Here is a 247,681-nt window from a genome sequence, read left to right as displayed (position 1 = left end):
AAGTTGCAACCCTAATGACAGTGATAATGATAGATTTGTAACCAATATTGTGATTCTATGATTTGTTCCTTTATTCAGGGAAAACTACTTGTTCACGTGTGAGTGTGAGCGGTGCATCACACAGGCGGATGATCCTGATGTCACTTCTGAGGAAGAGGATGAAGAAGATGATGATGATGATGATGATGATGATATGGAAAACTGAACCGGTTCAAGGGGACCTACTGTACACTTTCAGCAACAGAAATACAGTGATCCATAACTCATTACTTCATTATAGTCTCACTTATTGCTAAACACATAAGTCGTCGTTGTTTGTAGTTATTGCCCTTTATTTTCTCGTCACTTCAAACTATATATACAGATAGATCTTATTGAAGAGAAGGACAGTGCACAGGAATCATTACTTTGGATGCAGTTTTTTTTAGTAACTGCCCTTAAGGTGGAACGCGACTATGATTTTTTTTCGAGTTACTGTCTGAAAATTGGTATACAAATAGAAGAGCATATGCCCAGTTAGGGACTGTTTTTACTTTTTCAATATTCGGAACAGTTTTGAATCTACGAGTTTTCAAAATATGCCACTGACGTCAATTTTGAGATGTCTGTCATATTTTTGCGTTCCAGCTCAATAACCGATATTTTCATCAATTCTTCGTTTACAGCTATGAAATTTCAACGTCAAGTACGTCTTGTGAAAACGTTCACGCTCATATATTTTTCTTTCTCTTGTTGAACGTCATTGTTTCTAAATTCGTCTATAACGTCATTTTTCGCAAGAAAAACGGCGTCGTGTTTCGCTGAAAAAAGTGCGCCTTTCTTTAATTCTTGAAAAAACTGCTCGTTTAATTTTTGATTTTTTTAAATACATGTATTCAATGTTTTATTACAATCGCATGATATCAAGAAAAGGGTACCTCACCGACTTCGTTTTTGCGCAGTATCAAATAATCTAACCCCTATACCTGTTTCTTTTTCAATACGTAGTGTATTTAAACGTTTAGCATGACGTTAATCGAATTGCTTTTGTTTATTAAATGGAAAGATTAGAAATCTTAGAGTGTCTGATCAGTTTATGTTAGGGATATTTGTTATTGTTGTTGTACAAAATATCTAATTCCACACAAGACGGGCGCTGAATAACCAGCTTTATAATCAATGACTTAAATCTGGCGGCTATTTTAATGAGAGGCTTTCTTAATTATTAAGCAATCTCATTTGCCGAATTATAATATGATAATACACATCAATAATCGTTCCAGTCACTATGCTATGAGCTGTGACTATGCTGATTAGTGCTTGTTTTTTTATATAATATACATCTACAGTAATAACACAACAATAAACGGTTCTACTACTTTATTAGTTACCAATTTCTTTAATAAGTATCAGTAGAGATCTGCAGTTATAAGGCTCTAAACTAAGCAAAAGCATAGTAAATCCAGTGTGTGACACTCATTTCATACACAAATATAACTAACAAACCAAAAAATGATAATCGACAGAAATCTGCATTGTAATAAGCACAAACGGATCCCGGCAGTAGAGGGGGTACAGCCCCCCCCCTCCCCCTTAAAATCATCCAAGTTTTCTTCTGTATGTCACTATCGGAGAAAATGTAATAGTATACAGATCTATAAAATACGCGACTATAGAGTTCAGTGTTGAATCTAAGTTTGATGTAGTCAATCGGTTATCGTTGAATAAAAACATATACAATTAATAAATTCCACTATATTGGTAACCATATGATTGACTAAGTTTGGTATTGAATCTAACTCTTGATCAACTTTTAGCGAGGGTTATTTGTTACGCAACGGTTTGGGTGGGGGTCAGTTCTTTACGTTAAGAATTAATCGGTCATTCTTTGAACAGAAAGAAAATGACTCATGTGGTAAAATAACGGGGTCAATCGGCGTTAATTTAAAACACACTAAAATTTTAAAGTGAAACTCTTATTCAAATCAATATTCCACATGTATAACAAACATTTATTTTGACTGATAAACCCTTACTTCTTACTAAATAATAAACTCATACAAAATATTATTCACTGATTACAAGATTGTAACTGTTTATTTAATAGTAAAGCGCAAAAATGATTCTTTTTTTGGTGAATGCTAAAGGATTTACTATGGTCTCATATTTCTTTCAAATTAAACTCGGTATTCTTCATAAGAACCATTGTTTTCGATATGTATTTATTCTTAAAGGCATATTAAAACAATAGTATATTTGTGGTAAATCGTATTTGTGTTTAATACTTGTGTTTGCACTGATTGTAAATGATCACATTGAATTGTTTCTATTATCTCATCTTATTAAGGGTTGTTATAGTTCACACAAATGCACTCACATGAACGCACGTATATGCCCACATACTCGTACATGCACGCACGCCCATACACACGAACACGCACACACACACACACTATAATAAAATATGTTCCAAATGGCTCAAATGATGATCTTAAAGTTAATGTTTTAGTGCAGTAAAATGTTTAATTTTGTTAATCAATGCATTGTTTTAATCCATAACGAGTTATTTTGTTTTCCTGACTTTACCACGCAATAAAAGCTTCTCGTGCGTTCAAGCAAATTCATGAGACAACTTTCGGCGATGCATTCAATGCCCATGATACAGAAGCCAACATAGCTACCTTATCCCGCAATCAATGTTCCTGCCGTGCGTATTGTACACGTGTGCGTGCGTGCGGGCGTGTGTGTGTGTGCGCGCGCGCGAGCGTGTGTACATACATGCCTGCGTGTGAGAGCGTACATGTGTGTGAGAGCGTGTGTGTGCGTGTGTATGGGCGTGCGTATGATCGTTTGCGTGCGTGTGTGTGTGCGCGCGCGTGTGTGTGTGTTTGTGTGTGTGCGGGAGCGCGTGCGCATATATATGCATGCGTGTGCACGCGTGCTTGAGTGTGGTATGGTGTTTGGGGTGCGTTTTTACGCGGGCGTACGTGTACGTTTTGTGCGTGTGTTTGTATGTAAGCTATAACAACCCTTAACAAAATGAGCTTATAGTAACTATTTAAAGATGCACACTTACTCTCCCATCTCAACTAAACTCAATATCTTAATTTTCCCCATGGCTGGACATATTCAAAATATATTCAAACATTGATAGACATAGAACATAAATAATATTATATACAATAATAGTACAGTTTAAAATTATAGCATATTGTTGTCAAAATATTTATATAGGTAGGATATAGCTATATATAAGTATAAATAAAAGCTTACATTCTACATGCAAATAAAATAAGTCTATTTGACTTCCATGATAGTAAGGTCGTGTGATCTGACGCTTGGATGCAGAAATCTTGTCGAAAACAAAGGTTCTTATGAGAAATACCGAGTTGATTTGAAAGAAATGAGCATAAAACATGGTATTTTTACATTATGAGAATAGAGTAGACCACAGTAAATATTTTAGCATTCACCAATAATTTAATGTTTTTGCGCATTCTGTTATTAAACACGCGGTTAAAATCTTGTAACCAGTAATTAATATTTTCCATAAATGCATAATTGAGTAAGAAGTTTTATTAGACAAAATTGATCTTGTTATACATGTTTATGCATGGATTTTGGATAAGCATGTCACTTTAACTATAGTTCATTATAATCAGTCTTTAATTATTTAATAATGTTAACTATTCGGAATTCAACAGAATAAAAAAATGTTGAATTATCAATTTAACTAAAATTAACAACAACTGTTATATGTTATTGAAGTGGTTTATTCAAAACTAAGCTTTTATTAGCGTAAATAATAGTTCGATTTACGTCATGCTTAACGTTTTATAACAATACGTAATGAAAAAGAAACAGGTATAGGGGTTAGATTATTTGATACTGCGCAAAAACGAAGTCGGTGAGGTACCCTTTTTTTGATATCAGGCGATTTGTAATAAAACATTGAATACATGTATTTAAAAAAATCAAAAATTAAACGAGCAGTTTTTTCAAGAATTAAAGAAAGGCGCACTTTTCAGCGAAACACGACGCCGTTTTTCCCGCAAAAAATGACGTTAAAGACGAATTTTAAATAAATAACGTAAACAAGAGACGAAAAATATATGTGCGTGAACGTTTTCACAAGACGCACTTGAGGTTTAAATTTCTTAGCTGTAAACGAAGAATTGGTGAAACTATCGGTTATTGTAGCTGGAACGCAAAAATATGAGAGACGTCTCGAAATTGACGTCAGTGGTATATTTTGGGAGTCATAGTTTCAAAACTGTTCCGAATATTGAAAATGTAAAAACAGTGCCTAATTGGGCATATGCTCTTCTATTCGTATACCAATTTTCAGACAGTAACTCGAAAAAAAATTCATAGTCGCGTTCCACCTTAACTTACTTATTATTTGTTTGGAGCCTTTATTAGGTAGTTTAATTAAAATGATTCTTCCGGTATTCACGTCAAACATCATATTAAGATCACAAGAACCATAAATCTACCTGTGTTTGGGGTTTTTAAAGTTATTCACTGTAATCATCAAACACAGATAAGTGATATGGAGGGTTACGTGTTTTATCCCAAAATAATTGGATGTTTTAGTCAAAAGGAGTTTTAATAGGTTTTATCAGTTGCCATGTTTTGAGCTGTTGCCAGATTTGATTATCGAGACTTTTCAATAACAATTTCATATTGTACAAAATTGAAGAAAAATGTGGGATATTTTGTATAAATGTAATATATTAGTTTATGGTAGTTACTTGGAGGTGATGTTTTAAAGTTCAATGGTTCACACCATGTTATAAGTGTTTGGTTGATGGTAAATATATTATTTAGCAATATTTTCAGGTGTATTGTAACTTTTATGTTTTTGACATTTACTAGTTAAGTGTATTTTATTATTTTATGAAGTCTGCCATTTTATGAAGATGAAATTAAAATTTTAAAACAGCCCCTGTGTTTTCATTTATCATGTATTTTGTTTAAGATTTTTTGAAGGCTTGTTGTTTTAGAAATAGGTATGGACCATAGCATATGGTATATGGGTGGGCCTTCACGGCAGTATTGTTGGGCAACTGGCTTAACTTGACATTAATATAGCCAGAGTTATCAATCTTGCTGTTTATATAAGAATATCATAGATAACATGGTCAGCCACCTAGGCCAGGGACAGATACCTCTACCAAAGTCAGCCACCTATGCCAGGGACAGATACCTCTACCGGGGTCAGCCACTTAGGCCAGGGACAGATACCTCTACCAAAGTCAGCCACCTAGGCCAGGGACAGATACCTCTACCAGTCAGCCACCTATGCCAGGGACAGATACCTCTACCGGGGTCAGCCACCTAGGCCAGGGACAGATACCTCTACCAAGTCAGCCACCTAGGCCAGGGACAGATACCTCTACCAAAGTCAGCCACCTAGGCCAGGGACAGATACCTCTACCAAAGTCAGCCACCTAGGCCAGGGACAGATACCTCTACCAAAGTCAGCCACCTAGGCCAGGGACAGATACCTCTACCGGGGTCAGCCACTTAGGCCAGGGACAGATACCTCTACCAGTCAGCCACCTATGCCAGGGACAGATACCTCTACCGGGGTCAGCCACCTATGCCAGGGACAGATACCTCTACCAGTCAGCCACCTATGCCAGGGACAGATACCTCTACCAGTCAGCCACCTAGGCCAGGGACAGATACTTCTACCAAAGTCAGCCACTTAGGCCAGGGACAGATACCTCTACCAGTCAGCCACCTAGGCCAGGGACAGATACCACTACCAAAGTCACCCACCTAGGCCAGGGACAGATACCTCTACCAGTCAGCCACCTAGGCCAGGGACAGATACCTCTACCAGTCAGCCACCTAGGCCAGGGACAGATACCTCTACTGAAGTCAGCCACCTAGGCCAGGGACAGATACCTCTACTGAAGTCAGCCACATAGGCCAGCGACAGATACCTCTACTGAAGTCAGCCACCTAGGCCAGGGACAGCAGAAGTCAGCCACCTCTGCCAGGGACAGATACCTCTACCGGGGTCAGCCACCTCTGCCAGGGACAGATACCTCTACCGGGGTCAGCCACCTCTGCCAGGGACATCCACCTTGTTCATGAGTAGTCATCTCAGCCAGTAAAAAGAAATGAATATTATACTGGAACTCATTTCCATCATAAAAAAGACAAGCTAAATATAAATGAATGTTTATTTGCCATATGGTTCTGCAAAAATCATAGAGATAATACATGTACATTCGTGTTGGTATTCATATCGCCACAGAAATTGCATGCTCAATACATGATTTATCAGTAGATTCTTGACTTATCACAATGAAAGTTTGAAGCACTGGAAAACGCAATTGGCCCTTAATAGCGTTTCAAATTGAAACAAAAAATCAATATATATTAACTACCATGTAACTACATGTAGAACAAGGGCTCAATTTCACAGATTGATCAAGAGCAATTAAGGTTATAAATGAGCATCGAACAACAAGAATCAAAACAAAACAGGGCCAAATATTTTTTTAGAGCTAAAAAAAAATACATTTGGTTCGGGTTACCCGACCCTACCTACGGAATAGGCGCCGACCCTACCGTTTTTATAGTCAGTTTGAAAAAAAAAATGAAAAACTAAAAAAAAATAAAAAAAATTTGGTTTTTTTTTTTAATTGCTTTTCAATATGTAGTTTAAAACTTAAATGCTTATACAGAAGATAACTTTAACACCATTCTCCAATGATGAAAATGATATTCTTATATAAAGCCTAATAAAAAAAATAAATAAAGAAAAATAAAATGCCTACCTACCCTACCTATTTTTGAAAAGGATGTAACCCTAACCAAACATTTTTTTATTTTAGGCCTGACCATTTTGAAGACTTATTAATTCATTGTCTTTGAATTGGACAATTTTTGCATAAATGTCTGATTACCAGTGTAGACTGCTGACAAAGGATCAGTTGGCAGTTTTTCATATTTACATCCGAAATGTATATTTTATGCCGAAGAAAAATCATTTTTCTAATGGCATTAGTAATGCTTTTTGGCCACAAAACTTCAATTTTCAAACAGGAATATTAAAAACTTCATTCTGATATTTTGCCGCGAGTCTGATATCACTGGTTCCAAGATATTTACACAAAGATTGCTTCATTCCAAGACAGAAATTAAATAAGTTGTCAAAACGGTCAATCTGTGAGAGTTCAGCTTTAAATTTAAAAGCAACAACATTGGTTGGGCAATCTGCATATATATATATATATATATATATATATATATATAATATAGAAATAAGTTCCATACTTTAAAAGTTTTTTTCTTAAACTTTGGAACATAAAGTGATTTAGAAGAAAAATAAGTGCATAGTGGGGCTGAGTGCCAAATACTGCTGATTGCTGTAATTAGTCTTTATTTTGCTGATATTGGAGATTCTATTTTGTCATTAATAAAAAAAAAACTTTATAATATACTTAATCCTACAAAAAAGTATCAGTAATGAGTAAATTTCACCATGGCTTTGCAAATCATGAATAATTGTGGAATGGTCAACAACCAAAAAATGACAAAAATTGAAAGCTATGTCAAGTCTAGTGCCATGTTGGCTGTATCTGCAATGAAACTTTTCTTTTAAAATTGTAAAAAAAGTATTATGAGCAAATAACAGCTAAATCAGTAAAATTTTAATTTCTCAAAATATTGTGCCTCATTTGCCTGTAGTACGGTAGATTTTTTGAAATAAATTTGAAAGTATAATTGTACATGTTTCAGTTCAGCAATACAATATTTTGTAAATAAAAGTTCTGAACTTGAGTGGGTAATACTGAATTCAATATATAACAATCTCAACACAATGTAAAATGACCAATGTTGGTGGGGTCTGATATTATTTACAAAAAAATAACAAGAGTCCTCTCCATGGAAACTGATAAACAAATAATTTACACCATAAAGCAAGGTTTTAATTGCCACGAAAAAAAAAAGCAAACACACAAAAACATTGGATCCTTTGACAAAAACCGAATTCCTTAAGATATCACATGTAACTTCGCACTGAAGATATCACATGTAACTTCGCACTGAAGATATCACATGTACCTTCACATTGAAAATATCACATGCAACTTTACATTGAAGATATCACATGCAACTTCACATTGATGAGTTTGAGGTTTTTCAGTAATGAACACATGACGGCATTGGAGATGTGCAGTTGAAAAGTGTCACTTACATGCAGAAATAAAAATGGTGTGGAATATGTCTACCATGAGCTTCCAAAAAAACAGTTAGAACTAAAGGGACCCTCTTGTGTCTAATAAGGTCAGACATAGGTAAATATTTTTATTTCGAGTGCAAAAGTAAGGTTTCTTTTGTTTTGAATTATTTGAAAATATAACAAAAAAACACCTAATGCTGAAGCATTGGCAGCAATATTAAAAATGGGATGATTTTTTTGCCTAAATGTATCAATATATCAGAAAAAAGTAAGTATTAGTCAATTACTGTGCTGTTTGTTCATAATAATAATAAAAAATAGCCCCAATCTTTTAATCCACTTGTACATGTATTACATTGAACCTGCTTTTGTTAGCATATATCTGTACTTGACCAACGTTTGATGTGTGAACAAATGCAAAAATCAAAACTCAAAGAATTGACACAATATCTTGATTCCAACATGAACCAAACTCATTCTGTTTAACTAAACCATTCACATGAGCATAATTTGTGTCCCCTATTTATTACATGTAGTATTAAAATGTTATGGCACAAATTTGCAGCAAACAAATATCCATAACATACATGTAGGATCAACTTCCACCAGCAACTCTTAACATAATAATACCGCAGTTAATTGCTGTGTCAGTTATTCAATAGAATGCTCCTCAATGTGTTCTCCATGTACAATGTCAATCTATGTACATTTCAGGAACAAGTATATGATATAAGCACATACTTTAGACTTCTAAAGCTAGATGTGCAATTCAAATTGAACTGTTTCATCGAACAAATGACCTTTACATTAATAGAAGTCATATCTCACAACCAATATTTCATTGGCTTTCAAATTATGTTGTTTTTTCAATATTTTGGATAGGCCATGCAATGCAATGAAAACTTTGTATAAACCAGAAAATTAAATCATAGCATGTATCCGCAAGGGAATTAAAAGTACTTTAACGTGGAACAGTAGATCTATGCTGAACTCAGTTTATTTGTAAAGCTTGGCAAATATTAAAATCCTTCAAAAACCAACTGGATACAATAGTCCAAGCCAAATCAATAGTCCAAGCCAAATACTCCAGAGCCAAGATGTACAGTAGTGGTGGCTGTATTGTTGAGTTCACATGACATAGACCTTCTCACACTTCTCGATATGGTGGGTCTCCTTGCTCCGAGGGCATGTAACCTGGCCTTCATTCAGTGCAGCCATTTCTTCAAGGGCCTGTTAAGGAGAATTAAGATATAAAATTCAGAAACCAAGCAAGTAAGATTATGACTCAGTTTGTGTAAAGGAATGCTGTAAAAAATTATGCATCTGCATCAAATAAAATGAGTTTTTGATAGGATTACCTCAAACATATTCAATAGATTTTGATTATCTCTCTCTTCCGCATGACTGATTCCTTGATTAAGCTATGGATGAATCTATTCTGCACCTATCACATTCTAGTATAACAGGCACTGATTCATTTTTGGAGAGAAGTATGGGTCCTCAGGAAGCAGTCCAAGGCAAAGTTGAATATGAATAATGGGTATTAAGGGAAACATGAATCAATGACACAGGAATCACTGTTTTAGGACTAAGGAATCACTGTTATAGGACTCTGGAATCACTGTTATAGGACTCTGGAATCACTGTTATAGGACTCTGGAATCACTGTTATAGTACTCTGGAATCACTGTTCTAGAACTCTGGAATCACTGTTATAGGACTCTGGAATCACTGTTATAGGACCTAGGAATCAATGTTACAGGACTCTCAAATCACTGTTATAGGACTCCAGAATCACTGTTATAGGACTCAGGAATCACTGTTATAGGACTCAGGAATCACTGTTATAGGACTCTTGAATCACTGTTATAGGACTCTTGAATCACTGTTACTGTTATAGGACTACAGAATCACTGCTGTATGACTCAGGAATCAATTGTTATAGGACTCAGGAATCACTGTGATATGACTTGGGAATCACTGTTATAGGACTTGGGAATCACTGTTATAGGACTCAGGAATCACTGTTATAGGACTCTTGAATCACTGTTATAGGACTCTTGAATCACTGTTATCGGACTCCATAATCACTGTTATAGGACTACAGAATCACTGCTGTATGACTCAGGAATCAATTGTTATAGGACTCAGGAATCACTGTGATATGACTTGGGAATCACTGTTATAGGACTTGGGAATCACTGTTATAGGACTAAAGAATCACTGTTATATGACAAAGGAATCACTGTTATAGGACTCTAGAATCACTGTGATAGGACTCAGGAATCACTGTGATAGGACTTGGGAATCACTGTTATAAGACTCTGGAATCCCTTTTTAGGACTCGGGGAATCACTTTTACAGGACTCTGGATTCACTGTTATAGGACTCTGGAATAATTTTTAAAGGACTTGGGAATCACTGTGATAGGACTCAGGAATCACTGTTATAGGCCTGAAGGCAGAGAAAAGTCCTGAGGTTTTGAAAATTCCTTACGTCAGAATGACCATAAAAATTAAAAATACTATCATATTTTCTTTATGGTCAAAATTTCTTAATCAACAACTAACTGTAATATGTTCTACTTACATTACATCCGTATACGAAGCCATTTGGCATCATCATTGGTGGGTTATGTTCATTCAGCGCTTGGCCCGAAATATGGCAGATGAGCTTGGAGTTGGCACAGTGAGCGTACGGCAGATGTTGGCCAAGTCTGGGGAAGAAAAGGTACAAGTAAACATTTGGCCCCAATTTCTCCAACTTCTTATGCCCCTTTTAACAGGATTAAGCCAAGGTCACTATTTTTGTTGTTCTAATATGTGTTATATTATTTTCTTTAAGAATTTTTCAAAATTTTAAAGGAATAATTTGTATGATAATAACAATAAACCATTCTACATTTATCAAAATTCAATTAAGTATGTATTTTAGCTAATTAAAATAAGCGACTTAAGCCTGTTAAGCTTAGGAAGTTTCGAGAAATTAGGGCCTGGTGAACATTCACATCTACAATGGAAGATTGGGTGAATCTAATGGCTGTCCAGATATATGGCGGATACTTCCTAGATGATGGTAACACAATCAGAATCACCCTGACAATGACACCATGTTGAACCACACTCACTGGCAAATCTTTCCCATAATCCATTATGATTCCATGACGAAATTCCACCAGCAAACAACTCACTGGTGAGTGATAACATAAAAGAAGGTGTCAAACACCATGACGTGCCTTAGCTGGTTTTCACAGCTTTTTTTCTCGATTTATAATTCTCACCTGTTCAGGCTCCTACTACACACAGGGCAATCAGCATTCCGACTTCCAGCTTCACCTTTATAACAATAGCTGGGGAACATGGGTCAAGGTCATATAACTATTCGTATAATATCCTAAACCTCATTTCCAGTTGCTTTCCAGTTTAATACAACCTCTACATGTGTATTTCGCATATGTAATATAACATTGTTTTAGTTCTTTCATTGGTATGTTTGGTAAATTTTGGTGATTAGCAGCACAGGTTAAAAGGTAGGTTTTGTTAGCAACAGGATGTGATAAAAGAATCCGACATATATATATAATATGTGGCGACTCCAGACAGATCCAATATGAAGTATGACTCATACTAATAGATATTTAACTAGGTACATTGCTAACAGATGCTCAGGGATTAAAAGTGGTCCAAAATGCAATGGGGACTGGATGTTGTGCTTTCAACGTCCTTACCAAGTTTCATTCAGATGTATGTACTTGTCTTTATTAGAGAACACAAAATACTAAAAATTATATTCTTACAAACTGCTGATGCTAGATCAATCCGCCCTAGATCAATATAAAAAACGCAGTTTGTGAACTCTGACTTTGAAAGCAAAGAAAAGGATGAAAAATATGCATGTAAATCAGAAGAACAAGGATACGGTGTTTTCAGGGCAGAGAGTCCAGCCTGTAGCGTGACGGTGAACACAGAGGCATTGTTGAGTTGGTGTAGTTTGAAATTCTCAAAACGGAACTGACGTACCAAGTTGTGCCAGCGCTCTGGATTAGTAAGTCCTGAAAATGAATCAGAGAATGTTATTGTTTGAATTTTGTTTTATGTCTTCCCTATGCACTATACATTTCCCTATGCACTAAGGCATTGATGAGCTGATGTCGCTTGAGGTTCTCATAACTGACAGAAGTTGATTACAAATCATGGTCAAAATTACAGGACCTTGATGTTATTTAAAGCTTTCATTCGAAAAAAATTTGGATATTTTTTAAAACAATGTTGTTCAATGCAACTTAAATGAAATGTTAAATATATATGTCATATAGGTAATTAAGTGTGTATAAAATTATTTTCTGAGTTTGAGTGAAACGGATTAGAAGAAAATTATTTTCCCTTGTTTGTAATTGAATAACCGCAAGGTGGCGTTTTATATGCACGAGACGTTCATAGGCACGAGTATTTAATGCGCATAAGAATGTAAAGGCATTCAGCGCTGGGAAGCCGATACCCTCACATCCATACAATTGATTGTAAAATTTTACAAGCAAATGTTTATGGTGAAAGTTTTCTGTTATTATTCAATATCATATGAATGATCTATATGTTCTCACTTGTTTACATAGCATTGTAATTGACACTTGTAGAACTTGATATAGTGTGTGTACATGAATCATATAAATGATATGTAATTAATACCTAATTGTTAAGGAGCTTACGGGTGATGAAGCCCGACATCTAGTGGTATGAGACAAATCCTGTAAATCGGGATGACAAACGGGCAGAGTTTTCCCCAGAAGGAGGGTTTTATCTCAGTTTTTCCTCGGCCAGTCAACCACGTCTGTAAGCTCCATCTTTTGCAAGCACTTTGTTAACTAGACATACTTTGCTCATTTTGTAAGTTTATGCTACCTGTGTTAATCGGTTTCCCAAAGTGCTTCACTGAGACTTCCAAAATAATACCATTGAAACGAATTGATTTTGTTGTTTTCTATAGGAGGTTATAGAATGGTATTAATTTTTAAGGGCAAAATGTTTTTCCTTCCTGCTGACAGAGATCAAATTTACTAACATGTAAATATTACCTTATAAGAGGGTATGTTTGTGTCAGGTGAGAATGCCAGAAGCCCCATAACGATTTGTGTCTCGGCCAACTGTTGTTCGTCCAGTTGAGAACTAAAGTACTTCCTCGCATGTCTACAAATACAGGTGAAAACATTAGGCTTTGATATGCAATATTGTCCATTATTTTGGCTCATCGCTGGTGTATGCATGGAAAACACTGAACATTGGAGTTTTGTGGGTTCATTTTGATAATTAGAGTTTGCTCAAATTGATAGATGAGTACTTGTCTAAGACATGTTGTCTTGTCATTTGTTTGTCTCCCGACAAGTGATTATTAGGCCTTGAATCTTGTGCATTTAAACAAGGTCATAGTACATGCATTTGTAGTGCGTGTGTGTGGGAGGGGATGAACCTTTAAGTAATACCTGACAGCATCAAGCCTGCAGTTGCTGCGAATCATCTCTATAAACTCCTGTTGCCTCAGTTTGAACTCAAGACTGCTCTGTAAAAAAACAATTACAGCATGTTTTTTATAATTACACTTTATTAAAATTATATTTTCACTTTATTAGGTTGGACATGTATCTTATAAGATGTTAAAATTTGCATTCACTACCAGCATGTGTATCATAACTTTTCACTGATTAACATAGGAAATGACTTTAAAGGAGCTAGACACCAGATGATCCCAAAATTGGCAAATAAATTATTTCCACAAAACAAGCCTAGAATTGTGAAAACTACCTAGTATGAGGCCAATAATACATCATTTAACATGATTAAAATAATATTTTGTCACTGTCTCAACTGAGTTTACCCGTTTATAAATAGAGCATAATGGTTATCCAGTTTAAAGTGTGTATATTAAGCATGTGAATGTCATGTGAAAAGTACAGATACTTATTCAAAAGCTAATTTTAAATTAACTGGGATTGACATGGTAGAAAAACCAAGAAAATTTGATATTGGAAAAATACACAAAAACTGTGAAAGATACGTGTTGTTAGCAATGTGATTCATCAGTAATTTAGATTCAATCCGTTGTTCACAACAACATCAATTTAATATAAGTTTTTGACAATTTTCTTCTCTTCTTGCAATTGTTTCAACTGGTGTCTAGTCCCTTTAATGTAATGAAATATGTTTCCAACTATGATGCATTATTTTGTAAAATTGTTTTTAGCTAGTACATATAGAAACCTGGTACTTTAAATAATTTAATTGCATCTTAGCAGACAGTGACTCAGTCTAGAGGGAAAAGGTTCCATCCTTTTATAAGTAAACGCAGACAGATAATCAGTGCAGAATTCCTGCCTGTAACTGTTACAAGAGACAAACCTTCAGTTTCCTTAGTTTTGATTTATTCTCATAGCACCAAGCCAGACAAGGGGCCGTCTCATGATTGATGAGGGATTCCTCGACAGCTTTTGAATTCATGAACAAATCAATATTTGTAAGGTCCTGAAAATGGAGACAATCATGTGCAGACAAGTGTGATACTGACAAACAATATTTTACTTTTGTGATGCAAGTCATGTTTCACTCTCACAAATAAAGCATGATTTAAAACTCTAATTATTCCATAGTTTGTTGAAACAAATGCAGATCATTAGGTGGAGGGACATTGGTCTTTATGTGGAATTCACCTTAATGCAAAACTTAACTGAGGACACGGATAGAAATTATAAATGAGAAATAGAAAAATTTACTCCTTTTTTAAAAAAGTGTTCTAGTGAAAAATATTTCAGGAAAATGAGTTAGCTTCATACAGAATTTAACAATTCTTTTTGTATGTTTAGTATCTGTCACATGTATATTATATATATTATAGATAATTTGTTCATCTTGGGCCCGTGGCCTATTACAAATCGTCTATTGAATTGATATTCCCTCTAACAAACCTCAATATCGGAATGCTGTGCCAGTTTCAATGCTGTGCTGTAATATCCCGCCCTCAGAAAGTACTCCACTAACATTCTGTCCAGTCGTTTCTTCTGCCAGAGTGGGCGTGTATTTTCATGAAGGTGTTCTGCCTCTTTCAAATGGTCAACCCGCCGTTTGATCATACGAGCTGTCTCCAGTTCTTCACTAATACTCTCATCAGCCTTGTTAAAAAGGTATACATTCACTTGAAAATATGTGCAATGGTATTTAAGCAATGTAGCTCATTGAGGCCAAAGTTCGGACCCATCACCATTGCTAAAAACTTTTTCCCCCAAAAGCAAAAGTAATTTCAATTTCTGTATTTTTTTGTATTTTTTTTTTATTTATTTATTCTATCAAAAAAATGGACCCCAAACTAATTTTGTATGGAAGAAATGACGTTTTCTCAAAGGAAAAACACTTCTTTCTTTTTTATGTGAAATATTTGGTTGCAAACTTGCAATCAAAATTAAAATTTAAACAAAAACAACCCTCCTACCTTCCTCTTCAGCATTTTAAGTTTTTCCACCATGGAATCAAGAGCCAGGGTGACCTCCCCTATTGTGATATCGGGCTTCTGAAGGCAGGTCTGTAGCTCACTCCCCACAACTTGCACCTTTGACACTTCACGGTCGATCGACTTCTGTGCACATCTGAACTTCTTGTTCAATAGCTCATACGGTACCTGAAGTTTACAAGTTATAGTTTAAATAGTTGACATTTGATAACAGTGCAAACAAATTTGTGAAATCACTGCTTTTGAAATACTTTGATGCTCAAAGCAAAGGTGTCAATTTCCCCTAAAATAAAATTCTCAATAATTTTGATTTTTTTTTCAAAAACAGGAGAAATAAACTAGAATTCCGTAGATGTGATTGCCTGCTGGGAGCACCCATGATTTATCTAGTAAAGGTCATCATGCCGTTGACCATTGTGGTATCCACCCATCTACTGACCATGACCATTGTGGTATCCACCCATCTACTGACCATGACCATTGTGGTATCAACCCATCTACTGACCATGACCAATGTACGGTACATATCAATAACACCAAGTCACTTAAAACGTTTTGATCATTCAAGCACCAGTTACTGTTCATCATAACCTTGACCTTTGACCTATTGACCCCTCCAATATGAATCATTAACTAACCATGGCCAATGTGCATACCACGCATACCATGCTGATAAAAGAAATTCCTGTTTGTCTACCATTTTTTGCAGGCCATACAAAAAAGCTGAAAAAGTGTTTCTCTACAAAACCTTGACAAGATCTGCACAATATCAATTCTGATACTTGGATCAAGGGCAATATTATCTTTTATATGGCATGCTTTTGTATTTCTATAAGTCTGCAAATTTTCCTCAATTTGAAAGGCAACTAATCACTAGCTAGAACATTCATGTGCAAGTGAAATGTTGTTGTTTGAACCTAACTCTTAATTTCTATAAATGTAAATTCAATAATTAATAACTTTTTTAAAATGTTATTATTTTACTAAAAAAATACACACCAGATAGTTGCATGGTAGCCAGAACAAATTGCACTGTGTTGACACTATCTAATAAAAGGTGTTTAATTTGCACTTATTAAAAAAAAGTCATGCCTAGATAACATATTTTTCTTTCCATTTAGAGCAAAAATATGCTGTATACTTAAATTACCAGTGTGGCCAAACTTGGGACACGATTGTCTTGAGTTTTATAGCATGGCTAGACCTTGGCCACGAATGTCTTGAGTTTTCAAAACTATGTCAAACAAAATAAACAAATAGGACTCCAAACTCTAGAGTACAGAAGAACTAGGGCGTACATGATTTAAGTTTACAAATTCTGTAATAAAATGGATTATGTCTGTTTCTACTTGTTTGATAGCAGGGCTGATGATACAAAATGAGGGCATAATTCAAAACTTCTTAAAGATGGTTTAAAACATTATTAAGACAATATGTGTTCAGCAATAGAGTAACTGTTGTTGACACCAAGAACGGCATTCTTGAGTCTGTAGTCAACCTACCTTTACACGCATATATTCAAATATATGCAAATGAGTGTGCAAATACATTAGATTTTAACAGTTGAAACTAAAAGACTGTGAAAGACACGTGAGATATTTAAGTCGTGAAGTGTAAATAAGTGGATTTTATACAAAAACTTTTAACCAATGTGACTAATCAATATATAGTTTATACAATAAACAAATAAGTCCCGATATATACATGTAATAGAATGTGCCAAATCCATGAAAAAAATCAATTATAATATATCAAAAGCATTGCCAAGAAAGAAAAACCCAGATCATACCAAATAAACAGAATTTGCTTATGCATCGTAACTACAGTACAGTGCATCTGATTTCTACTGGTTATGTACATAACAAGGCAAGAAGTAATTACATCACTGTGTGAATGTGCATCTATTTTTGCGGACGAAATACTAAAGCGAAGTACAACATTAGTCTATTATGTCAGCTAAGAAATATGTTTGTTCAATTCACTTTTAAAAAAGTGTCGTGAATTGTGATAAAAAAACCCATTGTTTTCAATCATCTGTATTTTATAGAAATTGCAAAACCAATATGCTCAAATCAGAGATATGTGAATCAAATGCTTCGCCCACTTTTCATCCAAGGATAATATATACTTTTCTAAATTTATAGAACATATTCTTTCAATAAATGGTCATTTTGATTCACCACTGGTGACTTGAAGGCATTTTTTTAACTTTACAACAGCATATGTTCATGAAATAATAGTGTTTTAAGTTTGTCCAAATAGCTACATAAAAGAACATTGACATATACATGTAGCTTGTTTCCATGGTATTTTTTTTACTTCATGCAGTCATAAACAAAAAATCAATACATGTGTTGCATTAATAAATATATGTAATAGGAATCCAATAAATGGTCTGCTTTCTTTATTGAAATTCTTTAGGTATTAACAAATATATTACCTAATGCCTTGTCGACCTTAAATAAATCTAATCTTAAAGCTTACTACTGTATAGTCACAATACATTTTAGAACACATGTCAATTTCGGCTAGATTTGGACTTGTCATGCAAATCCTAGTGAGCACAATAATAAAAGGTTGTAGAGAAATGCCGTCCATGCAGTGTGTATATGATTAATATTATAATTGTGTATTTTATTTTATTTTTTGTGTATTTATCGTTTTGAAAGGTCAAAAATAGTTTGAGACGCCCCCTAAATGTAAAGAAGACATAGTGAAAAGCCAGAGGAAAACCTTTTCTCAACAGTTTTGTTATAAAAATATAAAAGGTAACTAAAACAACTATCAAATGGCAACAGTAAAGTGAGTAAAAGAAACAAAAAAAGACAATAAAACCTTCAGTGTTGGATGCTCTAATGCTTTTATGTCAGCCATCTTGATTGTTTTTTACTATGTCTCCGACAGGCTGCACACAACTATAAGAATTAACATACCCGCTCGGCAAACTTTCAAATGTATGGCTATAAAATATGGATAAATCTATATGAATAATAATAATAAAAATAAATAATAATAATAAAAATAATTAAAATAAACCTTCCATCAGGTTTAAATTGTATTAACTGTAGTTAACTGTAGAACCATATACTTTGAATTTTTAGTTTTTGTGCACGGGTTTCACTTGCACATCTGTATTTAAAAGGTACTCCAATCTCAGTCATGCTGATGTACGCCAAGGTGAAAACTTGTCACCAGTACTTTTTTCTGTTTCTTAATGATTTAACACTATTTATGGTTAGTGAATTTGAAATATTATCCCCTTTGTCAAAGGCTTTGTTTGATTGTTTAAGCAATTGTGATGTTGAAGTGTATTTAAGATTATTTTACTGTTATATGCTGATGACACAGTTGTATTAGCTGAAAACCAGTCTGATTTACAGAATGCTCTCTATGCTATGAATGAATATTGCTTGTTGTGGGGTCCAAAACCAAAGTTGTAATATTTGGCAATTCCAAAGCGGGGCGTGATAAATTTGAATTATGTTATGGTAATTAGAAGTTAGATATTGTTGATGACATCTCATATCAAAAATTGTCCGACCTCTTTATTAATGAATGGTTTTCTACTATAAATACTTCAAGAAAATGTATAAATTATAGATTGTATAAAGAAAAGTTTGAATTTGAATTTGAAAATTATCTTGTACAGACACCTTATAAACTCTTTCGATATATGATAAAATTTAGAACTAGAAATAACAAATTACCTGTGGAAATTGGAAGCTGGAATAATGTAGAATACAACGATAGAAAATGTTTATTTTGTAACGATAATAGCATAGGAGATGAATATCATTATTTGTTGGAATGTCAAGAATTTGTTGGTAAAAGAAAAAGTTGTCTTGATAATAAATATATTAGACATCCAAATATTATTAAATTTAAACAAGTAATGCAAATAAGACCTGATTCAGGTATACATTTTGAAAAACTCTGTAAGCTTATTAAAGAGATAATGGTTAGATTCTCATAATGATACATACATTGATGCATTTTGTTTCCCTTTAAATGCCTCCTCCATTATAAAGGTATAATGTTAATATTGGATGGCACTGATTTAATTTATTTATTCTTATAGATTATGTCTTAAATTGTTGAGACTATTCTCGTTCTTTACATAGTTGTATATATATATATTTCAATACTCTTTTTGTCATGTTTTGTGACATGAGTTATACGAAATAAACTTGGAAACTTGGAAACATATCTTGGCATTTAATTCAATTACAATGGCAATTATTCAGAAACAAAGAAGCATCTTGTGGGTCAGGTTTTTCTTCTCAGCTACACCTATTTTAAACAATGATATCACTTATTTTATTATATGGATGTGAGGTGTGGGGTATTTAAAATAGTAAGATTATTGAACAATTTGAATCGAAATTCTATAAATTTGTACTTAAACTAAAGCCAAGTACACCAAATTGTATGATTTTTGGTGAACTAGGTGTAACACCGATTGCATCACAGATTAAGTCTAGAGGGTTTTTTTGGTTTTTGTTTGGGGGGGGGGGGGTAAAATTTTGAATGCCAAATATGACAAAATAAGTAAGTTATTGTATGATACGGTTTTAAATCTACATAATGATGGCTCTGTTAAATTTTCTTTTATTGAGTATGTAAATCCTCACTTGATAGTCTTGGTTTATCACAATACTTTACGTCTCAAAATGTTGTCATGTACCTCATTTTAAATCAGTGTTAAAGTCTAGAATTAATGATCAGTTATGAAACTGGAACAATACTATTCTAAATTTACCTAAGTGTTTAGTTTATAGTTTATATAAAACACAACATATATTTGAGGAATATCTTGAAATTATTCCTTTAAATTTAGGTTTAATTTTATGTAAATTCAGCACTATGAATCATAAATTACAAAAAGAAAATGACGACTTTTGAATATTGAGAGAAATCAACGTATTTGTGGTTTATGTAATAATAGCTCGTTGGGTGATGAATATCATTATTTAATGGAATGAAATTACATTAACAGAAAAAAATATATTAACCATTTTTAAGTTAAGCACACAAATGTATACAAATTTGAAATGTTGGTGAACGCGAAAGATAAGACTGTACTTGTAAAAATAGCACTTTTTTGTAAAATTATTTTGGCCAAATCTAATTAACTTCATTTTCCCTAACACATGCTAATAAATACAAAATCATTAAAAATACATTTCACTTTGTTTCATGGTTCACTTATGTATAATATGTTTAAATTGTAGTTGATTTGTTTTGATTACAAATGTTTATCCGTTTCATGTACAAATCACATACATATACAATGCCTTGATTTATGAATAAACTTAAAACGTAAGCTAGAAAGTTGTCTACCGTGTATACGTGCTTTAAACCTACAACTGGAAACGTTAAAGGGCCAAAGGGCATATTCGAAATCCAATTAGGGCAATTCCCTTGTATCTCATATTTATGGGCGTTGGCATACATATTAACGCTATATTTTAAACGAAGAGAAATATAAGACCACTATCAAAAAGGACCAATACCAAAGCCAACAATCTGAAAAAGGTATACACACACAAAGTATACATTTGTGTCCATAGTTCATTGTCGTTTGAGCCATTGTCTTGTGCCCCTAAACAGGGTTTATTATTTATTTTTCGACTACTGGGCTAGTCTCTGTATTTTTCATTGTATCTAACTCATCCTCTTAGTAGTATTTTCAGCAACAACCCAAACTGACCTCAATAATTAAATACACTGTACTTACCTGGTTTATCCTCGATCGCAAGATCTGATCAATATACGCACATACAAACATATTTATGGGCGTTGGCATACATATTAACGCTATATTTTAAACGAAGAGAAATATAAGACCACTATCAAAAAGGACCAATACCAAAGCCAACAATCTGAAAAAGGTATACACACACAAAGTATACATTTGTGTCCATAGTTCATTGTCGTTTGAGCCATTGTCTTGTGCCCCTAAACAGGGTTTATTATTTATTTTTCGACTACTGGGCTAGTCTCTGTATTTTTCATTGTATCATAAACGAACAACGAGTATACATATAAGCAAGAAGAACTCTGAATGAATATGTGAAGACTATCATCTACACCACAAACAAATATAAATACAAAAAGACAGGTTTATTATTATCCAAAAACAATGTGAAAATAAAATAAAACTGTAAATCGGTCGAGACCAAGGCCCAAAATAATCATTACTACTTGGAATGTTAATGTACTGATGAATGAGATATTTGAAGACAACTTGATTTGAACAATATATTTCAAGCTTTAATGAACAATACTTCAACATTGGTTGAAAATAAATGTGATGTCCCTTATTTTTCAAATGATTACAGTCTTATTTTGCTACTGAGCATGTTTCTGTAGCTTTTTTGCATAAATATTATCTTTTGTGCAGCTGTTCGAAAGCTTAATCAGGGCAGAGTCATGTCCGGAATAGTGGTCAATTATTTTTTACCGCATATGTAATTAAATGTACAATGTGTGTAAACATACCCTCATTTGAAGTCTTGTTCATTTGGGTTGTTTTTGTAAAAATAACTATCTATTTCACTATGTTTCCTTTACTTATAAATATCACTCCTTTTATATCATTGTCATAACTCTATCTAAAATGCAGGACGATGTGTAATGTAGGGACATGTCATTTATTTCCCATTCTTTGTATTGTTGTGTACCCTGAAATTGATGCCATGCATATCATTTTCCTATTCTTTTCTATGTTATGATTATATATCAACTGTATATTCATGTATTGTATGTTATAAATATGTAAAGCTCTCCATTGTTGGAGGAATAAAAGAATTTATCTATCTTTCTATCTATCTGTAAAGATTGACAAACGTACGACAAATACAAATTCGTACTTAAATCTACATGTATGTTTTACATACTTGCCTCCGGAACAATCACCCTTGAACAATGACACAATAGTGTGATGGTGATATACGTTAATCTCCCGAACTTACCAATAGTGGCATGAGGGCCGGATGTCATTAAGGGCTCAAATATTCTAAGTAATGATCAGGCTCTGGACTCAAAATGTACGTAACCGAGAAAATATGTCCACATACATAAGATTCCATTTTAAAGACACAACATTCCATTTGAAAGTGCGTATTTTTACCCACTACCAAAGTTAAATTCAGATTAATACAAAAAGAACCCGCTTACGTAGGGTGTTAACTTTAACTTCTTGGATGCGCAACTAACCTAAAGTCTTATATATATGTTCGACTATACTTTTTTAATATTTGTTGAGTATGATCCTAACTTGGTAGAATGTAGCCAAAGTAAAACGTGTCGATAGCCAAAATATTTCTGATTTTTTTTTTAAATATGTATTTTGTTGATAAACTTATTATGTTTCTCATTCTTAGAATTCACCATCTTCATATATATTTGATGATTAATAGAAAACAATGTCAATTATAAAATAAAAGTTTAAAAAATCTCGCGAGATTTCAACGAAATTTGTGAAGAGTTCAAGACTGTCGCGCGAGGTCTCCCGCGGAATTCTTTGCAAAAGTGCCGTTATTTGTTGTTACTTCGGAAGCTGCAACAAAGCAGCCTTCACTGTCTAGTAGATAAAACTGACTTGTATTGAAAACATCCACTGCCAAGTGTCGACAGCGCCCTGACAACAGTTAAAATTGTCTCTGAAGTGTGAGTTTTTAGTCCCATCCATTTTCAATATTGTGTTGTTTTCGTTGGAACTTTGAGAAACGAAAGTTTCAATTATTTATTTGAGACGTTTGGTTAATCCATACGCTATTACCGTATAAACCTCATCAAATACGTTTAGCTGATTTTTAGAAGTCTTTTGTTAATATTGCACTACATCAACAGAATGGACCCGTTTCACTTTGTTTTTATATGAAGTCATAAAGTGACAATGGCCTGGAATCATTGGATACCTAGGCTTAAATGGTCTTGGTTTTGTTTCAAACTGTGGCCCTGTATTGTAAGACTGTATCTGTAGAGCACTCCCCACTCACCGTGCATTTGGTTTATTAAGTAAGAGTCTTGTTACTTTTGTTTTCTATACTCCACAGTTCCTTGCAGTTTCGTCTCAGATTCAAGTCAGGCGATTCGGTCCCATAGTTGATCTCTTGGCCTGATGCCTTTAATGATATGCCAATAACTGGTGAGGCCGCTTCTATAGGGATATAGGTTTACAATTTACTATGAACAAGGGTCTAGGGATAAATGATTAGATTGTAGGAAAAGTGAATACTCACCAATAACAAATTTCTGTCCACTTTCCTGAATTTAAGATGTAAAGGAAACGTTTTGATGTAGGTGAATAGTTAGACAAACAATACTGAGCAGTTGCCTTTTCTGGATTAATTTTGAAATTATCTTAAAATATTGTCTGAATTATTGAATATAATTGCATGAAATTGTGACAAAGCAATGTTGCGTCCTATATTAACCAACATGGAAAAAAATACAATTAATTATTATATATTTTTCTGTATGAAATGTGGTCATAAATGACTTCCAAAAACATGCATTAGTGCCTAAATATTCGGATTTTTTTAATGAACAAAGTAAACATCATCAAGTCAATATTTAAATGAAAATCATGCATGAAATGTTTAACCTATGTATATATTTTTTATACTTTTCAGAAGTATACGTATATTCACGGCCTGTAAACACCAGCTCCACCACTTTACGGTGGTGCAAAGAAAAAGAGCTGTCGACACTTCCGTGGTGGATCTGTGGACTATGTTTACATAAACAAACGTGAGTATGATTAATATTTCAATTGATAATTTCATTTAGCGGACATATTTCGAAAATCGGAGAATGTGGTACCGTGTTAGAACACTTCTACTATAGGCTGGTTACTATTTCGTTTCAATATTGTGCAAACTGGTGTCAGGAGCTTTTCTCCCGAATCGAACTAGTGCATATTTTGTGATCTGATTGAATAGCAAGTACATTTAGATGCTTACACACCCTGTAAGAACATTCTCACGCATGCAAACATAACTGTTATGTATAGTACTTATGCTGGAACACAACAAAACTGATAAGCACTTCTTAAAAAGGAAAAATGCACATATTTATAAAAGTGGTGGCGCTGTTGCCCTAGTGGTGGCGCTATCGAGTATGTTTTGCGCTTGAAGTAATATAAAATATAAACGCTTTTGGAATGAATACAAAAGTTGCTAGGTTTATTATTCATTGAACATTATGCTGGTTATGCATACTACTTGCGGAAACAAAACTCTACGCTAACTACTCTACGCGAACTACCTTAACCTTACTGAAAACTATTTCGAAAATAAATGGCTAGGTGCTGTTAATTTTACCATATAAATATAAGTATTTATCATGTGGGTCCGGTTATTAGAGAGGTATTCTTGCATACCGGACGTGTATTCCCGGTCATTTGACCAGTGCTGGAAAAACGCATCTTAAACCACCATGTAAGATGAGTTATGGGCCACAACGCGCTACTTCTTATTTCTTTTATTGTATGGTTTATGAAAAGTACATCATTTCATTTCAATAAAGCTCAATCAATTATAAGTATGCAATTAATTTAAATGGATAATGAATAATCGTAATAACGCGATTTAAATAGTTACTATTTGACATCAATAGTGATTTAAAATTACTGCGCTTTATGACATCAGTAAACAACGTTTCACGCGCTTTTTGGTAAAATGTACAAAAGTGCGTTTTTTACCTCAATTCTTCCACAAATTGATAATTTTAGATATGCAAGAAAAAATATCAATCATGTTTTTCCGGTACGGAAAGAAAAATCGGTCACGCTACGTGGCCGGTAACTCGGCAAACCTCTTTACCGGCTTACGCGCGTGCACTCGGGTCGGATTTTCTATCCGTACTGGACACACATGATAGATAGTTATATTTATATGGTAAAATTAACAGCACGTAGCCGTTTGTTTTCGAAATAGTTTTCAGTTTTGTTTCCGCAAGTAGTAGTATGCATAACCAGCATAATGTTCAATGAATGATAAACATAGCAACTGTTGTATTCATTCCAAAAGCGTTAACTTTTTATATTACTTCGAGTGCAAAACATACTCGATAGCGCCACCACTAGGGCAACAGCGCCACCACTTTTATAAATATGTGCATTTTACCTTTTTAAGAAGTGCTTATCAGTTTTGTTGTGTTCCGGCATAAGTATCATACATAACAGTTATGTTTGCATGCGTGAGAATGTTCTTTCGGGGTGTGTAAGCACCGAAATGTACTTGCTATTCAATCAGATCTCAAAATATGCAAAAATTTGATTCGGGAGAAAAGCTCCTGACACCACAGTTTGCACAATATTGAACTGAAATAGTAACCAGCCTACAGTAGAAGTGTTCTTACACGGCACCACATTCTCTGATTTTCGAAATATGTCAGTAAAATGAAATTATCAAATAAAATATAAATCATACTCACGTTTGTTCATGTAAACATAGGGCACAGCTCCACCACGGAAGTGTCGACAGCTCTTTTTCTTTGCACCACCGTAAAGTGGTGGAGCTGGTGTTTACAGGCCGTGATATTAAGCCTATCCAAACTACTCCTTTGTCCAAATATGCAAAAGTTTGAAAGTACAAATCTGCTACCTTTTTGCTTTGTTTCACATCAAATGCTGCACAGCACAAAAACAATGGTAACAAGAGTTTATTTACTCTATATGTATTATCACATTGTGTAAGGTGATTGATGATATGTCATTAACTTTGTATAGTAATTCTTATATTTAAAGATACCTCTGCGGAACCAAATATAAAAGCGTGCACTGTATGACGTCATCCCCCATGTAACTAAATATTGACATTTGGAAAAGCAAAATTTTAGAGGTACTTATTTTGTGATAATAGTCACATAGCTGCACTGTTGTGTTGTTTCTGTTGCTATGGAGGTCAGTGATGTTGACTGTGATTATTCTATTTTAATCCCGGTCTCCGAAACGTTTTCTTTTACAGTTTCTAATTTTTAAGGCAAACCCGGAATTTCTGGACAACTGCCCAGTTTAGAACATGTTTTTATTAAGAAATGTTAACCATATGGTAAAACAATGATCTACAAACTTATTTTTAATTCCTTTTCATTTAGACTGTTTCTTTGTCAGATGCAGTGGTTATTTCTCTTTGTCAAGAGAAAGCACTACCAGTCTTCGTCGTAACTGGGTTGCCCGAAGCCGGGGACAAGTAAATACTGTTTCGGACAAGTCAAAATTCCCAGGTGGTTGCCCGAAAGGGCAAGTGCATTTTTACGAAATTTAAATCCCTTAGTTATCAGAATTTCTTCAGCAACAATTCTCAAATTCTGAATGAACTTTCTAAATATTGGCTTTCAATATATTTAGGTATGAATTGGTGACGTCACAGCATTCCGCATGCTCAGCATTTGTAGCATTCATTTAATAAGTATCTAAGCTTCTGCCCGATGCTTAGACGCTTATTAATTAAATAATAAATTTATTAGCTTCTAATCGTCTGCCCGATACATGGACGCTTATTAATGAAATACTTCTCTTGTTTGTGATTTGGTTATTAAATGATGAATTTTAAGTATTTGATGAGGATGAGGATGGTCAGGTGATGATGATGACTAAGACTCTGAAGACCTTTTTTCAATTTGCTGCTTGTTTTCAATTTGCTGCTATCCTTGAGGGAATAAATGAACACTACAATTTGATTATTATTGCGTTTTTTTAAATTATTTTGGGCAAGTAAAAGTGTTTTGACAATCTCATTTGAATTAAGCTTGTATCAATGAATATCTAAATTGGCTATGATGGCTCTAGAGCTCTTACAAATTGCCACATCGCAAAAAAGTATTGACAGAATACTTGTCGCAAAAATGTGTGACATTTCCATATTATCAGACTTGGGGGGGGGGGGGGGGGGGGTGTCGCCGGGTCCGGACCGATTGAGGTTCCAAACTTTTAGAAGCCCTGCCTAGGACCTTTTCCTTTTAGTGTAAGGCGACATGTCAACCGATGTAACTGTAAAGCTTGTGGCTGGGTGCATTAAAGCATGTCTGCACAATTAACAGGGTTGGTAAGACTTACCAACGGAAGGCATGTTGGGCCCAACAAGTTGTAAAGGCCCGGCAGAAACCCTGCATCAGGGCTTGAATTTAGCACTCACACACTTGCAAAATGCGAGTGAAAATTGGAAAATGCGAGTTGAGTTTGCAAAACTTTGAGAGTAAAAACTGGAAAAAAAGCAACTTTCAATTGTAAACACATCAAAAATGATGACATATACGCAAGCATGTTAAGCTTAGAGCACATTGTAGACTGGTATTTCGTGTTCAGATTTTAGGTTGAAGTATTTGACTAATATTGTATCAATTTTGAGGCACTGTCCATCATCACGACAAGCAAAATAATCACAAGTTTTTTATGCATGTAGATTTAAAATTGCTGATGGCGATGATCCAACTAATGGTCATAGAAGCCAAAGTTTAATAAACCGTCCATAATAAATGTAACTAAATAGGAGAAGAAACTCAACATAAAATTAACCTTCAATACAGACAATGATGGGAACGTCTGCAAGATATTTTATGCAGACTGCAGTACGTTTTCTATGTTTAGGAATCTAAGGCTTTAGAAGGTGAATCGGTCTGACACAGAAAACATAGTTGCTGTTGTTTTTGATTACATTATATTTTTCTAACAAAAACAATGGGGTGAGAAAAAAATATTGAGTGAACTTCAGATTTTGCGAGTTGGAATTTCCAGCACTCCCAAAAATTTGTGAGTACAATTTTTTATCTAAACTCAAGCCCTGCTTCATCAGTAAGGTCCTCATGTTTTGTGTGTTGCTAGAACAGATTGTATCTTTGCTCATAACTAATTTACTAAAAGCCTTGCTTGTCGTGTGACGTAGTCATGGTAGTTATGTAAAAGGGGTTTGCTAGTTTCGAAAAGGCCAAGCAGCTTGAGAGGCATTGCGTGGAATAGGGGTTGGTGTCAGGTTTTCATTTTAAAACCTTTATTAATGCATTTTCATTTATTTCCAGACTTTAACACAATGTTGTTGTTTTTCAAATATTGAAGGTGTCAAAATCTCAAATATGTGTCTTTTTGGGGGTAGCATTAGTGAACTTGTCTGAAATCTCCTTTTGTACAATGTCACATTTTTCTTCTAAAAGCATCTTAATTGAAGAAAAAAGACAGTTAATCATTTGAAACAATCATAATGGCATAAATAAAGGTCTGGTTATTAAGTGTAAGGGTAAGGGGCGAATCTTATTTTTGTATGAATGTTACATTCAGATCAGGCCTAAAAAAAAAATACATTTGGTTCGGGTTACCCGACCCTACCTACGGAATAGGCGCCGACCCTACCGTTTTTATAGTCAGTTTGAAAAAAAAATGAAAAACTAAAAAAAAAAAAAAAAAAAAATTCGTTTTTTTTTTAATTGCTTTTTAATATTAAGTTTAAACCTTAAATGCTTGTACAGAAGATAGCTTTAACACCATTCTCCAATGATGAAAATTATATTCTTATATAAAACCTAATAAAAAAAAAAAAAAATAAAAAAAAAAAAAGCCTACCTACCCTACCTATTTTTTTTAAGGATGTAACCCTAACCAAACAATTTTTTTTTTTTAGGCCTCAGCTGTCTAATTGTCTTCGGGTAAATAATGTTTAAAAATGCACTCTTACTCCCAAATAAGATGTACCACAATTAAAACAATTTGGAAAAGGATGAATAAATATCGAAAACAATGTTTTTTATGAAGGATACAGTATTTCTACCTTAAGAGACTATAGTTTATCACTTAAAATATTTAAGGACTCTCCAGGAATTCAATATTTGTTTAACAGTGTTCGAAATTCGCAGTGGTCCGATAGCCTGAGGCTACCAAATTTCAGCTCGGGCTACCGAATTACCGTAAAAACTAGCCCAATCGGGCTACCGTTTATTCCAAATGTTATTTAATAAAAAAAACATGCCAATTAAACGCGTAAAGCATAGTGTTTCAGTGATTTTTTTTCGTGAAATTTACCGCCGTATAACGGCTGTTTCCCCTCGCCGAAAATCGTCCAATTTTCCCAAAAAATAGTCATATTGTCCCAAAAAAATGTAATCAATTCCCCCCAGAAATGAATAAAAAATACAAATATAAATTGTGCTTTTTGTTTTTATTTCGTTACCAATGCATTTTAAATACGATGCGAACGCGCAACAATAAGCAGGAACCGGTTCGATCCGGGATAAGGCCCGTGAAATACACCGTTTCTGATCATCATCACCGAGACGCAAGTAATTCATCTAATGACACTGATCAATTTGTTTACAATTTACGACGTTTTGACTTCAACTTTCCGGCAAATAATAACATATAATAATTGATAGCATTGCCTTATAGCAAAATGTAGCATTCAACTTAAAAGTTTAATCATAAATATGTCACATGATAGCAAATACTACGTTAAAAGACTCAACAAAAGTGTTTTTTGTTACTTATGTATAATTTCAGTGTAACTTTGTTTATTGTGTTTTTTTAAGATCTCGCATTTAATTAACATATCACAAGACCAGAAAGCTGAAATTGCAATTTGTTTGGTGAGAAAGTGATAATGCTTAATAGGGATCATTTGGCACAAAAATAATGTTTTTACATGTTTTTATGATAGTAACTGTCATTAAAGAGAGTTGAAACAGTTATAATAGGCGTCTTTGTTACTGCATGGTTATTTTAAATGACCATTTTAATGTTCATTTTATTTTCCCAATTTTGGGAGTTAACGCGCTTATTTTCCCAATTGTAAAGCCACAGGTGGTTTTGAAAATTTAAATAAAAATCACTGTGTTTTTATACCCTTATTATTTATTAAATTAAGAATGCTTCCTACCAGGCAACTCGGCCCATTATGTGAATTAACAATAACTTTGGCAGTTTTCGCTAAATTCGATGGCAGTGAAAAAACAGCTATGCTTAATATCAATATCAAAATTGATACTTTATTTATTGTCGAAAATTTAATGATAGATTAGTTTTTAATGCGTAAAAGATAATAAACATTTAACAAATATCGTCTTAACTGCACAGGAAACAGGTTCCCGTTTATTTCCTGACAAATTTAATCAATAGTTAGGAGAACTGTTGGACATAGTTAAATCATTGAATCATTGTCAATTAACAGAACAGTAAGGTTCTTTTATATATACCGTTAAATTGCTTTGCCATTTATTTTTAAAGAACATTTATAGGAATATTGGCAATAGAAACATCGTTTTTTTTGTTTTGTTTTTTTTACTTCCAGAACTTGAAAGTGAAACTGAAAGTAGAAATAAATGGTCATTGCAGGGTTTCCTTCAGGCCTTTATGGCTTGTCGGGCCCGATGTGCCTTCCGCTGACAAGGCTAATTACCGACACGCGTTAATTATGCCGACATGCTTTAATCCGCGCAGGACAATCCTTATCAGAACAATCATCAGTTTTGACAATACACAGTTTTGTTGCGATTGCAACGGTTGACTGACAGCCAGAAGGCGTGTCAGGACTATTACGGCATTTTTATCAGCCATTCAGGATCGACGACAGCATGAAGGCGTGTCGATGAGGATCGACGGTGCAATTAACCAAACTCCTCCTAGTCTTTATCAAAATGAGACTGTGTGAAAAACACCACTGTCGTATATTGCGACCTTCATCCCTATAATCACCTTTGAATGCAAAGTAAACAATAAGTGTTAATTGATTTTGGTAACATAAATTATGTGTCGTTTTATTTTGTTTATTGATCCCGAGTCCGTTTGTTAATTGTTCTTTTGTTTACCAATTATTAAATTGTAATTGTGAATGCAAAGTAAACAATAAGTGTTAATTGATTTTGATAGATAGATAGATAGATGGATGGATGGATGGATGGATGGATGGATGGATGGGATGGGATGGGATGGGATGGGATGGGATGGGATAGATAGATAGATAGATAGATAGATAGATAGATAGATAGATAGATAGATAGATAGATAGATAGATAGATACTTTTTATTCCTCCATAAGTGAAGAGATTAACATATATAACATATATACAGATGTAACAAAGAATATATACACACATCGATAATATGATATACACGAACATCAAAAGAACATTATGATATAATATAGATGAACATTACGAACATTAAACATTTCGAGTAATCATTTACAAAACCAACATCTTCCATGCACATATAATTATGTATAGATAGATGTAGTCTAAATTAGCAAAATATATGAACGATAATTATTCAGAGTTATCTACTCAAGATGTATTACAGACAATCTCTACATGGCGCTTTCTGTGTAAAATACAAGTGAAGCACATTTGTCCAGATTAGTAATAGCCTAGCAAAGTAAACACTAAGGTTGCCTTAAACAAAACGAAAATTAAGACAGTTTATAGTGAAGACCGTTTTTGAAGCTATTTAGTAATCTAAAGTTACACCCTCCGCAAGAGTCTGACTATTGCAACTGTGACAGGATAGTTGACAAAGCTTTCATAATAAATATCAGTACTAAGTGAAAATAAATACACACATTGATCAGTACATGTCATTGTCATTATCGACTTAAAAATATCGATCCCACACTGTTCGTAAATTGTATCCCAAAGGGAATTACGGTACCCTTCTTTCGCATGACAATAAAGTAAGAGATGAACAATAATATTGTCTGTCCTTAAATTACAGCATTTACAAATTTGTATATATGAGCGTGACACAAATAGTCCAAAATCACTTAGAATCTGCTTACAGATTGGTCGCAGTTTGGGTTTATTTCTTGCAATAATCCATAGTGGCGAACAATTATTAAAATATATCATATTTTGCATTGCTCAATTTTCGTTCACGGTTCGTTCAAAAGTAGTTTGTCTAGCTGGGAGTAACACGCTTTTATTGATAGTTTTTTCCAGTCATACTTGGATGGAAATTGCCCAGTATTTATATATTTCGTTATATAATCGACTAAAAGGTATTTTTGGCACAAGTGATAAATGTCAGGTACAAAACCTACAGTTTGTCAAAGTTGATGTAGCATATTAGTCTACTGTTGAAGATGATCTTCGCTAAATATTGACACGGAAGTCTGCACATTTGACCCCAAAATTGAAGTTTTTTACAATCGATAAGTACTTCAATAGATGTAATGTTTAAAGTAGATAAAACAAATTTAGTAGCAACACTTCTTTGAAATCCTTGCATGTGTTTTACACAAAACCTATGCGCAACTTCTAGTCTCTGAATTTTATTCTTTGATATATTAGTCCATAGTTCACAACCGTACAGGGCCCGTGGTAGGATCGCTGACTGATAATATGTCCTAAGGGTTTTTGCACTGACAGTATCAGGGTTTATACCACCGCTGCATATATTTAGATAAGATCCACGTAGTTTTGTACACGCTTCTTGAACACATTCCTGCACACTGAGAGTCTCATTGCAAATAATACCAAGATGGGTGTATTTCTTCTGTGTTGGGGCGAGGTCGTGTCCTAGAGAAAAGGACGGTTTTACAGATTGTACTAGCACACCTGATTTGTTAAACACAACAATAGCACATTCTCTCGAGTTATATAGAAATCGCCAACGTTTTGAGTAATTAGAGCAAATTTGTAACATATTTTCCATGCCGGTCTTCTAGAAGGAAACAAGTACCATGTCATCGGCAACTGTAGGCGCACTCATATTAATGTCATACAAACATAGTCCGTTATTACTTTGTTGTAGTTCATTAATCAAGTCGTTGATATAGATTAAATACAAGATCGGGGAACTCTTGCCACCTTGGCGGGTCCCCTGCAGTACCGGAAGTTCCTCCGAGTAGAGCCCCCGATACCTCACACGGCTTCTGGCGTCCTCGTACATCTCGCGAATGGCTAACAGAGTATTCGCGTTGATCGTTGGGGTGGGAGAATTTTAACCCTTTAGCGCATGTATACGAGATAGGCCGACATAGCTCATTACCAGATGTATACGCATTTGGCCGACCGTATCCATTACTGGATGTAAACGCATGGCCCGCATATTTCAATAGGGTCATTTCAATATTTCAATTTTGCATCTTTCTTTTTGTAAACAATATCCCGGATGTTTATAAAATTAAAGTTTAACCTTTTGTGTATTGATTTCCCTTGAAAATATCGTCTGCTAAATTGAGAAGGTGTTTATACTCCCAATCGCAGGTGTGATATCCCATTGTGACGTAATTAGACCACGAGCTAAGTACTGTATGGAATTTCCCCCAAATTCATTGATGCGTAAATCATTAAATTATATATTACGTCAGTTCAGTTTACCATTAAAATCAATTGAGATTATATTTACTTAAAGGTAATATTTTGTTTACAAACAAAAGAAACAATTAGTAAATGAGAAAATGATGGGTAAATTTTCTGTGAAGCTTATATAATGTCCATCATAGTTTTGGCTGTAAAATAGGTCATGTGCAAGCGTTTTGTTTGATCTAGATCTTTTTATTCATACCGGAAAATCATTTATCGGCTTTCTTTTTTTGTAAACAATTTTATGAGGGGGTAATAAAGTTAAACAGACACTTTGGACTGGATCTCTCAGCTGGATGACACCGGATATTCCTGACATATTTCTGTGTACTAATACACAAGAACATAAATTGTCCGCATTTAATCCAGATGGGTCTTTTTTATGATAGGGGTAATAAAAATTAGATCGATCCCAGCATTTTATTACCCTTTGATTTAATGCAATTATGACATTTCAAAGAAATGTTACAAATCCATCTTGAAAATACATTCACAGCTGAAATAAAATAATTTAATATTTCATCATTGACACCATTTATTAGATAATTTAATTATCTATAAAAAATGAATTCACATAAAAAAGATTTGGACACAATTATTTGGAGTAACATTGATTTTAAGGTCATACTGCTGTATTCATTTTCTCATTTTCAAATATCCAGAAAAGTACCTATGCAGATAAGGACTGCTTATCAGTAAGATGGCTATTGACTGGGAGGTGTAATCTGGCCACTTGTCTATGTGCTAAAGGGTTAAAGAACATTTATAGGAATATTGGCAATAGAAACATCGTTTTTTTTTGTTTTGTTTTTTTTACTTCCAGAACTTGAAAGTGAAACTGAAAGTAGAAATAAATGGTCATTGCAGGGTTTCCTTCAGGCCTTTATGGCTTGTCGGGCCCGATGTGCCTTCCGCTGACAAGGCTAATTACCGACACGCGTTAATTATGCCGACATGCTTTAATCCGCGCAGGACAATCCTTATCAGAACAATCATCAGTTTTGACAATACACAGTTTTGTTGCGATTGCAACGGTTGACTGACAGCCAGAAGGCGTGTCAGGACTATTACGGCATTTTTATCAGCCATTCAGGATCGACGACAGCATGAAGGCGTGTTGATGAGGATCGACGGTGCAATTAACCAAACTCCTCCTAGTCTTTATCAAAATGAGACTGTGTGAAAAACACCACTGTCGTATATTGCGACCTTCATCCCTATAATCACCTTTGAATGCAAAGTAAACAATAAGTGTTAATTGATTTTGGTAACATAAATTATGTGTCGTTTTATTTTGTTTATTGATCCCGAGTCCGTTTGTTAATTGTTCTTTTGTTTACCAATTATTAAATTGTAATTGTGAATGCAAAGTAAACAATAAGTGTTAATTGATTTTGATAGATAGATAGATAGATGGATGGATGGATGGATGGATGGATGGATGGATGGATGGATGGATGGGATGGGATGGGATGGGATGGGATGGGATGGGATGGGATAGATAGATAGATAGATAGATAGATAGATAGATAGATAGATAGATAGATAGATAGATAGATAGATACTTTTTATTCCTCCATAAGTGAAGAGATTAACATATATAACATATATACAGATGTAACAAAGAATATATACACACATCGATAATATGATATACACGAACATCAAAAGAACATTATGATATAATATAGATGAACATTACGAACATTAAACATTTCGAGTAATCATTTACAAAACCAACATCTTCCATGCACATATAATTATGTATAGATAGATGTAGTCTAAATTAGCAAAATATATGAACGATAATTATTCAGAGTTATCTACTCAAGATGTATTACAGACAATCTCTACATGGCGCTTTCTGTGTAAAATACAAGTGAAGCACATTTGTCCAGATTAGTAATAGCCTAGCAAAGTAAACACTAAGGTTGCCTTAAACAAAACGAAAATTAAGACAGTTTATAGTGAAGACCGTTTTTGAAGCTATTTAGTAATCTAAAGTTACACCCTCCGCAAGAGTCTGACTATTGCAACTGTGACAGGATAGTTGACAAAGCTTTCATAATAAATATCAGTACTAAGTGAAAATAAATACACACATTGATCAGTACATGTCATTGTCATTATCGACTTAAAAATATCGATCCCACACTGTTCGTAAATTGTATCCCAAAGGGAATTACGGTACCCTTCTTTCGCATGACAATAAAGTAAGAGATGAACAATAATATTGTCTGTCCTTAAATTACAGCATTTACAAATTTGTATATATGAGCGTGACACAAATAGTCCAAAATCACTTAGAATCTGCTTACAGATTGGTCGCAGTTTGGGTTTATTTCTTGCAATAATCCATAGTGGCGAACAATTATTAAAATATATCATATTTTGCATTGCTCAATTTTCGTTCACGGTTCGTTCAAAAGTAGTTTGTCTAGCTGGGAGTAACACGCTTTTATTGATAGTTTTTTCCAGTCATACTTGGATGGAAATTGCCCAGTATTTATATATTTCGTTATATAATCGACTAAAAGGTATTTTTGGCACAAGTGATAAATGTCAGGTACAAAACCTACAGTTTGTCAAAGTTGATGTAGCATATTAGTCTACTGTTGAAGATGATCTTCGCTAAATATTGACACGGAAGTCTGCACATTTGACCCCAAAATTGAAGTTTTTTACAATCGATAAGTACTTCAATAGATGTAATGTTTAAAGTAGATAAAACAAATTTAGTAGCAACACTTCTTTGAAATCCTTGCATGTGTTTTACACAAAACCTATGCGCAACTTCTAGTCTCTGAATTTTATTCTTTGATATATTAGTCCATAGTTCACAACCGTACAGGGCCCGTGGTAGGATCGCTGACTGATAATATGTCCTAAGGGTTTTTGCACTGACAGTATCAGGGTTTATACCACCGCTGCATATATTTAGATAAGATCCACGTAGTTTTGTACACGCTTCTTGAACACATTCCTGCACACTGAGAGTCTCATTGCAAATAATACCAAGATGGGTGTATTTCTTCTGTGTTGGGGCGAGGTCGTGTCCTAGAGAAAAGGACGGTTTTACAGATTGTACTAGCACACCTGATTTGTTAAACACAACAATAGCACATTCTCTCGAGTTATATAGAAATCGCCAACGTTTTGAGTAATTAGAGCAAATTTGTAACATATTTTCCATGCCGGTCTTCTAGAAGGAAACAAGTACCATGTCATCGGCAACTGTAGGCGCACTCATATTAATGTCATACAAACATAGTCCGTTATTACTTTGTTGTAGTTCATTAATCAAGTCGTTGATATAGATTAAATACAAGATCGGGGAACTCTTGCCACCTTGGCGGGTCCCCTGCAGTACCGGAAGTTCCTCCGAGTAGAGCCCCCGATACCTCACACGGCTTCTGGCGTCCTCGTACATCTCGCGAATGGCTAACAGAGTATTCGCGTTGATCGTTGGGGTGGGAGAATTGCAGTCCAAGTTCATTTTCAGTAATTTATAAAAGAGCCCATCGTGCCAGACCCGATCAAAGGCTTGTCGAGCGTCCAAAAAGCAGAGATATGCTGGAGATGAAAATTCCTTTGCGTAATGCAGACATTCTCTCAGTGAAAAACTGGTCATGATGCATCCTAACTGATCTTGGAATCCGCCTTGTTATCTATTCAGTTTTTCCACAATATTTCCCTTACAGTGGTCAAGCAGAACAGATTCATAGATTTTGAGAATTGTAGATGACAGGGTGATTGCTCTATAATTGTAAGGATCGTCTTTCCTCTTGTTTCCAGTCGTTTTCGAAGTCTGCAATCTCAGACGGCGTGTAAAGTGTTTTGAAATACTCGCCCCATTGTTTCACAATATCCTCACGGTTTCGATATGTAACACCGTTAAATATAATTCCGTCTCCTACTTTCATCTTTGATTGTTCTTTCCTAGCTTTTATCGTTTTCCAGAAATAGACGGAATCTGTTTCCGCCGAATGTTCTAGTCTATTGTTCAGGAGTATTAAATACTGTTCAGCATGAACTCTATGTCTTCGTCTGAACGATGCTTTCTCGGTTTTATAACGCGCCGCTATTGGATCCTGGGAGTTCCGAGGCCGTCCAGCTCGACACCACAAATCACGTGTTAATTTCATATGGTCATGGATTTTTGTAAGCTCTTCACACCAGTACGGTTTTAAGAATGTTCGAAACTTTTTGACAGGCAAACTATCAAATGCATTTTGACGCAACGATTCACATAACAATTCATAGAAGCGATCAACGTCCGTTATATCTAATAATGAGTTGTTCAGTACTTGAATATCATTTCTTAATGCACTATTATACAAATATAACATATAAACATCTTTTTTCACCTTTTTCCAATTAATACGATTCCTTGAATCTGCATTATTATCATAGGGGTTCTCATCACACGTAATACTCACACAACATAAAATAGGTCTATGCCTTGACATGTTTAGACAACAATCATCAGCCACTTCGCAATGTATACGGCAATCAACAAATTCAACTGGTATACAAATGTAGTCAAGGGTTGACGAAGCGCAGTCGTCATAAGACACATAAGTATCAATAGACCCAAAACATGTTTCAAGTAAGTTAATGGCACACAAGTTACAGTCAGAAACAAAATAATATAACCTACAGTCTCTAGTTCTAAACATATGTGCATTTAGTTTGGCATTAAAGTCACCCATAAATATAGGCATACCTTTATCACAGTACATGTTATACAAATCATACATCTTATCGAAATACCCATAATAAAATTCAATCTGGTGATTTATACAAGGGAGATATACCTGAAAAATAAATAAATATTTTCCTGGCATAATTTGCAACTGAATTCCTATAATTCTATCATCATCAATATTTAAAGGTACAACACAATTGTCCAGAGGTTTATGCCATAAAATAGACACTCCACCTCTCCCAAAGTGTCTTTTGTGTAAGGGGGTATTTTCACATATTGTATAGTGTTTATAGTCCATGAGATTGAATCCATGAAATGTAAATTGTTTGACGTCAGCCAATGTTCTGATATTCCACAGATGTCAATACCACCTTCTGTCAAGATATCACTTAGATGGGCGGCCCTAGACATAATACCAGTGATATTCCACGTCAGCATGTTTAAACATAACGTAGCCATGAGAAGAAAAGCACAATGTGTAACTGCCATTTTCAATTCTATTATGATTACATTTCTGTATACATTGTCACCAATTAATCTACATTCATTGACAGCATACTAAAGCGGTTCCCAGGTAGCTCCTCGACGTATTGCCCGCTGTCAAACGTCTGTACCATATCTGCCTGCTGTCCGGTCGCCCGTTTACGTACTGCCAGTCGCTCCTCCGCCTGTCGTCGAGTCGCAATCTGGAACCTAAGAGGGACCTCCCGGTGCGTTTGTATTTGTGTGTCCACTGGCGCTCTTGTTTCCCCGCGTTGTCGGCAGGCTATCGACCCTACTACGATGTGATGACATCTGACGTCCAGAGTAGCGTAGTGTTTCACGTGATTGCCATGGCTCGCACGTTACGTAATCAGTCCAGAATCCCTCTGTTAGAACAAGATCTGAACAGTCAATCAGCAATCAATGTTAATTTAATCAATACCCTATGGCGGTTTCTCCGTAGTGGGAATACTCGTAAGGACTTAACTGTAGGTCCTTTGCTATCGACAACGGAACTTAACACTTCCGTATTCATGCTCGCACTGAGACCTTGGATACAGAAGCGCTCCATGCACTTGCGATGAACGAATTGAAATCCATCATTTTCACGTTTAGTCACGATAACTGGAATAGGGTTACTGCTAGTTGTAAACCCACGTTTGTCAGAAACTCCTACATCATTGAACATGTATGTCACTTCCGGTATCTGTGTTTGAATCAATCACAATATTTTCGGTATCCCCAGCCTGGTCATTACATACCATTGAACAGTGGAAAGAAACTATGTCATTTTGCTGCAAGTTGACGTCGCTTCCATCTGAATGTGGTGCCACCGTCACTTTACCTTCGGTGTCTAGGAACACCTCCATATGTCTCACCCTATCCTCAAATTCTGTTATCCTTCCAACCAGGGAACTCGTATGATGTCTCATGGCATCAAGTGTCGAAGATGTAAACAATCAAATTGAGCTACTACACTCAATCAAGTCCGCCTTAATTTTCTCAGTGCTACATTTAGAAGAGATAACTTGCTCTGATCTCAGTTTGTCATTAGCATAATGTAGTTTGCTTTAAAAGAAGTAAACCAGGTTGTAGTGACGAAACAGTGTCTTTGAGTAAAGCTAACTCATTTGCACATGTGCACTTCTCTTTTTGTTGGTTTGTAGTCGAAAAACTCTTGTTTCGCTGCTGGGCAACGGACGCACGACGCACTTTCCCAGCATTTATCATTTTTTTCAACACACTAAAGTCCCCACCCTCAGTCACTTCAAGAATGTAAAAAATATCTTGGGCTAGCCGAACAGCAACTGGTTCACCTGTGCGCGATGTCATCTGGCGCTTCAACTCTGCATTCTGGTCAAATGGAAAATCCTCACTTGTTTGTTTTAAGTTTTCAAAATACTGGCATCTGATTCGGTCTAGGTCACTCTCACAAGATGCATATTCTCGTACTATGCGTTGAACATATCTTTTGGGTAATCCCGGTAAAGTTTCACAAGCACCCGGTATTCTTCGACAACCTTGAAGTCAGCATCCTCCAAGTCATTCAATCCATCATGGTCATCAGAATCACCATGACAACTGTTGTGATCATTTGCCTGACCGGTACACTTGTCTATATCACGTGATGCATGATCGTCTGACCACTGACCCTCATTAAATGATATAATTGCCTCGGTGTCAGACTGAACAAACGACCGATCACACTGTCCTGGAGAAATGTCCAATTGCATATTTGATTATCTTAGCCCCACCTTGCCAATATTTACAAATATTTGCAATGACTGCAGTGTTTTTTTCCGGCCCAATTCCCCTCCTGAAAAATTATATTGTTTTCCTATTCAGGTAAAAATATCAGGGCCTTCATTTCTTTTTAGTAACATTTGATTTAGCAAATGTTTCAATTAGGTGCCTTTCATGAATATGTTGATAGGTTTGTTGAGTATAAGGTTTGAAAGCAAGTTTAACATAATATGAATCATGTTAATATTTTTCCCATTTTTGCCAAAACGACCCTAATTTTTCCCCTATCAAACGGGCCCCGTGCAACAATACTACCATAAGTATCATGAGTATTGTGCAATATTTTGACAGAAAATTTATAGGACTTTCAATCTTTGGTGATGATTCTGATAATAAAAAGGGGAATAAAGGGATTCAAGGCGATAATAGAGCAATTGTGTAACAGGAACTTCCCAGTTTAAAAGGGGCATGCAATGAGAAAAGTGGTAGGGACTGACCGCCCTTAAAAAACAAGGCTAGCTGGAGCACTTGAAGTCTGCATGAATTGATGGATTTTTTCATAGAGTTTAGAATTTCATCAATGGCTGGTCCATGCTCATAGCAGTGTGTGTAAAAACATTTTAGACAAGTGCTCTGTACATTTTGTTTGACTTCTTTTAAGTCTACGCAGGACATTTCAATGTTATTTAGGCCGATTTTTGAAACTAACAGCAGTGGGTCCTTCGCCTCTGATAGTCAATTTTCAAAAAAAATCCATACCCAATCAAGAGAGAAGTTTCAAAGGTGGGATTCATTGTAACCAAATGTGTCAACTGCCTGCCAGAAGCTCTCCAAATATCTTTAGTCCTTTATAAACAGGATTAAGGACAGGTTCTAGTGCACCAGTCAATTGTAACCACAGCCCCCCCAGGTCCGGGGAATAGCGGGGACTTTGACTTTCGGTCCAGCCAACCCCGGCTAAAATCCCAGCCCTGCGGGGACAAACAGATAGTAAAATCCCCGCAAAATGCCCCCGCACCCCAGGGACCCTAGGTAAGGCCATTCCCCGCTATATTTAAAGTGAAGACAAAACCACTGCATTCATCCGGCACTGCGGGGCCTCCTGAAAGGTTAAAACACGGCCCATTTCCCCGGCTATCCCCGGTATACCCCTGGACCAGGGGGCGCCGTGGTTACAATTGACTCGTGCATAGATAAAGAGAACGAAGGGTGTTTCGCCATGTTCTTCTTTGGTAGCACCATTCTTCCTTCATGGAATTAAATACGTTGTCAAATATTTCTTTGTTTTGATTAAAACTTATAATATGATTAAAAACACTAAGTTTAGGTTTTGGGCCGTTAAAACCTTATGATTCTTCAATTGAACACAATCACGAACATATTTTATCAAATCTATAATAATTTTTTTTTACAGAACCAGAAACAATGTCTCTGATCAATAATTCTTTTAAGCACCCTGCCCTCTTTAAAACTTGGCTAAAACCCCGCTAAGCTCATTTTTTTGTTTTGGTGTTATTTGTGTAATACTCTCAATTTAAAGAGTTCAGAATGGAAAGGAAACTATCGTCATCAGTGTTCTCAATAAGAACCGGCTGCCGGCCAAAATGGCAATAGGGCCGGTTCAAATTTGGAAAACTAAATGAATTTTCAGTAGAATAAGTAGAAGCTGGTTGTTTACTATTTGAGACGGTTCAACCAAAACTTATTGAGAACCCTGTTCATGATATGATAATCACATTAAATTAAGTTTTGTTTTGTAAAACAATTTTTTGTAAGTAGTTTGGCTCAATGAAACCAGACACTTAAGCTTGTTACCCTTATTATGTGTCGTGAAATGAAGGCCAGTTCTCTAAGGTATGGTAGATCTGTAATAGATTTATACCAAGGGCATTAACTTCTGTGAAAAAGCACTGGCAATTTAAAGATGCTCTCCCTTTTGAGAAAATTGATAAAAATCTATGTATACTGAGTTCTTCAATATTTAAATAGAAGGTTTTGGTTTATAGTAGTAGATTGCATGAAATTGAGACATTTCGCTGTGAAATAAAGGTGTAAAACCAGCAAAAACCCTCATGTTACGGACGCTTGTACATACTCTATACAATCATCTTCAACAACATACTTTCGTGTGTTTTTTTCTTTTTCAAGGTAGAACAAGTGCAAATCATAACATACATTTCATCTTTTTTGCCTCATTTCGTAAAAATAAATTAGTCATTGCAATTAGAAAACACACACTATATTTTAGATGCAGGGTCGAATTTCAAATGCTTATATCTTTTACCTCCTGATGTACTATGTGTAAAAGTATTTATATAAATGATTATAAACACAGACTTGCATGTATATAGTAAACAATCAGATGACTGATAACATTTTATGATCTTGTTTCAAATTCAAATGGCAAAAGCGCAGACATTGACTGGGGAATTGTAGATAGATGGAATTTATCATTGATTTCACAATGTTACTTCAATGTTCCAGTGCGTCTTGTTACAGACAAGCCAGTGAGAGAATGTACGTTTAACAAATGTCTTGATCAATATTTTCATATCGGCTCCTATCCAACCTAAAAGAACATGGTCGTCAGTGTATAAATGGCTTGTGCAGTCATCGACAATAGTGTCTCAGGCGTCTCTGTCTGTGTTGCGCGGAATTCTGCAATTTTTTCAATAATCGCTGGATGCTTTGCATGATTACCTATATCTGCTGTTAAAGTTACAACTCTCTTCGACTGTGGTGTACATGATATTGGTTCCGTTACATTGTATTTTGGCTTTTCCTATAGATAGATTGCTGCTTTATGTTCTCACCTTTCTAATATTGAACTTATCTGTTTTGCCATGCTTGTAGAAAGAAACGTTTTTGTGAAAGGGGAATGTGAATTTATAGATCAGGTTACTGTTGATCATTAGGCCAAGAAAATACAAGTGAATCTTGAGATCAGCCATTTGTATAAAATGGGTTAATTCTTAGGTTTGGTTAAAGCTAGTTGAAGTGTTATTGATTGGTCAATATTTATCCAATAATGACATGAAAAATTCAAGTGCTTGCATGTGCAAAATAATCAAAAGGTAACCTGCAGATAAGTTGCAGAGTTTTAAACAATTGGTCCCAGGTAACTATTGATCATTAGGCCAAGAAAATGCAAGTGAATCTATATACATCAGGAGGTAACTATTGATCATTAGGCCAGGAAAATGCAAGTGAATCTATACATTAGGTAACTATTGATCATTAGGCCAAGAAAATGCAAGTGAATCTATACATTAGGTAACTATTGATCATTAGGCCAAGAAAATAAAAGTGAATCTATACATCAGGAGGTAACTATTGATCATTAGGCCAAGAAAATGCAAGTGAATCTATACATTAGGTAACTATTGATCATTAGGCCAAGAAAATGCAAGTGAATCTATACATAAGGAGGTCACTATTGATCATTAGGCCAAGAAAAGGCAAGTGGATCTATACATCAGGAGGTAACTATTGATCATTAGGCCAAGAAAATGCAAGTGGGTTTAGGTCAAGATATGTAGAGATTCTGCCTTCTAAGCCAATGGGACAAACAATGTCTTAAAATGCAGGAGTGTAGCTAACCCTTTATTCTTGTGGATTCATAATTGTGCTGGGGGTCTGGGGGCGTGCACCCCTTCCCCCCCCCCCCCTTAAATTTTTGAAAACTGGTGAAATCTGGTGCATTCTTGGCGTCCTGAGGTGCTTTATTAACCAGGTTTTCAACGAAAACCAGGTTATTAGAATGAGGTTGTCGTTTCGTCAAACATTGGTTTCTGTTCAATAACTTTAGTTAGCATTGATAGATATTGATGAAACTTGGTGTGTAGGTAGCTTATGGGAAGAGCTAGCTTGGGATTGCTTTTGAGGGGGGTGGGGCTAAGGTCAAGGTCACTGTTACTAAAAATAGAAAAATGGTTTCTGCCCAATAACTTTAGTTAGCATTGATAGATATTTACGAAACTTGGTGTGTAAGTTGCTTATGTGATGAGCTAGCTTGGGATTGCTTTTGAGTGGGGAGGGGCTAAGGTCAAGGTCACTATTATTTAAAATAGAAAAATGGTCAAGGTCACTGTTACTTAAAATAGAAAAATGGTTTCTGCCCAATAACTTTAGTTAGCATTGATAGATATTGATGAAACTTGGTGTGTATGTAGCTTATGAGAAGAGCTAGCTTGGGATTGCTTTTGAGGGGGATGGGGCTAAGGTCAAGGTCGCCTGTTACTAAAAATAGAAAAATGGTTTCTGCCCAATAACTTTAGTTAGCATTGATAGATATTGACGAAACTTGGTGTGTAGGTAGCTTATGTGAAGAGCTAGCTTGGGATTGCTTTTGAGGGGGTTGGGGTTTAGGTCAAGGTCACTATTACTTAAAATAGAAAAATGGTCAAGGTCACTGTTACTTAAAATAGAAAAATGGTTTCTGCCCAATAACTTTAGTTAGCATTGACAGATATTGATGAAACTTGGTGTGTAGGTAGCTTATGTGAAGAGCTAGCTTTGGATTGCTTTTGAGTGGGGAGCGGCTTATTTCAAGGTCACTATTACTAAAAATAGAAAAATGGTTTCCGCCCAATAACTTTAGTTAGGATTGACAGATATTGATGAAACTTGGTGTGTAGGTAGCATGTAAAGAGCTAGCTTGGGATTGCTTTTGAGTGGGGAGGGGCTACGGTCAATTTCACTGTTCCTTGAAATAGAAAAAATGTTTTTTGCCAAATAACTTTAGATTGCATTGATAGATATTGATTAAACTTGGTGTTTGGGTAGCTTATGTAAAGAGCTAGCTTGGGGTTGCTTTTGAGGGGGGTGGGGCTAAGGTCAAGGTCACTGTTACTAAAAATAGAAAAATGGTTTCTGCCCAATAACTTTAGTTAGGATTGATAGATATTGAAGAAATTTTGTGTGTAGGTACTAGTAGCTTATGTGAAGAGCAAGCTTGGAATTTCTTTTGAGGGGGGTGGGGACAAGGTCACTTTTACTAAAAATAGAAAAATGGTTTCTGCCCAATAACTTTAGTTAGCATTGATAGATATTGATGAAACTTAGAGCGAAGGTAGCTTATGTGAATAGCTAGCTTGGGAGGTGGGGTCAAGGTCACTGTTCCTAAAAATAGAAAAATATTTTTCTGCCCAACAACTTAGTTAGAATTGATGGATAGTGATGAATCTTAGTGTGAATATAGCTTATATGAAGCTGCAGATTGAACTTGCTCATACAACAAATTAATTGGCTATAATTTCTGATTGCCCATAACAAAAACCTGGTTTCGTCGCATTGCGGCGCTTCTAGTTTATTTCTGTCACCAAAAAACAACAAAATACTTTTTATAGCTTTCTGCCAAATTTGAATTTCCAATTTAAGTCAAAATGACATATATTTTTCCAATATCAGAAAATCCTGGGATCCATTCCCGTTCCCTAAAAGGTGGAATAAACAACACTGCGATGAGAAACTGCAATACAAAAGCATTTGGAAACATAATTGTTCAGCCATGATAAACAATCATGCATAATGTCATATTGAAGTTTGATTAAACCTTAGTATTTATCGTATTTTATTAATTAGAATTATTTCTTTATTGTTATTCTCAAATACAAGTGTGGTTAATGCATTTATTTATTAAATGAATTTTGCAAGATTGCTGGTTCAAAGTGTTTTTGTTTTTTACTTCATGTAACAAAACAAACAACAAAAGAAAGCCATAATTGATAAGACAATGGAATGTTGACTGTAAAACATTACTTCAATGTGTTGCTCTCTGGCTTATCATACATGTACACAGTACTTAAAAACCAGCTATACTATAAATTATGAAATGATTAATGTGAGCGCAGTGTACAAACATTGTAATGATCGTTGTCCTAATTTGGTACATAACAAGTCAAGTAAGCTGTGTATTCTTAACTTGCACGCTGTCTGATTACAGCTAGATACATGACCTTGCTTAAAATTGTTTACAAGCATTAACTTGAGATATTTATACAGACATGTACAATGACAATTTATAGCTATGATATTGAATAAGTTGTTTTTGTTTTGTCACGCAATACAGCATTTCTTTGAAAGACATTTTAGAAATTCCAGGGTCTATCTGTTATGCGTATTTGTTTTGTGAAACTGTTATAATGATCAGAATAAGGTAGATGTACGATCTTGAAGATAAAGTGAAATTCTTGGCAATTTTTCCAATTGTGTTATATTTGCTAAGCAAAAGTGTCCAATGATTTTATAGGAACAAAAACACAACATTGGTCTGTTATCTTGATAACATACATAAATTTAAGTTATCAATGATTCATAAGTCAAACAGAACAATATGGTAAAAATGTGGAGTTGTAACTATGAAGAAAAATTAAGCAGTTTAAATTTCACAAGTATTTGCGCTAACTATATATTACAGTTCCTGTGGATGTTAAATGCACACTTTCAATTTAACGCCACTTTGCTTTCAACATGAAGGGTTCTTTCAGTTAATACAGGTACAATATACATGTTGAAACATAGCTAGCACATTCTTTGGTGTTGAATAATAATAACATGGTTAGAAAATGTAGGTTCCTTGAACCCACTTCATAGTGTACATGATATGCAAATGCTTAATTTGAGACTTGTCCTTCCGTTTAAATTTGTACCGTACTTGTACTGTTAGTCTTTCCTTGTGTTTATAGTTGTACCATACTTTTTCTATTAGTCTGTCCTTCCGTTTATAGTTGTACCGTACTTGTACTGTTAGTCTGTCCTTCCGTTTATTGTTGTACCGTACTTGTTCTGTTTGTGTGTCCTTGTGTTTCTAGTTGTACCATAAATGTCCTGTAGTGATGTACCTTTGTTTATTAATTGTACCATACTTGTTCCATTGTTCTGTTCATACTTTTGAAATCTGAATTTGAAAGTTGTACTGCATACTGTGTCTATAACATTTTCCTTTGACTGTTTTCCAAATGCCACTGAAGTATAACAAGAATAGGACAAACAAGTTGTTTTGAAAAGTTGATACATACTAATACAGTATAATGTTAAATTGATGTATTTGAACACAGTGAGGTACTTTTTAAAAATAATTTGAGATGGTATGTTTTGGAAGGTATTTTTTTACCTTTTCTGATCACCTGAAATATTGCTATCTACTGTTTGATGCTGTCTTGTTGGTCAAGATTGCTCTCTTGTCATGTTTTCAGGCCCAGAACCCTAAGATATTGCCCTAGTTTTTGTCTGGGTTGGGTAGTTTTGTGCGGGTTTGCCATAGTTTTTGTTCGGGTTTGCCATATATTTTGTCTTGGTTTGCCATAGTTTTTGTTCAGGTTTGCCTTAGTTTTTGTATGGGTTTGCCATAGTTTTGGGCTGGGTTTGCCATGGTTTATGTCTGGTATTGCTATATAGTTTTTGTCTGGTATTGCTATAGTTTTTGTCAGGGCAATCTTTATCTCTAAATTTTTAATTTTTTTTGCAGCTGACCTTTGAATGTAAGGTGATATTTTCACATTACTGTGTAGGCTGCAGTAGGGACATTTTATTGCATGTTTGACCTGTCTGCGTGAGGTCAGTATTGCCCTCTGTTGACCCAAAAATGCCCTCAGTGGATTGAGTCCAGTGTGTTGTAAATGACCTGCCTCAAAGCCATGCTTTATTTAGAAATTAAGGTTTTAGATAAAGGATATGAGGACTCCAGTTTTTACTTGAAGATTTTTGAGAAAGAAAAAACAACTGCCATCAATTAACACAAAGCTGATTGCCATTCAAACACTTTAACCATTCATTTGATCTATTATTCTTTGTCAATAAGGCCTAAAAGAATGATATCCAAGATAAGAGCAATGGCCTCAAAAATGCAAGGTAGGGTATGGACAAAGAAATGTTTTTGATTTTTAAAGTCCAGTCAAAACAGCAAAGCAACTCTGAATGCTTATTACCTTTTGGTATATATAGTGAATTAAATAATACTCTTATGTTTTTCACTGTAATCAACACAAATGGATTTCACAGTCAACAATAAAAATAAACATAAATATAAAATGTCTTGGGTCGAAAAAGAAAAGGGTCTACTGGGTTTTGCCAGGTTGGGTCGTATTGCCTTTAACACAGGTATTTTTTTCTATGCCTATTTAAATAATAGCACATGCTCCTATAATACAATGAATTTCTTTGACCACAACTTGCAAGCAACATCCGACAAGTGACCAGGCATGGTGGCGCCCCTTGTGCTGTTCATGTCACAAAGTGATGTATGCCTATATTTTGTGTTCATGCTTTTAAATCAAATTAAATATCAATACTATTCTATAATTCAAAATGGACAATACACTATAAAAAAATTCACTACCTTATGAACGTTGTCATGATACAAAATGAATGCTTATTTTTCGCACTTTACGCTGTCCATCACTTTTTTAGCCCTTTTAAGGAGTATTCCTGGTTCTAGAGGGTGGCATGTGATGCACAGACAATGAGGCATTATTCAGTAAGCAGACTCAAACATAGTTTAATATTATTTATTGCGCAATATTCAGGTAGAAAATTAAGAAGTATTTGGTAGGCAGTGGGTGGGGGAGGAGGTTAAACCCTCTTTAATGAAGTAGTTAAAATAAGACAGTGATCTTTAACGCACTTGACTTCTGTAAAAATACCTAATGCATGTAATTAATAATACTAATGTGACAAAATGAATCTTTAGCTGTTAATTGGAAAGTTATTCAGATCACAGGCATTTAATTGTAATGTATTTTCATACAGGTGTTGGACTCATATTGGTTCATAATTATGTAACATGTGTAATATTAACTAGGAAGAAGGAGAAGACTGGTTTAGCTCTACCTGTAAAGATATTGATGAGATCAACCAGCTAGAGGATCACTGCCTATCTTTATACAAGTGTAATAACAGATACTGAATTTAACAAAGGGAAATAGCCAGCTTGTAGGTATTTAGTAATACAGGTAAATTCTGCTGCCCTATTTATATCTCCGCCAGTCATTGAGGACAATTAGTCATGTATAATAAACATGCGGGCTGGCGTGAAGCAAGGTGGGCAGGAGTGTAGCAATGCCGCAGTGTAAAAGGTAAATGAATGTCTAATTGTTAAACATTCATATAATCCCAGCAGGGTATTTAGTTCCTTGAAATTGACCTGTCTGTTTTATAAACAATGAAATTTTGTGATTTAATCAGTTAATAATTTAATCAAGCTAAAAATACAACCTGTGTGATGAACAGCTTAATGTTAGGTAACTTTTGGGAAATGTGTCTCTTGGTATGTATTGTGTATGTTATTGGCAATTAGAAAATTTCTACATCTTTCACTAGTTAAGTACATAGGAGTAACTATCTTGATATTATATTGTCCAATTTACATAAACAAACTAAATCCCTTTGCCAAGTGAAATATTTAATTTGCCTTTTGTACATGTCAAATAATTCTCCATGTCACCAGCCTGCTAAAAACAGGTGCAATAATATTGTTTTCTGAATGACCTACTAGGTATGCCCCTGCCCGGTGAAACTTCTTGCCTGTTCTTGTTACAGTGCATAGTTAAGATTTTCAATCCCGCGCTGAGCATGCTCTTGTTCCTGTATTAAATCATACACCCAGCTCATGTATATATACAGGAGTGGCACACTTAGCAGGTAAAATTAGATAGCTTATGTCAATTGAAAAACAAGCTTGAGAATTGTTAAACTCTTCATTGACGTGGGGTTTTGCTTCAAAGAATGATATTAAATCTGTTTAGTACATGCGACATTTTGAATTGAAGATTTTGATTTTCTTACAGTTGTAAACCACTATTGAAATCAATCTGCATGCTTTCTTTCATATGATGTTAAAGATATTAGCCAGTATTAAAAAGATAGGTGCGCTGTGTTTTTGGTTTTCAGAGTACACATTTCAACATGATATCGGGTCATCTTTGATTTGATATTTTGTAGAAAGTAAAGTTTCTTTGAACAATTTTTGTATGTGAAAATCATTGTGATTTAATTATTTTTGCATTAAAAGTTTTGGCAAATTTTCACTCGCAAATGATATACTTGCCACCTGCACTGTATCTGGTATACTGCCACCTGCACTGTATCTGGTATACTGCCATCTGCACTGTATCTGGTATACTGCCACCTGCACTGAATCTGGTATACTGCCACCTGCACTGTATCTGGAATACTGCCACCTGCACTGTATATGGTATACTGCCATCTGCACTGTATCTGGTATACTTGCCACCTGCACTGTATCTGGTATACTGCCACCTGCACTGTATATGGTATACTGCCATCTGCACTGTATCTGGTATACTGCCACCTGCACTGTATCTGGTAGACTTGCCACTGCACACTACCTAACTGGTAGACTTGCCACTGCACACTACCTAACTGGTAGACTTGCCACTGCACACTACCTAACTGGTAGACTTGCCACTATAGGCCTTTCTCTGCCCTTCACATGGGTCAGAATATCTGACCCATTCCCAATGCCAAATTGTGTACATAAAAAGCATGGCTTCTTAACTTACTCTTTTAAAATGGGAACAAATTCATTAGGAACAATATTGTTCATTTACAATTATCAATGCATTTATCAGCAATTCTGGGCAAAATTCATGATGGACACTAATTTCACATAAATGGAGCCCAAAATGATGATTTTGTTGATTATTTTTATTCTTATTATTGCCGATTAAAACATCGCTTGAAAAAAACTCATAAGTAGCTTTTCATCTGCATTCCTAACAGTAATATGTGACATCTGCAATACTATGGGTAGGCTTTCTATTTGCACTCTTATTGGTAGATTTGGTCTGTATTTTATCAGTAGTGTTGCCATCTACATTAATTGGTGGACTTCTCACTGTCATTTAAATTGTATATTTGCCATCTGTATTTTAACATGTTAACTTGCTATCTGCATTTCAATTGGTAAGGTCTCTGTCTGCACTGTAACTGGTAAACTGATGAGAACTTGCCCTCTGCATTTCAATTGGTAAGGTCTCTGTCTGCACTGTAACTGGTAAACTGATGAGAACTTGCCCTCTGTATTTCAATTGGTAAGGTCTCTGTCTGCACTGTAACTGGTAAACTTATGTGAACTTGCCCTCTGCATTTCAATTGGTAAGGTCTCTGTCTGCACTGTAACTGGTAAACTGATGTGAACTTGCCATCTGCATTTCAATTGGTAAGGTCTCTGTCTGCACTGTAACTGGTAAACTTATGTGAACTTGCCCTCTGCATTTCAATTGGTAAGGTCTCTGTCTGCACTGTAACTGGTAAACTGATGAGAACTTGCCATCTGCATTTCAATTGGTAAGGTCTCTGTCTGCACTGTAACTGGTAAACTTATGTGAACTTGCCCTCTGCATTTCAATTGGTAAAGTCTCTGTCTGCACTGTAACTGGTAAACTGATGTGAACTTGCCCTCTGCATTTCAATTGGTAAGGTCTCTGTCTGCACTGTAACTGGTAAACTGATGTGAACTTGCCCTCTGCATTTCAATTGGTAAAGTCTCTGTCTGCACTGTAACTGGTAAACTGATGTGAACTTGCCCTCTGCATTTCAATTGGTAAGGTCTCTGTCTGCACTGTAACTGGTAAACTGATGTGAACTTGCCATCTGCATTTCAATTGGTAAGGTCTCTGTCTGCACTGTAACTGGTAAACTTATGTGAACTTGCCCTCTGCATTTCAATTGGTAAAGTCTTTGTCTGCACTGTAACTGGTAAACTGATGTGAACTTGCCCTCTGCATTTCAATTGGTAAAGTCTCTGTCTGCACTGTAACTGGTAAACTGATGTGAACTTGCCATCTGCATTTCAATTGGTAAGGTCTCTGTCTGCACTGTAACTGGTAAACTGATGTGAACTTGCCATCTGCATGTATTTGGTAAAGTCTCTGTCTGCACTGTAACTGGTAAACTGATGAGAACTTGCCCTCTGCATTTATTTGGTAAGGTCTCTGTCTGCACTGTAACTGGTAAACTGATGTGAACTTGCCATCTGCATTTATTTGGTAAAGTCTCTGTCTGCACTGTAACTGGTAAACTGATGAGAACTTGCCCTCTGCATTTATTTGGTAAAGTCTCTGTCTGCACTGTAACTGGTAAACTGATGAGAACTTGCCCTCTGCATTTATTTGGTAAGGCCTCTGTCTGCACTGAAACTGGTAAACTGATGAGAACTTGCCATCTGCACTGTAACTGGTACACTGATGTGAACTTGCCATCTGCACTGTAACTGGTACACACACTGATGTGAACTTGCCATCTGCACTGTAACTGGTACACTGATGTGAACTTGCCATCTGCACTGTAACTGGAACACTGATGTGAACTTGCCATCTGCACTGTAACTGGTACACTGATGTGAACTTGCCATCTGCACTGTAACTGGAACACTGATGTGAACTTGCCATCTGCATTTCAATTGGTAAGGTCTCTGTCTGCAATGTAACTGGTACGCAGATGCCATTTAACTGGTTAAAGTTATTGTTTTCATTTTACTGGATGTACCTAGTAATGTGCGCTTTAACTGGAAGACTTGCCATTATATTTGGTAGGGGCAAATGATGTATTCAATAACTGTTTTAAGTTATCATATATGATTTATACAGTCATGTCCATTAGTAAAAAGGCAAGCATTATTATTTTTCAGGCATGTGATAAAAAAGCTACATTGTTTACAACTGTCCTATAAAAAACATCAATAAAAAAAAAAAATACACAACTACACCAAGCATCATATTTGTTAAACATTTTCATGGCTTACATAACGTGAGACAGGAATGTGGCTGCATGTTTTTTCTCTTGGCTGGATTGTCTAGCCACTAAGTTCAATGGCGAGATATTTTCACTACTGTTAGAATCACACACTCTGCACAAGCTGTCTATGTACATGAGGCGAGGTCTAGATTAGACAGAAAACAGTTTAGCCAGCGATGGGATACTAGCTGACACTGTGCTATAGCTTCTAGGATCAATAGTCAAAATCAGATAAATAGGTTCGGTTTCCAATTGTACATTGCAAACCCCAGTTATACATTGTACATTGCTGATTTGCACCGTGATCTTTTATCAAACGCTCTGGAAATCTTGTGTGTAATTCTGTGTCTGTGTATTTCTTTTAAGTGAATCCTCTGTCTTTAAGAAGTCCTCAGTTTGTGGATTTCACTGTTTTACCTTCAAAGTGGTGTTTACGGGATCTTATATTCTAAAGGTAATATTATTTTTGTTATTGTACTATTACGGTGTGTGTTAAACTTTAACTAGTGCTAATAAATTGTTTTTTTATTAGGCTTAAGTCATTATAGCATACCTTTAGTGAATGGGCAAGTCTCACTATGTGGGTTACGTTTTAAAAATAGGAAGTATCATGAGTGACACGCATCGCTGAACTCTGTTTGGGCTCGATAACGGAGAGTTTGAAACTGAAACAAATCTCTCGCTCTCTCGTAATTGTACATGAAGGCCAGTTTGCCCTGGTTTATTGGTAAAGCTTGGTCTCCACTGATTCTCGATGATATTCGCTTTTGTGCAGTGTGCTAGATGAAATCAGTTATTGTGACATTTTATCTTAATACATGTATACACACTAACATTAATGCTTTACTTCAGAAGTACTGTATCACCGCAGATAAAGTTTAAAGTGTTTGAACGAAGGAGTTTACATGTGACAGTGTTACCATTTAAAGGTTTAATAATTTGGTAGTACATTGAATCTACTAACTCTATGTAGTTGTTTATTTTTGATCATGTTGGATGGTTAAGCAGATTAAGTGCGGTTCTTTGATCTAACTTGATCGGAGGATTAACATTGCAGATCAGTCTGTTATTGTTCATGAAGCACATAAAAGTGTCCGAGAGGACCTATTGTTTAATACAGGTAGTATTTTCATGTTTTCATGGAATTTACTTTTACATTAACCATCAGGGGATTGAAAATCATGTCATTTCATGAAAACAAATATCTTTGCTGATGAATTTGCCTTCACAAGATGTGGGGGGAAAACAACACTTTCTTTCAAGAAAAGGAATTATTTGAAAGATCAGAGGGAAGGGAGATGCTGCGGCAGCCGCTGAATGTCTTTAGAAAATATGATGTGTTGACAACAATTATTGATGTTTTCTGGGAATTTCTCTCCTTAACAGATAATTGGTAGTTCTGTGTCTTGTAATAAAACTATGTAACAGAAAAAAAATTAAAACGACTGTTTATTTATAGACGTCAACCATACTGATGCAGAAGAAAAAATGAAATATAGGATTAACTTTGTATATTCTGTTTCAAGAACATAGTTTTTATTTGGTGACAAACTTTATTCACTTTTGTTGACTTTATAAATAAATATTTAATGAATTATTGATCAAACTTAAGATGTTTCAAATTCAGAAAATATCTTCCTTGTCAAATTGTTTTTCATTCCTTGTCAAGTTGTTTTCATTTGTTATTTTAGGGGGTACAATGATATTTGTAATACCAATGTTCATGACTTTATCATGACTTAATCATGGTAATAGTATATGCTATTGGTGTTATCGCTATTTTTGCCAACAGATTGTCCCTGACTGTTTGGTGGTGTTTCCCATTGTCCCTGACTGTTTGGTGGTGTCCCCCCCCCCCCCCCCCCAACAGTTATGGGCTGAAATTCCCAATGCTGAAGCACAAACTTTTTTCTCAAAAGTGAATAATAAAAAAAAATCCACACCAAACCATTTTTTTATGGAAGAGGTGATTTATTTTTAACTGCCCCCACTTTTATCACATTCTTTTAACTTTTCTGTTGATTTTTATAGCATTTTTCTTCCATCATATAACATTTAATAATAAAAGCCCCATAAGTCAATAATTTTTTAATTCGTTGAAATTTTCAAAAACATCTTATGATTAATAGTTTGTGATATGTCATTCTTGTATAACTCTTATGCCTTTCAATATTTTTAGAGCAAAATCACCTGATAAGCCTATTTTGTTGTCAATGGATGGACTGCAGGCCCAATCTGATATATTTCCTGTATATTTGCAGATCTTAACGACCATGTAAGGGATGTTTTGGCCAGCGACCTGACACCTGGTGCAAGCCATCTCCACATCTTCACAGTTAGAACCGGTTAGTGACTTATCCTCCTGGGGTGTGCCTATTGCTGAGCAAAAACTGACCTCAAGCATATTATCAATGTAAAATAAGTTCAGTAGTGAAGGGTAAGCCTGGCTAGGCTTGATGGGCTAAAATGCATGCATGACATTATCAGTGTTGTATTTTGTTGGGCTTGGGCTATAGGAGCAGTGATCGAGATGAAATACATGTTCAGCTCTCCTGTTCTTATGGGTTGTCGATTTCTATGGACAAAAACTTGTAGTATTTTCTCGGATAAGAATATGATTATATTCAGCTTCCTTATTTTATTGGTTGCAGATGTAGACTTGAAGTATATTAACAGGTTGACATACACGTGAAGTTTCCATGAAGGTTGAGCTTAACTGAGGAGCCAAAATAAATCACCATCAGTTAACTTTGAGATGTGACTCAAGTCTGGGGGTTAACTTTGAGATGTGACTCAAGTCTGGGGGTTAACTTTGAGATGTGACTCAAGTCTGGGGGTTAACTTTGAGATGTGACTCAAGTCTGGGGGTTAACTTTGAGGTGTGACTCAAGTCTGGGGGTTAACTTTGAGATGTGACTCAAGTCTGGGGGTTAACTTTGAGATGTGACTCAAGTCTGGGGGTTAACTTTGAGGTGTGACTCAAGTCTGGGGATTAACTTTGAGATGTGACTCAAGTCTGGGGGTTAACTTTGAGATGTGACTCAAGTCTGGGGGTTAACTTTTAGGTGTGACTCAAGTCTGGGAGTTAACTTTGAGGTGTGACTCAAGTCTGGGAGTTAACTTTGAGGTGTGACTCAAGTCTGGGAGTTAACTTTGAGGTGTGACTCAAGTCTGGGAAAGTAGCATTGTTTCGTGTGTATTCCTTTTTGGAATGGGTTTCTATTTCAGAGACTGTATGAACAATATGTTGGAATATTTAAACAGATGTTAAAAACAGATATATATTTATTGCTTTATTGTTTTTGACTTTGTATACTGGACATTGTTAATTGTAACACCATTAACAATATAATGACCAGAGGTATTAAAAATGAAACAACTGTCTCCAAATGATAATAAACAGCATTATAATTTACTATACGAAACAGTTTTAACTGAGCTGTATAAATGTAGCTTTGGCAAAAAGAATATAACAATATAATAATACATTTCTGAATTACTTTTAATGTAGAGCATAAACTCATTTAGAATGACTGATATTCTAAATATAGACTGCACTTCTAGCTTATTTTGGTTTAAAGATAAAGGATTTCGGCTTTTATTTCCATCTCTTTATCTTCAAATAAGCTGAGCAAAATACACTGTCAATAGGAATCTTTTTATCAGGGAGGTACAGAGATGAGCTGGTTATAAAGCCTCATGTATATTGACCAGCCATGGCTACATGATAGAATTTATTGAGGACTGCTAGCTAGCAATAATATTACTGCAAGAAAACTCAATGTGATTCATGTAAGCTATGGGCTAAACATGTTAGTGCACTGCCTTTGGTATTTTTAAGTATTGATCAATGAACAACTACGCCTAATATTATAGGCCCTATCAATGTAAATAAACACTTGGAGATATGGTTGTATTGCTGTAAAATACAGTCACAATTTCACATGTAATAAGATCTGTCAGACTTGAGGGGGGAATGTACATGTATGCTGTGTACATGTATACAAGGCAGGGCTTTATCAGTAGGTTGGTTATAAGAGTGTAAGTGCATAGGGAATACATGATAACTGATCTAAATCGGAGCATTAAGAAACTAAGTCTCGCTATGCACTTAATTTTAACTAGGTCATATTTTAGCGGTAGTGTAAAATGCACTTTAATGAAAGAGCCATGTTCCTTATCCATGCAGCGGGGTGTTATGCTTTAAGAAAGCAAGTAGTGAAATTAAAGGTAGATGACTAATGTTGAAAGGTATGCGCTAATAATAATCTTTGTATACTACCTGTATTTTGTGTATTCAATGTGTGGAGTATTTGTGGTTGTCTGCCTTCCTTACATGTATACTTAATTTCCGTATGTGAAAAAAAGCTGTGCATGTTTCATACTGTGCAGAAGCTGTGGTTAAGTTTAACTTGGGATAAACAGCTGAATTTAATTTGGGAATGTGCTTTACAGTCATAACATATATGCTTTAGTGGTTCAGTCTGAGTTGTCTAGATGCATTGTGAATATTAACTGAAGTATTTAGAACACAAAAAAAGATGCTATAATCTGAATGAATGGGGAATTCTTTTCCTTTCATTGAAACAACATACAGAGAAATGGGGAAGCAAATCTTGCCATTTTTTTTTTTCAAAATTTTAATGCAGATTATCTACAAGAGGACAACATTGGGTCTTATAAATCGCGATGTGGTATCATACCCTTAGGATAAATGTTTATTTATTTGATAGACAATGAAAATTAAAGTATTGTCATAGAAAAAAATTGTGCCATGGTCTGATTAATGAAAACAGATGGGCATTGGCATTTACATTCAGTTTAGCCTACATACCGTAAATGACTGGGGGGTATAAGACGATAGGGGGTATTAGACGCAGGCAAAAAAATCTGAGAAAAACTTTTAATCTAAGTTTTGGGTTAAAGGACGCATAGAAATTATGTCAAAATCGTCAGCCAATCTTGGCCACCATGTTTGTGGACAGTGACGGGGAAAAAAAAATTCGTGAAAATAGCGATGGTTATCTTTAAAACCATATAATGATAATGCAAAATATGTTTCATTTTTATTCGTTTCATGTTAGGATAGGCACTGAAAATTACTTAGTTTGACAATTTGTTTCTGGATGGCACAGGAATGTACCTTTTATGACTATTTGTAAGATTTTTTTCTAACAGTATATCGTAAATGAGAATGAATAGGGAAGTTACTGTATGCAAAAGCTTTATATTGTAGGGGCTTGTTCTCAAAGTGTCAACACCTGGACATGGAAAAGTGCGAAAAATAATGACCATTATTGCATCAGTTTGTAGTATTGGTATGTTAAAGAGGTCTAAAGGAAGTGCGAATTTTTCACACCTTATCGTACAACTGACAAAAATATTTTGACAGTGCCCAACTTTGCTTTTTTATATGCATGTTTATTTATTGTTTTATTCAAATTAATACTGAATAATTTTAATAATTTAAATCATACAATATTTATTTTTTTAAATTATAAACATCTTGCGATATACCGTATCCCGATCTTCAACTGCCGTTTTAATCGGTATATACTCAATCGATATGACACGAGTAACTTCCCTTTCTACATAAATCTAAACAAACCCTTGACCTGAAATCGACCTCAGAAAAAAGTTTAAAAGCTTGTTACTGAGTATTATACGCAGGCATTTTTTTACATCGAAATCTGAGGGGGAAAAAAACGTCTAATACCCAGTCATTTACTGTAACATTGCAGACAAAGGGTTCATATTGACCAATCTCGTCACTTTCATGTCTGCTCGACTAGTCATTTCTCATCTTAACTTTACACAAAATGGAAGCAATTTTTATGGGCATTCAATTTTGGCCAATTTTCACAAACAGCCAGATCGCACAATTCACTCCAGAGTTATGGCCCTTGAATTGTCAAATGTGATCAGAATGAAAAAGGGGGCATTGTCAAATTCAGTTTGCAGAATGTTAGTATTTAAACCTTGTATACATCATTGTTTCAGGTACTTTAAAGGCTCGTGTGAGCTGGTCTAGCCGCTGGCAGAGTGGAGGAGACTCCACGATACATGGAAAACGGGAAAGGCTTCCAACCCCTGAAGAGACCCAGACTAGACGGACCAACAACCAGTAGGACACCTTTGGATTGTTTAAAATTTTGCTATTTAAACTAAATCCAACTTCAAACACCCGGAAGGCCACATTTTTTTTTTGAAAATTGTTTTATTTTTTCGAGGTCCTTTTTTCTGATATTTTATAAAAAAAAAAGAAAAGAAAAAAGAACAATTTGCCCCTAGAATTTACTTAGAAATACAGGCTTGTTTTGGCATCTGCTGCAGTGCTCTTGATAGATTGGGGCCAAATACTATTAGGTGTCTGTCTTTGAACAAGAGATTGTTGAAGTGTTTATAGATAAAGATATATGTATAAATTTGTAAAACAATGATTCCTCTCCATTATCTTGTTTAGACTGTTTAAAGGTTATCGACAGTGCAAGAAATCTTGGGGAGTCAATTATATGGGGAAAAAAAGGAAGGTTCAAAGAATTGCTTGATGCATTTACTTCTGCTTACAAACAATGGAGTATGTTTTCATCATAAGCATCATATTCGCAGAAAAGCCCTGAATGGCCTTATTGTCCAAGCACCCTAATGTTCAACACTTATACCTTAATGTTGGTTGAAGATTAGGAAGTATTGTTTATTCAAAATTTGTAAGTATTGTTTTTTAGGAGTTAAAAGCATTGTTTGTCCAAGGTTAGAAAGTATCGTTTGTCCAAGGTTTGGAAGTATTGTTTGACCAAGGTAAGGAACTATGGTTTGGAAGTATTGTTTGCCCAAGGTAAGGCAGTATTGTTTGTCCAAGGTTAGGAAGTATTGTTTGTCCAAGGTAAGAAAGTAATGTTTGTCCATGGTGTGGAAGTATTGTTTGTCCAAGGTAAGGAAGTATTGTTTGTCCAAGGTAAGGAAGTATTGTTTATCTAAGGTAAGGAAGTATTGTTTGTCCAAGGTTTGGAAGTATTTTTTGTCCAAGGTTAGGAAGTATTGTTTGGACATATTGTTTGTCCACGGTTAGGAAGTATTCTTTGTCCAAGGTTTGGAAGTATTGTTTGTCCAAGGTAAGGAAGTATTGTTTGTCCAAGGTAAGGAAGTATTGTTTATCAAAGGTAAGGAAGTATTGTTTGTCCAAGGTTTGGAAGTATTGTTTGTCCAAGGTTAGGAAGTATTTTTTGTCCAAGGTTAGGAAGTATCGTTTGGACATATTGTTTGTCCACGGTTAGGAAGTAACCTTTGTCCAAGGTTTGGAAGTATTCTTTGTCCAAGGTTAGGAAATATTGTTTGTCCAAGGTTTGGAAGTATTGTTTATCCAAGGTTTGGAATTATTGTTTGTCCAAGGTTTGGAATTATTGTTTGTCCAAGGTTAGTAAGTTTTGTTTGTCCAAGGTTTGGAAGTATTGTTTGTCCAAGGTTAGGAAGTATTGTTTGTCCAAGGTAAGGAAGTATTGTTTGTCCAAGGTTAGGAAGTATTGTTTGTCCAAGGTTTGGAAGTATTGTTTGTCCAAGGTTAGGAAGTATTGTTTGTCCAAGGTTAGTAAGTATTGTTTGTCCAAGGTTTGGAGGTATTGTTTGTCCAAGGTTTGGAAGTATTGTTTGTCCAAGGTTAGTAAGTATTGTTAGTCCAAGGTTTGGAAGTATTGTTTGTCCAAGGTTTGGAATTATTGTTTGTCCAAGGTTAGGAAGTATTGTTTGTCCAAGGATTTGAAGTATTGTTTATTCAAAGTTTAATCATATACAATATTTGATTAACCAACCATTTGTCAGCCCCAGGTTCATATTGACCAACTAAAAGTCTTAAATTGACTGATTGAGTGATTGACAATTGTCAGGCACCTTGTTAATTCAATTTTTATTTCATGTTGCAAAAAAATGGTACTTTTTCAGTGTCTATTCGTGGCCCTATACCAAATGGCCCGATGCATCCACGGCCCCTGATTGCCCTGCTGGATGGGCGGGACTGCTCGGTTGAGATGCCAATCTTGAAGGACGTCGCTACAGTGGCCTTCTGTGATGCACAGTCCACAACAGAAATACATGAAAAGGTACTGTTGTTTTGTCAAGATTATCATACATGTAATGGTGGTTTTTTGGCAAGCAAACATGCATTATAAATGCATTTGATTTCCAACTATTCTTGTCACATTGCTTCTTTTCAATTCATGTGGAGTAAGATTCTGCTGGGAAAAAATCTTGTTTTTACATGAATTTTCATGTTTTAATGCCTAAAGATAATATGAATGCTGAGTTGTATTGATTGGTATATTCCATTCTGAGAAAATAATTCTGGACATAGTAAGAAAATAGGCTTAAATTGTATAGAGATTAAATGGAAACTTTGGATAACTCACACTCAAGATTTCGGAATACAAGTTGCAAAAATGTCTCATTGGGTTACCTATGGTCATATTTGATTCTGTTTTCATAGAAAAATGTAACACTTGTAACACATTTGTAAAAGAACACGAAAGTTTAAAGAAAATTCATTTTGTTTTTTACCTGCAAGTTCATGAACTAAAATTTGCACTGTAAAGAAAGATAACTCTAAATAGTTAATGACTTTGATTTTTTTCTCGTGATGATTATCCCTCTTGATGGAAGACATTTAAGCCATATATCACTCTTCATCATAATGCAATGTATGCAGACTTTATACTTGAATGGTGAGAGGATACTTGTTTGTTATCAGTCATTCATGGCTGTTTCAAGGTTAAGTTGATTACAAATTACCCAGGGGATTTAAATATGTTCAGATGTTTTCTATGCTTAACATTATTCAATTATTTAAACATGTGTTTCGCAAAGGTGATGTGCTGTTTCAATTAAGCTTCTATAGCTAGAACCTATTAAGAAAGTAAAATCTTTATGATCAACTGATGCCTTGAAAGTCATCAATAATTACTTAAAATGTTTGTACTGACTGTGAAATATAATACATTTCAGTAGTTTAAGTGGCACTTAGTGCCCAAATGTGACCTCACCAACATATAGATGAAATTATGGTACTAAATGAAGGTCATTCGCAAGAAATGGACATAATAGGGTTTTTGATATATCAGTATTGTGAAGCTTGGCTTTGAAATGATATAACCCTTCCATTACAGGTTTTAAACGAGGCAGTGGGGGCTCTCATGTGGCACTCCATAACGTTGACCAAAGAGGACTTGGAGAAATTCAAAAGTCTACGAGTCATTGTACGCATAGGGAGTGGATTCGATAACGTCGATGTAAAGGCAGCTGGCGAGTTTGGTAGGGATTTTACAAATTATGCTTAAGTTTATTTGCGTGTATGTAAAGTAAATTCAGCTTCTAGTCATCATTGAAAAGCTTTTAAGTTCAGTGATTCATTTTGAAAGGCTTGAAAGTGTCTTTTGGACTCTCATAATTCAAAACCATGGTTCCTGAGCTAAACAATTGAGAGTGAAAGGCATAGTTTTATGCCTGCGGATGCACAAGTTGAAGACTTTTGACTGTAAGACAGTGTTGGCTGGTGCCAAAAGCCTTACTTAAAAACACTTCAGTGGAAGTTGCTAGTTCCCTTTAAGTTTGATATCCATGTATAGAGCTACAGGTAACTTTTTACAAAAGTCTATTGCACACCCTTATGTAAGTTTTTAGTGCATTGTGCACCTTTGTTTTTCATTTAATAAAGTGTAATGGCTATTGTAAAAATGTACTGGCGCATTGAATTTATTCTGGGGACCTTTATCTGTAGCTCTGCGTGTAATATAATTTATTTAAATGTGGTAAAAAAGTGAGTGTTTGATTTCAGGAATCGCAGTGTGTAATGTTCCCGGATATGGGGTGGAGGAAGTGGCGGACTCTACAATATGTTTGATATTAAACTTGTACAGACGCACATACTGGTTAGCAAACATGGTTCGCGAGGGCAAAAAAGTGTCTGGGCCGGAATCGTTACGAGAGGCAGCAGCAGGATCGGCGAGAATACGTGGAGATACGTTGGGAATAGTTGGACTTGGCCGCGTTGGTCAGGCCGTTGCTCTCAGAGCTAAAGTGTTTGGGTTTAATGTAATTTTCTATGATCCTTACCTACCTGACGGAGTGGAAAAATCATTAGGTGAGTTGATTAAGGGCTTTGCTGTAGTTCATTGACGTGTTTGTTTTTGGTCATCATCCAAAATGAGCCCTTTAATGCATGGGTTTACTCCATAAATATATTTACACTATATCTGCTCATTTTAAGCTTGTCTGGTTTTTGAAGAAAAGTAAACGTATGTCATAGCCTTGGCATCTACTTGGCCATTACTCCAAAATTGTTCAAGATTTTCAAATGAAACTTGGTACACATGAAGCAAAGCCCATGTGTTTGGCTATGATAAGTATTAAGCCCATTTTGATTAAGAAGAACAGAGTTGGAGTTTGCACCTGTGCTTGTGGTCTTTGACCGAATAAATATTTCCAAACAGAAATTTGGTAATAAAAGATTTAAACCAAACCTCAATCTTCTCTTATATAATAACGTAACATGAATTCTAACAAAAATTTGTGCAAGATTATCGAGAAGGCGTCATCATTTTTACCCTATTAACAGCAATGTGATGGAGAATTTATCTAATGATATGGTGATGTGAAAATATAATTTTTATTTACTTTGTTAAATAGCCAACTCTTGTTTATTACAGGCATTACACGGGTATACACACTTCAAGACCTTTTGTTTCAAAGTGACTGTGTGTCACTACATTGCAACTTGAACGAACATAATCATCATCTTATCAATGACTACACCATCAAACAAATGAGACCAGGTAATAACAGTACGTATATATATTCTAAAAGCATGCGACGCAACTTTTTTCTAAGGCGTGCTATCAATTCTTTAGCTAGATTAAGTAATTATTTCTAACAAAAAAGTTCATTGAATAATTATTAATTTATTATGTACAGATTCCATCACATTTGTTGAACTTTTGAATAACTTTGATTATGGTGTATAAATGAAAGAAATGAAAACAATTTCAGAAATGTTGTTTATTGCACTTTACAAATGGTGACATTTCTGTTTCATAATGCTGTCATTACAGGTGCGTTCCTGGTAAACACAGCGCGAGGAGGTCTGGTCGATGAGCATGCATTGGCCGCAGCGCTTAAAGACGGTCGCGTTAGAGCAGCTGCACTAGATGTCCACGAGAACGAACCTTTCGTATTGTCACAGAGTAAGTTTGTTCGTTAGCTTGTCGGTTGAGGTATCATTTACTGGGTGTTCGTAGTAGGCTGCAAGATAAGTACATGAAGCTTAATACACAATTGGCAATATGTGAATGTCCTGACCGTAATGCAAGAACTCATTATTGGCTTCTATATATTTATGTGCTCTTATGGATTTCAAAGTCACGGATGTGATGCAAGACCCATAACTCTAGCTTAAATAATTGTTGACTGCTGTCTTTTATTGACTGAGAAAGCAGTAATGTTTGAATCAGCATGGAGTACTCTGTTTAATGATATTAATCATTTTGTAGGACACTGATACCTTCGAGTGTTTGTGGCAGACTGTCTATATCATATTTTCTATGTTTACCCTTTGAAACTGTGTCATGGTTTCAGAAATTCCATGAATTAACATTGAGAAAATGTTTTGAAAAGGTATTTTGTTATATTCTGCTGCATTGAGTAAGTCTAGAAACACATGTTATATTTGCCGCTGCTAAATGGCTAAATTAGTACTTCCCTTGTTCATAAAACTAGATGTGAGGATATCTTGTGTAAGTTTGTTTCTAAATGTTTTTATATTGTTGAAGGTTTCTAATACGATGTACCTGTAAATAATCATCTCTTTTGGCTATGTATATAGCATAAGTTTGGGTTAATTGAGTGAAATCTAGACTGTTCTTATTTGTCAAATACAGTCCTGGACCTGGGTACATGTAAACAACCTGTCTGCAGTTAAACTGCGTCAAACAAGTTTTTATACACCTAAACAGCTGAATGCTAGTTTTTGTATGCTCTTTTTAACAATAAATTGGATATCCTTGCCAGTCAAGTAACGAACATCAAACTAAGATGTCCATTTAAGTCCTACTAGCCAGTCAAGTAATAAACATCATGATTAAACAAAGATGTCCATCCAAGTTCTACCTGCCAGTCAGTTAACCAACGAATGTCAAGCCTAAAAACCTTTTTTTATGCCCCCGAAGGTGGGCATATTAAAATCGCACCGTCCGTCCGTCCATCCGGCTCTGTAACTTTCCCTTGTATGGACAGATTTTAAAATAACTTGTCAAATGTGTTCCACGTACCAAGACGACGTGTCGCATGCAAGACCTGTGTCCCTACCTCAAAGGTCAAGGTCACACTTAGTGTTTATTTACAATGGAGTGCTGCATATAAGGACATAGAGTATAGGTTGTCGTGTCCGGGCTGTAACTTTCTCTTGTATGGACGGATTTTAAAATAACTTGCCACATGTGTTCCACATACCAAGACGACGTGTCGCGTGCAAGACCCGTGTCCCTTCCTCAAAGGTCAAGGTCACACTTAGTGTTTATTCACAATGGAGTGCTGCATATAAGGACATAGAGTATAGGTTGTCGTGTCCAGGCTGTAACTTTCTCTTGTATGGACAGATTTTAAAATAACTTGCCACATGTGTTCCACATATCAAGACGATGTGTCGCCTGCAAGACCCGTGTCCCTACCTCAAAGGTCAAGGTCACACTTAGTGTTATTCACAATGGAGTGCTGCATATAAGGACATAAGAGTATAGGTTGTCGTGTCCGGGCTGTAGTTTTCCCTGGTATGGACAGATTTTAAAATAACTTGCCAAATGTGTTCCACGTACCAAGACGACGTGTCGCGTGCAAGACCCTACCTCAAAGGTCAAGGTCACACTTAGTGTTTATTCACAATGGAGTGCTGCATATAAGGACATAGAGTATAGGTTGTTGTGTCCGGGCTGTAACTTTCTCTTGTATGGACAGATTTTAAAATAACTTGCCACATGTGTTCCACATACCAAGACAACATGTCTCGTGCAAGACCTGTGTCCCTACCTCAAAGGTCAAGGTCACACTTAGTGTTTATTTACAATGGAGTGCTGCATATAAGGACATAGAGTATAGATTGTCGTGTCCGGGCTGTAACTTTCCCTTGTATGGACAGATTTTAAAATAACTTGCCACATGTGTTCCACATACCAAGACGACGTGTCGCCTGCAAGACCCTTGTCCCTACCTCAAAGGTCAAGGTCACACTTAGTGTTTATTCACAATGGAGTGCTGCATATAAGGACATAGAGTATAGGTTGTCGTGTCAGGGCTGTTACTTGTGTTTATTCACAAGGGAATTCTGAATATAAGGACATAACAGTGTAGGTTGTCAAGTATGGGTGGTATTTTTTTATGTTCAGAGGCAATTTAAAATAACTTGCCATATGTATTTGACACGTAAAGGCAAGATCAACTTTTCATGTACTGACCTTGTTCGTAGGTCAATGTCACATTCGGGGGCATTCATCACATACTGTGACAGCTCTTGTTTATTTTTACAGGTCCGTTGAAGGATTGCCCGAACCTGGTGTGCACACCTCATTCCTCCTTTTACAGCGAACAGAGCCTTACTGAGTTACGCGAGATGGCTGCGGGCGAGATCCGACGGGCCGTCGTGGGCCGAATACCCGATAGTCTGAGAAATTGTGTCAATAAAGAGTATTTTAGCACTGGCAAACCAGGTGAGTTGACTGATTTTTATTAGTCTTTATCTTAATAGAACTTTCTGTCCGATTGTTGGCTAGTGAAAATAGCGGTTGAAGTTTATTTGAAATACTTTTCTGACATCAATGTTTACAATATTTTCAAAGCTGACAATCAAATGAAAGAAGTTTTTCAATGAATTTAATTTTAACCGTAGGGAAATAGTTGTTTACCATTTCTTATAGTTTTTTCTCCATTTCTAATCTATGGGATTTATTTACTGTTTATAGTTCATTTCTCCCACCACTTCATTGGAGGTATGGCATGAAAAGTTCTGTTATTATTCAAACTGTTCATTGGTTTAATTTCCACTGCAAACAACATGATAAGATTTCTCAGAATCTTGAACATTTTATGACTTAATGTTCACGAAAATATGTCAATCGTCTCTTGATTTAGTTTAAATGCGTGACTTCGCAACTGCTGTGTAAAGGGGCAAAGGGGTAAAATTTCAGTATGTTTGGATTCATCATGCTTTTTGCATATGATTTTGGACTTTTGCTGAAAAAAATGTGCTTGGTTTGTTACATTAGTTTCAATTTGAGGGATTCTGTTCTTGAATGTCTAGGAATGACCGGTGAATGAATGTCTAGGAATGACCGGTGAATGAATGTCTAAGAATGACCGGTGAATGAATGTCTAGGAATGACCGGTGAATGAATGTATGAATGACCGGTGAATGAATGTCTAGGAATGACCGGTGAATGAATGTCTAGGAATGACCAGTGAATGAATGTCAAGGAATGACCGGTGAATGAATGTCTAGGAATGACCGGTGAATGAATGTCTAAGAATGACCAGTGAATGAATGTCTAGGAATGACCGGTGAATGAATGTCTAGGAATGACCATTGAATGAATGTCTATGAATGACCATTGAATGAATGTCTATGAATGACCCTTCATACTGACCGTTACATTAAGTCAAATTAAGACAAATGAAAAGGTCACTTATATTGTTGACAACAATTTCATAGGTGTAACCTTTGAGGGTTGCAAAAACACTATGTGTATTTGTATGTGTAGCACCAAATACATATACAGTCGAAACTCGTTATGTCGACTTTGTCGGGACCTAGGGAATAAAGTTGAGATAACAAACATTCGACACATCCAAATTACAAAAAAGTATCACCAATCCCAACACATTTGAGTTTGATTTATGTCCGACATTCGACTTCTGCAATTGAACGGTCTTGTTACCATCGTAACAAACAGCAAACGTATTATTGAAAAATAAAATGAGAAAAAAATGAATTATTTGTATCAAATCTATTAAATCCACGTTGATGGATTACACAAAACAGATACAAAACCACAATTACATACACTCTTCCATAGTAAGAAAACGGTATAGCCCGTATGACAACAACTTTAAATAGCACATTCCCTATGCCTGTTTGTTTTCTACATACAGAATAGAGAAATTTCCTCGTCACATAACATTTAATGTTATTGAATTTTCCGATGATGTCATCGGTGTCCTTAAGAATTTCAATGAACAGGTTGAGCAATAAATGTCTCTTTAATCAAAAACATAAACAAACAACTTTAATAATTTAACCTCCATTTATGACAGTTTGTTATTTTAACATGCACGATAATTTAGGGACATGCCTCAATCCGTCATGAAAATTTTGCACCTACCACTCGATCTACAGTTCGACATAAGAAACAAGGAAAATGTGTGAAATTCGACCATAGGGACTGAAATAGGAGGTCGACATAGCGAAAAAGTCGAGATAGAAAAATCGACACAAGCAGATTTATTTTATATAGAATAAGAAGGAATAAAATCGACACAAGCAGATTTATTTTATATAGAATAAGAAGGAATAAATTTGGGGGCCGGAGAAAAGTCAACATAACCGGAAAGTCGAGATATCCGACGTTGACATAGCGAGTTTGGACTGTACAAGTTTCTGTTCGGTTTAGAAGTTTTCAACATTTATTTTTGCTCTGTGATGATTACATGAAAAACTATTCTTGTACAATCATTAATGCCTTTCTTAACTTGTACAGTGTACACATACCTGGATGACATAGTGCACGGAAAGTAGTCTGCATATATCTTTACAAGTAGTGTATTGCAACTTATATTATCCATATTATCCTTTTTAAGGAATTAAGCTTTTATTGAAAGCTAAATTCAGCGATCTTAGATTTTTATCATAGTTACTTAGGAAAATACTTTCCTCAAAGTATTAATATCAAGAGTTTTTCATGTATTTTCCAGCCCCTGGTGGTATGCGCTATGCGTTTCCCGGCTACCCAGAAAGTATGAACGGTGGCGGGTATCCGTTCCCGAACCCTGCAGCCACGGTTGGAGCAATGGGTGGTGTGCACTCTACGACCCCACACGATCACCCCCCTCCCGTCTCACACGGGGCACACCCGCCCACACCACACTCCACTGAAACCGGCAACCACATGTCGAAACCGGAAAGTTCCGAAGTTCATTAATCGTACGAGGGTCATTAAATCACATTAATTCATACTCCGCCTATTCGTGTCTCACTTGACTCACGATTTATCAACTATCAAATCACATGTGTCGTCATCTTCATACAGACAAAAATGGGCCTGTAATGGTCATTGTGACATTAATGACTATGACATTACACACGGCCATTGAGAAATGGAGAATATGGAGGATTCTTGCTGATTATTTCTGTATTATGGAATACAACTTGCTCTTAACTTGGAGTAGGACATAGAAAGACTGAAGTTTACTTCTGAAATATACATCTTAGTTTGCTGTTAGGTAAATTGATGATTTCTGATCTGTATAAAGTGAGTTTTGTACTATTTTGTGTTTGCATTGAATTTTGTTTCTTTAGATTTGTTTACGAAGTAGCACTATATTTTTCTTAATCTTGAAGCTGAAAGTCAATGCAATGTAGTTATGTCTGTTAAAATGTCACTGTACAAAAAGAAAATTGTGGACAGTTACGTGTGTTTTGGGAGGAAATGCGCGTTGTGTAACTGTTTCCAATATGAAACCTGTATAAAGTGAGTGACGAGACTGTTCTGTACTTACATATGCATTTTTTTGTGCCTGTACGTAAGTGAATCTGGTTTTCCCCATGTAACAGGAAAATGACAGCTTAAATCAGATTTTAACCACCTTTTTGGTTTTTTACTTCGCACCTTCTCTTTCATTTAACAATTATTTTTTTCATAAAGATCTCAGTTTTGTATTTTGCTGTCAAAATTTACCGGTCATAAAATTTCTCCATCAAACAAATCCATTACCTCCCTTGGATGTTTGAGTTTGCCGTAGAGTTTAAATGCAAGGGACCAGGTGACTTCTTTAAAGCAGTCGATCAAAGAATCTATCAATGAACGGAAAATGAGTTTGGGAAATTTCATAGAGATTTTAGTGTATTTAGTGGTCCACACGCTGAATTGTAACAGATCTCATTTTGTTGACTAAAGTTTTTATTGTCGAGAAATTACAGTAGACAACTCTTGTTCTGTAGAAGTGTAAGGTAATAAATGTAAAATTAATGTCTTCATTGCTTTCTAAAATCTGATTTGAGTAGAAACTGAAGATATTTGTCTTCTATGAGTGTATAATATGCATACTTATATTTTTGGTATAATATTCAAGGTCTGAATGTTGAAAAACAACAGTGGAGTCTTGAAATGTTTATATGTCGCAATGGTTGACTCGGTATTTTGGAGTTCAAATTAACACAGGTTTAACTCTGTCTTAATAAAGTGGTAGTTATGACAGTCTAGGAACGAGCCCACGACTTAGCAATTGATGCACACTTTCACTTCAAAATCAAAACACGTGTCTATTGATCTTGTATATACTTCCATTTTTATTCATGTTGATCATGTTCTTTTTGTCATCGTCATAGTAACATTTTTTTGTCAGACTTTTTCTACTTTGTGCAGATATGGAACCTATAAGACTGCAATTGTGTGATGGTAGTGTAACTAGCCAACTGTTGACTGCAAGGCTGCAGTCACTTCCTGTGGACTTTTGGCCTGTCCTATAAATGATAGTATAGCGTATAAACTTTCATTCATTTTTCTGCTTATTAAATGTTAATTAAATTACAAGGTGGATCATGTATTGTATCTTCAAATAAAATATTTTTATTACATTAAACTTTAAGGACAAATATTGAGAACATCATTATTTGGGTCTTGAATATATACAAAGTTTAAGTTGAAGTTATATTGTAAGAGTTTTGTGTCATTTCTAAATGGCCCTAATTTATTAATAGTTGATTGAAAGAGCATATGTTATAATAGCATTTATTGTGCGGGTCGTTCCTCACTGCGCATTATTCACTTTTGTTAAATGATGATCTTAGTAGGTGTTAAAACATGAATAGTGCTGTGAAAATGTTGCCATTATAATGTATGTTGTATGATGCCATTTGTGTTTGTACCATGGAGTAGCAGATATCTTTTGTGTTAAATTGTTACAAATGTGAAGATGATTTTCATTGTAATGAGGCCACTGGTTTGAGGTACTGTGTCACAATGTCATGACTTCAAATATAAGCTGAAATTACTGGATACGAGTAGGATTATTGTTGCTAGAAATGTAAATCCTGCTTTGAATTATTAATAGGGACTACCTTTTTATGAAAGAAATGAAGGTAAACTGGATTCCATTCAGATTCAGTACTAACAAACCAAACTATATTAAAACGATAATCAGCCAGTAACTGTAGACTTACCTGGCATTGTGACCAAGCCCTCACAGTAAACTTACCAATATGTGAAACAAATATGTCAGTTTCATAATTCATTATACATGTAAATGAGGAGCAATTCTATAATTGGTCTAAAGATGTCCTCACCATGTTGATGGGGTGCCTGATATACTGTAGTAAGTCCTACATTATATTCAGTTAGGTACTGTAGTCTTACAGGCATTCGTTGATGTGAAGAATAACAATTATTCAATGTTTGGAAGTGTTGTATACATGCATTGTTGAATGATGTGGTGCTATCTATGTTTTATTTTGTACTTCACCCTTTCAGAGCTAAAAGAACTTTTCAGCATATAAACTTGAGAAGCTGTTATGGTCTTATAGCTCTGGAGGGGGGAGTTTGTCACTTTAGGCAGCAGAACTGAAGTTACTACCCATTTTGGTTGATGCTATGGTCAGTAACTTGTATTTCATAAAGAAAATCACATGTTTGAAACATAACTTTGAAGACTCTGTGTATAATGCCAACATGTTTTAAGATAAGGCTTTGTAATCTGTGCCGATATGATAACAATATGGAATGTTTGGACTGTTTTCATATTTGTACATTTCTTGTCTGAGCCATTTCTTTCATATGATTGTAGCTTTAAAACTAGTACTGAGGAAGATTTTCCTGATGTCTGTTTATTAACCAAAAACATGAATAATAGTAAGAATTTGTGGCCTTGAGTTTCAGATATGTCATTATGCACTAAACTGACTGTAAATTGATGCCAAGATGGGTGTGGGCTCCAGTCACTTTAAGCGCCACTGTAAGCCGTTAAAACACTTTCATTATCACTTATTGGAGAACTATGGGAAGGTTGGATCTAATATTGTAGACTTCAACTGGGGTGACGAAGTGCATTTTCTTATCAGCATGAAACAAGTCTTTTCTCATGAAAAATAAGCACGAAAGAAGATAAAACAACTGTAAACTACTAACAGGAGAACTAGTGAAATTGACATCTGCAAAATGTGTTGTACAAGGAGAAATGTTTTATGACTTATTTAGAACTTTTATGCACATGTCCATTTGGTGAATTTATTATTTGAATATTAGGTTAGTTGCAGAAGTTAAGATGTTAGTTAAGATATATGAAAGTGTGCGGTTTTGATAAGCTTGAGTCTGTGTGTTTGTTTTGTTTCTATGGTAACCATGTTCTATGTGCACAAATTTCTTCCTTTCTGTCGACTAATAGCATTATATTGTTTTTCTGAACTTGTGTATCAAAAAAACATTTAACACTAATTTCACTGAACTTATAATTACTGTGATTTAAATTTTGCTTACGTTTTGAGCCAAAAATATTTTCTAAACATTTTCTGAAGTCGACAGTTAGGTTGTTTGAACTGCCCATCTTTAGTACGAGACCAATATATTAGTTGTCATCATATCACGTGTCAAATCTCAACTGCATTGGAGTTATTCAATAAACATTTGTACAAAGTACACCATGGGTCGTTATTTGGCTTCCAGTTCCCATCCGAGGTTGTGTCACTATGCGGTTGTTAAGATGAGCGCCTCTCACCCGTGTGTCTCTTCATAGGACACCATCACCATCAGCAGTGTTCATATCGGCCGATATATAATAAAATGTGTGTAGATACAATATAAGGTACTGATGTCAGTATCTATACCACGTGATAAATACGTCATAAGTGCTACGTCGAAAGGCAACATTCTGCATCGAATGATTACTTAAAACAAAGAGAACTTCTCTTCTGATCACCATTTTAAATGAAACAAATGAGAGTCTATGCCGCTTAAAGCGCATCGCCTTAGTTTTATAACCGGAGTTTGATTAGTGATTTGATTCCTCAAACACTTCGACAAACCGGTTTCTAAAATAATGTTCTGGCTGCTCCATCAGGCGGCCGTATTGTGAAAAGGTTTCGAAGTGTTTTAAGAAACAACAATCTCAATCAATCTCTAGTAAAAGACCGAAGACGGGGCTCTGTAAACGTCATAGGCTGCACTAAGTTCCATTTGAAATGGTGAATAAATAGTAGTCTTTCGAAGCAGACGTAGCATTTATGACGTGATTTATCACGTGGTATACACACACTGGATGTTACAACTTGGTTGTGTGCAGATTATGTGTGATGAATTCTAAAACGAATATCCTTGGCATTGGAATGTGCTACATGATCACGGAATACATCTCTCGTACATATATGTTCAAAATAAGTCCTGTATTGCGCATATGCGTCGCAACCACGGCAGGGAACGTAGTACATTTTCTTGTATGAAGTATTTTGCCAGTATTATTTCGATGAAAGAGGCACAACTCTGCCGAGCATATTTTTTCTGATGCGCATTTATCCATTTGTTTCGGCAATTCAATTGCAAATAGAAATTCAAAACCAAATACGTGCATTCGGGTAAGAGCTTAAATTTGGAACACTTATAGACGTCATAACGTGACGTTAACGTAACAATTGACGTCAAAATGCGACGTCGTCGTCAAGGCACTATTTTGTGCGCTTTTACCGTCTCAAAGAGCGTGATTTGGTTAAGATTAACCCGCGGTTTCCAACGAAAAGTTCATTGAAAGTATACGGATCAGTTCATATTGAAAAATAATTATGTTCAATTTAAATGGGTGAAAAGAAAACATGACAATGTTAAACATAATCTGATTATGATACAGATTATAAAAGTCCTATTATAAAAGTGCTTTTATAAATAAGTTTTTACTGCAGAAATTTTCTTGGAGAGGAAAGGTTGCTGTTTTAAAGAATATATTAGAAGTCACATTTTCTGCTTGAATATGGGGAGGGGCAGAAAGAATATGCCCTCTTCAACTCAAGTGGGAGTATGGGTAAGTTCATTTACACTAATAGTGATACTAACGGGCTGATGCGATTTGTTGTAGATTTATAATAATTTCATCATACGGTACAATATTAGCAACCGTCTTGCGATTTCACGAACATTTAAATAAGTTTCGACCTTTTGGTCATAATTATATTATTTTTTGCTGTTATTTTACTGACGTTCAATAGATAACAGTGCCATATAATGTGATGCCAATATTTGTATACAGAATCCAACTGACTTGGACATAATTCGAGATTGTAATGACAAAAGGAATACCTGTATTCAATGTTACAGACTTATAAATGCATAATATAGTCTTCATTTCAAATGAAATCCGAATTCAAATGGCGTAAATCTTGTGATTAATATAATCCATATAATTTATAGAAACCGCCGAGAATATCCTTATTGCGTGTCCGGTATTACGATTGTATTGACTGTTAAGTTATTATTGTTTTATGATTTATCAATAGGTGGCTTATTATATTTATGACCTGTATGGTATTCTTACAACACATACAGGAATTCTCATAATTGCCATGCAGATTAATGTCAACAACGAGAATTATTCATTGTCTTTCTTAATTCCTTAAGGGCCATCGCTTGTGATAGTACGATGATGAAAACGCGAAATCACGAAACTACGATATCGAAAACGCGATAGTACGATGATGATGACATGACAGTACGATAACTAAAACGCAATAATACGGCAGTACGATGATGATAATGCGATATGGTGTCGTGTTTTCACCATCATACTCTCACGGTCGCGATTTCAGTATATAAAGACGCCAAATTAAGGTGGAGTATATGCTCTGTAGACTGTAATCTTAAACAAACCAATTCTGATATAGCGAACCATGTTTGCAGAAGAAATGTTTAACAATGGAGTTTTAATATACTTGCTTATACAAATTGTTTAATCGGCTGTTTGTCAATTCTTTAGTTTACTTACTCACTTGCTATTGATCATGCTCTTGAGAAACACTAAATTCTTCACTGATATGTTTGTCTATCTCTTCAGCGAGCAAAGTAATTTCTCTTAAGTCAACTACAGCCTTTTATATCGCAAAATAATAACTTACAAGTCTGTATGTATATCTAGTATGTTTACATGTACACAGATGTACATGTGTCCTGTCCCAGTGGGGCAGTCGGTCTCTAATTTCAAAGCCTCTCTGTATGTATAATAATTATGTTCACTGCAGTGCTCATTTTGTCATGCTTAACTGAATAATACTTGAAACTTGACAGCCGCTCTCTAATTGGCGAATGTCTTAATCGTTTGGGAATATCCGAAACTAACTACAACGGAACTTTATATAGAAGGATTCGCACTAGAAATAACTAAAAGATTCGCACTTGATATAACTAAAAGATTCGCACTTGATATAACTAAAAGATTCGCACTTGATATAACTAAAAGATTCGCACTTGTTATAATTAAAAGATTCGCACTTGATATAACTAAAAGATTCGCACTTGATATAACTAAAAGATTCGCACACACTTTGTATAAAAGGATTCGCACTTGATATACTAGTAACTAGAAGATTCGCAATTCGTATAACTAAAAGATTCACACACACTTTATATATAAGCATTCGCACTTGATATAACTAAAAGATTCGCATTTCGTATAACTAAAAGATTCGGACTTGATATAACTTAAACAATATATAACGGAACCGAAAAAGGAAAGCGTAGAATTTGCATGTATGGCAACAAGAAATCACCCTCGCCGCTAACGGCAATAACAACATGTTCAACACTGATCTGCTTATCTTAGAAACCCACCAACAGTTCTAGCCGGTGTCGTCGTAAGACTGACAGACAAAATAATTGAAGTATTTATTGTCGTAAGCCGCAGTTTATTGACACAAAATAACATATTCACAATGATATTAATATGATATGAAACAAATGTTGAAAAAAATAAACGAAGATATTAACGTTTCATTAGATATTTTACGCACATATGTTACTTGTATGCCCATAAGGTATTTGTACACACATATGATACTTGTACGCACATAAGGCCATTTGAGGAAGATATGTTACTAGTATGCACATAAGGTATGTGTGCGCACATATGATCACACAAAATAGTTATACGCAGTCAAGATTTTTGTATGTACAAAAGATATTTGTACGCACATCATGGCAATTGTATGCACATAAGGTATTTTTAGCTCACAGTTTACGAATATCAATAGTAATTTACAGTTGTATTGCGTGTTTATATAATTAGCAATTTATACTTAAATAAAGTCTCAAATTCTGTGACAGCAATAAATGTACACATAGATGAAACATAAAAATGTCAAAGGATCATTTCGATAATAAGAATATAAAAGACTGCATCAGTTTACAAATATTGAACACATACAGCAGATTTATGTCACTGTTTTCTACTTTTGGTATCAGCTATTTCAATATCAATGTGTCTATACAATTAGTCATTCCCGGACTCATTAATATTGAACACTCTTTTGTATAAGAAGTCAAAAACTATACATTACACATAATCCTTAAACGTTTTTTATAACAATATTATCAACACCAAACGTTATTAATTATAGGATATCTATTAAGTTTAATGTGTAACTCACTAATTCACAGGTATTCGTTTTCACGCCAACTACATTTTACTTAACATCAGGTGAAAACGCTCACTTTCATTCGATTTTGAAAACACCCATATTTCAGATCCATGATTTAACGTGGCACTCACAAAACACAACAACAACAACAAAACGATTGATATAGAACACTGGGTTTAAAATCCTGTTATAATGCTTAGTATTACTTTTAATAACAACATTTGAGGCCTCGAGTCCCATTCCGGCTATGGTTTCTTGCTTTAAAACAAAACAGCCGTTCCGAGGAAATACAATCATAAACTAGTTCAAGACTCTTATAATCATTTAACCATTTCTCATGGTTATGTATATTGCCCCTTTTCTGAGAAACCATTACATTCGTTTTTTCTCGTATATATATGTAAATTTAAGAATAAATCCTTACTAACACTGTACTCATGTAACAAAGTTTACCGTGGTAGCTAATGCAACCATATCAGCATATACAAACGAAATTATCAATGATAATTCCGCTTAACGGATCATCTTCTAAACATAACTCAAGGTCATCGACGAAAAAGCAAACAAAATCGGTCCTTTAAAGGCAAACAGAACTGCCAAATTTCGTGTGAATATCTTGAAAAGAAAGAAGTTATAAGGGCGAAGTATTTAATAAACTAAAGATGTGCATATAAAAAAATGCAAATTATTGTTTCCTTTTCTCATTGTTTAGTTTTCCCACCGCGGTGCCCAGTCAGCTGGAGCGGGCTCGCGCGAGAGTAGCACGAGCACGGGTTCCATGTTGGCCGACCCCTTCCGGTCTCCCAGCGAGCCGCCACCACAGCCCTTCATTCGGAAAGCTGAGGTAGGTGTATTCTTACTTATCGTAAAATGGATGTGAATACATATATAAATATATAAGCCTGTCAACTGATACTAACCTTCCCGTGCATGGAAACGAGAATGTGTGTCCCTAGAACGTCCCCCACACGACATCTAAGGATAAAAGCGAGCACCTGTCAATGCGCAGACTCGTGTACATTATGACTAATTTCAGTATTTTATATAAAAAGTCTTAATGATATCAATTCGGTCGCTGGCAAGTTAAGAATGATATATTCAAAAAGTAAATGAGCCGGTTATCGTACAAAAATAGAAGGAAAGGTCATAATAATTTATGCAGAAATGTCGTTCAGCTATTTTTTTCAATAAACTGCGTTTTGATATTTAAATAGGTATGTATTACCAAAACAGAATAAAACTGCATTTGATCAACGAATATGTTGTCTGCATATTTAAGACAAGAAACCGAACAGAACCTGCAGTCAACTTTTTCGGCAATCGTAATATCATTCGGAACTCCTCGGCCATTTTATCAAAAACAACCTCGGATGTATTTGGACGGTTTACACACTCAAAAAGTGGTACGTTTAAGTCCGCTGCAAGTAGATCGCGTAGTAATTTTATTTAGCAGTTAAACTTTGTGACTTAACTCTTGGGATTCTTCATTATGTTTGCTATAATACAATTCAATGACAATAAATTTAAACTTAGATCAATAAATACAACTCTTAAACACTACATTTAACTAATGATATAATTCAAAATTTTACGAACTACTTCAGCAGATGTACCTGTATACATCCGAGGTTGTTTTCGATAAAATGGCCGAGGAGCTCCGAATGTCGTAATATTACGATTTAACTCGGCCATCTCCGGCAATCTTCGGGATAGACATTTCCGTTGGATAATGGCCGAGGTGTTCCGATTGCTATTGAGAATCCGCATTTTTTTCAACGAGGAACTACTTCATGCATCCGTCGTCCATTGAAATTTTGAAAACTTCAATGTCTTTGTTCATGATTTTAAAAAAGAGAAACAGTCACAGATTTGGTCTGTTCCAGGGGTGCGCGAAAAAACAACTCAAAAAGTGAAAAGCTTGATTCATTAATACTTTTTAATTTAAGATTATGTAAAATCTTAACTTTTGGTTGTAATAATGCTGTAACATTAATAGTAAATGCTGTATTTCTATAGAATAAAATTGCGGACAACATATTTGATCCTCCGTCGCGACAGGCATTTATGAACACATAATACCAATAATGTTATAAACGATCGTTCAGAAAAAAACAACAACAAAAAAAAACACGTCATAAACTGATAATTGTAAGTGACATCATGCATGGATTTTGAATATTTAACAATTTTGCTGTATCATTTTCACGGCGTCTGTTTTCATGGTACAGTCGCGATTCTTTTCCCTCTGTGAGTGATCGTACAGAATTGGATATCTGACCAATTACGTATTTTACGCTAACGCCAGGGATTCAAAGATGAGTTTTCGTATTGGCGTCACGACCGCATATGACCTACCATTTACAGAAGCGAAACGGGGCGCAATCGCGCACAAGAACACATGAACTATAGCGACAATGGGTATTAGGTTTTACATGGTTGGCTAGTTAAAACGACTGACAATGAAATAAAAAAAATCGCATTCGAATTAAAAATTTAATCATTTTGTAGTCAGTAATTTTAATCCTCCGCGTTGAAGGCGAAACTCGCGAACTCCTTCAGGAGTATACCACTGCATGTCAAATAATTGCTCGAGTAATCGGACAGTAGGCTAGCTAACCCAAAATGCTCCATGTGTTCGGACCTTGGTCGAGGAATGGCAAACGACCAGGCTTCACCTCGAGTTTTTACAAGTTTTGAAGATTATTATCTGGTTGTATTATTAAAAATTGTAACCGCACATATTGAATAGGAATTATCAATACGAATTGAACCTCGACAAATTAAATAAGAATATCTGCCAAGTTCATGCGTTATCTTCAATACAGTTTACGGATCTTGTATGTTTTATCGGGTATGATCCTCAAGTAAGCAATGAGATTAGTATGTTAAAGTGGTCGGATGAGCCTTAAACGATAACAAAACATCGCCACCGTGCGACAATAGAATGTTATAAGACACCGATCCACGTCCTATCTGCCTTCACGGTAGGGTCGTATCCAGAGAATTTTGAAGAGTGTCTAGGACGAAAGCCCAGACAGCCAACGTTGGGAAATACTTGTCTCGTTTCAAACAGGGATATTATGAATAATTCGCTTATCAGAAGGTGTTTGGAATAAACTGTCGATTTTCATGTCAACTTTCATGATAAGCACAATAAAATTTATGATTGCAAAGTTAAAAAAAATGTTGTACACTGATAGCTTGGGCAACTAACATTATTTAGCGGATTAAGATTTATTTCAGTGTTATTTTAACATTGAATTTTCATGTGTGAAACTTTCTATAGTGATCTACCATATAATAAATTAGTCTCTTTGTGTGAAAATATCAACCGTGGAAATATTGGCACAAGCATAAGCGAATTAATCAGAAAATGAAACTTTTCGCATCAACTGACGGTTAGAATGAGCTCCAAGCATAAGCCACATTGATCGTAAACGGGACACTCGACTGTACATTTTTCAATTTCATATGAGTATTTGCCGCTGAGAACATTGTTTAAGGAAATATAACCTGGCTTTAAAGTGTTAAAAGAATTGTGTATCTTCATGTTGTAAAGAAGAAATAATTTTAGTGTAAAAATAAAACGGATTAATCCAGTAAAATGGCGCATTTCTGGAATACTCGACCGATATCGGGAAAACACCCGGTATACTTCAGACAAGTTTGTTTCATTTTCATTATCATTCATGTCCGTGTGCTCTGAGTGGCTGTGGTTGTCCGTGTGTGTGACTGTCATAATAGTGAACAGGTGGTTTGGTCAAGGGATTTTTTTTATTCTAGAGAAATAGCTATCACCATCATCATCATCACCACCATCACCATCATCATCACCACCACCATCACCACCATCATCATCATCATCATCACCACCATTATCACCACCACCACCACCACCTCATCATCATCATCATCATCATCATCATCATCATCATCATCATCATCAACACCATCATCATCATCATCACCATCAACAGTTACCCAAGGTTTTTGGCGGGAAAATGAGAAAAAACACAGGAGCATGGAGTTACCTTTATTTAAGGATGCGCATGTAATTTAGTATATATATATTAAGAGTAATTATTTGATACAACGGTGAGCTTATGTCTTCCGTCATGGTCCTGTGGGTTTTACTTGTTTCATCACACGTCTTTGATCGCTGTTCTATAACATTAAATTGCTTTCGATATTTTAATATGTTGCGTAATAAGACATGATCATTCTTAACGTGTCACACAGTATACATACTACATGTGCATAATGATTTGACTGTCACAGCATTATTGTATATTGTTTCACTACCTGCAGCGACATGCAATATTTGCAATACTCTTCTCTCGTTCAAGGAAGTACAAACTGATCACAACGTTAGAGTGGTTTCTTCACACCTATTAAAGCTATTACATTACCATAAATGCAATTATTTCTTTACTTTCAGCGGAACTACCGGGGCTCAAACCGCTTTAGCGAGCATGACAATCGTAACTCATTCCAAAGCCACGGAGTTTACTTCGGAGATGTAAGTAAATTATGTTTTACCTACGGCAATTTCATCCTTTACGTTTGCAGTCAGACCTGACTCACGTCTATTAAGAAAGGCATATGAATACGGGTGAGAACTTGACAGAGGAACAACACGCTGTAAATGTTAGTTTTGCCTGTACTCCAGCGGTAGCAGATTTGTCACATGCCGAGAAAGTAGGTCCATGCTTGCAAACAAATACATTTTTTCAGGATGGCCTACTGTTATGGAGACAATTGACCAAGAATACTTAACTTGTTGTTGTTTTAAGACTCGGAATGGCCGATTTATTTTTGAGGATACAACTCTTCCAATTCTTTATCTAAGAATCAATGTTTAAAAAGTTCCGATATGAACCACAATTTTGAAACGATTTTAACATATTCAGGAATATTCACGTTATTCTATACGACCTGAATGGATGCATTCCGCGGTAAGAAATCGTTCACGTGGCAAATTGTCACGTAGTCACCCTGCACTTGGCGCGTCATGTGGCACGTGGGTAGGGGTTATATAGTTGCAGCGTTTCCCTTTTATAGCACAGAACAGAATTAAAATGTGCCAGTTTTTCTAATGACAAGAGTAGTTGGACTCAATGCATTTTATGCTCTAGAACGAAGGAATTGGAAAACCTACGGCCTGTCCTTATATGTCAACTGTCTAATGGACATCCTGCTATAGTCTCCTCAAGATTTATTATGAAATATTCTCGTTAATAGTCTTGGCCCAACATACAGTCCAAGCTAACATGGCGACACTACGACCAAGGGAAGCAACTGATCCAATAACATTATATCAACTTAAACTATGACAGAATAAAAGAAATGTGTTATAAGCATGGCAAAAAAAACTAAATTTACAGCAAACAAAAAAACAAAACAAAAAAAATGAGCAAATTAAAATGTCATAGAATGGAATTACTAAATCTAGTCAGTTCTAATGATAATTATCACATGCAGCATCCAAAGTATTTCATAGCATTGGATGTAGTTTCCCCAGCAATGCTGGCAAGTCATTTGAAATGAAAATTAGCCTTCATGGGAGATAAAATAGTAAAATGATTTTTTTTATTTTTTATTTTTTTAATCTTAATCAAAGACCGTGGTATTTTATAATTGTACATTGTATTTACCTTTTTTAAATTTTGCATTGCTTTAAGACAATTAAATAAGTGGTCAAAATCATACTTGGTCCAATGGGATGGCAGGATTTTTCAAATCTGCCTGACATCTATTATGGTAAATTAGCAGTCAGCCATTATCTATATGAATCAGGTGAATGGGTAAATTTGAACAGAGGCTGGGCGAGTATACAAAATATAGTCTCGGCCACTAAATTAGTTAAATGTTACAAGTATGTTTATGCCACTGTGTTGCATAATCCATTTATTTTGGTAAATTATAACATACTAATAACCTTTACCTGCTAGTATTTTATTAAACAAAATTTATACACTTTACAAATTATAGATCAATTAAAGAATTATCAGTATTTGCAGCACTTATGGCCTGTGTCAAGAGTTCAGATAACACTGGTAACAGGTTGTTTTTATGAATTCCTGATAAGAAAATGTTCAAATCAAAAAGTGCAATTGACGAGGACTGTTATCAGTAATTATGCATTGATTTTCATTCTAGGGCCCTTTGCTTTTCATAAGTAGTTTTTTACATGATAAACTGAAATCCATATCTTGTACTTGGCTTAAAATAGATTGCAGAAATATTTAAAGGGTGGTTATAAACACAATTTTGAGTATTGGGAGTTAATAATTGCAAGTAAATCTTTAAGCAAAACATTTAAGAGGCCAGATTCTAATTGGCATGTGTCCTCTTTCAGGTAGCAAATATAGGTTTCTTATCTTTCAAAGTATTCTACAATACAATCATCTTTGACTGACTACTGTTTTGAAACTATATCACCCCACTATCACAAAAAGTTATATTAAATTATATTTTGTACTATACAAATCTGCATTATTTTTGTATCTACTTGAACACTTGTAATTACCAAACCAGATCATATCAAAGTTTATAATTTCAACAGACAGACTTGAATATGTATTTACTTCTGTATAAAGCAGTAATTTGATATTCAATACTGTATTGAAGAATTTAAAACATACTTTATAAGTATGCTATTGAATGCCAGCAGGCTAGTATTTGTAATTTATTTGAAGATAAATACATTTACCATTGACTTAATGCCAAATAATCTCTTGGACAAATACAAGAAAAGCTACCTTAAGAGGCTATACAGAGTGATGTATCGAATACTTTACACTCTCCATTTCAATTTTATCGGTGAATAAGCAAATATTACATTGGCGTTTAAATGCCTTTTAAGTTTTAAATTTGAATTATTCATTAAAGCTACGGTGTACAGCAAGAAGTTTCTAAGTGCAGCTGTCATTATTTGTAGACTAATGGCATGTTTCTGCCTTAGGCCACTGAACATTAATTTAACCATTCATCAAAATTGTAAAAGATACAAAGACCTTCATTTCAAGGGCAAAAAGTGTTTACAATAATTCAATGTTCTACTGTAATACAGAACACATTTAATTGCAATTCAGTCGAAACTCACTATGTCAAACTCTATTATCTCTATGTTCTGATAATGTTGAACTTTTTCCATCTTATTCAGTTTAACTATACACATTATATATTTCGGTTATATAGAATGTTCATAATGTCTCAAAGTATTTTTAGAGGTTCCTACGACTTCCGACATAGCGAGTTTTGACTGGATATAAAATTTCAGCTTAAGCATAATATCATTCTATTGTTTCAAAAGTTGTTTCTCAAATAACTTTATGCCATGCGGATGATGCCACATCCATGCTATCATTCTATAAAGCATACAAAATATTATTTTACTGAAAACCTTTTAGACATCTAACCTATAACCTAGTAATTAAAGATTTAACAATGTGTAAATGGTAGACAAATCCATTACTATAATTGAAAAATGAAAGATTAAATATGCCCAATGCAATCCATTGAAATCAGGTACAAAGGATACCAAAATTACATCACATATATAAAACCCTTGTATGATTGATGGCCGTTGAATAGAAATATTGAAAATTTATTGTCATAATTTTTCAAGCTCATTATTTCATGTTGAATGACATTGTTCAGTATTGATTGGTTTGAATGTCGCCGGCTTATCTTCGTACATTGCCGCTGCTCAAATATTCCACAGTAGTATGTAGACAAATTGACAGCCGCCTTTATGAGTTGACAAAAAGAACTTCCAGGTTTTTGTGTGTTTAATTCTCTTATTTTTGTCAGTAATTAATCTTTAAAAACATCCATTGACAACACAAACAAGCATGACTTGAAGCAAGTGCACATGTGACAGTTTACACAATTAATAATGGCACAATCTTTTTTAAGAAATACATGTATTATTCCACAATTGTGGAAAAGTCTGCCACTTTGTCAGTTACTGCATCATGTGGGCATCTTTAGTTGCTACGCCTTTAAAATAGTACATAGTTCCCATGTTGTTTTTCTACACTTTTTTTGATATTTGTGTGCAATTATTAGTTTCTCTCTCCCTGGTGTTATGGTCGTATTTTTCATGTTTATGAATGCAACATCTTTAAAGTCTGCATCAAATTTTTCAGCGTTTCAGAACTTCTATATTTTGCAACTTTTGATGCTTTGACAAACATTTGGTCTATAATCAGGCATGGAATAAATTTTACAACTATAATCATATATTAAGTTACAACTTTAATGAAACAAAACCTAGAACTAGAAAATGCATGAACATTCAACATGGTATTTTGAAACTTACAGATTACCAAACAATTTCTTTATAAATTATTTCTGTAAATGATAACACAATGCTTTGTTTTTTAAGGGCCAAAACACACGCCAGTTGGGTCGCAACCTGATCGAGCCTCATTTACGACATCATAACACAGGCACGGACTTTCTGAAACACTACGGACGAGAAGTCACTGACCATGAATATCACAGCACATACCAGAAGTCTTTCAAAGGCATAGACATCGAGGATCCCCCTCGACATCGCAGATTCAGCAAGTCGTTACCACCTGCCGAGCCTGGTCCTGTTTCCTTGACAACGGCTACTACAGCCTGGATACCCTCAGAATCTTCCAGACATAAAACTGACACTCAAGTGTTGGCGGTTAGCCAAGAACCGTTCTTAAAGCATAATCCTTGGAAATATTCGTACCATTCAAAGCGAAATGTTTACCCACCGTACGAGCGCCGCTCTGAACCAGTTATTGACAATATGCTTAACAGATATGGGGCGAATTTCAATGCAAGTTCCAACTTTAACTCTACAGGTTTCAGTGGACTTAGTCCACTAGAAACAACCGGGTGTAGTTAGACAGATAGAAGACAAACAACTTTTCAAGAAATACAACAATCAAAACTAATGGTATTGTATTGAACATAGGAACAAAAATGTTATCACAAAAACTGTGTTGTCTGTTACGACAGTGTTAAAAATAAATTATTTTTTCTGTAAGTTTTATTTCTGTGTTTATTTTGACTGATACAAAACTTCACTTTTTCTATATACATGTACTGCAATTATACTAGTCCCTGTTTAACTGGTGAAGTTTTAAAAGGAGAGCCTCTGATTTGGGCCATATTAAAGCTGTACTCTCACAGATTTATCATTTTTCAATCTTTTTATTTTTTGTCTTGGAATTAGAAAATTTTTGCGTAAATATCTGCAAACCAGTGATGAAAGACTGCTGGCAAAAGATCAGATCGCAGCTTTTCATATTTCCATTTCAAATTTAATGTTTTATGGCTTAAACCGTTACTAACGGTTTAAGAAAAATGCATAAAACATCAATTTTTGGATGGAAATATGAAAAGCTGCGATCTGATCTTTTGTCAGCAGTCTTTAATCACTGGTTTGCAGATATTTACGCAAAAATTTGCTAATTCCAAGACAAAAAATAAAAAAAAGGTTGTCAAAACATTCAATCTGTGAACGTGAAGCTTTAAGCAAACTGTGCAGAAAAAAAGTAGTTCCAAATCTCACCATGTGCACTAGAAAAAGAGAGACAATTTTAATAGACATTAATCTTTAATGTTATTGAACCTCAATAGTCTACCTTTGATGGTAGTACATAGGCAGAAAGCCACTCTGTCTGTATCAAATCTTCAAAGTTGTTTCCCTTATACTACAACGCCTTAAATTATTAAGTCAATGAGCAAAAACAACATCTTATAATCAATACTATGAGGCTTCAAAAACAAAAGGCATAATGTTTATACATACTGTCGATCTGGTAACATTCTGACATTCATAAAAATATATTATGACATTGAAACTCTTCAATAAAACAGTTATTAATTCAAACCTACAACATGTAACTGCCGGATTCTACAAGAACGCAGGCTTATTGTTGAAATGCACTTTCTCAGCCTTTGCTAAGTGATAAAGGGTCTTCCTAGTGGAAGATCCTGCCTGGCCACCCAGAAGCTTGACTTCAAGCTTTCCAAGCTCCATGTGAACCAGATCAGCCTCACTTTCAATCAACTCACTGCAGACACCAAGCAACCAGTTGTAAGACACAGATTGGGTAACGCATGTGTTTGCAGAAGAAGCAAGTTTGTCTTTGAGATCTGTAAGTCTTGCCAAAATTGCTTCACACTTGGTTTTCTCTGTCATCATGGTAAATGCATTACCTCCATCTGAACGAAAGTTACCTCTAGTGACACCGTGTGAGTTACCATATGTTTTGGGCCGTTTCTCAGGAGATTCAAAACTTTCATCAAAATCGTTTATAAAAGGATCTACACTAGTATCTGGGTTATTCAATGAACTTGTAAAACACTCTGGATTAACCAAGTGTTCTATGGTACTGTGCTTCAAATGTGTTGCATCTTCTTCAATCTTTTCCCCCAATTTCTCCATTCTTTTTTCTCTTGACACTTTGCTAACCCAACTCGAAGAAAACACCAAACTTGGATCGTTTTTGGTATCACTGTGGTCAGTGTTGACCTTGTTGCTTGGTTGGTTTCTATGGGAACCAGAATCAGTCTGGGCCCAGCGCTCAGCAAGCTCTGTGAATGGTTGTTTCAGTGATTCGCGAACATCCCGCTTGTATAACCGACCTGAAAATTAATGTACAAAATTTAAAAACTGAGTGATTGTGTATAACTGTTTGTTTAAACCTAATTTTCTGCTACAATTTTCTTTTAATATTTTTTAAAGTTTTAGTTTAGTATGATTGCTGAAAAGCAAGTATTTTAGTGAGATGAAAGAAGTTGATAGAATATGGAAAAGTATCTCTAACTTGAATTTAAACTGCCTAATCCCCCTTAAATAGAGTTTCCATTTTCCTGATTTTTGTTCTCCTTTGGAAGTTACTTGCACAAAAAAGGGTAAACATACCCAGTCTGAGACCTTTTTTTAACAGTTCTTAGTGTGAGAATAACATGAGACACAATGTACCTGACAAAAAAACAGCCTTTATTTTGGCCTTGGAATTGGAGACAAACAAAACATTTAATACCTGCTGTAAAATTACCCATATTAATATACATTTAGATAAACTAGTATTTGACCAATACTTGAACTTTAATGTAATATCTTATTAAGCTCATATTACCAACTAGAGCTATCACAGAAGTAATGAATGTTCCCAGATGCCACCTGGTCAGAGGAATTATCATATGGCACACAACATTTCCCAGACCATTCTTTAGAAAGCTAAGGGCCATAAGACTTGTTGGACCAAGTGAAATTCTTACAGATAAATTACAGATATGGCAGATGCACAACACTCCATGCTGAACAACATACGTATAAAGTTCCATGTTGTAGGTGCAATACCTTTTGTATTGCATGTCACAAAATATGTACCATTTATTTTATAAAGACAAAAGCCCTCACTGATTACTGCAGGAGCACACCAACTCATGTACACACTTTCATGAGTGTTTGCACAGTACTTATGGTGCTACATGCAACACAAGATTTTTCTGATCAACTTTTCCCAAGTCAAGGGCCATAACTCTTGTTAGACCCAGCTAAATGTGTTAGCAAGGGGTGGTGCACAACATTCCATGCTGACAAACAAAATGTTTCATGAAGGTTTGTCCCATTCTTATGGTGCTACATACGACACAGGATTATAGTAAGTTAAGGACCATAACATTTGTTAGACCCCGTGAAATGTGTTAGCAAGGGGTGGTGCACAACATTCCATGCTGACAAACAAAATGTTTCATGAAGGTTTGTCCCATTCTTTTGGTGCTACATACGACACAGGATTATAGTAAGTTAAGGACCATAACATTTGTTAGACCCCGTGAAATGTGTTAGCAAGGGGAGGTGCACAACATTCCATGCTGACAAACAAAATGTTTCATGAAGGTTTGTCCCATTCTTTTGGTGCTACATACGACACAGGATTATAGTAAGTTAAGGACCATAACATTTGTTAGACCCCGTGAAATGTGTTAGCAAGGGTAGGTGCACAACATTCTATGCTGACAAACACAATGTTTCATGAAGGTATGTCCTATTCTTTTGGTGCTACATGTGACACAGGATTATAGTTAGTCAAGGGCCATTACTCTTGTTAGACCCAGTGCAATGTGACTGAAAGGTGATGTGCACAACACCCAATGCTGACCAAAATACCTATGAAGTTTCATGAGCATAGGTGCAATTCTTTTGGTGCTACATGCGACAGGCTTTTAATGAGTCAAGGACCATTTCTCTTTTTAGACCCATCACAACTAAAAGAGGATGTGCACAACATCCAATGCTGACCAATGTACATATGAAGTTTCATGTGCATAGGTGCAATACTTTTGGAGATACATGCGAAACTAGACTGTGATGTGACGGGATGTGACCAACACAATTTCCACATATAGCTCCGACATATTTCTGTCTGGGGGAATAACAAAGCCTTTTAGAAAACAAACCTAAATGAACACTCCATAATGGATTACTCATGGGATTCATAATTATCAGGATTCTACCCAGACATACGCTTAGTACCCCTCAGGCATACAAATCCATTTGTTCACCCTTTATTATATTATCCCCTGTCTTAAAAAAAAATCAGCACTTTTACATTGTTAAAGATAAACTGATAGCAAAAATGGGCCGACAATGCATAACAAATAAATATAATCATACTTTTATTCACTGAAAAAAATCCTTAGCTTTAGGTGCATTAACTTGTGTTGACATGTAATGCTATAAGTATACAGGGGTATAATGAATACAGAACGAATGGTACCATGTACAAATCAGCTCTGTTTTTAATAAGACTGGGTATCCTATCCCCTAGTAGTTTCAGTCACTTCACTTGCATAATACACAATCTAAATGTTGAGATCAGGGGCAGTATTCAATATAATTCTTATCTTCAGTGATTCTGTTCAGTCTATTGGTCAGTTATATTTACAGTCCAATCAAAACACTCCGATTCTACTTTTAAACTCAACTCAGATTTTCTAACCATAAGTTTCACAGAAGCTGTACATGAAGTGACATGTGAAATATATTGATATTTAAGTGATGTAACAAACTAGCATAATCAGTCTTAGAATGTTTTTAATTCTAACATTTATACTGTCATAAGAGATACATGTTGCATCTATTATGCTTTTCTATAAATGTTTGACATGTGACACAGATAATGCTGCCGCAAGACAAGGTTATCTTTATGCATATACATTTGCAGGTGAAACAGAGATTTGCCCACCTGCCAATTCTACAAAGAAAATGTCAATAAGAATCTTGAAATATGTTTCCCTGGCCTAACAGGATGTCACAAATTGAGTTAAAATATACCGTGAGTGTCAGAATACTGAATGGCCTCCACTCGATGGATCAAGGCATCGACGGTGTCGTCTTCTACCCTTCCGTGTCTGAGAGATGAGAAAGGTAATTACAAGTCACAGCTACTCAGTGATTTCCACGGTCATGCGCTGGTCAAACAATGACTTCAAGAACACAAGATCTTATTACATTGGCTATATATCATCCTATTGGTTTAATTAAGCGATACACTAAGAACACGATTTAAATAAAGATAGCGGAAGTCAACATAAGGTAAGGAAAATACCACATCCAGAGTTATGGTTCCTGTACACTGCACTTCTGCTCATCTATCTGTTTCTGAAGTCAGTACATCAAAGTCTTTTGGAGTTTTACTCCAGACAAAATTAAGTTTGAAAGTAAACAAAGGGAAACAAAACAAACATATAACAGCCAAAGTTATCGTTCCTGTGCACTGCATATCTCTTTATTCTATCTGTATATGAAGTTTGAAGTCCATTCCTAATTAACTTTCCGAGTTATACTCTGGGCAAAAATTAAGTATGAAAATGAACAAATGGCAATATCTAAAAAGATATCGCAGTTCCTTTTTCTCAATATGAGCTGTATCCAGAAAATGCATGTTTTACCCGAGGTTTGATCTGATATCAAGGAGGAGTTGTTTCTCTTTGATATGTTTTACCCAGTCGTCCCATACAAACAGCTTTTGATCTGGAAATAAATTCCAAAAACAAGGGTCATTCTTATGTTTTAGTTGCTGCAAAATACATATATACATGCATATACAGATTATGTTAACAATATTTAATGCTGTTGAGAAGAGTGTTAAAGAGAAATTAAAGGTAGGTTAATTATAGAAAAAAGGGAGAAAAAGAGAAAGATAGTTTGGTTCTGGGTGAAAACTGATAAAAAATTATCACAGTCTGCTTTGTACGTAGAACTGCTATGTACATATATACTTTTTTTAATAATAGCAAGAGGCAGAGGGTATGTTTTGCAAAGAAAAATTTGAGTTTTATGTGGTTATTCCAAGACCAGTCCATTCCATTTTCTATTATGTATGTTCAGTTTGTTTTTAGTTAAGGCTATAGTGCTTCCATTTTCTTTTCTTCCCTTAACAAATTTAATAAAATATTCATATTTAAGTTGAGAATATAAGTATCTTCCATGGCCGAGAGTGTAAGATAGGTTCATTCCGACCCGAGCGTAGGGTGTTTTGCGGAAACGAGGTTTACCAAGTTTCCGCAAAACACCCTGCGCGAGGGTCAGGATGAACCTATCTTACACGAGCCGCTATGGTAGATGCTTTTTCTCCCACCTCAGTTAAACAAAATTAAGTAAAAATGTATTTTTTTTGCTTGAACTCTTTTATGCATAGTGAAAATAATTGCGTACAGATATGTGATAATTCGTGGTTGTCATGGATATTTGCGCAGTGATTGAGAGTATGTAAATGGTCTGATCGGTCTTTAAATAGTTCTAAGATGAGTGAAACATTATTTCTTGAAAGGTGCGTGAAAACTGTTTTCTGGTGACATTTGAAGCGAGAAATAATTAACTAGCGTTCTAAATATTGCCACAAGACAAGGTTTCCATGATGCGCTACAGACGACAGTCTTCAACAAGGGAGGTAATTACAATGTGGTGACCATTAAAAGAAGTTCCATACGGGCATTTTATCTTCGCCCGTGGGCAAGATAAGAATTTCTAGCATGGTTAAATTAATGGATCTACTTATCTGAGGTGGGAGAATGGATCAGCTTACACTTATAGATATTGTATTTTGTTGCTAATTTAATGAAGTAAGTTATTACGTAATAATCTGTTTTGGGCTGTACACCAAATGATATTGTTTTATAATCAATTAGTTCTGGGATATTATTGTTACTGATTAGATTTTTGATATTTGATAAAAAAACTTGACTATGATGGCACTCCCAAAAAAGTACTTTTTTTGTTTCGATATTCATGTTACACATATTACATAGGGTAGATTGGACTATCCTACAATTGAAAAGATATGTGTTCTTGGCACTCATCTATTGATATACATAAATTGGAACGCTCTGAACTAAGTTATGTGTCTACAGTACATTTAATGGGATTTAAATATATCGATTTCCAGTCGAGGTCTTCAAATATATTATTCCATTTATTTTGAAGTTTATTTATCACTCCTTTAATGGTTTGTTTCATATAATTTTCATATACATATTTGTTTGTTTTTTTATTCCTAGTATTTTGTCAATCAATTTGACTTTTGGACTCATGTTTGTATTGTTGCTTTTTAACTTATGTTTCAATTTATCTGGTATGCTTGAAATAAGTGAATGATATTTTAGAAAATCTGTGTTTGGTACATTATTAATAATGATTATACTTTATTCTAAGTTATTCAAATGTGTAAAATTGTTTCGTCGTGTTATTAAATAAATGGTGTATGACGCCATGAATATACCATTCTTAACATATTATTATGATGTTTGGAAAAAAAGACGAACAATTGCTACCTCTAAGATTTTGAGGCAGTTTCCACCTTTTTTTGAGGTTAACTATCAATTTCTTCCTGTTTTAAAAGAGTAGTTCATTATTTTCAAATAGTTGACCGAACTAAGTACTGTAAAAACACACAATTCAGCCCTTATTAGTTTTAAACCCACTTGTCTGGCTTGGGGACCATAAACCAAACTCAGATGCCCCAGGCTGGGAATGAAAACCCAAATCACCTGATTGGAAGGCTCGCCCCATCTGGCCACTTTTTGGAAGTCAGAGGGGGCAAAATCAATACCTAGGATTATTTAGCCTTGCTATTTTGTATTGACGAAGTATAATCCCTCTCTTGGTAAATTGAATAATGTCATGTAGATTAATAATATCAGCAAGTTATAATTCATGTATTACCAGTAAATCAAATTATTTCTGCTATTGTCTGTTTGGAGTAAATTTGATAATTTTGTAATGCATGAACTAGTTGTTAGACAATAGTGCTGTAATATAGGTTTTCATCTCTGTACAAGGAGCGTACCTGTATACCCCTGTAATTGGCATGAACTGCTTGACATCAATCTGAAATTGACAGCATCACCAATTTTTAGCACAAGACACTCCAAAAAATCACACACACACAAGATGCAAATAGATAAAGGGTTAGGTGCAATGACGAAGGTAAATTGACATTATAAACTAAGACAGGTCACAGCCAGGATTGACAGCTCTTGTGCAGATCACAGACATTCTGACTACATGGGTATTTCAGATGTTCATTGTAACTAGAAAGCACCCAACAGTCATTAATGAAATGATATCTATAATAATAAGACCATAATGAAATATGATCTTTCTTTCCTGTTGGATGATTGACAAATGTCTTTTTATGCCTTTTGCAAGTAATGGAGTTGAGAGTCCAACTTGCAATACAATATCCGCTATGCTCCAGGTTATTAGCGCCATCAACTGACCTATTGTGTATTATGTAAGACAGTATTGGAAAGGATGCATCCATTTTTAAGCTTAATATCTAAAACAATTTTCTTGCAGAGAAAACGAGATTTTGCTATTATTCGATGGTTCATAATGAGATGGAGAACGTTATCAAGTACCAGGTTTCTCTATTTTTTATCTGCACTGTCTGAACAAGGGTCATTTATACATGTTTTTCTCTATTAAACTTTGATGTTTCAAAGTCATATATTTCTTATAATTTAAACTAATGTTGAAATAAGATTCATTTTGAAACTTCAAAGATCTAACATTGTCCAGACTTTGAATTAAAAAACGTGTTGCCATGTTACACTCATCAATTGATTACTCCATCAATGGGCATAACTTGATTAATGTTACAGCCAAAAATTTTCAGACTTGCCACATATTGTAATTGGAGGAATTTGTACAAAGATTATGGCAAACATTAATGTTTTTAACTGATGCAAACTCAGACACCAGGTTTTCACAATGTCTTTATTACTTGAAAACACAAGTGCGCATTGTCACTAAAAGTCTGTAATGTTTTAAAAGTTTCAAATGACATCTTGAACAATTCCTGACTTACTGCCCTAGTTTTTTTCACTGACAACCATGATGCTGTGGCTGCAGCCAAGACTATCGTGATTCCTCTACTTGTTTTCTTTGAAAAACCACAAAAATGATTGATGAAGCAAAATGAAACATAATCAAAAATTTCTTATCTTTAATGATACCTTTCTGTACTGTCGTTGACCCCAAGAAAGAGCTTCAATGTCAGAATGATGGAAGCCATGGCCATTCCTTCCCAAAATGGCAGTTTCTTCCTTTTTTCATTGAGTTCATAAGCCGTTGTAGGAAACGTGGCATGCAGGATGTTCGCAGCATATCCATGGATCTCAGCTGAAGTTTTATTCCCATAAAATAACTTACAAAATCATATTCTATGGTGCTAAAAATATTTTGGTTGTTGTTTTGTTCTGAATGGGTGAGGCTAGGCGGCTCTATAAATGTGCTAGACTCAACAGCTATCTGAATGTGTGAGACTCAACAGTTATTTGAATGTGTGAGACTCGACATATATCTGAATGTGTAAGACTTAACAGCTATCTGAATCTGTGAGACTAAACATATATCTGAATGTTTGAGACTCAACAGTTATCTGAATGTGTGAGACTCAACATATATTTGAATGTGTGAGACTCAACATATATTTGAATGTGTGAGACTCAACAGCTATCTGAATGTGTGAGACTCAACATATATCTGAATGTGTAAGACTTAACAGCTATCTGAATCTGTGAGACTAAACATATATCTGAATGTTTGAGACTCAACAGTTATCTGAATGTTTGAGACTCAACAGTTATCTGAATGTGTGAGACTCAACAGTTATCTGAATGTTTGAGACTCAACTGTTATCTGAATGTGTGAGACTCAACATATATCTGAATGTGTGAGACTCAACAGTTATCTGGATGTGTGAGACACAACAGTTATCTGAATGTGTAAGACTTAACAGTTATCTGAATGTGTGAGACCCAACATATATCTGAATGTGTGAGACTCAACAGTTATCTGAATGTGTGAGACTCAACATATATCTGAATGTATGAGACTCAACAGTTATCTGGATGTGTGAGACTCAACAGTTATCTGAATGTGTAAGACTTAACAGTTATCTGAATGTGTGAGACCCAACATATATCTGAATGTGTGAGACTCAACAGTTATCTGAATGTGTGAGACTCAACATATATCTGAATGTGTGAGACTCAACAGTTATCTGTATGTGTGAGACTCAACTGCCATCTGAGTATGTGGGACTCAACAGCCATCTGGATGTGTGAGACTCAACAGTTATCTGAATGTGTAAGACTTAACAGTTATCTGAACGTGCGAGACCCAGCATATATCTGAATGTGTGAGACTCAACAGCTTTCTGAATTTTTGAGACTCAACATATATCTGAATGTGTGAGACTCAACAGCTATCTGAGTTTGTGAGACTCAACATATATCTGAATGTGTGAGACTCAATAGCTATCTGTATGTGTGAGACTCAACAGTTATCTGAATTTGTGAGACTCAACATATATCTGAATGTGTCAGACTCAACATATATTTGAATGTGTGAGACTCAACATATATTTGAATGTGTGAGACTCAACAGCTATCTGAATGTGTAAGACTTAACAGTTATCTGAACGTGCGAGACCCAGCATATATCTGAATGTGTGAGACTCAACAGCTTTCTGAATTTTTGAGACTCAACATATATCTGAATGTGTGAGACTCAACAGCTATCTGAGTTTGTGAGACTCAACATATATCTGAATGTGTGAGACTCAATAGCTATCTGTATGTGTGAGACTCAACAGCTATCTGAGTTTGTGAGACTCAACATATATCTGAATGTGTGAGACTCAATAGCTATCTGTATGTGTGAGACTCAACAGTTATCTGAATTTGTGAGACTCAACATATATTTGAATGTGTGAGACTCAACATATATTTGAATGTGTGAGACTCAACAGCTATCTGAATGTGTGAGACTCAACATATATCTAAATGTGTGAGACTCAACAGCTATCTGAGTTTGTGAGACTCAACATATATCTGAATGTGTGAGACTCAACAGCTATCTGTATGTGTGAGACTCAACACATATCTGAATGTGTGAGACTCAACAGTTATCTGAATGTGTGAGACTCAACGTATATCTGAATATGTGAGACTCAACAGCCATCTGAGTGTGTGAGACTCAACTTCCATCTGTATGTGTGAGACTAAACTGCCATCTGAGTATGTGGGACTCAACAGCCATCTGAGTGTGTAAGACTCAACAGCCATCTGAGTGTGTGAGACTCAACAGCTATCTGTATGGGTGAGACTCAACTGCCATCTGAGTATGTGGGACTCAACAGCCATCGAGTGTGTAAGACTCAACAGCCATCTGAGTGTATGATACTCAACAGCCATCTGTAAGTGTGAGACTCAACTGCCATCTGAGTGTGTGAGACTCAACAGCCACCAGAGTGTGTTAGAATTGTCAACTACCTGTATGAGTGAGACTTGTCAGCTACCTAAATAAATGAGACTTGTCAGCTATTTGAATATGTGATACTCAACAGCTTTCTGAATGTGCAAGATTGAACAGCTATCTGAATGTGTGAGACTCAACCTTACAACTATATGAATAAGCAGGACTCAACTCACCAGCTATCTGAATAAGCGAGACTCACCTCAACAGCTATCTATATAAGCGAGACTCAACTTGAAATCTATCTGACTAAACTCAACAGCTTTCTAAACAAGGGAGAATCAATCCAACATCTATCTGAATATGCATGACTATTAAGTTATCTGCATGTGTGAGACTCAACAGTTATCTGAATGTGTCAGATTCAACAGTTATCAGAATGTCACAAACTCAACAGTTATCTGAATGTATGAGACTCAACAGCTATCTGAATGTGCAAGTATTTTCAGCTATATGAATGTGTGAGTATTGTCAGCTATCTGAATGTGTGAGACTTGTCAGCTACCTGAATGTGTAAGACTCGTCAGCTACCTTCATGTGTGAGACTTGTCAGCTATCTGAATATGTGAGACTCAACAGTTATCTGAATATGTGAGACTCAATAGTTATCTGAATGTGCCAGACTGAATAGTTATCTGAATGTGTGAGACTCAATAGTTATCTGAATATGTGAGACTCAATAGTTATCTGAATGTGCGAGACTGAATAGTTATCTGAATGTGTGAGACTCAACAGTTATCTGTGTGAGTAAGACTCAACAGCCATCTGAGTGTGTGAGACTCAACAGCCATCTGTGTGAGTAAGACTCAACAGCCATCTGAGTGTGTGAGACTCAACAGCCATCTGGATGTGTGAGACTCAACAGCCATCTGAGTGTACAGTGTGAGACTCAACAGCCATCAGAGTGTGTGAGAATTGTCAGCTATCTGTATGAGTGAGACTTGTCAGCTACCTAAATAAATGAGACTTGTCAGCTATTTGAATGTGTGAGACTCAACAGCTTTCTGAATGTGTAAGACTGAACATTCATCTGAATGTGTGAGACTCAACCTAACAGCTATCTAAATAAGCCGGACTCAACTCAACAGCTATCTGAATAAGCGAGACTCAACTCAACAGCTATCTAAATAAGCGAGACTAAACTCAACAGCTATCTGACTAAACTCAAAAGCTTTCTGAACAAGGGAGACTCAACTCAACAGCTATCTGACTCAACCCAACTTCTATCTGAATATGCATGACTATTAAGTTATCTGAATGTGCAAGACTGAACAGTTATCTGAATGTGTGAGACTCAACCTAACAGATATATGCATAAGCCAGACTCAACTCAACAGCTATCTGAATAAGCGAGACTCAACTTAACAGCTTTCTGACTAAACTCAACAGCTTTCTGAACAAGGGGACAAAACTCAACAGCTATCTGACTCAACCCAACTTCTATCTGAATATGCATGACTATTAAGTTATCTGAATGTGTGAGACTCAACAGTTATCTGAATGTGTGAGACTCAACAGTTATCTGAATGTGTGAGATTGAACAGTTATCTGAATGTGTGAGACTCAATAGTCATCTGAATGTGCGCGACTCAATAGTTATCTGAATGTGCGCGACTCAACAGTTATCTGAATGTGTGAGACTGAACAGTTATCTGAATGTGTGAGATTGAACAGTTATCTGAATGTGTGAGACTCAATAGTCATCTGAATGTGCGCGACTCAATAGTTATCTGAGTGTGCGAGACTCAACAGTTATCTAAATGTGTGAGACTCAACAGTTATATAAATGTGCGCGACTCAACAGTTATCTGAATGTGCGAGACTCAAAAGTTATCTAAATGTGAAAGACTCAACAGTTATCTGAATGTTTGAGACTCAACAGTTACCTGAATGTGCAAGACTCAACAGTTATCTTAATGTGTGAGACTCAACAGTAATCTAAATGTGCAAGACTCAACAGTTATCTGAATGTGTGAGACTAAACAGTAATCTAAATGTGTGAGGCTGGTCAGCTATCACAATGTGTGAGACTTGTCAGCTATATGAGTGTTTGAGACTTGTTAGCTATCTGAGTGAGTGAGACTTGTCAGCTATCTGAGCATGTGAGACTTGTCAGCTATCTGAGTGTGTGAGACTTGTCAGCTATCTGAGCGTGTGAGACTTGTCAGCTATCTGAGTGTGTGAGACTTTTCAGCTATCTGAGCGTGTGGGACTTGTCAGCTATCTGAGTGTGTGAGACTTTTCAGCTATCTGAGCGTGTGAGACTTGTCAGCTATCTGAGTGTGTGAGACTTTTCAGCTATCTGAGTGTGTGAGACTTGTCAGCTATCTTAATGTGTGAGACTTGTCAGCTATCTGAGCATGTGAGACTTGTCAGCTATCTGAGTGTGTGAGACTTGTCAGCTATCTGAGTGTGTGAGACTTGTCAGCTATCTGAATGGTTGGGACTTGTCAGCCATCTGAGTGTGTGAGACTTGTCAGCTATCTGAGTGTGTGAGACTTGTCAGCTATCTGAGTGCGTGAGACTTGTCAGCCATCTGAGAGTGTGAGACTTGTCAGCTATCTGAGTGTGTGAGACATGTCAGCTATCTGAGTGTGTGTGTGTGAGACTTGTCAGCTATCTGAGTTTGTGAGACTTGTCAGCTATCTGAGTGTGTGAGACTTTTCAGCTATCTGAGCGTGTGGGACTTGTCAGCTATCTGAGTGTGTGAGACTTTTCAGCTATCTGAGCGTGTGAGACTTGTCAGCTATCTGAGTGTGTGAGACTTTTCAGCTATCTGAGTGTGTGAGACTTGTCAGCTATCTTAATGTGTGAGACTTGTCAGCTATCTGAGCATGTGAGACTTGTCAGCTATCTGAGTGTGTGAGACTTGTCAGCTATCTGAGTGTGTGAGACTTGTCAGCTATCTGAATGGTTGGGACTTGTCAGCCATCTGAGTGTGTGAGACTTGTCAGCTATCTGAGTGTGTGAGACTTGTCAGCTATCTGAGTGCGTGAGACTTGTCAGCCATCTGAGAGTGTGAGACTTGTCAGCTATCTGAGTGTGTGAGACATGTCAGCTATCTGAGTGTGTGTGTGTGAGACTTGTCAGCTATCTGAGTTTGTGAGACTTGTCAGCTATCTGAATGGTTGAGACTTGTCAGCTATCTGAGTGTGTGAGACTTGTCAGCTATCTGAGTGTGTGAGACTTGTCAGCTATCTGAGTGTGTGAGACTTGTCAGCCATCTGAGCGTGTGAGACTTGTCAGCTATCTGAGTGTGTGAGACATGTCAGCTATCTGAGTATGTGTGTGTGAGACTTGTCAGCTATCTGAGCGTGTGAGACTTGTCAGCTATCTGAGTGTGTGAGACTTGTCAGCTATCTGAGTGTGTGAGACTTGTCAGCTATCTGAGCATGTGAGACTTGTCAGCTATCTGAGCGTGTGCGACTTGTCAGCTATCTGAGTGTCTGTGTGAGACTTGTCAGCTATCTGAGTGTGTGAGACTTGTCAGCTATCTGAGTGTGTGAGACTTGTCAGCTATCTGACTGTGTGAGACTTGTCAGCTATCTGACTGTGTGAGACTTGTCAGCTATCTGAGCGTATGAGACTGGTCAGCCATTCAGGTGTGTGAGACTTGTCAGCTATCTGAGTGTGTGAGACTTGTCGGCTATCTGAGTGTGTGAGACTTGTCAGCTATCTAAATGTGTGAGACTTGTCAGCTATGTGAGTGTGTGAGAGTTGTCAGCTATCTAAATGTGTGAGACTTGTCAGCTATCTGAGTGTGTGAGACTTGTCAGCCATCTGAGTGTGTGAGACTTGTCAGCTATCTTAATGTGTGAGACTTGTCAGCAATCTGAAGTGTGAGACTTGTCAGCTATCTTAATGTGTGAGACTTGTCAGCTATCTGAGTGTGTGAGACTTGTCAGCTATCTTAATGTGTGAGACTTGTCAGCCATCTGAGTGTGTATGACTTGACACTAATTCAAACATACCTGGAAGGTCAAGCTGCAAAATGTACTTGTGTAGAAGCAGTAAAAGAGGATAGTTGGGAATATTGGCGAGGTTTAGAAACACTGCCAGACGACCCGTGTCAAGACGCAGATTCTCACTGCTAGGTATGGTGCCCTGGAAAAGGAGTATTGGTGAGGATTAGAAACACTGCCAGACGTCCCGTCAAGACGCAGACTCTCAATGCTAGGTATGGTGCCCTGGAATAGGAGTATTGGTGAGGATTAGAAACATTGCCAGACGACCCCTGTCAAGACGCATACTCTCAATGCTAGGTATGGTGCCCTGGAATAGGAGTATTGGTGAGGATTAGAAACATTGCCAGACATCCCCTGTCAAGACACAGACTCTCAATGCTAGGTATGGTGTTCTTGAATAGGAGTATTGGTGAGGATTAGGAACACTGCCAGACGACCCCTGTCAAGATGCAGACTCTCAATGCTAGGTATGGTGCCCTGGAATAGGAGTATTGGTGAGGATTAGAAACACTGCCAGACGACCTGTGTAAAAATGCTCACTCTCACTGCTAGGTATGGTGCCCTGTAATGGGAGTTTTGGTAATATATATAAATGTGTGTGTGTGTTATTTCAGTGAAAATATATTTTACTGTTTTTTTACACAACAATAAAACGCTGACACAGCTGTTGCCAAGATAGAGGCAATAAAAAAATGACAGATTCATGGGCTTAAAGCGAACAAACTTATAAAGACTTATATAAACATTTTATAACCAAATTAATCCTCCTTAGAACTTTGTGGTTTTATAAATATACCTCATTTCACAAGTAATCTTCACAAAGGCTTTCAGATTAGTAAATCACAATATTAGCAATAATACATTCCTTTCTTAGTTACTTTCTTTACATAAAATCATAATAGACTATTAATTGAGTATTTGAATTTCTCTTGAGAGGTGATATACACATGATTTACATAAATATCCAGAAAAGAAATACTTAAAATTTGTCTAGCACGACATTTAAGTGCTTTCTTGGCATTTATGCTGACTTTACAGACTTATAATGTAAGTATCAAAATGTCAAAGATGGATTTCATTTATTTTATCAGAAACATATTTCTTCCTTATGTTTTATTTTGTATAATTTGGGGCAGACAGGGAAGCAGTATTATTATAATTTTTACAATGACAACAAAACCAAAGCTATGACTTGACTTCAACCTGCTGCTTTTCTAAAACAAGAAAAGGTAAAATCTATCAAAATATTTGTTTACCGGTATGTCCATTTAAACCAGTATTGATAAAACAACGTTTGTGGAATTTCCTCTTGTACCTTAACAATTACTGATCACATTCAGTTATTGCAACAGCCAAGTTGGGCAATTAAATGTAACAGCCAGAGGTCTTAAGATAACGAACATTCGCATATCTATGTGGACATATAAGGCAACACAATACCATTGCATGGTGAGCATGGTCTTGTGGTATATGGGTCTGCCTCTCACTGAAGAGGTTATGGGTTCAAACTTCACAAGGGTCACACTTTCTTTGGCTTTTCAAAAACGACACAAGCTCAAATATTTACCCAGAAAATGGACTTGATTTTTCAAATACTTTTAAAGATGTCTTAACAATCTAGTTAAAAAATATTTATTTTACAAATTAATACCATTCCAAAGCACTTCCAATCATTGAGACAGAACTTCATCTCTTCTGGAAGCAAAAGGGCGGCATTGCGATAGGGGAGTTTGTCTGTCCGTATCCATCTGAAAAATATAATGCTCCTCTGTTGATGTTTTTTAACTGAAAAGGGGCATAACTCTACAATAATTTAGCCAGAGTAACGGGCCTTGCTACACAGGTGGGTATTATCTCTGGCAACATATGTTCCAAGTTTCATGTAAATATTGTTGATGTTAAGAAAAACAGTCAAGCTAAATAATTATCAGGACACCGTGGAAAGTTAACAAGGCTCTGAGAATCAGAGAATCAATCTCATCTGCATAAATTGACGACTAACACCTAATGTAAGACAAACTAGAAGCGCCATAATGCGTCATAACCAGATTTTAATATGGGCAATCAGAAAGCATAGCCAATTAATTTCTTGTATGCATTAGGAGAAAGTAGCAGCTTTCATCTTTACCTAAAAATCAGACTCAAAACCATAATGAACACAGACTTTGGTTAACTTAATATGCAAGCATGTTCATTATGAATTTTCATAATATGCTTGATATTAGCGTTGAAAGTGTAAATGATTGTATTCATATTACAGAACAGCCCACACCATATTCTGATCACTCCAATATGATTCAAGAACACCGGACCTGTTCACTGGAACATTTGTGTAAATTTGATCTAATGCTGTACCAATGTTTGATTATCGCATGTTTTGCATGGAACATTCCTTTCATCATGCTTGACACAACAGCTTGAACACCAACTTTAACATATATGAAAGTGCCTGAGGGGTGACTTTTTCTGCTAATGCTACAGAACACACACAATCAATTCTAACTTATTGAAGCATTTTCCATTTTTAGTATAAGTGAACCATACACACCCAACCCCACTTTTTATTTTCAGTAACAGTGACTTTACCTTCACCCAAGCCCACTAAAAAGCAATCCCAATCCAGCTCACCAACTTTCATCACTTTCCATTAATTCTTAATTGAGTTATTGGGAGGAAAACATTTTTTCTATTTTTAGTGACATTGACCTTGACCCCATGATATGTAGACAACAACTAAAAATTCAATGTCTATTGATAATAAAGTTATCATAATATATATGATACCTTTGGTAGTAACAAGACTTAACTTCTATCCGAAAATTTGGGAAAATGGCTGAAAGTTTGCGAATTAATTTGATTTGTTTGAATGGTTAGCTCAAAACTGCAAGGCATGCTGCATAAATTATTTTACGACCACCCTATTTAATTTGTCCAGGGTTATCAAGTAAATGTCTCTCTTGGTTTTGCAGTTATAAATATTAATATCAGGGCGGTTTGGTGCCATGTCCATTCCCTAAAAATCTTAATTTCCAGTAACTGACTACCTGACTATGTCAGCTATCGTAGTGGCGGGGTTTGTGAACATCAGGCCCAGGTAGCACAAGCATGCTGTACTTGCCATTTTCACCTTGTGGACATCACGATTGTGTAATTTCCTCTGAAATGTAATCAAGTTGTATCATTTGTTTATTCTTATCTTTCTATCTACCCTGGTATTAATATATTCAATACCAAACCAGTGCATATTTCTTCACTTGATCACCCTACTGTCAAAGATGTCAGTAGCAAAAACCATACTAATTTGGACTTAGGTGCATTACATAGGCATTATTCCATTGACAGGCATTGCAAAAAACTGTGTAAGCATTGTTTTGCACTATACCATATACAAATTCAAACCCAATAACATGTGATGTAACAGCCACAGAACTCTCTAAGTGTTCACTTAAACTGTTGGAAGTCTTTAAGTTATTAAACAACAACCGTTCGAATGTCAGTTCTTTATTGTTCCACGTTCTTTCTATGTTTAATAATAAGTTCTAAATACAGCATGACATTTAAGGTAATCCCGCATCCTAACTGCCGTCCATTAAGGACCCAAGGCCGCTTTCCTTGCCTTGCCTAACCCCTCTCTCTTATACTAATTTGTGGTCTAAATATGACAGCTTTACAACCCAAGGAATACACGTTTTTGTAATTAACATGACCATTTTGTACATTTGTACCAGGTCGGCTGTCAACCACTTTCATATTCAAATGACAATCAAATATGCCCTACATTACTAAACATACAGTGTGTAGACACATATCCATTTAATTAAATCTTAATTATATCTTAAATATAACGTATTACGTCACAAACGATATTCTGGCATGGCACAGGAAATCTCATCAAATAGTGATTTTTTTTATTAATTTCTTGACAAATCGTTCATGTAGAGGACCAAATATGCGCAAGAAAACCCAACTATAAAAACCTTTATCATATGTGGAAGTGGTGTGCCATTTACAGTCTCATACTGTTAATTTTTTATCTATCCAGGGGATAAGCTTCTATGTATGTTGTTGGAAGTATGCGAAAAACATATCTGGCTTGTTGATATGCTTAGAACATAATTATTAGACTTGTAGATTTGCTGAGAACATAATTATTAGACTGGCTGTGAACAGTTTAGTCTGTTATCTGTGAGATAATTCAGAAAAGAGGCCTAGAAAAAATGGTTCTTAAGGCAGAATTGTTTATGTGAAATTAATGTTATATTATTGTAGTATCATAATTATGTATCATACAACTTCTGACAAGATGTTTCTTCCTTAAAGCCCTTATAAGTGTATAAAGTGAGGTCAAAGGTCATTGAGTCAATTTATTACTCTAAGTATTCATCAAAATATCTTTATGATATTTGTTAGCAAAACATTGGTATCAATTTGTAATATTGAATACAGTACTATATGAATAACATGTTTTATATGCTAAATTGCCTAATATTAACATAGTCTTTGCTATGAATAAAATAGCTTTTCCTCTTAACGTATGATATCTATTTATCTTAACATTCTCATCAAAGTTTCCCCTGAATCCACCTACCCTGTATCTCCCTCAACTACCTCAACATACCCATAAAGGTTCCCCCTGAATCTACCTTCCCTGTATCTTCCTGATCTGCCTCAACATACCCATCAAAGTTCCCCCTGAATCCACCTACCCTGTATCTCCCTCATCTGCCTCAACATACCCATCAAAGTTCCCTTGAATCCACCTACCCTGTATCTCCCTCAACTACCTCAACATACCCATCAAAGTTCCCTTGAATCCACCTACCCTGTATCTCCCTCATCTGCCTCAACATACCCATCAAAGTTCCCACTGAATCCACCTACCCTGTATCTCCCTCATCTGCCTCAACATACCCATCAAAGTTCCCACTGAATCCACCTACCCTGTATCTCCCTGATCTGCCTCAACATACCCATCAAAGTTCCCCCTGAATCCACCTACCCTGTATCTCCCTCATCTGCCTCAACATACCCATCAAAGTTCCCACTGAATCCACCTACCCTGTATCTCCCTGATCTGCCTCAACATACCCATCAAAGTTCCCCCTGAATCCACCTACCCTGTATCTCCCTCATCTGCCTCAACATACCCATCAAAGTTCCCCCTGAATCCACCTACCCTGTATCTCCCTGATCTGCCTCAACATACCCATCAAAGTTCCCACTGAATCCACCTACCCTGTATCTCCCTCAACTACCTCAACATACCCATTAAAGTTCCCTTGAATCCACCTACCCTGTACCTCCCTCATCTGCCTCAACATACCCATCAAAGTTCCCACTGAATCCACCTACCCTGTATCTCCCTCATCTGCCTCAACATACCCATCAAAATTCCCACTGAATCCACCTACCCTGTATCTCCCTGATCTGCCTCAACATACCCATCAAAGTTCCCCCTGAATCCACCTACCCTGTATCTCCCTCATCTGCCTCAACATACCCATCAAAGTTCCCACTGAATCCACCTACCCTGTATCTCCCTCATCTGCCTCAACATACCCATCAAAGTTCCCACTGAATCCACCTACCCTGTATCTCCCTCATCTGCCTCAACATACCCATCAAAGTTCCCACTGAATCCACCTACCCTGTATCTCCCTGATCTGCCTCAACATACCCATCAAAGTTCCCCCTGAATCCACCTACCCTGTATCTCCCTCATCTGCCTCAACATACCCATCAAAGTTCCCACTGAATCCACCTACCCTGTATCTCCCTCATCTGCCTCAACATACCCATCAAAGTTCCCCCTGAATCCACCTACCCTGTATCTCCCTCATCTGCCTCAACATACCCATAAAAGTTCCCCCTGAATCCACCTACCCTGTATCTCCCCCACTCATTTTCTTCTACATCTTCATCACCACTGCTCCAGTCTAGGTCACTCTCAACATTCCCTTTCAGCTCTACTGGGTTTTCTCCATCATCAAATTCCTCATCAATAAGTGTTTCTTGCAGTGCTTCACGGTCCTGAAATTTACAGCTGAAGTGAGTTCACTGTGAAAATACATGGCCCTGAAATCATAGGTGAAGTCAGTTCATGGTGAAAATACTGATAAACCTAATACCAAAGGTTCATAAAAGTATGAGCCAGTCTGGGGAATGAATCTGTGAGTGAAATTTAGGTAATCTCACAAACAACTGAGTTAATTGGCCTGCATAACTCATATAATTATCCCCCGCCTATGAAATAGGGAGGGGGATATTGAAATGGCGTTGTCCGTCCGTCCTTCCGTCCGTCTTTCCTTCCGTCCGTCCGTCTGTCACCTGCATTTTCTCAGTAACTAGCCGTATAATTTCATGAAACTTTAAATAAATATGAACCACTATACTGGAATGATGCCCGTCGAAAAAAAAATTTGATTGTCAATTGTCCTTGGAGTTATTGCCCTTGATTTTTTGAAAAATGCACATTCACAGCCATTTCTCAGTCACTAGCTGGCAGAATTTCATGAAACTTAAAATAAATATGAATTACTATACTGGGATGATGCCTGTTCATTGTTTTTTTGGATTGGTCAATTGTACTTGGAGTTATTGCCCTTGATTTTTTGAAAAACTCTCATTTATAGCCATTTCTCAGTAACTAGTTGGTAGAAATTCTTGAAACTTGAAATAAATATGAACCAACATACTGCGATGATGCCTGTTTATTTATATTTTGGATTGTGTAATTTCTATATGAGTTATTTGCCCTTGATTTATTAAAAGATCCATGTTTGCAGCCTTTTCTATGCAACTAGCTGGTAGAATTTCATGACACTTGGAATAAATAAGAACCAACATACTGTGATGATGCCTGTCTATTTTTCTTTTGGATTGGTCAATTTTCCTTAGAGTTATTGCCCTTGATTTATTAAAAAATCATTGTTTGCAGCCGTCTCTCAGTAAAACCAATGTGCTTATCTTATTCTTTCTGAGATTTTTTTTAACCTTCAAGCACAAACAAGCCATCAAGCACAAACAAGCCATCGTTGGCGGGGGATATCTTTTCACTGAAAATGCTTGTTTTGGTATTTTGTAAAAGTTAAAACCATGGTATGTGTATTACATTTGAACCACTGACTACATTGAAATGATATTCTTCTTTATCTGTCTTCACAAAATGTGTCAAAGGACTTCAACATTTTTTATAAATTGAAATACCTGCTTTAAAAACTGCTAACTCTTTTATTTTATTTGTAGAAGATTATCAGTGGGACAAGAGATTGGTATAAAGTTATGTTCCTAAATCCTTACGTTTCCTAAATCAAGTGAATTGTCTGATAAACAGCGCTTAACAAAAACTATAATCAGTGACACTAGGCCTGATATCTTGTCCTTTATTCTCATTGTTTTCTACAAACCACTCCAGTAATACCAAGTGAAATTCAATGCAAAAACCTGGATACACATCCAAAATTTAATAAAAAACTTTCCTATAGAGTTTAAAGGGTCTTATACAACAGTTACACTATTAACTAGGGATGGAAGCGAATATCCGAGTATCCAGATATCAGGATATCACGCAAGTATTCGGATACCAAAATGGGTATTCGAATATTTGTAAATAATTAAAATTTCAATAAAATAGCTTAGCAGAGACATTGTTATAAAACTTTTCTGATGAAATATTTCAGGTGATCAACAGTGTCTGTCGCGAAGCGGGTATGTGTCACAAATCGTCTGCTAATTGGGTGTTTGCACAAGGCGTGATATTGTGTCCTTGTGCAGCACCCTGTGAAGTTCTATGACCTTGTTTACAATCACAAGTGTTGTTTTATGACCTCAGATGTGCTTAATTGACACTAATTGGCACTAGTTGATATTAAAGGGATTGATCATTAATCTGTAGAAATTGATCAAACCAATCACAAGATAAGGGTCGTGCAATCAAAGCTATTAATGACCAATCGTATTTTTGATGAATATGCATGAAGAAATTATTGCTATCTGAACAATAAATACAAAAACAAATTTGTTTATCATTTTGCATCTTGTAATTGTGTTTTGAATTATTAATCGTTATTCCTGTATCACGACTACGGAAATATGCCTCCAACATTGACTTCAAGTGTTTGGAAGTATTTCACAAAATCCGAGGATGGTAAAAGTGTTGTGTGTCAACTGTGTCGGTCGATGACGATCTTCAGTTGTACCTGGCAGAGAAGATCGATGGATCGACACCAGCCCTAGAGTGGTGGCGGCCCAATGAGGCCAGGTTCCCCAAGGTTGCGCACGTGGCGCGCAGTGTCCTCACCGTACCGGCTTCCTCTGTTCCATCCAATGAGTGTTCTCATCCGCCGTCTGGTACTGAGCAAACTTAGAAATCGCCTTAACAGTAACATGGTGGACGCTATCTTGTTTCTGAACAAGAACATGCGTTCGATTAAGTGCGACATCGAATGAAAACTGTTGTGAAGTATTAGAACATTTCGGACTTGAAAGTAGTGTGTGTACAGTGTTTAATTAAATTATCAAATATATAAATGATTTATTTCCTATTTAGTATTTATTCACGTTTTATTTTGTGTAGTGTAATTAATTTTTCATACGATATGTAAACATGTTTAGTTTATGATAAAAGCGTCATTTAACATGAAACCTGCTGATAAATAGCAAACTCGAAAGCACGTGGCAGTAACCAAGCAACCGCCTCGGCCAAAGTGACTATCAAATTCGCGAGGTGTATATGTGGTATTCATCATGAGTTTTATGATGTAAAATGAGTTGTTTAGCTTTGATCATAACATTATAAATTATTAAGACTGAGAAAGAATGAATGATAAAGTGAAATTGCCATATGACGAATTATAAATTAAGTGGACAATTATGTCAAATAACAGAAGGTGGCTGACATATAATAGGAAATTTACTTATTATGAAAACAATTTGATACGAATATCCGGATAGTATTCAAATACTTGATATGGATATCCGAATACCGATTTGGTATCCGGTTTCCATCCCTATTAACTGTGATCTTGACCTTTGACCTCTCATCTCCTGGTCAAGGGCAACTTACATGTACCATTTAGATTTCATGGTCCTTGGTCAAACTGTTCTCATGTTATTGTGGATCAAGTTTTCATAGCACTATTGGCCATGACACTACTGACACCCACAAAATTACAAGTCTTCTACCACTGATGTTTAATTGTTTAAGTTCAAAACTTTGTAGATTTATTGTGTGGACAAGACTTGGCCCCAGTTTCTCTAACAATCATAAGCCACAACTAACAGGATCAAGGTAAGCTCACTAATTTTCTGTTGGAACAAATGGTTTTATATTCTCATTTTCAAAGAATTCTGTTCCTGTTAATGGAAATTAACACTTTGAAAATCTTGACTGTTTTTTATTGACTGTTTTTTATTTTGCAAAATCAGGTTCAAATAAGCAATTTGGTTTAAGTAAGCAATTTGGCTTACCCTTATGAAATAAGATACTAAAGCTTGTTATATCTAAGATTTTCAAGAAATTAGGGCTTGGTCTACTGGCTGACCTATACCATCTCCCATCTTCTCTGAAGTGAGCATAATTAAATTGTAAGTTGTGTTTTTTACCAATAAGTACCGACCAAGTATTTCTGTGGTTCAGAGTTCACAGAGTTGGCACTAAGGCTGGTCTAGTAACAGCCCTAAAAGTCCTCTTTAAAATGCTACCACAAACGACAACTTTTTTATTTTATTTTTTTCTTGGCTATTTTCAGTTCAATAGAAGTAGCTTCATTACACACAACTACCTTTGAACTAGTAAGCATATTTCAAATTTGAAAAATATACAGTTGATATTTGGAATTTCCAAAAATTGTACCATATGTGTCTTCAATATTGACGTATCTAGCATGATGTATCATAATGTTTTCTAATAACCATTTAGTACTTACCCGTTACCATACCAATTATACCTGGGACCAATGACATTCCTACTTCCAGATTATACTTATGATTTTAGGTGGAATCCACTGCATTGTTATACATACCAACTGCTTTTCCACTTTTTTCTGGCTCACTCCGACAGTTTGTTTCAGACTTTTACGAGACAGGACGTTCTTTACACGTGGTTTGCGAGTTGTTCCTCGGAACTTCTCTCTGAAAGGTGTGTATCATTACTGGAAAATGAGGTATGATGTAACAAAACAGATACTGCAGAGCCAATGCTGATGTTCATCTGTGTTTTCTTTCAGTTGAGAAAGGACATACATTATTATACAACATGTCAGAGTATCAGGCCTTGTATAACACGTGCACGCATGTGTACCAAGTGCCAAGGAACTTTGAATTTCTAAAATGTTTTTAAGATTTCGGCCCATGCTTAAGTTTTGTACGAGGATGACCAAGGCTATGACATACTTCGAAAAAAGCTGAAGTGAAAATGTACATATTTGAAATAAAACCCTTCTGTTTTATCTGCTAATAATCCTAATTAGTGTTTTCTAACCATTGCCAGTCTATTTTCTGCAAGACTGGCTGCCAATTTAAAATAGAACAATATCATTTTTTCAAGCCTGTTACCAAACATTATTTGTTAACACTTGAACATATTTATAATCTGTTTAACTGCTGTGATTGTACCTTTGCCGATCCATTTTCTGCAACACTTCACATGGAGAGGGTTCATCAGTGAATGCCACATCCAGTTTGTGCAGATAGTTCACCCACAGCTTAAAAACTAGATCCTGAAAACAAAGCGAGTTTAAACGTATTTATTTTACAACGATTGTGGAAAAAGTTATTACAACATTATTTTAATCACTCTCATTGGCAGGATTTTACGTGAGAGTGTGGTCTTGTGTTATGGGGGAAACCACAGTACCAGGAGGAAAACCACTTGTACGGCTAGGTCTCCACAAACCACACTCACATGCGCAAAAAAAACATATTTAAAACAAAGTGTCTAAGAAACAGGGCAAAAAGCATGACATTTCCCCGCTCGTTCACTGACCTAATACAGAAATATACACGGCAACTCACACGCTGGACCTATGACAGTATCTGGATCTATAAACTTTGAATAGCAAACAAGTTTCAAAACTGTCAATATTCGATGACGTTTGCGGTAAAAATACTTGGAGAACTGATAAAAACTCAAACACAGAATAGATTTCTTCACAGTTTTTACATTTTGATGACAACACTGTTCCCTTGGACCCAGCTTCATATGTAACTGTGAAAAATAACATAAAAATAAAATCAGCAGGACGAATCACATGTAAAAACTAAATAACCTCTAAATAGCGTCAAACTGTTAATGTTTTATCATATGCCTTCATTGAAAGCAGTTACAAGCTTTATGCATGGCCCCGACACCACAAAGATACCTAAATCATACTGCAACTAATAATATCATAAAAATCGCATAATGTATAATCTTAAAATAAGTAAGATTTTAAAGGAAATTAATAAGAATTTGAAACAAGCACATTTTTTTTTTCACAGGTTGGGCCCCAGTTTCTTGAAAGACATAAAATTAAGACCATTTTTCCACATAACAGCATGGTATTATACCAAATTTTAAATATTTTATTTGTTAATGTATTATGTTTTTATTATGTTCATAAATATCATTAGAAAAAGTACTTATAGAGTAAAACAGGTACTTGATAAAAAAAAGAGCTATACTGTTTTATGCATAGTTGGCAATTTTTCTTCATGTATGATATTCATGTAAAAAATCAGTCAGCATTTTCAATAATGGGTTACAGCTCGAGGGGTGAAAGCGAAAAGGTTCTATCTTTTTCATTATTTAATGTCACTTAGAACCTTTTCGCATTCACCCCTCGAGCTGCTACTTCAATTATCTTAAATCAGTATAAATGTCTTGAATGGCAAAACATTTTTTTTTATGTCCTCAACATCATGTTTATTTTCAATGCTGGCTTAAGTTCAATTCAGTCAAATATATGGCAAAACAATGTTACAATGACACTTAGATAATTCAAATTTACAACTAAAATAAACCAAGATCTTTATTGCCCCCTAGCTTTTTACATTAGAAAAACTCTGGTTTTAGTTAAAGGGATTTTCCCGACAGACGAGGCAAAACTGTATTAACTAATTCCTTTCTATACAAGAAATTATTTTATCAAACATATATAACACTAAATGTGTTAACATGACTATTATTGAATTACTTGAATCCCTATAAAGAATTATGAGGAAATACTTTTTTCCGCAGCCATCAGTTCTTTGACATGATATGGCCTCATTGATTATACAGTAATGAAGGTCTATTTCATCGAGATTTCAAGGACAGACAGTTTGATGAAACAGCGCAAAAACGTCCATTTAGAAAAACAGACCTATATGTTATACCATCTCTACCTTAAGCCTCGGGTGTGCTCCTAGGCGTATAAGAGCCTCAACTTGGTGCAGAAGGATGATTTCGTAGCCCTCATACAGGCTCCAGGGGCGTCCTTCAAATGTGCCTGAAAGTACACATACAATGTTAGTTTAAACTTCTTTATTTCAACTCATTTGTAAAGACATATATATGCTGATATAAATCACTCAAGTCCGTGTTCTGGGTAGAACCAGTTCGCAGACCTCAGATTGGAGCTTCTTTTGCGAGGCAAGGGAAACTTGACCTGGTGGGGCTTAAACCCATGAATGTTTGTGTTTGAGATTGACACTTCTAGAACAAGACAACTCACACCCATACATGCAATGAGATCTCGGATCCAGACTCAGACTCAATAAACTGGATGCATAAATGTTTTTATTTTTTTAATATAATTGTGATGTGTACCTGAGTGTAGAACAGTTTATTCGTAACACAAACATCATTTTTACCATCTTTGCTCCTTTAATTAATAGAACTTTTGCAATAAAATTAAAATTCAGCTTTTCTGAATACAAGTCTCAAACTCAGGACGTTGGGAAATACGGGCAAAAACTTAGATAGAACAAGTAACCCAGGACAAAAGACATGAAAATCGCATCATCTTACATACAAATGAACCATCAGGCGAAGAACATGTTAAAATCTATCAGGAGAAGAACATCTAAAAATCAATGTCCCTGATCAGAAAACCAGATTATTAAACCTTGGTCAGGACATTTCAAGCTTGTGTACATAAGTCTAGGTCCAAAATCCCAAATAAACTTCAGACAACTATCGATCTCAACTCGTTTTAAAACATAAAATCAAGTTATTTAAAATCATACATGTTTTTACTCTTTTTAAAAGCACCTTCTCTAATAGAGTATGTTTGTTTAATTTTTTGGTTAACATTTTAAAGAAAACAATTCTACAGCAGAAAACATAATTGAGTACAACTCATTGTTGTTGACCAATTTATCAATTAGATTTTATGCCCTAGAAATAGCTTTCTTTGAAATATTGACAAAATGTTTTGGATTAAAACATTCTATGAAAAAATATGTTTTTACATAAAGCAAACAAATTTGTGTGAGTTTGTGTACTTTTGTCCGGACATTTGAATCTGTATACTTAAGTCAGGACATTTCAAGTTTGTGAACTTGAGTCAGGACATTTCAAGTTTGTGTACTTAAGTCAGGACATTTCGATTTTGTGAACTTAAGTCAGGACATTTCAAGTTTGTGTACTTAAGTCAGGACATTTCAAGTTTGTGTACTTAAGTCAGGACATTTCAAGTTTGTGTACTTAAGTCAGGACATTTCAAGTTTGTGTACTTAAGTCAGGACATTTCAAGTTTGTGTTTTCCTGTTTTTTAGAACTTAAGCCACAATTCATTTTTGTGTTGCTTAAATCTGGACATTTCAAGCTAAGACACTTCAAGTTTGTTAACTTAAGCTGAAGAGTAAAAAGCTGTGAAATTTTATTTATATATTATAAGCAGTAATGACCCAATTTTTGGTCAGACGTATCAATCTTTCAATATCTGTCCTTTACACAGACTCTGGTATTTCTTTCTTATTATAATCCTACATTCTCGACAGACCATTATGTACCATGCTGTTTCCATTAGGCAGAAGACGTCATCGTGGCATTTTCTGTGAACAAAATGTGTTCTAATGAACATAAGTGGCATTCAGTCTTTTAGACCACTTTCCTATCACCTAGACATAATTAAGAGAAACTGAGATTAGGAAAAAAAGTCCCCAGTTTTTTCCAGATAAATCAAGAAATCAGGATGATATCTTGAAAAACAACAACAATTATCTCTCAGTAAGATCCTCACTCCTCCTGGTAGCTTATTAAGTATAAATATGTTCTCAAAGAGTGTGTCGGTGAAATTTTCATTGTGTCTGTCCGCCTCTCGCCAAGAGGTCGTGGGATTTATAACCCACTCGATCAGTACAATTTCAGCAATTTTCAGTTACCATATAAGCTCTATTGAAAGTCTTTAATAGGACTAGCTGATGAAGCAGGAATAAAAAACTAACCTTGACAAATTGTACTGTAACCTTGACCTAGTGTACTGTAACCTTGACCTATTGTACTGAAACCTTGACCTATTATACTGTAACCTTGACCTAGTGTACTGTAACCTTGACATTTTGTACTGTAACCTTGACCTATTGTACTGAAACCTTGACTTAGTGTACTGTAACCTTGACCAATTGTACTGAAACCTTGACCTAGTGTACTGTAACCTTGACCAATTGTACTGAAACCTTGACCTATTGTACTGAAACCTTGACCTAGTGTACTGTAACCTTGACCAATTGTACTGTAACCTTGACCTAGTGTACTGTAACCTTGACCTAGTGTACTGTAACCTTGACATTTTGTACTGTAACCTTGACCTATTGTACTGTAACCTTGACCTAGTGTACTGTAACCTTGACCTATTGTACTGAAACCTTGACCTAGTGTACTGTAACCTTGACCAATTGTACTGTAACCTTGACCTATTGTACTGAAACCTTGACCTAGTGTACTGTAACCTTGACCAATTGTACTGTAACCTTGACCTAGTGTACTGTAACCTTGACCTAGTGTACTGTAACCTTGACATTTTGTACTCTTACCTTGACAAATTGTACTGTAACCTTGACCTAGTGTACTGTAACCTTGACATTTTGTACTGTAACCTTGACCTATTGTACTGAAACCTTGACTTAGTGTACTGTAACCTTGACCAATTGTACTGAAACCTTGACCTAGTGTACTATAACCTTTACCAATTGTACTGAAACCTTGACCTATTGTACTGAAACCATGACCTATTGTACTGTAACCTTGACTTATTGTACTAAAACCATGACCTATTGTACTGAAACCTTCACCTATTGTAGTGTTACCTTGACCTAGTGTACTGTAACCTTGACCCTTTGTACTGTAACCATGACCTATTGTACTGCAACCTTGCCACAACATGGTTACAATCCTGTTTGGCAACCAACATACACATTGTATTAATAAGAAATGTTAGATAATTGACTGACCCAGTTTTGTTTGAATACTTTCTTTTTTAGTAAATTGAACATTTTGTGTTCTGCAGCCAGGAGCACTACTAAGCTATTGAACATGTTATACTTCCATCATAAAAAATTTGCTTAAATTGCTGAGACTCAATCTTTTTAACATTTTGCTTGTGGAGATTTACCCGGCAATTGTTCCATGGCTCATGAGGAAGCACAGCCCATAATCGTATCATGAGGATATGTGTCAATGGGTAACAACATGGGTTAAGCACATCATTTTGAAGATAAAATCATGTGAACAAAGTTTTATCGAAATCCTTCAAGGGATATAGTTGATATAGAAGCAACAAATGGCCAATGAAGGATATTCCTATACAACTTCATGTCGGAAATTGAGCAAGCTTAAACTATATACACTCTATACTGCTCGAACATTTGTAATAGGTCATTAATGGTCATAGTTTGGAAAATAAGTTCAACGTACTCTATAAGATTTCAGACTCTTTTAGCTGTCTAATAAGGCAAGATTTCTCTCAGTTTCTATCGGTTATTTCAGGTCAGTAACATGTCACTTTAAGTGCTAAATGAAGAGAGATTATTGATCACAGAATCTGCTACGTGATTCCTAATACGTTCGGGAAGGAAAATAGTTAATAACGTCAAAGAGATGCTATAAACAAACAGGACATCTGCTCGTGTGGCATTAGAACAACAATACAATGCTGTCTTTCTACAAAATACAGACAATGTAGATATTGTTTGCTACCTTTCCCCTTTACCCTGTCATGTTTCTCATGCAGTTTACGAGCCTGTGACACTTCCATGTCATCGTCGTCTGCAACCATAACCCGCATATCCTGAAAATAAAAATAATAAAATATTTTACATGATTATAAACACTTAAATATGTGTTTTCTTCAAAATGTTGAAATAAAGATAGCTTTTGCATGATGCCAACAATAACCACAATAATTATGACGATTATTAATTAAATAATAAAACAAGAGCTATCACAGTTATTGTAAATATCCCCCAGACACCGCCTCGGGCACTGGGTATTGTAGTTGGAGCAAAAGTAGTGGCTGTCATGATGCTTTACCTGAGACTGGGTATTGCAGTCAGAGCAAAAGTAGTGGCCGTCATGATGCTTTACCTGAGACTGGGTATTGTAGTCGGAGCCAAAGTAATGGCTGTCATATTTTACCTGAGACTGGGTATTGCAGTCAGAGCAAAAGTAGTGGCAGTCATGATGTTTTACTTGAGACTGGGTATTGCTGTCGGAGCAAAAGTAGTGGCAGTCATGATGTTTTACCTGAGACTGGGTATTGCAGTCGGAGCAAAAGTAGTGGCAGTCATGATGTTTTACCTGAGACTGGGTATTGCAGTTAGAGCAAAAGTAGTGGCTGTCATGATGTTTTACCTGAGACTGGGTATTGCAGTTAGAGCAAAAGTAGTGGCAGTCATGATGTTTTACCTGAGACTGGGTATTGCAGTTAGAGCAAAAGTAGTGGCAGTCATGATGTTTTACCTGAGACTGGGTATTGCAGTTAGAGCAAAAGTAGTGGCTGTCATGATGTTTTACCTGTGACTGGGTATTGCAGTTGGAGCAAAAGTAGTGGCTGTCATGATGTTTTACCTGAGACTGGGTATTGCAGTTGGAGCAAAAGTAGTGGCAGTCATGATGTTTTACTTGAGACTGGGTATTGCAGTTGGAGCAAAAGTAGTGGCTGTCATGATGTTTTACCTGAGACTGGGTATTGCAGTTGGAGCAAAAGTAGTGGCAGTCATGATGTTTTACCTGAGACTGGGTATTGCAGTTAGAGCAAAAGTAGTGGCTGTCATGATGTTTTACCTGAGACTGGGTATTGCAGTTAGAGCAAAAGTAGTGGCAGTCATGATGTTTTACCTGAGACTGGGTATTGCAGTTGGAGCAAAAGTAGTGGCAGTCATGATGTTTTACCTGAGACTGGGTATTGCAGTTAGAGCAAAAGTAGTGGCTGTCATGATGTTTTACCTGAGACTGGGTATTGCAGTTGGAGCAAAAGTAGTGGCCGTCATGATGTTTTACCTGAGACTGGGTATTGCAGTTAGAGCAAAAGTAGTGGCTGTCATGATGTTTTACCTGAGACTGGGTATTGCAGTTGGAGCAAAAGTAGTGGCAGTCATGATGTTTTACCTGAGACTGGGTATTACAGTTAGAGCAAAAGTAGTGGCTGTCATGATGTTTTACCTGAGACTGGGTATTACAGTTAGAGCAAAAGTAGTGGCTGTCATGATGTTTTACCTGAGACTGGGTATTGCAGTTAGAGCAAAAGTAGTGGCTGTCATGATGTTTTACCTGAGACTGGGTATTGCAGTTGGAGCAAAAGTAGTGGCAGTCATGATGTTTTACCTGAGACTGGGTATTGCAGTTGGAGCAAAAGTAGTGGCTGTCATGATGTTTTACCTGAGACTGGGTATTGCAGTTGGAGCAAAAGTAGTGGCAGTCATGATGTTTTACCTGAGACTGGGTATTGCAGTTAGAGCAAAAGTAGTGGCTGTCATGATGTTTTACCTGAGACTGGGTATTGCAGTTAGAGCAAAAGTAGTGGCAGTCATGATGTTTTACCTGAGACTGGGTATTGCAGTTGGAGCAAAAGTAGTGGCAGTCATGATGTTTTACCTGAGACTGGGTATTGCAGTTAGAGCAAAAGTAGTGGCTGTCATGATGTTTTACCTGAGACTGGGTATTGCAGTTGGAGCAAAAGTAGTGGCCGTCATGATGTTTTACCTGAGACTGGGTATTGCAGTTAGAGCAAAAGTAGTGGCTGTCATGATGTTTTACCTGAGACTGGGTATTGCAGTTGGAGCAAAAGTAGTGGCAGTCATGATGTTTTACCTGAGACTGGGTATTACAGTTAGAGCAAAAGTAGTGGCTGTCATGATGTTTTACCTGAGACTGGGTATTGCAGTTAGAGCAAAAGTAGTGGCTGTCATGATGTTTTACCTGAGACTGGGTATTGCAGTCGGAGCAAAAGTAGTGGCAGTCATGCTCATCAAATTCTTCTTCCCCACACACTAAACATTCTGGCATGGCTGCTTATGTTAAGATTCTGAAATGTTGTGTTTCAACTTTAAAAAGGTATTGAAATTTTACCAATGTACATGCATGAAAGTATTGGGCCTGTATGAGCACATCTCATGGTCTAAGGAAAGTGATAAGTGAACACAGTCAAACATTCTTTGATGAAGCCCTGCACTAAAATATCAATGGTTATATTGACATGCTAGTTTTTCAAAAAGCCTGTAAGATACACTAGCAATAACACTGAAACATTCAGAAAGAAACAAGACCAAATACACGAACATTTTACCAATGACTCTTTTTAGTGACCTTGACCTTTGACCTTCTAATTTGAGACTTGCATATATACAATGCCTTCTTCCTATGGAGAACATTTCTACCAAGTAATTTTCAGATCCCTTTATGCATGGCCAAATTAAAACCAGAACAAACCATTTTACAACGAATTTTGACAAATAACCTTTAAGTGCGAACTTCATCTTTGACCTACAGTGATGGGTCTTGCATGTGAAACACTATCTTGTCACAATCTTTATCATTTTTATGCATTACAAATGAAAAAAACAAACCCTTAAACAACTATATTTCTTTGCTAAGATGAATCCATCTCTTTTACGATGGTATCCATTATTCTGGTACAGTTCACATGTTTTAAGAGTTGGGCACTAAATTCAATGCTGATGTCCCATCCTTCTTCAAGTGTAGCCATTAGGGTATAATTCATACATAACAAATACAACAAATGTATTCTAAATCATAAATGAGGTCCAGCTAATGCAAGATTAAGTTTTATTTTTGTATTATTTGTAATATATTTTTTATAACTGACTAATACTTTGCCTAACGACATACATGCCATGTCTCCCGGCGGGGGGAAAAATCCCCTGGAATTTCGATCCATCCCACGGTCTCTCGGCGGGAGATAAAAATCCCCCGGAATTTATATATATATTTTATTTTTTTATTTTTTTTAGAAATTTTACATCAGGCAATAATGACAAAGTAAGTGAAACTACAGTATGTGAGTGAAACCGAATGTAAAGAAACAAAGTTCTAACAACTCCACAAGGGTGAAATGCCAAAAGGAAACTTTTACAACAAGTGATCAATTAATTTGTAGTAATTATCAAAGGCAAAGAAATATTACTATTTTTGAAGGAAGAAATTAATAATATTTATTCTATTCTCTTATTGTCTGAAAGCCATTAAGCTGATAGAATTAAGCACAATTTTTTAAAAGACTTTGGAGGAAGGTAAATTTAATTAAATTGTCTCGAAAACATATTTTTCCCATGACATATTTTGTTCTGCAAGTGAATTACAGTATGACATGACAGTGTATCATAAGAATATGATAAATCATGACATAAAATCATTCTGTAAAATGAAAAAGTTAAGAGGTTTTCAAAGCAAACTATATGTGAATACATTTTTTCGTACTTGCGTCTAAAAATACTTTAAAATTTCGCCAACTTAGACCTGCTAAAAAAATCCCCCTGAATACAACCCAAATCCCCCTGAATTTTCAGCCTTTTGAACAAATCCCCCTGAATGGTCTCCAGAAAATATGGCATGTATGTAACGATGTAGGTGTGTTTGATCTCAAGGCTGTTACATCTGAAATGGCCTTGCCATACTATGTATCCCTGATTTGTAAACACTCAGTTGCATGCTATTCCATTTGTTGTTTTAGTACATATTTTAATTATACAAAAACATGTCCCAGTAGGCTCACTAGGCAATATTGAATAAGCTGGATATACTATTGCATATGAATTCCGTTTTACTCAGAACAATGCTTACATTGTACTAAAATGGTGGCTTTATGAGCATGTCCACATGGGCTTTAGCCTTTGCGGGGCGCAGCCACATTTGCTAGTGCTATGAACCTGATTTTGACAGAGTAAACATGGAAAATCGTGTTGGCATTCTTAGATGATGCAATCATGATGGGTAAGAGTTTCCAGGGTCACCTGGGAAATCAAAGAGAAGCCTTAGAACGATGTCCTAAGTATGGCCTTAAACATTAGGCCAAGAAATGCTCTATGTTTCAACCTGAAGTTGATTTCTTGGGTAGGAAAGTAAGCTATCAGGTGATGACATTGGTGTGTTCTAAAAATGTAAAGCCAAATAAAAGAGATGCATTTGTGCTATTAAAAACAACGATGCCACAAATATGGCTATCGGGGCAGTTCTAATACAGATTCAAGATGGTGAAAAAAAAGGACCTTAGGTAACTGCCTACGGAAGCTATGCCGTGACCAAGAGGCATTGTAAGTATTGCATCACACGAATGGAACTCAGAGCAGTAGTGCACTTTACTGGGCACAATTTGATTGGAAATCCATTCTTGGTACGCACAGACCTTTCAAGTCTCTGTTGGTTGATGCATTTCAGTGAACCACAAGGGCAACTGGCGAGATGGCTCTCGCAGTGTAATATGATACTTCAGTATCGTGCTCAAAGTGACCATAGCAATGCTGATGCGCTGTCTTGGATTCCCTTAAATAGATAGTGTAAGGGTTGTTAAGTTGGGGGAGTTGCCTTTATGGTGGGTGTAGGTATTGTGCAAAAGCTCCAGAAAGCTTGTGATCTTTCTTGATATGTATGGACTATGTTGTGCTGTTCGTAGACAGGTATGTACACTGTACAGTCTGTAACTGATAATGATCAGGAGTTTACAGGAGATCTTCCGGACCCTGGTATGGCCGCCCACTGGGATGCAAGCAGAAATGCAATCAAGAGCCTGAATAACGGTGTGAATCAGGGTTCTCCTGATTCCTCTGCAACTGAGGGCGAGCAGTTTTTAAGTCTTGGTAACTTACTGAGGAAGTGGGAAAGTGGAGCCCAGGAACCCCTATTGACAGATTAAATATGGCAATGTTGGAAAAGGTTGTTGAATTCATACCTTTGGAACAAAGCACAATGACTTAATAAATCAATGATATATTTGATTAACTTAAATGCCATTTAATTGCTGTTTTAAGGATGTTACTCATATTTCTGCTACCTAATTATAACCAAAGAGACTAATAAAATCATCTGTATTACCTACATTATGAAAGATATCTGTGTAATACATGTAACTGTAACGACGTTACCAAAACATGTGAACTCTCCTATCGTGTTCATACCAAAATAAGATTTTGCCCCCTGCACTTAATAATTTTTTATCAGAATTGGTATCTAGGCCATTTTAATTATTTCAAATGCTTAGCTGACTTTGATCTTTGTTTTAAATGCTTATCAGGAGATAGAAGTGTGTCACAATAATAAATGACACATTAAAAAGTGTTTCTGTTTTCTATTAGTAGTCCTTATTTTTTATGAATATTCCAGCTAGTAAATGCAATCAAGGTGATTGTAAATATTGTAATATTATGTGTGTATTATTATATGTAAACAATAATTAAGATAACAGTTGTTTTTTCCATTAGTAAATACCCTAAAAGATTAAGTAAGAAGATAAATAACGACAAACTTTCATTATGTATCCTTAAACACACACAAACAAGACATAAAAACTAAAGAAATTGCGGAATACACACAATTTCTGTAAAATCTTATACCTCTCTCAGGACCCAAATCTTCCCTGGAGAAACAAATCAACCTCTCTGGCACACCCGGAAGTTCATATGTCTGCGTTACTAAAACAAAGGGAAGCAACTGTAATGGTCCGCCGTTATACAACTAACAACTGAGATACCATACAAGTAATAATTTTGTCACACATATATTAATTTTTGTACATAACTATATATATGTATAATATATTAAAAACTTACATTTCATTGCTGTATTAAGATACTAAATGTAAGAATTATAGTGAACAGTACTGTGGTATGACAGCTTGCGGAACTAAAATACCAAGCTAAAAATGGCACTGATCTCAGAATTTATTGAAATGACAGTGAAAATTCATCGAAATTCTTTTTTTTTAGTTTTAGACTAGGAATCAGCTGATTTTGGTCTCAAATTGCCTTCCATTCATTCCTATAAGATGATTCACAGATCTCAATAGTTTGGAAAACTGCCGAAAAAATAATTTTTCTTTTGTCACCAGTCTTGTATCAATGTAGGGCTCCACAATAATGCGCATATAGGGAACTTTTTCAACATTTGGATATTCATTTTGTTTCCTAAACGCCACAAGTCAACTGAGCAGTACCAATGTAAAATATATTCTTCAACTATTACTCCACAATACTTAACACTTCACTGTTAGAATTAAAACACTTTAATTATTTTAGCCAATACCTTTTACTTATTACACTTAAGTGTTTTATGAAACACAAATAATAAGTTTAATTTAGATCCACTTCTGTCAATAAAGCATCGCCATTTTGAAACTATCTAGCAGATGCCCGTTATCTTTCCGCTCAATATACTTATAGCGCTGGGATCTGTCATTCTTGGTAAGGAAAACAACAAGTGGGTTATGGACGCGTAGAGTCGCCAAATAAAAAATTGTCAAAGACTCTGACGCGGCTGTTTATATGAACTAGTATCACTGGTTTTCAAACATTTACGCAAAAATTGGCTCTTTCAAAGACTATTAAATAAAAAGATAAAAACCGTCAATCTGTGAGAGTGCAGCTTTAAATCAGAAAAGTATGTGGCTTGATTTCTTATTTGAAATTATGATGATGCAGTAGAAAAGAAATATGCACACAATGTAGCTACAATCAGGTAATAATCAAGTATTCCTATTTTAAAGACAGTCTGTCACAACTTCATAACAATATTTTACCTTCAGAATTCTTAAATTGAAAAGAAAACATAAAACTCATAAACAAATATGATGACAAAAAACTAAAACCAACCAATGTTTACATTTTTGAAATTAACATGTGTTTTTGTCTGCAGCCGCCATATTTTGGTCATGTGATCGTCTTCAAGGTAACTTCCGGTGCATTGCAATCGTTGAACGACATTGATTAATAAAAACAAATTTGGCGTTTTTTGCCCAATTATTAAAGTTTTTATCTGTGTGGTAAGTGTGTTTACATATGTTTATCTTTATTCATCAATTACCAATATTTTTTATGTTATGCTGCCCTACACTGAGATGTTAAGTAGGTCAACGATTTGATCAAACTCATATTTTTTAAACAACTGTCACCAGTATACGTTACTCGGTTTAGAGTTGACAAGGAAAAAATGGGTATACTGCCTGTGCGTGTGTGTATTTGTTGGATTGATTCATAAATGATATTAGGCAGCAACATTAAGAATAACTGGTGATGGTTATTTCCCACTTGCACTGACAGGGACTGGACCTAGTGAGACTATCATCTTGGAGCGACTGCGGCAGTAATGTTGCCATGATGGGATTATGAACACACCTCTAATCCCCACCACAATTATTTTGTTAATGGTAAAAAATAAGAAGAATAAAGATTTCAACCTGTACACAAATTTATATCACACCCACCTGGAAATCCCTTGTTTAGCCATTCCCTAGTCCAAATATTGTACCTTGACGGATTTTTTTTTTAGATTTTTGATATGGTAGATAGATACTTTTATTCCTCCATGAAATGAAGAGCAAAACATTGATATATATACAAATAATGACCCATATTATGAATTACATTCACACAATAATATTCAAACAATACGAGTAAACCAAACATGCATATTATGTACACAAGTAGACAAACAGAATAAGATATCAAGTACTCTCGAAAGATAACAAAATTAAGCATTGGTAAGAAATATTTAGATTTAGAGCAGCCCTCTATTCCTAGGTATAATTACACACATAAATGCAAAGCTAGTACGAAAAACGAAATAACTAGGAAAGCAAAGTGTGATTTTACAATATACCTAATTCTGGATCAACTTAATTCAACAAGTTATTGACACAAGCTACATATGATTTTAGCAAGGTACAAATCACTCATTGACATTGTACTATCCACTGTTCCTGCCTGAGATAGAATATGAACAGATTGTATCAATGGGCTCATCGTGCGCAAGTTCAAGAAATATTACCAGATAATGTTATTTTATATTAGTTCCGTACACAAAAATAAATATCCAACTTATAATTATGAGTTTGACAGCTTTTCTTCATTTCATTCTGTCAAAACATAAAGATATATACATGAAGGGCACCTGCAAGGCTTCAGGGCACAGTTTTAAATCGCTCGGAACATTTTGGCCATGGCCGAGTTGTTACGATTGTATAACGAGGTCTCAAAGCTTTGTCGGAGGAGGCCAAGTTATTACGGTTGTATCGAGTTGTTCCCCTTCGCATAATTGTTTTCTGTGTCAGTCAACTTTCGTTTTATTGTAAAGGTAAACAACTTGTTTTAATGCATTAAATGCTTGTTTAGTGCAAAATAACATTTCACTTACATGGTAAAATATGAATATAAGTCTTTATGATCAATTTCTACCATAAAATACTTGACTTAAAACAATTTCAATATTTTTTCATCAGGAGCTTAACTTTTCCCTGTAAATTTCATTCTAAATTATTCAATATTTCTCAAATAATTCAAGAACACAACACTCCAGTTCATGATTTTTGGGCGAAAAGGGATCTTTTACCTGTATAAGTATGTCTACTAGGAATAATATTTATTTTGTTCATCTGACAGACACAGATTGCATCATTTCTTGTCGCTTGCTGAATTAAACATTGCACTCCTCCTAATTAGGCAATTTGCTTGAATGCTTGATTTTTTGTGTATTGTGTACCTGTTTTGTGTATTTTTCACACACTATAACTTTTCTAAAAACTTTGAGAAAAACATCAAACCTTTATTATTTTATTCTTTAACAAATGAGCTCCCCAAAGCTGATTATGTCCTTTTAAATCCCGTCAGTGTATGTCGACACTGTGTCACAAAGCTAGGGCCACACTCTCCCATCTCTGTAGACTGAGATGTGTAAGTAGTGATCAGACATGGTTTTTACCTGTTTACATATAGAATCAGGGCTTTTTTCAGCCGTTAATATCAATGATCGAAATTAGCACAAGCCATGCACTGGTAAATGTCTTCCGGGCTTGCTGAAATTCTGAATTTTATATAGCAGGGCTTGTTAAAAAATTTGATGCCAAGCAATAGTATAAGAATTCGGGCTTGTTCATTCAAAAGTCTAATTTCGATGAGCAGTTATTCTAAAATTATATTTTTTCCCAATTTGAATGCCAAAAAATCTGAATGGAATGATACTTCTACTTAGAAAATTTAATATGATTTGATTTGTGGACACATGGGATATGGTGTTTGTTATTAAATGTGTACAACAGATGCAGACGATAGATACTGACAGCATGTGCATTGAACAGAGATATGAAACAAACATTTTCTGTGGTCGTTGATGCTTTAAAACTTGTAATGTTTGAACTATGCCCTATGCTTACTGTTAAGTCATTACTTTGTTATAAAAGTATAGTTTTCCCACTGATAAAAACTCTTATAAGTGATCTCCCTTGACGAGCATTATAAGTGTTTTATAATGCAAAGTTAGCATTGTGTTTTTAATCGATTATGTTTTGCTTTTAGAATCAAGCCAATCATGTATGTAAACTACATGCATGTTTGCCTTTCAATGAAAGCGCTTGTAGACATTAACAATAACCATTTTTCGGGAGGGTGTTATTGCTTTGGCATTGTCCGTCTGTTAGTCTTCTTTTTTTCCTTTTCTAAACCATATCTTTGTAGGGATTGGTCAGATTATGCTCAAACATGGTCAGAATGTTCCCCTTAATGAAATCTTGCTGCTGAATAAAGTAGGTCACATGGGGACAGAAATAAGGTCACTAGGTCAAATGTTATAAAAACCCTGTTATATTGCATGTTTCAGTTGGAATATTTCACCAATTCGTTGAACTTACAATGTCAGTATATGGCAACTATTTATGAAAATGAAACCGTCACGAAATTAAAGCGCTCTTCAATGATTAGATCTTTATGTATTGTTTTTGTAATGATTTCAAAGCTAATTATATTGTAGGTGGAGCTGATTCTTATAAACTACTCTAACCGACGTACTGTAGAGGGTTTACGTTTTTACACGCACAAACATTGCGAGGGTTTACGTCTTACGCAATTACTGAACATTATTGTGGCCCAACTTTGTGGAAAAACTACATGGTAAGTTTCCATATATAGACACTTTCTTTTAGCTTCATAAAATTTAGAATGTCTGTTTGTTGTTTATATTTTTCCGAAGTTAGGAATTTAATTACATGTACAATTTCTTTGACCAATTCTTGATTGGACTTGAAAAGATTGCTTGATGGTGGACTTGAAAAGAATGCTTGATTGTCATAAAAAGGAAACAATTTCTAGAACAGAATGTTTGGTTCAGACATTTTTTTAAGTAATTTCTTCCAAATCATACTGAAACTTGGGGACAGTGTGTTTTGGCATGATGTCTCAGTCAAGTTCGATCTATGGGAAATCACCTCAGTAACTCCATAGTTCTCACTTTACTATAATGTTTTGCTCCTTTTATACAGTAAAATATGTATTTTGATTTGTTGGGTTATGATGAGTGCTCCAAACAGGCGACACATCCATTTGATTGAAGGGAGTCATTTGGCTAAAGGGAAAAAAGATATTTCAATCTGTTGCACTTATAATTATTGGAGAAATTGTGGCCAGAATCTCTTATTCACATTATAAATTTCCATATTTCACTTCAATTGATGTATTTTGTTATAAGCACTTTAGTTGATAAACTTGATGAAGTTCTGTTTTGAAGGCCTTTATAGTGTTATCAATCAAGCAGACTGCACCAGGTAACATGAGTGTGCAATTTGTAGGTCAACATTATGTAAGATCATGAATGAATAACTTCTCTTATCGGTTTTTGTTCAGCCGTTTTTTGTTCAGCTTATGTGCTGTAAAGGAATGAGGTTTAAACATCTAATCTGAGGTTTTTATTATATGTTAGACCAATAATATTATTCATTTATATAGCTTAAGGGTTCGTTTATACTGACTTCATGGTTTTACCAATGAATTTTAATTTATGAATGAAAATGTGATGAAATTTAGAATGATGTTGTTTTTTTGTTGTTGTTTTTTGTATGAAGTCATTTTGTCGTTTTAATTAAAGTTCATAGAATAATTTTATAGATCTTCATGTCATTGAGAGTTCATTAATATTAACCCTTTGCATGCTGGGTAAATTGTCGTCTGCTCAAAAATGTTGTCTGGTTTATTCCAAATTTCTTTCAATTTACTTAAAACTTTGGGGATATATTGACTGATTGTCAAACAGCATGGAACCTGACCAGGTGCCGAGTTACTCGGCGTCTGGTCTGGTTCCAAGCTGTTTGCAAAGCCTTTAAAATCGCCATCAGCAGCTTAAGGGTTAAGAGGGTGCCCAACACCATATTTAAAATTCAGGGGCCTTAAAAAAAGGCATGCACCTTAAGTGCAATCTATCAGTATTGTCTTTTGATGAAGAATACCAGCCAACACTTTAGAAAGACATGTAGCAGCAACATAAATTACATTGTGTAAGTACATTTGTAACTTGCTGTAAAATTCGGGATTGATCCTTTTGTGTGATCCATAAAGCACACTAGCTTGTTACGGGAATTTGCACTAAAAATGTGTTCAACCTATATTTTAATATTATTAATCACAATTAAAAAACATTTAAATCTTCTACATTGTGTAGATTTGAGTATTTATTGATTAAGAAAGGGTATTGACAACATATATTTGTATACATCAGAGATGAAAATCTTCCTCTTTTCAGCTAATTTCCTCTTTTGTGGTCACAAAACATTAAAATCAAAGTTGTTGTATTTGATCTAATCTGTGCAAAAATGATAATTGTAACATTGTATACCATTGGGAAAATGACTTCTCCCTGTAACAAGACTCTGGCATTGATCGGACATCGGCCATTTCATTTAGTGATGCGATCAATAATGGCAGTATCATGATGTGGTCTGGTGGCCATTTTTCCTGTAGACAGTAAAAATATAATAAAGTATGATACTAATCAGGGTTTGACGCTAATCCACCTCCGAACAATTTTGTGTATCAAACTGTTGGTCTGGTCTAGTGAAACCCAGGTCTTGTTAGCCCGAATTTTTGTGTTGATAGATTTTGAGGGGTTTTTTATTTCCGGTTTTCTAATTGTGTACATTTTGCCTTCAACTCAAATGGACGTGCCTTAATACAGGTTGTCTTCTGACAAAGAACCCCCAGAGAGTATAAAGATAAAGAAAAGAAAGGGCAAAGAAGAATAAAGCAAAACGTATGATAAGCAAAGGCATAAAGGGTTGTTTTGTGAGAAAAGTAGAGACGGTTTGTAGTGGCTTGATTATGACGATGAAAATAATGTAATGTTCTGCACCCCATGTAGTAAATTTTAAAATGTCTGTAGATAGTAAGATTGTAAAAAAATAAATATTTGAATATGCTTTCTGTAAAGCATGCATGAAATTTTACATACCAAACAGCTTGAGATGATAAGAAATAATAAAACTTGACATAGATTGTTGGTGTTTATTGACAATTGTTTACCTGTTGGATGAATCATCTTTATTTTATATGCACTATAAATCATGACGTTAACAAAGTAGTGGTATTTTATGGCAAAATTGATCTTCAAAAAGTTTGGTCTAGTTATTATTTGGTCAGGTTTAGTAAGTTCTTAGACTGGTCTAGTGATCGAAAAAGTTAACCTCAAACCCTGGTAATATTTAGTTGCCGCCCGCCAGCCAGAAGATGAAAACTTTATTTTTTATTCAATTTTCATTTTGGTTTGATATAAGACATCGTTATTCATATTTTTACAATAAATTTCTTTTTTTGCCTCAAAAATATAAGGGGTTATATTTGTTGGAAAAATATAAATAAGATAATGCTTTGGTGTCTGTTATATCGGGCACGTAGTACGCGGCTGAATTTATATGATTCCGACAAAAAAAATCAACCAAAGTTACAGTATGCGTACTTGACTATATGATCCTAAAACTGTCCATTTTCCAGTACTTAATAAAGCACCTCAGAATGCCTAGAATGCACCAAACTGCACCATGGTTCAAAATTTTCCTAGGGGCATGCCCCTAGACCCCCTAGCACAATTATAAATCCACATGAAAAGAGGGCTTTAAGCGAAGCCCCTGAATATGAGGTAGTTAAATATCAATTAATTACTGGTCCACTGCAAAAAGAAATTATTTAAAATAAATGCAGTTAACCATATTATATGATGTATAAGGGCATTAGGAAATGCAAATAAGGTATTAGAAAATGCCGATAACATATTATACTGTATATATCAAGTCAGTACTTCATGAATGTAATTTTTAACCAGGTTTTCAACGAAAACCGGGTTATTAGAATGAGGTTGTCGTTGGGCGGACGGGCGGGCTTGCGGGCGTCAAACATTGGTTTCTGTTCAATAACTTAAGTTAGCATTGATAGATATTAATGAAACTTGGTGTGTAGGTAGCTTATGGGAAGAGCTAGCTTGGGATTGCTTTTGATGGGGAGTGGGGCTATGGTCAAGGTCACTGTAACTAAAAATAGAAAAATGGTTTCTGCCCAATAACTTTAGTTAGGATTGATAGATATTGACGAAACTTGGTGTGTAAGTTGCTTTTGTGAAGAGCTAGCTTGGGATTGCTTTTGAGTGGGGAGGGGCTAAGGTCAAGGTCACTATTACTTAAAATAGAAAAATGGTCAAGGTCACTGTTACTTAAAATAGAAAAATTGTTTCGCCCAATAACTTTAGTTAGCATTGACCGATATTGATGAAACTTGGTGTGTAGGTAGCTTATGTGAAGAGCTAGCTTGTGATTGCTTTTGAGGGGGGTGGGGCTAAGGTCAAGGTCACCTGTTACTAAAAATAGAAAAATGGTTTCTGCCCAATAACATAAGTTAGCATTGATAGATATTGATGAAACTTGGTTTGTAGGTAGCTTATGTGAAGAGCTAGCTTGTGATTGCTTTTGAGGGGGATGGGGCTAAGGTCAAGGTCGCCTGTTACTAAAAATAGAAAAATTGTTTCTGCCCAATAACTTTAGTTAGGATTGATAGATATTGGTGTGTAGGTAGCTTATATGAAGAGCTAGCTTGGGATTGCTATTGAGTGGGGAGGGGCTAAGGTCAAGGTCACTGTTACTTAAAATAGAAAAATGGTTTCTGCCCAATAACTTTAGTTAGCATTGACCGATATTGATGAAACTTGATGTGTAGGTAGCATGTGAAGAGCTAGCTTGTGATTGCTTTTGAGTGGGGAGGGGCTACGGTCAATTTCACTGTTCCTTGAAATAGAAAAAAAAAATTGCCAAATAACTTTTGATAGCATTGATAGATATTGATTAAACTTGGTGTGTGGGTAGCTTATGTAAAGAGCTAGCTTGGGATTGCTTTTGAGGGGGGTGGGGCTAAGGTCAAGGTCACTGTTACAAAAAATTTAAAAATGGTATCCGCCCAATAACTTTAGTTAGCATTGATAGATATTTAAGAAACTTAGTGTGTAGGTAGCTTATGTGAAGAGCTAGCTTGGAATTGCTTTTGAGTGGGGTGGGGCTACGGTCAAGGTCACTATTACTAAAAATAGAAAAATGGTTTCCGCCCAATAACTTTAGTTAGGATTGACAGATATTGATGAAACTTGGTGTGTAGGTAGCATGTGAAGAGCTAGCTTGTGATTGCTTTTGAGTGGGGAGGGGCTACGGTCAATGTCACTGTTACTTGAAATAGAAAAATGTTTTTTGCCAAATAACTTTTGATAGCATTGATAGATATTGATTAAACTTGGTGTGTGGGTAGCTTATGTAAAGAGCTAGCTTGGGATTGCTTTTGAGGGTGGTGGGGCTAAGGTCAAGGTCACTGTTACTAAAAATTTAAAAATGGTATCCGCCCAATTACTTTAGTTAGCATCGAGAGATATTGATAAAACTTGGTGTGTAGGTAGCTTATGTACAGAGCTAGCTAGGGATTGCTTTTGAGGGGGTGGAGCTAAGGTCAAGGTCACTGTTACTAAAAATAGAAAAATGGTTTCTGCCCAATAACTTTAGTTAGGATTGATAGATATTGACGAAATTTTGTGTGTAGGTACTAGTAGCTTATGTGAAGAGCAAGCTTGGAATTTCTTTTGAGGGGGGGGGGTCAAGGTTGCTGTGAGCAAGCTTGGAATTTCTTTTGAGGGGGGTGGGGTCAAGGTTACTGTTACTAAAAATAGAAAAATGGTTTCTGCCCAATAACTTTAGTTAGCATTGATAGATATTGATGAAACTTAGAGCGAAGGTAGCTTATGTGAAGAGCTAGCTTGGGAGGTGGGGTCAAGGTCACTGTTCCTAAAAATAGAAAAATATTTTTCTGCCCAACAACTTAGTTAGAATTGATGGATAGTGATGAATCTTAGTGTGAATATAGCTTATATGAAGCTGCAGATTGAACTTGCTCATACAACAAATTAATTGGCTATAATTTCTGATTGCCCATAACAAAAACCTGGTTTCGTCGCATTACAGCGCTTCTAGTAATTGTAATTATGTCTCCCCCTCTCTGGGGGAGACATATTGTTTTTGCCCTGTCCGTCAGTCCGGTAGTCCGTCAGTCCGTCAGTCTGTCCGTACGTCACACTTCGTTTCCGATCGATAACTGGAAAACCGCATGACCTAGGATCACCAAACTTGGTAGGGAGGTTGGTCGTGAGGTGTAGAGGATCCCTATTGTTTTTGGGGTCACTAGGTCAAAGGTCAAGGTCGCGGCGACCCCAATATAAAAAACATTTCTGCTCAAAATCTTGAGAACGGTTTGACCTAGGTTCACCAAACTTGGTAGGGAGGTTGGTCATGAGGTGTAGAAGATCCCTATTGTTTTTGGGGTCACTAGGTCAAAGGTCAAGGTCGCGGCGACCCCCAATGTAAAAAACATTTCCGCTCAATATCTTGAGAATGGTTTGACCTAGGTTCACCAAACTTGGTAGGGAGGTTGATCATGAGGTTTAGAAAACTCCTATATTTTGGGGGGTCACAAGGTCAAAGGTCAACGTTGCTGTGACCTCTAATGTAAAAAAATATTTCCGTGCAATATCAGGAGAATGCTTTGATCTAGGTTCACCAAACTTTGAAGTGAGGTTGGTCATGATGTCTAGATGATCCCAATTGTTTTTGGGGTAACAAGGTCAATAGTCAAGGTCGTGGTGACCTTCCATGTAAAAATCATTTGCGTGTAATATCTTTATGTCTCCCCCATTCATGGGGAGACATATTGTTTTTGCCCTGTCCGTCAGTCAGTCCATCAGTCTGTCAGTCAGTCAGTCAGTACGTCACACTTCGTTTCCGCCCAATAACTATAGAACTCTTAGACCCAGGAACTTCATACTTGGTATGCTAGTTGGTCATGACTAGTAGATGACCCCTATTGAATTTGGGGTCACTAGGTCAAAGATCAGGGTCAACGTGACCTTGAGGTGAAGAAACGGTTTCCACTCAATAACTAAAGATCCTTTGGGTCCAGGAACTTCATACTTGGTATGCTAGTTGTTCATGACTATTAGATGACTCCTATTGATTTTGAGATCAAAAGGTCAAAGGTCAAGGTTACCTTCAGGTAAAAAATGTTATGTTGGCAGTGACCTTAAGCTTAAAAATGGTTTCTGCTCAATAACTAAAGAAAGCTTGTACCCAGGAACTTCATAGTTGTTCATGACTAGTAGATGACTCCTATTGATTTTGAGATCAGTAGGTCAATGGTCAAGGTCACCGTGACCTTGAGGTGAAGAAACTGTTTCCGCTCAATAACTAGAGAACGCTTGCAACCAGGAATTTCATACTTGGTATGCTAGTTGGTCATGACTAGAAGATGACCCATATTGATTTTGAGATCACTAGGTCAAAGGTCAAGGTTGCCATGACCTTGAAGTGAAGAAAAAGTTTCCGCTCAATAACTAAAGATCCTTTGGTTTCAGGAACTTCATACTTGGTAAGCTAGTTGTTCATGACTAGAAGATGACCCCTATTGATTTTCAGATCAAAAGGTCAAAGGTCAAGGTTACCTTCAGGTAAAAAATGATACGTTGGCGGTGACCTTAAGCTTAAAAATGGTTTCTGCTCAATAACTTAAGAACGCTTGTACCCAGGAACTTCATTCTTGGTACGCTAGTCGGTCATGACTAGTAGATGACCCCTATTGATTTTGAGATCAGTAGGTCAAAGGTCAAGGTTGCCATGACCTTGAGTTGAAGAAATGGTTACCGCTCAGTAACTAAAGAACACTTGCACCCAAGAACTTAATACTTGGTATGCAAGTTGGTTATGTAGATGATCCCTATTGATGTTGTGATCAGTAGGTAAAAGGTCATGGTCACGATGACTGTGAGCTGAAAAATGGTCTCCGATCAATAATTGAATAACGCTTGCGCCCAGGAACTTCATACAATGCAAACTTCGTTTACATTTTCCATGATTAATCAACAACACTTCCTTCTCTTCACTATTTAATATAATCGAATAAACCAAACTTCACTGTTGGTTTGTCTCCAGTCCAAAGTTACAAATTTCATGTCCATCATTTATTTTTTCTCAGCTACGACCACACAATAGGGGAGACAAGCGCTTTTTCAAAAAAGCAATCTCTAGTTAAAACCTCTAAATTGATACACATGCACAGTTTTTTTTTCCGGCAACATTGATGTCATGCATAAATTTTTTCTTGCATTTACCTTTTGGCACTTTAGCGATGCCTTTGGTTTTAGCATGAAAATGTTGAAGGACATTTTTTTTACTCATAATAGAACTGGTCATAATATAAGATGGGTATATAAGGGCTATAATATTTGGCAAGTTCATGAGTCAGTTTTTCAACATGATTTAGGACAGTGTGTTGAGTTGACCCTGAAATTAAATACTAGTATTTGAAAGAAAATATTAATATAGTGATTATTTTTTTATTTTTTTTATTTTGAGCTACACATTATAGAATCGATAGCACAATATTTTATATATTAAATATGTAACCATTTGTATGCTTTGTAAATAGTTTAAACTTTATTATATTTTATAACAACAATATTATATTTTATAACAACAAGTCATTACAACATTATATTAATCACTCTTTGGCACGATTTAACCCAAGAGTGTGGTGTTGAGTTGTTGGAGAAACCGGAGTATCAGGTGGAAACCCAGTGACTTGTTCAGCTAGGTGACCACAAACCAAACTCACCCAAAGGCACCCAGGCCAGAGTGAAACCTAGCTCACCTAGGTGAGAAGTAAGTGTGCTTACCACTGCGCTAAATAAGAAAAGTATGCTCTATTCATAGAGATAATGTATGCTCGTTTAATATGTGCACTGATGAGATTTGAATATTGTCATCTATTTGTACTCCCTACTTGAGCTAGTAAAAATACTGGAATCAACATAAAATTATTTAGTGAATATCTTTCTGACCTGATTCACCCTGAAGCAAGCTGTTTCACAGAAATTTGAATATTAAGATCTAGTTTTATATGTAGTTCATAGACAGTTGACACTCTGGTTTAATATAACTTGATTCTCATTTGTCAATAAATAATTGCATCCACTAAACATGCACTTACTTCAACTCATCTACTTCTCTAGATCTTTACCCTATTATAAACATACTTGGAAAATCGTTTAATTTTACATCTTAACATTAGGAAGTAAAAATTTCAACAGTATTGACTGTTGTTAAAAATTCACCAGTTTTTCCTGTTTATGTTATGTGTTTATTTTTGCATTGCTTAAACATTTATTCATCATCAGATGGATGCAGAATGTCTGCTGAATGAATTCTTTAGTAAAGCTAGACTATTTAACTTACTTTATGGGTGACTGGATATACATCTTTATTAAAACCAGCACTCAAATAACCTAAAAATCAATCAGACTGAATGAAATATTGGCTGTTGTTTTCAACAGAGGCTTTCTTAATGATGATATGATAATATGAATTCTACCTACCCAATATCTCAAAACATGTTGGGATTAAGCCAAGCTCTTTTTTTTTTTTTCGTATCAATAATTTGGGTAATAATGACTTCTTTAAGAGTTTTTAGCTCGACTATTCGAAGAATAAGGAGAGCTATCCTAGTCACCCAAGCGGCAGTGTCGGCGTTACCACTTATGTTAAAGTTTGAGTACCTCAAATATTTTCAATGTCCATTGACATCTGGCTTTGAAACTTTGCACGCTTGTTCACCATCATGCCCCCAACCTGTACACAGGAGGAGGTAGCTCTATCAAGCATTTTGACAAAATTATGCCCCTTTTTCTACTTAGAATTTACGTTAAAGTTTGCGTACAACCTCAAATATTTTCAGAGTCCATTGACATCTGGCTTTGAAACTTTGCTTGCTTTTTAACCATTACGCCCCCAACCTGTACACAGGAGGAGGTAACTCTATCAAGCATTTTTACAAAATTATGCCCCTTTTTCTACTTAGAATTTACGTTAAAGTTTGGGTAGAACCTCAAATATTTTCAAAGTCCATTGACATCTGGCTATGAAACTTTGCACGCTCGTCACCATCATGCCTCCAATGGATACACAGGAGGAGGTCACTGTATCAAGCTTTTTGACAGAATTATGCCCCTTTTTCGACTTAGAATTTACGTTAAAGTTTGATTACCACTTCAATTTATGTAAATTCCTCAGCACATCATGTATTTCATTGAAATCTAATGTAACAGTGTTCCATGCAGTCTTCCCGAAATGTGCCTGTCCGCCGGACATGTCCGGCAAATTTTGTACAGGTCCGGCAGATCTTCTGAAAATGACGGTCCGGATGACCGACATATTTTGAGACGACTAAATAGCGAAAAGGTGTTTGAAAGCGAAATGTCTATAAAAACTTTCGCTGATTATTTGCATTGCGGTAGTTAGTCGATCCCATACTGATATTGACGTCACATAACATCGCCAAAAGTCGGCCATTTCGGATTTCCGATATGCGATCATGATGTTGATTCCCGGGGATAAACGAGTAAATACGATTCATCAGTAAAGGCATTTAATTACAACAGTTTTGATTGGTTCTTGGTTTGCAACAAAGTACAATCAAAATCGTCGGCACTCAATTTACTTCGTCTGCAGTCAAAATGGCGGCGGTTGGTGGAATTACCGGACGACTGAAAAACCAGAAAGCACCCTAATGGCGTGGTGTTTAAATATTTTTTGCGACACCAAGTGTGTTTTTTTTACTAAACGACATGTCAATGTAAAGTTTATATGTTGTTGTTTTTTTGTGAACTAATTCAGGAAAGCATTAAAAACAGTTGACAATCATTTTTTTACTCTTTATGTATACTTTACTGTAACATATTTGTTCGGACAGGCAAATATTTTTTCGGACAGGCAAAAACTTCTGAAGTGCCTGTCCGGTGGACAGGCAGAAATTTTACAATTTCGGGAAGACTGTCCATGCATATTTCGCCAAAACTTTTCAATCCATACGCTGAAAAGCGGTGGAATAGTCGAGCGGGCTGTCTCTGTGACTGCTCTTGTTTTACATAAGGTAGGAATGAGCATAAAAACTAAAAAATATTTTCAATGTTTCTGTTGTACTTAACACAATTTGTTCGCAGTATATCTTAACATTTATTTTTATTACTACAGGTATGCACCACACTTATTGAAGAATCAAACTTTTCTCCATTCTAATCTTACTAAAATTGCAGACAGGTAGTTAAGATTTTAATATTCATAATTCATACACCTCATGGAAACCCTTGAATTCTTGATTTTTATGACCTACATGTTGTGAAAGTTTTGTCCTCTTTGCCCTCATGACCGACTTAGTCGACCATAATCAATGCCTTTTCTCTGAAATATGGGCTAATATTTGATTTTCAATATCATCAAAACATAATGGCAGTAAAATCGTTGGACAGTTGGACTTTCTTTGGTCCAACAATTGATCCATTTTGGAATTTCTTTTGAAAGATAAATGCTCTCCATATCTAAAAGGATTGTCAATAATATTCGTCTTTGTAATATTTATTCAAGTATGTCGTGTCCTTATGCTCATTGTTGTCGCATAAAGGCGTAGTGGGGTATGTTGATTTTGTAGAAAACATTTTTATTTGCACAGTTTGAACAATATTTTTTTTGATAATGGGACATTAAGAGTTATTTGAAAGTAATTCCGCTGAATAATGTCTTTGTAAGGAAGGCTTTGTTTGTCTTCACTGTAGATGGCGCTAAAAATATTTTTGCACCAAATTTTGGAAAGCTTATTGACTGCTGAACGAATTTTAAATCCATAGGCGTGTATTTCATATCCACGCATTAGTTATAATCTGTGTCAGCTATCTGTGTCGTATGGCCGTGTACATTAAAATCAAACTTGTTAAATACAGCTGTTTATATTCCATACATCCTCTTGCCCTACGATCCATGTCCGATCAGTGTCAGCTTAACCTGTGCAGTGAACGATTTTAGCTGACATAGTAGCAGATAGGGTTCTGCTTGAAAAATGAAAATGAAATACTGGCAAAAAGTTTATTTTCTGAACAAATAATGAAATAAAACGCATAAAATCATTTTCATACACATAAGCATTATTATGGCTACATCAACGAGAATAAAACATTTGAATTTATAATTTTCCAATTTAAATTTTTTGCTACAAGGGAAAAAAACATTTTAATCAGCTTATTTTATGATTGCATAGATATTCAATTTATCCATGATTCATGGAATGCGAACAATGGCAGCGGACAGTTATCAAAAGAATGCCAGCCAACGCGCTCATCATCTTGGAATTCCAGCCATCCTGGGTTTTTCCGATATTGCGACGTTTAAGATTTGGAATGCTCTAATATTAAGGAACTGAAAAGAAAACTGAATAAAATATTCCGTTAAGTTTTAAACTGCAACATGATCAATTTGTGTAAAGTAGAACTCTTGTGATATTATATTATAACACTCTGCAGTAGTCAGAAAGGTCTTAAAAGCAAATAGATTCTAATTCTGTCGACAAAAGAAATAATTCTGTCAAATCAAAATATAAACATTTTCTGCAGTGCAGTTGTTAGTAACAATTTTTAGTGTACCCCCCCCCTCCCCCCCCCCCCCCCCCCCCCCCCGTCCATCATCAACATTTTCCTTCAAAAGCCTAGCTCCCTAGCAACTTAAGTAAGGATTGATGGATATCGAATAATCTTGCTGTGTTACGGTACCTGCATTTATGTGATGAGCTAGTTTTGGATTGCTTATAAAGGATTTAGGGTCAAGATCACTGTTATTAAAAAAAAAAAATGGTTTCCTCCCAATAACTTTAGTTTAATATAGGATAGATGGATAGTGATGATACTAAGTGTGTAGTTTAAAAATAAAATAAGCCCATTTGAAGAGCTAGCTTGGGATTGCTTTCCAGGGGGGAGGGGGTTGAGGTCAAGGTCATGAAACAAAGTATGAATGTTCCAGCATACCAAACACATACAATACTTAACTAGAGTAAGTTTTATATATGTCTCTTTTTCATAAAAGTAAAGAGAGAGGCTGCTGCTTTTCCTAACTCATACAGGAAATTCATTGGCTATAATTTCTAATTGCCATATGAAAAATCTGGTTTCATCGCAAGAAGGCGCTTCTAGTGTAATATTAAAGTACCGAATGTTGAGAAATAGTTATAAAATAAAATAAACTACTGTCGAGTCAGCAAGTGTTGTGAAAACTATGGAAATTTTTTTCCTGTGCTTTATATTTATATATATATATAGGATACTGAATTAACAGTCTGTGTTACTGGACTCTATAAAGGATCACACATGTCATCATTATGTTATAGAATAGGCGGAAGGTGTCCAGAATCTTCATCTGCTAATTGTGAAAAGTGTTAATTGGTACATCCAGGCTCTCCTTGGCAAGATTTAATGCAGGTACAGTATCTAGCCCTTTATTTGTTGTATGAACATTTCTTATAATGTTATACCGGACTTACTTATTACAAATATATAAGGGCTATTTTGGGAGTGTGTGGACAGTCTTTGTATATGAATATATTTATGAAATTATGTTATTTGACCTTTTTCAACAGAGTCACAAATTTGGATAATTTATGAAAATGATTGAATTTATATGGTTTTCTAGTTTGCATTGCTATGGAAACTATGGGTACGGAACACATAACCCTTTGAACACATAACCCTTTGAACGTGTTTTGGGTTATGGTAGTTAATGCATGATACAAAATTCATATACAATAAAACTCAAAATGGAATTTAGATTTAAAATACCTTTTCGTAAACAAAATTTGAATATGATCATAAACTTACTAGAAATTTTATGGGCTTGAAATACTCATGGACTACAATAGCAATGTAAAAAGACTTGAAATGACGTTAAACGCAGCAAAATCCTTGTGATGAAATGGTTTGCAGTTTATTCTTTACATTTACTTTTAACCTGGTTTATTTTTACATTTAATAGGAATCTGCTCCATATGCTCAATGGGTGATTGTTAAAAACTGCACATGCCAAAAAATGCAATCAATAATTTTTAATGATTTTTTCTATACTTGTTCACAATATATTGAATGGCATGCTGTCTATAAGTTAAAGTGTTTACTTTTATATTTGGTGGCTGTTTACAAACTTTTATAACAACCCTCAAATCCTTTTGTTTATTTTACCATCTCTGACTGACACTGCCACCTGGTGACATTATAAGACTATAAACAACATCATTCTGCTGAGATTAAGTTTCTTAAAGCCATTAGAAAACTCTGGATGTCTCTGGTCTAAAAAATAATAAAGATCTTCATATTTGATCAAACACAACATGACCCTGTTCATATGGAATATGTTCAAACACAGCATGCCCCTGTTAATTTGTATAGTGTTCAAACACAGCATCACCCTGTTCATGTGGATTGTGATCAAACACAACATGGCCCTGTTCATGTGTATAGTGTTCAAACACAGCATGACCCTGTTCATGTGGATAGTGATCAAACACAACATGCCCCTGTTCATGTGTATAGTGATCAAATACAGCATGACCCTGTTCATGTGTATAGTGATCAAACACAGCATGGCCCTGTTCATGTGTATAGTGATCAAACACAACATGCCCCTGTTGATGTGTATAGTGATCAAACACAGCATGACCCTGTTCATGTGTATAGTGATCAAACACAACACGACCCTGTTCACGTGTATAGTGATCACACACAACATGCCCCTGTTGATGTGTATAGTGATCAAACACAGCATGACCCTGTTCATGTGTATAGTGATCAACACAGCATGGCCCTGTTCATGTGTATAGTGATCAAACACAGCATGACCCTGTTCACGTGGATAGTGATCAAACGCAGCATGCCCCTGTTAATTTGTATAGTGTTCAAACACAACATGACCCTGTTCATGAGAATAGTGTTCTAACAACATGATCCTGTTCATGTGGATAGTTTTCTAACACAATATAATCCTGGCATTTGTATAGTGATCAAACACAGCATGGCCATGTTTTTGTGGATAATGATCCAATGCAGCGTGACCATGTTCATTTGGAAAATTTATCAAACACGTCAGCATGTTCATGTGTGGTTAGTGTTCAAATAAAACAATAGTAAGGAGAACTTTTTCATACATGTGAACCTTTGGCAATGACAGAGAGGTAGATTTAGGTCTCAAAAGCGGTAGTTTGGGTTCAAAAGGGGTAGAATTTCGAATTCCTTTATTTTTCAGTCAAAAACAATGATGGAAACAATGTAAACAAAACCTTGATATTTGTTACTATTTTTAGTTTGAAGTGATTTGACAAGTTGTTTATTGCACCATATTCTTAAAGTGACAGATTAATACGGTATTTTAGCATTGTTGATAGAATTTTGAGGTTTAAGTGATTTGACAAGTTGTTTATTGCACCATATTCTTAAAGTGACAGATTAATACGGTATTTTAGCATTGTTGATAGAATTTTGAGGTTTTTAAAAAAAAATTATGACCAAATTGATAATTTTGCGTTTTTTTGAAAGATCTTTAAATATCGGTAGATTTCGACAGGATAGCGGTATGGCGTTAAAAGGGTCTCAAAAGCGGTATATTTTACCTAACGCCGGTAGAGTTCACATGTATGACTTTTTGTCCATTCTGCCTGATTTTGTTGTTTTGCTGTTGTTTATGGACTGAAAAAGACCTGCCACAGTTTCGGGAAGTAATTCCTGAAGCTGATAATTTTCTTCTTTGTTCTTTTTTTATTTGGAAAACTAATTTACCAGTGAACAACCTTAGCACACTAAATACTTATTGCAATTCTTAGAGCTTTCAGTTTCAAAGAAATAGAAGGCATAATGAATATTGCCTTGCCAAAATGGGAAACTTTAAGACGTTTACCTAATTTGGTCGTCTGAGGCATGAAAACTGGGGTCTCTATTGGCAGTTATATTCCACCGTCAGTTTCTCTCTCGTCTTACTTCTATGTACGGAAGGAAATATTGATGTCCCTGCTTTAACACAGTACATCAAGTTCAAGACAACGGTTCTCCTGATTTAGTTTGTGTTCTCCTTTTCATTTTCTCCCAGTCTCAGTTCAATAGTCAATGGGATTTTTGCTGGAAAAAAAACAGTGCATCTATATTGATGTAACATTTTTAGTGGATTCTTTGGGATGGTGATTTTTTTATGGTTTTCATTGTCATTCCAAATATTTTTTATGACACAGTGCGTGGGAAATTCAGACTAGTGTGAAAACATAATTACAGGCTTATGTGATATTATGGTCGCTGCATGATGAATATGACCTGGAGCTCAGAGTATTGAAGAAATAATTATACATGGAATAAAGTGTTTTATGTAGAAAATATCATTATTGATCGACTTATTTGCATTTCTTTGAGTCGACTTATTTGCATTTCTTTGAGTTGGTGACAGTTTGACTGAATACTAAAAAACATGTTAATTTAAAACAGCAGCTAGCTTCAAATAAAATGTATGTTTGTATAAAGCAATTTACATTAACATGAACTGCTACATTAGAAATAGGTCTGGATACCCAATACAGTTAACAACCTCCTTTTGAATTTTCATGCTAGAGACTTTCTTTAGGATCACGCAAAACATTTTTAGTATTCATTTTTCATTCACAGTGGAAAGAATGTTTCAGATAGAAAGGAAATTAAATTACCATAGAAGCTTAAAGGGAATAGACACCAGGGGATACAATTGCAAGAAAAAAAGAAAATTGTCAAAAACTTACACAAAATTGATATCATATTGAATCTTAATTACAAATATTTCACATACTTTACGACACTTGTGTCTTTTGAAGTTTTTGCTTATTTTTATTTTCGAAATTTACTGGGTTTGTCTTCCATGTAAATCCCAGTAATTTTAATGTTAGTATATATGTATCTGTACTTATCATGTGACTTTCACATGCTTTATATACACAGTTTAAACTGGGAAACCATTATGCGCTATTTTCAAACGGGTCAACTCAGCTGAGACAGTGACAAAATATTCTTTTAATCATGTCAAGTGATGTATAATCGGCCGATGGTAGTCTCATATTGACAGTTTTAGGCTTGTTTTGAGTAAATACTGTATTTGCCGATGTTGGGACCATCTTGTGTCTAGTCCCTTTAAACCTGCCAACATAAAGAGCATACTAGAAATGTCTGTATTTGGTCTTCAGCCTTTTCCTCTAATTTTGATATTATTCTGTTTGTGTTTTTGAGAGAATATTTTCTTAGGAAAGAATGGTATTGTTTACCTTTAAAGGTCAGCTGTCACAGACAATATGAACAAATCATTATCATAATAGTCATTGGCTTATGACAATGGCTTATCAGAAACTATGACTTTGTATTCATTATGTCAGAGAAAGCGCTCACAAAACATCACATCTTGATAATGTATTTTATGTAAAAAAACAAAACAAAAACCTTCTCAACCAAAACTTTCAACAAAAACTGCACAACTGAAAGTGTCACTGCTATCAGCATCCATCTTTTTAATTTGCTTCAGTTTGACATTTTAAAAGTGCACTCATCAGATTGCATCAAATGAAATTAAATTTATGCCTGAACTTTTTGTGGTGTATACTTTCATAGTATAAGGACAACATAGGGTGATGGAGTGTATATCCTGTGATTTAGGTACTTGTACCTGAGCCTCAAACGGCATTTGGAAAATAATAAAAAATCACTAAAATCTAACTATTTAAAGAAATTAGCGCACTTGAGCAAGAAATGATCATGGTACTTATAAAAGCTATTGTGGCTGCCTGTTCCCTTTGTCTGTTACGCATCATCAACATATTCTTTGATATACTTCTATATGTAACATGTGACTTGGCCTATTCCTTTGAAACTTGGCCTGAAACTTCCTTGCAGTGACCTCATAATGTTCAGGTGGTTTTGTTTTTAGCACATTTCGTTTGCGACTCAATGTTTATTCATAACCATATTGATATGAATGCATTTAAATAAGATTATGAATATAAGTAGGTTAATCCAGTGGGCATATTAATGAAAATTGTAAAACCCTAATTACAATGCATTTTCTTGGTTATTATAAAGGCCTGTTTAAACAACAACTTGTAATGATGGTTATATATAGTGTTACTAGCAAATGAAACACGAAAAGTTGCATCATAAGTTTGATGGGGGCTGGGGGCTGAAATCTTGGCACAGGGGTGGCGGAGATGAAATCATGTCTTGTATTAATTTACTTCACATAGTTTATATTACTTAATTGATTTCCCTTGTAAAACTTTCAGCGGTATACCACTGGAACACCGCTGGTATTCCAGTGGTATACCAATGGTATTTCAGTGGCATACCAGTGGTAAATTTTGGTGGTATTGACCACTCAAAGTTTACTGCTGGTATTTCAGCTGGTATGCACTGGTGCATTAAAAGCTAGAAAAAAATGTTTAAATGCAATAATGCAATCTTAGAACTAAAACTGCTTGATTCCCAAGAGCTTCAAGAGGGCCAGTCCCCACCTAGTCTAAAATAGTAGACATGTTATACGGGATTCTTCCAATCCTTAACGTCTAAACGGGTTTGTGCAAAAACCGGGAGTGTTTGAAAAATATTGAAATTGTATTAAGTGAAGTATTTTATGGTTGAAATGGATAATAAAGGCTTATATCATATTTTACCATGGAAGTGCAAAGCTATTTTGCACAAAACAAGCATTTAATGCATTTAAACACATTATTTACCTTTCCAATAAAACGAAAGTTGACTGACACAGACAACAATTATGCCAAGCGGAACAACTCAACCCAATCGTAATAACTCGGCCACCTCCGACAAGATTCGAGATTGACCTCGTAAATACAATCGTAACAACTCGACCATGGCCAAAATGTTCCGACTGTTGTAAATTTGTGTATATCCTTATGTTTTGACAGAATGAAATGAAGAAAATCCCGTAAAACTCGTAATTATTCGATGGATATTTATTTTTGTGTACGGAACTAATATAAAATAACATTATCAGGTAATATTTCTTGTTTTTATGATATTTTATAGACGCAATTAATTTATTAACCTGGAATCTCGATCGGATTCCCAGGTAGCATATACAATATATTTATATATATATATATATATATATATATATATAAATATATATATATATATACATACTAGCCTAAGGTCATATTCTGCGTTACATGATATTCATTTCCTAACTGAAAAGAGTTTAATGTTTTTACCTTAAGTTGCCATATTTTTTTGTCAGTGTACTGGTGACGTTTTGGTCATTTTGGTCATTTTGATATGACTAACGAAATGTCAAAACCATACAGGCTAAAACGCTATGCAAAATTATGGTTAATTTTAATGCTGCACTCACTTAGATTGACAGTTGTAAAAAAAATTGTCTCCGAATTAGCTGATTCTGTTATGAATGCCTTCAATTCAATTGTAACATATTAAAATAACTCAACAATAGAGCAGTTCTCAATGTTCAAAACACGGCCAAAAATTTCAAGGGTTAGTTGAATCTATTTTCAACCATAAATATGAAAAACTTTGATATCTATAATATTTAGGCAGCCTTCTAATATCGCTGATTCCCAGACACTTTTGGAAAATTGGCTTATTCCAGGACAAAAAAATTGTCAATAAGGTCAATCTGTGAGAGTGCAGCTTTAAGTAGAAAATATATCCCAATATAGAAATTGAAGCATAGTACTCTCAAAAACCGTAGAAATACAGATATAAATAATTTATGCATACAGATATGAAGATAAGAAATTTCTGCTTTACATATAGCTTTGTAAGCCATGACAAACATCTTTTAATCAAAATTAACAATAATCTATGAAATGTTATACGTAGTGTACTGTCTGCTGTTCAGAAATAATGCGCTGCGATCCGATTCAATATATGTGGTGTTTGATATACAAAACTAGGTGCATTGAACTGTTTTACCCCTCTGCAGGCGGATCCAGGGGGGGGGGGGGGGGGGGGCGGACCCGGCGCGCCCCCCCCCCCCCTAAAATTTCATTGTAGATAGCTTTTAAGGTTATGATTTGCTCCACACAAAAAAATAGATCTCGATTTACCGTGGTTGTATCGAACATCTATTTGGCCACATTGGACTCTTACGAAACATAATTGGTCCGAGACGTTGTGGAACGCTCTTATCGATTAAATTATCTATTATGACTTATTCAGTAGAATGTGTTAGCGTTTGGCTATCCTCCGTTTTTACGGCTATACGCAGGAAGTAAAACGCCATTCAATCGGACACATGCGTAGTTTTGTAGTGAATATCGGACGGCTGAAATACATGCGGGGAATATCGGACACAACAGTTATTTTAATAAAATATGTTCTGGTTTTATTCGACATTGTGTTGAATGTATTAACCCTGAGAAGTCAGTGAAACAGACGTTTGCTCGTCTGTTTCACTTTTCGGATCGTTCGTCATAATGACTAAATACAATATACAGAATAGCACCCAGCAGACTACGTTCTGTGCAAACAATTTTTTTTTATTTGTCTTCACATTTCTATGACTTTGGAAGTATTTTAAAGTTTATTACTATAAGCGACTGTCTTATGCTAAACAAATCTGTTCGAAAGATTGATATGGCGGGAGTGTCAAACAGCTTTGAATCATATCAGACGCCGAGTAGCTTGTCAACTTATATGGATCCAAGCTGTTTCCATATTAATTATATCATCAGCCGGAAAGGAGTTAATATTTCACCTTCTCTGAATATATTCGCAGAAGTCAGTATAAAGCGACTTAAAACAATAAACTAGAAATGAATGGCAGTAAATTTAGAATAAGATCAGACGCTGCTTTGGATGTACGGCATATGATCTGACTCTGCACTGTTAACAACTCAAAATAACCACATGCCGTCTACATTGATAAGTTAAGACCCTGCTCAGATCAGACGACACGTAACTTAGAATACATAATCAGACAAAAACATTGTCCTACTGTAGTACAATGCTAACATCATCATCATCATCCTCATTAATTGCCAAGTAAGATATCAATTTTACCGAGTGCAAAAGTCAGAGGTGTCTTTAGATCATTAGACATAAATAAAAGCCTCCACGACAGTTCATGCAAATCTATGTGGATTGCTTGAATTAATGCATTAAATGAAACTTGACATGAGGAGAGTTTCAAACTACCGTTAACATATTTGCTGAGCGTCTAAAACTTTACAAAACAGGACTTTTAAATTTTAAACTTTATAAATATAGCGTAGATCTGGATCTACAACCTTTTATAATTATTTAAATGAATATAAGATTTCTAAATGATTTAATAACATGTGTGTTTTCTTATTTACCGACTGCTACAGCCCAGACTTACTTTGTGAGAGGTAGCATTGTTAAAAACTCAATCGACCGTACGGAGAAATTGCTAAAATGAATTACCTTGCGAGCTTTTAATTCACTTTCTGCTCACCGGTCAAATTATTTTGCCGAGGTGGTGGCATTTCGCAAGAAGCATTGAGCCCCGGCGTTCCATAGTAAACATATGCAATAGTTTAAGAGCTTGAGGCCGTCGCGAAGGCCTCCGACCCCCTGAATTACCATGAAAACACATGGGGGCCTTAGCGGCCAACAGAAGTCAATTTCAGAAGTTACGCCCCCCCCTAACTGAGAAACCTGGATCCGCCACTGCTCTGTGTGCGACATTGGTGATGTTTCAACTTATTTCTTCTCCAATATTGAGTACAAATATTGATCTGACTTTTAGCTAGTCTTAGTGCAGTTGACAGTAACTCCTGAACGGTCACATCTGATGTAGCAGTAACATTATACGGACCTCATACAGGAATAATCATCTAGTTTTGATGTTAATTACAAACACAGAATTACTTTGATTTTGTCACACATTTTGGTATTTAATACCGTAAATGTTCTATAAGACACCCATAATGTAGTGGATACGGATCGCTGATTCGGCAGTTTTGACAGCTTTCCCATGCATAAGTTATCATCAAGTATAGAGGATTTTAAAGTTTGATGAATTGGGAAAAAAGTTCTTATTAAAATTGCATACAGGGTTCTCAAATAGACACGTGTCTGACGCATCTAATAGGACATGTACGGTAAAAACAAACGGATAGTTAATTGTTGGATATTATGTTAGAAGTTATGATTGTTTGAGATGTAAAAATAATATGATATGATAATAATATGTAATCAATTATATGGGTATGACATTATTATTTTAATATAATAGTAATTTTGTTGAAATAATAATTCAGTATTGATTTAATAATTCAGTATTGATTTTATATTTTTACTGAAGAAATTCACTTGAAATTGAATATAAGAAATATCTAAAAAGTAATGGTTATATTAAAGGAGGAGATTTTACAGTGAATTGTCAAAGTATGAAACTTCCTCATTGAGTGACGAATCACTAGTTTTGTGAGGGAGTGTTCAACAGTGTTGTAATCTTTAGTGGACTAAACTCCAGACTGTAACATGAAACAATTGTGACATAAATTTTCATATATTTGGATTTGGATTTTCCGTGTAAATGGATTACTCACTCGTAGGGATACAACGTCGACTCACGGGTGGTGGGGGGAGAGGTTTACCCCAACATGATATCTCCGATACTTTGGCTGTAAAGGAATATTATAAAGGTAGGATATTTTTTATAACTTGCTTTAAATGGACTCGCTCATGGTTTTAAAATGCTTTTTTTTTTTATTATGAAATAAAGTGTGGCAAATCATAAGGAGTGTTATAACAAAAATACCAAAAGCTGGAACTCTTCAGCAAATGTTGATATTTGTTCAAATATCATCTTTGAAGACCACAATTTTCATTAGCGTTTAAAACATGATGGAAAATTAATTAAGGCTGTGGTGTTGCCTGATTGGTTGATTGACATTATCATGTGATGTTATCAATGTAACCTTAACAGGTCAACATATTCACCACTTTTGTAAAAGCTCGGTGGCCATGCGGACTAGCCGGCTGTTGTTCCAATTTTTCTTGACTACTGGCGTGGGTTCGAACCCCACTAAAATCAAAATACTTTTTTTAGTATTTTTTTCTGCAATTTCGATATCACTGAGTAAAATAATGATAAAATAAGTTTTTTTCAGATACATAACCAGGAAAACTAATTTTTGGTCCAATTTGGTCATTTAAATGTGTTAACAACACAATTTGAAAAAAAAAGAAATGTAAAGGGTCTTGTTTATATTTTAAGATTGCTGTAGAAAAATGACAGGGTGCTGAAGGAGAAAAATGGGACATTGTATGGGCTTTGACAAACTTGGAACATTATGAAATTCAGTGAAATGTTAGGAATTGTGCTTAAATATATTCATATAAGGTTTTAACTGCCCAATATGTCATATTTGAATTTATAGTACTGTTTTATGTGTTAAGCAAAACAAAAGAAATACTTGACTATCTTAACCATTTAATTCTGTAAAGGAAGGAGGGTGCACATGCTGGTTTCCATGAGGGCAGAATGGTGTTGCCCAAAAAGGACCGGGTGCAGCACCTTTCCATAACTCTCCAAAACAATAATGACTAGTATTACTCTTTAGAGTTTCCGATAATACATGTTATTAAACATTTGTATCATAAATGAACAAATGTCGTAGCAAAATATAGTTTCAAGTAAAACGAATATAGTCTTGTTCTAAATATTCCTATACGTAGCAAATTACGATAGATAAGATAATATTACTTTTCTGGGAATGGTTGGAACTAGTGTTATTAAATCTTGTAGACCAACCAATTTGTTCTATTGTTGTTATTTGTTTGTATGTGTATGTTTATTTTGTATGTCTTGATGTTTACAAAAAAAATAAAAAAATAAAAATATCATTAAACTAAATAAGTTTTTTATTCGACAAATATCCATGTGAAGAAAAAATCTTTTCAAACAAGGGCTGCTGTTAATCAAGTTTCAAGGGAATTTCTGGTATTTATTACTAAAGTGCTTGTCACACTTTAAGTACACATTGACTAGCATGGATTTATTTGAAGTAATTAAGACTGGCTTTGATTTAAAAGTACAAGTCATTATCTGCATTGTTATGTTTTTTCACTCAGCCAAGCACTTTTGACACTTCACAATGGGAAGCCACGCATGTACTTTAAGTGCTTCTATTTTATTCAGAAATTAATTGTGTGTTTTTTTAAAAAGTGTGTCTATTCATTTATTATACCAATCTTAAAACACATTTTTTTGTTGTTGTTTTTTTATGTAATTTTATAGTAACTAATTCCAATGCAGTAAAAATGTACAACATGACCCCCCCCATGTGATGTACGACATTGACCTGAAAATTTCAATCCTCCCATTTTAAAAAGACCCTTACCAGTAATGTACAACCCTGACTGGTAATGTACAATTCCTTACCCCTATGTACAATCTTGACCCATAATGTGCAGTCCTGACCTATAATGTTAAATCCTGACCTGTTATGTACAACCCTGACATGTTATGTACAACCTTGAGCCATAATGTACAATCCTGACCTATAATGTTCAACCCTGATCCATAATGTACAACCCTGACCTGTAATGTACAACCATGACCTGTAATGTACAACCCTGACCTGTAATGTACAGCCCTAACCTGTTATGTACAACCGTGACCTATAATGTACAGTCCTGACCTGTAATGTACAACCTTGACCCATAATGTACAACCCTGACCTGTTATGTTCAACCTTTACCCATAATGTACATCCCTGACATGTTATTTACAACCTTGACCCATAATGTACAGTCCTGACCTGTTATGTACAACCGTGACCTATAATGTACAATCCTGACCTGTAATGTACAACCTTGACCCATAATTTACACCCCTGACCTGTTATGTACAACCTTGACCCATAATGTTCAACCCTGACATGTTATGTACATCATTGACCCATAATGTACAACCCTGGCCCATAATGTACCACCCTGACCGGTTATGTACAACCTTGACCCATAATGTACATCCTTGACCCATAATGTACAACCCTGACCTGTTATGTACAACCTTGACCCATAATGTGCAACCCTGACCTGTTATGCACAACCCAGTCCTATAATATTCAACCCTGACCCATAATGTACAACCCTGGCCCATAATGTACTACCTTTACCAATAATGTACAACCCTGGCCTGTATTGTACAACCTTGACACATAATGTACAACCCTGACCCATAATGTACAACATTGACCTGTTATGTACAACCTTGACCCATAATGTACATTCCTGACATGTTATGTACAACCTTGACCCATAATGTACAGTCCTGACCTGTTATGTACAACCCAGTCCTATGTTCAACCTTGACCCATTATGTACTACCTTGATCAATAATGTACAACCCTGGCCTGTATTGTACAACCCTGACCCACAATGTACAACCCTGACCTGTTATGTACAACCTTGACCCGTAATGTACATCCCTGACATGTTATGTACAACCTTGACCCATAATGTACAGTCCTGACCTGTTATGTACTACCGTGACCTATAATGTATAATCGTGACCTGTAATGTACAAGCTTGACCCATAATGTACAACTCCGACCTGTTATATACAATCCTGACCCATAATGTACAACCCTGACCTGTATTGTACAAGCCTGACCCATAATGTACAACCCTGGCCTGTATTGTACAACCTTGACCCATATTGTACAACCCTGACCTGTTATATACAACCCTGACCCATAATGTACAACCCTAACCCATAATGTACACCCTGATCTATAATGTACAACCCTGACCCATAATGTACAACCCTGACCCGTAATGTACAAACCTGACCTGTAATTCACAACCCTGACCCATTATGTACAACCTTGACCTGTAATGTACAGTCCTGACCCGTAATGTACAACCCTGACCTGTAATGTATAACCTGTCTAACCCTGACCCGTAATGTACAACCCTGACCCGTAATGTACAACCATGACCTGTAATGTACAACCCTGACCTGTAATGTACAACCATGACCTGTAATGTACAACCCTGACCTGTATTGTACAACCCTGACCAGTAATGTACAACCATGACCTGTAATGTACAACCATGACCTGTAATGTACAACCCTGACCTGTATTGTACAACCCTGACCAGTAATGTACAACCCTGACCTGTAATGTATAACCTGTCTAACCCTGACCCGTAATGTACAACCCTGACCCGTAATGTACAACCATGACCTGTAATGTACAACCCTGACCTGTAATGTACAACCATGACCTGTAATGTACAACCCTGACCTGTAATGTACAACCATGACCTGTAATGTACAACCCTGACCTGTATTGTACAACCCTGACCAGTAATGTACAACCATGACCTGTAATGTACAACCCTGACCCGTAATGTACAACTATGAACTGTAATATTCAACCCTGCCTGTAATGTACAACCTTGACCTGTTAGGTATAAAGTGTGTTGCTGATAAATCCCTTTGATTGGATGATTTTTAGCTTTGGAAACTTATAGTTTAAAGTATTAAAATATGTTTTTAGAACATAGAATTTTTTTACTGCTTTAGATTTGATGGAACATATTTTGTAACATTAATTAAATACTGGCTATGTTTTGGAGTTCAGTTAAGACTACTCCAGTTTCTCCTGTTTTAGAGATCAAAGGGGCTTAGAGTGTACTCACTGCCAGTCTTTGTCATTACAGTATTCTATTTAGATCTTAATGAAATTCTACCCAAAGCTTAAAAGTGTTTCACATAAAGATTCAGACATAATGCATTTATAAATTATTCAACATGAATGGGCGCACTCCCAGATTTTCTGTTGGCTACATCTTCTTCAAACTGAATATTGAGTTATTCAACTTAGAGAACAAAAATCAAATAGCAACGGTCAGATCCTTGTTTGAGTTTTTTTTGTTCATTCAGTCCAATAGTCATGCAATTTTCAGTAGCTTGGCTAAAGCTTTTCGGCATTTACATTTTTAAAAGAGCTTTGATTATTTTTTATGTCTGACTCTATAAAATGGGAGCAGTCACTCTGACACGCTGAATAATAGAGTCAGAAAAAGATTGTAATCAGGATGAAGATTGAGAATGCAATTGCATTTTAAGTGCATAAATTACTTAAGGCAAGGAAGCTGATGAAATGCCTCTCAGTATTCAAATGGTATGAAAAGTAGGATACATTTTTATGAGCATTATAAAGTACGAAGTATTTTGTTATATAGGCCTTAGAGGTGGGGTAGATAGAGGCATGCAAGAACTTGTATATTGTCCTATAGGCCTTAGAGGTGGGGTAGATAGAGGCATGCAAGAACTTGTATATTGTCCTATAGGCCTTAGAGGTGGGGTAGATAGAGGCATGCAAGAATGTGTATATTGTCCTATAGGCCTTAGAGGTGTGGTAGATGGAGGCATGCAAGAACTTGTATATTGTCCTATAGGCCTTAGAGGTGGGGTAGATAGAGGCATGTAAGAATGTGTATATTGTCCTATAGGCCTTAGAGGTGTGGTAGATGGAGGCATGCAAGAACTTGTATATTGTCCTATAGGCCTTAGAGGTGTGGTAGATGGAGGCATGCAAGAACTTGTATATTGTCCTATAGGCCTTAGAGGTGTGGTAGATGGTGGCATGCAAGAACTTGTATATTGTCCTATAGGCCTTAGAGGTGGGGTAGATAGAGGCATGCAAGAATGTGTATATTGTCCTATAGGCCTTAGAGGTGTGGTAGATGGAGGCATGCAAGAACTTGTATATTGTCCTATAGGCCTTAGAGGTGTGGTAGATGGAGGCATGCAAGAACTTGTATATTGTCCTATAGGCCTTAGAGGTGTGATAGATGGAGGCATGCAAGAACTTGTATATTGTCATATAGGCCTTAGAGGTGTGGTAGATGGAGGCATGCAAGAACTTGTATATTGTCCTATAGGCCTTAGAGGTGTGGTAGATGGTGGCATGCAAGAACTTGTATATTGTCATATAGGCCTTAGAGGTGTGGTAGATGGAGGCATGCAAGAACTTGTATATTGTCATATAGGCCTTAGAGGTGTGGTAGATGGAGGCATGCAAGAACTTGTATATTGTCCTATAGGCCTTAGAGGTGGGGTAGATAGAGGCATGTAAGAATGTGTATATTGTCCTATAGGCCTTAGAGGTGTGGTAGATGGAGGCATGCAAGAACTTGTATATTGTCCTATAGGCCTTAGAGGTGTGGTAGATGGAGGCATGCAAGAACTTGTATATTGTCCTATAGGCCTTAGAGGTGTGGTAGATGGTGGAATGCAAGAACTTGTATATTGTCCTATAGGCCTTAGAGGTGGGGTAGATAGAGGCATGCAAGAATGTGTATATTGTCCTATAGGCCTTAGAGGTGTGGTAGATGGAGGCATGCAAGAACTTGTATATTGTCCTATAGGCCTTAGAGGTGTGGTAGATGGAGGCATGCAAGAACTTGTATATTGTCCTATAGGCCTTAGAGGTGTGGTAGATGGAGGCATGCAAGAACTTGTATATTGTCATATAGGCCTTAGAGGTGTGGTAGATGGAGGCATGCAAGAACTTGTATATTGTCCTATAGGCCTTAGAGGTGTGGTAGATGGTGGCATGCAAGAACTTGTATATTGTCATATAGGCCTTAGAGGTGTGGTAGATGGAGGCATGCAAGAACTTGTATATTGTCATATAGGCCTTAGAGGTGTGGTAGATGGAGGCATGCAAGAACTTGTATATTGTCCTATAGGCCTTAGAGGTGTGGTAGATGGAGGCATGCAAGAACTTGTATATTGTCCTATAGGCCTTAGAGGTGTGGTAGATGGTGGCATGCAAGAACTTGTATATTGTCCTATAGGCCTTAGAGGTGTGGTAGATGGTGGCATGCAAGAACTTGTATATTGTCATATAGGGCTTAGAGGTGGGGTAGATGGAGGCATGCAAGAACTTGTATATTGTCCTATAGGGCTTAGAGGTGTGGTAGATGGAGGCATGCAAGAACTTGTATATTGTCCTATAGGCCTTAGAGGTGTGGTGATTGGAGGCATGCAAGAATGTGTATATTGGCCTATAGGCCTTAGAGGTGTGGTAGATGGAGGCATGCAAGAACTTGTATATTGTCATATAGGGCTTAGAGGTGTGGTAAATGGTGGCATGCAAGAACTTGTATATTGTCCTATAGGCCTTAGAGGTGTGGTAGATGGAGGCATGCAAGAACTTGTATATTGTCATATAGGCCTTAGAGGTGTGGTAAATGGTGGAATGCAAGAACTTGTATATTGTCCTATAGGCCTTAGAGGTGGGGTAGATAGAGGCATGCAATTGTCCTATAGGCCTTAGAGGTGTGGTAGATGGAGGCATGCAAGAACTTGTATATTGTCCTATAGGCCTTAGAGGTGTGGTAGATGGAGGCATGCAAGAACTTGTATATTGTCCTATAGGCCTTAGAGGTGTGGTAGATGGAGGCATGCAAGAACTTGTATATTGTCCTATAGGCCTTAGAGGTGTGGTAGATGGAGGCATGCAAGAACTTGTATATTGTCCTATAGGCCTTAGAGGTGGGGTAGATAGAGGCATGCAAGAACTTGTATATTGTCATATAGGGCTTAGAGGTGTGGTAGATGGTGGCATGCAAGAACTTGTATATTGTCCTATAGGCCTTAGAGGTGTGGTAGATGGAGGCATGCAAGAACTTGTATATTGTCATATAGGCCTTAGAGGTGTGGTAGATGGAGGCATGCAAGAACTTGTATATTGTCCTATAGGCCTTAGAGGTGTGGTAGATGGAGGCATGCAAGAACTTGTATATTGTCCTATAGGCCTTAGAGGTGTGGTAGATGGAGGCATGCAAGAACTTGTATATTGTCCTATAGGCATTAGAGGTGTGGTAGATGGTGGCATGCAAGAACTTGTATATTGTCCTATAGGCCTTAGAGGTGTGGTAGATGGTGGCATGCAAGAACTTGTATATTGTCATATAGGGCTTAGAGGTGGGGTAGATGGAGGCATGCAAGAACTTGTATATTGTCCTATAGGCCTTAGAGGTGTGGTGATTGGAGGCATGCAAGAATGTGTTTATTGGCCTATAGGCCTTAGAGGTGTGGTAGATGGAGGCATGCAAGAACTTGTATATTGTCATATAGGGCTTAGAGGTGTGGTAAATGGTGGCATGCAAGAACTTGTATATTGTCCTATAGGCCTTAGAGGTGTGGTAGATGGAGGCATGCAAGAATGTGTATATTGTCATATAGGCCTTAGAGATGTGGTAAATGGTGGAATGCAAGAACTTGTATATTGTCCTATAGGCCTTAGAGTTAATGGTTAATGTGGTTTTCAGTACATCCAAGGTTACACGTATACACCACTCTTCTAAGCCTATATTTTTATCCCATTTATAGCTATCAAAACAATGGACAGATAATCACCGATTATGCTAATTGGTAGGATCATTGCAGCTACATGGTGTTAATCTCTGCCCTCCGGCAATGTGTGATCAGGTGACTGCAGTTACATAATGACATCGTAATGACCTTACTAGATGTAAAATGCTAATTTAAGGCTTTTTTTATTATTTTTTCAAAGGTTTAGATTTAAACAAAAGCGGTATATTATGTCGGGTGGGTCAGCGGTAAAGTGGTAGAAGGGTTTAAAAAGTAGTTGATTTTGTCTACCGCCAGTACAGTGGTCGAAATTAACACAATCCCGCAAGCCCTGCAGTGGTAAAATGTCTTCCAGGCTTGCTCAAATTCTGAATATCATTTAGCAGGGCTTATTCAAAAATTTGATGCCAATCTATAGTATATGAATTTGGGCTTGTTCATCCAAAAGTCTAATTTCAATGATTGCCAGTAGAGTTAACATGTCTGATTAAACTGATATATTTACATATATTTTTTGTGTACTGAAATAATCGTAGCCTATTTAGTTACAGACCACTTCTCAATAAAACAATGACAAGTTTGTAGAGTTGTTGTCATCAAAGAATACATTGTTGTTAAAGAACCTTTGTACATGTATTACTAAAGCTACTGAAAGTATAAATTTGATCATAAATGCTACTGGTAAGTTATATTTGCATGTTCGACTTATAATGGTTGTTTTGTATTGATATTTGTGTACCAAGTTTTTGTGTACTCATTATTTGTTATTATTTGTAATCGGATGAGAAACACTGATGTGTAAACCCTAATAAGTAAATAAAAATAGTATTGGGTTAGATCTACAGAAAAATGCTTATAGACTGACGAACCAGACAATTATATATCAATATTATCTTACCATTGTTTCAAAATTTTATGTTTAAAGAAATTGAAAACTATTCTTCCTATGTTATTGATGTAATCATTGAGTATTAACAATCAATTATTTTTGCCTTATTACTGTGAACGAAAAATGAGCTTTAGCCAGCACATATGATAAGAAATGGCCAAATGTGTGAGTTTGTAACCCCTTTCTTTATAGCATAAACTCATTGGGTACCAGTACTCTTCAGCGTGAGAGTCAATTGATATTCATTGGTCCTGTATTTGTTTAAATTGGAAGTATAAAACAGGAATAATGTCTGCTTCAGCTGTTCAATAAACGTATGACATACATTATTCCGAAAAGTTGTTCATGTCTTCTTCTGTTTTTCAACTACAGATATGTTTTTATCATTCATCAGACATCTTTTCAAGAATATTTTGTCCGTCCTGCTTTTAGGGTTCTTGTCCAACACTGATTATGTTTATAAATGGTGGGATTAAAGATTAACGTAGACAAGGGTTACAGCTTTCAAGCTCTAATGTAGTTCAGAAAAATAATTCTTTTACTTTGGTTGAACGCGTTAGTGACCCACTTTTGCCATTTGGAAGAAGGATTGCGATTTCAATTAGATAATTGTATTGTGAAGCACAAATTAATGCAGCCACTCTAAATCCTTTTTGGGTATTTTCTTTCGGCAAATACAGACGTGAATAGTTAATGGCGCTACATAGCACTATTCTTTGTAAATCAGATACGCCAAGAGGTTTTTTTAAGCATGATGCCAGCGATTAATGAAATAGTAGAAATATACTCTGAAAATATAAGATATGCGCAGTTTTGACTATTGTGTGCTTATTTACCCATGTATGCCCATTACTACAAGCGCTTTCAATATTTTGGATGTTTGGTTTGTTCATCTAAAGGAACTCTTCTGAATAAAGTATTTCCTTTTCTCATTGCAGCAGTGTTAAGCAGGATGGCCGAGTATCCCCCGCCAGGTGCTGTCGGGGGACCCAGGGGGCATGAAGCCACACCCGTATGGGATTCCCCACCACCCAAAGAGTTGGGGTTCAACTACTCGCCAAAACAGATAGTGGAGCCCACGTCTAGTACCCCGGACTCCATGGGGAGTGACTATTGGGTGAGTGCTTAAAACTTATATTTATTCATTTATTACATTTATTCATAATGAGCCCTGTGACCATGTTGCATTTTAGCTTGTCTGTGGTTGTATTTTCAAAAACATTGTTACGAGTTATTAACATAGCTTTAGTGTCATCATGCGAAATCTTGATCCTTGGGCATAACTAAACAATGACTCGTGAACATACTTTATACACATGTTGCCAGTTACAGAACCCACAATGCAGGTCAATAACTGCATAATCTCGCGATATTGCAGCATATATATTGTGTTATTGCAGCATATGTCTCGTGAAATTGCAGCATATTTCTCGTAATATTGCAGCGTATGTCTCGTGCTATTGCAGCATATGTCTTGTAATTTTGCAGATGTCTCGTTATATTGCGGCGTATGTCTCATGACATTGCAGTGTCTGTCTCCTGATACTATGTCAAAATAAATGCAATCTATGATTAAAGTGATATTTTACAATTTTTTGCCCGAGTTATAAAAATGTATGGAATTTACATGAAAATCTTTTAAAACACATCAAAGGGAAAGAAATATAATCCTGTTTTGTAAGGAAATTACCATGTGTTACCCATCTTGATTTTTTATTAAAGGGAGAGTAAAAGTTACACTGAAATGCTTTTTAAGATTTGCAGTTGCCTCCCTTACATTGTGATTCCCAATAATAGCACTTCAGTGACTGCCAAGTATTTCAGTGGCCTATCAGACTTACAAACCAGGAACCATTTTCAGATATGATATCAGGGACAAAGGCATATCATTACATATATATTCATTTTTTTTTTACCTATTAAAGTCTATAGTTGCTATTGTAAAATATATCAACTCTTCCGTCAATTATTAAAATTATGATGTAACTGATGAAACCAATTTTTATGTATCACTGCAGCACATGGTTGCATTATCCAACGGCCAGATTTACTGAAAAACTTCACCACACAACCCAAATAAGTTGCAATATATGCTTTGTTGACTGGGGCCTGTTGCTTCAAGAATCTTAGGAGCAATTATATACTAAAGAGAGATTTGTAACAGTGCAATACATTTGCTGAAATTCTCTAGGAATTCTGATAACATTGTCCTGTGAGCTTTATGAGATCATACCTTGCCCTGGGGGTGACAGTAAATGTGTCAGTGACAGAAAAAATTGTAATTTTCTACTTTTCGAACACTTTTAACGTCTGTGAAATGAAGTGCTTGTAATTGAAAAGAAATCTGTTTAACACGTTTATGTTACTCTGATAAGCAAGAAATGGTTGTATTTTTTCCCCTTAAATATGCCAGAAATGCGAAATGGGTTTTGAATAAAACATCGAAATTAGAAAGGTAATGATATGTTAATGGGCTTTTATTTGATGGCAGTTGATATTTAAAGCAACTAAGACAACAGATGGTCCCAATCAACAAATACAATATTTCTTCAAAACGAGCCTAGAAATGTGTGTGTGAGCTAGTATGCGGCAGCAAATACATCATTCTACATTATTAAAAGAATAAACGCAAAAATCATAAACTGAGTGTTTATAGCATGATGAGTAAATAATTATACCAATGTTTTTTTTAAATTTAACGGGATATGTGTGGTAGACAAACGCAGTAAATCAAATGGAAAAAAATGGTCGTGTCATAAGCGATGTGACACATCTGTAAGTAAGATTTAATGCGTTGTAAATACACATCAATATTTTTTCTTGCAATTGTATCATCTGATGCTTAGTCCCTTTAAATTTTTATTTGTTACAAATATGTTCAAAATGATTTAGTTACGCTTAAAAGACTTTTTAAAGAACCTTTTAATAAAAAAGTCCTAAACAATTGAAAATTTAAAACAGGGACATTCAGCATTTTCTTGAACAAGCACAAATACTTATTAATGGTCATATAATTTTAGATTTTGAACAACCCGGATTATATGATAAATTACAAAGCAAACCCAGCAGTGATTCGGGTCTTTTGGGCTGGTGCTAATTTCGCAATATTTTTTTGGCATCAGAATTTTATCCTTATAAATCTCTAACGATAAGAATTGATTTAATGTTCTTGGTTCAAGAGTTTAAACCAAAATAATGTATACTAATGTTATGCAATCTCATTTGCTTGCAGCGGTAGTAAATCTAAAATGACTTGCAAACTGCAGTATAATCAGTATCAGTAATTGAAATCCTCCTGACACCTCTTGTTCAGATTTTAAATTTGATCAGTGAAACTAACATTACTTTTCATATCTTTTTTTTCATTAGATCATGCCGGTTTTTTATTGCTTTTTGCAGATATTTTGTTATAATTATTGCCACATTTTTTATTAGGGATGGCAACGAGTACCCGAGTACTCGATCGAACGTCCGAGTACTCGAGTACCAAATCACTACTCGAGTACTCGGAAAAAAAAAAAAAATCTATTAAAATCACCAAATACACGATTTACACACAAAATATCAGATCTGGTTAGTTGCCAAGAGGACAATTTACGGTCCCTCTAATTCCCGCTGTGTACACAATTGACCTCAATCAATTAGTTGACAGTTGTTATGATAGTTGCAAACTGTCAACAAAGGACCCTTATTTCAAATTAGCACTGATGTCAATTATCGAAGTTTTGATAGCGGTACTTTCACCTACACAATTCGACCGTTACGAGAATTGATTTTTTAATGGGCGCATTTTAAGTATTTTTTCAATGATTATCACAATTGATTGGTTGATATTAAATCAAGAATTATGAATATTAATGAGGTAAACAACAATTACACAGTACAAAAAACTATAATTTAAAAAAAAAATAATTGTAGAGTAAACAACTCAACAACTGAACTTCGTATTGAATATTTTTATGTATGCTATTAATTTTCGTTCATTGTAATTCTCATTGTTGTTCATTTCTGCAGTGCATTCTTGTATAAAATGAAACGAATAAGACAAATTAAAAGCCTGAAACAACATTTGTTTCCTTTTTATATCATTTTTTGTTAAAATAGTAAAAATACGTAATGAAAGTTTACTTTAAAGGTGAAAATGACCAATAATACGACCAATGCACAATATACGTCATTAACGATACATGTATACACAATCTTGTCTTTGCGAACACATATTCAATTTTTCCGATCAAACGACCGTCCGAGTACTCGAGTATTAATTTTACTACTCGTTGCCATCCCTATTTTTTATCAATGCTGGAGGCATGGTTCGTTATCTGAACTATCAGCTTTGGTTTTTTTCAATGTTTATACACATAAAATTTGATGTGTGGACTAGTCAAATTAGAAAAAGATATGTTTTTTAAAGTAAATACTGCCCATTTATGCAGAAACTGCAATTATTATCCAATAAAGTTGTGAATATTTATCTGACTGCAGCATATTTAATCATATGCCCCTGATCGCTTGTCTGCAATGTGTGAAAGTTAAGGGAGGTTGGGGTTTTCCCACTCTCAGGAGATTTGTTTTCTCTGAGAAATACAGTTTAAAGTCCATTGAATTACTGATTTCTGCCTAAAGCTATAACACTATTGTGAAGTGACATCATATCATTGGTTTGAAGATCTGTATTTCACGTTGTCATAATAATGCAACACAAACATGTCAGGTGACGTGCAAGGACAAATTTTTTAAAGTCAATGATGTATTTCTAAATTGTTTACATGAGTGAATTATTCAAATATCCCATATGCTGTATGATGTAGACCCAGAGCGAGATCACTCTTTTTTGAAGTGCTTTAAGGGCCTGAGAATGTATTTGTCATATTGATTCAAAGACTGTCTTTGTGAGTATTGATTTGATCGGTCTGAGGCCTTGATGTGTTAACAGGTATTTGTTGATATTTAAATTCCATATTAGCCCATATTGAGAATTTCTTTAGCGTCTTTGAAAAGGTGGCGTTCATTACAAGGCATTTTCATTTGAGGAATCGGGTTGAATTAAGGGACATTGGTTCGTCTTTTCTTCCATAAAGAAATGAATTGTCGGCAATTATTGAGTATGGCTTTTTGATTTTCTTTGCAAAATGAAAACAGTGTTTAGAGGTCAATTTTTAAAATGTCAATACATTGATTGCCATTTGTCAAACTAGAGCTTAGTTTTAAAGTAATTAAACTATATAGTTTTCAATTATTATACTTCCATATTTATCAAATTTCTTAATCTTATGGATTGATATGTCATTTTATGAAGATAAATAGATTTGTATTCTAAACATACTGTTATCAAGGTTGAAAACTAGGCTGTCAGATAATAGAACAATTTTATTTCAATGCCATGATGAAATTCTTAATGGGTGACTTATATGTTCATATAATGATGCTTTAATTTTCCTAATTCCATAATGTGAATCAATGCAATGATGTACATCTTATATCTCAGAAAAAAGCTCCAATTTTTATTCAAGACAAAAAAAAAATCATTGATTATATTCTCTGAAAATGGAAAATTATTTATGGAGGGAAAAAATTCACAGAGTTAAAAGTGAATAATTGAAAAAGTATAAATGAATAGGATGGAAAATGTTGTCAAAGGGAGAGCATTAATGAATGGGAATCAAAATGGTTTACAAAGGGAGAGCATTAATAAATGTTGGCACTCAAAGGGAGAGCACTAATGAATGTTGGCACACAAAGGGAGAGCACTAATGAATATTGGCACACAAAGGGAGAGCACTAATGAATGTTGGCATACAAAAGGGAGGGCACCAATGAATGTTGGCATACAAAAGGAAGAGCATTAATGAATGTTGGCACACAAAAGGAAGAGCATTAATGAATGTTTGCACACAAAAGGGAGAGCACTTATGAATGTTGGCATACAAAAGGAAGAGCATTAATGAATGTTGGCACACAAAAGGGAGAGCACTAATGAATGTTGGCATACAAAAGGAAGAGCATTAATGAATGTTGGCACACACAGGGAGAGCACTAATGAATGTTGGCACACAAAAGGGAGAGCACTAATGAATGTTGGCATACAAATGGGAGAGCACAATTGAACAGGATAGAAAATTGTCCACAAAGGGAGAGTATTAATGAACAGGATGCAAAAAGGTTGACTAAAAGAGAGCATTAATGAAGGGTTTTTGGGCTCCCGGGAACCTGTGGTTCATGTACTGTTTATTTTTTACAAGCCCTGGACCTCATAGACAAACTGGCTGCATGCCATCAGCTTTCATGTAATAGGGAACCTGTGGTTCATGTAAACAGGATTGAAAATGGCCCACGAAGGGAGAGCATTAATAAACAGGATTGAAAATGGTCCACAAAGGGAGAGCATTAATGAACAGAATGTGAATGGCCGACAAAGGGAGAGCATTTATGAATGGGATTGAAAATGATTTACAAAGAGAGAGCATTTATGAATGTTGGCCCACAAGGGGAGAGCATAAATGAATGGGATGGAAAATGGTTCACAAAGGGAGAGCATTAATGAACAGGATGTGAATGGTCCACAAAGGAATAGAACAAGGTGACATGGAGAAGTATCCTAGATATTTGTTTCCATTAAGTAAATGGTAAGAAGCATGAAAAAATGGACTGTTAGTAAAGTTCATCTGAACTAAATGGTTGAAGAGGGACATATTTAAAATTTGTCAAACTACTTGAACATATGCCAGATGTTTTAGTGGTATTCAATAGTTCTAAGTGGAAGTATCTTTATTCATTTTACCACAGTAAAAGCAAACAAAGAGTGAGTATGAGTATTAAGGTGTAGAGCTGAATTTTCTGTTTTCATTTTGTGTCCGACTTTATGAGAAGTGCTGATGCCATCGGACATACATGACAATCCTGGCATTGTTTTTTTCTTGATTTCCATAAGAATTAGTCTGTAACAAACTTTATCATATTATATTGTATTCTTATTTATAAAACATAAAATTGTTAATTAAGGGGCCATACCTCTTGTCCAACTGAATAATATGTCAGGTCTGGGTCAAGTTTAATATATTGAGTGCAACACAAGAGCTTACACACCAGATTTCTATAATTATTTTAAGACAACTACAGGGACAAACCCAGGAGTCAAAAATTCACTGGGAGTTTAAATTAATGTATATGCTCATGATCCCACCCTTGTTTATACCAACATTTTATCAATGATTACATAATTAAGAGTACAAGACTAATCAGAGCCATCGTCAACTTGCAGTCATGGAAAGAATGGTTAATTTACAGCTAGAAGTTCACAGTTATGGCCCTTGACAAAAAATATGACTTTTTGTTGTATCTTTCCTACTCAAAAAGCAACATTCTTAATGTGGCCAAAATGTATTAAGGCATCCAGTGTCTGAGGTCACATTTATAGTCTCATCAGATTGTCTGCACGACATGGTGGCATGGATCCGTCAAGAGCTTATGAGAACAATATTTGTAACATTATGGAACAGTAAATGTGCTTAGTTAATTAATTATTTCAGGGGGTGAAACACTGGGAACTGTTCTACTGGTATAGATTTTTCCAATATGACCCTATACCACACTTAGAACAATCTGGAAGTTTAATAGCAAAAAAAACTTAATTTAGCAAACCTTGCATTTAAGTGTTGCTATGTAGTTGTTACGTAAAATAATAGATAAGAAGATTTCACTGTACCTCATATAGACACATACCATAGTGAGCTTTCTTTATTACTTTAAATTACCTTAAATTTAAACTTAAATATTCCGTATTCAAATTGCGTCATTGTGAGTGTCGCAGGGGCTTTTAAACGTAAGAGTGTTATGTTGTTTACTTAAACATCTGTCTGAGGCTATTGGAGATGTTCGAAAGATATGAAAAGAAATATTAATATGTTGTATTGAATTATTCAAAAGAGATTTATTGTTATGATAAAAGGTTGAGAAGAGTTAAATGATGTCACTTATTGCCGTAAATATAGAATTAATCAATATGTGACAATGGGAGATTTTCACTTCAGTGTAGTATATGGAGAATTATCGGCCTAGCGAACAGTCATAGTGTGTGTGTGTGTGTATGCATGCATGATAGAAACAGCTATGTGTATATAGGTAATGTTAGGCTCTCCACTGTAACTGAACAGTCAGTCTTACACTGGGAATTAAAAGTATTGGTTATTTACTCCGACGTTATAAATTCTGATAGTGTTGATTTAACTGTTACTAGTATAATCTTTGTGTGTTTTGAACATCTTTGGGAGTAAAAAAACCTGTTACCGCCTTTATCATGGGTTTAAAGTCTGAGAAAATTGGATTTGTCGAACTGCTTGTGTCATATGCCAATCCCACAGAATAAGGAAAGAAATTGGAAAAAAGGCAGCACAATGGAATACACCATGGACTGGCTGTCTAATGATGTCTGCGAAGGCTTCGCTAATGTAGACATCAGCTGTACGAATTCTTATTCTAGCACCATGTATAAGCCAAACAACATGTCGCCAGTATATGACGAGGCGGGGAAAATATATCAGGGTGTCAACTATGGCAGTCGTGGAGGTCAGGATGCCAGTGTGACATCCAACGGAATGAATATGAATGGGGTCGTAGATATACCAGATGGAAGTAACAGTGTCATACCTAGTGGAAGAAATAACGGTATATTACATGATGGAAATATGAACGGCATCATGCCTAAAAATGGAAAAATCAATGAAAACATGTGTTTAATGAACGGAAATATGTACAGTCACGAGCAGTGGGGAAGTACAACTACTCAAAGTAAGAAATATTGCAGGGAGGATCTAAAGCCGACCATAGAAATGTTGAACGGCAACGTCAACATGGCCGACAGCTCAACGTCAGACACATCATTATACATGGAAAATTACAGCGTAAGTCATGGCAAGAATTAAGAATTCTTTCGGATTGTTCAAAATTCTTGCTACTGTCTTTGGCGGATACAATCTTGCTTAGAAATTCAGTGAATTTTGTTTGGTATTATTGCTTGTTTTTTTTTGAAATTCTTATTAAAATCTTCCAGTAAATAGAAATTCAGTCACGGAGGTTGGATTACAATTCAAAATTTCTCCTTTTGATGAAGTCCTTCTCTCTGTTAATAGAATTTATTCTGGGGAGAACATTTTATTTCATAACTTCTTCAATCTTATCCAGAGTAAAAATTTTAGTGTATTTTTTTTAATACTTACATTCACCGACATATTTACAATGCCTTGCAAAACTAATAAAATTGTGGTTTTCTCTGCCATTGAGATTTATTGGAGTGTGTTCGAATACAATTTATGTCTGATATTTATAATTCTTTGTTTGCTCAAGGGATTCCATTATCCTTTAAAGACCACAATATTACTTGGATGAAAATATGCGTAGGTGTTGTTGATAGTGATATCTACAGATTTAGTTGAAGGGATGAATATTATAGCCATGTTTTATAACTGACCATGACTAAGCTACCTTGTTCATATATCAGACCATGAAAGATTCAAAAACGGTCATCAAGTGAAAAATGACTGATATAGAGCTGAGCTTAAAAATGGCCTTGGATCTTATCTTATCATGAAATCTGGGCTATATTTGGGGATTAGTTTGTAGCTATATTGAAATTTTCTCATCTGCAAGACAGTACCTGTTACCCTTTCTTTTAAGAGCTTACTTGCTAAGGTTATATTTGCAAACATATACTTTTAACAACTGCAGCCCCTTTTCCTAGTACCTTGGAGTGGTTTTTGGGCAGATGGTCTCGTGGTGTTTATTTTCATGTTACGGACACCAAATTAGCTGTTACCATTTGCTGCCCTAAAGCCAGAAATGGTGTCTTTTTTGAGAGGCCTTGAGATTGTGCCCCATAGTAGAGCTCATTCCAACAACATTGATCCTGCCTTTGATAGAGTGAGGCCCTGTTTGGGGTTCAAACCATGGACATTGATCCTTCCTTTAGATACATTGAGGCCCTGTTGGGGGCTCAAACCGAGGACTTTTATCCTGCCTTATACATAGAATGAGGCCCTGGTGGGGCTCAAACCAAGGACATTGATCCTGCCTTACAGATAGAGTGAGGCCCTGGTAGGGCTCAAACTAAGGACATTGATCCTGCCTTATAGATACAGTGAGGCCCTGGTGGGGCTCAAACTAAGTACATTGATCCTGCCTTATAGATAGAGTAAGGCCCTGGTGGGGCTCAAACCAAGGACATTGATCCTGCCTTATAGATACAGTGAGGCCCTGGTGGGGCTCAAACTAAGGACATTGATCCTGCCTTATAGATACAGTAAGGCCCTGGTGGGGCTCAAACCAAGGACATTGATCCTGCCTTATAGATAGAGTGAGGCCCTGGTGGTGCTTAAACCATGAACATTGTTCCTTCCTTAAGATACATTGAGGCCCTGCTGGGGGCTCAAACCAAGGACTTTTATCCTGCCTTATAGATACAGTGAGGCCCTGGAGTGGTTCAAACCAAAGACATTGATCCTGTCTTAGATGCAGCAAGGCCAGGAACATCTATTCATAAATCAAAGCTCTGATACTGCTGAACGGCATGAGCGATGATTTCTTCTATTGGATATTCAAAATATGAATGATAACATTGCACTCACCACTACCACTGTTTTAAAACAGAGCGGTTTTAAGTCCAATATGATTTAAAACAATTATCGTGGGGAGGTAGGGTAACAGTATTGTTTGTGTGTTTTTCGGTTGCTGGAGCTGTGGAGGGTTGTATATCGACTTTGACACAATTAATTATTCACACTCACTTCGGATCATCAAATATATATTGATATTTATAGAATATCCAATCAAGTTCTATTTCTTGAAACACATAAAAAATGACAGGATAATCGCTAAATTATAAAGAATCAAGCATATTAACTTATGAAAATCCTTAAAATTGGTCCAAACAATAAATGTGGTTATCATGGTTCCGCGCACACACAGTCCTATGGCATGTCATAAACCATGAACCAATATTAAATTATTTACCCTGCAGTTATGACACAGCTGGAGGGGCCCATAAACCAATCGCGATCAGTCCAATTAAATGTTACAGATGCACTCATACTCCCGAATAAGATTTACCACAATAAATATTACAAATGTTTTAATATACCAAAAAGGATGAATAAATGTCGAAGACAACAGTTCTCCTGAAGGGTACTGAGTTTATTTTGAAATTGTGCAGAAAACACAGTATTTCTACCTTATGAGACGATAGAAGATCACAGTAAATCTTTTTGCACTCACCAATCACTTTATATTTTTGCGTATTCAGCTATTTAATACACGGTTACAATCTTGTTATTAGTAATTAATATTTTCCATAAATGCATTATTTTCTAAGTAGTTAAAGGTTTATCACTCAAAATAAATGTTTGTTAAACATGTGTTATAATGTATTGATTTTGAATAAGAGTGTCACTTTAAAAAAGGACTAAGATTGACATGATTTAACTATTCTTAAACGGAAATATGCATTTGAAAAAACATGTTATGAACTGTCAATTTCCCACATGTCAAATTAATCAGATAATTTGAAATTTGTGTACATGTTAATTAAGTATCGTTAGACTGATAGATACCATATAGCTGTCCCTTCTTATTTCAATATACCAAGGGTTTATAAATAAATCCTGAATAAAGAACCACAATGAAATATTCGTCTCTGTGGCCTAATGGTGTGAGGCATTCGACTACGTAGCGGGAGGTCGAAGGTTCTAGTCTCACCTGGGGCTTGTTCTGACATGGCCAGTTGATGACCCAGCAGCTAATTAAATTTAGGGGTACCTACCAGGCGCCTGGCAAATGAGATAAGAAATGGGGTTAAGATGTTCCCGAACGTAGGTGTCTCATAAGCCCAACGTGCTGGCCCTTAACTGAGCGGGGTGACACTATAATAAACAAACACTTTACTTTATTCGTGAACATTAAAAAAGAATTGAAAGACATATTTTCAGCTTTACAGGAACTGGGAAGATATATATTTATAAATAAATGAGCTTTATACACCTGAAAAAATATTTTTCTCTTGTATGGATTCTGTATGAGCCTATTTTCATTGTTGGATATACTCAGGCATGGCAAAATTTCATTATTGCAGCCATAGTGGAATTGAAGGTATAAGAACAAAATATGCAGTATACCGGTACTGTCAGTTAATCATCACACAAGAAGATTGAAAAGTTTGTACATGCCATGTTTCTGAGAGGCTTAACAGGGAATTTTGGTCTTATTTCCAGGGGATTTTGATATTACACCAGATATTTGATATTTACGCAGCTCATTTAGCACAATATCTTCATTTTTCATTTTAAAATAAATACAGAAACACCCTCTTATTTCATTTTTTTTAGACGTAGTAGTATTAAAATGGCATGTATGAAAGTTGGACTCTAGTACCGTACTTTCCCGACTATAAGGCGATCCGCTTATAAGACGACCCCCCTACTTTGCCCATGAAATCTGGTGTTTTTGTCTTGACTCGTTTATAAGACGGGGTAGATTTTTAAAGCAAATCCAGCACTTGAAATTCTCCAAGTCTGTGATAATGTTCAAGCGCAACAGTCAAATATCAACTTAATTTGCTTGGGATTATTTATTTTTATTTTCCAATGGTATGGTATGTTTGAACCAGCCTATACACAATTTTGGGATTTAAGTGGGTTCATATGTATTTGATTGATCTATTTAAATACAAACCATTGCAGTGCATCTTTGATCTTTTCACAGCTCTGCTGTGACGTCACAAATTGTACTGTTTGATCTGCAGCAGACAAACAGAACAAATTCCATTACATGTGTTAATGAGTTATATTTTCGCAGTTGATGGGACTTAAATTTTGAGTAATAAATAATAACCTTTGATGATTGCGGATAAATTAATGTAACGGTTAATGAAATATGTATTGAAATCTGCTAGTTACATGCATACGTGCATGATATATGCAAAGCCTTATAGTTAGGAAAAAGTAAGTTTTATTTACGACATAGAAAAAATAACAATGCTTTTTAAAAAAAAAAATTGTCAAAATATTTTTATCATAAAGGTAACAAAATATGTCTCCTGTGAAAAACAACGTATTTGGACCGATAACATGTGTTATATTCAGGGGCGTATCTTGATGAAAATATATGTGTAGGCCACGTTTTAGGGGGCACGCGGGGATTTTGCTTAGCTAGGTGATTATAGGTGCATTTTGGCGTATATTTCGTTGTTGTAAAAAACATTAAAGAGAGCAACAATATCATTATGGTTTACTTTAAATTAGTTTTGTACGTATATAAGCTAAAGAAGACAGGCCATAGAAGTAAAACATTGAATATTGTATTTATTAAATTTCACTCTATATTAATGCATTTTGTTACCAAAATTTAAGTGATTTAAGTTAACTATATGTTTATTTGCACAAACAATGCCATATATATATATATATATATATATATATATATATATATATATATATATATATATATATGTGTGTAAATATAATGTCGCTTTCTACAGCACAGTTGACTTTCCGGTATCATTAAAAATACCTCTAGCTTCCGGTATTTTCGCAACTCAAACACATTGATAACGCGGTCATCATCTATGATCATACTCTTGTGGCTGTGAATTTGGGCCAAGGATGACAACCGGTTGCTTTTCATTGTCGTTCGCAGGAAGTTTTTTTATTCATTTCATTCTACTTAATGACCTTTCACAAAGAAGCTGATGTAGGTGGCATAGTAAGTAGAACCTCGAATATTGTAAATATGCTAGGTTACAGGTCCCTGTTGGTCTGCTAATTGGTATCTTGTAGTCAAGATAAACTTGCGGCTGCCATACTCCATCTCACATTCCATTCTGTTTTAAATGTGTCAAATGTTTCGTGGCGATCAGGGGCCTTAGCAGCATAAATTGATGGCAGCATGTCATCCTTTCCAGTTTTGAAGGCAATACATGTTGTGCACTGTATCTGTCTTTGAAGACAATGAACAAGGTTATTCTGAAGTAGTCAGATGGTGTTTGCACCTCAGGATTTTCTCCGTTTTGTTGTCGACCTACTCTTCTTGGCATTGATGGTTGAATGTCTAAACCTGAGCTTATATCCGTTGCTATCATGTACATTCCATTCTACACATCAGGTTTCAAGTGCGTGGACCACTACGGGGAACGCATTTTGAAACGTTTCGAGTGCGCCCGCATGTCTGAACCATCGTGTCTCACATAACGAGCGAAGCTTAGTGCGCCGATTCATTTCCTCTTTCGTTGCGACTTCTCTAGAAAGCTCGTCCTGGAACGCTGCTAGACGATTTGCTGAAACTTGAACAAGAATCCAATGTCCTGAACTGTGTCCATCATAGTTCAGACACCCGGATGGAAACTGGTACCGGAGGCATGATTGCCAAGTTCCTTCTAGCATTGTTGTTTGGTATCTTCATCTATTGAAGTCCAAGTGAGACTATCGAAAAGAGGATACGTAGGAGTATGTTTGGCAATATTGGCGCCAGACCGTTTACAATTTCAAATAATAAAGCGCCCGTAAAATTTAACCAAGCCGATTGGAAATGTTTAATGCACGGCGTAAACGCGCAGACTACTGATATGCAACTTCTGATTAATTATATACGAAACATTAACGTCGCGTGAAAATGTACTTTAGATCGAAGGAAAATGATACATTTGAAATACAGGTTTCCTATATATTAAAGCGCATTTGTCAGAATTTCATATTTAGCTCCTCACCCTCCTATGCCTTCAGTTTTTATTGCAGATTTGGCATTTTTATTTTTTGCGGGTTTTTTTCTGAAAATGTGTAGGCCGCGGCCTACACGGCCTATAGGAAGCTACGCCCCTGATATTGAGTGTTCATCGTAGCGAAACAAAGCAGATCTATGGTCATCTTAATCCGATGCGTGTAATCGTGTCACTTTTATTGGGGTGTCATCCACAGACAATAAATCAGTCAGTTGAATACCTTATGTTGAATATTCCTGATTATGACTCTATTCTTTATGAAATTCTTATAGACTCGCCTATAAGACGGGCCCCCTACTTTAAGGTTCAAAATCAGGACCAAATTTCTCCGTCTTATAGTCGAGAAAATACGGTATGTATGTATGTATTTTGTTTAGACCTTGTGGTCAAGGAAAACCCGTGAAAGTGCAAGCACTTATTTCCAAGGGGGTCCATTGTTTTTGCTGAAGGGACAGCACGCTGAAGAGAGGATGGTGGGATACAAGGAAGTCCGGGTGCGATACCTTAACATTTTTTTTCGAAGAGACCCCTTGGTTCTTTTACATGCTCAGTGTAAAGCACCGATACACGGGGTACAACTTTCCTGGGTTAAACCAGTACTGAGTACACCAGTTTTCCAAGCACCACCCTTTAAATGCCAAGCGCCAGGCAAGGGAGCTACTTGTACCAACTTTTAACGTCTTTTGGTATGACGCGGCCAGGGATCAAACCCAAGACCTCCCACTCCGTAGGTGGTATCTTAACCACTAGGCCACCGAGACGGTCATATATAGAACTAGGATATGGCATGACGTGGCATGATGAAAGTTGGACTTAGTTGAGGATATGGCATGTATGAAAGTTGGACTTAGTTGAGGATATGGCATGTATGTAAGTTGGACTTAGTTGAGGATATGGCATGTATGAAAGTTGGACTTAGTTGATGATATGGCATGTATGAAGGTTTGACTCTTGTTTCACATTGGTTGTTGACAGAATATCTGATTTCAATTGTCTTTGTAAGACTCTATTTCATTGGCTAAAGGCCATCTGCATTTCTTTAAATAGAAAACAGCGGAAAGTCTCTGATTGGCTGGAATTTTCGCTATTTGTGCTCAGAATCGGGGCAACAATAAACACAAGTGCTGGCGTGAGACCACAGTTATTTTTACTTTATGTTTCATATAGACACTAACCTGACTTTTGACTTTATACACATCCCAATTGAAAAACAAGGACATGGCATCTCTGGAACAATTCAAGACACAAAATATAATCACAAGAAAGCACCATGTTGACCATTGACCTGACTGTCAAAATTGAGTTCAAATACATAACCCTTCCGCCAAGGAGTCAATCGGCTACAAACAACTAATTTTCCGACTTCCACAAGCTATGATTTTTCCAATATTTACACTGAAAACTATCAATTTCTGCAATAGAGTGTCAAATTCATTCAACATTTTTTGCTTCTTTTTCATTCAAATTTAATTAAATATTGATACTTGAACACAAGCACTCTTTTTTCTGTATTAACATCCGGATCTTGGTTAACGGGGGGCAGATAACTGTGGTCAAGTCTTGAGCCTGTTGTAAGCATAGCTATGGTGTAAGAGAATAGTTTATAGGAGTTTTCCCTCTCATATCCGTGTAGAGATAAGTGTGTTTACTGTTAAAATACGCAAACTATTACACATTCTTATTTCAGAATGAACTTATTTTGTAAATAAAACATTATTCCAGGTATGTTTCACAAACAGTTTCTATTGAGATCTGCTTCTTTAGTGTATGATTTTCGACTCCACATGGACTCAGTTGAATTTTGTGGTCTTTAACAAAAGTCTTGAGGTATTAGCCTCAAGCCTTAAAACTCATTCTTCTGTGTCCACATGACTTTGATTCTGATGTCATATAAATAAAAAATATAGTCTCTTGAGTTACATTTTAATATTATATAATTATGCAGCTTGAATTGAGAAAATAAAGTATTTGATTTCCACTTTGAGTATCAGTTTTACAATTAATGTCTCACATTTGTAAGTTTAACCAAAGAATGATTATTAGTTTAACTTGATACATTTACAAAAACAAAGTTCTTAAATTTTCCAAAATATCCATGTTCATTTATTATGATGTTTCTTCCATTTATTATTATCTTTCTTACAAACATGTAAAGACAACATTCAAGTTAGACAGTATACTAACTCTGACATGTCAGCAACATGGATTACATTTGGTTGAATTTAAAAGTTATAAAGAATTGATTGCTTTGGTGCATTTGAACATGAAAACAGGCATCATCAGTAATATGTTTGGTAATGACAGTTAAAATACTCTCAACAACTCATGGGACAGTTCTAATCTATAATTATTCTCTTTGAAAATATCTTGGCTTATACAACATTGATTATAAAACATTAAATAATTCATTATATTGAATGGCATCTCCTTTAAGTCCATCTCAGAGGTCTTGTTGTGCCAGGGAGCGTCTTTAAATAAAGATGATGATCTTTTAGCGTAAGGAAAAGTCTTTGCACAAATGATTGTCTTTTTGTGCGAGGGAACGTCTTTTTGTGCATGGAAGGATCTCTTTTTTGCAAAGGAATGTATTTTTGTGCGAGGGAGGGTCTTTTTGTGCGAGGGAGTGTCTTTTTGTGCGAGGGAGCCTCTTTTTACGCGAGGGAGCGTTTTTTTGTGCAAGGTAGCGTCTTTTCACGCGAGGGAGCATCTTTTTGTGCTAGGGAGCGTTGTTTTTTTTTATAGGGAGCGTCTATTTAAGCAAGAGTCATGCAGTCTTTTTGTGAGAGGGTGCTTTCAAAGAGCTTTTTTCCGCTTTCCTTAAGACAGCACTTTTTGTTGCAATAGTTTTTGGAGATCTTTCATGGCATTGCTTTTGGGTCACTAGGGTCATAGTCAATGTTACTAAAAAATGAAAAATGGTTGAAACTGAATATCTTTAGCTTCGGCTGACATATTGTGACCAAAATTGGCATGTAGGAAGAGTAGGTTTAAGAAAGAAATTCAGAGAACATTCATATATGCAATAGTATACAAAAGTATAAATACAAGGATTGGGCTGGAAGAAGAGCCCTTTCAAATTATAGACATGACCTTACAAAGAAATGTGCATTTCTATGGACAGTTCATTTGAAAAGTATGTTATAGTAGTAATATCGATTATGAATTTGTTTCAATATTTTATGTTACAAAGCTTGCTTTAACATACACAAAAACAAAGAACACTTTCCCCAAATTAATGCTTTGATAAATGAGCTAATTTTGTTGAAGAACGTGAAACTTCTCTTATGTTGCCTGTTTTTTAATGAAATTGGAAACTGTATGTCAGTATGTGCAGATGTTACGTATCAGTTAACGTATTAATAATCATATTTTTAAAAGTTGATGTAGCAGCTGAATTCATAAACTTATACCAGTAATGTCTAGTACTTTTCATCACCAGTTATCACTCAATTAGAGTACTTAATTATGCCCCCACAAAGTGGCGGCATATAGGGTTGCCCTTGTCCTTACGTACGTCTGTCTGTCTGTACGTACGTACGTCCCGAAGATTGTTTTCCGATCTAATTCTTGAAAACCGTTTGTCCAATCCTCACCAAACTTTAAACACATGTTTGTGACCATAATATCTTGATCAAGTTCCTTAGCCATGGAAATCGCTTTTGTCATTTAGGAGTTACGGCCCTTTATTTGCAAAAAAAGACTTGAAAAATACGTCCCGAAGATTGTTTCCGATCTAATTCTTGAAAACTGTTTGTCCAATCCTCACCAAACTTTAAACACATGTTTGTGACCATAATATCTTGATCAAGTTCGATAGTCATGGAAATCGCTTTAGTCATTTAGGAGTTACGGCCCTTTTTTGCCAAAAATACTTCAAAAATATATGTTTCCAATCTAATTCTTGAAAAGTATGTGTCCAATCCTCACCAAACTTTACATACATGATTGTGACCATAATATCTTGATCAAGTTCGATAGCCATGGAAATCGCTTTAATCATTTAGGAGTTAGGGCCCTTTATTTCCCAACAATACTTAAAAAATATCATCTCGATGTAAATGAGATGTGGATCCAACAAGTTTTTTCCTGCCTGAATGGCGCCATATAACCTATACAGTCTTGCGATGCCGTAAAACCCAACTCAACTCAACTTATCCTATATGTGCAGATTATCCTGAATAATCATTATGGCTTATTTTCTGTGACAAAAAATCGAAGTGGGGGCATCCGTGTCCTATGGACACATTTCTAGTTTTTTAATTGACCCAGGTCTTAGCCAATCATATTGCTTAGAATCCTTCACTTTAATTGATACACTGCCTTGCAGAGAATTATTCAGATGCTTTGAAAAATATCTTTGGAACACACTGACTCACAGACCTTAGATTTATTTAAGAACTTGACACACTGTCTCCAAGCCAATCAAAGACCTCAGACTTCTGTGAATCTTTCATATGACCTTCTTCCAGCCAATCACAGACCATAGATTTCTGTAAGTGTTTCACACACAGCATCAGCCAATCACAGACCTCAGATTTCTGTTAGTGTTTCATAAACAGCATCAGCCAATCACAGACCTCAGATTTCTGTTTTGGTTTAACACTGCATCAACCAGTAACTTACATCAGATTTCTGTTAATGTTCTGTACACAGTATCAGCCTCTCACAGATCACACATTTCAGTTAGTGTTTGGTACACAGCATCAGCCTATCACATACCTCAAATTTCTGAAAGTGTTTGACACACAGCATCAGCCTATCAAAGACCTCAAATTTCTATCTGTGTTTGACATATGGCATTGGCAGAAGACCATACTTGTCATCTTCGATAGCCTGTTGTTTTCTGGTTAAGTTTGAAATTTTATGAAACACACTAAAATCAATTGCTGTTAAACTTAAGTTTTTTTCTACCATTGGAATTTGAATATCAACATGTATATCTATCATAACAAATTGAAATTTCATGGCTTTCTATGTGGTTTTAAATCTATCTTTGCAGTTTTACTTAGTACAGTTTTTATGCCCCCAAAGGTGGGCATATTAAAATCGCACCGTCCGTCCGTCTGTCCGTCCGTCCTTCCGTCCGTCCGTGTGTCCGGCTCAATAACTCGTGTCCGGGCTGTAACTTTCCCTTGTATGGATAGATTTAAAATAACTTGCCACATGTGTTCGGCATACCAAGATGACGTGTCACGTGCAAGAACCGTGTCCCTACCTCTAAGGTCAAGGTCACACTTAGGTGTTTATTCACAATGGAATGCTGCATATAAGGACATATAGTATAGGTTGTCGTGTCCGGGCTGTAACTTTCCCTTGTATGGACAGATTTTAAAATAACTTGCCACATGTGTTTGACATGCCAAGACGACGTGTCGCGTGCAAGAACCGTGTCCCTACCTCTAAGGTCAAGGTCACACATAGGTCTTTATTCACAAAGGAATGCTGCATATAAGGACATGGAGTATAGGTTGTCGTGTCCGGGGTGTAACTTTCCCTTGTATGGACAGATTTTAAAATAACTTGCCACATGAGTTTGGCATACCAAGTTCAGAGACAATTTAAAATAACTTGCCATATGTATTTGTTTGATCTTTAACTTTTTATGTACTGGCCTTGTTCATAGGTCAATGTCACGTTCGGGGGCATTCGTCACATACTGTGACAGCTCTTGTTCTTGTTAACATTCTATTCCTAAAGTAAACTAGGCATGATGCCATAGTTGTTATGCTGCCTTTGTCTGTTTTTTGTTAAACTATATCTTGTTCCATAAAACTGAGGGGAAAGGAGCTATCTTATTATTACCAATAATTCTAAATAACAATTTGGCTTTGTTCCATTGTAACATACAGTTTGTTTCTTGTATTTTATTTGTTTGCATAGATGATGCACTAATTGGTACACTATGTACGACTTCTTTGTAGCTGTTAAATATTTAACTATGAAACTTGGTATACATGTAAAGGCATTATATTGTTGTACAGCAAGTCCCATCACTCTCGTTAAACAGCAAGTCCCATCACTCTCATTATACAGCAAGTCTCGTCACTCTCATTATACAGCAAGTCCCGTCACTCTTGTTATACAGCAAGTCCCATTACTCTCTTTATACAGCAAGTCCCATCACTCTTGTTGTACAGCAAGTCCCATCACTCTCGTTAAACAGCAAGTCCCATCACTCACGTTATACAGCAAGTCCCATCACTCTTGTTATACAGCAAGTCTCGTCACTCTCATTATACAGCAAGTCCCGTCACTCTTGTTATACAGCAAGTCCCATTACTCTCTTTATACAGCAAGTCCCGTCACTCTTGTTGTACAGCAAGTCCCATCACTCTCGTTAAACAGCAAGTCCCATCACTCACGTTATACAGCAAGTCCCATCACTCTCATTATACAGCAAGTCCCGTCACTCTTGTTATACAGCAAGTCCCATTACTCTCTTTATACAGCAAGTCCCATCACTCTCATTGTACAGCAAGTCCCATCATTCTCATTGTACAGCAAGTCCCGTCACTCTTGTTATACAGCAAGTCCCATCACTCTTGTTATACAGCAAGTCCCATCACTCTCATTATACAGCAAGTCCCGTCACTCTCATTATACAGCAAGTCCCATCACTCTCATTATACAGCAAGTCCCGTCACTCACGTTATACAGCAAGTCCCATCACTCTCATTATACAGCAAGTCCCGTCACTCTTGTTATACAGCAAGTCCCATTACTCTCTTTATACAGCAAGTCCCATCACTCTCTTTATACAGCAAGTCCCATCACTCTCATTGTACAGCAAGTCCCGTCACTCTTGTTATACAGCAAGTCCCATTACTCTTGTTATACAGCAAGTCCCATCACTCTCGTTATACAGCAAGTCCCATCACTCTTGTACAGCAAGTCCCGTCACTCTTGTACAGCAAGTCCCATCACTCTCTTTATACAGCAAGTTCCATCACTCTCATTATACAGCAAGTCTCGTCACTCTCGTTATACAGCAAGTCCCATTACTCTTGTTATACAGCAAGTCCCATCACTCTCATTGTACAGCAAGTCCTGTCACTCTCATTGTAGCAGTTCTTAGTTATAACCATTGGGGTCACATATCAGAAAAATGCTGTTGTTGATTTTCTTGCTCAGGGTTCAAGGTCGTGTTCTATATATGGAAGTGAAATATACATTTTTTAGAAATAGACCCAGAATTATATTATGTGTTGAGGACTTAATTTGCACGTTTAGTAAGCTGTAACTTGATTCTAAAGTTTTCAAACAAGTAGAGTATCATATGGGATAAATACATAAAAAGTACAGGATGTATACAGATAGAAACTATTTTGGTTATTCATAATAGGTTTCTTAATTGTGTGTAGATATTAGTGATGTAACTCTCTTCAGTTAGTTTGACTGTAAACAGTTATCAAATTTACCCTGTTTGCTCCATATTGATTTGACTTTTAATGATATTACAAGGAAGGATCTTTACAAAATTTGATCACTCTTCTAGCAGTTTAGTGAAAGATCAATATTCAAAATGTTAGTGTCAGAAATGAATAGTTTGTGGTTTCATGCCATGCTTGTTTCAGCTGCGCAGTTGTGCAAAAATTCTACATTTCTTAGCTCAAAAACTGTTCACACTATTCACATGAGAATTTGTTCACAAGTTATCAATAACAATAGTCATAAATTATGGTGTAAATGGCGGTTTTAATAACTGTTTTAGTTTGTAATACCCTTCAATCATTAGAGGGGGCGCAACTTTGTTTGTTTGCAGCCTCCTCCATATGATAAGAGATAAATATTTGTTGAAGTGGGACACACTTTTGGGTGCTCTTTATAGTCTAACATAAGTGTTGTTACCATTTTCAAGAAATTATTTTATTCTAGTATAACTAAATATCAATGATATATTCTTGATGCAATATTGAAATGTCACATTTTTCCCTACATGTTAAAAGAATACTGATATTACCAATTTGTCTTTTCGAAATTAATATCAGAAAGAAAATTGGAAGATATTTTTGTGTCAAAAAAAGTATGCTTTTTGTTTTTTGTTTTTAAGGAACAAATCTTATTACAGTCATTCATATCTCTGTCAAGAGTATCTATTTCTTATAGCATTCTTGGGAATAAATAGGAATGAAAAGAAAAATGGGAATTACAAATTTAAGACAAAACAACCCCATCTTCCAATGGGGAAGGCTCTGACTCCTTTCCTCATAATGTGCAAATTATATAAGTATTGGGATCTTAGAAAAAAATTGAGACTGCAAACTCACGTATGATTTCAATTTCTATTTACAGGCAAAAAAGCGTGAGCAGAAAAGACGCCCAAAACCAAAAGATGGCACAGTTCTTCTCTGCCAAATTTGCGGCGACCGAGCCCTTGGCTACAATTTTGATGCCATTACCTGTGAATCTTGCAAGGCATTTTTCAGACGCAATGCTATTAAAACAAAGGTTTGTTAAACTGCTAGTATTTTGTGTTTTCTTAATACCACTATCCATATTCTTGTACCTTTTATCTTCAGGAACCAATTCTTGCATGGTAAACAATACAACAAGATGTTTATTTGGCAGAGCTTTGGGGTCATTGTCCAGGTATTGTCAGGATGTAAAAACAAGATGTTTATTTGTCAGAGCTTTGGGGTCATTGTCCAGGTGTTGTCAGGATGTAAAAACAAGATGTTTATTTGGCAGAGCTTTGGGGTCATTGTCCAGGTGTTGTCAGGATGTAAAAACAAGATGTTTATTTGGCAGAGCTTTGGGGTCATTGTCCAGGTGTTGTCAGGATGTAAAAACAAGATGTTTATTTGGCAGAGCTTTGGGGTCATTGTCCAGGTGTTGTCAGGATGTAAAAACAAGATGTTTATTTGTCAGAGCTTTGGGGTCATTGTCCAGGTGTTGTCAGGATGTAAAAACAAAATGTTAATTTGGCAGAGCTTTGGGGTCATTGTCCAGGTGTTGTCCAGGTGTTGTCCAGGTGTTGTCAGGTGTTGTCCAGGTGTTGTCAGGTGTTGTCCAGGTGTTGTCAGGTGTTGTCAGGATGTAAAAACGTTAACCTTACCCAAAACTGAAATAAAAACAACTTAAGATATTCAAACTAACTTGGTACATCTGTTGCCTGAGGCCATGAATAACAAGGCCCATAACTGTAATAATTATCGAGTTTTTTCAGATGTTGGGTTGAAAACTAACTCATGAGCGTTGGCTTTGGCTCCACAGCAATCTTGTTTTTGTTCTCTGAAAATCTGCTTGGTTTGAGATTGTTTACAAACATTTACCACATTTTATCATCGGTCTGCATGTGTCTGGGCATGATATTTCCCTAGATAGTCAGACGTCTGAACAGTTTACATATTAAACATACTGTATTTGCCTTCAAGATACTTTGTGTTACATCACAGAAAAGTAATTGTATTCCAGCGATTTTGAATGATTTGCTGATTTAAATATATCTTGTAGGTTCCCTGAAGTATTGTATAAATGCTTATAACAATTCACTTTAAAGAATGAATGTTTCTTCATACCCCTTAGATATGTTATAATTCAAAAACCATTCAAGATATTCTTATGAAATTTTGTACTCCGGTCACCTGGGAAATAAGCATGCAAATTTTTTATAGAAGGGCCTATAACTCTTTCTCTTATTACCAGCCTCTAGGAGTTTCTTTGTTATGTAAGTAATCCAAATAGAAGCACCATTCAGGTCAGAAACATGCACAAAAAAGTCAACAGTTTTTATCCAATTGTTATTTAACTTTGTCAGAACACTTGTCTTCATGTTGTCTTGAACATATGTGAATATGGGTTACCTCAGATCGAAAACTAGGTCACTAGTTCAAATCTTAGGAAAGATTTTCCCCATGTCATAATTTCAAGTTTTTATCAAATCTTTTAAAAACTTGTTCCAAAAATGTGTCTGCATTTTATCTTAGGCTATTGTGTCATCTTGGGTATAAAGCTATTAGGTAAAATCTTTGGAAACATTTTTCCCTGTTCTAGATTTAAATTTTAATTAACTTTTTTAACATATTTGTGTGCATGAAATCTTTAAAATAAAGTGTGTCATCTGGGTTCAAAAACTAGATCTCTTGGACTTTTATTTTAGGAAAAGCTGATGTATTTATGATCAGATTATATGTATGAACATATCTCTTCTTAGTAAAAGTATTGGTCTTTTTGGTTAAAAAACCAGTATCGAGCTCAAATCTTACGTTGGCAAAATTGCGTTGTCAAATAAGAAATCCGGCTTTTATGCTACGTTGCTGCATTGTCGTCTTGTAAAATTGATCTATAAGACCCACTAAGACTATGTATTTTTATTTCAATATAGATCCCAGATGGGGAAGGTTTTTAAACAATACAATAAAATCAAAATCAATTACACACCCAAGTTGGATTTTGCTTAAAATTATAGTTAAAGTTGGGATATTTACTCATAATATTTTTATGATCTTAGTTAATTACAAATTGTGACCCTTTATTGACTTTTAAATTTTAACAAACTTCATGGGAAAGTAGGATAGTTCACCATGTAAATATGTCAAATACTGAAGGCTATCTGTACAGACAGGCCTGTCCAATGAGGCCATCTGGGGGCATTTGTCACGTGTCTGTGACATCTGTTCACCTTTACAAAAAGGACAGTCTCTTACAATAATTTTCTTCAAAGGACAATACTATGATATGGATTTAGTGCACCAGTTAATTGTAACCACGGCCCCCCAAGGTCCGGGGAATAGCGAGGACTTTGACTTCCACTCCAGCAATGCCCGGGTAAAATCCCCGCACCAATGGATCCTAGGTAAGGTCCATTTCCCGCTATTTTTTGGTGCGAAGACATAACCACTGCATTCACCTGGCACTATAGGGCCACCTGGAAGGTAAAACATGGCACATTCCCCGGACTTGGGGGTTGGGGTGGGGGCCATGGTTACAATTGACTGGTGCATAATTTAGGATAGTTAAATTTGCACTAAAATTTACCTGCATAACATAATGTTGCTATACATTGTAGTTGAATCAATAAATTGCAAATGTGCATAAAAGGCAACTGAAATATTAAAACTGAAACATTTTAAACAAGAACTGCGCAAGACTGGCAATTCTGCCATTACTTAAGTTCTGATATGTTTATGGATACTCTATGCATATCTTGTTACGCTTATCATCTGACATCCTTGATCCACTTTCCTGGCTCCTGACATAAACATGAGTATCAAAACTCAAGGTCATTGCTTGTCCCAATTTGTTATATAAACACATCCTATACATTCATTATGAAATTTACATGTTAAGAGAAGGTGCTGCAAACTGTTGCATCCAAATAGAAAAAAATGATATGGATATGTTGAGAGTTTCTGAACTGAGGACACTGTATCATCAGGGACCCAACTCTTTAATGTCAGAGGCCCAACTCTGGGTCATTTATTTACCGTCCAACTCTGTTATGTCAGAGGCCCAACTCTGTATGATGAGGGTCCCAACTGTGTAATGTCAGAGGCCCAACTCTGTATCATTAGGGGCCCAACTCTGTGTAAGACTATGAGGCCCAACTCTGTATCATCAGGAACCCAACTCTGTATCATCAGGGGGTCAATCTCTGTATCATTAGGGGCCAACTCTGTATCATCAGGAACCCAACTCTGTATCATCAGGGGGTCAATCTCTGTATCATCAGGGGCCAACTCTGTATCATCAGGGGGTCAATCTCTGTATCATCAGGGGCCAACTCTGTATCTAAGGGACCCAACTCTGTATCATCAGGGACCCAACTCTGTATCATCAGGGGGTCGATCTCTGTGTTTCATCAGGGGCCAACTCTGTATCATCAGGGACCCAACACTGTATCATCAGGGGGTCAATCTCTGTACCATCAGGGGCCAACTCTGTATCATCAGGGGCCCAACTCTGTATCGTCAGATGGCCAACTTTGTACAATCAGGTGGCCAACTCTGTATCATCAGGGGCCATAATCAGTAATCGGTTACTTGAGTGGAACCGATTATCGCTAGTCAAAGTGGAACCGATTCCCAACACTCATCGTCAGAGGCCTAACTCTTTACAGTCTAACCTGTATTTAGTGTCAAAGTGGCTGCCTCAGACAGGTGGCCACATAATCCAGGTGAGATTTTTAGGCCATTTAAGGTTTTTATATGTCTTAACCACCACTCAGCATCACCATCAACATCATCTCCATCATCATAAAAGATGTTTAAATACAAATGTAGATAAAATAACTTCATTCCAAAATTATAAATAAACAGATAAACGTTTATATATTCACGTATGCAATTAATAGCAAAAACGGAAAAATTCACCCAAAGTCAGTCAATGATTACATACACAACTGCATCAGCAAGTTTTTAAAGTTATCCTTCATTTTCATTTGCTTTACTCCAGACTCTATTATTTCAGCGTCAATCACTTGTGGTTTGTCTTACTGTCACCCATTATCAAAATTTAATAAAAAAATCAGACACATTTCATTGTAAATAATTGTTACAAAAAAAAAGAATTTTGTGACTTTGAAAATTAAAATGAATGTGTTTCATACCTTCAAGTGAGAATGCAAACAGTGAATTCACAATAACCGATGGTTTTGTCGGTATTTGATCATCAACTTTGTAATAAATAATGTTTATTCAAGTATCCATTCATTAATTGTGTTAATTATGATTAAATCATTCACTTACATGATAAAAACATGATTTCCCCAGGAGTGTTCAACACAAAGGGCAATCATGTGATGTGATATGCAATTTGATTGGATGAACGTTCGTCTGTCTGTCCGCCTTTCGGTCCTGAGAATTACTTCAAAACTGCTAATGGGATTGTTATAAAACTTTTGCCATAAGAGGAAGTGCAGTGCACAAGAACCATAATCCTATCACGCATATTTATGAAGTTATTTCCACATAACCATGCATGTCCCAGCCATAATTTCAAAACTGCTGATGGGATCTTAATAAAACTTTGTAAAATGATAGATGGTAATAAGAGGCAGTGCAGTGCACACACACCATTATCTTATCATGTATATTTATTAAGGTTTCTCCCCTTAACCATTGTTTCATTATTGGTGCTTGCATACCCTGGTCTGGGTTCTTTTTTCAAAACCACTGATGGGATCAAAATATAACTATAAATATGTAAATAGATGGCCAGGAGAGATAGTGTTGTATACAAGAACCATAATCCTGCCCTGGATATATTTTAGTTAACTCCCCTTAACCTGATATTTCTCAGAAATGGGTACTTAATTAATGTCTGGTCCAAATCTTGGAAAATACTGAATGGATTGAAATGAAATTTGAAATGAAGATTGATGGCAATAAGATGAAGTGCATAACAAACCATAATCATGCCCTGCATTTTTTTAGTTATCTCCCTTGAAACTTCCTTATCTGAGTTTTTGAAAATCAGAGTGTGTTAGGGCAATTACATATCTTGGATATTTGTGAATTTCATTTGGTGCTTTTTTGCTTCATTTTTTTTAAATTTACTGTAAAATTTATTTCTTTAACCTGCCCATATCTTTACAGGTTATGTTTTTTTCCATGTGTGTATAATAATGCTACAACAATTTATCTTCTACCAGCTCATTGTATTATTATAATTTCTGCCTTTACGTAGAAAAAGGGTGTATGGGGGCATCCATCGCTTCCGAGTGATATTTTTGTTTACAAAGGTCCATATAAGACAGGATTAATTGTCATCATAACCCTTTATTCTTCAGTGGGGATGTTCAAAAGGTGTTTAAGATATTCACATGATGTAAGAGTACTCTACCAGTGTGGTACATGTGCAGTAAGGCCCATAACTCTTAATAATTGTCCACAAATGCCTTGATTGACTGAAAATGTTTGCACTGTTCTTGTGATCCTGATAGTGAGGGACATGATTTTACTACAGAAAATTAAGTGTCAGTCTTCCTTATGATAATTGCTCCATTACCCCAAAGCTTAAGGGAATCACTAATCAATGTATGTCAATTACCTATAATACTTAAAGAGATTTTGTTTTAACACAGGTCTCTGCAACTAAAAGAAACACTATAGTATTAACATCATACTTTTTATTACATTGGTGCTAAGACACATTGCTGAATATGCCAATACATTAAACAAGGGACCAGCAGGTAGCCATCATTATGGACAATGGCCATAATTTTGTGATAATTAGATCTCAAATTAGAATAAGCAAAAAAGTATTTTGTATAAAGGTGAGAGAGTGTTTACATCCTCTAACAATAGAAGGCAGTATCAGTAAACAATGTCGGGGGAAAAAGTTTTTGTCTACTACTTGTAACCTCTAACAACCAGTACATATAAAATTAAATGTGATATGAGACTTCCTTAATTCTTCAAACCCAAGAGCTTCACTGCAAAAAGGGGTAATGCACTCTGTGATCATCTCCCCTGTCCAACCAAGGGGCCTCATACCATCCCCAAGGCCCAGTCCTTTGTCCAACCAAGGGGCCTCATACCATCCCCAAGCCCCTGCCCCTTGTCCAACCAATGGGCCTTATACCATCCCAAAGCCCCTGCCCCTTGTCCAACCAAGGGGCCTTATACCATCCTGAAGCCCCTGCCCCTTGTCCAACCAAGGGGCCTTATACCATCCCGAAGCCCCTGCCCCTTGTCCAACCAAGGGGCCTTATACCATCCCGAAGCCCCTGACCCATGTCCAACCAAGAGACTAAGGGGCCTTATACCATCCCCAAGCCCCTTCCCCTTGTCCAACCAAGGGGCTAAGGGGCCTTATGCCATCCCCAAGCCCCTGCCCCTTGTCCAACCAAGGGGCCTTATACCACCTCAAGACTTAGACTATTGCTTTCATATGTTTCCACTCCTGAACATGAATCACTTTTCTCTGTACATCATCATGAAAGAACTGAGTAAAAGCAGTTATTAAGTTCTTGCATGAAGATGATGACATTGTGTTGTCATATTTACCTCTGTATCATGAAATTGTTTTACCAACTTGAAAATCTGTATAAAAACACATGCATCTGTTGTTTCACATAAAAGCTTTGTTGTGCTGATTGGAAAAAAAGTGTGTTTTCTCTCTGTTAAAAAAAATAATCACTCTAAAATGTCATTAGAGCCTCTTCTAGTCCTCCTCCATTCCAGTTTTTTTGCTGATCAGTGTTTCTGAAATGTAAATGACAAATGCAACAAAACAACACTTTCTAATTCTGTACTTCATTACTATATGTTGTTGTTGTTTTACTGATTTGCAGCTTTAGATTAGAATCAAATGACAGTGCAAAGCTGTCATCTACATTAGCTTTTTTAATTGGATCTGCCATAGTTCTTCCATTCTTATTTTCAGCTAGGGATATAGAGGGGAATAGTTTGTTTCGGTGTAAGATCATTAGTCAATAGCTATGTTTCAGAGTTGCAAAGATACTTTTATTCTTGTAGTTGCTTACTTGATATAACCATTGAGTGTTTTCAACCATGCATTGTCCACTGGATATAACCAGTGAGTGTTATCCATCATGCATTTTTCCACTGGATATAACCAGTGAGTGTTATCCATCATGCATTGTCCACTGGATATAAGCATTGAGTGTTTTCAACCATGCATTGTCCACTGGATATAATCAGTGAGTGTTATCCATCATGCATTGCCCACTGGATATAACCATTGAGTGTTTTCAACCATGCATTGTCCACTGGATATAACCAGTGAGTGTTATCCATCATGCATTTTTCCACTGGATATAACCAGTGAGTGTTATCCATCATGCATTGTCCACTGGATATAAGCATTGAGTGTTTTCAACCATGCATTGTCCACTGGATATAATCAGTGAGTGTTATCCATCATGCATTGCCCACTGGATATAACCATTGAGTGTTTTCAACCATGCATTGTCCACTGGATATAACCAGTGAGTGTTATCCATCATGCATTGCCCACTGGATATAACCATTGAGTGTTTTCAACCATGCATTGTCCACTGGATATAACCAGTGAGTGTTATCCATCATGCATTGCCCACTGGATATAAGCATTGAGTGTTTTCAACCATGCATTGTCCACTGGATATAACCAGTGAGTGTTATCCATCATGCATTTTTCCACTGGATATAACCAGTGAGTGTTATCCATCATGCATTGTCCACTGGATATAAGCATTGAGTGTTTTCAACCATGCATTGTCCACTGGATATAACCAGTGAGTGTTATCCATCATGCATTGCCCACTGGATATAACCATTGAGTGTTTTCAACCATGCATTGTCCACTGGATATAACCAGTGAGTGTTATCCATCATGCATTGTCCACTGGATATAAGCATTGAGTGTTTTCAACCATGCATTGTCCACTGGATATAACCAGTGAGTGTTATCCATCATGCATTTTTCCACTGGATATAACCAGTGAGTGTTATCCATCATGCATTGTCCACTGGATATAAGCATTGAGTGTTTTCAACCATGCATTGTCCACTGGATATAATCAGTGAGTGTTATCCATCATGCATTGCCCACTGGATATAACCATTGAGTGTTTTCAACCATGCATTGTCCACTGGATATAACCAGTGAGTGTTATCCATCATGCATTGCCCACTGGATATAACCATTGAGTGTTTTCAACCATGCATTGTCCACTGGATATAACCAGTGAGTGTTATCCATCATGCATTGCCCACTGGATATAACCATTGAGTGTTTTCAACCATGCAGTGTTATCCATTATGCATTGTCCACTGGATATAACCAGTGAGTGTTATCCATCATGCATTGCCCACTGGATATAACCAGTGAGTGTTATCCAGCATGCATTGTCCACTGGATATAACCATTGAGTGTTTTCAACCATGCATTGTCCACTGGATATAACCAGTGAGTGTCATCCATCATGCATTGCCCACTGGATATAACCAATGAGTGTTATCCAGCATGCATTGTCCACTGGATATAACCAGTGAGTGTTATCCATCATGCATTGCCCACTGGATATAACCGGTGAGTGTTATCCATCATGCATTGCCCACTGGATATAACCAATAAGTGGATTTAAAACTCTCTTTTTTCTTGATTTAACAAAGTAGTGTGTTGTCAATATTTATTTTTGTGATTTAAATGTTTTTTCTGTATTTGAGACCGAAATATTTTGTCCCATTGGTGCAAAAAGGTACCAAGCAACATTTTCATACTTTCGAGTAAATTGAGTTTAAAAGTTTGGCAGTTCCTAAAAAATCAGAAAACGATTTTGCGACTTTGAATCTTTTATCACTTATCTGAAATGGTTTATTTAAATTGTTCCTTGAATTGCATAACAATACAATGTATAATTAAGGTTAAATGTGTATCATGGTACCTTCTTGCATAAAGTGATAAGGTAAAACAAATAATGTGAAAAGGAGCCATATGGTAACTAGTACCTTGTTGCATAAACCTCAGTTGGAATAATCAGATAAAATTGCATGCTATAAGGTGCCTTATGTCATATGGTACCTTATTGCTTGATGTTTTAGGCATAAATGTCAAACACAAAACATAAGAAATGTTCATTGATCTTTAATATTGCAACATTTGGTACAATATGTCAAATATAAGTGATTATATGTATAGCATTATATTATATTATAGTAAACGTTATAATAATTCATTTATGGTGCAAAAATTTGAACTAAATTACAATTAAAGAACAAGGCTATGTATCATAATTATTAATCCCAGTTCAGTGTAAACGTTTATCATAATCATTACACATGTAAACAGTTTTGCATTGCACACTGATTATATGTATACACAAGATAGTGTTCACTGTTTTCCGCACAGAAATTATACATGAAGCTTATACCGTTATATCTTCATCGTTTGATGACTGGCACAACATCTATGTTTGTTATGTTGACATTAAGTGAGAGGTGAAGAAACGATCTCCTTTGTGCAAAATTTCCGTCTACTTTGTTATGGTCGGTATAGCTATCTCTAGAAATGAGTCCATTTCAAGTGAATAGTTCATAAATACACTTTTAGGTGAGGATTTTCTTACCTAACTCAATTTAACATGTAGCCACTTTCTGTGCATACCAGAGGTCACAGTATTTTCACAATTTCTTGTAGTCTACCACATGGTTGAATTTGTTTGGAACCACAACATACAGGTTTGTCTTTCGTGTAATCCATTGCGACGAACACACACAGACGTTCTTATGCTGTTTCTATAGTTGAGTGAAGAGAATCACATTCCATTTGAGATTGTCCTGACACAAGGAACTTGTGACAAAGGGGTTTGAGTTTTGGTACTTGAAAGTGTGAACAGAAAGGATAATATTACATACTGATTTCTGTTTTGTCAGAGATGTACACAATCTCTTCCACATAACCTTTTTAACAAACTTATATAGTGTTTTTATGAGACATGTAGCTACCTCGGAGGAGCCCCGTTTGCACCCGGTCTTGTTCCAAAGGTGACAAAATACTTCTTTATTTCGCAACAAATAAATGGTCAAATGGTCACATAGTTTTATACAGTAGCTTAGCTCACTGACTTACGAAAAGAGAGTTGTAAAGCCTAAGCATTGCCTGTGAGTCCAACGTATCAACGTAAACACTACTGAAAGCTTTTGCTCTCTCTTTGACCTTTTCCTTCTCTTCTATTTCTTTTACTTTATTAAACTGAAAGTCTTCGTATTCTTTGGTTAAGTTTCATTAGTACTACCATTTGCTTGCTAACCTTCTTCCACACTCGAAACATTGGTCCTGTTTTGGCTTGTAGAAACAATGATTGTAAGATTGTTCTTAACTTTTTGATTTCTCTGGTGAACTGTGGTACCCTATGGGCTTGTTTGAACAGAATGTTCACTGGTTTTCAACATAATGTTACACAGGTTTTTTACTTCTTTCTGATACATCATTAGTTATAAATTCATTTTATCTTTCTTTTGGTGCTCTGAAAAGGCAGTTTCCATCTCCATGGACGTTAGCTCGCTTAAGTTCATTGCTGACAAGAAAGCTAACCAGTCGTGATATGTGTGATTGTTTGCACTGTTTTTAACGTCATACTCATACGCTTTGCTCTTTCCAAGTGGCTCTAATTGTAAATTTTATTGTCTGTTTGCATCTCCTATTTTGTAAGAGTGTTATACTGTTCATTAGTTTTTGATGGACATCTCTCTGTGTTCTTTCCCGCATCTCTTTTATTCGAGTCTTCATTTGCTAGATCTTGATATGTTTCGGAATTTTCTTCCATGAAATTCCTCACTAAAACCTCTGTTTTCCGTTTATTGTTTCCTTATACAGTCTCATTTTTTGTATCATTGGAAGTAAAATGATCCTTGCTTGGTTTGTAAGTTTCATCCAGATCAATGTCATTGTAACCTTCTTCACTTGGATCTATTCATTTTAATTTGACGGGTTACCTCAGTCCTTCACACCTTTGTATATCTGTTAATGAAAAATCATCTTCAGAATTGGAACTCTGTATAGCAGGCCGGTCATGAATAGTTCTGTTTGATGCTATAGTATCTCAACATATTAAATTCTGTGTTTTACCACTTTAGTCAGCTATTGGCATCGCAAAGTAGATATGTTCATCTTACCATGTAATCTTACTGAAACATAATTTTGTTACAACTACCTTACTAAATTTATAAAAAAAAATTTAGATGTATATTACGCTAAATACACATTCCATGATACATATCGCAATGCGAATTAGAATGGATAAATCCAAAATACCATTACTTTACAGACAAGTAATATATTCAGTTATATTCAACGCACCCCAAATAAAGTTATAATCATTATTGCTTAATTTTGTTTTGTAGATGACAGAAAACAATACTTACATTTGTTATGGTATCCATATCTCCCTTCTTATTCTTCTGTCCTTATGAACAAATTACACTTCTCGAATGTGAAGTCAACAACAGCTGGTGTTTCTTATCCCACAAAAAGTGACAATAACCTACCGGACACTTGTTATCTGATATCACAGTTATCAGTGTTAATTAGTAGAAAATTGTGTATTGCTATCAGTACATAAAGGTACCATATAAACATCTATTATATTGTAAAGTGTTAATATTTTAGTCATAATCATTTATGCAAAAAAGAACCATATGCCACTTGGTCACTTATTGCACAGTTTGTAAACTCATTTAGTTAAAATCATTTTATGCAAGAAGGTACCACAAGTCATATGGCTCCCTTTTACATCCCAATATGTATCTAATGCTTTAGAATCATCTCATGCAATAAGGTACCACATGCCATAAGGCTCCTTTTTGCGTAAAAATATATATCTAATGTGTAAAAATATTTCAATGCAGAAAGGTACCATGTGTCTTATAGCACCTTCTTGCATACACCAGATGGCATATGGTACCTTTTTCCACCAATCAAAAGCACCAATTTCACTTGGTACCAAACTGCACGAACACATATCTCAGTCAATATTCAATATTCAGGGGAGATTTTTTTAGACAAGGTAGAAAAAAGTTATTTCTAACTAAAAATAGTGAAAAGTCAATTTAGGTCAAAATGTTGTTTGGTACCTTTTTGCACCAATGGGACCTAAAAATAGTGAAAAGTCAATTTAGGTCAAAATGTTGTTTGGTACCTTTTTGCACCAATGGGACGATTTATTCTCTGCCAGGGAACCAGGTTGGTTTGAAACTGATGGAATGTAATTTGATGGCAATTTTAGCTTTAACTATGCATAAAAGTTAATAAAATAGCAATAAATAAAGATATAAATCTACTGCAAATTTTGTGGAACTTTAGTTATGATATTAATGCTTTGCCAGATCAAAAAATGTTCATTTGAGATTACTTAAACTAGTATGAAGTGTTCCATATGGTTTAACAATGTAATGTACTTTTACCAAGAGTTAATCACATGCATAATTCATATAAAAGTTTTACTCTTGTCTGAAAAATATGTGTCAGGGAAAATAGGCCATCGGCAATTAAACCATATATATTTTTTACAACTTGTCTGAAAAATATTCTTCAGAAAAAATGGGCCACAGGCAATTAAACATATAACTCAAAGGCTTCCTCTCAATAAAGTTATTAAATCACATTTTACGATTAACTTGAAAATTAAGTATTTGTTTAAGGTATCTCAAGTATAAATAAGCTTGTCTGTTAATCAACCATAATGGCCCAGTGATTTTTTTTCATGAAATTTACCGCCGAATAACGGCTGTTTCCCCACGCCGAAAATTGTCCAATTTTCCCAAAAAATAGTCATATTTTCCAAAAAAATGGTAATCAATTCCCCTTAGAAATGAATAAAAAATACAATTATGAATTGTCAGGGTTTTTTTCGGCAATATTTATAGCCGGTATTCGGTCATGTTCCCAATGGCAAAAAGTACCCTTTTTTTCCCATTTCTGAAAATTTCCAATCTGGAGTTCTAAAACTTCAAAATAAAATAAAAATAAAAGACGATGAGATTATAAACAAAACAGTTATTTCCCCTACATGCAAGCGTCTATTCACAGAAACATACAATGATGTAATATCCGCATCATGGTGAAAGGTGGATTTTCATTAGTTTAACTCCATTTTTTCATCCAATAAGAAAGCATGTAACAAGAGTTAAAATCATTGTGTTAAAAACATGTGTCACTGTCAACAAAAGGATTACTAATTTAAAAGTGACAGTAAATTACTCGGTGCAGGAGGGGATTGAAATAACTAATAGACAATGCTGTTCTTTGTCATGCCTAAACTACATGTTCACATACATGACATTGACCTTCATTGCCAATATCGGAAAATGACAGAACTGAGAAGTGAAACTGAAAGTAGACAACTGTATTTATTTATTATAATGATGGTGTATTTACTTTTTGATGAATGCCGAAGGAAACATGTTGATGAAATCCTACAAAATTCATTCATTTGTTTTATGATCAATTGCAAACAAGTCTGACTATTTGGAAATTGCAAAAAATATAAAAAATATTGATATATTCATTCCATTCCCTCTATGAGTGTGAAAGTCATAATTTTTAATAGACAGCAGATTTTGTATCCAATTTAAGAGGAAGATAAGCCTATTAAATTGTCTCTGAAATTTTTAAGAACTTGTTAATCAATCAATTGACTATTTCAAAGAGTTAAAACAAGGGATTAAACAATGTAAGGTGTTAACAGAGTCAGTGCATATTGTGATGAAAATACCAATGTTATTCATTATAGTAATATATAAATTATATCCTTTGTAATTATTTATGAAAAAATTCCCAACATTGATAGGGATCATTTGGCACAAAAATCATGTTTTACATGTTTTGATGATAGTAACAGTCATAAAAGAGAGTTGAAACAGGTTTCTTTGTTACTGTTTATTTTAAATGACCATTTTAATCTGTTTATTTTAAATGACCATTTTAATGTTCATTGTATTTTCCCAATTTTGGGAATTAACACGCTTATTTTCCCAATTGTAAAGCCACAGGTGGTTTTGAAAATTTAAATAAAAATCACTGTGGCCACATTGACAATTTTACACCTTGACACTTTGTGATCCAATATAATTTTGGTATCATTTGAAAAAACTTACAGTTGAAGACAATTTGTAATCTTGTTATCTATTTCATCCGAAATCAGACTGAGCTAGTCTATTTTTTGCAATCTTTCAAGGCCAGAAAAGCTTGTTTTTAATATTTTTCATTATATTTTTTTTTTTTTAACTATCGGTATACACATCAGACCCCTTAAAATGATACCAAAGTTGACTTGTCACCGGGCATCTCATGAGTGTACACATTATACCTTAATGTCAGTGTTACATTGTTTGTTTGTTTTCTGATGATCACAGAAAGTCATACTATTTTTATTCCTGCACGGTTTAACCAATTTCCAACAACCTCTTGTCAATGCCGTATTTTTGGCAAATGAAAAATGTTGGTTGAAGCGATTTTGGACAAGATGGGGTTTAATATCGGAATTGTTTCTTTTGTGGCCAAGTGTTGCAAAAAGATGTTTGTGTTTCAGGTATTTACATGCAGTTTTGAGGGGAATTGTAAACTGGACCCCCATACGCGGAAGTTCTGTTCTGGCTGCCGACTGAAGAAATGTGTTGATGTTGGCATGAAGAAGGAATGGATACTCAGTAAGTAGTTGAAAACAAACTTTGGTCCTTATCAAATATTGATTTACCTGCATTTTGAAGGATTAAATCAGGTACACTGTAAATAGGGTGAGGAAAAAGAAGACACAGTTCAGGTAGTGCAGATATGCAAATGATTGAGGAGTTGAAAACATCTGAACAGGTGGAACTAAACTAAAAGTTTTGTGAAATATATATCACAAGATGTCACAGAAAGCCCATTTTGAAAATTAACAGTATGAACTATTTCTGCTTCTTGTGGTTCATAACTGATCCTGCCTTTGCCCTGGTGGTTTAGGCCGATCCTGCCCTTGCCCTAGTGGTTTAGGCCGATCCTGCCTTTAGCCTGGTGGTTCAGGCCTGATGCTGCCTTTGCTCTGGTGGTTCAGGCCTGATCCTGCCTTTTACCCTGGTGGTTCAGGCCTGATCCTGCCTTTACCCTGGTGGTTCAGGCCCGATCCTGCCTTTACCCTGGTGGTTCTGGTCTGATCCAGCCTTCACCCTGGTGGTTCAGGGCCGATCTTGTCTTTCCCCTGGTGGTTCAGGCCTGATGCTGCCTTTGCTCTGGTGGTTCAGGCCTGATGCTGCCTTTGCTCTGGTGGTTCAGGCCCGATCCTGCCTTTACCCTGGGAGGCCTGATGCTGCCTTTGCTCTGGTGGTTCAGGCCTGATGCTGCCTTTGCTCTGGTGGTTCAGGCCTGATGCTGCCTTTGCTCTGGTGGTTCAGGCCTGATGCTGCCTTTGCCCTGGTGGTTCAGGCCTGATCCTGCCTTTGCCCTGGTGGTTCAGGCCCGATCCTGCCTTAAATCTGCTGTTTTATACTATTTCTGCATATTTTGGAATTAATTTATGTATCTTCACTTTCTCTGGTTATGCTCATTCATAATGGTAACCACAAAATGCCCCTGACAGAGCTTAAAGTTTCCATTAATTGCGGCCGAATTATATTCGCATTATATATATTCCCAAATATATAAATAAATAAAGATTAATGCAAATGTAACATGATATACTAATTTATATAATTATCCCATCTCGTTTCCCAAATATGAAGATAAAGTGACATCTTTAGTGGTTTAAATACAAACTAGCCATGAAGCAAAGTGATTAGTTAATATTGAGCAACAGTTTACAAAATGTACATTGTATTTTAACCCAGTCCAAAATTTCTTAATACCAATTAGATCATTAGGACATGTGTATCTACAAGAGCATTTAATAAATTATCTATTTCTTTCTCCAGGCGATGACCAGTTGGCCAAACGACGAAAGAAGAGTGAGCACTCACCCTCGTCATCTGATGATCGGCAGTTTCTCTCCCCAACAGATCCCCATATGACCTTGCCACCTCATTTGGGCGGGGCCCCACCCCCCATGGGGTACCCCCCACCACACAAGATTGACCTCTATTCCCCAACAGGTAGCAGCAGCGATGGGGAAATCAATTCTACGAGCTACATGTCTGACTCAACAGAAAACAGCAGCCTAAGCAGTCCCCAAGCTGCTCCCTACCTCAGTTTTTCGCCGTCGATGGTAAAAAAGGAACACAACGAAGAGAGCTACACATTTCGTCCAGTACCTCCAGAAATCGTGCTCGAAATCCAGAAACTTGAGATGGAGTACCGGTCTGTCTTTGATGCGGGTTATTCAGTTGATCAGGCTAAGAAAATGGTTGAAAAGCCGCACAATGCGAATGACTTATTTAATATGACGGACATATTCATACGCCGGCTTATAAAGTTTGCTAAACATATACCCGAGTTCAAGGAGTTAAAACAAGAGGATCAGATCTTCTTATTAAAGGTAAGTGTTGATCTGGAGATTGAGTTTTTCCCTTTACTCCCAATTACTTTGATTTCAAAAATAAACTTTGAAATAAAAACTTATCCATACCGTTTCATTTGTAAAACGGTGATATTTTTTTTAACACCATGAAAAATATAGAGAAATAAAAAAAAAACTATTAATAAAGCATGTATGGTTGTATGGATAATGAAAAAATGAACATGACGCTATTGTAAATTTAGTCCATAGCAAAAGACGCACATGGAAACTTTCATTATAGGATAACAAAACTTAAAGGTACTTTAACTTAATTTTATTCTAATGAATTCAATTAAGAAATTAGGGGAGGCATTAATTAAACATGTAACATGACTAAGCGTGTCAGACAAGTTTGGTTTATAAATCAATGACAGTCTGAATTTGAGTCATTTTATACTTCAGTATTGTTTTGCACATTTTTCTTAATTTGACTTGAACAATTTAGATTTGATTGATCATAAATGATGATTTTATTTCAACGGCTTTATACGTGTTGGGATTATGTTGACATTGTAAGAAAAAAACTTAAGCTTGTGTATAAGTCAATTTTCACAGATAAAGTTGATTAAATGAACCATTTAGTGATTTTCTTAAATCATTGATTTCCATAAATTTAATAAGCTGAAGAATACAACGTAACTTAAATATTATTTCTAGTGAAATGGTTCATAAAAATGTGGAAGCTGTTCATTTTTGCATAACATCTGATAATGAATTTTGTACAGATTTCTGAATTATAGTAAGTTGTTGATGATGTCAATTTTATAAAAAACAGTGGGTTATGCACCAGTCAATTGTAACCACGGCCCCCTCAGGTCCGGGGGAATAGTGGGGACTTTGACTTTCGATCCAGCCAACCCTGGGTAAAATCCCTGCCCTGCGGAGACGAACTGGTGGTAAAATCACCGCCAAATGCCCCCGCACCCCAGGGACCCTAGGTAAGGCCCATTCCCCGCTATATTTTGAGCAAGACAAAACCACCGCATTCACCCGGCACTGCGGGGACACCTGAAAGGGAAAAACACAGCCCTTTTACCCGGCTATCTCCGGTATACCCCCGGAACCGGGGGGGGCTGTGGTTACAATTGACTGGTGCATTACTTATGTATAAGTTGTTCAGAACTTTGTTTCAGTTAACAACGATATCAACAACATTTATGTTAACTTTTCAACTTGAAATACTTAATGATGTGCTCATAGGTTTAAATAAAACAGCTACATCTGAAGCAATTGTCTGTATAACAATGTGCAATCAGCCCACTAGAAAATTTGTCACATTTATCACAATAACAAAATCTCTTATTGAATAGAAAAACGTGCGATCGTGAGGCGCTCCAAGTCACGTTGACATTTACGGCATATTTTTTCCCTGTTGTTATATGTATGAGAATTTTTTTAAGCCTTTCACTTGACTGTTTTTCCACACATCCTATCACATGATTGCATGGTTGTTACAATTTTGCAGTTTTAAGGGAAAATAGTTAGGATTGTTGTTGTCGACACATATCATATTATACCGTGCATTTAAGGCGCTAGCATAGACTGGACACCAATAAATGGTAACAAGAAAAATCAGGTAAAAAATCTTAATACCATAGATAGGATGCAGTGAAAAAATGTCAATATCAGCAGTCACTGGGTTTGTTTTGACAAATTTTATTAAATTATGAAAATGGCAAATGTTATTTAAAAGTACAACACATACATATTTGCTAAAATATATTAAAATACCAGGACAAGTAGTGTAAATCAATTGCGTTATTTCATAAATAACAAACAACAATTTAATTCTGTCATCCTGATGACGCTCTACTGGAAGCCTTCAAATGATTCGTAGTTTGAATTGAAAAAGCAACTGTCATGTCAACACCTTTAGATTAGTGTTACAAACACATGGTACAATGTAACAAATCGCAACAGATAAATCTTATTGGTATGTTACTATAGAAAGGCAGGGGGAGCTTCACACCATCACACATTTACAGTGCACAATGATGCCACTAATAACAGTGTGCATGTTTATTTTTATCTGATTACAGAATCATACTAGTTCTGCGTAAAATCTTTCGTACAATAACTAAATCCATCAATTTATGTGAGTTACATCCCTTTGAAGTTTTAAGGAAGCAAACTCTTCTTCTATTGATTTCTGTATTAAAGCAAATTGATTCCACAACAAAATGTCAGAAGCCTAAGACTATAGAAAGTATGCAGGCATTTTATTTAATAAAATTCAGAGATGAAAAGGTGCATCCTATACACAGTATTATATGGGCAAATGGTCATTTATTCCAGGATTTTTCATTCGAAGTCATGATAGACAATGGTTTCCTTTGTAAATACTTTTCATTGGAATTAAATTTGAATAAAACTCCCATCAAGAAGAAACTGTTTTAGAAGTAGTGTTACTGTTCATTACATCATCTTGTTGACCTAGAAAAAATATAATCCAATGCGTCTATATATCTACATCATTTATGATGCAGCACGAATTTTAATGGTCTGTAAAGTCATTCATGTAATTAAGGATACTTCTTAAGTTTACATTTTATGGTTTATTGGTGCATTTGTGGTATGTTTAATGATTATTCAGGTTTATTGGGATCAATTGATATAATAATTATGTTATGTTTTCAAAATATGTCTGAACGCAATGGTTAAGTACAATGAGAGGAAATGCAGTGTACAAGAACCATAGCTCTATTTGAGCTAACTACAGAGTTATTGCCCTTTGTTACATATTCTTGATTACTCAATGGATTTTAACTAAACAACACACTTTGGTTAGGCATGATAAGTGGCAATGGAGTGTAAAATAACCTCAGAGTTATGGCCTCTCTTCAAAGAAATAGTTTGCCATTCCTGTGTCCAGGCAGCATTCGGGGGTATTCTTCACTCCTGTGACAACTCTAGTTTGCTCATTGAATGTATTGATAAAAACCTACCTAATTTTTGGACCTCAATATCATAAATATACCTAGGTCTAATCACCATCTCAATCAGCCTATACAATATTTTATCACAAAACTATTAATAGATATACACTTTTTAAAAGTACATCCCTCAAAAAATAATTGTTTATCACAAACTTAGTCAAGATTTCAAAGATAAAAAATATACAAATGTTGTTTTTATTGAGTACAACCCAACAGTTTTTAACATTTAACTCGAGTATACTTTGAAGTTCAAGGCCTGGCCCCATTTTCTCGAAGCCTCTTATGTCCCTTATATCAGCTAACCCACTATTTTTGTGTTTGTATAATGTAAACATTCTTGAGCCTTTTTGGACTTTTAACAGAATTTATCGTAATGATAATCACCATTAACAAATTTTTATTAAGTAAAAGCAAGATTAAGTAAGAAATTTTGCGTAATGAAATAATCTACTTGCTAAATAAAAAACTTGCTTCTTAAAAAAAGATCAGATCGCAGTTCATGATATTAACATTAGAAAATTCATGTTATAAAATGGCTAAAACCGTTACTAACCTTTACTTATGCTGTTTTGTGAATTATTTCTGAGACAAACAAGTATTAAGTGTCTTAGAGAGTGCAGTTTTTATGACTTGAAATTCTAAGTTAGGAAACGGTACACTTAACGCAATCTCACAGTGATCTAAAAACAAAGAAGGTGATCTGTTCTAGTTCTATTGGTAAACATTACCATAGTTTGAATTATTGACATTGTATTGACTTTCGATACAACAACAGTTGATTTTTTTTCAAATTTCAGTATTGTTAGTTTGAGGGGATATAAAGGAGTGAGCTTGTCGGTCGGTCTGTCGGTCGGTCTGTCTGTCTGTCGGTCGGTCGGTCTGTCGGTTTTCATGGTTTCCGGACGATAACTCATAACTCATAACTCATGAAAGGCTGGACAGATTTGAAAAATTTTTGGTACACAGGTGTAACATCAGAAGATACAGGTCAAGTTCGATATTGGGGCTGGTGGAGCCAAGGTCAAGGTCACTGTTACTAAAAATAGAAAAACGGTTTCCTGACAATAACTCATGAAAGGCTTGACAGATTTGAGATATTTTAGGTACACAGGTGTAACATCAGAAGATACAGGTCAAGTTCGATATTGGGGCTGGTGGGGCCAAGGTCAAGGTCACTGTTAATAAAAAAAAGAAAAACGGTTTCTGGACGATAACTCATGAAAGGCTTAACGGATTTGAACAATTTTTGGTACACAGGTGTAACATCAGAAGATACAGGTCAAGTTCGATATTGGGGCTGGTGGGGCCAAGGTCAAGGTCACTGTTACTAAAAATAGAAAAACGGTTTCCAGACAATAACTCATGAAAGGCTTGACAGATTTGAAAAAAAATTGGTACACAGTTGTAACATCAGAAGATACAGGTCAAGTTCGATATTGGGGCTGGTGGGGCCAAGGTCAAGGTCACTGTTACTAAAAATTGAAAAACGGATTCCGGACGATAACTCATGAAAGGCTTGACAGATTTGAAAATTTTTTGGTACACAGGTGTAACATCAGAAAATACAGGTCAAGTTCGATATTGGGGCTGGTGGGGCCAAGGTCAAGGTCACTATTACTAAAAATAGAAAAACGGTTTCCGGACGATAACTCATGAAAGGCTTGACAGATTTGAAATATTTTTGGTACACAGGTGTAACATCAGAAGATACAGGTCAAGTTCGATATATGGGCTGGTGGGGCCAAGGTCAAGGTCACTGTTACTAAAAATAGAAAAACGGTTTCTGGACAAAAACTCATGAAATGCTAAACAGATTTGAACAATTTTTGGTACACAGGTGTAACATCAGAAGATACAGATCAAGTTCGATATTGGGGCTGGTGGGGTCAAAGTCACTGTTACTAAAAATAGAGAAATGGTTTCTGTACGATAACTCATGAAAGGCTTGACAGATTTGAAAATTTTTTGGTACACAGGTGTAACATCAGAAGATACAGGTCAAGTTCGATATTGGGGCTGGTGGGGCCAAGGTCAAGGTCACTGTTACTAAAAATAGAAAAATGGTTTCTGCTTCATAACTTTAATTGGGCATGAGATATTGTGATGAAACTTGCTGTATAGGTAGCCTCTGTGAAGACAATGCTTGTGATTGAAAATGGGGCCAGTGGAGAAAAGGTTTTTGTGCACTGTTACGAAAATAGAAAAACGGTTTCTGGACAAACAATACAATGCATGATAAAAGAAGATGCAGTGTGCAGTAACCTTGGAGTTATGGCCTCTTTTCAAAGGAATGGTTTGCCATTCCTGTGTCCAGGCGGCATTTGGGGGTATTCGTCACTCCTGTGACAGCTCTAGTTGTCCTTGTTGTCAGGGATAGTGATGTTTTCATTTAAATTTTGTCATAAGCTGTAATCTTGGCTATATATTAATTAAACTGTCACATGAAATGAGGCACACATGACCATTACATATCATGTGAAGTAACTCCCATAACTGTGGCTTAAATATTTAAATACCTGGAGAGTAATGTCCCTTCGCCAACTGTAATCAATAGATTAACATTGACAGACAAACAATTCAGTCCCTGTATTAATGGAATTCCTATTGATGTCAACAGCCATCGTTTGTCAATGATAATACAAGAACACTATTCTACTTTTACCTTTTTAAAAAGATCTTGAATTTTCTTTAACCTGAGCAGAAATTTGCTGTAACAGGATGGAGCCAATCCTTCTATATTACAGCTTTTACAGTCTCTAGTTTACGATGATGCTTCCATGCAAGCTTCGTGTGTTCATATTGATTGGTATTGTCATTTATTGTCCTGCTGTGCAATGCTGGTGAGATTTTAGGATAGTTTTTCTGCATTCAATGTCAGTCATCAGATTTTATGGCGAAGAACAATTGTTTTCTCCTGTTATATTAAATTCACCTACTTCAAAATGATAAATTGATGCTCATTAAAATACTTGAATTTAACAGATTACTGGATCTACTTGTAAAAAAAGTAATTATTGTGGGGTCCAAGGCCAATATTGTTTTTATTCTATGAGATTAAATTGTTCTCTTCTCAATAAATTGACATTATGAAATTCAAAATCATCTAAGAATATTTTGTAAGAGTTATATTTGTCTCACACATAATTATGCAATGTTTAATGATGAAATAGTTGTATATCATGATTTTCTTGTTCATAATATTTAATTGTCATGTGAATAATTGGTATGTGATTTTAGAAAATAAAAGTTATATCCAGTAAGTCATAAAAAAAATATAAAAAAAATGATAATTTCCATAGTCAACCAAATCATAATTTGATAATGATACATACAGTTTTTAAAGGAATGTTTTTTTTTCTAAGAAAGTAGGGGAGTTATTTTGTTTGCTATTTTTATGGTGCAATCCATTCCTCGTTTATGTGATAAACACTTTGTATGTAATTCCTCAGATTTTATTTCTGGATTGTGGGCTTGAAACTGTTTTGTGCATTTCTAAGGATTAGGCGGGTACTGAAAAAGTGGATTTAAATGCCTCAAAATCTTTTTTCTTGCACACAAATCAAAATTGTTGTTCTAATAATGTCTGTTTAATCCTTCAAGCTTGTGGAAATTGCTTGGTATTCAATTTATTAGCGATGTTGACCAAAAAGACTTGAAATACCTCATGTAGTTGTTTTGGTAAAACTAGTCTAAAGAAATTTTGAAAACACTGGCTTTGTCTGTGACTTGGGGCTATAATTTGGTAGAACCAGTCTAAAAAATATATCAAAAACACATAACATGTTAGTGACTCTGTGACTCTTTTGGTAGAACCAGTCCAAAGGATTTCTGAAAACCCTTAAAATTGTCTGAGACCCAGTAGCTCTTTTGGTAGAACCAAACTTAAGGAATATTGAAAACACTTTAGTTGTCTGTAAATCCGGTTCTTTTGGTAGAACCAGTCTTAAATGGAATATCAATATCTCTTAAATTGTCTTTGACTCTTTTTTTTTTGGTAAAACCAGTCTGAGGAATATCAAAACTCCTTAAATTTTCCTTAAATCGGTGGCTTGTTTGGTAGAACCAGTCTTAAGGAAGATCAAGAACACTTAAAATGTCCATGATATGGTGCATCTTTTGGTAGAACCAGTCCAAAGAAATATGGAAATTACATAAATTTGTCTGTGAATCATGTGTTTCTTTTAAAGCCCCATTCTTGTCTTTAGTCTGACAGTTTATTTGTTTATATTTATGGCCACACCAAATTGATATTTTGTTCTGCGGATTTACCGCTCCTATTTTTTTGAAAATGTAAAAAAAAACATTTTTATTTTTTTTGTGCGCCCGCACCTCCATTTTGATCCCCAAGCAGATTTTTTTCAGGTAATAATTTATTAAAAGGCTAAAAATAATCACGTATAATTTTTCTACGCTAGTTTTCGTGTTTTTGTAAAGGGAGGTTACGATGCGTAGTGTTTTTATACTGTATATTGATCGGTTTAGCATGGGTTCAATAATTTCAATCAAAATGGCCGCTTCCGGTATAAACAATGTAGCTCGAAGTTTGGAAATTAAATCTTATTTTTGACAATAAATATGTTTTGAGCATGCTTGAAGTCATTGTTCATCGTCTCATACACTAAAGGATCATTATTTAAAGCAACCATTATGCAATAAAGCATGTGTATCTGAGACAGGTAGCGATTATATTGCGTAATTAGTGACTCGTTTTGAATGGTAATCGGAATGATCAACTTAGTACTATTCCTAATACAAGGGACCAACATTTTACCTCGTTACGACGATGCTGAGTGATTGTTTGGTCCAAATTGATGATTGTATCAAGCTTATTTTTTATCAAATTCTGACAAAGCAATAGTTTTGAACAAATATCTTTTCACAAATAGCGATATAAACACTGGTCTGGATATACCTCAACATAAGTAAGCCTAAGTTTATCACCTTATATTTTGTTTTTATTTGCAACATAATCCGGGATTGTAATGCGCTTGTCAGTTGTAACCACTGCTCCGCCCACCCCTCGCCCTTGTTCCAGGGGTAAACCGGGGACAGCAGAGGCAATGGGTAGTCCAAATAATTGTACGTTGACGGATTTTTTTTAGATTTTTGATATGGCAAATCCTTCACGTACAAATTGTTTAGTATCAAAAGTGGGTAGTTGTTTTGATCAGGATACCGGGTTAAAGCATATAGCGTCTATAAAATATCATAAAAACAAGAAATATTACCAGATAACGTTATTTTATATTAGTTCCATACACAAAAAAATAAATATCCAACTTATAATTATGAGTTTGACGGCTTTTCTTCATTTCCTTATGTCAAAACATAACGATATATACATGAAGGGCACCTGCAAGGCTTTAGGGCACAGTTTTAAATCGCTCAGAACATTTCGGCCATGGCCGAGTTGCAAGTAATTACCTTTCATTTTATATAAATTGTGCTTATAACAAAAAAGGGCATATAATCGGCGAGGTAAATGAAAATCGCCATTATTTGACCACCAGTGCAGAAATAAAGTATTACAATTTCTCCACAAAAAATAAAGCTAAGTAACATTATCCTCCATATGATATATTAGTTATATGTTACAAAAATGATTGGCAGTGGACGTAGCAGCAAGCTAAAAGCAAAAATGGTCTGATAACATTGCTGACAAAAGAGCAAAATTATTAACAAATTTTTAAATTGTCTTCATTAAACTTATAACTATATTAAGATAAGACAGTTCTCTCTTAAATTATCAAAATTTTAATTTGAGAATTAGTTTTGTATTATTTCCTTTGCGATATCAAAGTATGTCGAAAACTAAAAAAATATTTCTATGGAGCTACATTCAAAGCTGATAGACGTTTAATATTAAAAATCTGAATAATGTTTTCATTTTTCTTAATATGATTACTTCATTTAAACCAACTAAAAATTAACACACTATTGTTTCGTGCTATTTAACTTTGAATATGGTATCTAATTTCTGGGGGCTGTTTCAATAAAGGATTTTAGTCGTAACTTCAATTATCTTAAACCTGTATAAAGATTAACAATACGTGTACATCAATTATTTTTATTTACTCAATTTGGTGTTCATTTTCAATGCTGACTCGAGTTCAATTCACTCAAATATGTAATAAAATAATGGAACTATGACACTAAGATATTTTCAATTTACGATAAAAATCTTTATTGAAACGCACCCCTGCATTTTACGTAATAGCGATTTATAAAAAAATCAGTTAACAAATTAAGACAACTTGAAAGACAGAAAACATGGTGTTGTTTGTAAATAACAACAAATGTCTCCATTATTGGATGATCTCGTCTAGAAATGATGAATGATTTGAAAAGTAAAGAATTTGGCTCTTGATTGGTTAAATGTGGAATTTGAAGGTTTTCTTTGCATTATATATCATTATACCTCTTGATAACTGTTATGCCAGAAAAAACAAAGGATCAAAATTCGCACCTTTTTGTAAAAGTGGACACAACTAGACTAGGATCCAACCAAATTACTTAAAGCTGGGAACATGAATAAATATCCAACTCCCAGCTCAAATTAAAATCGCAATTAATATAAACTCATCAATTATCATGTTTTTAAGGTTTGAAACAAATAACACTCTTTATTAATTAAGTGTCACTAAGATAAATGTCTCACCAGCTAGGCTTGCTTTTATTCTTCTTTTCTTAAAATGATTATAGGTTCATATGTTTGCAGAATAATGATAAACATATACCCCTACACACAGGGTATAAATTAGTCTAAAATAGTAGACGTAGTATACGGGATTCTTTATACCCCCAACAAACGAAGTTGGAGTCACCCTGTGGTCGGTCAGTCGGTCGGTTTGTCAGTCGGTCCGTTGCAATTTACCTTGTCCGGAGCATAACTTAAAAACTACTGGATGGAATTGGATTAAACTTCATACAATGATAGAGCTTAATGAGCGGAAGTGCAGTGTACAATAACCATAACTCTATTCTTGCTTATTACTGAGTTATTGCCCTTTGTTACTTTTTTGTCCGGAGTATAACTTGAAAAGTACTGGATGGAATTTAATAAAACTTAATACAGTGATAGATCATAATGAGAGGAAGTTCAGTGTACAGGAACTGCAATTCTATTTCAGCTAATTACAGAGTTACTGCCCTTTGTTAATTTTCTTGTCCTGAGCATAACTTGAAAATTATTGGATGGAATTTAATAAAACTTCATACAGTGATATATCATAATGAGAGAAAGTGCAGTGTACAGAAACCGCAATTCTATTTCAGCCAATTACAGTGTTATTGCCCTTTGTTACTTTTTTCTTGTCCAGAGCATAACTTGAAAACTACCGGATGGAATGTAATATAACTTTATACAATGGTACAGCACAATGAGAAGGAGTTCAGTGTGTTCATGAATTGTTACACTATTTTTTGCAAATTACAGAGTTATTGCCTTTTTCTGTGCTTTTTTTTTGTCAAACTTTTGTCCGGACAGTAACTTGAAAACTACTTGATGGAATTTCATAAAACTTCATACAATGATAAATCATAATGAGAGGTGGCGTTTGCGGGTATTAATCACCTTCAGTGATAGCTCTTGTTTAATCCATAACATCTAAAACGGGTTTGTGCAAAAACAGGGGGGTTTTGAAGAATATTGAAATTGTATTTAGAGATGTAGTTTATGTTTGAAATAGATTTACTATTAATAGTAATAGGTATTACGATTGTTGTAAAACTGTAAACCGCAGCGTTGCAAGTGCCTGTTATGTACATAAATCATTATGTTTTTACAGTATGAAATAAAAAAAATCACATCAAAATCATAATTATTCGTTGGATATCTTTTTTTGTGTACGGAACTAATATAAAATGACATTATCTCATTATTTTTTATTTTAGAAATCATGTGACTTTCTTTATGCCATATATTCTATGTTGCTTTATATATTACTTGTTTCCATTCGAGGAATTTTTTGGTTTAATTTTTTTTTTTAAACAAAATAGTTATACTTACTCCATTACTTTCATAAAAGTATTTCACTTGAAAGCTAAGTTATATTCAACTAAAGAAAGGTCGTAATAAGACAATTAGTATTAACACATTAAATCTGATTTTTTTCACTAAAGACCATTGATGATTTTTTCATGCTTGCATCACATTTATTTTAGAAACAGGAGCTTGAATTATTATTTTTTTTGGGGGGGGGGGGGTCAAGGTAAATGTCACTGTTTCTAAAAGTAGAATTTGGTTTCTGGTCAAACAATTTCAATAAGAATTGATGGATAGTAATGAAAGTTGGTGTTTATGTAGCTTATATGAAGAGCTAGCTTAGGATTGCTTTGAGGCGGGTGGGGTCAAGGTCAGTGTAACTAAAAATAGATAAATGGTTTTTTTCCAATTACTTAAGGCTGCTACTTTTCCATAATTCACACAAGTAATTAATTGGCTATAATTTAAAAACCTGGTTTTATTGGTTGAGGCTTCGCTTTGTTTTTCTGTTTCATTTTAGAGAAAACTTGCAGAGAGTGATAGAAAAGAGTTTAGGGAAAACATTTCAGGACGTTTCTTATGTTACATGTATGTTGTTGTTATCATAGTATCTCCAATAGACACTCTTGTTACTATTGCAAGTGTAAGTGACAGTGTTATAAATCCTTCTACTCTACGTCCATCAGTGCCCAGAGCTCCTTAAGACAAGTCTCAAGGAAGACTTTGTAGCTGTAGAAAACAGTGAAGAACCTTTTAATTATTTGTCACCAAGCCAGTTGTTAGTGGGGTTTAGATATAAGAACCGTTGAGTAATGAATCAAATGTCTTCCATGGAGATGTTTAGTGAACTGTCGTGTCTAAAGAAATTATGTTGAAAAGTTTTACACTTTTTTTGACCAAAAAATTCTGTTGTGGCCGAGATAACAAAATGGAATCATTCACTTCATATAAATTATTAATGTAAGAACTATAAGATGGACAGATATAAAGAAATGTCTATTTCCATTTTAAGTTTTGAATAAATTATATAAACGTGAAAAGTTATCAACAAAATATTCATTAAGGGATCCATTGCTTATATGCTTAAAATATTGTGTCTTTTCCAGTTTTTAACTTTGCTTCCTTTGTAGAACAATTGTATATAAACTTATAAACAAGGGTACTCAACTCACATTAAAAGATTTAAAATTCCCATACAATGTGCAGGCCCTCCCTTTATGTGCAGCCTCAAGAGAAAACATTATATTGACCAATACCCAGAAGAAAGCACAGTCTTGCCCAATACCAAAGAGATATCATGGTCTTGCCTTATACCCAACAGAAAACATGGTCTGCTAAATACCCAGAAGAAAACATTGTCTTGCCTTATACCCAACAGAAAATATGGTCTGCTAAATACCCAGAAGAAAACATTGTCTTGCTCTATACCCAAGAGAACACATGGTCTGCTAAATACCCAGAAGAAGACATTGTCTTGCCCTATACCCAACAGAAAACATGGTCTGCTAAATACCCAGAAGAAGACATTGTCTTGCCCTATACCCAACAGAAAACATGGTCTGCTGAATACCCAGAAGAAGACATTGCCTTGCTCTATACCCAAGAGAAAACATGGTCTGCTAAATAACCAGAAGAAAAACATTGTCTTGCTCTATACCCAAGAGAAAACATGGTCTGCTAAATACCCAGAAGAAGACATTGTCTTGCTCTATACCCAAGAGAAAACATGGTCTGCTAAATACCCAGAAGAAGACATTGTCTTGCTCTATACCCAAGAGAAAACATGGTCTGCTAAATACCCAGAAGAAGACATTGTCTTGCCCTATACCCAACAGAACACATGGTCTGCTAAATAACCAGAAGAAAAACATTGTCTTGCTCTATACCCAAGAGAAAACATGGTCTGCTAAATACCCAGAAGAAAACATTGTCTTGCCCTATACCCAACAGAACACATGGTCTGCTAAATAACCAGAAGAAAACATTGTCTTGCCCTATACCCAACAGAACACATGGTCTGCTAAATACCCAGAAGAAGACATTGTCTTGCCCTATACCCAACAGAACACATGGTCTGCTAAATACCCAGAAGAAGACATTGTCTTGCGCTATACCCAACAGAACACATGGTCTGCTAAATACCCAGAAGAAGACATTGTCTTGCCCTATACCCAACAGAACACATGGTCTGCTAAATACCCAGAAGAAAACATTGTCTTGCCCTATACCCAACAGAACACATGGTCTGCTAAATACCCAGAAGAAAACATTGTCTTGCCCTATACCCAACAGAAAACATGGTCTGCTAAATACCCAGAAGAAAACATTGTCTTGCCCTATACCCAACAGAAAACATGGTCTGCTAAATACCCAGAAGAAAACATTGTCTTGCCCTATACCCAAGAGAAAACATGGTCTGCTAAATACCCAGAAGAAGACATTGTCTTGCCCTATACCCAACAGAAAACATGGTCTGCTAAATACCCAGAAGAAGACATTGTCTTGCCCTATACCCAAGAGAAAACATGGTCTGCTAAATACCCAGAAGAAGACATTGTCTTGCCCTATACTCAACAGAAAACATGGTCTGCTAAATACCCAGAAGACATTGTCTTGCCCTATATCAACAGAAAACATGGTCTGCTAAATACCCAGAAGACATTGTCTTGCCCTATACCCAACAGAAAACATGGTCTGCTAAATACCCAGAAGAAGACATTGTCTTGCCCTATACCCAACAGAAAACATGGTCTGCTAAATACCCAGAAGAAGACATTGTCTTGCCCTATACCCAAGAGAACACATGGTCTGCTAAATACCCAGAAGAAGACATTGTCTTGCCCTATACCCAAGAGAAAACATGGTCTGCTAAATACCCAGAAGAAGACATTGTCTTGCCCTATACCCAAGAGAAAACATGGTCTGCTAAATACCCAGAAGAAGACATTGTCTTGCCCTATACCCAACAGAACACATGGTCTGCTAAATACCCAGAAGAAGACATTGTCTTGCCCTATACCCAACAGAACACATGGTCTGCTAAATACCCAGAAGAAGACATTGTCTTGCCCTATACTCAAGAGAAAACATGGTCTGCTAAATACCCAGAAGAAGACATTGTCTTGCCCTATACCCAATAGAAAACATGGTCTGCTAAATACCCAGAAGAAAACATTGTCTTGCTCTATACCCAAGAGAACACATGGTCTGCTAAATACCCAGAAGAAGACATTGTCTTGCCCTATACCCAACAGAAAACATGGTCTGCTAAATACCCAGAAGAAGACATTGTCTTGCCCTATACCCAACAGAAAACATGGTCTGCTGAATACCCAGAAGAAGACATTGTCTTGCCCTATACTCAAGAGAAAACATGGTCTGCTAAATATCCAGAAGAAGACATTGTCTTGCCCTATACTCAAGAGAAAACATGGTCTGCTAAATACCCAGAAGAAGACATTGTCTTGCCCTATACCCAACAGAACACATGGTCTGCTAAATAACCAGAAGAAAACATTGTCTTGCCCTATACCCAACAGAACACATGGTCTGCTAAATACCCAGAAGAAGATATTGTCTTGCCCTATACCCAACAGAACACATGGTCTGCTAAATACCCAGAAGAAGACATTGTCTTGCCCTATACCCAACAGAACACATGGTCTGCTAAATACCCAGAAGAAGACATTGTCTTGCCCTATACCCAACAGAACACATGGTCTGCTAAATACCCAGAAGAAAACATTGTCTTGCCCTATACTCAAGAGAAAACATGGTCTGCTAAATACCCAGAAGAAAACATTGTCTTGCCCTATACCCAACAGAAAACATGGTCTGCTAAATACCCAGAAGAAAACATTGTCTTGCCCTATACCCAACAGAAAACATGGTCTGCTAAATACCCAGAAGAAGACATTGTCTTGCCCTATACCCAACAGAAAACATGGTCTGCTAAATACCCAGAAGAAGACATTGTCTTGCCCTATACCCAAGAGAAAACATGGTCTGCTAAATACCCAGAAGACATTGTCTTGCCCTATACTCAACAGAAAACATGGTCTGCTAAATACCCAGAAGACATTGTCTTGCCCTATACCCAACAGAAAACATGGTCTGCTAAATACCCTGAAGAAGACATTGTCTTGCCCTATACCCAACAGAAAACATGGTCTGCTAAATACCCTGAAGAAGACATTGTCTTGCCCTATACCCAACAGAAAACATGGTCTGCTAAATACCCAGAAGAAGACATTGTCTTGCCCTATACCCAACAGAAAACATGGTCTGCTAAATACCCAGAAGAAGACATTGTCTTGCCCTATACCCAAGAGAAAACATGGTCTGCTAAATACCCAGAAGAAGACATTGTCTTGCCCTATACCCAAGAGAAAACATGGTCTGCTAAATACCCAGAAGAAGACATTGTCTTGCCCTATACTCAAGAGAAAACATGGTCTGCTAAATACCCAGAAGAAGACATTGTCTTGCCCTATACTCAAGAGAAAACATGGTCTGCTAAATACCCAAAAGAAGACATTGTCTTGCCCTATACCCAATAGAAAACATGGTCTGCTAAATACCCAGAAGAAAACATTGTCTTGCTCTATACCCAAGAGAACACATGGTCTGCTAAATACCCAGAAGAAGACATTGTCTTGCCCTATACCCAACAGAAAACATGGTCTGCTAAATACCCAGAAGAAGACATTGTCTTGCCCTATACCCAACAGAAAACATGGTCTGCTGAATACCCAGAAGAAGACATTGTCTTGCCCTATACCCAAGAGAAAACATGGTCTGCTAAATACCCAGAAGAAGACATTGTCTTGCCCTATACTCAAGAGAAAACATGGTCTGCTAAATACCCAGAAGAAGACATTGTCTTGCCCTATACCCAACAGAAAACATGGTCTGCTAAATACCCAGAAGAAGACATTGTCTTGCCCTATACTCAACAGAAAACATGGTCTGCAAAATACCCAGAAGAAGACATTGTCTTGCCCTATACTCAAGAGAACACATGGTCTGCTAAAAACCCAGAAGAAGACATTGTCTTGCCCTATACTCAAGAGAAAACATGGTCTGCTAAATACCCAGAAGAAGATATTGTCTTGCCCTATACTCAAGAGAAAACATGGTCTGCTAAATACCCAGAAGAAGACATTGTCTTGCCCTATACTCAAGAGAAAACATGGTCTGTTAAATACCCAGAAGAAGACATTGTCTTGCCCTATACTCAACAGAAAACATGGTCTGCTAAATACCCAGAAGAAGACATTGTCTTGCCCTATACTCAAGAGAAAACATGGTCTGCTAAATACCCTGAAGAAAACATTGTCTTGCCCTATACCCAAGAGAAAACATGGTCTGCTAAATACCCAAAAGAAAACATTGTCTTGCCCTATACTCAAGAGAAAACATGGTCTGCTAAATACCCAGAAGAAGACATTGTCTTGCCCTATACTCAAGAGAAAACATGGTCTGCTAAATACCCAGAAGAAGACATTGTCTTGCCCTATACCCAAGAGAAAACATGGTCTGCTAAATACCCAGAAGAAGACATTGTCTTGCCCTATACTCAAGAGAAGACATGTTCTGCTAAATACCCAGAAGAAAACATTGTCTTGCCCTATACTCAAGAGAAAACATGGTCTGCTAAATACCCAGAAGAAGACATTGTCTTGCCCTATACTCAAGAGAAGACATGTTCTGCTAAATACCCAGAAGAAAACATTGTCTTGCCCTATACTCAAGAGAAAACATGGTCTGCTAAATACCCAGAAGAAGACATTGTCTTGCCCTATACTCAAGAGAAAACATAGTTAGGCCAAATATTAAGGAGAAAGCACCATCTTGCCCATTTCTCAAGAGAAAACATGGTCTTGCCAAATGTGAAAGAGAAAGCACCATCTTGCCCATTGCTCAAAAGAAAACATGGTTTTGCCAAAAGTCAACGATAAAGCACCATCTTGCCCATTGCTCAAAAGAATACATGATTTTGCCAAAAGTCAAAGAGAAAGCACCATCTTGCCCATTGCTCAAGAGAAAACTTGGTCTTGCCAAATTTCCAAGAAAAAAACATTTAAGGTTTGCCAATTGTCCAAGAGAAAATATATGGTCTTGCCCAATGTCCAAGAGGAAACATGGTCGTGGCCAAATGTCCAAGAGGAAGCATGGTCTTGCCAAATGTCGAAGAGAAAATATATGGTCTTGCCCAATGTCCAAGAGGAAACATGGTCGTGGCCAAATGTCCAAGAAAAAGCATGGTCTTGCCCAATGTCGAAGAGAAAATATATGGTCTTGCCCAATGTCCAAGAGGAAACATGGTTGTGGCCAAATGTCCAAGAGGAAGCAAGAGTTTGCCAATATGCCAAAGAGAAAACATTGTCTTGCCCAATACCCAGAAGGATACATAATGTTGCCAAGTACCCAAGATAAACATTGGTTTTCCAAAAGCCCATGAGAAGAATTAGTGTTGCCAAGTACCCAGGATAAACATGGGCTTCCCTCACCCATGAGGAAACTTAGTGTTACTCAATGTCAAATAGGAAACATGGTTTTCCAAATGCCAATGAGAAGTCATGGTCTTGCCTAATGCTGAAGAAAAAATGTGGTGTTGCCATGCAACAAATCGAAAAAATGCTCTTGTTTAAGAAAAAATGCTCTTGCATGTTTTTTTAAGAAAAATTGTGTTTCCAAGTGTTTCAAATAAAAACATGTTTCTAATATTGTATTGCCTTAGAGCAAACATTTTCTTGACCAAAAGTTTTCATATAACTGCTGCTCTGCAATTATTTAGCATGCATTTTACCTTATTTACTAATGGAAACATCTCATACAAATCGTTTCTACTTCCAGGGTGGCATAATGGAAATCATGGTACTGAGATCTGCGATGGGGTTTGATCCACAGAACCTTAAGTGGAAGCTTAAAGCGCAGCAGAGCATAAAGGAAGACGAACACAAAATCGATCCATCAATTATTCGGGAACATCTTGGTGCATCAATGTACCAGGATCATGTGCAGTTTGTGCGGGGATTACACATGCTGACTAGAAGCGACCGAACTGTAATGACACTCATGTTCGTAATCGAAATTTTCTCTCCAGATCGGGCTAACTTGAAAAACATTGAAGCAGTGACAAAAGCACAAGAAAAGTACACGACCTGGCTCCAGCACTATTTGGAATCGATAATGTCAGTACAGGAGGCTCAGGATTTGTACCCCAAACTACTCATGAAAATGCTGGAAGTGCGCAATCTTGGTGAATCAAGTGCCAAATTGGCGTCAAATTTAGACATTTCAAAGCTGGAGCCACTGCTTATAGAAGTTTTCAGTTTGCAGAAATGAGATGATTCATGACTCCAAACTTGACAAAGTGTGCTTGATTGAAAACATGATCTCCAGGTTATAAATTTATAGATAGGACAAGGAATTGGGTCAAGGAGAATAGAATTAACAACATGCAGACACTGTCAGCTTGCATTGGATTTGTAGCATAATGCATAATGCTCTTAAAATGAAAAATGGCATTTTATTGACACAGATTTTGAGATGTTAGTTTACCTCATATGTATGTGAATCCTGTTAAACATGTTTATATATTCTGTGGTTATGTGGTTTATTCATGGCCCATTATCAATCCTTGAATGCATGATTAATGTTATCTACTTATTGTTATCAAAAATGGCATACATGTTGGCTTAGATTGTATAACTGCTTCAGCATTGTTTAATGATTTGTATGACATTACATGCGTAATGATTTGTACGACATTACATGCGCTGCCTTTGAACCTTTGTTAAGAATGTTGTTTATTATATTTCAAGCTGTTGCTGTTATTTTAGTTTTATAGAAATCAAAGTTATATTTCTGCCACAGAAGTTCTGTAAGATGATTTTGACCTAGAAAGTTTATGCATTATGTTCTGAGGAAAATTGGTCAAAACAATCATTTTGAATGCATCATGTCACCAAAATAGAATAACAGTCCAAAATCAATGCCTTTCATTTTGTTATTTTGCAGGGAATTACACCCAAATGTCTGTAAACGTAAATATGATTTTCTCAACCAATCAGAAAAAAGATATTATTTTCTCCAAAATAATGCAACATTGGACCATTATGATGATGTTTAGCTGTCTGCTTCTCTATGCAGTTATATTTGTTAGGAATTTAGGCATTATCCCAAGTGCTTTTACTTGAAAATGCTCCATTTTATTGCAGAAGGCAACATTAACTTGTGTACCTGCATGAAGATAAAACACATTTGCAACCACACTTCGGCAAAATGTCATGCACGTTCTTGGTTCATATATATCTTTGCTGTGTAGGATCATGCAAGTTTTCTATTTATATTATTAGGTCGGTAGCCTTAAGTTACTATTTCGATGAAAACATAATTCATCATTTACATTCCTATTTCGTTTATAATACATATACTTGATCTAGAAATCATTAACAGCAAAGCCTCTGTCAAATTTCTTAAAGTTGACCTATTTGTCTTTTTCAAGTCATCGGTATGGTTTTGTTTAAAACACTAAGTGAAGTAGGGCATCTACCAGGAATAAAGCTACTTATACTTTCTCCAGACTTTCCCTTATTGAACATTGTTTATTTCATAGTAAGATGTTTGTTTGGATCATTTGCTATATCATTTATATGGCTTTTCAGGACAAAATGTATTTAATTTGGTAAGATGATAATCTCCAAATGTATTTGGGGTGGATGGAAAAATTCTGACCAAAGGGCACATGTGGAATCATGTAACGAGGCTTGCAGATTTACAAGCAACACAGCGTGTCAGAAGGTTAGATTTTTTCATCCACCGTTTTGAGGTTTTCATTGAATAACATTTTTGTTGATGTACTGACGGTTCTGACTCTTCTTTTCTAAATTGTTCTATTTTTAATTTAGTACCATTATCCATTAAAATATTCTGAAATGGCGTTAAGTTGCACATGAATCGTCCTACCTGGGTTAAATTCAAGGCCAGATAAAAACTGGGAAATGCATGTCCGTCATGCAAGAAAAGATATTCTAATTTGGGAATTTATTATGCATTAAGTGTTATAGTCCATTAAACTAAGAAGTAAGGTACAATAAATAGCAAATGAACACAGTTCATTGCAGAGGGGTTTAATACCTTGTTTAGCTTTAATAACTATGATATAGAGTTATTTGGGATGAATCTGAAACCATGTCGGCTACACTAGGACATTTATGTGTGACAGAAATATAGGGTCATAATTCTGTCTTACATTATTTTCTTATCAAAGTTTGTCTGCCTGATTTCAGAATTTTATATATATGTGACTTGCAGTTCAATAGGATTGCCTGTCAGTTCAATAGTTTTATTCTTAAAACTTTTAATATAGAGCCCATAAATTCCATTAAATAATACAATTATGATGTTTTTACTGGGGTACATGTATAATGTCTTAGAGAACATTTTAAAATCATACAGATATAATTAGATTGAAAGGAATCTCAAGAGAGCTATTTTTTAATCTGATTTTATCATTCAGAAACCACTGCATATATGTAAATTCATATACAACCCCTAATTATAACATTTTATGTATATAAATATATATACATATTTATTGTTATCACTCACACCGGTGAATAATTTTCTCTCATTTCATGGAAATGTTTGGAATAAGTACTTCATGTACTTTATGTACTTCACCTGTAAAAGTATATTTTCCTTTAATTTGACCTGCTTTCAAAGTTTAATTGTATATTAATATGACCTTAGGTGAATACATAGTTTTGAAAAATAAATTGATACATAGATTTACTTAGTTGTTTAATGTAATTTGTGAAATGAGTATAAGGCCTAAGGCAGTGTAAGATTTCAACTTCATAAGTTACATTTCACAAGTGGCTTTTGGCGTTTACAAGGTGCTGTATAACTGCAATTTATATCAAAGGAGGAAAATGACTTACAGACACAGCTGAACCTAAAACTAACAATCTGACCTACAAACATGTACATGTACCCTGGGGTATTTCCTAGCAGTGAACTCAGAAACTATTTTTGTTGGCCTAATTAGATGATGTTTTATTGTTTTTTATTCTTGATCTGTGTGAGATTTTCTGTAGCAGAAGTGTCTGATTTTAGGGCTGTTCCAGGAACTGAAAGATAATTTTGATGACTAATTTTACTTCTTATCAATCCATGTTAGTGTGAAGGGTTTTATTGTATGGTATGTTTTACAGTTCGAACCCTTATGATTTGCTTGTCATTGTTTTAATAGCAATGATAAATAGTGTTCTGTTTGTTCTGACGAAACATTGTTAACTCATGTATTATTTGAGAAATTGAATATGTTCACATGTAAATATACATTCTGTTGCAGAAATAAGTAATATGCTGATTTTCTTTGGTATCTTGTTGAATATTATGTATGAAATCATGGCATAAACTGAGTTTTTGTCTGTTAAGTCAGGTAGTATAGTAGGATAGTGGTTTGTGAGTACAAGCTCTACCCTGCATGTCACATACATGTAAAATACAATACCCTAGTGGCCATAATCATCTCACATTCCTCCCATGCATGGACCATGTTTTGACATAAGTAGCAGTATTTTCTTAATTTTCAATCTAAGTTTTCATCATTTATTACTTCAGAAACTCTTAGAATTGTATATAAATTACAATGTATAAAATTAGCATTGCCTTACAAAAGTACAGTCTGTCCATGTGATTAGGCCATTTCTGAAAGTTGAATAAAGAACGAAAAATTGATAGCTTATATGCCACTCATTTACAAATTTTACATGATTGCTTAAAAAAGATGACAAAAAAATTATCATATAAACAAGAATTAGGTGAGGTATTTTGATGATTCATGTTCTGACTGAAAAAAAGAGAGAAATACTATTTGCGCACTACATTTGTAGATGTGTAGGAAAAATCCTCTTATTATCTAAAGGGCTTATGATAATTTATGATCAGCAATTTTATTTGAAATTCATAGATTACAGGTAATTTGGCGATAAACCATTTTGATGCTTTCATGGTTAACTTAAAAATCCTTTCATACAAACAAGAGGATTTGCTGTAATAATATTAATGCTTGTTATGGTGAATATAGCGCTACTAAATAGGTTCAAGCATGAAAGTAAAAAATCAGAAATCAAACCTGCCCGGTTTTTACATGAATGCCATTGCCTTATAAGATCATGATAGAGTGAATTAAATCAACTTTTTACACCATGAAATGGCCGCTACGCCTAAATGCATTTTAATCTACTCAATGAAATTTTGTCAATATACCGAAACTGGAAAGGCTAAAACATTTACAGACTTGCATAATATTAACTTATATCCATTCCTATCATCTTTTTCTGTCACTTTTTGTGACAAAACATTCAAATAAGCTAATAAACTCTAAGATATTTCCCAGAATTTGTCGTAAACGTGGTAGCGATTTTACTGGTACTGTTGCACGGGCAAAACAGGGCTTATTTTTTCCCTGGAGCATTAGCATTAAGTATTCAGTGTAAGCTAGCATGCTGTATTTCAACACAATCTCCAGTTGTTTTTTTTAATTCCACTGCAGGCTTTTATGACTTGGTAACAGAAGTTTCTCTGTACAGCTTATTGTCTCATAATAAATTTGGTATGTGAAGCACGAAGCAATTTTCAGCATAATAATTCTACTACATTTCATGCATTTTTCTGGTATCTCTGTTCACATCTTGTTACACATTGCATTGTCTTTATTTACTTCAATATTTTATGTTGTACATGAGTTTGAGAGAATAAACATGATGACTTGACTTGTGAATGCATTTTACTACTTTAAAAGTAAGTTCTTTATTGTGTGTTGAGCGCAGTTCAATACATATTTTAAAGAATCTTTTTTGATATGTTATTAAAAAAAATATTACTTGTGGAAGTTATGTGTGATGTAAGCGAGTAAGAAGATGCTGTTTGTGATGAAAAAGAGTTAGATGTGATGTTATGTGTGATGTAAAAGAGTTAGATGTGATGTTATGTGTGATGTAAAAGAGTTAGATGTGATGTTAATTGTGATGTAAAAGAGTTAGATGTGATGTTATGTGTGATGTAAAAGAGTTAGATGTGATGTTATGTGTGATGTAAAAGAGTTAGATGTGATGTTATGTGTGATGTAAAAGAGTTAGATGTGATGTTATGTGTGATGTAAAAGAGTTAGATGTGATGGTATGTGTGATGTAAAAGAGTTAAATGTGATATTATGTGTGATTTAAAAGAGTTAGATGTGATGTAATCAGTTTACTTTTATTTGATTTTGTTTATCAATATTTGGTTATTTTTCTGGAAATCTACCAGTTGTTAATTCTTAAATATTCTATATAATAGATTAAAATTATGAACTTATGATACAAATTTAACTGCAGTATGTTGTTTGTATATCTGCACACATGCACAACTATATCAGATATGAGTACCGGTGATGCTTGAAGGATTTGTGATATATTTTTTTCTGGAAATATTCTATTATTAACTACCTGGTAGTTCTATGCTTGAGATGGGAGCAAGAAATGTTTACACTCTTTTAGAAATGTTCAGTATTGTCTTAAAAGATACAGCTTTTGTTAATAGCCAGGCTGCTGTGCTTTTTGCAAAATTTTATGTACAAAATTGGCAACATTATACCTACTATAAGCTATAAATAGTATATCAAAATTCCTCAAAACAAATGGTGTATGTAATTGTCGACAGAACTATTATCATACATATTTGGTATATAAATGACTTCACTAAATGGTTACATCAGCTCTACTTGTCTGGATAAGATTTTCACCATAAACTTGATATCTGATTTAATTGACCATTTAATGAGTGTCTAATTATAGAGTGCATCTTTGGGCTTTTTAACTGTCTAACCAAGTCATGTTATTGGGATGCAAGAGCCCATGATTAAGGCTGACATACAATGTGAATAGTTAGTTCTCACTCCTCTAGGTCAGGTGATGGTAAACAATTTGGGGAACAAAGTTCTTGAACACAGATGGCATTTCATTGAGTATCTCATAGCAAGGTCCTCTTGAATGCCCTTTAATAAAGACTTGATAATTGACCAGGGGCTGTTTGCAACAACCAACTTAGATTTCACTTAATATGAAGATTAAAATCCAAGTGTTTTGATTGGACTGTAAAAATAACTGGCCAATGAACTGAATGGAATTACTGAGGCATGTCCAAGGAAAAGGATTAGAACATGTATTGTAAGGACACCTTTAATTTAGCATTTCATTGACAGAGTACAGTCTGGGACCAATAACAAATCCTAACCCCTGGTACAGCACAAAACAAATTTAATTTCATATAAAAACAGGTGTGTCTGGCCCCAAGCCCTCAATTGTTATGACCTACTACAAGCCTGTTAACTTGCATCTTTCAAATACAACGTGTCTTCAAGAGGTACCTTTCCATTAAGGTTGATTTTGGAGTTCTTTATTATTTTTTCCTGTATTACCTGGTGAAATGTTCTTAAGTTACAATACTTTTAAACTATTCTTATGGCAGACATTTAGTTAACATTCTGTTGTTTTTTGTGAATAATATGGCTTATGCATTGACAGTAATCACATTTGTTTTAAATCACAATTGTTTTATAATGCTATATTATTCTTATGAAAAGGTTATGTTTTTAAAACAGTTGGTTCAAGTGTTTTTAACAGTAACTGCTTTGCGACTTTAATTTCTCACGTTATTTTTATGTTTTACATCTTCTGATGAATTCACAACTGTTTCTATTGATTTTGCCTTTCTTCAGTCTTGTAATATATATAGTTTTATGCATAAAGACTTCACACTGAACATATTTTAATCATGTTACAAACATTTATTGCATTTTTGTATAGAAGACATATGTGTGATGACTTGTTATCATATCTTTGATAAAATTGTCACATTGTAAAATAAGAATGTGAAATTGTCACAGTTAACTGATACTAATTCAAATATTAAATTATCACTGTGTAACTACTGTGTTATGTGAATGTGGTATTGTCACACTCTGGTAGGTTGAAATGTGAAATTGCCACAGTGTAGTTACTGTGATAGGTTAAATTGTGAAATTGCCACAGTGTAGTTACTGTGGTTAAAATGTGAAATTATGAAAGTGTAGTTACATTGCATTAGATTATGTTGTGAAATGTCACATTGTTATTGTTTTGGGTTAAGATGTGAAATTATCACAGTGTAGCTACTGTGTTATGTTAAAATGTGAAATTGTCTAGGTGTAGTTACTGTGTTAGGTTAAAATGTGACATTGTAACAGTGTAGTTACTGTGGTAGGTTTAAATTTGAAATTGTCACAGTGTTGATATTGCATTAGGTTAAAATTTGAAATTGTTACAGTGAAGTAATTGCATAAGGTTAAAATGTGAAATTGTCACAGTGTAGTTACTGTGGTAGGTTAAAATGTGAAAAAGTCACAGTGTAGTTACTGTGATAGATTAATATGTGAAATAATTGCAGTATAGTTACTACGTTAAGTTAATATGTGAAATTGTTACAGTGTAGTTATTCGTTAAATATGGTACTATTCTTAAAAATAGTTTCACCCTTTCCCACATTAAACAAATCTGCAACAGATAAACATGACAAAGCTTAATTACTAAAATTGTATTTCTTGAATAGTGCTTAAAACATAGTGGCAAAAGGAGGGATCAGAAAGCACCTATATGTGGGAAAGGATTGATGGATTATTGACTTGTTATAATAGTCAATTTGTTCACTATTCATGCATCATTTCATTACTATATCAGAGAATATGTGATTGTTTTAAATATAATTGCTGAATACATTAAGATTGTCTTTTTCATTTAATGTGAAAATGTGAAGGAAATATGCTAATACTTGTAAAATTGTTTTTAATTATATTGAACTATTGTTATTAAAACACAAGTGCTGTATTATTTAAGGCTGGAGTTTACATTTAAATGTATGTAGGTTCATTTTGGGTTCAGTTCATACTGTACCATGCTGTTATCTTGGGGAAGTTATAATCGTGTGCAGTCCTTTTTACAAGAATCTTTGGCCAAATTTTCAGTATTCGCAACAAAATAGATTACATACAATAATATTCAAAGTCCAGCAATTCTTTTGTACTCAAAATGATAATTTGTTAGTAATTTAAACCGTTTAAACTCAATAATCTGCACGCCTTTCACTCAAAATTACAGGATTCTATGGTAAAACTTACCCTTTTATGTTATCTACTTATACATGAAATATACATTCTATACCGGTAAATGTTTCGCATTGTAAATGTATTATATCACTATTCACCACTCAAGAGGCGGCAAATCGCTGCTACACAGTGTCAATTTATTGCCCAAAATGGCTTATCAGCAAACAAAGTAAAAGGCTGTTAAGCCCAATGGGCAATGAATGGACACATATTTTAGTTCACTGTGGCTGCTGCTACCTATAGTTATATGTGTAGACTTGCTCAATCCATGTCATTGCCATGAACATCAGTTGTTATCATTAAACTGTGGGTATTGTAGCTTATTCCGAGTTTGTGTTTTTTAACCAACCTGTACTATAGTATGACCCTCCAGTTGATGGTCTCGGCATCTAGGGTACCAATGGATACTTCCATTATATACATTAATGCGACTATATCTTGTGCAGATTATCAAAAAACAAAGATGGGACATCACATGGCTATTAACCTGTAGTCTAGTCGCTCGAGGTAGGTGTGAATTTTTTGTCCAGAGAGTGATCTTGGTATATTTATGTTGGAGGATGTCTGGCGTTCATTTTTAGCAGGGATGGGCAGATCGCATTATGCAGGTAACCATGGTAACCAAGACAAAAGCCAAGATTTCTTCCTTTTTCTGAGCCCTTGACTAAACTACCAGGGATAAAAGAAAGTCCGTTAACAGTATCCACACATGTGGTTTCATCATTGGACACAACAACTTATAATTATTTGTATTAGGGGAATGTAGAACTGATTACTGGTTATTAAACAATAACTGCTGGATCACCGCAGTGGGGACAGCTGTTGAACAGCTTACAGGCCATACAACTAACACTGGTGGTGTAAAATGTGTACCATTGCATGGTGCGAACAATAGTTAAAAGTCCGACAATATGTCAATATATAACAACACATGACTTCGATACCTTGGCAAAACGCATATAATTTGACACAAAGTATCTGCATTATATTAGAAAAAGGTATCATATTTTGTTATGTATATTTGTAATACTTACCTTTTTCAATTAGGACCACAGTCACAAGAAATGGTCTAGTCTAACTTCATCAAGACCATAGGATGCCTGTTGCTGTAAGTGGCAAGATGAAATACTATACAAAATGAGAGCAAGTTGTGAGGTCGGGTGGTACAGGTAAACTCCTCTCCCAAAAGAGGTACCCTCTTGTTGGCTGTCTCTAAAACCTGCTTCCAAGTACCACCAGAAGCCCCCTTCAAAGCACCAACAGGAGCACCCTTCCATGGACTCTAACCCAAGGGGTAGTTCCAAGGTCCACAAGGAGCAACTTCTCTTAGAATCTAAGCCAAGACATCATCCAAAGCACCACCAGGAGCACCCTCCAACATACTCTTGAGCAAGAGATAGTCCCAAGGAGCACCCTCCAAATTACTCTTGAGCAAGAGATAGCCCCAAGGAGCACACTCCAACATACTCTTGAGCAAGAGATAGTCCCAAGGAGCACTCTCCAACATACTCTTGAGCAAGAGATAGTCCTAAGGAGCACCCTCCAACATACTCTTGAGCAAGAGATAGTCCCAAGGAGCACCCTCCAACATACTCTTGAGCAAGAGATAGTCCCAAGGAGCACCCTCCAACATACTCTTGAGCAAGAGATAGTCCCAAGGAGCACCCTCCAACATACTCTTGAGCAAGAGATATTCCTAAGGAGCACTCTCCAACATACTCTTGAGCAAGAGATAGTCCCAAGGAGCACCCTCCAACATACTCTTGAGCAAGAGATAGTCCTAAGGAGCACCCTCCAAATTACTCTTTTGAGCAAGAGATAATCCCTAGGAGTACCATCCAACGTACTCTTGGGCAAGAAATTGTCCCAAGGAGCACACACCAACGTACTCTTGAGCAAGAGATAGTCCCAAGCACCACCAGGAGCACCCTCCAAGGTAGCCTGGAGCAAGAGATATGTGCTCACTCCAACATACTGTTGAGCAAGTGATAGTCCCAAGCACCACCATCAGCACTTTCCAACGTACCCTTGAGCAATCGATAGTCCCAAGCACCATCAGGAGCACCCTCCAAGGTAGCCTTGAGCAAGAGATATGTGCTCCCTCTGACGTACCCTTGAGCAAGAGATAGTCCCAAGCACCACCATCAGCACTTTCCAACGTATCCTTGAGCAATAGATAGTCCAAAGCACCACCAGGAGCACCCTCCAACATACTCTTGAGCCAGAGATAGTCCCAAGCACCATCAGGAGCACCCTCCAAGGTAGCCTTGAGCAAGAGATATGTGCTCCCTCCAACATACTATACTGTTGAGCAAGAGATAGTCCCACGCACCACCATCAGCACTTTCCAACGTACCCTTGAGCAAGAGATAGTCCAAAGCACCACCAGGAGCACTCTCCAACGTACTCTTGCACAAGAGATAGTCCCAAGCACCACCAGGAGCACCCTCCAACGTACCCTTGAGCAAGAGATAGTCCAAAGCACCACCATGAGCACCATCCAAGGTAGCATTGAGCAAGAGATATGTGCTCCCTCTGACGTACCCTTGAGCAAGAGATAGTCCCAAGCACCACCATGAGCACCCTCCAAGGTAGCCTTAAGCAAGAGATATGTGCTCCCTCTAACGTGCTGTTGAGCAAGAGATAGTCCCAAGCACCACCAGGAGCACCCTCCAACGTACCCTTGAGCAATAGATAGTCCCAAGCACCACCAGGAGCACCCTCCAACGTACCCTTGAGCAAGAGATAGTCCCAAGTACCACCAGGAGCAACCTCCAACGTACCCTTGAGCAAGAGATGGTCCAAAGCTCCACCAGGACCACCCTCCAACGTACCCTTGAGCAAGAGAGAGTCCAAAGCTCCACCAGGAGCACCTTTCAACGTACCCTTGAACAAGAGATAGTCCCAAGCACCACCAGGAGCACTCTCCAACTTACTCTTGCACAAGAGATAGTCCCAAGCTCCACCAGGAGCACCCTCCAATGTACCCTTGAGCAAGAGATAGTCCCAAGCACAACCAGGAGCACACCCCAACGTACCCTTGAGCAAGAGATAGTCCAAAGCACAACCAGGAGCACCCTCCAACGTACCCTTGAGCAAGAGATAGTCTCAAGCACAACCAGGAGCAACCTTCAGCGTACCCTTGAGCAAGAGATAGTCCAAAGCTCCACCAGGAGCAACCTCCAGCGTACCATTGAGCAAGAGATAGTCCAAAGCTCCACCAGGAGCACTCTCCAACTTACCCTTGCACAAGAGATAGTTCCAAGCACAATCAGGAGCACCCTCCAACGTACTTTTGGGGAAGAGATAATCCCAAGCACACCAGGAGCACCCTCCAACGTACTCTTGGGGAAGAGATAGTCCCAAGCTCCACCAGGAGCAACCCCTAACGTATCCTTGAGCAAGTTATAGTCCCAAGCTCCACTAGGAGCAACCTCCAACATACCATTGATCAAGTGATAGTCCCAAGCACCACAAAGAGCAACCTCCAACGTACCCTTGGGGAAGAGATAGTCCCAAGCACCACCAGGAGCACCCTCCAACGTACCCTTGAGCAAAGATAGTCCCAAGCACCACTAGGAGCACCTTAGAGATAGTTCAAGCTCCACCAGGAGCAACCTCCAACGTAACCTTGAGCATGAGATAGTCATAAGCACCATCAGGAGCACCAACGATATAGTCCCAAGCACCACCAGGAGCACCCTCCAACGTACTCTCGCACACGAGGTAATACCAAACACTCTTAGAGCACGCTCTTGTGGACTACTGCCCAAGAGGTTGTCCTTAGCTCCACAAGGAGCACTCTCCAACGTACTTTCTCTCAAGAGGTAGTTCCAAACACTACCAAGAGCACCCTCTTGTGGATTATTGCCCAATTTATATGGACCATTACTGAAAAGGAGAGTTACAATTATACAGTAGTATGTTACCCACCATGGGTTTCATGTGTGCTCTCTATACAGAGAAACTCTTGACACTTTATACAAAACATGTCAAGTAACTTAATTTGGTTATAAATTTTAGCAAGGGGACAGTAACTTTGCCAATAACTTATATAAATGTCCACCGATATATCGATGTGTTTTGTTTTCCCTGAAGCCCTATGAAACTGGAACAGAATGACATCACAGTAATTTACCACATTACAGGGAAGCTGTTCATGCCACATGTTGAAATAATATGAAAGTCAATACAATAAATGCTTGGAGGAAACAAACTATCTAGACACAAAGGTTACAATAGCAACTGTTTGTTCTACCAAGTATTTGAAAATATATTGGCTAAGCTTTATATGGATGGATTTAAAAGGAACTGAGAAACTGAAATAATGATCCCCCAAATAAAAATTAACTAAAGGCAGCCATTGTATAAAAATCCCATACCTAAACTTTGGCTAGTTTCCATATGTCAATGATTGAATTGCTTCAAAGTAATAACTGAATAAATATTGACCAATCAAAAAGACGCTCATTTAAAAGGCAGCTCATCGGTGAACTAGTTTGAGCCCTGGCCAAGGTCATATAGACGCAATATAAATAAGACAAGATGCAAATCAGCTTGTCTAATGGTGGGAGTCTAGTACAGAACCACACACTTCCCAGCTAAAATTCATAAACAACACACATCCAAACTACAATTCATAAACCACACACATCCAAACTACAATTAATGAACCACACACATCCAAACTGCAATAAATAAACCACACACTTCCCAGCTAAAATTCATAAACAACACACATCCAAACTACAATTCATAAACCACACACATCCAAACTACAATTCATAAACCACACACATCCAAACTACAATTAATGAACCACACACATCCAAACTACAATAAATGAACCACACACTTCCCAGCTAAAATTCATAAACAACACACATCCAAACTACAATTCATAAGCCACACACATCCAAACTACAATTCATAAACCACACACATCCAAACTACAATTAATGAACCAAACACATTCAAACTACAATTAATGAACCACACACATCCAAACTACAATTCATAAACCACACACATCCAAACTACAGTTCATAAACCACACACATCCAAACTACAATTAATGAACAACACACATCCAAACTACAATTAATGAACAACACACATCCAAACTACAATTAATGAACAACACACATCCAAACTACAATTAATGAACCACACACTGCCCAGCTAAAATTCATAAACAACACACATCCAAACTACAATTCATAAACCACACACATCCAAACTACAATTCATAAACCACACACATCCAAACTACAATTAATGAACCACACACATCCAAAATACAATAAATGAACCACACACTTCCCAGCTAAAATTCATAAACAACACACATCCAAACTACAATTCATAAACAACACACATCCAAACTACAATTCATAAACCACACACATCCAAACTACTATTAATGAACCACACACATCCAAACTACAATAAATGAACCACACACTTCCCAGTTAAAAGTCATAAACAACACACATCCAAACTACAATTAATGAACCACACACTGCCCAGTTAAAATTCATAAACAACACACATCCAAATCAAATTCATAAACCACACACATCCAAACTACAATTAATGAACCACACACATCCAAACTACAATAAATGAACCACACACTTCCCAGGTAAAATTCATAAACAACACACATCCAAACTACAATTCATAAACCACACACATCCAAACTACAATTCATAAACCACACACATCCAAACTACAATTAATGAACCACACACATCCAAACTACAATAAATGAACCACACACTTCCCAGCTAAACTTCCTAAACAACACACATCCAAACCACAATTCATAAACCACACACATCCAAACTACAATTCATAAACCACATACATCCAAACTACAATTAATGAACCACACACATCCAAATTACAATAAATGAACCACACACTTCCCAGCTAAAATTCATAAACAACACACATCCAAACTACAATTCATAAACCACACACATCCAAACTACAATTAATGAACCACACACATCCAAACTACAATAAATGAACCACACACTTCCCAGCTAAAATTCATAAACCACACACATCCAAACTACAATTCATAAACCACACACATCCAAACTACAATTCATAAACCACACACATCCAAACTACAATTAATGAACCACACACATCCAAACTACAATAAATGAACCACACACTTCCCAGCTAAAATTCATAAACAACACACATCCAAACTACAATTCATAAACCACACACATCCAAACTACAATTAATGAACCACACACATCCAAACTACAATAAATGAACCACACACTTCCCAGCTAAAATTCATAAACCACACACATCCAAACTACAATTCATAAACCACACACATCCAAACTACAATTAATGAACCACACACATCCAAATTACAATAAATGAACCACACACTTCCCAGCTAAAATTCATAAACAACACACATCCAAACTACAATTCATAAACCACACACATCCAAACTACAATTAATGAACCACACACATCCAAACTACAATAAATGAACCACACACTTCCCAGCTAAAATTCATAAACCACACACATCCAAACTACAATTCATAAACCACACACATCCAAACTACAATTCATAAACCACACACATCCAAACTACAATTAATGAACCACACACATCCAAACTACAAGAAATGAACCACACACTTCCCAGCTAAACTTCCTAAACAACACACATCCAAACCACAATTCATAAACCACACACATCCAAACTACAATTCATAAACCACATACATCCAAACTACAATTAATGAACCACACACATCCAAATTACAATAAATGAACCACACACTTCCCAGCTAAAATTCATAAACAACACACATCCAAACTACAATTCATAAACCACACACATCCAAGCTACAATTAATGAACCACACACATCCAAACTACAGTTCATAAACCACACACATTCAAACAACAATTAATGAACAACACACATCCAAACTACAATTAATGAACAACACACATCCAAACTACAATTCATAAACCACACACATCCAATCTAAAATTCATAAACCACACACATCCAAACTACAATTAATGAACCACACACATCCAAACTACAATAAATGAACCACACACTGCCCAGCTACAATTCATAAACAACACACATCCAAACTACAATTAATGAACCACACACATCCAAACTACAATTCATAAACCACACACATCCAAACTACAATTAATGAACCACACACATCCAAACTACAATAAATGAACCACTCACTTCCCAGCTAAACTTCCTAAACAACACACATCCAAACCACAATTCATAAACCACACACATCCAAACTACAATTCATAAACCACATACATCCAAACTACAATTAATGAACCACACACATCCAAATTACAATAAATGAACCACACACTTCCCAGCTAAAATTCATAAACAACACACATCCAAACTACAATTCATAAACCACACACATCCAAACTACAATTAATGAACCACACACATCCAAACTACAATAAATGAACCACACACTTCCCAGCTAAAATTCATAAACCACACACATCCAAACTACAATTCATAAACCACACACATCCAAACTACAATTCATAAACCACACACATCCAAACTACAATTAATGAACCACACACATCCAAATTACAATAAATGAACCACACACTTCCCAGCTAAAATTCATAAACAACACACATCCAAACTACAATTCATAAACCACACACATCCAAACTACAATTAATGAACCACACACATCCAAACTACAATAAATGAACCACACACTTCCCAGCTAAAATTCATAAACCACACACATCCAAACTACAATTCATAAACCACACACATCCAAACTACAATTCATAAACCACACACATCCAAACTACAATTAATGAACCACACACATCCAAACTACAATATATGAACCACACACTTCCCAGCTAAACTTCCTAAACAACACACATCCAAACCACAATTCATAAACCACACACATCCAAACTACAATTCATAAACCACATACATCCAAACTACAATTAATGAACCACACACATCCAAATTACAATAAATGAACCACACACTTCCCAGCTAAAATTCATAAACAACACACATCCAAACTACAATTCATAAACCACACACATCCAAACTACAATAAATGAACCACACACATCCAAACTACAGTTCATAAACCACACACATTCAAACAACAATTAATGAACAACACACATCCAAACTACAATTAATGAACAACACACATCCAAACTACAATTCATAAACCACACACATCCAATCTAAAATTCATAAACCACACACATCCAAACTACAATTAATGAACCACACACATCCAAACTACAATAAATGAACCACACACTGCCCAGCTACAATTCATAAACAACACACATCCAAACTACAATTAATGAACCACACACATCCAAACTACAATAAATGAACCACACACTTCCAAACTACAATTAATGAACCACACACATCCAAACTACAATAAATGAACCACACACATTCAAACTACAATTAATGAACCACACACATCCAAACTACAATAAATGAACCACACACTTCCCAGCTAAAATTCATAAACAACACACATCCAAACTACAATTAATGAACCACACACATCCAAACTACAATTCATAAACCACACACATCCAAACTACAATTAATGAACCACACACATCCAAACTACAATAAATGAACCACACACTTCCCAGCTAAAATTCATAAACAACACACATCCAAACTACAATTAATTAACAACACACTGCCCAGCTACAATTCATAAACAACACACATCCAAACTACAATTCATAAACCACACACATCCAAACTACAATTAATGAACCACACACTGCCCAGCTACAATTTATAAACACCACACATCCAAACTACAAATCATAAACCACACACATCCAAACTACAAATCATTAACCACACACATTCAAACTACAATTCATAAACCACACACATCCAAACTACAATTCATAAACCACACACATCCAAACTACAATTCATAAACCACACACATCCAAACTACAATTCATAAACATCCAAACTACAATTCATAAACCACACACATCCAAACTACAATTAATGAACCACACACATCCAAACTACAATTAATGAACCACACACATCCAAACTACAATTAATGAACCACACACATCCAAACTACAATTCATAAACTACACACATCCAAACTACAATTCATAAACCACACACATCCAAACTACAATTAATGAACCACACACATCCAAACTACAATTATTGAACCACACACTGCCCAGCTACAATTCATAAACACCACACATCCAAACTACAATTCATAAACCACACACATCCAAACTACAATTCATAAACCACACACATTCAAACTACAATTAATGAACCACACACTGCCTAGCTACAATTAATGAACCACACACTGCCCAGCTACAATTAATGAACCACACACTGCCCAGCTACAATTCATAAACCACACACTGTCCAGCTACAATAAATAAAACTACACTGCCCAGCTACAGTTAATGAACCACACACTGCCCAGCTCCAATTAATGAACCACACACTGCCCAGCTACAGTTAATGAACCACACACTGCCCAGCTGCAATTAATGAGCCACACACAGCCCAGCTACAATTAATGAACCACACACTGCCCAGCTACAATTAATAAAACCACACAAATCTAAACTACAATTTATGAACCACACACTGCCCAGCTACAATTAATGAACCACACACTGCCCAGCTACAATTAATGAACCACACACTGCCCAACTACAATTAATGAACCACACACTGCCCAGCTACAATTAATGAACCTCACATCCAAACTACAATTAATGAACCACACACTGCCCAGCTACAATTAATGAACCACACACTGCCCAGCTACAATTAATGAACCACACACTGCCCAGCTACAATTCAACCGCACGGTTCCATCCTGTTGTACAGGGAAATGGAAGTTTGTTTAAGACTCGTCATCCAAGATACCCCTAAATGATGGTAGTTCTCTGTTTCTGGTTCTTTTTAACCTGGCGATATCCACTCTTTGTATGGATAGTGCTGAACCATAGAAGCATAATGGCAGTCAAGTACCTGTATACACATCAATTATCGGTACAACATACCTAACTTTCACTGTTATTCAATGTCCTATGGTCAACTTTGGATCCTCTTTAATCAGATGACTGTTGATGCCTAACGAGAAACATGGGTAAGTTTTGGTTCCTTTTTAATTTGTCTAAAAAACGTTATGATGACTTGCTGATTGTCACACGTATAGTACAACCAAGGCATAATTGTACTTATACAAACAATAACACAAATGCAAATCAAAGCGCGAGGCGCTGAAAGACTATCTGCGGGCAAATATGTGAGAGTTGCAAATTGTATTTGAACTATGGGAATGGGTGAAGGGCACATAAACAAAAGTGAAAAATGTGCCGAGAGCAATTGTGCCCACACTGGGCGAGGAAACAAACATATCTATATCTTTATGGCGTCTTGTGTCATTTTGTTTTTGTAAATGTCACTTCAATCGTCGTAATCCCCCTCCCCCATGTATTTAGTGTTACAATGCATGCCCCCTTTCAAGCATTTCTAAAGGTTTTTCGTTGCTTTGATTAGATACCATACGATAGGAAAATACAATATATCATATACATATCATTTCCTTTTATTAACATACAAGTTTTGTTTAGGGAAATCAATTTTTTACAGACAACTTCAGCAATAATTCCATTCAAAATACACAGCTTATCACTTCAGTCGACGTATCCCCATGTATTTGAAGTTACAGTAAATGCTCTTTTCAATCGCGTCTAAAAGTTGTTCGGTGTTTTGATTAGATAGCATACGTTAGGCAAGTTTTATGAACATACACGTTTTAATTCTTTAAGGAAAATGATTCTATTTTTACGAGCAACTTTAGCAATAATACCTTTTAAAATGCAGAACTTATTAGATGGTCGTTTTCCCGCGGTGAGGACAAACATGTGGTCATATACTGTATGTAGAAACTATGTTTAGAATACCGGTCAGTTAATGTAGTTGAATCTATTTTTAGATTATCGGAACTTGTCTGTTTTATGAATGAGAGTATGATTGCGCTTTTTAAAGTTTATTGATAAATTTAATGTTATTAATGTTTTATGTAAGTACCTGTGTAGAAATAGTACTAGTGCTGTTATGAATGCTTCGTGCTCTTTGGATGTTAAACAGGTTTAAACCGAACTACTTTGCTTCACCAAACGTATGCATGACTCACTGTCGTATCAGGGCATGTGTGCTTATATAAATTGAAAGCCTAATGTCTAAAACTATGCCAAGAATACACCGGAACGAAGCTTTTATGCAAAAAATGAAAACATCTCATAAGAAATATAAACGCCTCAAATCATAGAATGAATAGTATCTTGTTATTGTGTAGCAGGTAAATTACAATGTATAGTATTTGAAGCATTAGCAATGCGAAACATGAGATACAACTATTTTAAACTTAGACACTTATATTTGTTTCTTATCTCATAAAAGTCAAATAAAAAGGCACCATTACAAATATGCGTGCTTCAGGGTCACGTCAGGTTATAATAACAAATCATGCAGGCGATGGGACACTTGCGGTCGGTAATCATTTCTGAAACATCATGGGCTGAACTCAGAGTGAATATCAATATGTTATCTTCCTACCAGAGCCTCCTAACTTGACCCTCATTAACCGGATAAATATAACGATCTAAAAATAGTTATATTATGCTAAAAATAAAACTCCGGGGTACATAATTACAGCGCGAAAATAGCCAAACAAGCAAAAACTCATACTCGGACTGCAACACAACCAATCTATTTTTATGGTTTCGACGTCATTTTGCTAAACATAGAGCGCATTGAGACAAAAAAAATGGGTTAAAACGACATGAATAGAAGTAGTTCTTTGGAGTTTGTGGTCTTAAGACTACCTGCGCGCATGCGCAGATAGTCTAAAAACGAGTGGAAATGTTCCATTTAAGATTAATTCATACTGATCACTGTTTTTATTTGTTTACAGGTATTATAGAATTCAATACTTTGTTTTATTAAAATAGCAGTAAACAACGAAAGTTAAAGACATTTGAATATTTATCGTCATTAATGTCTTGCAGCAAACTCAAGAAGTTTAAGTGAAACTGGTACAAACACACTTCACATATTACAAACAGTTTACGTCTGCTGACATTCGGAGTCGGTTATCCCCTGCACAGGAATTGGACTCAGTGTTTGGTCTGAAATGATACATAAAAGTCATTTTATAACCAAATACTGACCAAAATAACGATTAACGACAAAAACCTAGTCACTTATACTATCCTTAAAGAAAGGAAAGTCGGTACGAACGTGCCCAAAATCAGCTAAGTCAAATTTGATCGCAGTTCTCTTTCACATAACCAATTAAAGAGATCTTGGGCTCTGCATTGTTTTGAATAGCTCAATCCAAAACAAAAAGTAAACAAGCAAAATATTAACCAAGTCTGGTGGATGTTTTTAATTTATTTGCATTCTTTTGATAATCTTTGCAATTAACCAAAACTTTTTTGTCATATGAAGCGACATCAGGTTTGGCTCACTTCAGCCAATGTCTATAACATTTCCATATCAATAACACATTTAATCACCCCCCAAAATGGGTATTCCATGTTTTTTTCAAACGCACAATTTATGCTTTTTCGTCTAACCGTGTTCTCAAAGTTTCATTCAACAAAACTCAATCAGTTTATGAACTTTTATTTTCTTAATAATAAATTATGTAGAACTGCTTGCAGCGTATGATCGAACGAAATTCCACCAGAATTACAATTTCAGCCATAAATACAACAAACTTCGCTTTTAATCGGAGATGCAGACGACAATTATTCTAATTTAGAGAAACTAACTATCCTTTGAAAAAAAACAGCACGCAGATAATAATATCTGACAGTTCCGTAATATATAACTGAATGTTTTCATTGTTTCTAACCCTGGCTTGTTCCATCTGTGTCGTTCGTGATTTAGTCGGACCATATGGTGCTCCACCGAGATACATTCATTTCAGGAAATACTATCATTACTGTATTTGAATAACTATCTATCGAGAAGAAGGTTATATTTTTTGTAACTTCACAATGAATGTCCTAATGTAGTATAACTCGTTAATACCATTCTTTTAATTATTAAATCAGTTATTTTTTAAATGAACACCTTAGATATACAGTATTTGTGCAGTCTATGGGCGTTAATTATAAGATATCCATTAACATAAAAAGCTTAATATGGCATCAGACATGCTAATAAGAAAGGTTAAGCGGTGTTCGTATGTATATAGATCAAGAGTTCTATAAGCGCTCCTAAGTGGACAAAAGCGGAGATACTTAATTGGCACACATCGTTATTTTAAGTAAATTAAATGCTGATTTTCGTCGTGACATAGGCAGTTTGAATAAGGAAAAAACAAAAGCGCAGTGAAAATAGTTATAGAGACCATAAACAAAATGACCATTGTTTGAACGGCCTCTCAAGACAATGTGTATCACGCGGTACAAATATCAGAATTCAATATAGCGTAATTGAAAATCCCTCCTATTATTAATGTAGTTTTCATAACGTAGCATCACCTTTAGATGGACATTACATACCAACGACCTTATGGCCGACTTTTAAAGACTGTCTGTCCTTTGTTCACCCACGATACGAGTTCATCGAGTGCCTTCTTAAAGGATCTATAGGGAATGTAAGCAAAAACCTTATCTATAAACTTTACTCGTAATAATATTGTGATTTTCATAACATGAAGGATATTGACAAATATTTTGACAGATCGTGATGTATCACACTCAATAAATTGTTTTTGTTGTTATTTAAGGAAAACCATCTTCTGTAAACATAAATTGTTATGCAACAGAAGTTCGGCTGCCGTGGTAATTTCTTTACAGCTACAATCATTATAAGAAATTACAATGCAGACTTTGCTCTAGGGCAGTGAAGAAACATGTTCAACAACAGTTGCCCTTGGACCTTGGGTCCATTACAATAAGATCCCTAAGAAATACCAAACATATTACCGGGACATTTCCCTTTAAAGTTGTCTAAAGGCATTATCGCACATATGTGCATTTGTTGACATGAAACGTGTTTTCAGTAGTGTTAGTTTAAATGGTGTTTGTTTATAGTTATATTGATCATGCGTTGATGAAAACATGCTTAAATTTTTTAAGACTATGTATACAAATGTGGAATTATGTGTAAAAAGGTGGTTCGTTGTCCGAATATTTTGATTGTGCGGTCGACCTTAAGCGAGGGGAGATAATTCCCAATCCTATTTGCCTTTTTCGTTGATAGCCTTGATCTATTTTTAGAAGATGCTCCTCTATGCGTATACTACTATTATACTGATGTTATTTGCTGATGATATGGTTGTTTTTTTGTAAAAACTGTTAATTACTTACAAAAATTGTGTAAATACGTTACATGAATACTATGTGAAATGGGGTTTAGAAGATAGATATAACAAGGTCATGTTTAACGGGGCAAAGTGCGTAATAAGGAAAACAGGTTATACGACAATAAGTACATCGAAACGATTGGTTTTTAATTACCACGGTACTGTTTTTAAATTTCGCGCATCGTTTGTTTTAAACCAAAAAAAAACAATGAAAGGGAGGGCCTGAAGGCTCTATATGTACTCATTAATAATACTAAATATAATAAATTCAAACAAGGCGTTCTTTGCCAATTGTTTGGCGCTTTTTTAAGTGTCACGTTGAATTATGGATGTGAAATGTGGGGCTTTACCACATGAAAAGGAATTATGCGAATTCAGTTGAAGTTTTGTAAAAATATACTTTGGTTTAAAACGATCACGTGTAATATGACCGTTTATGGTGAAATGGGTAGATACCCAATATATGTAGAAAGATATGCTAGAAATATAAACCGAATTGAAACGACGGTGTCAAAAATATCTAAAAACTTAACTCTTGTAGAAGCCAAAATAAACGATATTGAGACTAAATTTTCAAATGTCGACAAGAGGCTGAGTGACTTAGAGAATAGTCGAGCTTTCGATAGCATTCAATAAGACGAGCTGAAAGAAAAGTGTAATGATATTGAAACTAATTTGAAGGCCGAAAAGTCGAAAAACGTTGAAATAGGTAAATCCCTTGATAATCTCAAGCATGAAAATGTCTCTCTTAAAAATGACTTAATTGACCTAAAATCGCATTCTATGAGGGATAATCTCCTCTTTTTCAATTTTGACGAGGAAGCAACCGTTGACGAAAGAAAAAATGAAAACTGTGTCGAGAAAATCATTTCTTTCTGTGAACACAACCTTGCCATTGCAGACGCGCGCGCAAACTTCAAGATCGACCGTGCCCACCGCATTGGTCGTTATGTTAACACTTCCAAACGCCCAATTGTCGCCACATTTAATTTCTATGGGGACAAAATGGTTGTCAAGGAAAAGGCATTTGATTAACTCAGGGACTCCAATTTCCGTGTGGCCGATCAGTTCCTACGTGAAGTCCAGGAACGCCGGAAATACCTAGTTCTGTACCTGATCCAAGGGTACTCAAGGTAAACGGGCCCCTCTTGTGGCCGACAAACTCTATATCGACGGGTGATTGTACACGGTGGATTCCCTGCCAACGGGCCCTATACCGGAAGTCCCACCCAATAGCCGCGTGAACGCCAACCCCACCCGTGGTGACGCACAGAAAAAAATCGTCAACCAAAGGAATACCTCTTCCGGTAACTCACCGCAGGCCGCGACCGATAGAAATGTGCGTCCACCGAGAGATGGCCGTCCAGAAAACAGCTAGGATCTTTCTTTGAAGCAACTTCAATTTCTTCTATGGAACGTTCAGGGTCTCAAATGTAAACAAGATGACTCGGACTTTTTACAATTTGTAAACATTTATGACATTTTACTGCTTTGCGAAACATGGCATTCTAAGGTAACATATATTGATATAGACAATTTTGCGTTTCTCATGTCCAAGACCTGTGTTTAATAAGAAAGCTCTCCATGTGTGCTCTCCATACAGAGAAATTCTTGACACTTACAAAACATGTCAAGTAACTTAATTTGGTTATACATTTTAGCAAGGGGACAGTAACTTTGCCAAGAACTAAAATAAATGTCCATCGATATATCGATGTGTTTTGTTTTCCCTAAAACCCTATGAAACTGGAACAGACTGACATCACAGTAATTTACCACATTACAGCTAGGGAAGCTGTTCATGCCACATGTTGAAATAATATGAAAGTCAGTACAATAAATGCTTGAAGGAAACAAACTCTCTAGACAGAAAGGTTACAATAGCAACTGTTTGTTCTACCAAGTATTTGAAAATATATCGGCTAAGCTATATATGGATGGATTAACAAGGAACAGAGAAACTGAAATAATGATTCCCCAAATAATAATTAACTATAGGCAGCCATTGTATTAAAATTCCATACCTTAACTTTGGCTAGTTTCCATATGTCAGTTATTGAATTGCTTAAAAGTAATAACTGAATAAATATTGACTAATCAAAAAGACGCTCTTTTAAAAGGCAGCTCATCGGTGAACTAGTTTGAGCCCGGCCAAGGTCATATACACGGTGCATATCCATATCGGTACTCTCTGTGCGAAATCTACTGAAACGGTACCCTATTTGCACATGCACCGGTCCGTCTTTGCTGAAAACAAATCGGCGATGGGCAACAAGCCAGTAAATGTTCATTCCACTTATGAAAGGAGGGATGTCGTGCGCAAAAGAAGTATACCACGGAACGCTAGAATGTTATAGCTATGTCTGTTTAAGTAATGTGCCCATTTTTCATTTACTGCAACTCAACAATGTACATCCAAACTACAATGTATAAACCACACACATCCAAACTACAATTCATAAACCACACACATCCAAACTACAATTAATGAACCACACACATCCAAACTACAATTCATAAACCACACACATCCAAACTACAATTAATGAACCACACACATCCAAACTACAATTAATGAACCACACACATCCCAGCTACAATTAATGAACCACACACATCCAAACTACCATTCATAAACCGCACACATCCAAACTACAATTCATAAACCACACACATCCAAACTACAATTCATAAACCACACACATCCAAACTACAATTCATAAACCACACACATCCAAACTACAATTCATAAACCACACACATCCAAACTACAATTAATAAACAACACACATCCAAACTACAATTCATAAACCACACACATCCAAACTACAATTCATAAACCACACACATCCAAACTACAATTAATGAACCACACACTGCCCAGCTACAATTAATGAACCACACACTGCCCAGCTACAATTAATGAACCACACACTGCCCAGCTACAATTAATGAACCACACATTGCCCAACTTCATAAACCACACATTGCCCAGCTACAATAAATAAAACCACACACATCTAAACTGCAATTAATGAAGCACACACTACCCAGCTACAATTAATGAACCACACACTGCCCAGCTACAATTAATGAATCACACATCAAAACTTCAATTAATGAACCACACACTGCCCAGCCACAATTAATGAACCACACACTGCCAAGCTACAATTAATAAACCACACACTGCCCAGCTACAATTGATAAAACCACACACATCTAAACTACAATAAATGAACCACACACAGCCCAGCTACAATTAATGAACCACACACTGCCCAGCTACAATTAATGAACCACACACTACCCAGCTACAATTAATGAACCACACATTGCCCAACTTCATAAACCACACATTGCCCAGCTACAATAAACAAAACCACACACATCTAAACTGCAAATTAATGAAGCACACACTACCCAGCTACAATAAATGAACGACACACTGCCCAGCTACAATTAATGAACCACACATCCAAACTTCAATTAATGAACCACACACTGCCCAGCCACAATTAATGAACCACACACTGCCAAGCTACAATTAATAAACCACACACTGCCCAGCTACAATTGATAAAACCACACACATCCAAACTACAATAAATGAACCACACACTGTCCAGCTTCAATTAATGAACCACACACTGCCCAGCTACAATTAATGAACCACACATCCAAACTTCAACTAATGAATCACACACTGCGTAGCTACAATAAATGAACCACACACTGCCCAACTACAATTCATAAACCACACATCTAAACTACAATTAATGAACCACACACTGCCCAAATACAATTAATGAGCCACACACTGCCCAGCTAAAAGAAATAAAACCACACATCCAAACTTCAATTAATGAATCACACACTGCGTAGCTACAATTAATGAACCACACACTGCCCAGCTACAATTCATAAACCACACATCTAAATTACAATTAATGAACCACACACTGCCCAAATACAATTAATGAACCACACACTGCCCAGCTACAATATGTCAACCACACACTGCCCAGTTACAATTAATGAACCACACACTGCCCAGCTACAATCTGCCCAAATACAATTAATGAACCATACACTGTCCAGCTACAATTAATAAAACCACACACATCTAAACTACAATTAATGAACCACACACTGCCCAGCTACAATTAATTAACCACACACTGCCCAGCTACAATTAATAAAACCACACACATCTAAACTACAATTAATGAACCAAACACTGTCCAGCTTCAATTAATGAACCACACACTGCCCAGCTACAATTAATGAACCACACACTGCCCAGCTTCAATTAATGAACCAAAAACTGCCCAGCTACAATTTATGAACCACACACTGCCCAGCTACAATTAATGAACCACACATCCAAACTTCAATTAATGACCCACACACTGCCCAGCTACAATTAATGAACCACACACTGCCAAGCTACAATTAATGAACCACACACTGCCCAGCTACAACTGATAAAACCACACACATCTAAACTACAATAAATGAACCACACATTGCCCCGCTACAATTAATGAACCACACACTGCTCAGCTACAATTAATAAACCCATTTAATTACATCTTAATTACAATTAATGAACCACACACTGCCCAGCTTCAATTAATGAACCACACACTGCCAAGCTACAATTAATGAACCACAAACTGCCCAGCTACAATTAATGAACCACACACTGCCCAGCTTCAATTAATGAACCACACACCGCCCAGCTACAATTAATTAACCACACACTTCCCAGCTACAATTAATGAACCACACACTGCCCAGCTTCAATTAATGAACCACACACTGCCCAGCTACAATTCAACCGCACAGTTCCATCCTGATTGTACAGGGAAATGGAAGCTTGTTTAAGACCCGTAATCCAAGATACCCCTAAATGATGGTAGTTCTCTGTTTCTGGTTCTTTTTAACCTGGCGATATCCACTCTTTGTGTGGATAGTGCTGAACCACAGAAGCATAATGGCAGTTAAGTACCTGTATACACATCAATTATCGGTACAACATACCTAACTTTCACTGTTATTCAATGTCCTATAGTCAACTTTGGATCCTTTTTAATAAGATGACTGTTGATGCCTAACGACAAACATTGGTAAATTTTGTTCCTTTTTAATTTTGTCTAAAAAACTTTATGATGACTGGCTGATTGTCACACATATAGTACAACCAAGGCATAAGTGTACTTATATACACAAAATAACACAAGTACAAAAAAACGAAACAAAGTGGAAATGTTCCATTTAAGTTTAATTCATGCTGATCACTGTTTTTATTTGTTAACAGGTAATGTTAACTGCTATTTTAATAAAACAAAGAGTTGAATTCTAAATCAGCTGTTGTTATTTCTTTTTAACAGCTTTCCCTTCACGAATGCTAATAAGAAAAACAAGGAACTAGGCTAAATTAAATAATCATTATATTTTTATGTTAATCAATTCACATTGGTCGATGTTCACAGAACTTTGGGATGCCCTTATCGTTTAATGTGACGTCAATATAGCCTTGATATATTCCACGGTGTTTCAATTGACACATTCTATTTTGGAAAGATTGCTTTCGTTAATGTAAACTGTCTTTTAGATTTTCATTTAACCCAGCTTGCTAACCATAAGGAGGAAGGGAAACAAATCAATCAAGATATTTTTCAAGATGATCTCAAGTACCCAAGACCGACAAGAACTGCAACATTTATTTTTATGATTATTCAACAGCACAGTACAAGAAACAAGACATAATATTTCCATATAAATAACACATTTAATCAACCCCAAAACGGGTTTCCAGTGTGTTTTTTTAAACACACAATTTATGCTTTTTCGTCTAACCGTGTCCTCAAAGTTCCATTTGATATTAAATATACATAAGGATATTAGAAGCAACAAAACTCAATCAATTTATTAACTTTTATTTTCTAAATAATGAATTAATTATGTAGAACTGATTGCAGCGTATGATCGAACGAAACTCCACAAGAATTACAAATTCAGTCATAAATACAACAAACTTCGTTTATAATCGGAGGTGGAGACGACAATTATTCTAATTTAGAGAAAATGACTATCTTTTGGAGAAAAAAAAACAGCACGCAGATAATAATATCTGACAGTTCCGTAATTTATAACTGAATGATGGCATTGTTTTTGAACCTGGCTGGTCCCATCTGTGTCGTTCGTGATTTAGTCGGACCATATAGTGCTCCACGAGATACAATAATTTCAGATAATACTATCATTACTGTATTTGAATATCTATCTATCAAAGAAGTAGGTTATATTTTTTAACTTCACAATAAAAGTCCAAATGTAGTATAACTCGTTTATACCAATCTGTTAATTATTAAATTAAGTTTAAAAAAGAACACCTTAGATATACAGTATTTGTGCAGTCTGTGGGCGTTTATTATAAGATAGCCGTTACCATAAAAGGCTCAATATGGCATCAGACATGCTAATAAGATAGGTTAAGCGGTGTTCGTATGTATATAGATCAAGAGTTCTATAAGCGCTCCTAAGTGGACGAAAGCAGAGATATTTCGTTTTTTTAAGTAAATTAAATGCTGATTTTCGTCGTGACACAAGCAGGTTGAAATAAGGAAAAAAAAAACAAAAGCGCAGTGAAAATAGTTCTAACGACCACAAACGAAATGACCATTGTTTGAACGGGAATGTAAGCAAAAACCTTATCTAAAAACTTTACTCGTAATAATATAGGGATTTTCATGACATAAAGGATATTGACAAATATTTTGACAGATCATGATGTATCGCACACAATAAATAGTATTTTACTGTTGTTTTTTTTTTTGTTATTTAAGGAATAAGAAATAAATTGTTATGCAATAGAAGTTTGGCTGCCGTGGTAATTTCTTTACAGCTACAATCATTATAAGAAATTACAATGCAGACTTTGCTCAGGGACACTAGAGAAACATGTTCAACAACAGTTGCACTTGGACCTTTGGTCCATTACAACAAGATCCCTATGAACTACCAAACATATTACCGGGACATTTCCCTTTTAAGTTGTCTAAAGGCATCATCGCACATATCAACGTTCAACAGCAGTTCCACTTGGACCTTTGGTACATTACAACAAGATCCCTATGAACTACCAAACATATTACCGGGACATTTCCCTTTAAAGTTGTCTAAAGGCATTATCGCACATATCTATAGAATTAACGCCCCTTATAGTTGTACAATTCAAGTAGCTACCGGGGAATAACGCCAGTGAGCTGTTGTGCAAACGTTTTTTACCACTATATTAAATCAACGTGGAAACACCTAGGCAGAAAATAATGACATACTGAGCAATTCTCAAATTGGATTTCGCAAGGGTCTACTACAGATGCTATTTTTGCTTTCATTGCAATTGTGCAAAAACTGTTAAATGAGTAAGTTGACTGTAGTGTGCATTTGTTGATATGAAACGAGTTTTCAGTTGTGTTAGTTTAAATAGTGTTTGTTTATTGTTATATTGATCGTGCGTTGAAAACATGCTTAAAAGTGTTAAGACTATGTATACAAATGTGGAATTATGTGTAAAAAGGTAGTTCGTTGTCCGAATATTTTGATTGTGCGGTCGACCTTAAGCAAGGGGAGATAATTTCCCAATCTTATTTGCCTTTTTCGTTGATAGCCTTGATCTATTTTTAGAAGATGCTCCTCTATATGGATATTACTATTATACTGATGATATTTGCTAATGATATGGTTGTTTTTGGAAAAACTGTTAATTACTTACAAAACTAGTGTAAATACGTTACATGAAAACTGTGAAATGGGGTTTAGAAGATAGATATAACAAGGTCATGTTTAACGGGGCAAAGTGCGTAATAAGGAAAACAGGTTATACGACAATAAGAACATCGAAGCGATTGGTGTTTTTAATTACTTCGGTACTGTTTTTAAATTTCGCGGATCGTTTATTTTAAACCAAGAAACCATTGCAGGGGAGGGCCTTAAGGCTCTATATGTACTCATTAATAATATTGAATATAATAAATTCAAACCTGGCGTTCTTTGCCAATTGTTTGGCGCTTTTTTAAGTGTCACGTTGATTTATGGATGTGGAATGTGGGGTTTTACCAAAAGAAAAGAACTTGTGCGAATTCAGTTGAAGTTTTGTAAAAATATCTTTTGGTTTAAAACGAGCACGTGTAATATGCCCGTTTATGGTGAAATAGGTAGATACCCACTACATGTGGACAGTAATTCTAGAGATGTAAAATGTTGATGTAAGACTATTTTTCCGAAAACATTAAAATAGATAAGCTATACAATGCATGACGGTAAAGTTGGAAGGTAGTTGGTAGTTGTTAGTTGGGGATTCGAATATTCAACTACTTGACAGTTGTCAGTTAGGGATTCGAATATTCAACTACCTGTTAGTTGTCAGTTGGGGATTCGAAAAATCAGAGTTAGATGTTGATGTTGATATTAAGCTTCTCGACTATCTCAAGTCGGATATTCGACCATTTCCAGTCAATTATTCGCGAATGTTGGGGATTCAAATTATGTCTATTTATATGGTTTTTAAAGGTCACATATGGAAAAAAAATTATTTGCAAATATTCCCCAACTACTGACTGGTTTGCAGTTGAACATTCGCGAATGATCGACTGGAAATGGTCGAATATCCGACTGGCGAATACACGAATAAAAGTAAATCAAAATAGTGTTTGTCGCAAAGATACATATGTGTACATGCATAAAGAAACATTTGGCTATTAATTTCCCCATATGTGACCTTTAAAACCATATATATATACATAATCTGAATCCCCAACTACTGACTGGTTAGCAGTTGAACATTTGCGAATAATCGACTGGAAATGGTCGAATATCCGACTGGCAAATATACGAGAAATAGTGATTTTATACAGTGTTTGTCGCAAAGATACATATGTGTACATGCATAA

At 35.8% G+C, this 247,681-nt stretch overlaps 4 protein-coding genes, 1 long non-coding RNA gene and 1 pseudogene across 14 annotated transcripts; 3 read left to right on the top strand and 3 right to left on the bottom strand.

The window, feature by feature from the left end:
- Window positions 1-6,162: 6,162 nt before the first annotated feature.
- Window positions 6,163-18,576, bottom strand: LOC128212116 (E3 ubiquitin-protein transferase MAEA-like; annotated as a pseudogene).
- A 4,579-nt stretch (window positions 18,577-23,155) lies between these two features.
- On the top strand, window positions 23,156-73,588 carry LOC128212110 (C-terminal-binding protein-like). Of its 5 annotated transcripts, none has more exons than XM_052917387.1 (10): window positions 23,156-23,347; window positions 55,919-56,002; window positions 59,658-59,781; window positions 61,593-61,750; window positions 62,810-62,954; window positions 63,478-63,783; window positions 64,349-64,474; window positions 64,751-64,882; window positions 67,217-67,396; window positions 69,654-73,588. In XM_052917387.1, the coding sequence occupies exons 3-10, from the start codon at window positions 59,721-59,723 to the stop codon at window positions 69,878-69,880; spliced, it is 1,335 nt and encodes a 444-aa protein (XP_052773347.1). In that variant the 5' UTR covers window positions 23,156-23,347; window positions 55,919-56,002; window positions 59,658-59,720; the 3' UTR covers window positions 69,881-73,588. The 5 variants fall into 5 exon arrangements, with proteins under 5 accessions (XP_052773347.1, XP_052773343.1, XP_052773345.1 ...); XM_052917383.1 differs by having other exon boundaries at window positions 64,349-64,483; XM_052917385.1 differs by lacking the exon at window positions 23,156-23,347 and adding an exon at window positions 53,840-54,111 and having other exon boundaries at window positions 64,349-64,483.
- A 1,095-nt stretch (window positions 73,589-74,683) lies between these two features.
- On the top strand, window positions 74,684-86,602 carry LOC128212386 (uncharacterized). 4 transcript variants are annotated; one of them, XM_052917824.1, is made up of 5 exons: window positions 74,684-74,960; window positions 78,278-78,409; window positions 82,004-82,084; window positions 82,476-82,520; window positions 85,958-86,602. In XM_052917824.1, exons 1-5 carry the CDS (start codon window positions 74,910-74,912, stop codon window positions 86,453-86,455), a joined length of 807 nt encoding a protein of 268 aa, XP_052773784.1. In that variant the 5' UTR covers window positions 74,684-74,909; the 3' UTR covers window positions 86,456-86,602. The 4 variants fall into 4 exon arrangements, with proteins under 4 accessions (XP_052773784.1, XP_052773785.1, XP_052773787.1 ...); XM_052917825.1 differs by lacking the exon at window positions 82,476-82,520; XM_052917827.1 differs by lacking the exons at window positions 74,684-74,960; window positions 78,278-78,409 and adding an exon at window positions 80,476-81,214.
- Window positions 86,603-86,646: 44 nt separating this feature from the next.
- LOC128212385 (TATA box-binding protein-associated factor RNA polymerase I subunit B-like) lies at window positions 86,647-118,412 on the bottom strand. The gene is made up of 14 exons (XM_052917823.1): window positions 118,388-118,412; window positions 117,518-117,608; window positions 113,722-113,825; window positions 111,973-112,076; window positions 111,381-111,489; window positions 107,242-107,388; window positions 104,403-104,515; window positions 103,010-103,106; window positions 101,365-101,497; window positions 95,089-95,254; window positions 93,918-93,958; window positions 91,522-91,603; window positions 90,905-90,981; window positions 86,647-88,203 (listed from the first exon to the last, which is right to left on the bottom strand). The coding sequence occupies exons 2-14, from the start codon at window positions 117,603-117,605 to the stop codon at window positions 87,470-87,472; spliced, it is 1,995 nt and encodes a 664-aa protein (XP_052773783.1). The 5' UTR covers window positions 117,606-117,608; window positions 118,388-118,412; the 3' UTR covers window positions 86,647-87,469.
- A 1,364-nt stretch (window positions 118,413-119,776) lies between these two features.
- Window positions 119,777-124,702, bottom strand: LOC128211191 (uncharacterized). The gene is made up of 3 exons (XR_008257233.1): window positions 124,649-124,702; window positions 123,385-123,462; window positions 119,777-119,843 (listed from the first exon to the last, which is right to left on the bottom strand). It is a non-coding gene; the product is annotated as an uncharacterized LOC128211191 (long non-coding RNA).
- Window positions 124,703-124,714: 12 nt separating this feature from the next.
- On the top strand, window positions 124,715-224,579 carry LOC128211190 (nuclear hormone receptor HR96-like). 3 transcript variants are annotated; one of them, XM_052915660.1, is made up of 7 exons: window positions 124,715-124,808; window positions 127,787-127,926; window positions 159,408-159,586; window positions 181,520-181,675; window positions 196,203-196,320; window positions 197,560-198,119; window positions 215,919-224,579. In XM_052915660.1, exons 3-7 carry the CDS (start codon window positions 159,422-159,424, stop codon window positions 216,408-216,410), a joined length of 1,491 nt encoding a protein of 496 aa, XP_052771620.1. In that variant the 5' UTR covers window positions 124,715-124,808; window positions 127,787-127,926; window positions 159,408-159,421; the 3' UTR covers window positions 216,411-224,579. The 3 variants fall into 3 exon arrangements, with proteins under 3 accessions (XP_052771620.1, XP_052771619.1, XP_052771618.1); XM_052915659.1 differs by lacking the exons at window positions 124,715-124,808; window positions 127,787-127,926 and adding an exon at window positions 149,540-149,880; XM_052915658.1 differs by lacking the exons at window positions 124,715-124,808; window positions 127,787-127,926; window positions 159,408-159,586 and adding an exon at window positions 166,556-167,369.
- The last annotated feature ends 23,102 nt before the right edge of the window (window positions 224,580-247,681 follow it).

The sequence above is a fragment of the Mya arenaria genome, chromosome 12 (assembly GCF_026914265.1).
Source record: "Mya arenaria isolate MELC-2E11 chromosome 12, ASM2691426v1".
In the NCBI taxonomy this organism is placed as follows: domain Eukaryota; kingdom Metazoa; phylum Mollusca; class Bivalvia; order Myida; family Myidae; genus Mya; species Mya arenaria.
The sequence above is the reverse complement of the archived record's forward strand: the minus strand, read 5'-3'. Positions and strand labels throughout refer to the sequence as shown.

Bases quoted from the DNA above. Each gene is read 5' to 3' on its own strand.
- LOC128212110 (XM_052917383.1), top strand. From the start codon at position 59,721: ATGGAAAACGGGAAAGGCTTCCAACCCCTGAAGAGACCCAGACTAGAC. The intron at 61,751-62,809 runs GTACTGTTGTTT...CTTCCATTACAG, and splicing joins CAACAGAAATACATGAAAAG to GTTTTAAACGAGGCAGTGGG. The intron at 67,397-69,653 runs GTGAGTTGACTG...TGTATTTTCCAG, and splicing joins TTTTAGCACTGGCAAACCAG to CCCCTGGTGGTATGCGCTAT.
- LOC128212386 (XM_052917824.1), top strand. From the start codon at position 74,910: ATGGGGAGGGGCAGAAAGAATATGCCCTCTTCAACTCAAGTGGGAGTA. The intron at 74,961-78,277 runs GTAAGTTCATTT...CTCATTGTTTAG, and splicing joins CAACTCAAGTGGGAGTATGG to TTTTCCCACCGCGGTGCCCA. The intron at 82,521-85,957 runs GTAAGAAATCGT...TTGTTTTTTAAG, and splicing joins CTGAATGGATGCATTCCGCG to GGCCAAAACACACGCCAGTT.
- LOC128212385 (XM_052917823.1), bottom strand. From the start codon at position 117,605: ATGCGGGTTATGGTTGCAGACGACGATGACATGGAAGTGTCACAGGCT. The intron at 111,490-111,972 runs GTACAATCACAG...CACACCTTTCAG, and splicing joins CAGAAAATGGATCGGCAAAG to AGAGAAGTTCCGAGGAACAA. The intron at 93,959-95,088 runs GTATCATTAAAG...TGTCAATTTCAG, and splicing joins GTCAACGACAGTACAGAAAG to ATTGATGTCAAGCAGTTCAT.
- LOC128211190 (XM_052915658.1), top strand. From the start codon at position 166,815: ATGCCAATCCCACAGAATAAGGAAAGAAATTGGAAAAAAGGCAGCACA. The intron at 181,676-196,202 runs GTTTGTTAAACT...TTTGTGTTTCAG, and splicing joins GCAATGCTATTAAAACAAAG to GTATTTACATGCAGTTTTGA. The intron at 198,120-215,918 runs GTAAGTGTTGAT...TTCTACTTCCAG, and splicing joins ATCAGATCTTCTTATTAAAG to GGTGGCATAATGGAAATCAT.